Raw genomic sequence first — 234,304 nt, 5'->3', positions numbered from 1 at the left:
GCCACTCCTGCACACAACCCTAAAGAACTTTTTTCTCTACTGGATAACATACACCTACAAGAAGCACAGCAGTTGTAAATTGCAAGTTTTCCTATCTATTGGAGTTTCATACTAAGGCTCTAGACCTGCAGGTGCTTGGTAAATGTATAGTTTACAAGTGGTAATGCCACTTCTTGCAGAATAAAGGTAGAAAAGAGAAAGTCAACATATTGCTGATGAGGAGAAGCTGGAACACACCTGCTAATACTAAACAGCCACTTCAAAATAGGCAACAGGTTTAAATAATACTTGTCAGACTTAAAATTACTTCAAATAAAGACATGTAATTAAAAAGATAGGTGGTGTTAAGCACACTTACACTTGAACGTCATTTTTTAAGTGTTTCTCTGTTACTGTTCTTCATAAAAGTTTGCAGGATTAGGTAGAGATATAGGGATAATTTCTAATATTTTCCCTGCAATTTTATTGACCAGTAGAAGAATCAGTAGGGTAATTTCCTATCCAAACTGGTGAAGGCTATTTTTGTGATTTCATAGTCTTCTGAACTGTGTAAAAACTAAGCTGCAAGCCTGGGGATAGACAAGATAATTCATAGGCAGTGATTTCTTTTTTAAAGGCAAACAATATCTTAACTTCAATTTTGCCAGAATTGTTTTTATAATAAATCAAATAAGAATACTATTTTTTTTAAAGGGGAGAAAAAGAAAAAAGCCATTTTACACTAAGAGTGGCCTCATCCTGGAGCAGAATGCCCAGCAATGTTCATCCCATGACATAGTCAAAAGCCATCTGGACAGGGTTTGAGCAACATGCTTTAGGCTGTCCTGCTCTGGGCAGGTAGGTTAGACTAGGCCATCTCCAGAGATCCTTTCCAACCTCAAATATTCCATAATTCTATGTCTCTGATGGCATAATGTGCTATTGAACAAGGTTTGATTCAGTTTGGAGAGGCAGATGGACTCTGTCAACTCCTTTATTATGGCCTTTATTACAGTGAACATTTTAATTTTGTTGTCACTTAATAAAGCCATCAGCTTTGCAAAACACATTCCATGCCATTCTTAAGGATTTTCTTTTTAATAAAACAAATCAAAATGCACCTAAAGTGAACAGTTTAAGTTTAAAAAAAATGGAAACCATCAAAATCTGTCAAATACTCTTCCATTGAAGCCATTTTAGTAACAGCATGGGTTTGTAAGAGGGGAGACTGAAGCATTCAAATGTAGAGGCATTCAGTTACATCAAAATTTTCTAGAATTAACTACAAGTTGCAAATCCCACATATCAAGCAATTAGTGTTCCTCCATAAAATGTGGAACAAGGAGAATTTTAAGTGTCCAGTGATTCTTCTGTGAAAAACATACAATCACTAAACTAGGTGGTTGTAAATATCTAATGCAAACCACTTAAAAGCCATGAAGCAAAAAGTACTTGATGGAGTTAACTAAAATCTGTCTGAATTGAAGAGTTCAGAAATGCATGCAACTGTTGAGAGTCATTGCTGTGCTGGTCAATGCCATCCCTAGAAGGGAGCAGGAGACAGACTACACCAGAGCTGTGCAGAACTGAAAACCTTGTGTTAATTTTGCTGACAGGACATGGAATCTGGGACAGCTCATGGTATCACACTGGGAATACAAATATTTTTTGGAGTTACAGGATTAAGGTTAGAACAAGATAAAAGCTAAGCTGATCTGAATGTAGCTGGCCTGAATAGTACAGAATATAAGCTACCCAAACAGTTCATAGGCCAACATTAATCAAGATGTTATTTTGTTATACTCTAGGGTAAAACCTTAGCTTACTCCTTCATGCCTCAGTTGAAACTTTAAATAGCTGGTAGGTCTTTTGTTTGTTCAGTGTTTGCTAGTGAATTCCCCTACACAGCAATAATATCCTGCTTTTACAGAGGCTTTAAGGAAGCAGAAGGTATTTCAGCATGATCTTGCAAGAAAGCCCAAAATGCCACAACAACACTGCATTTTAAAACCCAGTCTACTGCGTTCTTAACTATTTAGCATTTATTTCAGAAAGTAAGTAAAGCTCTGTCATAAGTTGAGCTAACAGTAATAGTGAAGAGCCCAAAAAAGAAAATAAAAAGCAAACATTTTTCACCATAAATTATTACTTTATGTTCAATTGGTGCCTTATTTCTCAAAGGAACAAGGTTTCTCGATGCTGGGAGTCTTGAAAAATCAGAAATAGTGTGAAGGACTATCTTGTTTGTGATCCTTTTAACTAGTTACCTGAATAAGTTATAATGAAGGATCATTCTCATCATTTTGTCCAAAGAGCTGTTCCTAAGGACAGCAAATTTGAAAAATAGATGCTGCTGACTTCTTCAGGGCAGAACTGTAGTAACTCAGGTTGAGTGCCTAAATTAAACACATGCACACCAGATTCTCCAGGGCAATAGTAACCATCTTGTATGGTTCCAATGCTCTGTCTTGCACAGCTTGCTGTTAAACCAAACATGAAGAAGAGACAGAAATTAAGAAAAAGGAAGTGTGGGAAAACACCTATATTGCCCTTCTGAGAACTCTGTACCTATCAAAAGCAAACTAATTCTACACAGTTAGCAGTGGACTTCAGACCCTCCTCAAGGTGTGAAATTAAGAAAATCATACTCCATGTCCTTTATTCTGGTTGATCGATGTTGACACACATCACAGACACTCAAGAATGACAGTTTTTAACCCATCCCAATCAAAGCTCTCATGAGCGTTAACTGAGTTTCTCCTGCTGTCGCTTGCCTGGTGTTGCTCTGTGACCATTTCTGTTGTGGTTACAGGCTTCTGAGTGAAACTACCACTAGCCAGAGCCATAAAGGGATAGGTGGAAGCAGACTGGGCTGCTCAGCTCATCTAATTCACATGGAGCCCCAATAACACCAGGGAGCTGCTCAGCATCTGCAGAGCAGGACTTCAGACTCTGGGAGAAATTTGTGGTAACCACCATTTAGATGACTAAAAACTTGGGCACTCTGAGGCTGAAGAGCAACAGGCAGGAATTTAGCAGGTTTTGAATTGTATCCTGTGCCAAAATGATTAAATCTTACTTTGGGTCTGAAGTTTAATTCTGAATTGCTAAATGATATTTTGTGACCTTTTTTAAAAGCTCAAGCATAATTTCAAAATTAATATTTCATGAATTCTTTTAGTCATTATAGACAGTCTGAAATCTGATCAAGCACTGTGCTCTTTCATAAGTGGTAAATCAAATTCCAACAATGGCAATCTCAGTAAGATCAGCTCTTTGGGATGTTTAAAATTTGTTTACATTACTCTTCAGCTATTTAACAAATACTTAGGGAAAGTAAGGACAATAAAGCAAATAAAGTTCAAATAAACTCAGAAGTAAAACCAGGGCTTAAGGGCTATCCAATTCTGTAAAGAAACATGTATAATAAATAGATGCTTTGAATTTCCCCCTTCCATTTTTTTTTTTGGTAGTGGTTCCAAAATATGTTAGAGAAATGAAAGTTATAGGTAAGGTTGAGAATTCTGCCCTTGAATACACAGTACAAATCCCCAAATTTTTCTTCTAAATGAAAATTCTGGCATGTCCAATTTCAAACGTGTGCTGAAGTTTGAAGGATGAACAGGGAAATTCCTTTATCTGATCTTGATTGTAGAGATGAGAGGTAAATCTTTACTAAGAAATATCTTTTCTTTTGACCTATTTAACATTACTGTAAAATAATTTGGTAGGATTAACTCCCAAATTCTGTCTTTATCTATATGTTTATGGCTTGCTTTGTAGGTCAGTGTGAATTTTCTAAATTGGAATTAAAACAGACTTGAAGGTTTGGAGCCCTAAATATTAGACATTGTTACAGACTTTAAAGGACCAACAGGTTTTTTGCAAAATTATATCAACTATTTAATAGATATTTAAGTTTTATCCTCACATGCCTCCTATATGCCACTGAAGTATGAAAATGTTCATGCTTTTCAGATGTGTGCCACATCTGAAAGTAAATTGGTGGTTAAATAGCAAAGCAAGAAAGGGCTTTTCCTTGCAAACAGAAGACCTTCACCATCTGCACAATTCTGTGAATGGAAGGCTACTGTTTCACCTTTGCACACAGGCAGCTACATCAAGGTATCAAGGGCTAAACCTTTCTTCCAGCATTAGCATCATCTGATGCCAGTTGCGCTCAAGACAGGCTGTCAGAGAGAATCCAGTCTTCTGCTGAAAGTGTGGGTTCCCATTAGCAGCTCGTGCTCCACAGAGTAAGGGCAGCTAGTAACAATATGTTACCTAACACGACACCAGGAGAAGTGCCAAACACATAAGGAAACACGTATTCTATCTAATACAGACCACATGTAAGGAAATGAATCCCTTCTTTTTGGGAACTCATTAAACAGTATCTAAATTACTGCAGCATATCTTGAACCCCTCTCCAACACATGACAGATGCTAAGACGTGAATTCAGTGGCAGGCCACCAAGGTGGTTGGAACTGGAGCACTTGCTCCATGAGGAGAGGCTGAAGGAGCTTGGATGGCTTTGGGGGCACCTAGGAGCAGTCTGCCAGATTCGATGAGGAAGCCGTCAAGAGGACAAAGCTGGGCAATTCCCAAGGGTGCATTGCAGGAGGAGAGACTGCTGACCAGTGCATGTCAGGAAAAAATCTTTCAGCATGAGGATGGTCCTTTACAGAAACAAGCTTACCAGGGAGGCTGTGCAGTCCCTGTCTTGGGAGGCTTTCAAGACCCAACTGGATAAAGCCCTGAGCAAGCTGGTGTGATCTCATCTCTGAGCCTGGTTTAAGCAGATCAGTCAGACCAGATGGCCTCCTGAGGTCCCTTCCAACTGGAAAATTGTTCTATCAAGAGGTATTTTTCAGAGACCGGTATATCCATAGGAGAAATGTTACACAAAGTCACATCCGCTGGCAAATGTTGATTTCTTTTGTTTAGCTATAGCTGCAATGTTTCACTGTTTGCAACTGTCAGTTTTCATTTATGAGATGCTATCACCAACAGCAAAATGCTGCCTAGCAACTTATTCCAAGTAATGAAATGTTAAGTGGGGAGGAAGAGACAAAATAGGAAGAGTATTATTTGTCAGCACATTTATTCTTAAATTGTTTTGCTTTACAAATTTTTTTTCTCATGAAACATCAGCTGACTGCTATCAAAAACTGCAAACACTAAAATTAGGTGCTTAAATTCACTGGAATTGCTAATGCTGGTAATACATGTAAGTACTGCTGGCAGGACTGCATCTGTAATCCTGAGGCCAACTCCCTAACTGGCTTATTAGTTTTGGTTGCCAGCATCAAATAGATATAATTTAAAGGAACCAAATACAATTTATGCCATACACTTTCCTTCAGCTTTCTGGGGTATTTTGCTAAGGGCTTTGTCTTTTGAATCTTATTCCACATCTCTACTATCTCCAGAAAGTTATAGGCTCACATTCCCCACCATACATTTTCATTTAAACATAAATTTTCTTCAAATTTACTTTTTTTTTTTTTAATTATTTGTGCAAGAAGATAAAATACAGATTGGAACATGTCAACCTGATTTACAGAAACAATTTTCCAAGTATTTCTTCAGCTGTTTATTTGTGGTATCTTTTTCATACAATCACTTAGGCTGGAAAGACCCCTAAGACCATCTAGTCCAACAAGCGAAGATATTTTCATGGGTTTTTTTTCACTGTGGAGCTCGAAACTGGGCTTTAGCACGGCCCTTCAGTAATTTGAAAATTAACTAGACCACCCAGTGAAGTCAGGGCAAAGACGCGCACCAGCGCTGTAAAAAGGCCTAAGTGTACAAATAGGGTGTCTTAGCAAAACAAATCACCTATCCTAGCGCTTGAAGAGCATAATGAATAAAACAAAAAACAAACCCCAAATCAACCAAGAAACAAAAAGGCTGAAGCCCGAACTGGAGCCCTACCGAACTGCCGCAGCAAGCGGCGCCTCGGCGGGCGCTGCTGCTGGCCGAGCGCAGTGCGGGCTCAGCCGAGGGACGGCCCGGCGGGCACCCCTCGTGTGTTTGGGGGCGCAGCGAGCACAGTTCCGAGCCGCTGTGGGGGTGTTCTGCGAGACGGGACCGCCGCGGGGATCACCCCCCAGGTGGCGGCGGGGCCGCTAAGCCACCTCTCTTCGCAGCCGGGTTCGTGAGCACGGCGGGGATCTGTTTGTTCCGAGGCGCCCGTGCGCGGTCGGCACCGTCTCCTCCGCACCTGCTCCCTCCCCGCCCGCCCCCGCCGCCGTTGCCGAGAGACTGAACGCGGCCGCCGCCGGGCGGGCCCCGCCGCCCCGATCCATCGCGGGGAGGGCGGCGTGCGAGGCTGGCACGGCACCGCAACGCCCGCACACCCGCGGGGGCCGCTCCCGACCGCGCCATGAAGGGAGATGCTGGCGGTAGGTCGGAGGCGGCGGGAGCGGCTCGCTGCCGCAGCGCGCTGGGGCCCCGCGCCTCCCCGCCCCCCTCCACGGCCCCTCGGTGCCGGCGGCCGCCGCGGCTGTGCCGGGAACGCTGGCGGCTCCCAGGGAAGGAACGGGCGCGGCCAGAGGCCCGCCTGGCTCCGCGGCAGGGGAAGGGGCGGCGGCGCCCTCCGCATCGCCCGCCCCGGCCGTCCTTCCCCGCGGTGGGAGGGGGCGCTCCGGGCCGGCCGCCGCCGGCCTCCCCCGCCGCCCGGGGCCCTCCGCAGCCCCGTCACTGAGGCAGAGCGGGGCCGTGCGGCCAACAGGCCTCTTCGGGGGGCACTCATTTCATGGGGTGCCTGCGGATGGGCACGGGGGTGGCCGCGGAGAGCTCCCTCAGGGGCTGCGGGTTTGGCGTGGTTGGAGGGAGCGATGTTCCCAGGCCTGGGCTAAATCTGTTTAACGTGCAGTGTCACTGGTTCGTACATCGAATAGAGATGCTTAATATTTTTTTGTTATTGACATCTTTTTGTTTTAGTACTCTCAGTAAAATCAGAGATGTATTTCGAGAAAGGATCAAGGTTTCTTAATGTGCAAACGTGGCTTTTAAGTCAGCTATGATTTGGTAGGTTAACTGTTGTTGCATCCAGGCAAATATTTACACCGAGGAAACACTAACTAAATGCTGTTTGAGTCTTTTGTGTTCATCTTAAACATCATCAATTTCCTGGTTCATTTCATTGCTTGTTTTCGTTTTCATTTCCTTTCCCAGCAGCTCCGTTCCACCTGCCCTTTGAGTGATCAACAGAGAAATTATACATATTAACAATTGACTATGCTCTGCTGCTTGAATCACAAAAGCTGAAGTTTCTTAACTTCAGGAAGGGGATGAGAAATCACATTTCTTCGAGTTGGTCTAACTGGATGCTAGACTGGATGCTAGAAGTCTCCAGCTGTCTTCAAGTATTTACATATACCTTTGGAGACCTGTAGCAACAGTTGGATTTGTTTTCATTTGGTGTTTTGTTTTGTTGTGGATTTTTTGTTTTACCGTTTGAGCTTGGTAACTTTCAAAACTGTAACAATTTGTACAAAACTGTATCATTTGTGCTTTAGTCTTCCTGTTTGGTGCATCTGTTTTATTTTAATTTGAAATGTGGTCCATCACAGTTCATTGAGGTATATCACCTGGAAATATAACTTACTCTGTTTTGACTTATTTCCAGCTCCAGGACACTGCTGGTACCATGAGCACCACGTAGATCTATCTGTGTGGCATTCATCCAAACCTGTCTTTGAGTCAAATGCATTTTGTGTCTTAAACCTCCACAGTAGAGGATGAATACTCTCACACTGTGTTGTAGGGAGTAATGGGCTGCTGGACCTGGCCCTAAAAGACTTCTGCAGATGAGAATGTCTTCTTGAGGCATGAATAGCTCATGGTGAGATAGAACTGGTTCTGGCTTCTGGGGAGTTTGGTTTCCTCCCCACCTGCTTAGGCATTTAGGAGTTCAGTCTGTTACAAATAAGATGTGTTTATGACGAAAATAGAGGTGTTGCATTAAAAAATAATTTTTACTGCGTTACTAATAGAATGCTTGAATGGTTGGATCTCCTGTAGGTTTTGAGCACAAAATCTTTTGGGGATAAAGAGCAAAGTCAGCCTAATCTGGGTGTTACAGATTAAATCATATTTTCTTTCCCTTTAAACCTTTCTCTCTTCTCCCTGTCATTACCTTCATAGCATCTTTTATTTCAACAGAAGTTTCCTGGATCGGTTAAATAGTGATAAACATCTTGCTTTGCAAAATACCAGTCCTAAATTATAGTTGCAAATTTTCTTGATTCTACTAGGTAATTTCTTTTTCCTTTCTCTATTTTCTGTGATATATTAATCTTTTATCACTTTTTTTTCCCTTCATGGTGAGGACAATTAAGTAGTGAAACAGGTTGCTTAAAAAACCTTCTTTGCTCGCGATTTTCAAGTCTAGACTGGAGTAACCTGAGTAAACTGCAATAGCCTGGGCTGTCACCAGAGTTGATGATGCTTGAGCAGGAGGTACAGTTGGAGAGCTTCTGAGATCATAGAACCAAATAATGGTTTGGGTTGTAAGGGACCTTAAAGATGATCTAGTTCCAGCCCCACTGCTCTGGGCAGGGACAACTTCCACTAGACAAAATTGCTCAAAGCCCTATCCATCCTGGCCTTGAGTACTGACAGGGATGGGACATCCACAGCTTCTCTGGGAAACCTGTTCCTATGCCTCACCACCCTCATAGTAAAGAATTTCTTTCTAATGTCTAATCTAAACTTAGCACTATGTATCCTTGTGAAAAGTCCCTCCCCAGGGACTGTAACACCCTTTAGGTACTGGAAAACTGCTCTAAGGTCTCCCTGGAGCTTTCTCCAGGCCAAGCAGCTCCAACTCTCTCAGCCTGTCTTCATAGGAGAGGTGCCCCAGCCCATCTTTGTGGCCTCTTCTGGACTAATTCCAACAGATCAATGTCTTGTGTTGCAGGCCCTGGAACTGGGCCTCTGGAGAACCTAGATGGAGACTCACAAGAGCAGGGTTGAGGTCCTTCCAGCTTGAACTGGCTTATGATTCTATGAACTCAGTTTTCCTTTCTGTTTTTTTCTTCCCTCCAAAATAAAGCATTTGCGTTCAGTACGTAAAGTACCAGAGGTTATGGTGCCACTTCTAGGAACTGCCCTGCAGCAAGGGCATGTCAATTAGTTTGTTTCAAAGGGAAGATAAGAAGATAGGAAAAGAAAAAGTCCTAATTTTGTTTTCGGGACTTCAAGTTTAGGATATATAGGCATTAGAATTTTTGCTGGCAGTTTCCTAAAGGATAGAAAAGAAAGAATTTGGCAAGAAAAGATGATCTAGAATATGTCCGTTTCTTTAATAATTATTTTAGCAAAGAATATAACAAATCTAAAAGAATATAACCACCATTTATTTTAATTTTCATGTATTTAAACAGTGAGAAGATGGATATACAAGGTTCTAGCATGTAACTAATGATTCAAAAAAATCCCAGAAACATTAAATTAATCACTTAAGCAGGCATGCTGCCAGCCATCTGCCTACAGAGAAGCTCCTTTCCATCCATGTATCATTCTGGGAAGGAATTCCTTCCTTTAAACCTTGAAAAATTGATCCACAGTACTCAGAGCATGTTACTGAATGTGGGATATTATAAAGAGAGGATGGCTTGCTCCTTGAACCACTCAATCAATGACATGGTACTGCCTGTCCCCTTATGTTCACAAAGGGTTAAACACAAAGGGTTAAACCAGCATGATTCTTACTAAGGATGTTGCTATGTGTCTTTTTGTCAGCAATGGGCTCATGTATTTCTATAAATCACATTGCAGCTGACTGATCTTAGGTCAGCAAATGGTGGGGAGGTGGCTCACAGTCCAAGTGAACTTTCAGAGTAAACCAGCTGTTAAACTCTGCAGATGTATTTGGGAAGGAAATACACAGCCATTGGTGTTTTCTATGTACTTTATATTTTATATGATTACTGTTCATTCAGTGGCCATCATAACGCTTCAGCATTTTATCAGCCATTCTGACAGTTTAATTGTAGAATTTGGAAAGCTATTGTGTTATCCAGTCATGCCAACAACCAGCCTGTTATGGGTAGGTGGAGGGTGCTCACCAGTCTTGGTTTCCAGTGGAAAGCAAAAGCTGGCTACTGGTACAGGGAAGTAGCTGCTTCATGCTTGGATGTGTTCCAACTTTGGGATACATGGGGAGTTGGGACTTTGAAATGTGAGAGTGTACTTGTTCTTTACTGCAAAGGTCATTTTGGTGTACCTGGATCTCTATTTTGTATGTAAATGAAGTGTCATGGAATGTGATGTAAGCATCATGTAAAAATCATCTTCAGTTGCTCTGGCTGTTTTTTTTTTTTTTTACTCAACCAAATCTCTTAATTAAAAAAATGTGGAAATGTGGAAAAGCTAAGCAACTCTATTCCAAATTAAAAAGTTCTGTTTGTGGCTGCATCACTGCACCATGTACTTGTATGTGTAATTTCTTCAGAATTGTATATTGCAGATGTTAGAAGGGTTAAAGAGAACAACATTATGTGACAGTAACAGTAGACTCTATATCTGACTCACAAGAGATCTGCCTTTGTATGCAATGAGAGATTTGATTCTGCTTGCTGGGTGTTATTTTGGTGACATCTGAAAGGAACAATTTATGTGTAAGAAATAAATATTGTAAGAGCATTGTCCTTAGCTGATAATAAGACAAAACACAGGAAGTGCATTGCAAGCAAAAGTCTGAACACCTGCCTGTTTTCAGACTAGATGTTCTTACATTGGCAGCCTCAAGCAATTTTTAAACTTTTCTCAGTTTTGAACCTCAGTCCTTTGATTTTTGGTCTGGGATCCTGTTAGTAAGTACAAGATACTATCAGTCATTCTTTCCTACATGTATCCAAATGATTTGAAACTTTGAATGTAACTATTTTTAGAATATTTCCTTCAGTGTACCTTCTTTGTGAGGAAACAGCTTTGTTTTTAGTAAATGCTAAAATTTGGTCAGTTATTAGCAGTATATCATGCTTAAATAACAAAGAGATCTTTCAGAACATTTCATCAGTTAGAATAGTGATGCCATGCAGAGAAAAAATACTGAAATAAGCTCTTACTTGAAATTAGTTATGAGTTAATAGCATCTGTGGTGGCATGTGCCTTGTGATTGTATCTACTGGAATACTGTCTTTACCCTTCTGAAATAAATATATCTGTACTGTTGTATATGCAGCTTGCTCACTTCAGATTTTTGCTACATGAAAACAAATGCTGAATGTCATTTAACTGTACCCATACCCAAAATCAGGGATGGAAGAAGCAGTGGATGCAGGGAGCAGGCAATAGAGAAACAGTGTCAATTTGCAAAGAAGGAAAGGAGAAGGCTGTGATGAAAGAATGGGAACTTACATTTTTCCTATAACCATGTAATGCATACTGAAGTTAAGAGCAATCAATTTCTTTAAGATAACCTGTACTTTAAAGCTTTTTTAATGTATAATATGGAAATGGGGTTTTGTCATCATGCTATGTGTATGGGTGTTCACGTCATCTTCCTGTTGCCCATTTCAGCTCTCTCATCTGTAATTATTGTCTTGAAGTGTGTGCCACTTTCTGTGTCCCTGCTCTGGGAGAAGCTGGAAGCAGAGTTGACGTTTTCAAAGAGAAAATTGAAGAGAATTCTTGTAGGTGGCCTGCCTTGGGAGGACCTTCAGGCAGTGCTCACATGATCTTAGGTGACAAAGTCAATAGACAGTGAGAAAAAAGTATGTTGAAAGCCAGGCATAGCTGATTCCAAGGATTTTTCTGATTTTTGAATTCTCTGTAAGTTGTAGGAATATCTGCGTTGTTTTTCCTGTTGATATTTCAGTGAAGTAATTTTTCAGCTGCCTTCTTTATCAGCCAGAGCCTTTATAAGCATGTTTTCTGACTTTGTGATAGAGATCTTTTGAGCAGATTATGCTATACACAGTGAGCTTGCTTTATAAGCAAGACTCAGATTTCTCAGCTTTTGATGTTGTGGAGGATCAGCTACTTTTTAAAATTTTTCTTTTGATTTTTTTAGGAACTGCATATTTCCATCAGAAGGAGTGTCTTGCACTTAGTGGGAATATTGCAAACTGGGTCATATCTTCTTCTAACTCTTTTTTTTTCCCAAGTGCACAGTGGGTCTTATGTTCACCCCAGCCATTGTCCTGGCATACTTTCATTTCAGCAGAAGCTGCAAATTTAGTGGGTGGGGGTGGTTTAGAAAATGTAGAGGTTGCAGAACATGCCTGCAAGTTCAGAAATACAAAGTAAGAGAACAAGGTTGCCCTAATGGATCTGAGAGGCTCAGAGAGTTAGTAATATTCTGTTTAGTTGTATTTCTTTTAATTTGCCTTTTCTTCTAAAAATAGAGGAGAAATTTAAAACACTGAAAAGGTTGACACTTGCAATGTCAATTTTCATTGCTGCTATAAAGAAGGTACTGCAAAGAAATGTGAAGTGGTTGTAGCCCCAAAACTCCATGATATTTTCCTGTCTTAAGAGCCTGTCTTCGCCCTGCACCCAGTATGTCTTAAAAACACTGCAGCTAGAAATACATCCTAGGGAATGTATTTAGCCTTTCACATTAATAACAGGTTGTGATCAAAGAAAGACCTAATGACGTATGTCGGAATCAATGCAGGAACTGCAGGGGTGGATTTGTACCAGGGTTAGGGAGGGCCACATCCTCCCCGTTGGCACAGCTTGGTGCGCTGCTCGCTGCGTGTCGCATGCTGGAAGGAGTTCATGCACAGCTCCCCTTCTCTCCATCCTTCAGCTGGTTCCTCCCTGAAGAAACAAGTGCAAAAGGGATTAGCAGTTCAAGGGTTAAAATTCTTTACAGACATGGCAGAGTTCCAAAACTGCAGCACATGGAAAAGTGTGTGTTCCTTGGTAAAATAAAAGTAGTGAGAACAGCAAAAACCGTTGCATAAAAGCTTGAAAGCAACTATGCTCTAGTTCGAATAATCTTGCTAAAGACCATTTACAAAATATTATTCATCTGTCATCTTCATTCTGAATTTATGTGTGCATTTCTGGTCATTTCAAGTAGGGAAGTAAGCAAGCTGATTCTTTTATTCCATAACATTTCCTCTCTTCCATTTGATTTTATATATGTGGAGATTTATTTATTCAAGGCTGCCTCGTAAAAATAAGAATTCTAATCTCTTTAGTCACAACACTGATTAGCTGAGTTGGTCAGAGCATGGTGCCAGTAATGCCAAAGCTGTGGGTTTGATATCCATATGTGCCATTCAGTTAAGAGTTGGACTTGATGATCTTCTGGGTCCCTTCCAACTCAGAATATTCTGTGATTTCTGTGATTTTAGTACGTGAACTGAATCCATTATGGACATTTAACATGAACATCTAAAGTTCATGTTATTTTCTGTGCCCGGACCAATTAAAAATTACTTGAACAAACAAAGAGGCACTGGGTAAAAGGATAAGGGGGAATTTTATTAGAAGGGTACGGCTAATCTTCCTACACATCAAATATATAAATAAGCAATACTGAGAAAAGCATAAAAACAACATAGTCTTTCTAATAGACTGTTGATAATTATTTGCTTTTTTTACCTAAATAGACATAGCTTGTTATTTAGACCATCATTTATTAAAAAAAATAAATCTGTAAGTGGCTAAACAAAAATCAGTTTTTCATATCCTGAACCTTTTGTCATAATTATTGATTGCACTTATCTTATTAATTCTCTGTTTACTGCTACCTCTTTTCTTAAAAGATTACTTGAGCCCGGTAATGGCCATGACCAGAAATAATAAACATAGAATTATTATTCTTTATTTAGCTTTTGAGTAACAATTTCCAAGGAACATATTTGTAAGAAACATTTTAGGCAGTGTTTTTTCCCCCTAAAGTTTTGGGAAATGCAGCTCCCAAGGCATTGCAGTAATTTCTTATTACTATGCTAAATGTAGCCATTTGGAGGTTTCATGCCCTCAAAAAGCACACCAGCAGCTCTGAGACTTGAAGCATTTCTGGTTGTGCTTTGGTCTAAGTAGAGAAAAAAGGTCAGTCCATTACACTGGGAAATAAATAGGAGAAAATGGAAAAAAATGCTGAAGAGGAGGAAGTAGTGAATTCCGTTACAAAACAAAAGTAGAACATGAAGTTTGAGCATATACATGGAGAGAGCATGCAACCTCTGTGATTATTACTTCATTCTTCATTTGTTAGAGAAGGGTTATTGATATATAATATTAATTTTACAGTATTTGCATGTGTTTAGTGACAGCTTACCAGTTTTACTTATGCTAAGATTGCTGTGAATTGCCATTTGAAATGAATATAGGTGTCAGAAATTGTCACTTATTTTGTGCATTTAGTTTATTTCTGTTTGTTTTTATAAATCAGTTTTTGCATGATGTCAGCTCCTCCAGCTGGGAACATCAGTACAGGACCTCAGCCCTGTTACTGTGTGCTTTGTACAAAGACCAGTGGTTCAGGCTTGGTTTTACAGAGACAGGAACCGATCTCTTGAATCTGAAAGAGACCACAGAGCAGGGGTAGACTTTGAGGAAATTGGAATAAAATTAAGGGTTTACATTTGCCATAACAGCTGAAAAGAAGAGAGAGGAAAGGATGCAAGCATAATGTTTGGACATGAAGCAGCAGCCCATGGGATCGAAAAGGCCAGCTGCGACCAAGCACATGGGCACTTCTGCAGTCCTGAGCCCACTATTGCCTCCAGCTAAATCGAGCACAGTGTTTCCTGCATTCTTGTTAGAGAATGTGTCATTGTGAGTGGCTGTAATTACCAGGGCTTGTAGTGATAGGACGAGGGAGCAACAGAGTTAAACTGGAAAAGGGAATATTCAGGGTAGACATAAGGAAAAAATTCTTTACAATGAAAGTGGTGAGACGTACAACCAGGCTGTTCAGAGAAGTTGTGGTAGCCCTATCATTGAAAAGTGGACAGGGCTTTCAGCAACCTGATCTAGTGAAAGATGTCCCTGCCCATGGCAGGGGAGATTATCTTTAAAGGTTAGATTATCTTTAAAGGTTTCTTTGAACTCAAACTATTCTATCTTAAACTAGTTTTGACAAACTTTTGGTTGTCACAGGGCAGTGTCACCACAGTTGGTCCAAAGTAAAGGTCCAGAACAAGGCCTCAAGATCTTGCTTTCTTCCTCCCCTTACTTTGCTGGAAAACAAAACAAAAAAAAAGTCTCTAAGGGGTTGTGATTCATGAACAATAGAATTGTATTTCAAGGGCAGACAGTTACTTCTCAGGAGAGTGTATCTTCCTCGTCTGCTTGGATTTGCTTAGACTCTGGGATCCATGAACTGTGTCTGTGGGAAAGTCAATACTAAGCTCTAACTCAACCTTACAGCTCTCATGGCCTGTCCCTTGGCTGTGGCTCACATGGCTGAGCATACAGAAGGCTCAGTCAGTGCCACTCATGCAGGAATGTCCAGACGCAGCCTGACCTTGTGGAAACAACACGTTTTCGTCACAGAGAGACAACTTTCTGGCTGTTGGATAGATAATTGCTAACATCAAAAAAAGTATTAGAAAAATACTTTAGAAAATACTTATTAGAAAAATAATGTTAATAGCAAAAAGGCTCCTCTGATTTCAGTAAATAACATTAACATCTATTGGCTGCTTAACATTGCCTGTTTGCCTTTGGCATGTTGGGATTTATCTTAGCCTAGTGTAATAAATGGAAATGTCACCATTTAATTAAATGGCTCCAGGTCAAATTCATCCAATGTTTACTCTGTGTTGAAGTTCACAGCAATAGAATTCTTTGCATATTTTCAGAACAAATTCTTTGCATATTTTCAGAACAAATTCTCTGTCAGCATTGCTAAATTTCTGGCAATTGTTTGTGTTGCCTACGTTTGTGTAATTTTTTGGTAAACTAACGAGTGTCATGTCAGTGATTTATATTTAATAAAATCAATATCCTATCAGTAAGTACAAAAGAAGTGTGCATGAAAACAAAATGCTTTAGGTTATTTATAAAACAGTTTAAAATGCTTTGTAAAACTGCTGAAGTGAATTAATGTTTTCTGTCTTTTTTTCACCAAGGAGGTTTCATGATTATAGATAAGAGAAGTTAACTTCAGGATGCTAAAAAGGAAACAGAGTTCAAGGGTGGAAGCCCAGCCAGTTGCAGATTTTGGTCCTGATGAATCTTTGTCAGACAATGCAGATATTCTATGGATTAACAAACCAGTAGGTATCTCTTTCTGTAATTACTAATTTTAAGTGAAATGTAAGTTGAATTGTTGAAATATGACTTTCACAAAAATTCTGAATTAGATATTAGTCGGAAAAAAGTTTTTGAACTATAGTTGCTCATGTACCAATTAAATTTTTGAAAAACATCAAAGACTAAACAAAATAGTTTATTTTGGCTATTCCAAAATTATGGGACGATCAAGCAGTATTTTCCAACCAGTTAATCTGATTGATTTTTTTTTTAAACAGCCATCCTTTCAAGGTCTCTGGTTCCTAACATGTTTGTTGAAATTACAAGTTCATAAAAAATTAGCTTTTGAAAAGGATATTAAAAGGAGGATTTTGTTGCTCAAGTGGTAGCTATCAATAAGCACTTTTGATTTTCAAATCTCCTTTTAAAACATTTATGAATATAAAATTGTTGTTATTTTGGTTGTTTATTTTGAAGTACAGCTCTCATTTTTCTCATACCATTTAACCTAAAACCTGCCTTGAGAAAAAAAGAGGTGTAAAAGTGTCTGGCAACTTGAAACTGGGGAAAATTTCATTAGGAGTGGAGTTATTAATAGACTGTACAGTATTAAGAAAATGTCTTTACCATGTAAATATATTTGTTATGAATGAATTATTTTTTCAGGAGTGAGCATGGATTCGGGATTCCAATATTGTGAATCATTTCCATTTTTGCAGAGAAGACATTTTCACATTTCTCTTAGTGTATAATTTTTTACTTTTTAAAAGCAGGAAGTAAAATATTCTGAAATAATACCATTTGTTATCATTGCATTCGTTTAAGAAAACTATCATCTCATTTGTAGCAAGGATGCCAGATCTCCTCAGCTTTGCTGCTGAGTTTTAACACCTAAAACTATGTAGTATGAATTAATATATGGGGTTGTCTTGTCAGTTATTTAAGTAGAATGTTTGTATTGGCTGCTGTAATAAACTCAAAAAGTCATTGCAAATAAATATATGACAGCTGTTTACCTACATTTCTCATCACACAATGCACGAGGTTCTCATGGAATAATTTTTTTGTCATGCTGATGAACTACTTGTATATTGCTTAGTGTTTGTAATGCTGGCACTTTACTGTGTTAGAGAACAAGTTTTGTATCAGCCATAGATTTAAGTGAGTGAACAGTGAGTGTTAAATTAGGTAGCTGTCTTTTTGATATCAAAAGGTCTGGGGTACACTGTAAATGAGTCTAGAATTTTTCCCCAGATGAAAAATTTTGATAAATATTCTTCAGTTTTTTTTTGTTTAAAGATTTTTTTCTTGCTGAAGTATCTTTTCCTTTTTGTTACAATAGGTATGACCTTACTAACTATGATTCATTATACTTACCTGACTTCAACATGTTTCAGTCATATTTTGATTTAAAAGGAAAAAATCCAACCCTAAACTTCCATATTGATACATTCTGCTTTTTAGTTACGTGTCCCTCTCTGACCGGCAATGAGGAGTGGGACTGAGTCCTAATTAGTAATAGAAATGAACTGTTCTCCTATAGCAAAAAAACTTGATTGGAACAAAAGTGAATCCTAAAAGAAGTAGCTGTTTGTGACATAGTCTCTTTTATATTCTTTTTATATTTGTTATTTTCATAATCAGAAGGATGCTTTGAGTCCTGTGACTCTCATTTATTTTTTCTGAGTTGTGAACAGATTTAAAAATTATTTCTTCTTAAGGGTTGAACTAAAATTTTCCACCAATATTTTATTTAATCCATCCTCCCAACTTCAACTAATTCTACCTATTGTCTACCCATAAATTTTATGGGTTGTCATTTGAAAAGAAATTGAATTACAAGTGCCACAAAGTAGAAATGATAGAATCCTTATTCTCAGTTTCTTGGCTCTTAATCCATGTTTTCTGAGTTATACAACCTCACTAACTAATAAAAGTATATACATGTCTATATATGTATAAGTAATTTAGGAGTGTTTATTTTTGGTTGAAGACCTTTTATATGTGGATTGTGATGTAAAAGGACACAGACGTGGGTTTAAAAAAGACTTCCAGTATAAGATATGGAAACTAAATATTTGAGGGGTTTTTGAACATCAAAGCAATCTTGTAATGTCTCCTGTTTGGGTTTTGTTTATTTTTTTCTTCAGTGGGTGCACTCTTTACTACGAATTTGTGCCATCATCAGTGTTATTTCTGTGTGTATGAACACTCCAAAAACCTTCGAGCATTATCCGCCTCTCCAGTATGTGACATTTGCTCTTGATACTCTGTTGATGTTTCTTTACACTGCAGAGATGATAGCAAAAATGCATATCCGTGGGATAGTTAAGGTAAGCATTTAAACAGTATTCTCTGAGTGCTTCCAGTGATCTGAATGTATGCTAATGACATTTGGTATTTGTTTTTTAACTTGCCAGCTCTTCTTGCTATGATTGTTTTGAACTGCAGGCAACACCATGGCATATAAACTGAAAAGACAGTTGGATAAAGATGTAGCTTTGCTGTGTATTTAATCCCCTCAAAATGTAATGCAAGCATTCATAGTAAAGGTTTCCTATTAAGAAAACAGATAGTTTCATTTTATTAGTAGAAAGAATTAAAGGAAAAACAAGCTACATACACATTAGTAAGAACATTTTGTAAATGTTTGTTGGTCCATATATGGACTTAGAATTTTGATTTTTGTTTCATGTGGCTGGATGTGTTGTTGTATGTTTACCTAAATAAGAACAGGAGTCTTACTGTGAGCTAGTTGATAAAGTGATCTTGGTTTGAATTTTTTTTACCTTGTTGGTAAACAAAATACTTCTCTTGTCATATGACTGCTGTTGTTGCTGGGCTAATTTGTATAAGTGGATTGGAGGCTGCAAAATTGCAGAATATTTTAGTAATCATTATTTGGTGCCATTATTTTATTGATTGTTTCTAGTCTTCTGCAAAAAGATACAAATTTGGCTTTCATGTATAAAATCCACTTGCATATCTTACTGACAATGCAATTATGGCACTACTGCACATAATAGTTAATGTGTATTATGTTATCCTTGCCTTTAACTCCTTAAATGTCTGGTGACTCCAGAGATATATGTACTTAAGATCTTAATTTTTTCTGACTTTGCAGATAGCAAACTCAGAAAAACTGAGCTATTGTATCATCACGCGTAATGAATATAAGTAGTAAAAGTTTAATTGTCAATATTAATATTTAGAAAGTTACTGAAATAAGATGATTCTGAGAAAGTCATCATGGATTGTGTAAAGCCAGAGTAATCCTTTGTGAAGTGTTGTTTCTTGCTGCTGCCTGAGCTCTCTTGTTCAGAGATGTCCATGAAGAAAGTGAAGACGTGGACACAGGATTATGCATAGGGAATTAGTGACCTTTGTGAACAGTTGAACAGTGTGGGAAATAAAAGTTCCTATTACAACCAGAACAGCCTTTGCAGAAAAAAGGAAATGTAGATATTAATGCAGAGAGAGCAGTGGCCAACAGTGTGACTTTTGTACAAACCTTGATTTCTGATCTTTTGAATATGCAAATACCAATTTCACTCACAGTGAACACGTAGGGTCTATGAAAGATATGCTGCTGCATAGCCTGGTGTCTTTTCTGGGTTGTTTAAATTTGTGGGTTTGTGAGAAAAGAATATTAAGGATTGCTATTGTCCTTATGGGGGACTTTAACTTGCTAGAAATTACCTGGGAGTGTCACACAGCTGGAACAACCTTAACAACCTTCTTAAAAAACCTGGATGACAACTTTATGGAACAGGTCGTAAGAGAGCTGACTCAAAAGGATGCTCTCCTTGATCTACTGCTTGTCAACAGAATCGATCTGATGAATGGAGATCAGCAGCTGTCTTGGCAAGAGTTTAAAATCTCTGTTGACAGAAGGAAGAACGACAGCAAAACCTCATCTCTGGACATGAGAAGAGCAGACTTTAGGCTGTTCAGGGAGTAAGTAAGTGAGGTCCCCAGGGAAAATGTTTTTTGCAGGTGCTGGGGTGCATCTGTTCTGGTCACTTTTTAAACATCATGTCCTCATGAAACAGGACCAGGCAATTCCCAAATGTCAGAAGTCAAGAAGACTTGGCTGAACAAAGTCTTCTCTTGGAAATAAAGCAAAAGAAAAGAAAGATGTATGACGAGTGGAAGCAAAGTCAGGCAACATAGGAAGATGTGAAGATACTGCTTGTCACTGTTGGGAGAAAATTAATGTGCCAAAGATCAGCTGGAGTTAAACCTGCCAGAACTGTGGGGGACAATAAAAAGAGTTTTTTCAAGTATATTAATGGCAATAGGAAGTGTAAAGATAACATCAGCCTTTAACAGGATGAGAATGGTCACCTCACAAACAGGGACATGGACAAGGCAGAGGTGTTTAACACATTCTTTGCCTCTGTGTTCAACATGGATGATGGACCAAAGGGATCTCAGCCTCTGAAGTGGAGACCATGACTATCAGAATTATCATCTCCCAGTTATCCCTGAAAATGTTCAGGATCTGTTGCTCCAGCTGGATCCCTACAAATCTATGAAGCCTGATGGGATATTGCAAAGAATCCTCAAAGATCTGCTGATGTCACCAAAAAACCTCTCACGATGATTTTTGAATGGTCTTGGGAATCTGGAGATGTCCCGGCTGACTGGAAGCTGGCAAATGTTGTCCTGATTTTCAACAAGGGCAAGAAGGAGCATCCCAGAAACTACATGCCTTTCAGGCTTACTTGAGTGTCCAGTAGAGTATGGAGAAGATTATTTTTGGAGGTATTGAAAAACACCTGAAAGACAATGTCAGCACAGCTTAGTGAGGGGAAAGTCCTGCTTATCAAATCTGATTTCCTTTTATGAGAATGTAACCCAGCTAGCTGATCAAGGGAAGCCAGTGGATGTAATCTTTTTGGATTTCAGTAAATCCTGTCTCTCACAGGATTCCTCTGGACAAAATGTCCAGCACACAACTGGACAAACGGATCATGTGATGGGTGAGCATCTGGCTCATTAGTTGGGCGCACAGGGTTACAATAAATGGGGTGACATCAGACAGGTGACCTATGACTAGTGGGGTTCCACAGGATTCCTCAGCTCTGTGGTCTTCAACATCTTTCATTCTTTGTTGACCTGATGCGGGCCCAAGACTGGAAGAGATACTGAGCAAGTTCACAGACACTACACAACTGGGAGGAGCTGTTGTCTCCCTTGAGGGCAGGGAGGGCCTGCAGAGAGGCCTCATCTAAATCGGGGGCTGGGCAATCACAGCCCATATGAAATTCAGCAAGGGAAAGTGCTGGATTCTGCACCTGGGATGGGCCAACCCTGGATGTACAGTAGAGACTTGGAATGAGATGCTGGGGATCTGGGTGTCCTGGTCTACAGAAAGCTGAATATGAGTCAGAAGTTTTGAGTGCTACATTGTAAGAAAGATATTAAACTATCAGAGAGTGTCCAAGGGAGTGCAACAAAGATAATGAAAGGCCTTGAGGGGCAGAGGGTACTTGATCTGTTCAGCCTGCAGAAGAGGAGACAGAGGGGAGATCTCACTGCAGTCTACAACTTCGTCATGAAAGGAAGAGAAGGGGCAGACACTGATGTCTTCTTTCTCGTAACCAGTGACAGACCTGAGGGAATGGCCTGAAGTTGTGTCAGGGGTGACTTGGGTTGGATATTATCATCCAGAGGGTGTTTGGGCACTGGAACAGGCTCCCCAGGGAAGTGGTCACCAGCACCAGCCTGACAGAGTTCAAGAGGAATGTGGACAGTGTTCTCAGGCACATGGTGTGACAGGGCTGGGAACTGGACTCGGTGATCATTATGGTTCCCTTCCAACTCAGCTGATTCTGTGATAGACTAGACTAGACTAGACTAGAATAGAATAGTTTGAAGGGACCATTGGAAGGAAACTACAATCATAATCTAGTCCTACTGCCTGACCAATTCAGGGCTGATCAAAACTTGTAGTATTTTGCTAAGTACACTGTCCAAATGCCTCTTAAGCACAGGGTTTGGGCATCAACCATCTCTCTAGGAAGTCTGTCCCAGTGTTTAACCACCCTCTTTATGAAATGCTTCCTAATTACCAGTCTGAACCTTCCGTGACACAGCTTTGAACCATATCCATGCATCCTGTCACAAAGAAATCAGCACCTCATTCTCCACTTCCTCCCTTTAGGAAGCTGTAGAGAGCAACAAGGTTTTGCCTCAGCTTCCTGTTCTCCGAACTAGACAGACTTGGAGTCCTTAGCTGCTCTGCACAGGAGGAACTTGTCTCTGATTGTTGTATGATGAGCTTGTCTTTGAAGTATGCGTGATGAGTCTGGGCACACAGAATTGATAGCTGTCTGGAGTTGGTCCCATTGCCTCAATTCATGTTATAAATGTATCGATAACAACACGGATAATTTCTTTTGTGCACTGACATTTTGTTCTTCATTTATTAGATAAAAATACAGTAAAATAGATTCTATATAACCACTGTTATGCAAAGAGAGTTTAAGTAGAAAATGGCTGTATTTATTGTTAATTTAACAATTGAGGATTTGCTTAAAACTTAATGTCTTGTAGCATTCATCTGTAAATATAATTACATTGAAATGAAGTGCCTTCTTTGGTGCCATTTGGGGAATTGTCTAAGAATAACTTAGATGTAAGGGACCTCCAGAGGTCATCTGGTCTGACCTGCTGCCCAAATCAGGTCCAGTTAGATAATGTTGCCCATAGCTTGGGTTGTCCAGATGAATCTCAGACTCCTCCAAGGATGAAAATTCCACAAGCTCTTCAAACAGCTAATTCTAATACTTGACCAACCTTATGCAAAAAATATTTCCGGTAATGTTTAATCAAAATGTTCCATTTTTCTTTCAATGCTGTTCAATAAATAATCTTTTTTAGTGAATTATTTGACTTATTCTTTGGATTATTGTTTCTAGGGAAAATACTAGTTTAATATTCTAATTTTGTCAAAAGCATATTGATCCATGGACTGCCAAAGATAGTGGCAAATGAAGTAAATAAGGCACTGTTTAGAAACTTATTAGCATTTATTAAAGATGGTTGTATGTGAAACATCTTTATATAAGGCAATTTTTTACTGCAATATTCTAATTTATATGAATTCAAGTCTTTTAGTGAGCGTAGTATCAATGAATGCATTGCAATATGATTCTACTGAACTTTACAGTGAATCAGTGTTTCCATAAATTCTTGAGGAATTGAAATGCTAAAAAAACCTTTGGACCATGATTAATGCAAAATTATAGTCCAGCAAGAAACCTAATTTATGGAGAAGTTAGGCACCATCCACTTAAGTCCCAATTATTAACAATGTAAGTATAGCTGAGCTAGGAAGATTTTGAAAATGTCTAATTAACATCTTCTGAGGACAAATGAAAAATACACTTCCTTTGGTTTCTAGGCATTTTAGAAAAGTAGTTTCTGAAACTGCTAGCCTTTGGTCTGTAGAAAGTTTCCCTTTTCCATGTGTTAACTAAATGACAAAAGAAACCAATGCCTCCCTCCAAAATTTTCTCACCCCAGTAGAAAAGTTAAAGTGAAATCTTGCAGTGGTATTGTGTCTTTTATTACTCATGTTTTCTTCTGGTTTATTGTTGCTGTGTTTGTAAAATCTATCCAAACTTTGGGCTGCCCATGAAGCTACTGACACATGTCATGAACAAGTGGAATAATGCTATTAATACATCTGTCTTTACTTTGAAACTTGTATATGAAAAATTAAATTCAGGCTGTAATTTCTTACTGATTGAAATATCATTTAAAGCAACATTCTAGGACAGTCTGCCTAATGTTTGTCTCCATTGTTAAAAATATAAGTACAAGCAGTAAGAATTCGCAGTGTTTTGTGAAGTTTTATGTGAGACAGAGACAGAATTAGAGCAAGTCAGTTTGTTTCTTAGGACATATTCTTATGCTTGCATTCTAAACAATTATCTATTTTAAATTTTAAAAATTCTTTATTGAAGAATGATGGCTTGCGATAGTAAATGTAATAAAAATGTAATGGTTAAAGCTAGTTGCACAGTTGCAAATGTGTAGTTAAATTTGACATTGGTATTTTCATGATCTTTTCAGTTCAGAATTCCATTTCCTTCAATTGATCCTAGATTTGTTCTCATGCTCTTTAGTTCCCAGAATGTAAACAGGGTTCAGTGACTCTCTGTTTCTGATTCCTGTCATGTTTCATGCTCCTTGGTCAGAAAGAGCTTTGCCAGAGTCAGCTGCATTAAGGAGGTATTGTCTGTCAAATGAAAGCAGATCAATCTCCTTCATTTTATCATCAATAAAATTTAAAGTGCTTTCCAAATTACATGCAGTTTATGTCTACTGCACAACTTAGTGATTGACTGGCAGGCTTCTGAGAGCACCATGAAGGAACTACTCTTTGGGTCTGTCAAAATAGTTCATGAGTCAACCTGGAACTTAACTGACAAGTCTTACGGTCTCTCAGAATCAAAGTTCACATTGATGTGCCCACTCATATGTCACTTAAGAGCATGACTGTATGTGCTTGACAATACAGTCTGTTTTCTGATTCAAGGAAATTTTCATAAATTATACCCCCCTTGAAAAAGGAGCTGGGGTGGAATTGAAGAAATGAAGGATAACTCTCAAGCCTAAAACAGATGTGTTGTTAGATGAGCATTGGACTTCTCAAAGAAATAGAGCATGCTAACCTGTGACCGAAGGTCTTTCTTTCATTTAATCAGTAGAATGAAAAAACTACCTTATGCTTTCTAGTAATGCATCTTCTGAAGGTCATCTCATATACGTATGACCAAGGTAAGGATACCTTACTTTAAAGGTATCTTTTACATTTATAAGAAGTATTTATTTTCAGCTTGTGTGTGGGGAGAGAGAAATATTCCAGGTGAATTGCTTATATTAGACACAGTTGCACTGGTGTCATTATGTATAATAAAATAATCAAAGAGGAAAATGTGCCAAAAACTGTAACAAAAAGGAACCAAGTAACAGTTATCTCAGATGATAATACAGCCTTTAGGGAATGAAAGATGAGTGCATATAGTTTTGTTCCATAGACACTGTTAGGGTATATGAAATTTTCTTCATTAGCCTGCATCCCCCTTGCAGCTTCTAATCACTGTCAGGATGGTATGAGAGAACCTACACTGAAATCATGTTGTTAAAAGAAGGCATGGTTTATCCTATCCTCCATTAAGAGAGTTACATGGTAAAAAAAAAAAAAAAAAAAAAAAAAAAAGCGAGAATTCTTTCTCCTGTCTGTTAAAAAAGCCTCTTTGACACTTAATGCTGAAAATGAGAATGGTTTTTTATACAATACAAGCACTGCACTGAATTTAATAGAAATATCCTATTTTTTACTGTGCAGTTATGACACATGTCAGCTAACACATAGGATTGCAAAAAGTCTTAAGTAATTGTCCTTAACATTTTCCCCATTGTTAAATCAATTACATTTACAGCAAAACTTTTGTATTAACTGAAGTAGTTGTGAGTGGATTTGTCAGAGTCTTATTTCAGAGCACTGTGTGCTCTTCACTGACTTCAGAACTCCTGCAAGAGGCAGAAGTGAATGGTTCCACCATTAGCTTTCTGCATTCTTGGTGAATTCAGACAGAAACTGTAATTAAGCTTCTTCTGCTACCAAAACAGTCTCAAATAGATGGGAGCAGTTTAGTTTGCTGCTATCTAGTACTAAAACCAACAAAATACTTAATTACCTGAAATCAGTGGGTTCCTCCATGTCAGGTTTTTCCAGGCAGCATTTGTCCTATTCAGAGAGAACATTTTCCTCATTATTTTTCTTATATGTTCTTTTGTTGCTGTAGTTGCTTTCTGTCTGCTCAAGAGGAGTGAATTTAGGATGGAGCTTGCAAAAACTAAATTTTTACACTTAAAATAGTAAAAGAAAAATAATATTCATCAGCACTAACTTGAGGGACTGCAATGGTCTGAAATTAGTTGTCTGTGTCCAAAGTAGGCTCTTTCAGAGGATAATTTATCTGGGTTTTTTTTCCCATTGATAGAAAGGGAAGCTTAAAGCACACAGACTAACACCTCACCTGTAGGTATCTCCCAGTCAGCAATTTCTCTAACTCATATATTTATTGTCAGTGGAAAAGTGGGGACTACAAAAAGTTTACACGCAATGTGATGCTAAATTATTTTTTAACATTTATGGCATAAACTCATTTATGCTTAAATTAATTTCTTCCATAATCATCCTAAATCATAACTTTGTCTTGAGTTGTCGGTTATAGATTTGATGTTTACTGCACTTTATGACAAGTTTCTGTTTTGCATTCTTTTCAGTAGTTTTATTTAACATGCCATTTTTATCAAACATGAATGGAGAAATTCTGTTAATCTTTCTGATAAGTGATGGAAATATTAATAGGATTATGGTGAAACACTGTCAACTGGCTTAACAGCTTTTGGTAAGTTTGTCAAGGGTGTTTCTGTAGCATTACAGAATGAAAATAGAAGATTGAAATTTTGAAATTAATTTTACTCCATGACTTTAGAAATGCTGTATACCCATAGTTTATGAATGAGTTAAGGATAGGGGAGTTGTGTTCTTTTCAAGGGTTGGATAGTAAAACAGAATATGTGGCTCCTGTCATCCAGCAATAACATGCTCTGATGTGATTGTGATATCTCTGCTGGAAGCTCCATCTCAGGATGTCCAAGTCACAAACAAAAGTGAGAGCCTTGACCTTGAGGGTAGGGACATAACCAGTGGAATAAGTGGCAAGGTTAAGAAAATCTTGGGATGCTTTGACTAAGTAGAGTGAAGGAGAAAAAATAGAAAACTACTTACCTGTGGTCATAGAAAGCTCACAGAGCAAACACAGAAAAGACCATTTGTCATAAGATTTGAGTTTCTGTTTTACCCTATGCCTTGCAATTATAAGATGAAAACTACTTATCTTTGTTACCAGTTTTTTTCAAAAACAGATGTATATTAAAATACACGTATATATTTGTATATTAAAAACTGGAATTTTATACTGTCTATAATGTTGTTGGAAACCTAGTTAGTGCAGGTTCCATGTTATCCTGTGTTGGCAAATAATAGGCTATTTTAAATTGTTTTAAAACTTAATACTGGAATATTTTAGTGTTGGAGCTGTGATTGTTAGTTTTAAATATTATTTCGTATAAAAAGTATTTATATCCATTATTTGAATACAAGAGTCTACAAAAGTTGATTCTTCTGTCTCACCTTTTTCCTGTGTTTGTTGCTGCTTTGCTAAGTGTCTACAGCCATCGTAAGGACATCTGTTCCCAGGCTACTGGGATTGTGTTGCTCATAAAATACTTTGCTGCTGTTTCCAGTCACAGGAAATTAAAGAAATTAAAACTGATTATCATGAGGAAAAGAAATTGGAAGTTGCCTGCAGCCTGCTGCTAGTTGGGTGTTACTGCCTGTGGGCCAGGGAAGGTTAGAGACCATGGCTCTGGAATATACGCACCTGTTTCTATGGTTACTTGTGTCTGGTTTATTGGAGTGTTTATTACAGGAAAGTAATGACTCATATTACACAGTGGGGCTTTTTGCACCATTTTTGCATTAACACATTAGAAAATCAAACGCATTTAAATTATTTGGTGAAAGTACATAAGCAGTATTTCTAAAATAAAAATGGTATTTATTCTAACTGGTCAAGGGGTCATGGAGGTTTTTAGTGAGAAATTATTCCGGGGCATGGATTGAATTATGTGTCCATATAATAAAATACTTAGTGACTTACCATGTTGATCAAAATTTAACCTAAAAGCTACTAAGAAAAACTGAATTTCACTGAATTTCATAATGTAGCTAGAAATATACAGACCAATTAGAGGAACAAAACTTTACTTTTTGGCAATGTTATCTTTTCCGTCTCCAATAGCACTTTCAAGGATTACTTTCTAGTTATTCTTCATGAAAACAGCTTTATTGAGGGATATTTTAAATGTATTACTTCATGTCAAAGTAAAATGATACATATATCAGGAAAGCAGTGAAACCAACATACTGGATGACATGTTTTCAAGTAGCAAGAGAGAGAAATTCATTCTTAATGTGCCTTTCTGCATTGAAATTTGCATTTTCAAGAAAGTCTGCTATACTAAAAAATCATATTTTATTTTATTTTTCTCCAATGTTGTCTTCTCTCTTAATTTGAGAGGATCAAAAAAGACATGAAGATAAACAAATCTTAATGGCATCCAAATCCCTGCTGAAAGGAATAAGAGCATTTCTGTGCAGCTGTATTTTCATGAAAATGATGAAATTTGTGTGGGATTTTTAAAGGAATAAGCCGAATGTAAAATTGGATTTCACGGTATTGTGTTTTCCACCATTAATATAAATATGGATTTCTTACAGCTATACTAGGATTTTTGTTTCAATAAACTTTTCCTGGTCTCTGTAGTAAAAAAAAACAAACAAGTATTCTTCAACATTTTATAATGCCAATTACCAAATGATACAATCCTCTTTCTGGAAAGTGCCTCCTTCTTATGTATTCCAATCCTCATCATTGTGGACTTTTTTCTGTTGAATGAAAGCTTTGAATGTCAATCATAAATCAGAGTTTTGTCATGTTAGATGAGACTGTTTGCCTATCAAAACTTCCTGTTCAGCCTCCAGGCAATATTTGATACTGCAAATTAAAAGCTTTCACCTTGAAACATTTGGATCCCAATCTGCCTATTGCACCCACCATAAACACTGGAGCTAGGGGAGGGCAGAATACTGCTGAATGAAGCACAGCAGTGTTTATTTCACATCACCTCTCTGACACTGCAGAGTACTTCCAAGAATGAGCAGATGTCCATGCTTGTGGAACTAGATGTAGAACTGGAGTTAACCCCACAAACTGGCATTTGGAGGAGATTGGCTTAGATGTCCACAAGTAGGGAACAGTCTGGGTTGGAAGGAACCTGAAGAGATGGTCTGGACCAGCCTCTTGCTCAAAGCAGGGCTCAGAGTTCTTCAATCAGGGTTTTGTGAAATTGAGTCTTAAATATTTCTAGCAAAAAACATGCAAACATTTCTCTGGGCAACATGTTTGGGTGTCTGACTGCTCTCACAATGGAGATTTTTTTTCCTCTGTGCTTCCTGGAAACAGTGAGTGCTGTACCATGTAGGGGAATCCTATTAATCCTCCTGATCAGCCACTTCTAGATTTACTGAACCCTTAAGATGTTCAGGGAAGCCAAGTCAGCTAGTAAGACAGTACCTGGGGGACTGAATACAGATGGCTAATGAGCAGATGGAGAGGGAAATGAAATTCAGGCTTTCAGTGCAGTAACCCATAAACTCTCTGCAGGGCATGTTGGCACCCTGCTGCAATGGTAAGGTGCTTTATCAAGAGAGTAGCCATATAATATACCAGCAAAGTTCCCTTCCTCAAGGGTTTAGGAGCCATATTTCTGTTGGGCATTAGCATCTCTTCTCTATGGGCTAGATATGAAGAATGTGCCCAGAGGCTCTCAATAGTGGTCAATCCAAAGTACTTGACACTGAGATGCTCTAAAATTTTGTGGGTGACACAGGTGGTCTGTTATGGCATTCCTTTCCACTGTATTGTGGAAACAGTTATTCCCTTCAATACTTTCATACTTTATGAAGTGAGTTGGGTAACACTGATGCTTGGCCCTGGTTTGGGGCTGGGGGGGGGGGTTGTGTGGTCTTTTTGTTTGTTTTGTGGGGATTGTTAAACTTACCAGTTTTGGTTTAAAACACTGGTTTTTAACTCTTACTAATTCCCCTACCCCCTTTTTTTTTTCTTTTAGTTGTTTAGCCTTGTATCTTTATTGGTGTTTCCTAAACAATCTGAAAATCTCAACAAATTCAATTCATAATCAATTATTGTAATGATTGCAAAGGATGAAGTAGTGGTTCTTTAGTGGTTATAGGGGTTTTGTAATAATCAATTGAAACTATTTTGTTGTGTGTCCATAGCATGTGTGGCATCATTCTCTTACCCAAAGGACTAGCAAGAGCTGTGTTTCATTGTATTAATTAAAAATAGAGCAATTTTGGGATTTGTGCTGTAACACCTAATGATTTTTTCCTTTTTTTCTAGCATAGAACAGAAGATTACTCTCAATATTACATTATCTATTAGGAAAAAGATAAATTATGTACTATGGAACGTGTTACTTAAAGCATCTGATGGTGGAGCAGTTCAGTACAATGCAGGAGTAGCTACAAATTGAACTTGTTTAGTTCAGTGATGATAAAGTTATGATATTATACTTGTAGCCATTCAGAATTAATTTTTACACAGAAATTGTAATTCCATTGGCTGTTTCAAGTCAGTTGCTGTTTTCTGAGTATATTTTATATAAGTTCCTTCTTTATGAATGAAGATACTTTATCATAAAGAAGACATGCAGAAAGTGAGAAGTTGTGTCATTCCCACATACATACATTGTTTCTTTTTTCCCCCTAATACAGAGTTTTAAAGTAAATATATTTTGGGTTATTTTGAAGTGATCCTATTACTGTTGTTGAGGACAAACTTAGAGGTGAGCAACTCATTTAAAATATTTCAGTCTTTCGTTAGTTACTAGCATGGTCCTAACTAAGCAATTCACAATTGCGTTTGTTTCCTGCCCTTTGTTCGACACATGAGGACACTAGTGAAATAGTTTTAGTTTGAGGGATGGAAAAGGAGAATTGAAAACAGTCAGATGCAGCTTTCGTTCTTGATTAGGCCAGATGTCTTCATTGTCTTTACTGTGTGAGTAAAATACTGAAAGTGTTGGTCAGGTTGGGGGCTGGACTGGATTGTCCTTATTGTTCTGCTACTAAGCAGACTATAAATACAGTTTTTTTAGTAAATAGGAAAAGTTTGAAGCTGAACCAAAAATGTAAGGAATGTATTCGTAGTCTATGACCAGGTAGGAGATACATATGTATCTGCATATGCAAGGAGAGAGAGAGAGGTTAGGCAAGGTGCTCCCTTGAGTTCTGATTTAATTTTGTGTCCCACTCAGACCTCTGTGCCCTGCAGTGTTTGTGTGGAGTCAGAGAGTGGGGGAGGGAAGGTTGGTTTCCCTAACTCAGCTGTGCTCTCTCTTCTAGTTTGCTTTTTCTGTTATAATGAACACAGCATCTGGAGGGGAAAAAAATACACTCCTAAATTCTTAATTCCTCTATTCCTTCTATTTCATCCTGTTCTCTTTTTGTTGCTCCTAAAATCTCCATTAATTTCAGCCTCTACACCTTAATGCTTGTTTGTAGTGCTTTACAAAGTAGTCCACAGGATGATCCGAAAGACGTACCAGAGTTGATGACATGCTTTGTTTAACCACTACCAGCACATGCAGGATCCAGTGATCATGATAGAATGGCACAGTAGCTCATTGTTACTGAGCTTGTTGGTCTCTCTGTGTTATCATTATAGTGCAAGAGTTCTAGTGTCAGTACATTGCAAAGGTTCCACATTGCCAGAGTTTCATACCTGCTTGATGTTTCTTGTAGGCAGCTCCTCCAGGCACTGCCTCTTCCATGTCCTTGCAGCAGCCAACTCACTCCAACTGCCCTCAGTCAACCAATCCCCTCTTTTATCACACTCGTGTGATTGGCTACAGCTGTGGCCTGTTAACATCAGGCCTGCACCTAATCCTTAATAATTAACCCAGCTGCAACTCTTTAGGGGATATGATTACTGTCTATACTACCTTTATTTACCTATATTCTATTCCCCTACATCTCTGCATTCTTTCAGCTATCCTATTTGTCAGAGACTGTGAGGAAAAGTGGGAGACTAGGGTTCTAATGAGAGATCCAACACTGCAGGACTCCTTTCCAAATAATGGTAAATCTGATTATTCAGGGCAAATATCATATTACTTCTTTTATTTAGCTTTCAGTCATATTACTTCTTTTATTTAGCAGTTAGACAGTGTCAGGTGGAAAGAGGCAGGAGGCAAGGGTTGAGAGAACAGGTTGTAGTCAGGGATGAGAGGGAAACAAAAATTTCTGAAGGCAAGCAAGGAGGCAGAGGAGGCTGTTGATTTGCAGGGACTTGCTATTCATCCCAAGGTGTTCCTGAGGTGTTAGGAGACAAGCAGGGCAGAAATGACCTTGGGCATGTCTGTGCTGTCATCTAGCTAAGCTGTCTACCTTACCACTGAGATACTGAAATCACTTGAGAAAATTAGCAGACAAGCAGATTGCTTTATGCAGTTTGGGGATTAATTTAATAGAGATTTTGTTTTCAGCAAGGTTGATAATGAAATAAGCGTTTATTAAAAAATTACAGTCTGTCTAGTCTTCCTTTCTTATATGAGTTAAACCCTAGTGGCTCTCATGGAGTGACTGCCTCAAGTGTTATTAGTTCTGTTTATGGTTCTCTCTATATTTTGTACTGACTCACATTTTCAATGCATTAGGTCTTAATTTTTTTTTCCACCTGTGAACTTGTTAATGGTTGTTCAGGGCACCTAATATTGGCTACAGGCATTTTATCTTTAATGTGCTCAGCACAGTTGAGAAAGTGAATCTTCCGACACCTTGTGGTGCTTTATTTTGGAGGAGTGGCAAATGATTTTGTTGTCTAGATAGGCTGTAAATTGTGTTGCTGGAGAAGTTTTCAGGACTTGCTGTGCACATCAAGAATCCCCTATCCACTGTAGGCAGTAGAAAGTCGGCAATTTTAATGACTTTAAGAGGTTTTGATTAGTGTACAAGGCTTCTTGTCTACAGTACTAATCCTTCATGTTCTGGAATAGTGCATTCAGAAAAAAATGCTAAATGAAACTTCATCAATAATTCTCAGATTTCAGCAGATACAATGGAAAAAGGTTGTGGGGTTAACACATTGCAATACTTGAGCTATTTTAGGTACAGTATCACCAGAGGTATTTAAATGTCATTTATTTGTATTCCTTTCCAAGTCTAAGAGCTGTCATTGACCATGAGCGTGGTATTTCAGCCTAAAGATTTTTTTCAAATGTGAATGAAACTCACTGTTCATTGCTATTAATAAAAATTCTAGCCTGTGTTTAGCCAGAATTAGATTTTTCATGGAAGTAGCACCTATATTCTGATTTTTGCATTAAGCAGAATGTGGTCGTGCCTTAAAAATGCTTCCAACAGCAACTAACATGCCCATGTCAATAGACAGAATAAAAGCATTAAAGATTTCCCACCACATCCACTGCCAGACAAACAGCAAATGACATTAATAGGATTTAGCTATAGCCTCTCTACATCAAAGTGGAAAGAGCCAGGAGCCCCCCTAAAAGGAGTAGTTTCTCCAGATGTAATTCAGGTGCGCGGAGTTTCTGTGGGTGATGCTGAAAGCTGCCCTGACTGGGAGGGTGTAGCAGTGGAAGCAGGCTGGGTGTGACAGCGAGAGCACTGAGCTGCTGCAGCAGCCTAAGTGGTGAGAAGACTGGAAAGGGTCATGACATCTTCCTTTGTAAAGAGAAAACAGCAAAGCTGCTTCAATCATACCACATCTATTGTGGAGAGAAAAAGCAATTTCTAAAAAAAGATTTGGCTTTCAGGGAGAACTTGGTGGGTTATTCAGAGGAGGATGAATACAGGGACTTCTGCCTAAGTTTATGCTCAGATCTGCACAGCAAAACTCAGGGAAGACTTTTTGTTTAGACAAAGGGTGCTTAAGAGGAGAAAAGTAATTTTCAAGGAGTTCTTCAGCAAGAGAAAGACCAATCAGCATTTTTGTTCAGAGGGACAATTGAGGGACTCAAGTAGCATGTTGATGCTGATCTCATTGGAGATTCGTTCCAGAGAAAGAGATTTAGAGTGTGAGTAGCTGATCTCTGTGGAGAAATAACATATTTCTGCTTCACAGGTACTGAGCATAACCACTAAATAATTGAGTTCTCTCAGCCCTGAGTGAAGAGTTACTGATTAGCTCAGAGTTTATGTGGGGAACTAAGTCTACTTTCTTCAGGAATGACAGGCTAGAATTATGAGGCAAAAGTTTCTGTTTTGTTGCTTCCCTGATTTGCGGTCTTCCTCCTCATAGTTCTTGAATTGAGAACTTTAACATCCTTATGTGTTAAAAATCTTTGTCCAAAAATAGTGCCAAAGTTCTCTGTTCTCTACTTCTGATTTGAAAATCACTTACTGTATTTTCCCGATTCCCTAACAGTTCACTTCTACTCTGAAGAATTTTTGCAGCTGAAATAAATTTTTTAAATGTACTTTGTCTCTATTTACACAATATATCATGCTGTCACCTATTGCAAGAAATAATAAATCATTTTTAGGATAGTTCATGCCACTGAAAATATTAGATTAAAACAAAATATCTTGTCTGTGCTTTTAGAATCAATGACAATGCTGAGACTTTAAAAAAAATATTGAAATAACTATAACTGAGATAAAGAAAAATGTTTTTAAAGCCAGGATTCACATACGAGGCCAAAGTCCAGCAATGGCTTCAAGATTCTTGAGACATGACAATAATTTTTCCCCAATTAGACTGTGAAAAGTGGATGTCAAACATTGCCATTTGCACGTGGAAGATCACTTAAGAGGACCCAAAGAGCCTATAAGACAGGGAAGACTTATTAAATCTGTGGGAAGCTTCATTTAAAAAGGTGTGATTTTGTGTCCTGAGATGTGCTGTCATTTTCTCTGCATATGTTTCTACTTGAATGGGATATCCACTTTCCTTAGGTGTATTTTTGTCTAGTCTCCCTTTCAACAAGCTTCATCTCTCTACATGCATTTTTCCCCAACTTCCTCTGTGCTCCACGAGGTACACAAAGCTATCGAACACTTAGCCATAATATGTCTAATAAATGTAGATATTTTTAAGTTCAATGTTTGAAGTGAAGTGTCAGGCATTAGCAGCCCAACAAAGAAGTGTTTTTATAGCTTGCAGTAGAGGGCATGTTGTCAGGAATGGTGTGGAACATGAGGTTATTGAAACATGCAAACTGGAACAGAGGTTGACAATAGTGCAGAGTAAAGGAAACTGAGCTTGGATGCAGAATTCTCCATGCTGCCTTTTACGAGTGATGTCTGGATTGGACTGTCACCAAAGCCATGTTCTGATGTTACAGTGGTTACTGTCAAGTGCTTTTGAAATAGCAAGGCTTCTCCAGAGCATGGAACATGATTGAGAACTAATGAAAAAATGAATGTAAAATGATACTGATTTAATTGAAGCTGTTCAACAATACTGAAATAATTGAATAGCACAATACTAGATTGCTAGCATTTTACACTGATCTTCCTGTGTAAATATTTTATAATGGAAAATACAATGGAAAAGTAAGTCCAGTGTTCATTTTTTTGTGTGATTTTTGATTTACAGCAGTCTTTGTAAGGTTTTTTTGACACAAACTTAGAAATGTCATGCAAGAATGAAGTTAGTATTTATTCACCCACACAATGTGTATATATTTCCAGTATATTCTGATCCAGATACTAGTCTTTTGGAGTCTTTGAAAAGTGGCTTTTTAAAAATGCACAGGAAGAGCTGTGCAATTTTAAAGACCTCTTCCAAGAGCTCTTACTTACGAAGTTTGTAAGTTCTGACAATAAACAAAAATTAACCTCTTAGCTTTCCTTTCTTGTAGGGTGATAGCTCCTATGTAAAGGATCGTTGGTGTGTGTTTGATGGATTCATGGTCTTTTGTCTTTGGGTGTCACTGGTTTTACAGGTAATCATTTCACTTCCTCTTACAATTAATAGCTCCTTAATTGTGAAAAATACATGGCACAATCAAATGTGATTTGTGGAAGTATACTTGTACATGGATCAAATTGTTTTGAAAAACCATGCTGAATCAACAGATTTATTTTGCACATTGCAGCATATCTGTATTAGTAGTAGAATTTATCTTGATTATTTTTTCTTATTTGATCTGAAGCTTGTTAACATAAACCCTGTGCAGACAGAAGGAGAAAGAGGATCTTCAGAGACACATTTCTCTCTTACTCCACATGGCAGTTGTACTCATTTCCATCCAGTGAGTCTAGTAGGTGCCATTGTGACTATCTCAGGCACCTAAGGGAGAATTATTCCAATGGTAGATGTTTGCCATTCTGTAGTTGTAATGATATCCTGAGTGGAGTGGTTTCATACAGTGTCACTCATACCTAACAAGCCATTTTTCAAAACTCATATTAAAGCACAATGAAAAAAACCCAAAACATTTGGAAGCAGTTTGATCATTTTTTATAAAGCAAGGAACTTGGACTTTTTCCAAAAAATGGCAGCATTAAGGTATAGGGGAAATTTTGTCCTGCAAATCAATCAGTCCTTAACTGTAGCTGGTTTTCTGGATAAGAACAGGTTGAAAACTGTGACATTGAGCTTACAATAACATAAGGATTGTAAAAGTTCTGTAGTGATTGCTGTTAGGCACTTATAAAATTTCTGACAATTTTAACAGACATTGTAATTTTCCGCTTTTTACACAGGGGAGACTTTGGTACATCTTGTACACATGCAGAAGGAAGGTTGATTGTTACAGATAAGAACTGTACATTACCCAGTTTATGAATTGCCAGGTTCCCTCTCCATTTTCTTAGTACTTTGTACAAACATTAAATCAAGCAGTTACTCTCCAAGAGTGAGAGACAAGGATTAAAACAAGATATTTGCACCCAATTGTTCAGCTAAATACTCTTTATTGAGTGCATAACCTGTCAGTGTATTGAAGAAATGGTTCCCTGTCCTGTGCCTTGGCTGAAATTTATATTGTAAGTGGAGTCTAGGAAATGTACAATTTTGTTATGCACTTGGAATTAAATGGAGAACTTATAAACATGTTGCAACTTATAGGCAGTCTGTGTACATGTACTTTTATATCACAGTAAAAATCTCAGTGCTGTGCAATGTTAACAGATACTGATTTTCATATTGAAAATATATTAATACTTCCAACAATGTTGTGAGAAACATGTGGGGTAGGACTGGCACAGAAACAGGCAGCTGGCACAAGCTTGCATAGTCTTCTTGAGTTGTTTGCGACTCAAACTTAATGAACATGGGCAGAGTATATTTTCTGATTTTCATTAGGGTAATTTAGAAGTGAGTTAAAGTATTTGGAAATACTTTTCTTTCTAATAAGTGTGGTAGAAATAAACTGTAAAGTAATCCAAGATTGAAAATTAAAATAAAAAACATGTATAATATTAATACTTTTAAAAGCTCTGGAAGTGAACACAGGTGCAGGACAGGACAGGGTCTTCAAGACAAACTGTTGATTCTTTTCTTTGTTAGGTGTTTGAAATAGCTGAAATAGTTGACCAGATGTCACCTTGGGGCATGTTACGGATTCCACGACCACTCATTATGATCCGAGCATTCCGAATATATTTTCGTTTTGAGCTGCCAAGAACTAGGATAACAAATATCTTGAAGTAAGTAAGGCTGTTGTCTGAAAAATAACAAAGCTTATTTATGTTTTGACATAAAAGACTGACTGTATAGTCAATCAACGACCCTTCATGCTTAATGGGTGTTTTTCTCCTGAGTTTTAGTTCTGGCTAAAAAATTCTTGTTATTTTCTATGTTTAAGGAATCATTAAGTTTTTTAGAAAACAATCAGAAATTTCAAATGTTTAAATAAATTTTTAAGTAGTTTTGCTAATAAATGTAGCCAGCAATTTTCAACCAATGGCAGTAAATTCTGTTCCATTAATATGGCCATTTAATAATCAAAGTGAATACCCTTAGTAGGGTGATATTTATGAATAACATTACATGAGCATATGCCCTGACCATTCCAGTTGCCCGTGTTCTTATACTGGTGTGTATACAGAGAGGCAAAGAAACACATGGAAGTGTGCTTGGTACAGCATGTAATGGCAAAAAAACATGTCATGGTAATGTGAAAGAGTTTTTGGTCTTTATTCGGTATCAAGTTTATTTCATTACTGTATCTGATCTGTATGAGTCATTAAATATTATTTTACAAAAGCCAGATTTTCCACATTTTACACATTTTATTTGGGTGTTTCTCCCACCCTTTGCAGTTTTCAGCTGGTTTAATTACCCTGACTTAGTGACTTAGAAAAAAAATCACAGCCCCGTTTTCTATTTGTGCACAGAGTGAGAGAAGCTTTAAGGAGAAATGTTCTGCAGGATGAAATACTGCTCTCTTTGCATGAGCATATTTTCTATTCTATAGATTCTATAATTTTCAGAGGAGGCTTCACATTGCCTGTGCTTTCAGTGACCTGTTTATCTTTTTGCCAGGCGTTCTGGAGAGCAAATATGGAGCGTTTCAATTTTCCTTCTGTTCTTTCTTCTCCTGTATGGGATCCTGGGTGTGCAGATGTTTGGAACTTTTACGTACCATTGTGTGACTGACGACACACAGCCCGGGTGAGTTCACCTGTGCAGGCATGATGTGGGCCTGTTCTTTCATTGCTTTTGTTTTATTTTAGTTGGCATTAGTAGATATAAAATGTGCTTGATAGATTAAAAGCAGTCCAGCAAAATGTACTAAGGCAAATTGAGGAAACAAAAAGTAGAATTATGAAAAATACAAATTTTAAGTGTGACAGAGAGGTTACAAGTTGTAGCATTTGGCTATGGTCTGACTTAGGGGGCTGAGTGACTCTGTATGTTGGGTGGGACATGGAGGTGACAGAGCAGGAAAGCAGAGGGGGCTTTTATGAAGAGCATTGGCACTTGTGGCCGACCTGGGTCACTAATGATTTATCACCTTTTGCACTCTTCTTTCTTTCCCTAGAATGTCTTTTTTATGGGCCAAGACCTAAAGACAGCCTAGAATCATACAATCACAGAATAGTTTGAGCTGGAAGAGACCTTTAGCAGTCATCTAGTTCAACATCCCTGCAATGAGAGGGACTTCTTCAACTACATCAGGCTGCTCAGAGCTCCTGTCCAACCTGACCTTGCATGTTGCCAGGGATGGGGCATCCACCACCTCTCTGGGCAACCTCTTCCAGTATCTCAGGCCCTTTCTGAAGTAATAATTCTCTGTGACCTGATGCTCTGATTCAAAGACCCTTTTTTTCCCCAGCCTTTGAAAAATACTGATGATAAATATTTTATGCTGGTGATTGAGTATACATCATGTTCTTGATTCAACATGTACTTAACCACAGGATTATCTCAAAGTACAATGCAGCCTCTTGAGTCACTGAGGTGGCTCACAAAATCACAGATAATGTACTTACCTGTCCTGTTGAATTGAGGGTTTGACTGTCCTTGAGTACCATTACATTGTGAGAAACATATTGCATCTGTTTCTTTGTTTGGTCCCTGTTCCTTTGGATAGGGAGATGTTGCGTCTGGAGTTGTGGCCTTTATTTTAGTGAAAATTGGATCCTTTTATTCCTGTTTTGAATTTGTCAGAACGCAAAATTAATAGAGTAAACATTGTAAGAAAGCAAAATACCACTTAATCTGCTAGTGAGCTGAATAAATTGCTGATGATTGCAAAACTCTGTCTTAAAGCTTTTTCTAAAATAGAACCTAAAAAGTACCAAATATAAAATTAGAAATGGCAGATACAAAAAAGGTTATAAAATCATTTGAGAACATGCTAGACCAAATACCAAAGTATGGTATTTTGTTAAATTAAAAAGAAAATTACTTTGGGACATTTTCCTGATTATATAATCAATGATATAGTAAAATATGGAGCTGATCTTTGTATACTTCATGCAGATATGTTCTTTCATTCTAACTGTTCCTCTCTTTTTTTAAGAGAAAATCTTTATAGCACAGATATTTGACAGTTTCCTGTAGACATAGGGAAAAAATTCTTTGTAAAAAATTTGCTTGTAGTAATGAGAAGGTCTGCAATTCTGTGAGTTATGGAATGTTAGTTTAAAAAAAAATTAGTGGAATACACAATACAGGAAAGATGGGGCATCATGTAATTGCTTGTGCCACTGAATATAACTTTTCCTTGAAATCAGCAGAAAAAGATGAAATGTGACATAGTAATGTTTGCCACATGGAAATTTAATTTTGTAACTTTGACGCTGCCCATAAAAATCTGTTAAGTTTTTCTATACATGTCAGGCTGCTCTCTGAATAAGTGTTACTATTTTTTTTTTCAATGGTATACAGAAACCCTTCAATTTTAGGTTTTTGAAAGGCTGGATTACAGGAAAACCTTAAAAGGGACAAATATCCAGTGTATAAAATAAAATTTAAAACCTGCCTAAATAGGGTTAAAGTTGGAAAAGTCAAGTGTGCAGAACAGAGGGAACTTCGGACTTGAGGTTGAATATCTTGCGTTAACGTCTTTTTCTTTCAATATCATCAAGTATATGTTTTTAGCTGTATAAGTATTAGAAATCTAATTTAAGTTACTTTTAAGGTACCTAGGATAGGCACCTTCAGTAAGCAGTTAATCACTTTTGCCATCTCCAGACCACACTTGTAATTTTAAATGAGCTCCCATGATTGTGTATGATGACTACAGTTACACTGGACACCACTTTTTTTCCCTGAAAGTTGTTCCTCCAATTATTCTGATGAATGGTGCTCCTCCAAAGAACAAGATACTTTTTTTCTTTGTTATTGACATGTGGATGTATACCTCAGTTTTGGCATACTACTCATTCCTACTTTGAAAGTACTGATTTCCTCTTCTTGTCTGTAATACTCATCATTATATGTTGTGAAGACTTACACCTATTTGTTCCTGTTTTAAATTTTGAGGAATGCAGTGCAGAAGCTCAGGTTGGAGTTAGGGTGTGCCTTCTTCATGTAGATCAGGACTGACCTTCCTGGAGTTAGCTCCAGAAATTTATAATTCCCACCATGGGCTAGAAAAATAGAGAAAGAAATAAAAGTTCTGGTGCAAAAAGAGGACAATATGGACAGATATTGGTCCAAAATATAGTTAGAAAGAAGGGGACATGTCACTTCTGAATCCGGGAAAGTTTACTAGCTGGGATGTGATAGAGCACAAAAGTATTAAAATTGCCTTGCCAAATTTTTCTTTTGTTTTGAGGTTCAGTTTCTCAATTTTACAATGAGGGTTAAACATTCCTCTCAGAGGTTGAGTCTGTGTCTCTGTTTCAGGTGGCTCAGTTCCAGGCAATGGAGAGTGGCCAGAGTTGGCTGTACTTGTCCTTAAATAACTTCTGTCTTTAATGATACACAGCTGTAAATTTTCATTATTTTTTCAACCAGATCCTGGGCTCCCAAGTCAAGATTAGAAAAATGAAAACCATCCAATTAGTGACCACCTCTGAGAGCTTTAATTTTAGGTGATTTGCCTCTTGTTATGCAGAACTCCATGGCAAACAGGAAGGGTAAAATCTTATTTTTGTGGTCAAGACTTCATCTATTTCTGACATTTTAGAAATCACTTTTAAGTCTACTGCCTTATGAATTATTATGGGAGAGTCAAGTTTCATTTTTAAATGGTGTCTTAAAATCTTCCTGTTCTTTTTTATTTGAAAGGACATGGTGTCTTCTTCATACACTTATTGCCTCTTTGACTGCAGCAAGTTCTTTTATCTTTCCATCCTTCTCAATGCCCACACTGCCTGACCTCCTGTCTCTCCACCTCCTGAGTCATTTTCTGATGTTAGCTATGACAAACAAAAATACTGAAGTGAGCTAACCACAATCTGAGTTTTCATTCTGCCTGAGAAATCAGCAAAATCTGACTTGCTTACAAAGGCTGAAAAGTTTATTGTTGTCATTTGATAAGTCCTTTTTTTCCTGTATTCTTACAGTTGTCTTCCCTATAAGGAATATTGTCTTCTTCTTATACAATTTTATTACTCTATTTCCTATTTAAGATAAGTGATTATGACTTGTCTTTTTTCTACTATGTTGTAAAAATTTTTTCTTGATGATATCTTCAACCACTATCTTTTCCTGTCAAGAATTGGTATATTATGTAGATTTCCATAGTATCGATATTCTTTAGTTGCTTAAAAGATGGTGTGTTTGAAATATAAAATCCAATTATCTTGATAAATCTATATGTTTTAAACAGTTTGACAGGGTTGTTTTTTTTTTTTTTGTGTTTTTTTTTTGTTATAACTGAGATTAATTTCAGAGATATACAATATAAGGTGAAAATAGTTGTGTTCCCAGATCTACTGCAATTTACTCTTCATAACCTCCAGTATACAAAAGGTACTTTCACACAGTACAGCAGAAAGAAACTTTTTCTGTATCAGTTCTGTAGCTACTTACTGCTTTCTTTATTTTTGCTCCCAAGATACATTTGACTATGCAAGAATAATTCCAAAGCACATGATCAGTTTATATGTATTCCACAACAGTAAATTTTCCTTTTGTAAATCTCAGTCTGCACTGGAGCTAAGGGAAAGGAAGTCTCATCAAAGGAGAAAAAGCTAATATGGCTAACTGCCATAAATTGTAATAAATTGTAGTACTCACCTATTTTCCCAAAGTCATTCTTTAAGGTGCCTCTTTTTAACACTTTTGATAAGGTATAGGCTGAATATTTCTGTAGGCCTGTCTGCCTGTTACCATGGAGGTCAATTTAAAATCCTTCTTTGCAAAGTTTCTTGTTTAAAACAGGAGATCCCCAGGAAAACAGATAAGAAAAGTAATTACTGAGTAATGGAAAGATCTAAGAGGCTTCTGGTCATCTTTCCATCTGTCTATGGATAAGCCACGAAAATGTCAGAAAACATCTTCAAAGACTGAAGCTGAAAGTTCACCACAATATCTATTAGATATAGAGGAAATAAATACAATTAAAAAGAACAAAAAGAATTTGAGATTCTGTCTTACAACAGCAGTGGGAAAGTAAGAATGAGTAATTAGGTTTCTGAGAAAGGGAAGAAATCAAAGCCCAAGCTCAAAAAATCAGTGTAATGGGACTTCTTTAACAGAGCACATTAATTTATTGATTTTAGTGGACAACCAGATCTGCTTTATTATTGTCTTTGGGACTTATTCACAATCTCTCTTACTGGTAGCATGTCTAGGATAAATTCCTCAGGGACATGAGAAATGGAAAAAATTTACTTTTCCCGGCCTGATGTTGTTTAAACCCCAACCAAAACCAATTAAAATACAGCATCAGTCAAAAAGAGAAGTAATTCAGTTTACTTCATGTCAGAGGAATGGATGAGAGTGCTGATGTGGGAGCAGTATTGGTGCCCAGGAGAAAGAGCCTTCAGGAGTTGGGCTCTTGTCACTTTCACGGGGCATGTGATTTCTAAGCAGAAATCCTGTTTTTTATTAGAATTGTGATACGGATATTTACCCAAAGTAATTACACTGTTAATTAATTTAACACATATTTTACACTGTTTTTGTTTTTCCAGCTCAGTTTTAAACAAAAATATGACTTTTTAGTGATGGTCTAGGATAGAATGATGAGAACCCAATTATTTCACCTCCTGGTGGCTCAGTAATGACATGTACTTGTTTGTATTAAGATTTGGAGCAGTTTAAGTTTACCCAATTCTCTGTCTCAGTGCAGACATCAAAGTTGATTGAATTTCTTCTCAGCTGGTCAATTTTTATGAGATTTTTTTAAGAATAAGTTTTTTTGAGTAAACTAGAGTGGATTTTTTACATTATTTGGAAATTGGCTCAGTATAAATACAAGAATTTGAATAACATAATCTCCTCTTTGCTGTAGGGAAAGTTTTATATTGAGCCACAAGATTTTTACCTGATAATCACTGTACAGAAATAATGTCTGGTGGGTACTGAGCTTTCCATGGAAACCAGCAGGAGACCAGGATTCCAGAAGTCAGAATTTCCTCCAGTGTATCACAAAATTGAGCGAAAGACCAGACATTCCCAGAAAAATGGAATCCCAAGAGTGATCTCCACTGAATCTGCCTGATGAGTGATTGGGTAGTGTTTGATTTCTTAAACATGAAGGAAGCTAGGAAGATTCTCTTATTTTATATTGGAAGAGGAATCCAGACAACTAATAGAGAAGGCTGTGGATGCCCTGACATTCACAGATGATATAGCAGTACATCCAATTTAACCTGGAAATGCTGTGCAAAAGAATCACTTCTAGATGTGCAAACATTTGTAAAGAATGCTGAGAGAGAATTTTGAAAGAGATCTGTTTCCATTTTGTTTCAGATCTCTTTTCATGAGTAATCTGTGTAATACACTATTTTGAAAACCAGAGGACTGTTTTCAGTTTTGTATTGTTGCCTGGAAGCTGAATGTGATGCCTAAATTCTATTCCTCTCCCTTGGATTAATGCAATTCAGTAAGGCCTAGGAAATGCTGGAATTTTCATCCATCCCAAGATATTTGTGAGCACACTGAAGCCATCATCTCAGCTATTTTATTAGTTCTGAGAACTTGTGGAGAGTGAGTGGGAAGCAGGAAAACAGTAGAAGTCTATAAAAGGAGGAAGGAGACAGGACAAGAGAAGCCAGGGAATTATATCTGGGATACTTAGGCTTAACTTCTTTCCCTGAAAGAATTCTGTGGTAAACAAAACTTTTGTAAGCAGTTGGAACAAAACAAGGAAATGAGTAGAAGCTAATAAGGATTTCTAAAGGATGAACCATGTCAAACAAATATAACTGCCTATGGCAGTATAACAGCCATGTCAATTGAATGTCATATTTCTTTAGTTTAGAAAGGCTTTGTAGCAGTCTTACAGGACATTTTTGTAAGCTGGAAGGAGAAACATGGTTGAGGTGAAAATAATCATAGAATAGGTCCAAAACTGCTTAAAAAACATGCTCAGTGAGATGCTATTAATATCAGAACAGAAAGAACAGGGATCCTCATAAGTCTGCCATGTGCTTTGTGGAGTTTCATTAATATCCTGCATGGTGGTACACTTATTGCACTGAGGATGATGTGAGGTTGGGAAGGACTGCCCGTGTTTCGAAAGACAAGATTAGAATGACAACAGTATTGAAACATTGAAGAAATGCTCTGAAAAGTTGGATGAAAGGCAGCAGGGACAACATACTGCACTTAGGAAAAACCAGCTGTACAAATACAGCATAGTGAGTCATGTGGAAAAGGTAGTTCTGCATAAAGTGATTTAGAAGCATAATGGAGGAATGGAGATCAACAGTACTGTGTGCATGTAAAAATGTAAAATTGTAGTATCTTACAACATACGGGCATCGTCTGGAGAGAGTCTAAAGGAAAAAATATATATAGAGAGAGTTCAGAATTGATAAAGAGTGTTGAGCAGTTTTTTGACTTTAAAGAGTAGTAGACATCACAGGTTTTGTGTGGATAAGCACTTTTGCACAAAATATGGGAATATTCTGTGCAAAAGGGAATATGGTCACTCTTTCTGTAATACACTGGAATAAGAAGTGCATGTACAAAATTTCAGGATGAAAATTTCATGTTAGACAGGACATTAAGAAAAAAGTTTGCAGTGGTAGGTATAAAGTTGCACCTATTTCTTAGACAGGCTCCCAGTTTCACTCCTGAGGATCTTTAAAACAGCCTGTGGGAACTTCTCTTGGGAAAAGTAGAAATAGACTGGGGCAGTAAACTATATTTAATGTCCTGTAGAGTGTTCGTATCCAACCTTATTTTTCTGCGATTTTATGTAGTCCTTCTTGACATAACAAAGGGTCCAGAACATCCGAAGAACAATTTGCCTTTGCTACATCCCTTTTAAAGGGAGGCACATTGGAAGTGAGGAGGATTGGATGCAGAGCTATTGTACATTAGGACAGAAGTGAGAGAGTGGCTTCCTGCAGTTTTTATTGTTTTATCTCCCTTTGTGTACCAGCTAAGGTGAGAGCTTATTCATGAATGTTCCAACTTCATTTTTCATCCTACCCCACATGGAAAGTCCAAACCTCCCACCAAAACATGCTTTTTACTATCAGAGGTGCTATCAATAACTTTTTTGTTCTAGTTACATAAAATAAATTTGTACTCACTCTTCACATTTGTCTCTTATCACTGGCTTATGTAGTTTGGCCCTCACTCCCCTGCCACTCTCTCATATAAGATACAAGAGTTTTTAATAAATTTCAAGAAAATCCCCCCAAATCTGATGTCACTCCTTAGTGTGGAAGACCTGCCTTTATACTCAGTGAACTACGCTCTTTGTACTTGGCACAAATGCATACCACATTCACTTTTTTTCCAGTGCCTAAAATACTTGCCACCCTTTTGTCCCTGTTGTAGCAGGCTGTGCTGGGTTCACTGATGTGTGATTTGACCAGTTTTCTTCACAAATTCCTACATCACTGCCACCTTCTTCCTTTCAGCTCCTTGTCTTCATCTCCAGTTTGCCTCAAATGAAGGCTTAGTGTCCTCATGCCTTCTCCTTCTTAGGGGCACCTGCCAAGGCAGCAGGAGCAAGAGTCATTACCTGGTACAGTTTAGCCTTTTGTGCTGTCCGACTCTTTTCTTAATTGTCATGTCCATTGCCCAGTAGCAGTATTAAAACTACAATCCAAACCAACTTATTGTACACCTTCTACCTGGCAAGTTAATGAGAAGGGCTTTTCAGCTGCTATTTGAGGACAAAGCTTTGGTTCCAATCTGTCAATGTCTCATTCAGTTTTTCTTTAGAGCTGGAGGTAGCCTGAAGGCTTGAAGGCTAGACCAATTTGAGATTTTACATTTGGGTCTCTTGGAAACCCAGCAATATTTTAGATCCCTGAAAAAGTTATTTGACCTTACTGTAGGTCTGCAGCTGTGTATTTTAATACTTCTCCCTGCAATGCCCTGACAGAGAAGCCCTTTCACAGCAATCCAATTTTGGCAGTAAGTCTTCCTGCCTACTTTGAGTACCAGTCATGCTATCAACTGGAGATACCAAGCTGCTTTCTCCCAGGTAAAGTGAGAGCTTTGGTGGATGGGCCTTGTCAGATGGCCAGTCACCAAATGCTAATTTCCTTTTTGAACTAGCTGGATGATGTTGAAATTTTTCTCTTAGGTGCTCAGTGGTAGCAGCCCCTTTTTCTGGGTTAAGTCACATCTCCTGCCATTTCAGATGTTTGTGACTGGTGTGTGTAAATGCATTTGATGAAGGCATCCTGTGTATGGTCTTCACACTTTGCAACATGACCTTTAGGAAGGAATTAGTTTTGCATGTAGTTCAGATTTGGATTCAGGGCAGTATTTTCTTATCATCCTGAAGATCACCCTGTCTGGTGCCTAAGGAAAAAGTCTAGTGAGATAAAACTGCATGTTGCAGTGGTCCAAAGAAAGAGTCAGGAAAACTTTCCCCACTCATTGGATGCAGCTAACTCTGCTTTGTGGGTGAGGCATCCAAAAGTGCAAGTAAACTTTGATGGAAGTAATTCCCAGATGAACTTCAATCTTGAGATTTTCAAATCCTACAGTGCAGATTATTTGCCTTGTGTTTTCCTTATAGTGGTTAGACAGCAACTTAGAAGATATTTTTCTATATTTCATCCAGAGAATTCCAGTATATAACATTAAGATTTTTTGGAGTGGTCCTGAGCTTCAAAATCACCAAATACTTTAAAATAACTTGGATACAGTCTTCAGCTTAGATTGTTATACAAATTTCAGTTCACAATGTTGCAATTTAAAAGACAAGAGAGGTGGGTTTTAGTCTTTCTTCTAAATACTATAAATTAATGCTGTTTTAGATTATAACAGCACTATATGTATGAGATCAATTCAACTTATAAATAAGTCTAATTTAATATACCTCAGTGACATGCAGATTCATGCAAGCTAGCTGGATTTGATTTTAACTCTTCCTGTTTATGTCCTGTATATTAAGCACTTAGAGTGACAGCTTCCTTCATTGTGTAAATGCCATTAATTCATGTTATTTTGATTCTTCTGAAATAAGTTTTGCATTGGCATACATATCATGCAATTGCCATTTGAATTCAGCTGTGTCAGGACTGACTGTTGCAGCCACAAAAATGGGGTGTCATAGAGTTGTTATGTCATGTGGAATTTGATGAAATCTCAAACTAGTACTGTTTGTGCATGTTACTTTATAAAAAATGCATACTGGAACTTCTGATATTTTCTTTTTTGACCTTTTTTTCTAGTACTTGTATGTATATTTCAGCACTTTCCATAGGATATATTTCTTCTTTTACTCATTTTTCTGTGGTGAACTTCAGTGACTTAGTTGCTTTGAAGGGTAATGGCTGAGTAAGTTGAATTTAATTTCCTCTAATGCCAGTAACAAGTTGATCAAACCAATGGTTTGTCAAATTTGTTGAGTACCTGCAGCCATCCTGTTTTCATTTGGGCATTCTTATTTGGTTCTTTTCGTGACACTATTGTCTTTGTGTAACATCAGTGATCTGCCATGGGAACAGAATCATCTGACTTTGATGTTAGCACCTGTGCTAGGAATCTAAATACCCTGAATTTCCTCTCTAGCTGTCAGAGAGAGAAGGGTGCCTCAGGTGTGGAGGAACCCACTGACCTTGAACCTCTGGAGTTGTATTTCCCTCTCTCTGTCTTCATTGCCTAAAATGAGGTAGGGTAAGTCAGGACATCAGAGCTGCAGTCTTTACTTGTGCAGCTCCTTCTAGGGGTTCAGCAAAGAGGTGTTGGATCTTTGAACTTTTGCACCCTGAAGTGTGAGATAAGGTTAGTGATTTAATCTGAATCTGTTCAAAATTCCTGTGCAGTGAGTGGCAATAGAAGCAACATCAAAGGTACATTTTTAGATGCTAACTTAGGTCACATGTGAAATGAAAAAATACTACAATCAAAATCAAACCCAACTTTACTCAGTGTTGCTGCCTCACATAATAGGCAGTCTGATGTGATGGTGCCTTATTACTGAATATGGGCAGGAAAAGAAAGTGCATAAGTTTTCTTAATTTATTGAATAAACATGTAAGTAATTTTTGTCTTCTAAAATGGGAAAAAACTAAGATTATCCAAGTTTCATCCACAGACTCCAATTGGCAAAAATCCCCCTCCAACACTGGAGCCTGAAAGTGAACAGATAAATAGTGAATAAAAGATCTAAACTCAATTGCAAGATATTAAAAAAGTAATGTACATTGGGGAAAACTACTGAAAGAAAATACGTACGCAGTAGTAAGATATTACAGTATCTATATATTGATTTTAAAATTAAAAGTAACTATTGTATCATCTAGTCAGGCTTCAATTTTTTCCCTTCTATGACACCATATAGCTTGTGTTTGACTCCAGTGCATCTCCTAGGTGTGTATCTATTCTTGACTGGTTTGCAGAAGAACAGCATAAGCAAGGGAAATTTTTTGTTTCTTACAAAAACTATTTCACTGTTAAGAAGTGTTCCTAATTCATCATTTTAATTTGTCTGGTTTCTACTGTTAGCTTTCTATTCTTGTTATAATTTTTTATGCCAGATTACACAGAACCTTAATTCCTAGTATTTTCTCTGTGTGAATCCACTTAGAACAATTGAAGCACCTTTCAATATGTTTTTCAATAAAATAACATTATTCAGCTCTTTAGATCTTTTTCTGCAAACCATCTTCTTCAATGTTATCATTTTCTTTTTTTCTATTACTTCTTCAGTTTTTAAAATATTAAACTGTGATCAAAAATCTGTATGTAATACTAATCATGATTTGTATAAGTTTCATGTGCAGAGGAACATTAATTCATTATTGCTTATGTGTGTACAGTCTGGAGAAGCAGTTTTTTCTTGCCATGATGTTATTGGGACTAATATGAGAGGATGCCTTGTTATATCCTCTCATCTCAAATTTTGTGTGGCACCTATATTCTATAACATAATATTTCCATCCTCTTATCCCTTTTAATGCATAGGCCACAGGCCAGTGATCATGCCATTATAACCTTGCATTTGGCTGTATTAAAGCATATTTTAGGTTATTTGATCAAGCTAACCAAGTAATTCTGATAACTTGTCATAATGCATTGTTCTTATTGTTATTTATGTTTCTGTTCTTATTCTTATTTTTGTATGTTTTTCCCTCATTGATTCTGGTAGATAATTTTGATAATTTCACTGGGAAGTGTTTTTGACATGTCAGTTAATCAGTTTTCAGCCCATTTAGCTGGTACTTTATTGATATTATATAGTGCCAACTTTTTAATCAGTCTGAATTAATTAATTAATTAATTAATTAATATGTTACTGAATTAATTGCTTTACAAAGTCCAAGATAGGCAATTTCATTTGACAAATCTGTAATCTTACAAAAATCATGTTGCTGTGATGAGTATTATTTTCTCTAAATCCATTCTGGCTGCCACTTACTACATTAATGTTCTTTACTCTTTACCAACTAGACTTTTTATCAGCTTGCTCTTTCTTTTGTCTTGCTTGATGTTAGGCTAAGCACTTGAGCTGCTTGTTCTTTAAAAATTAATGGCACATTAGCATTCTTCCGGAATTTCCCTGCTATTTCAAGATTTATCAAAAATTAATGGAAGAGATGCCCTCGGTTATTTGGGCTTGTTGATTTGAATATAATTATCCCTAGCAGATGCTGTCTGGTATTCTCTTCAGTTACTAATTCTTGATTAGTAGAGTCTGTGTTTGCCAAGCTAAAATGTAAAATATGGAACGTTGCCAAAGCTTAAGCTTTGTGTTTATGCTGTTTGTAAATCCATGAGTCCTTAAGCATGCCCTATCTTATCTTTCAATATGATAAAAGTAATGAATAGATATAAGACAAAATTTGTTACCAGAAAGAGTTGAAGGCTTTATAGTTATAATTACAGATATAATTATGAGAAACATTAAATATGGATGAAAACTTTGCACTTACAGTTTAAAAGATAACACAGATTTTGTTGTTGGATTAAAAACAGGAAACTGGCTCTGAAAGTATGGTACATGAAACCTTAGATTTAAATTTGACCAAAAGTAAAATATTTAAAAATTACCCTTGGGAATACTCAGGAATATTAAGATTATAAAACATCAGAGGAAGAATTGTGCCTAAGCAAATCTGCAGTCCTTAAACCAGAGAGGTACTCTCTGACATTTCTTTCATTTTCACCCATGATTTTGGATGACAGTCCTAGATTCTCTCAAACCTGTAATGGCTCCAGCAGCAGCATGGTTCTAAGTTGCCATCTCTTTCTGCACAAATTAGAAGGTGTATCAGTAGAACTCAATTGCAGTATGGAGCCATTTCCCTGAAGCTAACAATCATATGTGTGTCTCACTACAGGGACAAGACTGAGTGCAAAGTTGAAAAAATTATGCCCAATCATAAAGACTTACTACTGCAAATTTTAGAGATATCAATATCCGTGATTTATTTGTTAATTTTGTCCTTGTTAAGCTGAGATCATAATGGGGTAATAATTATGAAAATAGTAAACAGAAGACTTTGTGATAGAAACAAAGCTGTTACAATCATTATAGCACAATATTGTTTCTATTCTAACAATTGTGCAGAAGCAGCTCTTATTATTGTTAGGCCTGTAAAAAGAGCACTAGTGTAAGGAAGTAGTCTAGGAGCTATCTCTTAACAGCAGTTGTATGTGCAGAGTTTCCCACTCTGGGAAACTCTACAGAAGGAAAAGAAGGAGGAGAAAAATACTTGATTGGATGAGCATATATAAAAGGAGAAATCAAAAGAAATTTGCCAAGGTGCTTAGATTGTCTTCACGGTCACTATGCAACAAATAAACTTTAACCTTTCTCGATTTTACTTTTTGCAAGGAATCGGGTAAAAAGCAAGCAATTTTCCATCTAGGCTTCCTGTCTTTCAACTTCCCAAAGTTTCTGAAAACAAATGTAACTTGGAATACTAAATAAAAATGCAAATATTTTTTACTACCTAATGGTATCATCAGGTGCATAGCAATTGCCATGAATTATCTGAGCCTTTAAGAGGATAAGGTCTAATTAGAAAAGTAGTTTAAAACTTCCTTTCTGCACAATGTTTCTGTATAATATTGTCATAAGAATCTTAACCACAGATTTTCTCATTTCTATTTGTATAAAATTACAGCAATTAATTATAGTAATGCCATGAGTATTTTTTTCTTTTTATCTCTGTAAATTCTCTTCCTTAAGGAAAGTCTTCTGGTTGGAGAACAAGATTATATGCTCTATAACTGGCTGAAGGTGCAGGGGGAAAACAAACTAAGTCTAAGGACTTGGCTGATCATAGAAATTGCCTTTTTTTTTTTAGCTTGGAGGGTTTTTAACTTGATGCAGTTACCCGTGGGCAGGCATTTGTGTTACTGATATATTCAAGATGCTCAAGTAGGACACAGGGCTCTCAGAGACCTGGGACCTCCTAGATCAGCATCTAAATACTGAGGGCTACCATGAGGCATCCCCAAGGCAGCAGTAAGGAAAGTGTGAGGAAAATAAAATTGAGTTACAAGTTTTGGCTATTTACATTGACTCAGTTGTGGGAGGGAGCTTTAAATCTAGAGTGTGAAGTGTTGGTGATTAAACAACTTATCAACTTATTCTGCTTTTGGTGTGACAATCTGTTCTTTTTTATGATTCATTGAATTAGAAATATATTTGTAAAAAAGAAGTTTTTATTTGCTACCCTAGTAATTAGCATTTTCTATATCAGATTTGTGACCTGAGAGGTTCCACTACTATTAATACACATCTACACATATTTTGCTTTTGTATTCTGTTGGTTCAAAAAAAGCACCAAAACGTTGTTAAAAACAGAATGCTTATGACACAGCTGACCTTACTTTCACAGAATGAATTCAGCTTTTAATTTACATCTCATTTCATAAAATACTGATATAAGATGAAATTTAAAGCTTTACAAAATAGGTTTGTGGACTATAATAATTAGGTTGAATAGTGCAGGGAAGTTGTTTTGTGGTAGTAGATGACCCTGATTTTCAGAATAAATGCAAATTATTAGATATCATTGACCTATATATGTAAGAGAGCTGTGTATTAATATTCATCAGATAACTTGTCTAAAGTCAATGTAGAAATACAGTATTACTTCATCAGAAAGCATTTACTGAGAGATCCTAGCTCAGCATTCATTTAATTTGAGCTTCAGGAAAAGCTTATTTATTTATTGCTAGAGTCTCGCTAGCTTGGTGCTTTTCCCTTGTGTTCTGGCAATATGGCAAAGCAGAAGCATCTCTTCTGAAAATACAGGATTGGATTATTTTTTTCAAAATTGCATATTCAGTTAGATGTCTAGCAAAAGAAAAAAACTATAATTCTTGATATCTAAAGGAAAAATTTTTATCAGTCATCTGATCTAAGCTTATTTTGATATTAGTACTTTCTATACAGCAATGTACATTTTTGTTTAGGTTTTATCACTTTCTGAATTTATTGCTTGACATTAAATCACAGTTATTGAGAGTAACCTTTAAAGTCTTCAGAACTGCATAATCATTCTCTGTTCTCAAAGGTTTTTGTTCTCCTTCATCATATGCTTGGTGTGATTTTGATGTAGCTGGGTTCATAGGGTCCCCCAGGTCACTAATGGAAATGGATAGCACAGAGCACAGTGCCAATTCCTCTGAGCCCTGGTTAATGTATTGCTCCCTCTTTGGAAGCTGCACCATTGCTACTTATTTGCATCATGATTGGCCAGCCATTTTTATGTCTGATATGGTATTTTTAACATGCAGTAGCTCTTCAGTCAGCAGCTGGGCAGTCTGGTTTTGTGCAGGGACAGACACAGGGTTCCTTTTAACAAATACAGAATACCTTTCAGCTCCAGTTAAGTAAGTTTTACTTATTAACTTCTTTACCTAATCAACCATTTCAAATTATTCTTTATACCTTATCAATAAATCAATAAGTAGACTACTTAGGTTTTGTTTTGAGCTTTGAGCTTTTTTTTTTTTTTTTTATTTTCTGGATCTAGAAACTGCACAAGAAGCTTTCTGGTGTTATCCTAGAAAATTAATAGAATACCAGAATAAAAACAAAATCCCTGTTTTCCCTCTCATCTCTATTTTCATTAGAGAAAGTCAGGCTAGCAGAAAACAGGAAGCTAGAATCTTCCACAGTAATTTGTCTCTTAGGGTGTGAAAACCGCTCTTTGAAGAACTGCTCTAGTAAGGAGAAGGTGCTGAAAGAGGGAATGTTCTCACATGAGCACATGGTGGTTGAAAGACCAGTTTTGTAACAGATGCCATGGAAAACAGGCACTGTACTCCCAAGAGATATCAATTCATGTCCTTCCTGTGGTATACATATGTATGTAATCATAACATTCTTCAGGCACTTAAACATGTCAGAGTAACAGTCCTGTGTCTTTTGCAACAATCTTGCTATTGAAGCATGCCTATCAAGTGAAGTGGAGTCAATTATCTCCTTCCTCATCCTTGGTTTTCCTGTGGAGAACTGATTTCTCAGCTTGCCTGTTGGGTTGATGCTGCACTCCACAGACTCTGCACAGAAATATTGTGGGACTATTGGGACAAATTATTTCTTGTTCATAAATTTATCTAGGCAATTTATCCTGTTCAGCAAGACATTTAAGAACATTGCCTAATTGAACTTTTGAGATGCTTAAAACTAGTTATGGGCTTAATCAGTATCTCAGTACTTAATTGATACTGAGTATGGCCAATGGGGAATAAAATTTAAATCATCTTATATTGAAAACACCTGGTGATATTCTAGTCACTTCTAGATATCTAATGTTCTCTAGTCCATGTGTACCAGTCTATGCTTATTTATTGTCATGAGGCAGAACACAACTTGCCAAGGGACAGTGAGCCAAAAAGGCCTGTATCTGTACAGTTACTATAAGCAGAGAGACTTCATTTTTAGCCTAAATCATACTCAGTGCACAGAGACAACTTTTTTTTTCCTTTAAGAGGAGGAAAAACAAAAAAAATTATCTAAGTTTAAATGAAGCACTTAAGTGAATGCTTTGCATTGCAGTGATTGAGAGCCAGCAATGCTTTTAATAATATGCCCTCATGCTGCTGCCCTTTTGGAATTTGAGGGATTTTCTAATGCAAGCCATAATGTGTAATTAATTGGCTACCAGTAGCTGAGGTTCTGAATCTGCCTGTGCCAATGAATAATTTTAATTTCTAAAAATATATGTAAAATATTGTTTTATGTTAATCCCATATATGATAATGGCTTTTGGATAGCAGTATCATAAATCTAACATAAAGCATGAAACTGGGTATGAGTTAACATCTAATGTAAAGAAATTAGAGTGAACAGATTAATTTTGAAATACTTGAATGACATGTGCTGAGCATGTTTATAAACCTGGAACAAATACACATATGCTTGTGGATCTGTCTGTCTTTTTAGTTATGCACACTGCTACATTTCAGGGTGTTCTTTAAAACTCCATCTGGAATTGTACATGTCTGTGTGTGCAGCCATGCAGATATATATGTCTCTCTGGTATCATAAAGAAATGGCTACAGGATAGATACCACAGTTATTATTTATCTGCATTTATAATTGCCTAGGAAAAAATTTTGTAGGATGTTTTGTTTTCGCACTGACAGGTTTCAAATAATGTAATGCTATTCCATGCAGTGCATAAAAGCAATAAAAAAAACATAATTAAAGCTTCTGTTCACCCAGTTTAGTTGTTAAAATACTTCTGTGAGTTAGATTAAAGGAAAAGGACTTTCAGAAGAACAAGAAGATAGTAATTATATTAAAGGGCAGGCTGAAAAGTTCCACCTTTTCTGTGGACAAGCGAGATAATTTGAAATTTTGTATTTTAAGACACTGGTCGATGCGTCTGGATAACAGAGTGAATACAACAGCATTTTTTTCATAACTTTCAGCAATTCATTTTGGATGTTTTTATATCAAAAGTTTGTGATGTGACCAGGAAGTCAAAATTAACCTGAAAAAGAATGGAAAATGCTATTGACTTTTTTTTTTCCTCAGACCAGAACTCATTGTGATTAGCTTTTCATGTCTGATTTGAAATTGCCCTAGAACTGAACCAAAAATCAGGATTTTTCATTTGCTAGATGAGAGAGTACAAGTAGGGAGAAAAACAGTTGCTGCTTAGCTGTGTGCTCATTCAGCAGAGTTGGAGCCTTATTTGGACCTTTCTTCTCTTGAGTTTGCCCAGCAGCCCCATAGCACAACTAACATAAATCCCTATTTCTCTGCTGCGTTGCTTTGCAGATCCTAGCAGGGACCTGCTCAGGGTGGAGGAGGTGGTTTCCTAAGGTTACCTCTTAACTAAACTAAACTTCTGGGAAAACGGGGTGATCAGTCTGTGGCAAAGGATTGTGTATTGTGATGATTAACTAGGCACTGTAAGAGATTAGGGGGAATCAACTGCCTAAGCTTCTCCTTCCCAAAGTTTGGGAGTATTTCGATAACCCATATTTATATATTTATAACCCATAGGCATATATTTAATAGCACAGAGAGCAACAACCTTGTCCTCCTTATCATTTTAGTTTCTGTGGCCCTTAGTGCTGGGACTAGCTAAATTCCTGTTGTGCTCCAGTGTGACAAAGCTTCCAGCAGCTCAACCACGGCTGCTAGAGAAACTGGGAAAACAAGTGGTGCTCAGCCTCTGACTGTAGGGGCTCAGAATATAAGAAAATAAAGATAGTGTAGAAAGTAATCTTACCCCTAAGGAGTTGCAGCTGGGCCAATTATCTAAGATTGGGAACAGGCCTGGCTTTAACAGGCCACAGCTGTAACCAATGAGAAGAAGAGTGCTATAAAAGAGTGGGGTGGCTGGTTGAGAAGAGAACTGGAGTTGGTTGGTTACTTGGTGAAGAAGAAAAAGGCAGTGCTTGGAGGAGCTGTCCATGAGAAACACCAAGGTATGAAACTTTTGTGATAAGGAGACAACAGTATAGAACCCTGTAATAAGATGGCAACAGTAAAAATGGCCAACACTGTGGCATTGTGTTGGGGTACTGGCCCTTGTCTCATGATCTTTCTATTTTAAAATACAGTCACTTATATAAATTACCTTGACCCAATTCAAACCAGTTCAGATTTTTTCGTCTCTTATACCAAATCATTGGACTGACCTAAAAGTAAGTCAGAGATCTGTTTCAGTCACAGCAGTGCCTAGATACTAATTGCACTCGACATGTAGTGGTTTTGCTTCTTTCCTGTGACCCTTCATCTGTGATGGGAACCTGTACTGAGCAAGTTACAAAAAGCTGAATACATACTCTGGTGACTGACAAGTCATCCACAAGGATCCTTCTAAGGAGTGTCAAAGCAAGCACAGGTAATGCCATTGTAAGTCAAAGTCATAGTACTGACTCCAGTTCAACACACTCTCAAGATCTGCAAAGGAGCTTGAAATATTGTCTTCAAATTGCATTAAAAAACAGATGGAGCTAGCTGCTGAATGTTAACTCTTCCATTTCTTGGAGAGTCTCCATTTTTATGGGGTCTCTAGGCATTAGTGTGAAATTTCTGCTGGTAGTATTTGTACTGTCATTACATAAGGATGAAGTTTTAGGAGTGTGTTAGCTTGCCCTTTGCAATAACTGCTTAATTAATGAAAACAGTGTAAACCAAAGAACATCAGATAGTAAAAATAACAGCTGATGAACTTTTCCCTTTAGTCCTCTCACTTTCAAATATTTAGTTTTGCTATGAACTGAGTTTATGTAACAACTTAATTTTGTATTTTTCACAGAAATGTAACCTGGAATAATTTAGCTATCCCAGACACCCACTGTTCCAGAGAGCTAGAAGAAGGTTACCAGTGCCCACCTGGATTTAAATGCATGGACCTTGAAGATCTGGGACTTAGCAGGCAAGAGCTGGGCTACAGTGGCTTTAATGAGATAGGTCTGTTCTACTGGTAAAATCCATTTCAGTATCCATTTAAAACTGTTTTTGAAATGAATGGAACAGATAGTTCATGTCTGTGATGAAAAGACATCAAGTGCAATCAGTATTCTACTCAAGTAGAGCACATGCCAGAAAGAGAAGTTGTGCTGTTTGCTTTGCAGTTATGGTATATTTTTGCATTGCCTGGGATCCCAGGATTTAAATACTTTTAAAACATGTCTTTATAAGGAGGCAACTGTTGATTATCACCAGTATGCAAATGCAATGACTAATTTCTGTTTTTGTATTTGATCCATTTTAGAGCATAAAATCCCTTCTGTTTGTCTAATTTTAGTAGTAATTCCTGTGGAAAAAAAATCAGAATTACTTTGATAATTATCTTGTTACTAAGGAGAAGCTGGGACAAAAAATGATATCCTGTATCTGTGGCAATCTTAATCCGAACTGTGTAAGTCAGAACATCAGCCAGAAAAATGATTGAGAGTCAGGCAGATTTTGCAATACAGGTCCAATTTGTGTTCTGTGCAAAACACTGCAGTTACCAGGAAAATACAATCTCTGACAGCTGCAATATGTTGTGCCATCCCCATGAGAAAATGAGTGTAGAACACAAAAGCAGGAAAGGTGGCAAGGTGGCAAGAGCATGGGCAGCTGTGGTGAGATCCACATCCAAATGGAAAATATGCAGTTAGTCTGTCAAAATATTGTGGTTATTTCACATTTATTGAGCAGACAAAGGTCCAACAGAAGCCTGCAGCTGTAAATTTTCATTTCAGGACAGGTAGGAAAGTACCTTCAAATGACAGAGCGTACCCACAGGCTGAATTCTTTCTGATGCATTGCTTTGACTCTGATAAGGATTTTTTTGTGGTCTTTTCTTTTTTTTCATTTTTCTGGCTTGAGCTCCAAACTGTTATCCTGGCCTCAGCTGAATTGGAAGGTAATGAAAAGGTTTAATGACTGAAATCCAAAAAGATTTTTGAGTATTGAAAGCCTTTGTAGCTGAAATATGCTTCAGTTGGTTCCTGAATATTCAGGTTTCTCGATATACACAATGAGCCACAGAGTTTCAAGCAAGTCTCAGAGTCCTGCTACAAATACTCTGGGATACCAAATAATTAGTGAACAAAACCTGCCATTTTCACTCTCTTTTCACTTGTGAGAAAGGGACAAAAACCTGATTTCAGCCAAGCTACCTTCTGTTCCCTCTGCAAGTCAGAAGTGTACCATTTGTTCCAGTACTGTTAAGTAGATAACACCATAGATAGTACCAAATCTCCTGGAATTTTTTTCTTCTGTTGATCTCAAAGGATAATCCTGTTTTATCTCTCAGTCAGCCTTCAGATTTACTGTCATGCCTGGATGAACATAGGCTGAGTTCACGCCAGAACCTAAAACCACCCACACTCAAGTTCTGTAGTTCCAGGTAGTTTGGGAGGAGAGCATGAGGATAGGGATATTGCCAGAATAATTAGGCCTCAGATTGAATTCACTCTTCTTATCGTGGTATGAGAAAAGTATTTTTTGGCATTGAAGGGTGTTGTTCCAGCTGCCCACCAGGGAAAACTAGTTGCAGTGTCTTAGAAAAGCTTCAGTGGGTAGAAGAGTTGAACGAGAGTGCTTAATAAAGGACACCAGCTTGTTTTTAATGATGGGGGCAGGTTGGTAAAGACAGGCGAAATAGTTTGTCCATGGATGCCTTCAAAACAAGCTAAAAAAACAGGGCTGAAACTCTGGTCTCCTGAGACGCAGTGTTATGTCTTATCAATATTTATTTCTGAGTATTTGCATTTTAAAGGTCAGAGATTGCTAATAGACCTAGGAGACCTATAATTGATGAGTTGTTTTTGTCTGGAAATAGGGAACCAGGTTATAACACTCCTCAGAACAGTAGCCAGAAGTTAAATTGAATATCAATTGAAGGCTGATAACTAAATTTTAAAATGCTGGATAAGACTTAACTTTGCCAAAAAGTGTTAAATAATCTTCCTCAAATTAGGATTGTTATGAACAGGATTATAACCTGCAAATTCATCAATATTTTATAAATATCCATTTTGTGATGCATCTTTTTGTGTGCGGGTAAGTAATTAAATAAATATTTTCTCTGTAATTATACTACTTTTTTGGTACATTCATTGGTATTTCATTTGCAGATATTATGATACAGCCTGTCCTGTTGGATCCTCAAATCTATCATTACAAAAATCACAAGAGTGTAGCAGTTTGGCAGCAACTGTATAATTAGTAACTCTTAATTTGTGGCATATAAGTACAAGCTATGAATATTTGAATTTGATAATTTCTGTTTTTTTTCTTCTCTTGAAAGTAAAAAGGAGGGATTTTTACTATTTTATTACTGGGTGAAGACCAAACTGTCCTTATCAGATAAAAGTTATCAGAGTTTTTAATATTGTGAATATGCCAATTAGGTAGCTTCGTACTTGGAAAATACCTTGATTTTGGCCATGCCCTGGTCCCATTTTTATAAGTGGCTTTGACTTTAAATGATGAAGGTTGGAAAGATGATAGTGTAAGTCTTGGTACTTATTTAAATAAATAAAATATGTTTATTTCCAAGTTTTCTATTTTGAATTTTGAGGTGTTCAATTTATCTGTTTCATGTACGTTTCCATGCAAGTACATACGTATTGTTTAAGGAAGAACATAGTTATAGACTACTGATAAATGTGAAGTTATCTTGTCAGAGTAATTTAGCCCATCTCCTTCTGATGAGAAGAAGACTTCACAGTCCTTCCAGGTAATTTATTGTCTTGTTTCATTGTCTGTCCTCTTAGGAAGATTTTCATAAAGTATAACCTGAATCTTTCTTCTTTATGGAATTTAAGATCATAATTTCCCACCTTATTCACTACTGGCATAGACAAAACCTTAAAAAAAAGCTTGTCTGCATCTTTCATTATGCCTTCCATATGGCTCAAAATGCTTCAGCCTTTTACTAAAAGACTTATATTTTGTACCTTAAATTGTTCTTACTCTGCTTCTCTAGACCTACTCTGGATGATCCACCACCTAGCTGAAATGCAGTACTGTCAGAATACCCCAGCAGAGCCATTATTTTATGTGGTTTTAAACTCTGCTACAATTTCTACATATCAGTGACATGTTTTCCTTTTTCATGTTTTTCTAATTTATTACAGCCCTTGTGTCCTGCTGAAAGACCTGCCATCACTGTTTCCCATCCTTTATTTGTGTATTTAATTTTTTTTAAATGTAAACCCTGGCATTTGTCTCTGTTAAGTAGTGTACTTACTTTTGTTTTTCTAGACTATTTCTTCAATTTTCAAGATCTTCTGGAGTTTTAATTCTTTCCTCCTCATTGCTTCCACCGCCTTTTAGTTTACTTTTATCTTCAAATTACATGAGTATAATTTATTTTCAAACAACTTGCTCAAGAGTGAAAAAACAAATAAAACCAGACCAAGATTAGACTCAGGAATTTTGTTTGACAATCTTCTTTTCTGACAGTTGAATAGTTGCTGGTAAGGACACCTAACCATTTGGTTTTGCACCCATCACAGAGTAGTGTCACTTAGCCATATTCCTGTGTGTTGTCACGGTGAGACAATGTTAAAAGCCTTTTAAAATGTGTAGTGTTTCCTTTCTCTTTACAAAACTTGCCTCTACATTGGTACAGCAATGATACAGGAAGGTTTGTGCCTTAGGTTCTCAAGTGCCTGCACCCTTTAATGTACATTAATAACATGAAACTTACACAAGATGCTTGTGAGGATCATTTTTCCAACATGGGCCACATCAGCATATATCTACAGCTAATGCCTCTGTCTTTCATTGTACATATTGCTAGATTGCATGTAGAATTAAATAAACACCAATTAGTATTGCAAACTTTGCAATGTAATCTCTAAGGGTGAGTTACTAAAATCCAGGAAAGTTCTGTCTGGCAGTACCTCTGGAAAAGTTACAAGCAAAAGTCACAGAGGTCTATCTCATAACTGTTCATGAAACTGAAGAATTAATGAAATATGAACCAATTAGCAAAGCTCCCAGTACCTCAAATTCTTTGTTTGGGAAGTTCTGAAATGGGAGGAAGGAATAGTAAGGAAAGAATGATACTACTCTAGAGTGAGCTGGTTTCAGCTTCATCAGGTTCCACCTGATGGGAGGCTACAGGAAGTTCCTGCTTTCCCATAGTAAATTGCTCATGAACTCAGTAGAAATCCAAGTAGTCTTTCCAACGGTTAGACACAGAACTTGGCTTCTTAAGTAGGTGTTGTTCTCACACAGTGTGAGCCTTAATATAAAATTGAATCTTTTATTCTTCAGGATGCCTGAAAGATTTTTTGAATGCTACCTGTTGGGCTGAGTGGAAGTAAGAGAAAGGATATGCATGAAAGGCTTGGCTGGCTGTGTGGATGTGGGTAGCAAAATTACTTGCTATTGTCTCTACCTGTATGGTATTGACAAGCTCTTCTCTTTCTCAGACTTCTTAGCTGGTTTTGATTTGGGCTTCTGTAGAAGGGTTGATGTTTTCTTCATGTTAGGGCAGCCTTGTCTCCCACCGAGAGCATCAGGTACATTCACAGCTAGCCTGTTTCTTTGTTCTGATTTTATTCTCTTCTTCTCTGTTTTTTCCTAGCTATTTTTAATTGCAGAGGGTGTAGTCAAGAATGTGACAGTATTATGAAGTGCATAAAAAAAGTTAAGCTAAATATTGAGAAAAATTACTTTTGTGAACAAACACTACTAATTGTAAAAATTACTAGTCATATGATTGTATTTGTTTAAGTATTTCCATCTAATATACCTAAAAAAGCATAAATATATTTGTTGGATTAAATGAGAGCATACAAGTCTTGGGAATTGGAGGGCTATGACAAATACTTCTGCCTTACATCTCACTGTTTATCTGAATGTGCATCCACCTTTAGTCCATATTTAGCATGGCAGCAATTGCTCTCAGGGCCACACTAAGGATGCTGGCTGAGCTGTCTGTGTGGATGCTGATTAAAAGGGTGCCTCTTGGATGCAAATATGCCAGAGTCCCCCCGTTGTTGGATTCTGTACAGATTTCCTCCTTACCTGCACTTTCCATGCAGTACAGTATCTTTTGCGTTCAGGTTTTTGTTACATCAGCTACTAATCATTTCCTGTGCCTCATGGGTGCAATCATCTGCAATCATCTACAGATGTAGACTTGCAGCACATCAGTGATTTTACTCTTCACATAATTCTGGAGAAGGTTTTTTCATGATTTACAGTGCTACATATTGCTTCAAATAGTCTTAAAAGGAAAAGGAAGTCCTGAATAAAGATACCTAAGGTTTAAAAATATTCCACAAAATAAGCAAGATAAGTTCTAGGCCATGAGAGATCATTCTGAAAGGAGAAGATTTAATTCTATCCTTATTATCAACCCATCTACTGGTTGCTAGGGCCAATGCCCTATTAAATGAGACTAATTACTTCTTGTACTGGCAAAGAGTGCTTGACAAAGGCTACCATATTAATGGCCATTTTACACGTAGGACATAAACACACATATTCCATTGCAAAGAAAACAAATGTTCATGGTAAGGAGTGCTTCAAAGCCCGTATATGAAGCCTGCATCTGTATTAACATTACTTGTCTTACAGCAGAAGTGAATGCTGTTCATTAGCACAGTGAACCAGCAAAACCATCTGATTTATGGCCTGTAAAACAGCAATAGAGCTTTGGGTCTCAGATATTTCCTGCTTTATTAAAAGGGCTTCTTCCTTCTAATGTGGGACCCAGAAGTTCTATATAAGGGCCTTTTTAAAATTGGTAACTATATGAAAAAAGTTTGTCCCTGTGAAAAATGTCTGGCATGGCTAGATATAAATATATATATTTAATTTATAATATTTGTGAAATGAAACTTCAGAGTGGGGTCAGATTTCCTCAATTTTCTTCTAGGTATTGTTTTAATAAAATACTCATGCAATGATCAATATCACCCCCTTTTTTTATGCACAAATTGAAATTTTATCTACCAAAGATGACAGTTGCTTTTTTTCTCAAGTAGCTCCTATGGAACTACAAGTTCTCATAGGATGGAGAAAATACTTGTGCATGTGCAGCCCTTTGGCATTGCAAAGGTATTGCTCTTAGTCCGGATGATTGGGTGCATTAGGTCCATTGTTCAGAAGGAAGAAATTAAGATTAGGTTAGTGTGCTGTGAATCTGGATCTGCCACAATCCATTAAGTACGTTTTCCATGAAAGGTTTTAATGTTTCCAAGAGATTGGGAAACATTCTATCTCTTGGATTAGAATTCAGAATGGCCACAGACTTTGTTGAGTGGTGTGATGTCATAAACACTTAACAAAAATCTGGATAAGGAGGAAGGATGCTCACACCAGTCTAAAATAAAAGCTGAAAAGTGAGTCTAAATCAGATGCCAAATTAGTTACTTCTAGAAACTGCAAGCATTCAGAGCTACAAGTCCATTTGTTTATGTGGACATCTATATGATTAATTTGATACAAATTCTTAAACCTAAAGTAGATGTGACCCCTGTTTTTCTGTAGTAGTGCAGTGGTCAAAGCAAGACCTCCATTCTGGAAGGATGCCCTACTAATCTCTGTGCGTGGGCTGAGCAGTGCATGGTTCCTTCTTTTTTCCTCTGACTCTGGGGCAGCAGGAATTCCCGCTGCAGGCATCTTAGGAAAGCAAGCAACTGGAGGCTGGTTGTAAAGGGAGTTCTATAAAGACTTTCTCTTTGTCATTCTTCTGTGAAATTACTTCAGATTTGTCTCCATGGACCACCTCACCCCAAGACTGATAAGCCACCTTTAACACTTAGGAGGCTGAATGTTAACAAGGCATGCCAAGATGAAAGACAACACTTGAAAATCTGACTTGGCATTCCAGCTGCCACTGGATGAGAAAAGTGCCCTTTGCTGGTGGCAGAAGCTGACCTTTTAGTTAGTCTGTCACTATCCACCCACCTGACCCAGGTGGCTTGGCTCTTTGTGGCAGGATTAGCAGCCACTTGGTCTCTCCATGTCCCTTGCATAGACAAGAGGGGCAGGTGGATTATGATTGATTAGTTGTCCTAAGCAACTGACTTCTTTACCAGCTCTGAGGCTTCAAACTTCATGAAAAGCAGTTAATTATGGGTTGATGAGCAGAATAAACTTTATATTAGCATGTTATTTGTTCAAAGTAGGAGATACAGGTGATAGTGAAAAGGATTGCAAGAGTTTTTGTCAGACTCCCAGCATGTGTCCTTTGTCCCTTCACTGCTCTTTCACACAATCATGTCTCCTGAATGAACCTGGTCTCACTTTGCCCAGATATAGAGGGCCAGAAATGCAGATCAGCATCACCACTGCAGCCCAAGTCCCTGGGCTGTGAGTCATTTGGTATCTGGGATGATAGAAAGCAGTGAGGGGATGTCATTTTTTGGTCAGAGCCTCCATTTAATTGTACTCATTAAAGGCTGAATGGTTGAGCTTTTACAAAATAGCATTGGTTCAATAATGATTTCATCAAAACTTTCAGTCAGACTCTTTTAATCTATGTATGATATGTATGTTTGATACATGCATTGAGTCTTCATGCTCTGTTTATTCTAGCAAGTATATCATAGTATTAAATACTTTTATAAACAGGTCTAATTTATTCCACTAATGCAGCTCTTTGATTCAGGTACTTTCATGCACAGGGTCTAGTAAGAAGCTCTCTTCATCCGTGACTTCAACCTGTGGAGTTATCGTGTGGTAACGTGACAAGTGATAGTGATGTTAATGTGTGAAGGTATCAGAATGTAATTAGGGAAGCCATTCAGATTGTCTAGTAATGAAACACATATTTTCTAAATGCAAGCCAAAATGACTTAAAGCATGCCTCATTAGTCCACTGATTGAGAAACCACTAGAAATCATTATTTCAGAAGTGGTGATAGATTTTTTTTTTTTCCCATTGGAATTCCTTCCTAGCCCTTTCAGACAGAGAGCAATAGAGCCCTGACACCAGCTGAGGCGCTGCTGTGGATGTCTCCACTCAGTCAATTTCACTTATTTGTTTTACTGCTAATTAACATACATAATTAACATAATCACTCATTCGGGTACTACGAACTAAGGAAGGCAAACAGTTAAGAGACTTATGGCTTTTGAGCAGAAATAAAAATGAAGACTAGGCAAAGTTACCTTATCAAAGTGTACTTAGAGGGCACAAATATTCCCAGCCTTGTCAGTGTCCATGGCATGCGCCTATATTGTATTGCATGGTAAAAGAGTCTGGTAAACCAACACCTTGTAGACAACAGACAGCAATATTTTTTTCCCTTGACCTATCCCCACATTCTGCAAATTATGTTTTGATCCTATTTCTGCACCTTTTGGATGATAAATATTAGCAGGAACTAAAAAATTAGCTGCATAATTTTCCAAGTGGATCATCAGTTCTGCAGTTTCCACAACTGTGCTGTTGTGGGGTGGGATTGTGGTAGTCCACTGCTTCTATGGCAAGGATGTCCCACCTAATGCTTGTCCCTTGACCCCCTTAAATGAATGCTTATGGTTCATTACTTTATGAACTTCAGCTCAGCTCCAAATAGAGGTGTCTAGCTTTATTCAGATACAGTGCTGTGAGAACATTTGTGCTGCTACATTGGCAGGGCCCAAAGACGCTCGTAATGGGTTGTTGATTCTGCAGAAGTTTTTCTTTATTTGGTGACAGCCCTGTCCTCGTTATAATATTCCATTCCCATTTAGATTTCCATTCTCCATTTAGATTTAAGTTTATTTGAGGTTTCATAAACCTTATAATCACACTAACATGTCTTTAGGCATTTCCCAGGATGACTGGCTAGCAGCATTTTAGAAATGCTGATATCCTCAGTATGGAGGTATCTGCTGAGCAGACATTGGCCCTTATTTACTGAATTCCTTTGGTCATAAATAAATATATGTATATAGTTTATCTTTTGTAAATCACTTGCTCCTGTAGCCTGGCAGGACAGGGATCACAACCCTCTATTAACTATGTATGTAAGTGATTAACCTTATAGATACTTTAAAAATGCAGTTTTTCTCATTCAATAGTTATGGAAAAGGTTCATAGAAAGCAGGCAAATGCATGTGATTCACTCTTTCTTCTTGCTAAAGATGAGATATGGTAGTTAACAAACAATGTGGCACTGATAGAAATTTTAAAATGAGTGGCCATTATCTCTGCTTAGCAAAAATTTTGTGGCACATGGCAAAATCATTATTGCCATAGGACTGAACAGGCCTTTCAAACCTGAATGTTCAGTGGAAAACCAGTGACTTTAACAAAAGGTTATATCTCAGCTGGTGAGCTTGCATGTCTGAGGTTTTGGTTCTGTATTCTGTGTCTGTTGCCACCTACTGTTGTGAGCTTGTACCAGAATTCCTGCTTGATTTCTGTGGGAGAAAGAACCATAATATGTGGACAAGAAGGCAGCAGCTGCCCCACTTCCCTGCAGCTGAAGCACCATTATCCTGCCGCTCTACAGCACACACTGACTGCTTAAACTGCTTGCACTCTGTGGGCCCACAGACATGACTGATATGTAAATATTGGCTGTTACTCATGGTCACAGTGAGCACTTTGTATTTCTGTGTTTGGGATACCTAAACCCACAGAGGATACTAAGACAATACTTCTGATTTTGGACAACAGAAGAAGTTGCCTGAATTAAAAAACAAACAAGCAAAGAAACAACAAACAACACCAAAACAAACAAAGAAATCAAAACAAACAAACCCCCACACCCAAACAAATAAACCAAAACCCCCACCAAAACAACACTGAAAACCCCCTTCCTTTAGTATTTGATGTTCCTGAATTTTCTCAGTTAAGCCATTTTAGTTTCCTAGTTAATTAAGACTTTTTAAGCAGTGGATTAGGAAAAAAAACTTCACAAATAATGTCTGTAGAGTTAGCTCTTACACTAACAAATGGCATGTGGGAAGTTGTAGAGTTTTGGAAACTAGAGGAATTTGAGCAGCTCTCCAGAATTTTAATTTATTGCCGTGTTAATCCCAAAGTAATTGAGTCTTGCATTAAACCAGGCAATCAGGTGAAACTAATGTGAATAGATTAGTACAGTTGTACTGACAGTCACAGAAAACTTTACTGCTGCTGAGAATCTTCAGTGGAACATTCTTCCCCCTGCCATTTGGGAGTGTTCTGTATTAGTGTTGGTGGCTAAATAGGTGAATCTATAATGGAATAAAACAAATTCCCAGAAAACTTTTATTTTTCTTTTATTCTCTATTTTATTTGTAATTGTGGACCTTTCCTGCTGGACATCTTTTGCTATTTTGATGTATCATCTGTGTTGTTATGGTATGCTGCACAGAATTTAATCACTCGTCCAATGTCTGTGCTGTGCACTTCTTTCTATCACTCTTACATTCCCATCTGCTCCTGAGAATGCAGAAAGAGTTTTTGCACTCTGAACTATTTTGGTTAGATTTTATTTTCAAAGTAATTATTTTTGAAGTTTCCTTTATAATATACTATCTAATAAATACTTTTCTTACAGTGATGGCAAAGATGACAATGTTAAAAAAATTATAATTCATACTTGCTGATGTTAGGTAAAAGGCCCACAAACTGTCACTGATCATAAGCTGAAAAAGGTGAAAGAGCAAAATGTGGGAGAAAGACAGACTTATTAGAAGGATATAAGAAACTGGAAGTTGAGGCAGGTCAAATGCAAGTTCTGCATCTTGATAGGTTTTTTTGCACTGTAAGCTCAGTGCAAAAAAATATCACCTCAGATGAATTGATGCCTTGTTGACATAAAACTTTGTGTAGTGTTTCTTAATTTATCTAAAGTAGCATAGTCTTAAATTCTATATAAGTAAGTTTTCTCCTGAGATTGGTAGAAGATCAAAGTGTAATTAAATAATAAAAATTAAAAAAAACAAAACAAACAAAAACCAAAAAACAACCTCAATGCAGTAGAGCCTTGGAGAGCTCGCTGGCACCAGCACAGCTGTTGGGTACTTAGTGAACCACTTAAGTATCCCCACCCCTTGCTCCTGCTCCTGTGCTGCATCTCAAGAGGACAGACATATGTGCCACAGCATAAGGGTTTGAGGAGGCCTGGATTAGAGCTTTCTGGGAAATTTTGTGCTGTAGACATGGCAGCTGGCTCTGCAGGATCCAGGTTCCCAGAGGGCACCCCTAGCTGGGGACAACCTTTGCACTGCATCCCCTGGAAACCCTTCAGCCTGCCAGTGCCCACTGCTGTGTGAGAGTTACAGGCAGTGTAAATGCTATTTCCACAGCGACTTTCTCATGGTTGCTTTCTACTGCGCCTTCTCTTGCACAGCAAGGCCTCCCAGCATGATTTTATGCTACATGTTCTGTGAAGGCAGAGGAGGAAATCTGCTTTCAAACTGCTGCTACAAATTATTTATAATTATTATGGAAAGCATGAGATAAACCACTCAAGTCTATTCTCTTCAGTGACATTTCTTTCTCCCCAGTGCAGAATGCCAAACAAAGGGTCAGATCATTTGAAAGACTAAGTAAAGCATCCAAGGGACACATGTGTGCTAGGAATACCGTGGTCAAAGATAAATAAATGCACACTATGATAACTTTCTTAATGGGGATTTACTAAGGAAACAAATAGAAAGAGCTGCTTCAAGCAAAACCAACCTCCCAGCCCACCGGTTTTCACTCTTCATGAGACCTGAAGAAAGGCTTGTGTCAAAGACAATAACTGTTTGTGTGGATAGCTACTCCACAACTCACAATCTGACAAGGAATGAAGAACAATGTGAAAAAACAGAAAGAGGAGTTAAAGGTGTGGCAAGTATTAGAACAGCCTAGAAACACAAGGGGTGACTAATTTCAGCCATGCTAAGGAGCAGAAAACTCTTAGCCAGCAGACAGAGAATGAAGTCAAGCAATTAGAAACCTGTCATTCCATACCAAGAAAATTAGATCCTATTGGTTTAATTATCAGTCAGTGCCATTAAGACAATGTAGTGCTGCATAATGACAGCTGCAGTTACTGGGAATAGAGGTAATTGTTTTCACAGTGGAAGATTTTCACTTTTAGACAAGAGTTGCAGGATGTGACCAGTTTACAGGCTTTGACCTTCAGCACTTGTGTAATGCATGGGACATGTGGTTTTTTACCTTGTCTCCTGAGATTTCATTATTAGACATCATTTTCATGAAGTTGGTGAAAATAAGCAAAACCACCGAGTAAAAATACAAAGTACAATACTCATGCAATATGCCCTCTGTTACTGTAATTAGAACAGTTTACCAAATAATTTTTGTTTTAAGACCTTTGATTTGATAACACAGGGCCAGCTTCCAGCTTGACTTTCTCATTTCTGCTGGGGAATAAGGGGAAATAATGCTATTCCAGAAAATCAAATTCACAGATGGCCACTCTAGAGGGGGGAGCACACACAGAGCAGCAGCTTAGGTGTGACTCTCCAGAACATCAGCTTGTCTGTGGTAACTGGCTTCATACATGCTGCTACCCTGTGGCAAATGTGTAATGACATGTTCCTTCTTCATTAAATAGTACACAGTCTCACTATATTACTCTGTTACTCAAATTTTTAAATATTGAATGGTTGTTTCCCCAAATGTTTTTTCTATTTTTCTTAGAGACTTTCAGTAGCTACTGTATTCTACGCCATTGTCAATGTCATGGCATTGCCCCATGAAGAAATTCTTACACAATATCTAGTATGCATTGAGTGGTATTGGAAAAGATCTAGGGTACAAGCTAAAAGAATAGTATAATATTTTCGATCTGCTGTGAAATATTGAAATACTTCTTTAAGAATTGCAATACCATTTACTTACAGTTACTGCCTTTCTCATAGCAACTGAGAAAGAATAGGAATGACTTGAAAGACCAAAATCTTATCTAAGACCATTAAATATCTTGTGTATTCCTTACTCTGATCATAAGTTTTGATTGTAAACAAACTGAGAGCTAGATTTTGCAGTACCTAGCAGGTGATCTGACTAATTTTTTTTAATAAATCTTAAACATATCTTACAAATAGTTACTGCTTCTCTATTACTCTATACTTAGGGCACAGAGTTGGGAAATACATCTTGACTCTTTGCCATAGGGGCATTTTTGTTCCATGAATTGTTTCAATATGCAAATAATTGCTATTTTTCCTAAAATATCTACAGATATTTTCAGTCAACAGACTGCTTAATTGTTCTAGCTGCTTTGGAGGTATTCCTAAATATTGAGCAGATTTTAAGACTTTTTGAAGATGTGCAATTCTGTCTCCAGAGAGGGACTGACTGGCCATCTTGGGAAATGTCAACATACATCTCCCATACTACCATCAGCCTTCTCCACTCTCATCCAAAAAGTCTTTCTTTCTTTCCTCTTTTATCCTCTGCTTTTTCAGCAAATCTGTGCTATTGCCACCTTGCTGTGGAGAGTACCATAATGATCATTACTTTGTCTCATTTCATTGCTGTATCAACCCTCAAGTTAAGCATTGCAGTTCACATCCAAAAATGAGTTAGCCATGCAGCAGTATGACCTTTTTCTTTCCAATATGAAGAATATTGCAGTAACTAAGCTCCAGATTTTGGCACTTAATTTACACAGCTACAGTGAACTTGGATGACTTTGAGCTCATTTCCAGCTAAGCTGCATGCATTTTAAATTAATGGTACTGAAAGAATTTAAATTATTTCTTGCATAAAATCCAAAAAAGTGAAAACAGTTAGAAAATCTACTGTGAAAAGACTTTCTCAGTCATCATTGAGACAGGGGTATCTAATTGTTAATGGAGCATAGATGCTCCATGGTAATGTGCACAAGATAAAAACTTCAGAAATCTGTTCTGTATCTCGAGGAGCTGACTCTACACTTAGCTGATTCATCTTGAGAGAAGTTACCCTGGGGCTGAAAAATTCAAATAAGATATATTAGTCACAACAGGACTTCTGTAGGTCTCTTCTGATAAACTGTGGTATTATTTTCTTCTAATTACCTGCCTGTGGCAGGTTTTGCATGGTTTTTTATACTGGTATGTGTACTACTTACACCTTCTGCATTAGCCATTGCTGTATTGTACATGTTAATATTTTTCTTGCATTTGTTTTACATCTGATGTTTTAGGCATTTTAATTGGAATTCTGAGGTTAAGTGACAATTAATTACATGTCTACCTGCCTCTCTCTTTGAGGCAAAATGCTTTAGTTTAATTACTGTTTAATCTAGAGCAAACTCCACATGCATTTTCTTTCTCCTATTTTCTTTTTTTTTTTTTTTCAGGTAGAATCATAATTCTGTCATTACCTGGATCTTTTCTTTTTGTCCTTATTAGCAAATACAAAACTATGTAGTAATAATGAGGATTCATGGAAGGGTAGTAGTGATGAATGGAAATTGCATCCTTTGAAAAGCATTTAAAAGTTCAGCACTCTACCATTATTATACCGTAGCCATGAATATGTATTTTACTGGCATTCACAAAGTAAGATGGTAAATGCTCTGGAAATAGCTGAGGATGTTGACTGCCGTCATTTGAGTATTAAGAGAAATTCTGAAGAGATTTTGGAGTGTCACAGGAGAATATTAGTTTTGAATAGTTGCTCTGGGAAGGTTGTAGGATTAATTTAATAGATGTCTACATGGTTATTTCAAAATCAGATGAGTCTTTGCAGGCTTTTACCTGGTCATTTTATCCACTGAAGAATGCTTCTTCTATTGTGTCCTTATTCAAGCTGTAGTTAACCTGTTTTCTACAGCAGTTTCACAGGTGTCTTAAACCTAAGTGAAATAAACTCTTTTAGTTTGTATCTGTCTGTTTCTATTCTCTGCTCAAATACTTTACCAGATTGTTCATATATTATGCTTTATTTTATACCAGACAAACAAGTCTCTGTTGGTGTGTCCAGTTCCAGACGTTTTCTGATTTCATTCATTCCTTAGAAATGCTATGAAATCCATAACACAGATGCTTTCAGAGACCTGTGGACTCTTAAGATCTCCAAGAGCTGTGACCTCTTTTTCTTTTTTTTCCTTCCTTTCTAAACATGTTTGGTTCCTTCAGTCCTTAGGTAGTCTTTCATCTCAGTTAAATATTAGAATTATAAGTAGATTTGACCTGCTATGCTGACAGCAGCTTTTAGAGTGTTCAAATTATTAGAGATTCTGCAGTGAACATTTTTGACCAAAGTATAGAGATATTGTTAGTTTTATATGCAATTCATTTTCCACAGACAGAGGTATAACTGCACCTGTGTCCACAGTGTCCTCAGGCACAAGGGGGAAGGTGCAACTCAGGAACTGAGTTTTCACTAGAGAATTTCAGTTAACACATGCTTTGTAACAAAACCAGACACTGTACTAAAGAATTACTTTCCCCAGCTCTTGTTCAGTACTTTATTTAATCAGCCACATTGCTGAGTTCTTCCTGCCTAGACCACAGTGCTAATCCTTCCTGCATAACTTCATTAGAAGAATTCTTAGAAATCTTCTTTGTCAGGAAGCCAATGAAAATGAAAATTTATTTTTGTACTATTTTCTACTTGAGGATTCAGACTGTGTTATTTAAAACAACTGGGCTCTATTGAGCTTAGGGTTGGGTTTGGCCTTGTTTTTCATCTGGTAAGAACCTTGGTGATGCTTTTGTCTACTCCTTCTTGTGACCATAGGGAACTCAATCACGTCCATTCTTCTTGAAACTGTGAAGTCCTGACTTAGAAAAAGAGGCAAAACAAGATTAAAAGCTCTTTCAGGACTTCATTTCTCTGATGATTGGAAAATACCTGAATTCAGCCTACCTCAATTTCATGTCTACTTGTTTCAATGCCAGTATTATCCTTTGTCTTTCTTTATGGCCAGAGACAAGTACTTAGTGCTATTTTGCCCTCTGTGTGTTTTATTTCTTGGGAGGCTGAACTTGGGAACTTCATACTGCTCTAGTTTGTATTCCCACTTGGATATTTGGCCATGTATCTTTCAGATGCATACTGCTGCTAAGCCATATACTGTGGAAACGTGAACTGTGGAACTGTTTCAGGGGTAGGATTTCCATTAATAAAATCATGTACTTGGCATTGGTCTTTGGTCTGCAAACAGTATCATGTGGACTGACAGGTGTTTACAATGCTCAAGCCTGGTCCATTCTAGAGCTGAATGGTTGATATCCATATGTACAGGAGTTGGTTCTGATCTCCACTGACCCCGTGAGTCACCCTTGTGACCCTAAAACATAAATCAAAAACATGAGACCTTTCAGTCCAAAATTTCCATGAGCATTGTGTCACATCCCACTGTTGCAGTCCACCAGGGATGTGATTTCATAACCCAGTAGAGAAGAAATGTGTGGCAGGTGGGAATGTCAGCCACTGGAAGATGCTGAGAATGTGGAGCCTATTTGGAATAGTGCTGAAGGTGTGTGCTGAGGTTGGAGGGAGCCAGACGTGGTCCAGGCACATCCATCCAAAGACAAGGTCAGGGAGCTGGAGCTGCAGTGTTTCACTCCCTGAGTGCCCACAGGTAAGCTACTTTGCAGTAGCCTCAGGCTGTGGTTTGGCATGTGATTGCTTAGGATGAGGCAGGGCACATGAATGTGTTACTGTCAGTGTCACTGAGGGTGGCACAGAATGCTGAAATTATATCAGCTTAATGCCTTTAGGACAGCTTTATGCTGGAAATAGAAGAGCAGACGTGCTCTGGTGGAAGTTGGGGTGCAGACAGACAATGCCAGTTCAACCTTTCATTACAAAATGAAGTCCTCAAAAAAAAGGGTGACTTTAAGGGGCAGACTCAGCTTATAGCAAATCAGTACTTTGTGTCATATGGCTGTGGTGCTTTTAGCACAGTAGTCAGAGCCTTACAGAGTAAATTTATCATTAAATCATGTCCTGCATGGCATTTTATTTATTCACAGTGTTTTTTACATCTCTTACTTTACAGAAGTTAGAACCACAACCTATGACTCATGAATGCTTCCTTTATGGAAGAAAAATAAAAATGTTTTATTTGCTGAAAAATATGATTTAACCAGTTCAGAAGCAATGTAACTTTGGTCAGCACCCCCACTCCTACAACACTTTCCAGGCAAAACCCTAATGCAAGGTGATTTTTGAACTTTGATCTTAATTTCTTTGTAGTGTCTGTGTGCAGCCTAAACAAATACAGATTATTTTATCCATGGTAATATATTTTTTTTAATAACTAGTAAAGATAAGATGCTGCACTGGCTTTAGAGAATTCTTTATTGCTTTCTCTAATTCTCTAATTGGAGAAAATTAGTATGAACCTAAAAAAGATATCTATTTAAAGGTCAAACTTGTTGCCAGGCCACTCCAGGACTGAGTCACCTGTTCCTATCTTATTTCTTATAGATGCCTAGCTGATGTGTTCTTAAAAAGCTCCAAGGAGACAAACTCTCAGTTATTCCTGTGCTTTCTATTTTCTGCTAGCAGTTGTTTCTTCTCAATTACAGTTATCCCTGATTCGAGCACGTGAATCCTGCTAACAGCATTTAGTTGGTACTTTGCAAGCTTCTTAGGAAAGTAACTAAAAAGGGTTTAGGTGCCAGGGTACCAGAGATCTGCCTGATGGTCAGTTTTAGAAGCAGATATTTCTTTGAGGTTCTCCTGTTGCATTTATCTTCATTTAGGAAGCCCATTTCCGAGAGATTGTAGAATTAATGGGTCTGGAAACAGTTGTGCTTTTTTCTCATGACTGCATCTCATAGTATTAATCTCTGGGGTTTTTTTATGTGGCGGGCAATTTAATAAGTGTTTTGTAAACACCCTGTTGATAAAATATACCTTTTTCCCAGCATCTTTTATGTTTTGTGGGGACTTAAATGGTAGAATCTCAGAACCATAAATTTAACTCTGTTTCTACCAAAGGATTGATAGATTCTTCTTTTCCTTCAAATACTAGCCTTTAGGCCAAGGTTGAAAATTTTGAATTTGTGACCTTACATGTCTCAAAGAATCTGACTATATCCAGCTATCTGAACATAAGCTCACATGCCTGACTTTGGGCAGTGTGATTTAAAAGTTGGGAACATAATTTTCTTCTCCAAAATGTTACAGAAATATACTGGCAGAACTTAATAAACAAGGATCAGGATTTGTTTCTTGTTAGGAAAAATATAGGGCCATAAGGTGGCAACATAAAATTTCTACCCAGGCCATGGTAGGATTTGCAGACACATTGCTGAGGATAACAACATGTTTATAATGTCCAGCAGTAAATTTCCTTATGTGTGCTTTTAGAGGTGCCTTTGACTTCAGTGAAGGGAGTGGATAGACTTCCAAGATTTTCTTTTTTTAATTGAAGAGTAGACAAATAGGTAGTCCCTGTGAAATAAATGGCATGCAGAAAATCAACCTTGATTTTGTGCATAGCACTTGTTTGCACCTTCAGATCTAAAAGCTCTGATTTTATTTCACCCACTGAAAATAATTTTCATATGGAAAATGAGATCTCTTTAGCTTATCCTTTGATAAAAGATTGCTCCAAGTAGGTCTGATGTGTATTTCTTGAGAAACTGCTTCAATGAGCAATGCCAAAACTTATTTTTTCATACACAGCCCTTTTTTTAAACCACGTGTTGTTCATATGTCTCAGTACAAAATGTCACATTTTCCACTTTAGCAAAAAGCTTTGAAGAAAAAATATGATAAATATCATTGGTCTGTAGAAAATTAATGCAGCTTTGAGTCAAAGCACAGAGCTGACACACACCTACTCAAAGAATAAACATCTTTGCAGGTAAACTTGATGCTGAGAAAAAAAAGAAAATGGCCTATCTGAGAAAAAAAAAAAAACCCACACTAATTTGACAGTGAGAAATCCCAGAAATTTCTGTTATGGGTGTGTGGGATTATTTTCAGTAGTGCATAAAGATCAGAAAGAAGTTCTGCAGAAGCAGATAATACTGAAAACAAGGTTTAAACAGAGTATATTAAAACTTTGGAAATTCTCTCTCCCAAGAAATACCTGGCAGTTTATACAGCTTTTCTTGCCAAAGGTTTTGATTTTCATCTCCTATTGAACCTGCCAGCTGCTTTAGTCCATTAGTGCTAGTTTTCTAAGAATTCTTTTGATATTCAGTAGATCTCTGGTCATGCAAATACTTTCTTTAAGACAGTCCAGAATAAAAGAAGTCAGATGTTACAAGAATTAGTTTTCTTTCCAATTTAGTATTTTATTTTCTAAAGGAAAGGAAAAAAAAGTTGATGGCTTTTTGCTGACATCCATGTATGGTTTTGGGTTTTTTACTAAAATAAAAAGAAAAGCAGGTTTTTTCTCTTTTGACACCCAGCTCTTGTAAAATCAGAAATCTTTAAGATTGTTTCATCTTAGACATTGATTGTGTCACTGCTTGAGGAGAGTCTCAGAGTCCCTAACTTAATACAGCCGTCTCTGAACCAGGATAATATGCTTATCTCATAAAGGTGCTGTGGGATTCAGTGTGCTATTGGGTCACTAAACCACTTGTCTGTATCTCCACACTATTTCTAACTCCATGTATTAGGATAGTGGGCAAACCAGTCCCTCACGTCAACAAAGTAGATGAATTATTTTCCTTTTAGTGGCATGTAAAGTCACCAGGGAGTAGTTAGTAATAGATAAACAAGTCATTGAATGAGTTTCATTTGGGTTTTCTTGAAACAGTCAATCATAGACCTCCTTCCTTCCATTTAGGAGGGGAATTTATTGTCTCTTCAGTTGGATTAGTCTGTTAGGATGCATTTGACACTGTATATTTGCTGCTGTTATTCAGATGTGTGGAGGCTAATGAGATTTCTAACATGTATCGGTTTTCATAATGTCTACTTAACCAGCTTTACTGTCTGTTATTTTTTCTCAGAGAAATACATTGATCTAAGTGCTCTTTCTGTCTTATGTTCATTGAATGCTCAGCAGGTCTTGTTAGTTGGAATTTTCTACTGCTGCCCTTTGGTGAAACTTTTATACAAGAATGAAATCTTGTTCAGATGTGCACTACAGCTGAAGCAAATCAAATTGGGATTCTTTGGGGTGGATTTTTAAAAGCATCTTATTTATGATAACAGCAGTTTTACCACTGATTGTGGTAAAATCTCATGCACCTGCTTTTAAAAATGTTATCCATTCAAGAGAAAGGTGCTGACCTCTTCATTTTAAGACAGCAAGTGCATCCTCAGAGAAGCACCTACAATTCACACGTGATGCCCAGAGGAACCAAATGAAACTGAAACAGAGCTTTAGGACCAAGCAGCTTTGCTGTTTCATGATTGTACTTAAAATGAATTAGATTGCTCTGTCACTTTTGGAAAAGCTAATGCAACAAATGAATAGTTTTGATTAGTAGTATATAAAATTCAGTGCTGAATTTCCATGCCTTATGTCAAAGAAGATTTGCATGCTTTGTTTTCTCTCTAACAAAGTAATCCATCGCTACCTTATTTTTAATAGTCATTCCCAGCATTTGGCTGAATGGCAATCCAAGTACATAATATCTGTACTAAGAATTCTGCCTTAAACTTTCCTCTTTAAGATGATAACCCTTAAAGCGTTCATTAAATTTGAAATGTAACAATTTGGGGGAATTTCTAAATTTTCATTTCTTGGCTGCCACTTTTACTCTATAAACGTGTCTACATATGTAATGCATTTTAAAAGAAGAAGTAACAGTCCTATAAAAAGATTGTTCATTTTCAAAGGAATAAGTTATTAAATAGTAGAGATTCCTCCACTGAACTTTTTTATGTTATACAGTTTTGTCATAACATTTACTGTAACAGGCATTGACTCCACTATGACTGTACTTGAAATCAGAGGCATTTCATTGGAAAGACTGAGGTGGTGGCTGGCCCATCTTCACAGCATTCATTACTCTTAAAGCCAAGGCCTAGGGATTTCTGTATTCTTGGTTTCTAGATCTGAAGAGTATTTTTGCAGTTTGATAAGGAGAAACATAGCTATGGCAGTGTCCTACTTCTAGGTTTCAGCCTGAAGCTCTGCCCATTCTGTTGAAGATGAGACCCCAGAGATCTGAGAACAGTTGTGTCCTTAAGAATACTCTCTAGAGTGAAGAAGAGGTGGGAGGCTTGACTGTGCTGCAGAGTTTCCAGCTAGCTATGTGTGCTACAGCTCAGCATTTACTTGAATCTCATCTGCTGCCACTATATTTGTAAAGTTGCCTCCCCACACTCACAACAGTGATTATAAGACAGACAGTCCCACAGCTGTCTAATTGCCAAAAGGAAAAAGCAGACAGTATTTCTGCGCATAAAGTCAGCTTATGAGCTCTGTTGACATTTTGGATCCCTATTTGTTAAGTTATTTGTAAATCTATAGCTATTTTAATCAAAAAGTTATTAAAGAAAAGCAGATATAAATGCTATTCTGGCTAAATGTCCATAAACAAATCTCACATACAGTCATTCTGAAGAGTGTTCATCTTTCTTTATACCTTGGACTTGTTAAAAAATGTAAAGCAGTTTTCTCTTTTCAAAGCATAAAATACTACATCAGTACTATCTATTAAGTACTACTATTAAGTACTATCACATGTAAGACATTATTGGTCAAAGCATGGACTTCTTTACGCAGAACACGCTCCTATTGAACCCTGTGCAGTCAGTATGAGTGGCCAGCATTGCTACATTCATATTGCTAAGCTGACTTCTGAATATTGCACACATTTCTAATATACTTGCAAACGGTGCAGAAAATTCCATTTTTTCCCCAGAAGTTGACTGGTTTAATTGAGGTGTTAGGCATGGTTTGGACTTGATGATCTTGAAGGTCTCTTCCAACCTAGTAATTCTGTGAATTCTGTGATTTTCTGTCTTTTTATTACTAAGTCAGTAGATCAGATTGCATTGATCCTAGAACTTATATTTGTAATGTTCTTTATCTCCATATTGGTGCTTTTATCTGTACAGTCTCTGTTTATAGTCTTTTCTCATAAAAGCTTCATCTCATAAACAAATAGCTTTTCAAAATGAAGAATCAGTGACACATCACTACTGTATATTTTAAGTCACTATGCTTAGCAAGGTTTTAAAGACTGTTCAGACTGGCAGTGTGGGTTTTTTCTGTTGTTGTAAATCAGTTTTTCAGCAGCTTAGTAACAGGAAAATGGCACTGGGGCTTGAGGTTTCAAGAGAGGAGTAGAGCATTGGCATGTTTTGGGGTTTTTTCCTTTTCCTTCTAATTTCTGCTAGCTGGCAGACTGGCTGATGAGAGTTGGATTGGGAAAGTAAAATAGGTTGCTCACTCAGGGGCAAGCAACGCCATTAAGCCATTCAGGATTAGTTGATTTTTTAGCTGATTTCAATCCTGCCTGCCAGCTGCTTCCCAGAGGTGTTAACAACCTTGTCCTTGCATTTCTGGACAATTTTTAGTCCTTTCGAGTTTCACTGAAGCAATAGTGTAAAACACTTGGAAAACCCTGACCGCATGCAGTGTTTTACAAATACCTTAATACTGAAAGATAAATTAAAAGCCGACTGGTCAATTGAAATACCCATGCCCTGAAGAAACATGCAGCTTTGTGATTTTATGAGTGAAGGTAAGCAGGGGCAGAAACAGGCATGCTAACATTTCCATGGCTAAGGCAGAGGGCATTGCTTTATGGGCAGTCGCTCACAGAGCCGTGTTAAGGAAGGCTGCCCTTCAGCGTGCAGCACAGCAGTGAAATTAGACAGCAGCACCTGCCAGGAGGCGGCTTAGCTTTGCCGGCAAATGGGAGAATCAATCCTTTAGCCGGCGCAGCGAGAGGCTGACACAGTCTGTGCTCTCCGGGGTGGACGCTCCGCCGCCCCCGCCGGCCGATGTTCCAGATGTGGCCGCGGTGCGCGACTCCCATCTAGCGGCTGCTGCAAAGCGAGGGAAAGGAGCGCGGCACTGCCTGGCGTCTGCTGCCTTTCCTGCGTCGCAGTGGGTAGTGGTGTAAGCTTTTAATAACAACGCATGGATTTTTACTTGCCTGAATAATTCCTGATTTAAAAAAAAAAAAAAAAAAAAAAAAAAAAAGAAATTTTAAAAGCAAACTTTTGGGGTTTTTTGTTTTACCTAAAGTGGCCCTCCTGTAGATTTTCTTTCTCAGCATCTTCACAGTAGTCACAAGAAAATTGAGAAAATCCTAACATGGTAAGCCAAGGTGGTTTATAAACATAACTTACACATGCAGAAATTGCTGGTGTTAATGCATAGCTAAACTTAGTTTTCAGTTTTTGCATCTCACTTGGAATAGCTACACATAGCACAGATATTAATTAATGAAAGACAACTCCTCAGGACCATACAGTCTCTTCCTCAGACAATATGGGATTTTGAATCAAGAAGCAAGAATGCATCATCAAGTTTGGGGAAATGGTTCTGTCTCCCAACTCAGTGACTTTTTATGTGATTTTTTAGCTCTGCTCCTTTAATTCTGCTATTATAAAACTACAGCATTATTCAGTGCACTCCTTTTCTCATGATGTCCATTTGCAGAATGAGCTGGTTATAGAAGGAGATGATGTCACAGAGCATGGTGTTATCAGAGTCTCAGAAACAAGCAGAAAATCCTGTGTATTTACAAAATGTGCATAAATATAAAATACAGTACATTAAAGACCATCCCTGCATAGTAATACTATTTTGCAGTTAACTTTGAGTCCCTTTGTTTTTGAAAAAGACCCACTTTCTATATTCCTTAGTGATTTAAAAGATAGGGTTTTGGCAGGAGAGGTGCTTTTACTCCCCTAAGAAAAATCATCACTTTTTTCCCTGACTCTTCTAATTCTTTTTGTTTCCCTGGTAATCTACTCATCTGTAGAGCATGGAAGAGCCAGGTTACCGTGCTTCCTGATTAGGCATGGATACCATTAGAATTTTCATTTATTACAATTATTTAGTTGTTAAAGCAATTATTTTCTCCACCATTATTTAGCCCCTTCAGACTAATGTTCCCGTCTTCCAGATCTGAAAGGCACATGTATTGAAAAAGAAATAAGCCCCCTGCACTCTGGTGCTGAATCCCCATATACTAAACATACAGTATCAGTAAGGATACAGTTTGTACCTGATTGCTGTCTTGTCTTCTATACAGTATGGAGCTAGTGAAAATGTCACATAAAGTGAGCAAGATTCAATCTCTTTCCCAGTATTTCGCTAAATATTTCATTTTCTGAACTTTTTTATTTTCTTTTTGATATTAACCAATACAGTTGTAAAACATTTCCAAAGGTAGAAGTGTTTCTTGCTTAGATAAAAGTAGTCATTTGAGATTGATACAGATTATGATGTTGATTTTTTGAGTTTTAATCTCTCCTGAGAAGTGTTTTCCTCTTTTCTTTTAAAGTATCATTGTGTTTAAAGGAATTGTTTTATTATAACATCAAAATGGAACTTATTAGACAAGTTCAAACAAAAACCAAAAACTTCAAAGCATGTTAGTTTATTTCACCTATTTTGTTGTCAGAAAGTTCCTCACAAATTAATATTGATTGCTTTCAAGGTTTAACATTTACTGAAATAGATAGGAAAATTATCATAAATATTTGCTAGATATTTTTATATCTTAAATTCAGCAAGCTGCCCATGCCAACATGCTTAAGCTGATGAGCAGTATCATAACAACCATGTTTAACTCTCTTCATAATTCAAAGCTTTTTCGTGGCTGAAAAGTCTCACTGATGCCTGCAGTTACATGGCATAAATGATGATCCTAATATTCAGGACTTTGACGAGAGGTGACTGCATTCTGTTGTGTATTGAATAGCCAGGCCCTGCAGGTTTTCAAGCCCTCCTATGCTGTGACACCCATATTCCTGCTGCTGAGGGATCTATGTTCTCATGCCCTAACCACGAGACTCCTAGCACTACGCTGTCATTACGTAAGCCCTTTGAACTAGTAGGAAAAGACACTTTGTCACTGATAGAATACAGACATCTGTGGAAAACAATAAATTTGCCATTTGATCTGAGGGGCATATGTTAGGTTTCATTTATGGCAGCATTCCCATGTCTGGTTTTTTGGGATGTATCCTACCATCACTTAAGATTTTGATATTTTCTCACCTTCCATATGGCTTTGAACATGGTGAGAAAAACAGAGTATGTTGCTGTGAGAGGAGAGTCTTTTAATAACTTACTCATTGGCTTTAGGAAGATGTAGTCCAAAATTAAAGGGAATAATCAGAAAAAAAACAAAGAGCAAAAACATGCAGTCAGGTAGATGTTAACTAAGAATAATTCTTCTTTTTCAAGGCAAAACATTTTATGGTGTTGCATCCCTTATTCTACATCCCTTATTCTGTATGAAACAGGATTTCCAAGAGACAGTGAACAGCATGGTTACTGGCATCAGTAATGAAAGTTTTATTACATTCTAGTCACATATATTAAGCAAGAATGTATATTCTTAAGAGGTATTGCTTTCTGACAACCTTAAGAATACCTCTACCAGTTATACACTATAGAGACATTTTTACTTTAGTGTCACAGGCAAACTCATTTTAATTGGGTTAATTGTGCATTTTTGTCCATTCACAGTATTGCTTTACTGTGGCAGATGGCCCAGTGATGTGTTATAAATACTTTGCATGACATCCCCTCTATTTTACTAATCTTCACTGTGACTTTCCCATTGGTAATGACTAATGACAGTTTCCTAGCCAGCAACTTTTAATAGATTCTTTTTTTTCCCCTTAATCTCTGCCTGTCCTCAACAGCACTGTTTTGTTCAATAATTTAATCAGTTCAGCAACAGTATATTATTAGACAATTGAACCATTACATTTTGAATTTTTGAAATGTAAAATACCCATGAAATAACCACTGATGAGTATTTCAGTATTGATAGAGACCACTTTTTCTTCTAAAGAAATAGAAAGAGTTTTGCTTTCTATGCTTGAATGCTTTTCCTTTCCTTTTATTTTCATTTCTTTCCCTTGGTCCTGAGAACCATATGCAGTAAAAAGCAAGGAATCCAGTAACTAAATAAACTAACAGTTTTGCCTACTCACCATGCCCATCTTGACCATTTGACACCTACCTATCAAAAGCAGGTGTTTATATAAAAATCATTTTTTCCCTCACTCCTCTCATCAGTGAAAATTTACCTGCAGAAGGGATACCCTGAGACAAAACTGGTTCATCTCATCCCTGTGCGCAAACAAAAGGATATAGATGTTACAAATTCAACAGGAAAATAGTAGCACTCCTTATAGTCTGCTGTGATTTTGGGGGAAACTCCTAGAGTCTGGAATTTCTGCTCAGAACCACTTATTTCCCTGTGAAAAAGATCCGATAGTCAGCTTTCTATCTTTATGTTGCTAGCAGCTGCTGTGTTTTGCTAAGGGCAGTGCTCCTCATGCTCCCTCTCTTTTATCAAAGCCATTCCATGAAACGAAGCAGTAGTGGAGCAGAGCTGGAGGGTGGCTGTAGGACAATTCTGTGATTTCACAGCAGTTTGTGAGATTTCACAGTTTAATTTCACAGTTTAATTGTGTTTCTTTTTGGAACATAAAATTGCTTTAAACAAGAATGACTTACAAGCCATAACTGGTCTATATTTTGAAGCTTTCATTGTAGAGATACAGAGGAAGGCCAAGCTGGCTAAGGCATATTATCACTCAGACATTAGGTTGAGTTTGGACTTTATGTTTAAAATTAGTAGCTTTATAGCTGTTGTTCAAAAGTGGTTTCTGCACAAAAAGGTCTCTCATAATTTTCCTTTCATCTTCTCTCCACTCCCTCAAGAGTGATATAGCAAGTTCAACTTAAAAGTGCTTTTTAAAGGCAAACATATGTATGTCAATGCAGCTACTACCTGAATTTCAAAACAGTTCTGTAGCTTGCTGTAGGTGCTTACTGTGCACCTTCTTGGTGTGTTGCTGATGCTGTTGCTGATATTAAAAGTGATTTCTTTAACCTACTGATGTTGATCCTTGTTAAATCTGCCTTTTCTCAGGGATGCTGCTGAATGCAAACGATGGGACAAATTCTGCCTTTGGGAGCATTTGCATACTGGCAGTGAACTCTTCTAAGAGATTATACGTGTCTGTCGAGGGAGGGAAGGGAGTCAGTCTGATCTGATACAAAACCAATTAATATTCAACTGCAAAAGGAATAAATGTGGAAATGCACCTGAAAAACTTTGAAGGAGGAGAGGAGAGCCCTCTTCTCCTTTAGAAAAAACAAAAATAGGATAGATAAAATTTTGTTTGCTGATACTGAAAACTTTCAGGGAGGTTTAATGACAAACATTTTCATTTTTCCTCTGACAGGCACAAGCATATTTACTGTTTACGAAGCTGCTTCTCAGGAAGGCTGGGTGTTCCTTATGTACCGAGCAATTGACAGTTTTCCCCGATGGCGTTCATATTTCTATTTCATCACCTTAATTTTCTTTCTGGCCTGGCTTGTTAAGGTACTGGAAAATATGTCTTTTTAAATTGTTCTGACACATAGATCATATCAGAATTAATTTCTTCTCTTTTCTGCTTGCTGAGGTTTGTGTTAGCCATTCTTTCTTTTTCTTTTACAGAATGTTTTTATTGCAGTCATCATTGAGACATTTGCAGAAATTAGAGTGCAGTTCCAGCAGATGTGGGGGTCCAGGAGCAGTACTACTTCAACTGCCACCACCCAGGTGAAGCACTTGAGATGCTGAGATTCTTTGGGGATTTGATTTGGTTTAGTTCATTAATTAATAATAAGCAAAAAGTTCTTGTTGTATAAAATATATTTGACTTTGCATGTTGGTACCTATATTCTAAACCTGATATATGAATTTTCATAAAACTTTTAATTCTTGGTTGCATTATCTAACGAGTCTTTCTTAGGAAGGAATAATAGAGACCATAATACAGTTCTCTATATGGCTATTGCTGTGTTTGTATTCTTTTTAACAAAGTATGATAGTGCTTTTTTATCATGTCTTGGGTGGATTTGATATCAGGGCTATAGGATATCACTTTCTGTGCTAAGAAATAAGAGCTGAAATCCCAAAGTAGCTGGAAGAAAAGGAGTCAGAGGGTAGCTGAAGTGTTTGGGGAAGCTGGTCCTGGAACTGAGAAGGGTGTGTTGAGACCAAGGGAGAATAGGTTGTAGGGCAAGGAAAGAGCCATGCTCACAGCTGGGGCAGCCACAGAAAGTGAGACACTGAATAATGGGTAAGAGGAAACCATAATAGGAGGGGTGGGCTGAGTAGTGGGAAAGAACCCAGTATGAAAAAGAGCTACTGGGCTGAAATTTAAATTCTCTCATTCATTATTTTAACAATCAGATTATGTGTCCCAAATGGGCAAAAGACCAGGCTTTTCCAGGGCAGTGCAGTTTGCCGTCTCGAGAAGGACCAATACCAACTGCCTGCAAAAAGCTCTTAGAAAGACAGATATGTGAAACATACCCACGAGGGAATTTTTTTCTAACCATGTAGCTGGAGATTATTTATTTTACTAAGCCAAAGGATTTAAGTTTTCAAAATTAATTATTGAATATTTTAATATTCTTTTTTATATTCCTGTAATCCATATTTAAATCTAGTCCTTTTCTGCCGGCTGCTACCCTTTTTGCCTCAAATAGACTTTGTGGCAGTAATTTCTACTCTATATATATGTCTTTTTCAAAGCAGACTTTGTGATATCAATTTAAAGTCTAAAAAAAAGGACTTCTCTACATGACATATGCTTAGCCTGAGGAACTTAATGTTCATAGAACAAATTCTGAGCCATATAGGCTTATCCAACATACTCTGAACTAGAGGATGGAACAGAGAGTTCGATGTAGGGAAACACAAGAAGCAGCCAACATTAAAAAAATATAAAATATCCAAAATGATGTCATGATGCCAAAGAGCATGAATATGTGGAATATAATCTGCATCATGCAAATTAAAAATAGGTTGCTGGGTGCAGATAAGCAAATGGTTCAAAAGGCTGCTTCATTCCTCGAGTCAGTGACATAATGGGATATTGAGTCCAGGTTACCAAAGTGCAAAAATTATTTATCTTTTTTCTGTATTAAGAAGGACAGAAAATATCCTGCAGGATTTCTTGTTCAAAGCACCAGACAAAAGTTAAAACCCATGCTTGTTTTGTGCATGAAGTAGCCTTGAAAGCTATGCCTTAATTTTCCCACTTCTTCCATTACTGAGCTGTTCCCCAAACTTATTCCTGTAGAAAAGATTTGAGTGTCCAGGAGTCGAAGTCTAGGAAGGGGTTCTCTATAAAAGGGTAAAAGGTTCTTCTAAAGCACTTTAGCAATGTACTTAAAAGCATAGTAAGAAGAAGATTAACTGTTCTGATCTTAATTGGCAACTCTTCCCAGTGCAGAGATGCTAAATAAAGACTTGGAGGAATTACAACCATATTTGGGTGACAATGTCCCCAGTCTAGTGAGCAGTTCTCTCAGGATGACTTTTAAGCTTCAACCACTCTCCTGTGGCTGTGTTCTTGAGATGGCTCGTTTGGGTGCTGTGTGTCAAAGGAAAGGCGGGAGTGAGGTGGGAACTTTGCCACACTTCATTTCATAGTATATGCAGGTGGCAACTCAAAATGCTAGAACCATTCATTTTCTTTCAAGGACATTTTCAAGGACAGTTTTAATCACTTTCAGGTATGGTGTCTCACTGTTGCTTATGTCCAGCATCATTTTGTGTCCTAATTTCTGAGGAAAAAAACCCAACTAAACAGAATGCCTATGTTTGCTCTTCCAGAGGCTATTGATAAAGTGTGAATACCGCTGTGGTCAAGAAAGCCTTTTCCATTGCTGTCATTAGAGCTTGGAAACATTCAGCTATTTACAGGAATTTTAATCTCTGTGAAATTATACATAGGGACTGTCCAGCTACTCTTGCTGATATGCATCAGTGCAACAAAAATAAAGTGGTCCTTGCAGTAAAATAATTTTGCCAGTAAAAAAGATTTCCAAATGCACCTTTTATTTATGTAGCTTATTTATGTGGGCACAATGTATTTGTTTTTTATTAGGATAAGCTTACCTTAATAAGGAAATTATTCTGAACAGGTACCACTATCTGATGATGCTGGTCAGAGATTAACTGAATTGTTTTCTATATTAGGACTAATAGAAACACATTGTGTTTGATGTTGTCTAGGTAAAATCAGACAATTGTTGGGAAAAGCATGTTACTTTTTTTTTTTTTTCTGTAGCAGAAAGAATCATTCCTCTGTTATTTTAAACTAGCTATCATGAAAATGCATGCTGTTCCTTAAGGGGAATGTATTAGATCTCACTTGTATTTATTGCCACACAAAACATTTCTGACAACAGTCTTCCCTTTCAAGATGTTTCATGAAGATGCTGCTGGAGGTTGGCAGCTTGTGGCTGTTGATGTGAATAAACCCCAAGGCAGAGCTCCTGCATGTCTACAGGTATGACATTGCTTTTTAATAAATGTGTGTGTGTTACCAGCATCACTCAAATGTTGCTATAGGGAAATTATGCTGAGAAATAGCTACCATGGTTTTAGACACATATTTTTTGAACCTATTGCTTTCCGCAGTGTAGATTTTTTCCTTGAAAATCAAAGATCAACAAATAAAGATGTACCATATTAAAGGTTGGAAAAATCCTTCCTGATAAGGTTCTGTTTTGTGTGCTTAGGAGAGAAAGATTTACAATTGTAAAGTATAAAATAAAATAGTTAATCATGTTCTCTCTCTCAGAATTCATATACAAATATATTCCATTCCTAGGATATTTGCATCATAAATGCTTGTTTATTAAGTGCAAAATACAATAACATATGCCAAGAAGCATGACTAATCATAATAAACACAGAAGTGCCTAATTTCTCTTGTTCCCTTGTGAAAATAGGCTCACAAAAAAGGGAGAAGAAGCATGTAGAGAGCAAGCCATACAGTGTTTGAAACTTCCAGATTTGATATTCCTACTTGGATAGAAGTTAATTTGTGAAACTCTATCCTCATTGTTTAAATAAATCCAGACTAAGTTAAGTAATGTTTTTATAAATCCATTTTTCGAATAGAGCACTGTACAGCAGCTGAAATTTTTATTTGCAAGCTAAATAATGTCATTTCTGGATAAAACAAACTTCAGAATAGAAGGCCAAATGTACTATAGCATTTTCTGGCAATTTTGGTTATGTTTGGTTTAACGTGTAAGCTAAAATACACGTTCTTGTTGGCAGCATGTACATTGCTGAACCCTAAGCTGGCAAGCACCATCCATCCCCTCCACAAGCTGTTCATTCTCAAATATCTCTTCCTTGCCAAACCACTGCCATGTATTTGATTTTAGCACGTCTTAATAGATTATTCGTATTCCCAAATTTAATTCTTGATTTTGACAGCAACTGGAACATCATTTGTGGTGTTCTCAAGTAACAGTCTCTGGTATGTGGATAAAATATAGGTGAACTCACTGTGAAAACTTCAGATGAAAATTAAGATACCAGCTGAGTTACCTGGTCTGCCTTTGTGGCCTTGCATTTTTGCCCAGTTTGGGAATCATGTGAACACAGTTAATTGTTTTCCAGTGGACATAAACCTCATGCATTCAACTTCTTATATTTGCCACTCAACCAGCAGTTTCCCTCTTGTTCTTCATCCTTTTGTGAAATAGGGGAAGCTCTGAAACAGTGCTTTAGCACCCTTTTTAAGACATTAAACTGCATGAACTCCACTAGGTGTCCATTACTCCAATAGTCCATTAACTATATGAAGTCCATGTCCTAATTTCCATTAGGAAGTTTATTCTTCATGGCATTACTGTCCCTATCGACAAATAAGCTGTATTGAGTTGGTGTTGTCATCACGGAGGCAGTGAACAGGATTGTTGTTCTGTGTTTTATGTGTCTCATGCACACTCTAACTTATAGATATCAGAAAAAAGAGTTGAGCTCTAAGACTTGCTTTGTATAATTTGGAACTTCCATGCATTAGATACCTCTGTATTCATTAATATAAAAATTCTGTGTGATATAATACTTTTTGTGGTTTTTTAATTGCTTGTCTATATATTAGTGTGATCTAATGATTTTTAAATGCTCTGAGAAATGGATGTTTTGTTCTGCATCAGGTCATAATGTAAGAATTGCAGAAACAAGGTAGTCATATCCTTCTTCATTGCCATACTTCCCTCACTATGTGCCTGACCTGGCACCGTATTTATGCACTTCTTCAGGGAATGGAGTTAAAGTTGGCAGCAGGAGAGGAGTGAACTTGTTATTGATCAGACTCCCTGCAGCTGCATAAATGTTTTTTCTGACACAAGAAAGGGCCCAGAACATTAGGGGGAGCAGTCTGGGAATGTGAGAACTGCTTCCTTCAGCAGCAGCGAGCTATAAAGCATGCCTACAATTAATTTCAATCCAGTTTTTTTTTTTAAAGACATATGGAAATTACTATAAAAATCAATTATATAATTTTTTTTTCTTGTTTTGTGTTGGGCCAGTATCAGAGAGGTGGCTAGTTTGCTAGCCTGTGCAGCCAGCTCCTAGGAACCCCTAAAATACTCAGCACTGGTGGCTTCCAACCACCTAGGTTCCTCTATGCAACTCTCGGAATTATTCTTAGGTACACTTTATTTATGTATATTTTTAGATATCTGCATGTCCCATACATTAATACATTCTAACTATTTGTAGGACAATGATGAGGTGCAGAGGTGTGGAATATAGAGGTTGTAGGTAGTATGGAGATACGTTTCTCCATGGCCATGGATAGGTTCCAGCTACCTGCAGGAACCTAATGGGGTTCAGAGGTGGTGTGTGTTGGTTGTGGTATAGCAATAACAGCTGATAATATTGTGGAGAAAAACTAAATAGATGTAGCAACAATTTAAACAGCTCGGAAAAGTTTTAAATAGAAGCAGCAGACCCTATCTCCTGCCTGATTTTAAAGACTTGTGCTTCGGGGATTTGTGGGTTTGCAGGCTAAATTCTGGTAGAAAATACTTGTCAAGTTAACTGGAGGAAGTATCTCACACATTTGAGATTAAAGACCTGTCTAGTGCCAAGCACCACAATCATGAGTTGCTGATGGCACTGGGGACGTCTCTGCAATTCCTGCAGTTCATACTCATATTTTCCCTGACATGAACCAGAGATTTTGCAGGGGCTGTCCTGTGCTACCTGTTTAGTTAGACACTGGAAAGTAAGATATAAACTAACTTCTGTTGCCTTGGTGCCCTGCAAAAGCATTGACATCCTCTTTCACAGACAGGACCAGAAGCAGCAGGCACAGCATTAAACAATGGGAGGCACTCTCTGAACAACAAGAAGCAGTTTTTTTACTCTGATGGTGACTGAGTGCTGGCAAGGCTGCCCAGGGAAGTGGTGGAGTTTCTGTCTTTGTAAATTTTAGTAGCTGTCCTGGGAAACTGGCTCTCAGTGTCACTGCTTGAGTGATTTTGGTAGCATGGAGAACTGAGCCCGGTTTGTATGATTCATGATTCATGAGGAGGACATAGGGCTGTTGGGGGCAGTATTGGAGGATTGGCTTTGGTGCATGGAATAAAACTCTTCCAAACTCCACCTCAAGATGGGCAGAATAGATGTGGACTGTACCTAATATGTTCTTTCAACCTGTCTTCTTCCATTCTTGTGGGTTCCCCACCAGAAGATGCTGAGAGTTGGGGAGGTGTTGTGGCACACTGAGGAATTATGATTTGGAAATAAAACAGGACCAGACAAACTCACAGTGTAAATATATCCCCAGTGGGATGACAAAGGACATTATGTAGGGAGCCCTCTACCTATTAAGTACAGTACCTTATAGCCATATGTACAGGCTGTGGCTGACTACCATCACCTTTCCCTCCTCCACTGCAATAACTTGGATGAGTAACTGCTTGCCTTTAAGCTTTACACTTAAAAGCGTTGGTGAGATTGCTGATTAGAAAACAAGCATTTCTTGCTTAACAAAAAAATAAGAACAAAGAATTTCTAAGAGAAATTGTAAATGAGAATTGCAAATGCCACATCTGATCTTAACTTTTGTGTTTAAAGTGATCAGCTATGCCATGTGCATTGTTCTGTTTCTCTTTGTTAGGAGTTCCTACAAGTAGATACTTCCATGTGTTTGGATCTTAGGGACTGACCCTGATTTTATTTGGGAAAAAACCCCAAACAATTTCTGATAAAAAAACAAAAGGCTGGCTGACAAATCTTGATGCACTTGATTTTTGGTGGTCAAATATCCTGTATTATAAGCAAATTTGAGACTTCTTATTACGTTCTTCCAGGCAACATATGCAAAGAGTACCTGCAAAACAAAAGAGATAGCTATGAGAGTTGTAAGCTGACACTTATTTTGGCAGGATATTAGCTTTGGAACCTAACTCTGGCAGAAATTACATATTATTAATAAGTTTGGGAATGAAAGAACTCAGCTAAACCCTGTATCCTTTAATTCCTCAATTGTTTCAGGGTATATATCCTGACAAGCTACAAAAAAATGCAATATTGTCTCAGTAGGCAACTGGAACATGGAAAAATGAAGGTGAAGAAGCATAACACTGAATTCAGCAGAGAATGGTGGGGGTTTATTTTGTTTAATAAAACCTTAAGCCTTCCTTAAACATGTTGATGTTGCAGAGTCTTAATAGCTACATTGGACTGCTGTGGGACATGGCCCCAGAGTTCTGCCCTACATCTGATTCTGAAAGTAAATTTTTAATTGTTTGAAGTCTATGTTGCATCCCCAACAGACTCATCTTCTTTTCTCTTAAAAGGCATTAAAATCAATTCAAAATTTAAGTTCACAGGACCACTAATATAAGTTATGTAGCATTCCTGACTGAGAACAAAAGTCACAGACAAAAGACAGGTATCTTGCAAAACACATTTTTTACAGGCTGCCAGGGAGGTCATGGAGACTCCATCTCTGGTGACATTCAGAACCCAAGGGACACATGCCTGTGTCACTGTTCTAGGTGACCCTGACTTGGCAGGGTATTGGACTGGATGATCTCCTTCTAACCCTAACTTTTCTGTGATTCATTGATCTTATGAGAACATACTAGTACCTTTCTAGAGATGGCATCTGTGAATATTAGGTAATCATTTTATGGGGAAGATAATGCAGAACTTTTTTTTTTTCTGGTGCTCATGCAAGTGCAGGACCATGTTCAGACTCTTCCCCATGCAGCAGCCTATCCCTATCCCAAATGTTTCACGTTGACATTTTTTTTGTGACAGGGAATCTGAAGTACTGAAGGGCAGGTTCTGATAGTCTCATTCTCTCTCCTCCCACCTTGGAGTAATGCAAAATCCCACTCTCTGTTAGAATGAACCTACTTCAGTTGGGATAGAAAAACATTGCCTGACCTCTAGTTGCTCTTTACTTCACATGTATCAAATGACAAGCCTCAAATCTATTTAAAATTTAAGAGTCCTTCACAAATTTACATCTTTAAGTGGTAAATTAATGTCTGTGAGGGCACATGCAGCATATTTGTCCATACTGCAAGATTGGGAAGGAAACCGCTAAGGGCAGAGCTGCTATTCAGGGGCAAGTAAGCAGGCCTGGGAAAGGACCTGCAGGGACATTAGCTTAAATTCACTAAGGACAGGCTGCGCTTCAGGAGGAACCAGCTGTGGCAACATAAGCAGCTGAGGCTTGCCTCAGCAGAAAAGGCCCTGGGAGTCTCAGTAGGCAGCATGCTGAACAGGAACCAACATCCTTCCCTGGCAACAGAGAAGGTTGACAGGATCCTGGGTCATTGTGTGCAAGGAATTATCTCCTGTTGCTCAGCACTGGTAAGCCTGAATCCAGATTCTGTGTCTGGTTTTGGGCCCCACTACAATATGAATACTGACAAACCAACTCAAGTTCAACAGAGGGGCTCCAGGTGTTTGAGAAGCTTACTGTTCTTCTGGTCTCTTTCAATAAAAAATGGTGAATTACAGTATGAAAAAAAAAAAAAAAAAAAAAAAAAAAAAAAAAAAAAGAAAGAGAAAGTATATGGGCAAAATGTGTTTGGTACTCTAGTGTTATGAGATTATCTTTTTAATTCATAACAGAAAAGGATAGTGGTTCTTACCACTTACATTTACGTTGTATTTGTCTTGTCCCCTCCTTCCTTGAGCTGAATAAGCTGCAATCATTTCAGCCATCTGAATTCATAACTTCTTTTATTAACATAAACTGAAGTGGATGCCAGTTTATATTAACAGACAAGAGAGGGAACTGACGTGTCCCAGGACTAAACTTGCTGTCCTGTCAGAGATCAGACAACTGCAGAAGCTGAATTGGGTAGTCCCAAAGACCTTTTGGCCCTCGTACAGTGAAAGCCAAAGGAGAGATAAACTCAAGGCAAGAACAGAAGTGAAAACATCATGTCTGATCATTCTGACCCTCTAACACTGACCACTTTAACAAAAGAAGATGTAACAAAGACTTTACTAGTGAAAGAGATAACAAAGGATTTTACTAGCTTAAGAACAATAATCAGAAGGTTGTGTTTCTAAAGGAGACCAGGACAAAGGGGTCAGAGTAGAAAATTTTGAGTATGAGCGTATTGACGTATAAATACTGGTAAAGTGTGTAATAAACTGGCTTTGCTTTGCTGGTATAAGCAAAGTCCTTGTCAGTCAATCCCCACACTGTCCCTTCAGTTGCAGCTGCTTCTACAGTTAAGGCCTCTGAAAAAATGAGGCAAGCAAAAAGCAGAGGATGGTAACAGCTTTACCTTCCCCATCTGAAGGAGCATAAAGCTAAAACTGAGCACACATTTAACAGCAGCTCATTTGTGAATCCCCAGACAGTTTCTGAGAGTTAGTCAGATATTGGGTATCCACCCCTTTACACTATTCACCACACTTTCACATTTCTTCCCATACTCTATGTACAAGTAGAACACAATGGAAGATTCTTTGTTTTTTTTCCCACTATTGAATGCCCACTATTTATTATATCCCCATATACAACTGAGGATAGCAAGATGAGATGGGGCTGGACTATAATGTGTATATTCTTCTGTTGCCTACATGTTTACTTTCTCTGCAGAGCCTTCCATTCCTCTTCATTTTCTGTTTTTACCTCACCAAAACTACCAGTTTGCTGTTACATTACACTTGCCATACTCTGCTCCCAAGTCTCCTCAGTAAAACTAATGTGGTTGGTTTTCAGTACTGTTCCAGTGCTAAATGCATCACTGAAGTGCCCAACCTTCTGTCAACTGATGCAATTTCTAGGCTTTCTAAATGAGAATAGGGCATAAAATAAAGATGGGGTTTTTTTTTTTTATTTGCAGCCTCAGAAATTTAGGATTTAGAATCAGTTAATCTTCTTCTAAATAAACTCATGTACTCAAATAATAAACTCATTCAAATCAAAACTTATTTTTGGCAAACTGAAAGAGAAGATTTTCCTTCCACTGTAGAAGGATCCCAGTTAATTGGAAGAAATACATGTATACAATTTAATGAACACCACTGTAATAAGAATTGAATATGACAAATACCTTCTGCTGTTGGTTCCTAAGTTACACTTAAGACAAAATTAATATATAAATAGACTTCCAACTTTTCTTGTTCACCAATAATTACTTCCCATGAAAGAAAAGAAGATTAAACCGACTTTTGTATTCTCTTCTGTTATTCCTGCTGTGAAAATCCCTAGGTACTGCTTAGTTTCATGTCTCTCTCTCATATTCAATATATCCATCATGAAACTGCTAAAACACTCAATTCCTTCTTCTCTGGCCATGTCCTCCACCCTCTATGGCTTTTTTTATGCCTTTGGATATTGCTTTTAATCTTTTAGTCTCCTTCAAGTTTCTCTAGAGTTCTGTAATTTTAGAGAATTCTTTAACAAAGTGAGATAATATGTAGCATGAAGGACTGACCTTTTTTTATGCAAAAAGGTGTGCTTAAATTTCCAACACTAATCATATGTTCAAAAGGTCTGTAGTAATAACAATGTCACTTGCTTGCTCAGATCATAGCTTTGTGACCTTCTATTTCTTTCCTAGGTGAAGCACATATAATTAAAAGTAAATATAGTATCTTTTATCTGTTGAAGATTTTACTGTCAGAGTAGGAGTGCACATTGAGTTTGTAAGTGACCACTTCCATTCATGCTGACACATCAGACACAGTGTCCTCAAGCTTTTTCTAAATATCATTCCATCTTCAGCTGTGCATTTCATTTTTATTTTAATATTGACATGAACAGGGAATTGCTGTCTGGCTCATTGTTTCCCACAGGAGCCACAGTGGGAAACTGTTCATAATTTTTCTGTTCATTACAAACATATATATTGAGAAAGCTGAAGATGTCATTATTTGGTGTTAGTAATACCAACCACAGTTTTCATGGAAGATATGAGATGCATCTTTCCAGGTCAGCTTTAAATGAGTATGTGTACTTTACAAGTCTTTGCAGACAGAAAGACAAAAAGAAAAAAGTAGTGACAAAATTATTAGCAACCTCTAAAATTAATAGGAAAAGAAAAATAAGAGACACAATGTGCCTTTAAAGGGTAAATAGAATTTAAAGGGTAAAAAGAATTTTTTAAGGCTTTTGTCCTAAAAACTAGTCCTCAGTTTCTCTTTATTTGTGAACTGAGAGCTTCCTACTGAGCTTGTAGGAGTAACTTGTGGTAGGCAGGAAGTTCTAACACACTACAATATGTTAAAGTAATATCAACAACAGCAAAATAATGTGGCAATGTGGAGCCTCAGCATGAATTCGTGCTAAATGGTTCCTGTTGAAATGGAAAACACAAAGATTATTTTTCAGTAAGAAAAGAAAATCAATATTTTAAATCAATGCCAGTCATAGGGAACAGTGAGAACAAGTAACAAAAGACCACAAAGCACCTTTGGGAACACTCAAAAGAAAAATACAATACATATAAAACCATTATACCAAAATAAAAGCTTCCACAGCCTGCATTAGGATGTGTCATAATCAGAAACCATACTAATTTTTCATGTTGCCACTTCTAGCCACTTCTGTAAAATTAAGGAAAACTTAGGTGACTGAGTTAAAGTTCTTCAAAAGCACCATAATAGTGCCCATTTTTCTTGCCCTCTTGTCAGATTTTCTGTTAGCTACTATGCTGCTGTGTGCAAGAGTCCCCTGCAGATCCCATATCTACCCGTGCCTGTTTGCTCTGCTCTGCTCTGCCCGTGTGCTGTGTGCCCTGAGGACAGGCAGGTGGGCTCTGGGCTCTGGGAGAGACAAGAGCGGTATCTTGGCAAGCCCAGAGTCACTCACATACCCAGCAGGATAGACATACTGCTCACACACTACTCACCAGGTGGGATTCTGGACCTCCTTTGTAAAACCTCTTTGAAAGATCAGCTGCCGCAGAAGACGTGGTTAACCTCCCCATTTGTTTTACTTAACTGAGCAGTTTGGTGTGACCACCACACATTTGTGTGACACAAGGAGCTACAGAGGCTCTGCACAGAGCCTGGAGGGTGTCTCTCTCTGAATTATCGTTTGCTCAGACATAGCACCTGAGGTGCTCCACTCACCATCACAATGTTCTACCTCAGCTAGCAAGGCCTGACAGGGCAAAACCCTGCCCTGGTCTGTGGGAGTAAGCATCATTATACAAGACCAGACTAGTAAAACCCAGCAGATCTACCTGGTCCTTGGGAAGTGGTTGTAGCTGGAAGTAATTTGACTTGATGATCCTTATGGGCCCCTTCCAACTCAGTATATTCTATGATTCTAAGTGTCTTCCAAAGCATGTATTAGGGACGTTTTTCTGTAAACACACCACACAAAAGTCAAGTTATTCTTTTCTCCATCACTCCCTGCTTTAGAGAGCTGGATATATCTATTTCCCAACTCAAAACAGTCCTGGGACCTGGGGGTGCTGGTTGACAGTCGATTGAATATGAGCCAGCAGTGTGCCCAGGTAGCCAAGAGGGCCAATGCCATCCTGGCCAGTATCAGAAATGGAGTGGCCAGCAGGAACAGAGAGGTCATTCTTCCCCTGTACTTGGCACTGGTGAGGCCTCACTTGGAGTACTGCATCCAGTTCTGGGCCCCTCACTTTAGGAGGGACGTCGAGTTACTTGAGCGTGTCCAGAGGAGAGCAACGAAACTAATAAAGGGCTTGGAACACAAGCCATATGAAGAGCGACTGAGGGAGCTGGGGTTGTTTAGCCTGGAGAAAAGGAGACTAAGGGGTGACCTCATCACTCTCTACAAATTCCTGAAGGGTGGCTGTAGTGAGCTGGGGGTCGGCCTCTTTCTCCGGGCGACAACAGACAGAACAAGAGGACACAGTCTCAAGTTGCGTCAAGCCAGATGTAAGTTAGAAGTAAGAAGGAAATACTTCACAGAAAGAGTGGTCAGAAACTGGAATCATTTACCCAGTGAGGTGGTGGAGGCATCATCCCTTGAAGAATTCAAAAAAAGACTGGATGTGGCACTTGCTGCCATGATCTAGTAGAACAGTTAGAATATCGGCTGGACTAGATGATCTTATAGGTCTCTTCCAGTCTTGAAAATTCTGTGATTCTGTGATTCTGTATTTTGTTGAAGTGTCTCTCAAGCAGTTACTTAGTATGTTTAAATACCACAGTAGCCAAATCTCACAGAAATATATTTTTCCACGATAAGGAATGTGAACAGCAGGAAACCTATTAAGTAGTTTTCTCAAGGTCTACAGGAAATTTGGGCTTAGACAATAAATTGAACCCAGATCTCCCGAGTCTCTCTCCATTCCCTTAGCCATTAGAATATTTCCTCTCCCAATGCACAATATAGTATGTTGAGGAACTAAATTCCAAATAACTCAATACTCTAAATAAGTAGAGTTTCACCAAAGGACAGGTCCAGACTCATGAAACTGCTAATACAGAACTTTTAATAATATTCCCTTTCATTTTCGGAGCAGTAATGTTTGCAAAGCCCAGAGAAGAATTAATAAAACTAAACTTACTGCAAATTTTAATTAAAATTATACAGGGCATTAGAGAGTCTTGACTATCTTTTACTAAGAACTCCATCCTTCACAGGATATTGAGTGACAATATACTTAGATAAGAAAGGTCAGAAGAATGCATATCAATTGAATGTGTCCTAAAGGCAGGATATATATTTCCCAATCTGATTAACTCTTTCGTAGATTCAAATTTATGCATCATGTTCCTGAGCAAAAAAACCTCACCCAAGCCCTTTGGAAATAGTTAACATATCTCTCACTAGAGTCTTAGTAACTAAAGAATGCCTTCAATACATTGCTAAGCCTCTAAATGCATGATTTTTTTAGGAAGTCTACATTCACTTTAGTTACTTTGATAGAACTGAAACAATAATGCATGGTGAGATGCATTAGATCTTGAGTTGACCCAGATTTTAAGATTTTGCTTTCTTTTCACTGTATTTTGATCAATAATTCATATTTAATAAGATTAAAGTCCATTTGGGGTGCTATTTCCCCCCCCCCTTCAAAAAAAATTTTTAATACATTGCTTTCCTTTTGATTCCTTTTTTGGTATGGATATCCAGGAATGTCATAGATTACTGGAAACCCTGCAGTGCTCATAGAACTAGCAGATAAACAGTGCATTTACCATGTCTTAAAGTTGTCCAGTCCCAGAAATAGTCATATATAGCTCATCCTTATCCGAACTTCTGGATACCCGATTATGCCCTCATTCCCTTGCACTCCAGCAGTAAGTCATTTAGGGACTTTCTGAAGTGGATGTTAAATTAAGGCCATTATATTTAGTATCTGTTGATGGATTTATCACCTATCTACTTGTCTAGCCTTTTTTTTTAAACCCATTTATCACTTTGGTCTCCAGAACTTGTTTGTAGGAAGAAGTTACATAAAGTAACAATGCAGCATTTTAATTGAGTACAGTTGCAGATTAATGAAATTGTTTTCCTGAAATTATGCACAAATAACACAAAACAGTGCAAAGATTATTGGTTGCAATTTTGAGATGGATGCTCAGTTTCAATAAAACAAAGAATTAAAACAACAAATCATGACAGTCAGGAACACAGGCTGTTGTAACATGCAGTCACTAACATGAGGAGAGCAGGCAGGAATGTCTGAGGACTGTAAAGGCCAGCCATGGGATGTGGTTGTTTTTTTGTTTATGCCTGTGTATAAGTATAGAACTCCCAAAGCTGAGAAAACATCAGAAAGTGAAATAGATTTTGAATATCAGTAAGGAGTTTTATAAAAAGACATTTATGTATTTGGTGGCGGGGCTGTCATTTTTAAGACAACTTTTAAATTTTCCTGTAGGGAACATTCTGACATTAACAAATATTAATTAACTTAATAGTTATTAGATCCCTATTGTAATTTTGTCTATGCTTTTATTTCTCTGCTACTGCACACATGCATCAAAAAGAAAAGTAATTTCTTTAAAAAGGGCATACAGAACTGCATGCCTATTGCCAGTTTGCAAGGTTTACAACCTACCTCCCAATCTCTCCCCTTCCTCTCTTTCTTGCCTGCCTGTATTTTTCTTTGTAGCTATTACACCAAATCACATACCTCAACAATGAGTTAAACACAGTTCATAGTTTCTTCTCTATAGCTTTCCATTTGCTTGCTGAACTGTCTGTTCTTGTTCATTGCAACAAGTAAATTACTAGCCACAGTTTGTAGCAATATACCTCCTGAAAGTAAACAATAAAAGAAAGAAAAAGTGTTATTGTTCTCACTGATTTGCATTTGAAAAAAATAAAGCATGACTTACTCAGTTTGAACATGGAATTTTCCTGGAGACTTAAAAGATTAGAATCACATCAGAAAGACAAAATGGACAGGTGTTTAACTATGATTAGGCTTATAAAAGAGTAGTGGTTTGTGGTTTTCCTTAGCAATAGTTCTTATTAGAGGAGAGCCTGCTGCAGCAGAAAACTTGGTCACATCAGGCCCTTGGCATCTTCTAGGGAGATTTAAGATTAAGTATTTTGAATTTATCTCAGGCAGTAGGTTTTCAAAAAACTTTGTATGTCAGAATTATATCATATAATAATTGAATTGTTAGGGTTGGAAAAGACCTCTTAGATCATAGAGGTCCAACCATTAACCCAACACTGCCATGTTCACCTCTAAACCATTTCCCTCGTTCCCTCCAGTTTTTTGAACACTTCAATCACTTCCCTGGGCAGCCTGTTCCGATGCCCAAGAACCCTTTCTGTGAAGAAATTTTTCTTAATATCCAATCTAAACCTCCCCTGGTGAAAGTTGAGGCCATTTCCTCTCATCTTGTCACTTGTCGCTTTGGAAAAGACTTATCGCTTTGGTCCCCACCTCACTACAACCTTATTTCAGGTAGACTGAACAACCCCACCTCCCTCAGCCATTCCTCATAAAACCATTCCCCAGTTCTCTTGCCCTTCTCTGGACACACTTCCACACCTCAGTGTCTTTTTTGTAGTGAGGGCCCCAAAACTGAGCACAGCACTTGAGGTTCAGCCTCACCAGTGCTGAGTGCAGGGGAGCAATCACTGTCCTGGTCCTGCTGGCCATGCTATTGCTGATACAGGCCAGGATACCATTGCCCTTCTTGGCCACCTAGGCTCACTGCCAGTTCATGTTCAACAGCTCTGAACCAGCACCCCAGGTCCTTTTCTGCCTTGCAGTTTTCCAGCCACTTGCCCCCAGCCCTGCAGTGCTACATGGGGCTGTTGTGACCCAGGTGCAGGACCCAGCACTTGGCCTTGTTGAACCTCATGCCATTGCCCTTGGACCATTGATCCATCCTGTTCAGATCCCTCTGCAGAGCCTTCCTGACCTCCAGCAGATCTACACTTCCATACTTGGTGTGCTCTGAGAGCTGACTGTGGGTTTGCTCAATCCCCTTGTCTAGTCAATTGATAAAGTTATTTACACAGGACTGGCCCCAGCACTGAGCCCTGGGGAGCCCCAGTGGTGACCAGCTGCTAGCTGGATGTAACTCCATTCACCACCACTTCCTGGGCTAGGCCATCCTGCCACAAGGATTGGCTGACACAGTTAGTCAAAGTCTCTGAACTTCTTGGTTTTTGACAAGCTTAAAGTAGAAACTTTTGTGTAGTCCCTGATTTTCCAATAGGCCCACAGAAAACCTGCTCCATAAGAAATAAATTTTACATAAGGAATTTTTATAAATCTTGACCTTCTTTAGTACAGGTCTGTACAGACATGTTGTGTCTGCCTTAGATGGAGGTAGTTTTCTCCACAGAAGCTCTCACAGTGCTGTGCTTTGTTAAAAAAGATGTTTTGGCTGCTGCTGAGCAGTGCTTGCACAGCATAAAGGCTCTCTCCAACATTTTCCCCTTGCCAGTAGGCTGGGGCTGGGCAAGATCTGGAGAGGGTACACATCCAGGACATCTGAGCTCAGAGGACAAAAGGGATGTTCTATACCATAGGAAGTCTGTTCAGTTATAAAGGAATGCCTTTAAGAGAAAGGAGAGGACACACACCTGCTTGCTATTACAAAAAGTGCCTTCTAGAGAAAGCGCTATGCATGCTGAAGCCCTGCTTGCCAGGAAGTGTCTGTACCTGCTGATAAGAAGTAGAGAATAAATCCTTTGTTTTCCTTTTGCTTCACATGCAGCCTTTGTTTGTACTTTATTAAGTTGCCTTTGTCTTGACGAGCTTTTTCTCCCCCCACTCTTTCCAGCTGAGGAGGGGAATGATAGAGTGGGCCAGTAGGAACCTGGTATCCAGGCAGGGTCAATCCACCACCACTCATTAGGCAGTGACATTCAGCTCTTACAACATCATGGTCAAATTAATAAAGCAAAAATCTTCTACAATAAAAATATGCAGATTGTTTTTGCTTCAGTTAAGTGTTTTCCTTGTTGTTTTGGTTTTTTATTTTCTTAATTCAGTCTTTTTGCTTTGACCTAAACAGGCAAAGTATACAATTTTTCTGGCATTATTTTTAGCAGTGGACTTCAGTACAGATTGTACTCTTAATTGGTATTTAGAAATTTTGGGGCACATGAACATCAGTGGATTATAGGAGCTATACTTTAATGCCACTGAAATCAAAGTTCAGCTGAATTTTCTTTAGAAAATTTTTCTTACTTCTGGGGTTAAATATGTCCAGTGTTTCAAATCCTATCAAGTTGAAAACAGGTATTTAAATTGTCAAGTGGCTTTTCTGTGCTTAGCACAGTTACAGCAATCAAAGTGTTAGGAGCAACAGCAGGAGCAGCATGACTTCTTTTGGAGCTGTAACTTGGACAACAAATTGAGCAAAGCGGAAGACTTCAGAGTCTTAGAACAAAACTAGCAGGGTTTTCATTTGTATGCTTCATGCAGGTTGTTTTACCCCTCAGTATTTTCCATATTTCTAATATTTCATAAAGATCTCTTCTCACTAGAACTGCAAAGAATACCCTGTACTGCAACTCTGTAGGTTATTATTTTGTTCTTTTTAGAGTAATTTTTAGATTTTTGAAACCTTTTAAAGCAAATCACTTTGTAATATCCTTTTGTTACTCTTGGGGTGCCTTAGGTGACTCTTGAGAATCAGTGTGGTCCAGACTTATCTCATGTGTCCTTAAGCCCCAGGCAGATGCCAGTGGTAGGACCATAGTGGCACAGAGCCAGCGGAAAGCAACAAGCATTGCCAGAGGGCAGTGGAGGGTCTGAATGCAGTGGTGCCCATCCTTCTACAGACTGCATTGTACTGCAGGTGTTTATTTTCTTCCTATTTTAGGTGTGCCAATGTTTTTCATGTGAATCACTAGAGCCAAAGTCTACCTCCTTTGTCTTCACTAGGCCTTAATAATATATTTCTGATGTGAAGATGTAAAGAAAAATCCTGCTTCAGTAAACATGCGTACTGGATTTTCACAAGTATTTTGCATTTATTAAATCCTATTGAAATAATTAGAAGGTACCTAGAGTTTTCAGAATCATATTTTCTTATGAGTGATTTGATTCACATAAATGCAGCTGTTTTACAGAGAGTATTTGCACAATCATGTCAAAGTCTACATCCTTTATCCTTTGTGAATTTTTAAAGTAATACCTGAAAACCCACATCTTTACCTGCCCTATGCATTTTAACAAGCTGAAGGCTGCAGTGCAATACAGTAGATTCAGATCTTCAAGCTGATCGAGATAAGAGAAAGGTGGTACTACTGTTCAAGTGCAATCCCAGACCTTGGGGTATGTAAACAAATCTGATAATGGAGATAAAGAATGCAGCTACGAGGAAAGCCAACTCAGCAACTGTGATGAAATCAGCTCTGAATGGAGAGAGAGTAATTCCAGAGGGGGGAGATCACCATAATCAACTCATGGTCCACCTGCCCCAGAAACTCACCAACCCAGAAGATGAGAAACACTGAGAATGCAGACTGATTCCCGCTAGAGGCAAGGGAATATTCCCTTGCCTCTAGTGGGAATCAGTCTGCATTCTCAGTGTTGAGTAAAATAGATAAATAGTGAAAAGTTCTGAATTACCTCAGGACCCCCTGCCACCAAGAAGCTGGGGTGAAAGGATCAGTGAGGTGCTGCTGGATCCATGAGTGGTGACTTTCTCTCTCTCTTTTTCTCCTCTCCCCACCCTCCTTTCTCCTCTATTTCTTTCTCTCTCTCTACCTCAAATTTTATTTTAAATAAGATTAGTACTATTGACTTCGACATATGGTCTTGTTTGCACCTTAATTCAGGCAGAGACATCTCTTAATAATCACACAGTCTTAACAGTTGTGACAGACTGTTTTCCATTTTTATAGGCCTAGACCCACAACATATTTAAATTGCAGTGTTTCAGGAACTTCCATAATTAATTTCCATTATCGGTCATTTTCATTGAATCTTCATCTTATCCTTTGAATAGTAGCCTGAAACATCATACTTTAAGTGTCATATATCATTTTGCTTTAATGCCACCTGGTGCATATATTATATGCAGTGACATTTCATTAATTGCCCATTACCAAGAGTGTATATAAATAATTTCCTTTTCTCTGTCATAAACTTTTCAGAAGATCTGAGGAAAGCAGATATATTCACTCATGAGCTTGATTTCAGGTGTTTTACTACAGACACTGCTAAAATAGTGGAGTTGGCAGTACATGTGCTGTGCTTCTTTATTTCTGGCCTTTACTCCCTGATCCTACATAACTGAGAGGAGGAACTGAAACACTAATTAGTGAAAGCAGACTGTACATCCAATTCCCTCCTTCATCCTCTCTTTAGCTACATAAACCTTTGCTATCTGGTCTGTTATTCTTTTGGCTCAGACTATCATCCTTAATATCTCAGTTTTCTTCAATATCCTTTAAGCCATTTCTCTTTTACTGAGAAACTACCTGCCACTGAGTATTCATGGTTGTTTGCAACAGAGGTCTTACTGTTTTTACACTTAGTAGGTCCATTTCGTCCTCTGCCCAAAGTAAAATTTCCTAACGCTTCACAGCACAGAAGCCACCTCCAATAGATCTGTTCACAGACCCTTAAATTCGTATTTCTTTCTTCTTTAGCCAGGATTCAGCAACCTTTGGTCTATAATGTCTGTCCTTAGCCAAGGTTGATAACCTCCACTATTTAGAGCTACTTTCCATCCTTTTAGTTGCTGCCACTAAATCAGAACTTAGAAACATGCTCCTTCACTCACATGCATACACATTTGTACAACTTTATGCATATCAGTCACTGAAACAGGACAGAAACCATGCAAACAACTGGAAGAGCTCCCTGAGCAAGTTTGTTATGGGTGAGCAATCTCATATTCTGTCTCTGGAAGATAATCTGAACCATTTCTTCTGGTGGAGGTCTTGGTGGAGGTCTTGCTTTTCTGCTGAATTCATGCTTTTTGTATGCTCTGTGGAACCACAGTGGCTCCTGTGCTGCTACCAGTCCAGAAGAGGGAAGAGGTAGCAATGTCTTTTTTTCAAGGATACTACTGAACGTGCTTCACATGAAGATTGCAAAGGATGTGGATGCACAGGATGTGGATGAAGTCAGGCAAGGTAGCTGAGTTACAGCATTGGCATCTTTCAATTTATGTCAGGAGACTTAGAGGTGCCAGGGAATAGCACCCTTCAAGAAGTGATAGGAGTAAATTCCTAGGGGATATAGCAAATTGAGTGAAGTTTGTTATAGCTGAGACTGCCATTGTGTAAACTAAAACCAAACATACAGGAAAGATCTGCCTGCAATAATACTTGGGCAAATGTATGTGTATGATACAGAAATACCAACTTTGGCTTGTCAGTCTTCCAGCTGAGTATTCTGAGGCAGGTTTTTGTTCATTGAGCTGCAAAAGAGGATGATTCACTGCTCTTTTACTGGGTTTCTGAGAGGAAATTGATGGGGGATTCTCAGTGTACAGCAGAGCTAAGTTGAGTCAAACACTAATGCTTGATCTTCTACCTGTTCCTCAGAGAAGAGGTAAAGAGGGAAGGGCATGAGATGAGACTAGCACAGGGTTTTTTTCCCTTTCTGTTTAAGGGACGCACAAAAAAGAAGAAATAGAACCCTTGCACCATCAAACTCGGCAAGAGTTTTACCACTGCTCTGCAGAAGAATTTAATTTCTAATATTTTAAATGTAGAACAATTAAATATAGAACAATGGGTTTGTAGTCATTAAAAATGGCAGACTGAAACAAAGCTACATATCGAACAGTCTTGGAAGAAAAACAAAAAGAGAAAAAACAAAAAACCAAAACAATAAAAAAACCCATGATGTGAAAGAGTCATGCACTTGCTAAGTATTCCTCCTTAAAAACATGAAGATTAAGGGATGTGTGGGAGAAACTAGCTGTTTATTTGTTCCAGCTAAAAATATAATGAAAAAAGGGAGTTCCTTAAATTTACTGCCTATTTCTAACATTGAACACATTTCTAGAATATGGCCTGGTTCTCAGAATTAATGATGTACTATGCTTCAGCAATTCCAAGAATTGCTTTTTGATTATTTTGTTACTTAAGTGGAACTTGCATGTCTAAATCCACTTGACTGCTTTGAAACTCTTGACCTCTAAGAAAACTCTTCAGCATGTGAGTGTGCTGTGTTTTCGTAAACCAGTAAGGTGTTTATATTGAGACAGGTAAGTGTATGTATAACTCATGTTTTATGCAACAAACTTATTTATTTTTATTAATTGTGATTATGCAAGTGTGTTCAACAAAAAGCATTATGAACTTGCGACATCATTGAAATTACAGGATGGTAAACTGATGTAGTTACTTTTGCAGATCACTTGGAAAATTGCATGTAGTAATGCTGGCAAAGTTCCTTTTTGACATAAAGCTCCCCCCCACACTGTAAATTAGTGTAGAGTTTAACCTGTGCACACTGTCAATTCAGCATTAATCATTACATATACAACCAGTAAGGTTAATCCTGCTGGGTGTTTAAAAGAATAGTGAGATAACAGTGTGTAAAGGGTGAACAATGGAATAAAACTGCAGCTTAGAAGGGGATGTATGGCAGTGATAGATACCATTTTAATTTTAATGATTTTATTCTTTGCACTGGTGAGATAGCAATATTAGCTAGAAATTAATTTTAAAAATACTTAAAAGCCTTAGGGGTGAGAATGAAGGCAAGAATAGATAGCTATGCATAGGTATGGCTGTACAGATGTAGAAGGAATAATATCTATTTGGCAGTCTTGTGAGTCTGGCAATTAAATATACTGATAGGAGTTGATCTCCTAAGGCACTTCATAATCAAAAGAAAAAGACATCAACAAGAGGTGGTTTGTGTATTTTTAAGACAGTCATTGAGGATAACTCAATACCTTGGTCATTTAAATGTTAAGATTCCAGTTGAATTCACAGTGGAAATACTGAATAACATATTGTGGTAAAGCATTTTCAGTAAGCTTTACTCTTCCTGTAGGTCTAAACTATCATCATGGTCATAAGGAGAAGCATTCAGTTTTGGATGTATTTCAGTTCCATAATTAAAGAGATGGTTTTCAAAAAGGACAAATTTCTTCATACTTGACATAGTCAAAAATTATATCAATCTATCACCTTAAAAAATCTGGAATTTCTTTATTTTTCTGGAATGACTATAAATGATATATATTAATGTGACAATTTTTAAAAGTGCTGTAGGTCTTCTTTGGAAAAATATAAAATAAGCTGAATGATTTTTAAATAAGAAAACATTTAAATTTGCGGAACTTACACCGATATTGTCAGACGTGTTATTAGTTTGCTTTATCATTTAATTAGAGTATACTTCTACTTTTCTAAAGTATTATGAGATACCTTAGAATTCCATTGAGAATTATCAAATAAGAATTACATGTTACAAATATAGCACAACAACATTTTTTCTATCAAAGGATATTCCTTTGTTGTTCAAAAAAATGTTTGATGCTCATATTTTTAAAGAAATGCTTTGAAGTTCACTTCAATAGAAACTCTTGCCTTACAGACCAGATGATATTTAGTTTACTAATTAGCTGCTTCATTTTGATTTAGCATATAGCAAAATCAAATCACAATTATAGAATTTTTATTAATTAAACTTTTAAAAACAACTGTGTATGTGCTGATGGCAAACTTTTAACCTGCCTTCTTCTTTTATTTAATTTTCTTTCTTATTAATTCTTAGCCTGATTTAATGTTCTATGTTTTCAGGCAGACAATGCACTCACTAGCTGAAGAAGAGGAGCTAGAAGTGAGGCTCATTCAAATCCTTTTTGTAGAATGAGTTTCACAGCCCATGAACAGCAATTTCCCTACAAGATCCCCCCACATTTCTGTCAAACACTCTTAGTAAGTTCACCATGGTATTAAGCTTGTTTTTCATTTTTCCTCCTTTGCTGTTATTCTGCTTTTCTGTCCTTCCCTGGTGTGAACAGGTCTTAAATCCCTGCCCATACATTTTCACATCAAGAAAGTATTTCTGAAGGTAGAATTCATTAGAGGACATGTGAGAATAATTTTTGAAAGGATGGGTTATAGGGAGAAGAGGTTTTGGGTTTTTTAAGAGTTCAGGAATTTGTAAGAAAGGAAAATTATGTATTTTGTTTACTCTCCCTTATTAATCAACTTCTTTCTATCCATGTCTCTTCTCAGTATTGAGGGCATGCCCCAGAATTTATAATTTTCATCCAAAATCACACATTACCTTATGTGTCTCTACTGTTTTTACTGCTTGATCAATCCTATTTATTTTGTGTAATCCCAGTCATCTCTAGTAGCATTCAGTGAAGCAGCTCTTTTTTAGGTAATGTTAAAGCTTTCAGTGTTACAAATCAGCTCTACATGCAACTGAACTGCTCTTTAGTTTGCTGGGTATAGATGAGCAGAAGTTAACACAGCTCTGTGAAGCTGAAATGGTGAAAGGAGTCCAAAAATTGCCTTGTACCCCTCTACACACAATCTCCCAGCCTTTGAAAGAAGACCTGCATTTGGTGCAACTGTTGGTTTATCTTTTGTAGGACCTGCTTGGTTTTATGCTCTAAGTATGACCATAGTTATGAACACTACACATTATGCTTATTTCTTTTTATATTCCATCTAAATTTTGAACTCCTCTTAATCTTATTTGAAGAAAAAAAAAAAAAACATTGGAAGTTGTGGATGTTTCTAGAATATAAACAGAAGGTTGCAGTCTCCTTTGTCCTATAACTCCAGCATCTCCAGGAGATTTACAAGACACAGTTCCTGTGTGGTCCATTCCAAATCCAGCCTTACCATCATGACTTTTTGGCAAGTGGGTAAATAATTTCTTCCGCTACTACCTGTGAGATGGAAGCAATTAAAAGCAATAAACTTGTTTTCATTCTGGGGTGCTACTGTGTTTCATCCAAGCCTCATTAAACTGAGTAGTCTTTCCAGATCCTTTTGGTTAGACAGGTCTAACCACTGGTTTTACCTTACTGAAGGAAATAGGGATATCCCAGCTTGGCTGCAGTAAAGGTAGTCTGGCAGATGAAGCTGGAGACCAGATGCTTTGCAAGAAAAATGGAAGTATAAAGCAAATCACTGCCCCTTGCCCTCTGAATTAATGGCAATCAAAATCTCTGATTAGCTCTGCTATCCCCTTGCCCAAGGCAATAGAGCCTAAAAGGTGCGCAGTTTCCAGTGCTATTTCAGGTAAGGAGAAATACTTCTGTGGTTCTTCTCTGTTTCTTAAATTTTGTTTGATTGGAAGCCACTTTACTAGAAAGTAGGTTTTGAGCCTAAGTGCAAAAATTTTTTTTTGCTTCTAATTATTCATCTGATCACTTCTTTAATGGAGCATTTGATTTATTTCAAAGTAATCTCTGCTTTTTATATGTAAATCACGAGTTTGGGAGTGTGCTAATTAAATTATGCAAGGAAAATGCAAGGAAAAACTGTTCTAATCAAAAGGTGGAAATTCTATTAGAATGTTTGATACTTATTTATGTAGGCTTCCAAAGGAGGTAGAAGTTGCCAGTCTGAACTACACTGTACACCATGTTCCCGAGACAAATGCAGTACATCCAGTAACTAAGAAGATTAATGTACTCTGTGAAGCAAGGCATTGCAATCAGAAACCAATAATCAATACAAATGACCACTATGACTCAGGAAAAGATTTTCATTAATTCCTGGTTAATTTGAGTTGTCTTAATTCCTTAATTGCAGAAACCAATAGTAGATACAAATGGCCAGTCTGACCCAGGAAAATATTTTCATTCATTCTGTGTAGAGTTGTCTTAATTGCCTAAAGCACACATTTGGCAGTTTTTAGTTCAGAAGGGAAGTTATGAAAAACTGAAGTATTCTAAATTTTTTAATGCTGATCAAGTACTTCTCTAAGTTTTAAACAGCTCAACAATACCAAAGCTGTGAAAAAGCACTGAAATTTAGCTCAGCCATCCAAAGAATTTCAAAGCACACATGTTGTAATAATCATTGTAATAAGATAAAAAGCTGGAATAAGTATCAGGAGAATATAAGGAGGTCCAGCTGTATATAAAATTTTTCAATGAAGGGAGGTTTTATCTTAGTGTGTTTTCAATGATAGCAGGAAGAAAACTCACTGAAAAAATTGTTTCCTTCCTTGAATAATTGCATTTTTAGAATCTCATTTTCCAGGTTCTCATGCTGTATGGAAACACTGATAGCAGGTTTTCCAATGACAGAACTAGATGCTTCCACATATATATTTTGAAGTTAGAAAAGCAATTTACATGGACATATTTTTGCTGTTTCCATGTCATAAAAGCAGAAGCTTCCTTTAAGAATTTGGATTTAATTTTGTTTCATCATCACTTCTTCAAAAGAAAGAAAATTGTTTCCCATCTCTCTTTTTTTTCTTTTCTTGTTCTTTTTTTCTGTTAAATTGGTGCAGTTAGTGCTTTCTCAGTAGTTGAGAATTTAAAATAGTGCTTCATCATTGTACAAGGGGTTGCAGGCAAATAGAAATTCAATCTCTACTTATCGAGAAATGCTCTCTATGTTGTTCTTTCATGAGGCCAAAAGAAAATATATGATTTAAAGTCTTCCTAACAGCAGGTTTTACATTTTCAGTCCTCCAACACATTCTGAGTTCTGTAAGCTCTCTCCTGCCTCCTGTCACTTTACACTATCAGCAGAGCACCCACGTAAGTCATCCATGAGATGAGCCCTGTTGTGAGGAGAGCTGGGTTACAGCACACGTGGCCAGCACTGAGCCTCGTCCCCTGCAGAGCATCTGCAGAGTCAGGAGCCACCAACTCTGATAGGAGCAGCTCACTCACTGGAGCTGACACAGCCGCGAGGCCACTCTGAAACAGATTCTGCACCGAATTCCTGACCATGTGGTTTAAACTGTGAGGGGACAAAAAAGAGAAGGGCAGGCAGTGTATTTCACCACTCTCCATCATGGCTGCACCTGTCTTGGCACATGGGTAATTTCCTAAAAATAATATAAAGAATTCTGTAGGATTTCACAATGATCCTAAATACTAATTGCAGAATGAGGTGTAATGCTTACATTATGGTCTTCTGCTCTTTCAGCTCATGAGTTAATCATTATAATAACAGCAACTTTTTCCTTCACATTTATAAAACAGCTAGTAAATCTACAGTACTGCAATAACATAAACATAAAAATTATTCTAATTAATTGGGAAATAAAAGGCCAAAGGAAACAGATGCAGTGAAAATGGCTGATTCACACCTGGTTAATAAATGACATTTCAGAGACATGATTCTTGAATTGAAATGCAAGTGAAAGAGTAAGTAATCTAATGAAGAAATTTCAGGGAGGCCTTCCAGGTGAAATCTTCAAAGGCATATAATTCAAGGAACAAGTGTTAATTGAAATTTGTTGGAAGTGAAGTTCCTAGAGTTCTAAAATGTAAAAGTTACAGAAATTTTGAAGGCATTGAAAAAAAATTACAGCACAGGTAGGGTCCAGATTCTTTCAATTGCCACTCATCTTCCCTGAAACCTGGTGGAAAGTTAAAGCCCCTGTAATAATCAATTTATGTCAAAATTATGTTTAGTGTGCATCTGAAAGAGTGAGCAATATCTTATGTACCACAGCTCATAAATGGCACAGCTTCTAAATAGTAGCAAATAGATTTAATATTAGAGATGGAGCTATTTTGCTGCAAAGCCCAACATGATTACTTTTTTATTTTTATTTTGTGGTCAACATATTTTCAAAATATAAATGTGAAAACATCGGAAATGTCAACATTGTTGATATACATAAAGTAGAATACTATATCTAGAGGAGTCAGCAACAGTATGTAAACTCAGATAATGCTATAATGCAGATAGTGAATCAGCTGGAGTTTTCAGAGAAGAAATTAGAAAATACAGAATAAAAATGTCAGGTACAACCTTTATAAGGTGATTGACTGAGGACAGCATCGGCAATTGGCTATTCATTTGGCCTGCCCTATAAGTGTCTATTTATATAAATGTATATATGTGCATACATATATTTTTTATATAATTTTTTTAATGTGTTTACGTGGTGGTTATCCATAATGTGAGCAGTTGGGAATGTGTCTATACCTCTTCCTGTACCTGAGGTTCACAGGCTGGCTAAGGTTGGAAAGCACCACAATGGGACTTCTGGTCCAACCTCCCTGCTTAAGCAGGATCACACTAGAGCATGTTACACAGGATTGTGTCGAGAAGGTTCTTGAATATCTCCTGTGAGGGAGACTCCACAACCTCTCTGAGCAACCTGTTTCAGTGTGTGGTCACCCACACAGGTTAAATGCGTTAAGGTCAACACATAAAATGCATCAAGGTTAAATGCCTTTTAATACATATAAAATGCACTAAAGTTAAATGCATTTAGAGTTGTGATTTTAAGCTAGTTCAGTTTTTTTTATTATCAGAGGAAAAGAACTTTTGCACTTTCTCTTTGCAAATACTCTGAAACTAGGGAGCGTATAAATCCCCATAAGACAGGGGCGTGATTAATCACACCTTGGTAAAGTATAGAGTGAATGTCCACCCTACAGCTTTGATTAAGTCACTAGATATAAAACAAAAATTATTTTGGCCTATTTAATTGCACATTTTTGTCATTAATTATTTTGACTAATATTTTCTGAATTGATCTGTATTGCTATATTTAGGAAAAGGAATAAAACTTCATATTATTTGGGCTATGTTTTGCATTTCATGCTGTGTAGCTTTAGAGAAAATTACTGCTGAGGTGATGATATACTTATTAACGGTTCTAAAAATCTGACAGGTAGGTAACAATTTTTATGCATTGTTGTTATCATGAACAATTTGAGTAGTATTTTTAGATTTCTTTTATGTTGCAGCAGCTGCTCTCAATTTCTCTAAGTCAGATTGCAGTTGCTGAAAGGCTGCTTGCTTCCTCTCTCTCTTCTTGCAAAAGAAAATGACATACTGTGTTAGCTGATTTATAAATTGGTGGGGAGGAGGGTCGTTTAATTTCAAAGAAGCCATTATTTCATGTATTTTTAGGGCAGAAGAGTCACCATTTTCTTTTTGACTGTTCTGTTAGAAGTTTGTGGGAGGAGAAAAGTGGCTGCTCTTCTAAGAGGCGTACAGAAATGTATCTATGCTACTGCTTTATTCTGTTGTTGCAGGATGTGAATTAACAGGATGCAGCTAGTCTGAAAGAGGCATATGCAACACATTCTTTAGTCCTATAGCAGAAATAGAAATTTGGCTTTCAAATGTGGGATGTAAGGGGAAAAAAGTATCTAACTTCTGACAGAAACTTTAGCCTTAAAGGCTTGGTTACATAAAAAACTCTAAGATAAAAGTTTTTCATTTCTCTTCATTAGGCTTCCTATCATTATTTCCATTTGTTTACTTCCTAAGTGTGTATTTTCTCATTCTTGCTGTGTTACTGGCTTTACTTTGTTCCTTTGATCAGAATTCAGTTTGGCTTTTGTTAAAGTAGCTTTTAATTTTCAAATCAAAATTAGCTGTGCTAAAAGGCAGGAGAGTTTTTAAATGTGGCAAATTAATGACTCACCTGTATTTTCAAATATTACAGAGACATTTAGATTATTGGAAGATCTTAACTACTTCTGATTTCTTTATAATTTTAGCTATGCCATGCCATCGGAAAATTACATGTGTTGCCTTACAACCTTATCGTGGTAGCATAGAATCTTATGCTTCCTGATTGGAGAACATATTTGCATTTCTTGAAATGTTACCATTATTCAGTAGTCATCCCATTTCCAGCTTGTTTTGAGCCTCCATGGTAGGAGACCTTGTGAAAACACAGATACAGTGGCTACCTTGAGTTTTATATCCTAATCAGATGCAGTAGAAGGTGGAAAGAGAAGCACGGTAAAGTGAAACTTGTAGAATATTTTATTTGCCAGGACAGTTTACTGTCTATAGTGCTCTTTCTGTCAGGCCAGTGTCACCTCTGCTGCAGCCAGAAAACATTTATAGAAAAGTTTACAAATGCATATTCTAAAACTGCAAGAGTTAGGATGTTTGTGTTTTGGAGACCATTTTCCTCCCTTGACTGTTCCCAACACCACCTAAATTATCTCCTGCAGCTGATAACAAAGGTTCTCTGAGCTGAGGTGATCTGAAAGTAGCAGAGTTTCTAAGCAGATTTTTCATTGGACTGTGGATCTTAAAGGGTCTTTACACTCATCTCTACTACATCACTACCCTAAGAACCTCGTCTCTGCATCATCAAAATGTTAAAGCAAGTCTGTAGACAAAATTGCTGAAGAACCACCCTGCTCCCATTGCATTGGGAAAATTGGTCTGTACTATAAAGCCAAGACTGTCTTTTTGACATCACCAAACATCTGAGTTGTGGCTTCTACTTATTTCCTTTGCAGTATCAAAAGCCACCTTTCCAGCATCTTTTAAACTCATCCTTCACCTTGTTTACTCGATGAGGTTGCATTATTTGACTTCATCCCAGCATTGAAGTTCCTCTTAAATACGGTAGATGGTTTCTCAGATTTACAATGTTTCTTAATGTCCCATACTGATATATAACTGCATCAATATAAGGTTTTAAAAAGCTTGTTCCCATAACATTTCTGGTTAATGCTTAATAATTTTCCAAAATGTTCAGATTGCAGAGCATGGGAATAATTGCTAAATTCTCCTCACAAGCATATCTTTGTCAGGCAGTCATAAAGTAAGTTGAAAGCAAAATGGTTTATAGAAAATTAGTTACATAGCTTGTAAAATGCTCTACAATGTCCTGAAAACAAAAGGGAAAATTTTCTGCAATTTCACAATTTTGTACTTGCTGAGATGGCCATTAACCAACAAGATGAAAATCAAATTTATCCTATTCACGCTATGAATTATATGTGATTAGCAGTGTATAGAATGTGATTTTCTAAAGCTTCTTTCACATTCAAGGTATCTTCAAGCACTTTGCAAAAAAAAAAAAAAAAAAAAAAGAGACTAAATAAACACCATAAGTATACTAAACGTGTATAGGACAAAAAAGCTTGCCCTTTTCCTCAGGCCAGGATTGAATCTTTGCTTAGTGACTCTTAGAAATCTTGTGTCATAGAATCCTAAACTCAAGGGGATTTTGCTATTTCTAGTCTTCTACATTATAATAGTTTCTGAAGCTTTTGATGTGTCCTGATTTAATCAAGAATGACTAGCAATCATATTCCTTTCTTAGTGGTATAAATTCTTTGCATCCACCTTAAACTGCCCCTGCTCTATAAAATCCATAATCCCTTTATATATATTTAGGAGTCATGGGCCAACCTCTGAAATGTCCAGAAAAATGAGAATTGACTTGCAGTACTTTCATTTTACTATTATTTGATCTAGTGTTTTCCAAGCTGCTATAATGAACTTGAGTCATGCTTTGTTAGCTCTTCTGAACAAGTTTTCCTTATTCTGTGATGCCCACGTAACTCCAGCTAATTGGGCTTTGTGAAGTGAATGGGTACCATAAGATTGGCAGTTCTGTTCCAGAATGCCTCTCCACACATCACGGTGATCCTGTGCATGGAAATAAGCTGGGACTTGCATTTGCCTTCATGTCACTGCAGTGGTAGGATCTAGGCTCCAACAGGCCCATAAGTAAAAAAGGCTGGATTAGCACAAATGTAAGCTTTTCAGTTGCTATTCAGTAATACCACCCAACTCTTTTGTGCACATCTAAACAACTTTAAAAAATCAAAGTCTATTCTAACTACCAGAAAGTATGGTCTTCCAGTAGGTGTGTATAGACAGGAGTACAGCATACATACAGCATTACTATAATGATAGGTGTAAACTCAACCACAGTGATCATGTAGCCAGTATAAGGTCTTTAAACAGGTATACCTGGAAGCTTGGTTGGAATCTTTTAGCAGAATCTAGCTTCCTTGTGCAAATAGCAAAAACCAATGAGGGCTAAAAGGAGTAAGAAGCTTGCCAGAGCTATTCCATTATAACACAGAGGAGGAGATGCTATTGGTTTATGAAGTATTAAAGTATATCTAAAATATAAAGAAATACAGATACAATTGTGTTTCCACCACTGATGAATGCACAATTCTAGAGTATCAAAATCTGAAAAAAAGCTGCTTACCCATATAGTGATTATCAAAGCCTTTTAGTTTAATGATGTTTACACTGTTCATTAATTGGTTTGGTACTTTCAAGAGCTACCCTGCCAGTTTGACAATTATGCAGTCAAAGCTTTTCAAACACTAAATAGCCAAAATAAGCAAAGCTTTTCTGCATATCAGATCCTCACCATGTCTTGCTCAGTACTAATAAGTTTGATGGCTTTGTAAGTAATTTTTTATTCTTCAAGACTATTTGTCAGGGTTTTTTTGTTTTCTTAGATCACCACCACTGTTAGTATTATCAGATGAAGTCTAAATTTCTGTAGGTCTAAACTGAAACCATTGAGCTCTTTGAAGACACCTCTTTCAAGGTTTCACATGATGATATTAAACATTATCAGCTGGGTCAGTTTTCAGTTAGTAATATCAGAGTAATATGGCGCATGGGTTCTTTCCTTATTAGGTCTGTCATACCCTGCAAGTTTGCAACATTTACTGGCTTGCTTAGTAAGTAAGATCTTTTGTGGACTTGAAACAAAAATCCTATATGAAGGATGGTGATGCAGAGAGTGACCTGATGTACGTATCAAGCCCCCACGAGGAATCTAGCATCAGGAAAAGGTAGTTTATATTCAATAATTCCAGTTTGCTTAGTGACTGCATTTCACATGGACCACTGCTTTCCTGAGCCAGCATCTGTGGCTCTGGCTGTACAAAGTGGCAGCTGCTGTGGATGTTCTCCAGGGCAGTGAGCTGGCAAAGGCAAATTTATGTCACTCATCCTTCCTCTGCCATGCAGGAACGTGGGAGGAGTATTAAGGCAATGTATCCCATTCTGGAGTGACAAAAGACTGCTGTAGGCCATCCATTGTAATGCTCTGTAAGACTAAGTGAGCCAGGTAGTCTCTACCTGTCAGTAATTGCAGTGTCATTACTTGATTTTTTGGGTGAATCCAGGATGCTTAATACAGTTTTTCATTCAGAGTTCCTCAGCTGCACCAAGCATGTCCCTAGTGTTAAATAAATGAGTAGTATTTTAGAAGTATTTTTTGCATTCATGAAATTCCCATCTGAGCACAAACAAATCTGTGGCTCCTTTGCTTATTTCCAAACAATAAAAGAATTTGCATGATTAACAAAGTTTGTTATGTACTGGTTTTTATGGCCACTGCATCTCTAAAGCACTGTGCCATACAGGTTCTTCGGTGTCCTGGACACTGAGAATTAGCATCCTGCATGAAGTCAGATGCCAGCATTATAGGTAATTCATAGTAAATGTAAGAAATTCATCACTGTTGTAGTTGATTGATGACAGCAGCAGGGCATTTCACTTGAGACTTCTTCAACACAGCTAATCTTAAATCCAGTTTAATATTAGATACAATTTACCATGTATCTGGCTGACAGCAACATCAGAACATTTCTTTCATCTCATTCCTGCACCGCTTAAGAAACACGCATCGAAGGGCTAAAAAAAGGTCAGTAAATCAAACAAGAACAAAAATTGGCATTATGTCTTCTCTTTCAAGTTTGCATGGAGAATTTTCCTTGCCTTTGTGCTCTGAAAAGGGCTGTAATCCAAATGATACACTGCTGATCTGATGATCCAGAATGACTTTCAAGGCTTGGGCAAGAGCTGTGGACTAAATTCAGCTTTTTTTTAGGCCTCATTCCAAATACAGAAATACGTAAAGAGATGGTGGATTCTCATGGTCGTACATAGAAGCAGAGGTGTATCTGAAGTGTTTTACGGCTGCAAACACAAATTAAAATTCTGTGATGCAGAAAGAACAAACTAAGGCAGATTAGAGTAGGGGGAAAGCTGGGCACAGTAGGTTTGTGGGTTAGAGAACTGTGATTGATCTCCTAAAGATACAGCAAGCTGTGTGAGAAGCCAGCAGGAAAGCTGCTTATCGTGCACAGCATTCGTGACAAGTGAGCAGCTAGAGTCTGACATGACAAGAAACACAGGTACCAGTCTGGACCCCATGAACTGGCTTTGTCCTGGGATGTAAAAATAATGATTTTTTTTTTTTTTATCTCCTCAGCATGGCATTTTTGCTGTGTGTGTGGTGGAGGTGTTTGTTCAGATGCCTCCATCTTGCTGGCTCTGTGTGCTCTCTGTCTCTCTACCAGCACCTAGGTGCTTTTATTGTTCCTCACCACAGCTATCTCTTAATTTGTTGCCTCAGCCAGCTGTTCCTGCCTTTGCATTGCCTGTGCCTGGCTTGAGTCCTGTCTGAGCCTCTTTCCTTATTATCTTAATGTTGAATCATCTTATGCCAGTGTAATACTTTCTATTAGCTAAATAGTTTCCTTTCAGTTTAATTGGGAAGGCAACCTTGACAACAAGCTTTATTGAGTCTTACTGAAAAATAAAAGGTGCTGCAGGGAGTCCAGAGAAGGGCAAGGACCCTGGTGAATGGGCTGGAGCACAAGTCTTATGAGGAGTGGCTGAGGGAGCTGGGAATGTTTAGCCTGGAGGCTCAGGGAGGACCTTATTCCTCTCTATAACTATATGTAATGAGGTTTTAGTAAGGTGGGGGTCAATCTCTTCTCCTTGTTACAAGTGACAGGATGAAAGGAAATGACTTCAAGTTGCACCATGGGAGGTTTACATTAGCTATTAGAAGAAATTTCGTAATGGAAAGGGCTGTCAAACATTGGAATAGACCACTCAGGGAAGTGGTGGAGTCACCATCCCTGGAATTTTTAAAACACATATGGCTATGTCACTTGAGGACATGAACATGACAAAGTGTGCGTATATGTACATGTATATCAAGACAATTTATGCATTTTTATTTTTCCTGTATTACCATTTTGCTTCCCTGTGAAGGGAGATAAAAGTGGCTTTTGCAACCTCACTTGCTAGTTTCTTTTAGCAAGTACTTTCACATTTGAGACAGAATACTTCATTATTATGATGGAAATTTTGACACTATTAAAAATACAGTGTAAAATATGCAGAGAGACTAACTATCTGGTTAGAATTTGTGTGAAATGGAAATGTAAAGGGTAGAATGACACCTGTTTTGAATCATACCACTGAAAAAAATGCATGATTGATGCCAGCAGCCCTACCTTTAATTATTGTATTCTTATAGCTTGCCTTGTGGATTAAAAATAAAAGCAAGAGCTTATTTAGCCACTATTTTGGTGACTTACCTGTGCTTTAGGTCTTAACATTTCTAAATGTAAAGCTTCTCTCCTGAACTTCCCTTTCTAGAATAGAATATACAACCATTTTATGTCACTAGGGTCAAAAGGAAGCCAGCTTGTATAAGAAAGGTTTGAGCTGTCTTCTGTCTGCAGTGCTATCTGTAATTCACACAAAAAATTGAGATATTAAGAGACAAGAGGCAATTCTATCAGCTTGTGTGCTTGTAAATATGTGCGTGGTCTCCATTCAGCTTTTTAAACAATCTTAAACTCTAGTGGAATTCAAGAGGGGATGAATTCTTCAGTAGACAGGCACAAGGCTTTGCTAAAAGCTGAACAAGTACTAGTCCTTGCAGCCTCTCATACATCCTAAATTATGTTCTAGTTTCATCAAAAAAGAAGCACACAACAATCCTGTATAAAGAGTAGCTTGGTTAAGACTGAGCTTCAGGCAAGGTTTCACACAAAATATTAATGCTGACTATTCATGAATATAAGAATCTCAGCTCATTAAAGACTGAGACAGTGTTTTACAACTCTATATATGAATTTCCTAATGTGTTAATTTATCTTACAATGTAAAAACATGTGTTTCTTAAATTTTGTGTCCTTCTGAAGTAGACGATCTTTGAGATTCCTTTCAACCTAAACCGTTCCATGATTCTATGAGTTTCACATTCACAAGCCTCAGTTCTCCTGAGGCAGTGTAATTACTCTGCCAGAAGGATGATACAGCAGAAAACAGTTTAGCTTTCTGCATTGTAGGGGTGGTAACTTCTTAAAATGTGTTCTGATGAGATCAGGTATTCTGGAGGCTTATCATACTAGCCAGGAAGGAGAAATTGGTCAGGTTGTGAGATTCAGGAGCCGTCTTTTCTGCAATGACCATGAGAATGTGGAGTTCAGGAACCTGCAAAGAAGGAACAAAGCCAAAAGATAGGACCACAACCCCGGTGTTCAGATTGTTCATGTTCAGGTGTCTGCTTGGAAGAATCCCATAGGACACAGTCATAGATATAGGTTCCAGAAGAATTGGTTGATTTTCAAGGACCTTCCTCCTTCAAGTTAAAAAATGTTCTCCTTCCAAGTGCAGGAAATCAAACAAACAAGACAGGAGGTCCACATAATTGAACCAGTAGCTCTGGACAAAACTCAGAATTGAAAAGGAAGCATACAAGAGATGGAATCAGGGCCAAGTGGCCCAGGAGGAGTACAAATACCCTGTCTGAGAGTGGAGTTACAGGATTGAATCTGCCATGACATGGAAGGCAACAAGAAGGGCTTCTACATATAAGAGAAGCAAAAGGAAAACTAGACAAATGTGAGCCTGCTGTTGAACGGATTAGGAGACCTTGCAAGGCAAGGCAGTGGCATAGAAATGGTTGAGGCCTTTTTCACCCATCTTGATAGGTTAGACTGACCCTCAGGAATCTCAGGCCCCTGAGTTTTGGGAGAAAGTCTGGAGCCATCAGGAACAGCTGAACAAAACAAAAGACTCTTCCATTGTGAAGGTGGTCAAACAGTGGAACAGATTGCACAGATGGGTTGCAGAGCCTTCATCCTGCAAGATACTCAAACTCTAACTAAACAAAGTTCTGGAATACCTGTTCTACCTGACTGGGCTTAAGCAGGCAGCACCAGACTAGATCTCGAGTCTCTTCCAACATAAATAATTATATGATTATGTGTACATAAATCAGTACCTTTTTAGGGAAAAGATGAAAGGAGGCAGAGTTCTCCTAAATTTTTAGTTCTCTTTTCCCTGATATTTTGTTAGGCACTTCTATATATAAACTTAGGAACAAATTAAAATGGCCTTTTCCACAGTAAGTACAACTTACACACAAACATAAGGAACCATAATGGTACATAACTTACCATAACTTCATAACTTCAGGTATTGAAAACCTGAACTGTATTATTATTGGAAATGTTTAAAACAATATCAATATTAGTGAATATTTTTTAATGTAAAAATAACAGTATGTTCTGTTTTGAACAGAACAGTATGTTTAATAACAGTGCATTCTGTGTTTGACTCTAGCTTCTACTGTGGCTGACCCAGTGAGGGAAGTGGTTAGGCTTTTAGGGTAAATCATAAATTCATGGTCTTTGTGATCAGTGCTTAGAAGTTACTTCTTTGAACTTCTGCATATGAGTAATGTTTTAGCATCTCACAGATGTAAACTCCTGGACACTGCTCTGTGCCTCTCTCTTTTCTCTCCTCTGTGGCTGCAGCAGCAGTGACACAAAGCATTAAGTACACAGATATGTGAATTATCTGTGAGTACTTCATAGCTCATAGGCTCAGATGTGTATATCTACTGTATGTAGATGTGTTTTATTCATTTAGGCAATAGTTTGACATCAGGTGAATCCCATAAAACGTTTCTTGAGCAAAAGCAGTGCGCAAGATAGAAATTGATGTAACTTTTTCCTGAACAATAAGTCATTGAGATTTACATGAATAAATCATAATGCAGGAGTATTGAACAAGGCCAAATGACTAGATAGATGTGCTCTTAATGCTTTAGAACATACTGAAGTAATGGATATCATATTAAATTATAAACCTTCAGTAAGAAGTCAGTTGACAAAGAGAAATTAAGAAGTACCAAAAAGTCTCAAAACCTACACATGTAAACCAGTTGAAGCAATATATTAAAACATATTTTAAAGCTTAAAACATTAAAATCATATAAAGAAGCTTTGGAATAAGATACTATTTTAGCTGACTATGTTTTGACAATCTAATATAACTTTAAAATGCACCTGGTTTGACTCCTTTTGATGATAACATTTACTTTTTCTTTTGTAGAAAATGATGAGGTCATCTGTGTTTCATATGTTCATACTAAGCATGGTTGCTGTCGATGTGATTGTTGCTGCTAGCAACTACTATAAAGGAGAAAATTTCAAGAGACAATATGATGAATTTTACCTTGCTGAGGTGAGTATGGTAAAACGACTATCTGGGTAATTTTCAAGATAAGCTAAAGTAAAAAATGTGATTGTCAAGAACATTTTAGTGTGTAATTTTTTATTCCCTCAAGCATTCCAATAATACTTTGCTCAGTTTTTCAGCTTCCTCTGTCTGACAGTGGCTGACAGCCCTATCTTACAACCTTTTGAAAGGTAATTTCCTCAAACAAAATGTTAGTGGTAGTGAGCTGAGGCTTAAGGGTAACATCTGCAGGCAATGCATGGCTGCTGAGTTGCTGTCTTTTTCTAGCAGGAGTGTAACAGTCAGAAGAATTTAACTTTAAATGATCACAAAACATTGTATTTAAAAATATTATATAGAACTTCTTCCTAAATAATCTTTATTTATATAAAGGTTATATACTTAGCTGCCAGAAAGTCCCTTAGCATAACCAAAATATTGTTACAAATAGTCTGGCTTCAGCCATCACAAGAGCACACCACCAAAATACCCATTTATGCAGTCATGAATTTTGCAAAGGAGGAGTCTGTTAAGTGCTCCTGAACCAGTTAAGTTTAGCTACAAGTGACATTCTGACAGGGAGCCTGCTTGAGTCATTAGCTGATCAAGGATCTCACTGTAGAGCACGCACTGGAGATCCTAGAACCTTGCCTGGATTGGGCACATTTCTCCTTCATGCTTACTGCACTTTCCCTGGCTTCAATAGTTACACAGTCCTTTGGAGCCAGAGGGATCACTCTTAGGCTAGAGTGAATGATAGCAGAATATTCTTGGTTGTTTCTCTGGTTTTGGTTGTTGTGTAGTTTTCTATGTCTAAATATTTTTTATATTCCGACTCACATGCCCAGCTTTAAGCCCTTTAGTCCATAACAGTACAATGCTTTATGAATCTCCTTTTTTAAGGAAGATTGAATTGATACATATATTTTATCTTAGTTTTAGAATTTGTATTTGATCGCTTAAAATTGTATGAAGCTGAGAGTTCACCAGTTCTAGGACAGAAATGAGAGCAAAAAAACCTGTTAGAAACAGCACCAGGGTCAAAACCTTTAAAAAAGTGCAGATTATGAAGACAGCAGTGCTGCATCATTCTTCATTGTCTCTCATGATGCTGGGGATTGCTGGATTTTGTATGAATATTGAGTCAATGTTGGCACAGACAACATTACAAGAATAATTGTGAAATGTATTGTCTTTATCTCAGGTTCTAAGACTTATTTGAAAAACAATATGAACATGAAAATTATTATCTTGAAAATAAGACATTGGAATAAAACCAGCAAATGCTGGGTTGTCATAAAACACTCCACAATCTTAGAGTAGAACTGAGGGAAACTCATTTTCATCTCCATCATAGTTTAACCAACCCCAGCCAGCAGCTCAGCCCCATGCATCCTCTTGTTCGCTCTGCCTCAGTGGGATGGGGCAGAGAATGGTCATAGTAAAAGTGAGACAACTCATGGGTTGAGATAAAAAACAATTTAATAGGTAAAGCAAAAGTCATACACACAAGCAAAGCAAAGCAAGGGATTCATTCACCACTTCCCATAGGCAGCGAAACCGTCTCCAGGAAAGCCAGACTCCATCGGCCATAACAGTACCTTGGGAAGACAAACAGCATCACTTTAAATATGCCCCTCCTTCCTTCTGCTTCCTCCAGCCTTATATGCTGGGCACGATGCCCTGTGGCATAGGATATCCCTGTGTTCAGTTGGGATCATCTGCCCTGGTTGTGTCCCCACCTCCCGGCTCCTTGTGCACGCCCAGCCTGATCACTGGTGGGGTGAGAGGCAGAGAAAGCCTTGACTTCACGCGAGCACTGCTCAGCAACAGCTGAAACATCCCTGTGTTACCAACACTGTGTCGGGCACAAATCCAAAATAGCACCATGCAAACTATGATGGGGAAAATTAACTCTAACACAGGCAAATCTGGTACAATATCCTTGGCTGGAAACAAATAATTAAGTCAACATTAAAGCCTGAGGCCATGAACTCTTCACAGCAGGCATTTTTGCTTTGTGCCCAGGATACAGCAAGTAGAGCCTGGATTCTTAACAAAATAACATTAATTCTATTTATATTCAAAATAGGGAACATTGCATGTCATATTTCTATTTTGGCTCTGAATATATAGTATAATTATGCTTTTATTAATCAGTGCTAGAAACAATCTCTTCAACATTTCAAGTATAAAGTTTTCAGGGTTTTTTTTTTTTCTAGTAGAAATACTTACCAGGGTTTATTCAAGGTGAGTCTATAATGTAGATTGTCTGTGTCTGTCCTATAAGCAATGCCCAGTTTTCTCTAACAATACATTTTTCTCTTTCTGCATAGCTTAGATAATTGATTTCTTAGTGAAAAGGTTGTCAGAAAAATCATTTGTTTGGCTTTTTACATTTCCAGGTATATGAGGTAAAATATTCTGAGATAGAGAAAGGTGGGATTTTTTTATTTGTAAAGCATTTCTTCTGTCCATTTATTGGATTTCCTGGTTTTATTTTTCATTTTTTAAATCCCACGATGCTTTTACTAGAGGCACTATAAAAATCAAACTAACAAAACCCTAGTATGTTATGGAAGGAGGAACAAAGTATCAGAAGAGCAGAAGAATAAAAAATCCCAAGAGAGAGAAAAAATCAATAAGCTGGTGTCGTTTCCTATTTGGTTGTTGTGAAACTTGTTTTTTGTAGCACAAAGAGTGTACGAAGGAAATATTTTTAAGAGCCTTGAGGAAGCTGAATACTCAGGCAGTGCAGATTATTCTACAGTGTTTGTTTTCTTGGTGAAGACTAGTTGGAGCAGGATACACTGCTGTTGCTCTGCCTTTTCCTTTAGAGTAGGCTACAGAAAGCTTTCCCTTCAGTGGGAGCTGACTTGAGCAGCCAACAGCAGTGAGGATTCACTTTGCTAAAGGAAATAGCCAGATGGACTACAGCAAGCATATCTGGCTTTCTGATACGTTTTCCAGAAGTTGTCTTGGAAGCTGCGTGCTTTAGGAGAAGACATGTATCTCACTTGGTTCATCCTGTGTATCACAGGTTGTAGTGGCCTAGAATTGCAGAAGTTCATCCACTTAAACTCAGTGGGCAAATCTAAATTAATGTATTGAGATGCCCCATACCAATAAAAGAAACCTATTTTCATTGTTGGAAAGGAAAAACAAACTTATGAAGGAAAGGCTAAACAAGAAGATAAAAGGAGTTAATCTATACCCAGGTCCCATTCTTTGTATAATTTTGTATACCCAGTAACAAATAAGAGGTTCTGGCAGGCATTTCAACTTGTATGCACCAGTCCTGCAGATTAATCAAAATTTTAACAGGATGACTCAAAACCCTAGTGCAGTATCCTGGAAAGAGTAGAACTTCAAACACACTAATTTTTAATGAGAATGCTGGATTTAGGTGCTAAATACATAGACAGAATAGTGATGTATGTTGGTTTTTATATGGTTCTTCCATTATCATGTTACATACTAGCTGTCTAATTTGAGTTGCATACAATTTCTACAAATACTGTCTGAATACCAGAATTCAAAATCAGGTGCTCCTTTATAGTTTCTCCTAGATTCCTTTTGTAACCTGTCCCCTTGCACTGCTGCCTTTGGGTAGCCTTTGCCCTGTCCTGGATGAAGGAAGGATTGAATGCTCTGTCAGATCTAGTAGTGAGGGAAGTGTTAGAGGTCTGTGCCCTTAATCCCACTGATCCTTCTTGGAAGAATTCTTATCTTTCCTGGCAGCTTGATAACCTTTCAAGTAAGACGCAGTAAATGAGTTTGTCACGGTTGGATGCTGACTGATAGTGAGCTCTGCCTCTGCCAAAAAAAGGTGTTGAATGGCTACTAGCAAAAGGTAATGTTGATGACGGTGGAGTTAACACCATAAAGCTTCCAGGTGACCAAAAGGGACATGACTATCAGGGAAATGGCTCATTTCTGTTAGCTCCTCTTTGGCCTCCCCAAAGCAGAATTGGCAACATAGTGGATGGAGGGTGACTGCTTGGTAACTGCTTATGTGTTACACCTGTGTTTTCTGCTCTGGCTTCTGAGTTTGCTTTTGCCCTTTTGCCTTCTCTCCACAGCAATGAAAGGAATTATTCCAGCATTTAAAAAAAAAACCTCAAAACTATAAAATTGTATTTCATTTCACACCTAACAAAAAGTTCTACTCAGATATTCTGAATCTTCTCCTGTAATTAATTATAAGGAAGGAAAAAAATACAAGCTCTGTCAGCAGGAAGACAGGTGTATAAATGTAATCAGATGTTATGCAAACCATTTGATACATTTTTAAGTGCCAGTGGTTTGAATTCATTTGACAAGTATGTGAAATGCAAATGATCCTGCCCACACATTTTTAGAATAAATTAAAATACACTTAACATCATATTTGTTAGTCTTGTTCTAATAGGAAGCCTATGTGCTCTGAAGTTTGCATGTGTGTATTTAAATGACATTGTTATTCCACCTGCTCTGAGTTGAATCCCAGCTGTTTTCTAACCACTGTTCCATTTTGCCTAATTCAATGGCCGCCTTCTTTTAGGACTCAGTTAGATGTTGTGTCATTAAAAGTGAGCTTTACTTTTAAGGTTTTTTTGCTAAAACATTTTTCTTGTGTCTTAGAGATTTTCATGTAAAGGAATAGTCTCTCCAAACCTGGCTCATTGCTCTCCTAGAGCTCTTTGAGATCCCAGAACACAGGCTGTAAAATTGGCAAGATCCATTTGAGGATAAACGCATAAATGTGTCCCTACACTCTCTGGCATAAACTTCAGTGTTTAATTTCCATCTCCACTCCTGCTGGTGACAGTCCTGTGCACATAAAATACATGAAATTTTATTTAGCTATCTCATAACCTCCCACTTTCATGTTGATAAATATATTTTTGATGGACTGCAGAGTTTAAATTTTTAAGGCAGCATCCCAGAGACTTTCATTGTCAGGGTCAGGATTAAAATCTTAGTCTCTAACTTTTATCCCTTGCCAAATTCAGTAGAGCTCATGCCCCACAGTCAATTAATCGCTCATCTTAACAGACTTATAATGCTTGTCTTCAAAGGAAATTTAAGTTATATTTTCTTTATTTCTACTGCACTTTGGAAGTATTAGTGGCAATTAGATATGAACTAGTGTTATTTTAGGGTCTCTTTTAAACCTCAGTGTGTGTAAAAGGTCAGAGAGGAACATTTCTGAGTCACGGAAAAGCATTTCCATTGCATATCCTGGCTGTTGGAAATTGTTGAAGAGAGCATCTCAGAGTATATACAGTGGTAAAATAAGAAGGCAGATGAGGAAGTGTGCCTAGCCAGAAGGATTTTTGGTTATGAGAGAAGAGAAAATAAATCTTGAAAATGTACACCTATGCTTTTGTTCAAACTGAACATTATGCATTTTACTGTGCAAATATTTCAAGTCCTCTGGAAGAATCCCAAAGTCATTCCCTACAAGTAGATTTCTTCCCCTGTAACTTCCCACCATGTCCAAGTTCTTTAACATCATTGTGAAAATTAACTAATTCTGGACTGACTTTGAATTTCCTCTCCTTTTAAAATTTGTTTTGGATCCTTAAAAACCATTACCTCTTTTCTGCCTGTTTTGGTTGTCATATTACTATGGATGTTTCAGAAAATTGCAGTAGCAATTTCCAAACTTTGGTGTCTCTCTTAGATCTCTTGAAATTCTTCTGAAATCTCATACGTATTGATTCATATTTTGAAAAATTCATGTTATCATATTTTCTTTTTTTGTATATATAAAGTGAAAGATCATCTGGATGATCTTCATGCTTTCCAAGTCATGAAATCTACCTGTTTGTGTTGAGTGTAGAAAATTCTATTAAGTGAAATCTATTATTGTTTATTCTGTTTAGAATATGGTTGGTTTTATTAAATATTATGAAGATCTTTATTTTTGCCATACAAAGCCCTGATAGACATCATGACATAGAAACTTCTAATTTAACTCAGTTTTTTTATTGCATCTTTCTTATTTTGTATATCCATCTAGGTTGCTTTTACAGTTCTGTTTGATTTAGAAGCTCTTCTGAAGATCTGGTGTTTGGGCTTCACAGGATACATCAGCTCATCTCTTCACAAGTTTGAGTTGCTGCTTGTAATTGGAACCACTCTCCATATTTATCCAGACCTCTATCACTCTCAATTTACATATTTTCAGGTATGATCAGCTACTTTTACTTTTTATCCTATATACCAAATTAAAATGTTACCCATCCACATTTCACACAAATTTAAATTTCCTCACAGTATTGAATCATTTTGAGAATGACTTTAAAATAAAAACATCTCTGGTTTTAACTATGCTCATTGGGTGGATTTAGAAAAATAGCATTTTTCTAACTTTGCTGAGAATTCCTTTCTGTTATCAGTAAGTCCCATTTCTTATCTGAGCTGCACTGTTCATAAGTTCTGGTTTGTTTCTGCATTGTTCCTCACTGAGCCTTGACCTATGACACAGCTGTTTACAACATCACATTCCTATTGTGTCCACCACTACTTTCCTGGCTGCTCTCCCTGCGGCCTCAATTCACTTGCTGTTGTTTCTCCAAATCTTCATCTCTGTGGCAGTCACATGCTAAGATAAATTACTGTGAGTCTTCTGAGAAAATTTCTTCAGAATCATCCTAGACTTGGGTTTTTTAGCTCTCCAGCCATTCCCTATCTAGATGGAGTGTGAGGCTCTTCTTGCATTTTCACTTGGGGGAAGAGCAGGAAAGAGAGACAAAAAAACACTGATTAATTCTGACTTATCATTCTGACTGATTCTTCTTGTCCGCCAGCCCAACCAATTCCCCATTCATCCTTCTTCAAGTGCTTAGGGTTGATCCAGTTTTGAGAGAAAGCACTGGGATTCATTATGAGTTATGTTCCAGAGTGCAAAAGAAAGGGGTTTTTTAAGAATATAAATATTAAAGGATTTATATCTGCCCGTTATTCAGCAATGGGTTGGCATGGTGAATAATACTCAATAGGGGAAAATAATAAATCATCAGACAGTGTTCTGTCAATAAATGTTATAGTGACACAAATTGTCAACATGAATACAGCATGGGGGAAGCAGTCTCCCCAAGTGTGGGTTGAAACATAAAGGCCTTGTCAGATTTCTGCAAATGTCATCCTCTATTTTTTCTAAATGGTTCTGCAAACCTTCTCAAGAAAGCTTTCAGGATGAAAAAATCTATTTTGTTTTCACCTGATATAATTTGAAGCCTTTTAAGTCATTATAGCTTTGATTTTGCTGTCCAAATATGTAGAATGTTGTTACTCTATGCAGCATTATGCATCTAAGGTGCAAGGAAGGATGATATGTCAGGAGTAAGCACTTGCACAGCACAGGGAGCATAGCTGGGAGCTCTCAGTTAAACCAGTCAGCAATTTAGTTAATAATTGGTTCATATTTAATAGGACATAGTCTGCTTATGACTGGTCGTTTCTTTGTAAGAGTTTTCAGCATAAATAATGAATATTGGACTAAATGGATGACATCATCACTAACTCATGGGATTGAAAGTATGATTAAAATGTAGGCAGATGCTGCTAATAAAATAATAAGTATTTTCTTTTTAATGGATTTAATTAGTTTAGTGGAGAAGTGATGGTGGTGATGTTTGTTTTTTTTAATTAAACAGTGCTAGCTTTTATGACAGATAATTTCAGGATGTGTTGGGTTTTTTTTTCAAAATATATGAAAGACATACATTTTACAAACAGAAACACCTGGTACACTGAAAGATTTGGGTTGTATTTGCAGTCCAATCACCTAGGAGGTGAATGATTGGAAGGTTGCAGAATACCTTTGAAGTCAGTCATGTAAGGTACACGCCATACTCCTCCACAGTTAAGTTCTGGGCAAGCTAGATAGCACATTTTCAAATCAACCAAGGTCAAAATGCCTTTTTCACATGAATACATCTTAATGTTAGGCAGATTTCCAGGCATTTAGGTATTTGTGATGACAGCGTAAATGTGTTCCTTGTCAGCCAACAAAACAGATTACTGAAAACAGAAGTCCTTCTTGACACATTCCAGGATAGCAAGCAAGAATTATTGTTTGGGTTGTCTTGCATACATTTCAGTTTGCATTATTCATTGGTCTATATCATTACCTTTTGCCAACACATCACTCAGTCTTTACTACATTGGCTACTGTCCACCCTCCCACCTATCTTCCTTGCATTCACTGTGCATTCATTCAAGATTCTTTGCAGAGCCCTCTGTGAAAGACTACAGCAAAGGACTGTTATTTAGCTATATCTGTAGGACATAAAATTAGTGAAGAAATAACAGATTTTGCATATTGTTGCAGATATCTGTAATGAACCAGCATAAAAGGGATATATTTAAACAGAATTTAACCTATACTGGACTAAAGAGATGGTATTGTATTTGTGCTTGGGGAAAATACTGCTGAGTCATTTTCTGAATAACTGTCATCCCTTGCAGGAGATGCAGACATTATTTGTAAGAGAGCTGTGGTTCCTTCTTTGTATTATTAATTTTGATTTGTTTTTAATATATTTTTTATATTTAATCCAAATAGTGCATCTTCTACGGCTCCTAAATATAATACAATTTGCAATCCAATTACACAAAATGCATAAATTCATTAGAATGTACTTTTGCTAGATTCAGTTTGTTGCCTAATGAAAATAAATGAAGAAACCAAATAGTATCAATAAGATTAGTGTGTGGCTTAAAGGTCAATTGAAGTTCCCCAAAGAAAAGGGAAAAAAGTAAGGCAAATAATTGAGTTTATCTAAAACACCACTCAGAATACCAACTAGTATGAAATCTTCCTCCCACTGGGGTCTATGTTGAAACTAGTATTGATGGGAACAGAGCTAACATTTACAGCTTGTAAGTAAGAAGGCACCACGTTTACATTTTAATAGTACCTGGAAACTCACTCATCTCACTATCTGCCTTGGTAGTCAGTTTCATGTACTCAGATTATATGCAATATAGTTGTGGTACCAATATGAAAGAAAGGACTTTATCTCACCTTGAGCTGATGTTGTGAAAGTTAAGCTGTCTAGTGTAACCTCTGAATCTAGGAGTCTTTTTTGCCACTGAAGACAGTGGATGCTTATCCCATCTCACGTGAGGGCTCTGGTATGTTTGAAATAAGTTACTCTCTTGAGTTGACTCTCTCTTTGTCTCCCCCCACCCCTCTCTTTGGTAGTTAAATCGAGATGACAAGCATATTGTGCATACCTTACAAATAGGTAGGGAGATAAGCTTCATGTGAAATCCAAAGGTGTGCACTATTAGCAAGCTACAGGACTACAGTGAGCTCACTGTATGAACAACTTCTGTCACACTTATTTTCTTTCCAAAAACAGCATAGTAATTGTATTTGATTTGTACTTAAGGTCAGACAATAATTACACTGTAATTCCTACTTTTCATTTCAATATGATTCTTGTGATACCTTGAAATAGAGACCCTTTTTCTTCCTAAGAACTGCAGAATCTCAGTTGCCCCATATGCTGCTGTCTGTTGTCTTCAGCAACTAATGTTGCTGCCACTGCCTGTTGTTGATACTGATATTCTTGTCACAAGTCAACATCAATGGCAGAAACAGGAGAACCAGAGTTGTCAGCAGCTCTTTCAAAGTAGACTCAGCAGTGAATGGGTCACGAGTTCCACACAAGATCAAAGTTTTGCTGCCAGCACTGAGAAGTGTCAGATATGTCAGGGGCAAACAATGCTGTTCTGAGATGCTGACTTTCTTTGATACTGAGAAACACGACCCAAAATTTCCCATGTTATATATAATATGAAATAGCAAAATATGCTCATTACCAAGTTTACTAGGTTATATAGTACGTAATGCGAAACAATTTTGCTTCAGGTCAGTGAAACGGAAACATGATGTGGGGAAGAAGACTTGGCAGTTCTTTATGTGAATATGTAACCTGATATAGCAAACATCATAAAATCAGAGAAATCTAATTAGAAGCGGCCTTTCAAAGCCATTTCATTGAGCCCACTGCTCAAAGTAGAGCTTTTGTCAAAGACTGTTCAAGACCCGATCCATTTCATGTAAGAATGAAATTTTAACAGTGATGATAATCAAACTGGAGCCATTTACCTTGCACTTCAGTAGATTCTTAGTTGCTAAATCTAGACTGATGCACTTTGACTCCTACCTGGAGGCATTCTTATGTTTGGTAACACACTGTAAACCTCCTTTGGTCTCTAATTTCACATTACATTCATATTTAATACTTGTGGTGTGTTTTGTCTATGTCTTTGTTCCCATTGTTACCCCCAAAACCAGCTTCACCCAATTGCATGTCTGTAATGACTTCATGATCACTGAATTGACTGCAGCCTTGGAGACCCCTGGGCTCCTCCCATGCCTGTACAATCATCCCATGCCTGTATGCCTCAATGCTGCTTATGTTCCTGGTTTTGTGGTTTTAACCTAACACACAATTTGTCTTCTATTGCAAGTGGTCGCAACTTGATTTTATTGGTCTACGAGGCTTCAGGTCCCTTTTTGGCCATGAATGTCTAATATTTCGAAAGTTTTTGATTAATGTGATAAATAATTGATACAGTTGCATTTTTCTCTTTTTTTGCAGGTTCTTAGAGTAGTTCGGCTTATAAAGATTTCTCCCGCTTTGGAGGATTTTGTGTATAAGATCTTTGGACCAGGAAAAAAACTTGGAAGTTTGGTGGTATTTACTGCCAGCCTTTTAATTGTAATGTCGGCAATCAGTTTACAGATGTTTTGCTTTGTGGAAGAACTGGATAGATTTACAACCTTCCCAAGGGCAAGTATAAAAAGCACTGATTACTCATTGGATGTCACTATTTTCTTATCGTATTTTCGATAAGAAAAATATCGTAAGATATTTTCTTACCATTGATGGCAGACTTGGCAGTGTTTGGTAAATGATTGGACTCAGTGATCTTAAAGGTCCTTTCCATCCTAATGATTCTGTGATTCTGTTGAGTTTAACCTGGCCAGTAGAGCTAAACATTCCATAGCCACTTGTTCAATCATCACCGTGCAGTGGGATAGAGGAGAGAATTGCGGGGGGGGAAAAGTAAAATTTGTGGGCTGAGATAAAGAAATTTTGGTAGGACAGAAATGGAAGGGGAGACAATAATGATACAAGAATATACAAAATCAGTGGCTCACAGTGCCGTTGCTCAGTATATGTTGGCTGATGCTCAGTCAGCTTCCAGTCTGCAGCCCATAACCAGCTTTCCCCTAGTTTATATGGTGACCATGGTGCCATATGTGATGGGATATCCCTTTGGTCATTTGGAGTCACCTGTCCTACCCCTCAGAACAACCTCAGCTGGTTCACTGGCAAGGTGAGAGGCAGGAAAGGCCCTGACACTGTGCAAGCACTGCTCAGCACCAGCTAAAACATCAGGGTGTTTTCAGCATCATTCTCATCTTAAATCCAAAATATAGCACTGTGCCAGCTACCAGGAAGAAAATTAGTTCTATCCCAGCCCAAACCTGGACAGACTCTATCATATTTCTTATTATATTAGCAGTCTTCCTTTCCTTCTGAGAAACATGAAGCAGTTTATCTCCATATGTATAGGTTTTTAAAAATTGTATTTTCTAGGTGTAATAGTCACCCTGTAGTCCTTCTGCAGTGAAAACCATGTTTCCTTGTGATGTGTATTTTATTTCTGCTGTCAAGGGAACACAGAGAAATTTTGCCCATGCACTGTGATTATGACACAGCACAGCATAGAGCTTAACAGTACTCTGTCATGTAACAGGAAGAGAATTGATGTCCACAGGCATGAATATAGCCAAGAATTTATATAAAACATGTATACACATGATTTATATCTTCCTATTATGAAAGTGGTTGTTCTTGATTTGTACAAGAATACTTGTTTTACACAGGGTTATAAAACCTGCCTGCATTGACAAAATAATGTTTGCCTTTTGGGTATAAATAATGGATATTTATGGGCATTACGTTAATTCAGAACAGAACATTGAAAATCAGTGGAAATTGAAGCTAATGTATTTGTTGAAGCACACTGTTCTGAATGAAAATAGTGCAATTTCTTTAATACTGGATTAGACTGTGTGTACATTGATTGATTCCAGTGACAATTTATTTGTTTCTGTCATTCCAGTTTGGTTATCCAATGTATCTATTTTAGTGGAAGTGCATTGCTTGGAACAATTAAATAACAATGAAGAAGGCAGTCTCAAGGGTCATATATTTAGTGAACAAAATGGCTAAACAACAATTTGTAATTATCAAGCTGAACTTGATCTATGGGAAGCTGGCCATCCAATGTGGAACAAAAAATGCCTACCCACAGGGAATAATGCAACACCATGCTTTCTATTTTGGAAAACATGCTTAGAAAAGCAGCCACTAGAATTAGATATTCAGTATCATTCATTAAATGCCGAAGAAAAATAAAATAAAATAAAACTTAAGCTTTCCTAATTAAGTCAGGTCTCTAACTCAGGTGATATTACCACCATATTCTATTCTCAGTTCCCATGTACAACTTCTGAAAAAAACTGCAGGTTTCAAATTACCATGGAATTTCGTTTTTGAATTATTTTATTATTTATGCAAAATGTCAGTGAGTCCTGAAAGAATAATTGCAGTATGATCAAAATAAGACAGGATTGCCATCATCTTTGCATTTTGACTAGATAAATTGATATAAGTACCTGAGAAAGACCCACTTGCAATGCAAAATGGCCAATTTATATCAATATATTAGTAAAGTTTTGGATTATTTTGAGCATTTTAGTCTGCTGCCATTTAAACTTCAATAAAGGCCTCTAGCATATTGAATTTTAACAGGAATATGTAAATACTAAATACATGATTAAAGAGTGAGAAAATATTTTTGCCAACAAATTATACAGTGTTTTTACAAACAGGACACGTCTTTCTCCCTCTATTTTATGACTTAAGTACTGGAAAAAGAGAAGAGCTGTTAACAACCATAGAAGAGTGTTACAGCTATACTGAATTGAAATGTTTTCAGTATGTTTTTTCATATGATAGCCAGAAGCATGAGTCCCTCTTTTTTATTTTTTCATGTATTCAATTCACCTTGTTATATTTGTTTCAGAAGCGTAAAATTTACAGTATGTGGTTTGTTTTTGTAGTTTTATAGTAAAGCATCTCTTATTAGGTTAAAAGTCAGTGAAAATTTTGTACTCAAAATTATGATTGATGGTGTGAAATGGTGGCATACCTCTGAAGGAGTTTGTCTTCCTAGCAAAATCTGGGACTCCTCCAGTTTTCTTACCTGAAGAAAGATCACTGAATCAGTTCGCAATAAGACAATTCTAATTATTTTCAAAACATAACTGAAGACATGCTATATAACATGTGAGATGATATTAAGTCTGCAATACCAGAATTTGCTAAGATAAATGATAAGGAGCTTACCCTCAAAGAAGATCAAACCTTAAATATCCAGGACTGTTGCTGTGAGTTTTTCAGTTAAAAATACAGGGAGGACAATCATGATAACAAAAATGGTGACACTAAAGGCTAAATTTTGAGTTTCTACATTAAAGTGCTTTCTACATTGAAACAGACAAAACCTAAAATCATTTTGAAACTAAGTGCTTTATAAGAAGGCGCAGTATGGGTTTTGGAACAAATAGACCTCCTCCTTTTGCTAATGCCTCTAAATTGCATGTTTTCACATGGTTTCCTGATGAAAATCAATAGGCACAAGCTCACTGTTGCCATAGCTACTAATTTCACCCTTCTTTTGGCCATTACAACTTGCCAAATGGACTGGCTTTCTCTCTAATGCTAAGTACAAAAATATAGATGGTTGCTTTACTGTTTTTAACCATCTGCTATCTCTTATTTTTGCATGTCTTCTTGGGCTCCGCATATTGAGCCATGAGGAAGGATGGGGTGGTGGGGCCCCCTGAAGAACACATAGGTGTAGGGTGGCTGCTAAGAAAATTCGCTGTATGGAGAACAAAACACACTGTTAGTGTCTCTGACTTCCATGCCCTGGTTTCTTTTGAAGTTTGCAGCCTTGTGCTGACTGCTCTGTCTCAATTTGCAAAGTTGGGAATGCAGCCCTTCTTTTAAATGGGTCAATACAAGATGAAAGCCAGGCCCAACTAATCCCAGCAACAATTCCCCAGTTTTCATAAAAGCTAGTGGCTACTAGTCTTGACCTTGAAAAAAGTTCATGATGTGAGATATTAGTTCAACCTTAGCAACACCCATTAAAAAAAGATGAACAATGCAGTCTTAACTCTCTGATTCAGTTAAAATCTCAGTATCACTGCCACATTTTTAAAGGATGGCTACTCTTCTTTAGGGTGTTACTGAGTCCTTGTGACTGTGTCAGGAGGAAAACATAAGTTTCTGCTGGTAGGAGGATGTTGCAGCGGTGTCCTAAATCCCATTAACTTAATTTGCAGAAGCAATCCCTATGATTGTAGAACTGCTTCCATGAATTAGGCCAGTGGAATTTGGTCCCTAAAATTTTGTGGGCAAGCGCCAGTTACAAGACAAGTGCATTATAACTGTAAGTAGTAATTTGTGTGGCACCACCTCTGTAACAGTTGGACAAGATGTCAGAAATGGCACTTTGGCTCATATATTCTACCAAACCTTTGCCAATCTTACACTATAAATAAAAAGGTAGTTTGACTTCCATCATCAAAACAGCTCATTAAGTAATAGGGCATAAATACCCAAAGAAATTGACAGTCTTTTCTATAACACAAATTAATTCAGAAAATCACCATTTGCATAAATTTTTGTCTCGTCTTCACAGATGTTGATTCTGTCAGCTAGTTGCATTTCAAATTAATTTTAAAATAAACAGTGGGAGGTACACCTTTCAGCTAAAAATAACTTGCTCCAAAGAAGATTGCTTGGTGCAAAGCACATATTCATTGTGCACTGCCTTATTTACTTAAACTAATGTTTTGAATTCTACTGGAATTTAATATCATAATAAAATGCTTAAATTATATTGAAAGACCATTTTATAAAACTATATGCTTTACTGACAACTGGTTTTGATGGAAGATTAGATTTTTATATTAAATTAATATCTTCTCCACGTTAATCTATTATTAATGTATTAATGACGAGTCCACAACATAGACTGAAGCTATTTTTATAACTTAAAGAATTAAGAAATATAAACTTGAAGAATTGAGTAAAATGTATATTTTTTTTAAAAAGCAGTAAGCTGTGGTAATTAAGTGTGTTTCAGAAGAAAGGATGCTGCACTAGTTCAGTTGTCCAGTCCCTCAGGTGTTTGTAAAGCCAGCATTGGGGTGTATTATTTAATGTAGTGCCCACTTTAAGCTTCAGCAACGAGTGCCACACTAACCAGGTATGATGGCCACTGGCAGTGACAGCTGCCTGGTTTAGCTTCAGCTCCCCATCACAAAGGGACCTGGGACATGAGAAGCAGTGCTGAACACTGATGGGGTCCTTGTCTTCTTCATCCTCAAGCACTGCTGGCAGATCTAATGGAGGCTGAATTTTCTGCTTGTTTCATGCATGCTCAGCTGGCTACAAAAGGCCTTTCCTAGATAAAGATCCCAAATGTTTCTTTCTCTGCATGTCTTGCATGGGGATCAAATGATTCTCTAATAAGGAAAAGAGTACTAAGAGTTTGTAATTTTGCACAGTGTAGATTCTGTGCACATGGCTGGGAGGGGACATTCATTTGAAGGGTGGATGTGTGCAGATTGGCAATGTGCTGGGTAAGGACAAGATCACTGGCAGAAACAGAAAGCAGAGGGCACTGTGCAAATTTCAGGCCTTGTGCTTGGCCTCTCCAAGTACTTGACATACTAAACACTTTAACCCCCCTAAAGAATTTACAGAAAAGTAGTTGCCAGCATTTTTCTCTGCTACTTCTAGTTCATGGTAACCTTTGTCCTCTATGGGATCTGCATGCTCAAAAGAAAGCCTGGGACTTTACATTTGGTCAGGATGTTTCTGGTGTAGAAATTAAAGTCTGATGTTTGACTTCTCTCTGAACATGTGTGATTTCTCATTTGGATGCCTTGGTCTGCTCCATGTTCATCTCAGCTTCACTTCTCTTAATTTGGACTTGTAGGTTTAAACATCTCTGAAAATTTGATTAGTGTGAGTTCATTCTGAAAAGCAACTGTAAAAACAACACTCAAACTTCTTCTTCTTAACCTAGCAGGGTATTTGTGCTTCTGTCTGCTTCAGAGTGCCACAGAACACAGCAGCAATAAGAAACCAAAATGGACTTTGATGACGGGCTTTTTATAAAACCCTCAGCAGTTAAATGTTTGTGAACCCTGTAACAGAGTAAAAATTCATAGTTCTTCCTCCAAATATAGAGAGGCAACATGATCCAGTTTCTGTACTTTAAAATATGTATTTTTCAAACCAACAGAGGAGAAAAAGCTTTACTGCTAGGATCCTTATCCATGGTCAGTGAAAGAATGGACAGGCAGTATCAGAGGTCTTCTGATACTGCTTAGTACCTTCTGCCACTTCTTTTCTTCTTCCAGCAAACTTTCTCCAAGGTAATCCCTGGGTACAGACATGGAGATTGTCCTGTTACACTGGGCACTCCAAAAAGGCAGTGTCTTTTATGAAGTGCTTGTATAACAAGATGTACTGGATTATCCCTGCCTTACCCAACCCCATCTCAGCATGTTTTGTAACTGCAGGTCCTCCTTTCAAATTTTAAGCATATAGTCCTTGAAATACACTGGATTTCATGATACACATCATGCCACATCCTCCTTTATAGAGTTGGAGCCAGCTTCTTGACACCAAATATTGATGATTGTTAGCCATAGAGATCACACATAGAGCCAAAAGTGCTGTATGCATGCACACGGACAGACTTCTCTAGAGTAAATTTGCTTTTACTGCAGGTGAGAAGTCACAATCTTGAGTGGACTCCCCTAAGGGTGAGGATATAACCTTAATGGTTTGGTTTAGAAGAAACATTGGAAGAAACATCTTAGAGAAATCAATGTTTTGTTTGAAAACCTTGATAAACTTGATAAAAAGCCCAAGGAAAGTATTTTCCTGTGGTTTATAATAGCAAGATAAATTTGAGGTCTCCCACACAGTTATTTTTGCCAGCAACTTTAAAAATTAGCACCATTTCATTGTTTCCCAAGCACATAAGTTTGTATAGCTACATGTTTTCAGCTTTTCCAGCAGAGGTTTTGGCCCAGGGTAAGTTGCAGCGAAGGATTGTTTGGATACTATTTTCTCATAGGTTTGACAAGAAGAATCCTTTTCTCTTTGTGCCATCACATTAATGTGTTAATCTGCTGCTGCTGGGCACACTGAGCACAGATCTAATACATCCTTGTAACTGTGTTAACATTTTGAATTCTAGGAATCCTTTTAGCTGTAAGCTGCATTGTTGTTTTCAGTTTGTAACACTTTTTTGTTTTGCATAAACTTCGGTAAGATACCAACTTTGATCCTTACTGTCTGGAAAGAGAGTACTTTCAATGTCAGGCAAAAGCAAAAGAAACTTGTGCAGTAGTTTGGCCTCATTTAGACAATTGAGACTGCCAAGATATTTCACTTTGATACCAAACTCAAACTTCTGTTTCCTAGGTGTTGTGCATTCCTCAATGTCTGTGTAGAATGTACATCTTGCAGTTGCACATTGCTCATGCTGAGTTCAATTGTGGTTGGTTCTGTACTCCAGCTGCGGTTTCAAAGGTGTCTGGGTTCTAGGCTTATCTAATTTCATATGTTCCTATCACTAAATAAATAAATTGTTTGAAACATTCCCATTATTTCCTCTATTTTTGACATAAATACCTAGTCTCAAGGAGTTTGAAAATGTTGCAGGGGTAGTTCCACAAAAAATACTATTTAAAAAATATAGAGAAAAAGTCTGACTGGCTGAATCAAGTGCAGGTGCAGAGAGCTTGCCATGTGTTGGTTAGTCTTGCCTGTGGAGTCCTCAAAGGCTTCTGCTATTAAGATAACATAATTTGTGGTCACATTTAATTATAATACTTTATTATAGGTATATTTAGAGAGAGGAAACATAGAAGAGAAAGCATAATGAAAAAATCCCAATACAGTATCATATTCAAAACAATAATCTCTGATGCTCAGGATATTTATCCTATTTTTTCCAGCCATGAAGGAAACCAAAAGGTTCTTTGTATGTGCTAATGAAGCTAGGACTGTGTTAACAATTGAAGGTTACAGTTCTGTCAAAATCAAGCTATTTATGTCTCCTTTAGCTCATGAGTAGCCTTCTACTTGGCTTTAAAAGTTAAACACATTTCTGAGGTTTAAAAAAAGAAAACCAAAAGAGGTATGCATCTCTGTTAAATCAGTGTTAGGAATGTGTCAATAAAACCATATTAGTATAATTCATTAATATGTTTGCAATTCTCTTTCTTGCAGGCATTCATGTCAATGTTTCAGATTCTCACACAGGAAGGATGGGTAGACGTCATGGATCAGACACTGAATGCTGTAGGACATATGTGGGCACCAGTAGTTGCTATTTATTTTATACTATATCATCTTTTTGCTACTCTGGTAAGTTTTCACTCTCAAATGTGTTGTGCTTCATTTCATTTTGAATTACTCTCTTAGCTCTTATACTACTTATTATTCTCAGTTAGTTAAAACTAATTGTGATGCTCACTTTTGGCATAGGCAGCTTTTAGTTCACGGATGTGGTAGAATAAATTTACCCTTCAGCCTTGTGACACAAGGTGGTGGCCTTTGTTCTGGTGTGAGGTGTTGTTCTTCTTAGATCCAAATCACACCGCCAGACTAACAATATAATTGTTATCTGCCTTGTACCTTCACAGCTCTAATGATTTCAGAGCTAAGTGATTTTATTTGTCATGTAGAACTGGTCCCCTCAGCTTTCATTGCATTCTCTTGGCAACAGCAATTAAAGTGACAAGTGTAAAACCTTAGGATATAAACCCTTAACTAGTCATCCCTACTGTCCTGTTGCCTGATACAAAATCAATGCATGGAAAATGTATGATATATTATATCAAGCAATAAATGATAAGAACTAATACAGCAGTTCCTGCATGCAAACAGAATTGTGGATTGTATAAAAAAATCAAAAAACAACTTTTTTTTCTGTATGTATTTCATGTGTGATTATTACATTCCTTGATAGAGAAAATCAGAAGGAAAACTCTCTTTGATTATCCTCTATCAATAACAGCTTGTTACTTTATTTTAATACCACACAGATAAAATGCCACAATCAGGAAAATAATAATTTTATGCATCCTTAATTTACTCCTACTATGCTCATTTTTTATTTTCCATTCACTTAGTCTTATTTCACTTTGCTCATTCCATTTTCTTTCTTTGCTCAGATGTCTACTTGCATAAGGTACTAACTGTATTTCTACAATCTTCACCAGCTTCTATTTACTTCTTTTACTTTATATTATATCCCATTTCACTTCTAAAGAACTGAATAGCTGGACTACAATTGTGGGTGCAATGGATTCCTTCATATGGATTGAAAACTTGACCACTTTATAAATGGCAATAAAGTGTGTTTCCTGCTCTTAGAGCTGCTTAATCACATCAAAGTATAAGCCAAGCAAATGTATGTATAAGATATATAGGACATGTAATTTGCTCACAAGGGTCAGAAAATGCAACTTTTCATGCAGCAGTGATCAGTTAAACTTGGGAAATGAGGTTTTAAAGCAAAAAGAAAGTGAGTTTTGGGTCATAGATTTGAAAGAAGTTACTGGTAAGAGAATCTTATTGATGTTTTTTTGATTCTTCATCAAGAATATTTTCTAATCAGTAATTCATTTTTACTTCTTAGATGAGTATTAAGCAAGTCCATAAAGTAAAATTGTGTCAAGTGACCTCTCTGCTAAAAATTCACATCTTAATTGAGAAATAATTTAGCTGTAAGAGCAATTTTAGTATTCTGTTTTATGTTCCTTAATTTGAAATAATCATCTGGGACTTCTCTCTTTGTTTACTGAAAGCACAGATTTTCCTAGGAGTGAAGTCACTTTTCTCTACACCATCCTCAGTTCTTTTGTAGGGAATTTGCATTTAAATACACAGTCCTTGCTTTGCTCCATAAGGGTACACTTTTGTTCTCATGCACATATGCATGAGAAATTCTACATGAATGAAAAAATTCTGCAAAGACAACTTTGCAGAATTATCTGGATTTATGAAATTTTGGGTTCAATTCTAAGATCTTCCTCAGACCTTGGAAGGGAAAACTATGTAGGACAGAGTTGACTGTAGGCAAAAGAAATTTAAAACAAAATAACATGGAACTGGTAAGGGAGCATGAAAATGGTTGGGCTGCTACTAAAACCAAAAAGAAGCATTCTAAGAATAAACAGCCATCAGAGAATAACAAGAGTAAAGTCAAATGAAGAAATTACTTTCACTAACCAGAAAAGGGGGGACAATTAGAATTGAGAATGGTAATTGCAGGCATTTGGCATAGCAGACTGTAGAGACTTGGAAAGAAATTAATCGGTTTCACATAAGAAGGCAAAGAAAAATTGAAGCCCAAAAAAGACCCACTTTCTTGGAAACAAGGACTGTAATTAGTTGAGATGGTGGCAGAGGAAGTTAAACAAATAACAAGTTTGCATTTAAGTTTTCTTTTGTGGTACATTTTCTTTGGTTCTTGTTGGAAAAAGCAAAAAGGGAGTTAATGAAAGTGTTGCCTTGATACATGCATATCAGTGCATGAATCAGCAAGACTGTAAGGGATGATATATTTAATGAGTGCTGTACTTCTTTTTTGCATGGAACTGAACTTCCTTAACTGTTATGCTTTGAGCAGCATGTACTGAGTATCATACAATGAACAGGATATCTAAATAAGCAAACTACCATACTGTAAAATCCTAACAGAATTATAGCAAAATTCTTCATTAGCAACTAGGGATCAAAGTAGTTTTCATAACTTGTTGATCAAAAGGAATGACAAAAGTCAAAGGGTCCACAAACAATCAGAAAGTTCCACTTGGCATGGAAATTAGTATGTTAGTCTGTGACCTACTGTATAAGCACATGGCAGTGGGTTTTGAGTAATGGAGTAAGGTGAAAGGTAAAAGAGACATTAAAGAGGTATAGATGAATTAAAGACAGAAAGAGAGACAGAAAAAGAGAGCAAAAGTGATCACTAGTGCTGCTTCCAATGTTCATCCAGCTGGGGGGATGCTGAGCCTGGTTTCAGCATTGTTCCAGCAGCATCAGTCTAAATGATGAGATGCCCAGGATCCTGGGAGTGATTATCCAGTGAGTGTTGATCCATCTGTGTCAGTATGGCCACTGGGATGTTCAGGGTACTGGAGGGTGCTACCTGGGATTCTTCTAATCCCAGCTAAAGCCAGCTTCTTGTTAAAAGAACTTTTTTTTTTTTTCTGAGCACTGACATTTTTTAAATTTATGGGCCAGAGTCCTTCCTATGTCTTCTGTACTTTTATAGTTTATGGAAGAAAAGAAAATCCTGCCTTGGAATAACATTCACTCAACTTAGATGCAGTTTAAGTTCCAAACTCTTTGTCTGGTATATTAAGCCACCTAAATTTCATCTTCTGTATAGGTAGGGAATATATTTCCAGTGTGACAGGCAAACTTACACTTCGTTTACAAGTAGTGGTGGAAGGATATGTTTGCTCTGGCTGTCGCTCAGTGGTCCAAGACCACAGAAAAATTGTGGTCCTGTAACTCTTTAAAAAAAGGGTTAGGATACCTTCTGGTACCCCTCTGATATATCTGAAATTGGTGCTTGCCAGTAGAAGCATCAAACTTCAGAGACTAAAACCTTGGCAGTTGCTGGCAGCTGTTGACTTCTACATGTGTACATATATTTACTGCCTTGGATAGAAGTTGTCTGATAATATATGCTGAACACTGGTATCCTCCCTCACCTACCATACTCCTAATTCTGTCTACTTCTCACCTGTATCAGTCACATTTCCAGCTCCTTTGCCCTCTGGTCAGCATCTGTATGCAAGGGAAATGTAATAGTCTGATAGTGATGCACACTTTTTTCTCCCTGGGATTTTTCCTCCTAACAACATTTAACATTAAGTAAATTGAGACACTTGATTTTCCTCTTCTGTGCCAGGAGTTTCCTGTACATGTGATGCATGCAAATAATGAACCAGCTTACTTTTCTTCCAGAGTGGAGTTAGCTACTTTTCACAGAGGCACTCTGAGCCTAAAGGAAGGTGATAAAGTAAATGACTGTCAGGTGACTAAAAAGTCACACCTTAATTGAGAACCACCTTAGCTTTACAAGATGTTTTAAGATTTTGCTTTGCATTTCTTTTATTATTGTTGTTGTTATTGTCATTGTTGTTATTATTGTTGTTGTTTGTTGTTACTATTTCTGATTATTTAATTTTCTCTTCATACGAAGTGCATTTTAATGGGTATATTGTTAAACATATATAATTCATTGGTCGTAAAACCTAGAATTTAGCAATTTTAAACTCATAATAATTGTATGGTAAGATGAAAAACAGTTCACTACTTGCAAATGGGCTAGCAGATATATAGTAGCAAATGGTATTAGTTCAATAGATGTCAAAGGCAAGAATCCCATTTACATCAGCAGGGCTGTCATTTTTCCATGTTATTTAATAATACTTCTTTAGAAAAAAAAGATAACCTTTAACAAATCACTTACAATTGTTTTGTAGATTCTACTCAGCTTGTTTGTTGCTGTTATTTTGGACAACTTGGAACTTGATGAAGATCTAAAGAAACTTAAACAAGTAAGAATATATTTTTATTGTGCTTTAAATTAGTTTCAATAATGCATTTTACTTTACTGGTGTTTTGTGTGGCAAAAGCTGGGAAACATTTTCATCACAATGAACAAAACATTACATGTGGAAGTGAATAGCAGTATTTTCTTAGATAGTGTACTATCCCACCAACCTTAAGGAAAAATTAAGATATTGTAAAAGAGATGTAGAAATTTGGTTTAGTATTCAATCAAATTTAATTTAGATACTCTTGTAATTAAAAAAAAATAAAATCACAGCTAGGCCATGTTTTTGCTTATAACCTAGTGAAAAATATCCCTGCCCATGCTTTATGAGCATGGCACAGCTCCAGGGAAGGGTAATGGGAAGAGGGTCCACAGTTAGGAAGCAGTAGAGCACACTCTGGTCAATGTGTTAGGGGAAGGCCAAAGATGCTTGGAAGAATTAACTTGCTTGATTGATTCTCTTCATTTGGGGACCAAGAAGACATTCTCTCATACCTGAAACCCCAAATGTCAATCACATAAAACAAATGTAAATAGGGAATTCAGATTGGCCTTTCTGCCCTTGTGCACAAACCACCAGAAGGTATCTACAGTTTTTAAATAAATATATAGTTATGCTTTAATCTGTACAAAGAGAAGCAAAGTCATCAACATTTCCCTATTTCATGCATGAAATAGCATGGGCTAACACATGGGATATTCTCCTGTAATATTTGGCTTATGGTCATCATTTTAACAGCTTTTGTTCATCTTTCATGTGCATTAGCAATTGCCATCGAATTATGTTCATTCAATTCTTGAAAAATAATCACCCAGAAAATTGAGATATTTTATGCTGAAGTTCTACATGACAATATTTTATACTTTTATTTTTTCTTTAGAGAATTCAGTGCAGAAATCAATGCTACTTTTGCTGTTCCAGTATTAAATATCCATATGTATTGTAAACCTGAAATAAGTTAAAAGGAGAAGTATTTTCTGTGACAGAGAAACGCAAATACTGGATTTCAGTTCACAAGTTTACATAAGTGAGAGGTATTACAGATGATTTTGGGATGGTGGGACAGTCTTGAGTATGCAAACTGAGTAGGCCAAATCAAAGGCATTCATTTTTCTCTTTACCAGTCTCAAGAGGTAAAATGATCTGAAATGAAAATGGCTCAGATGCGTGGTAAGCAATGTCATATCATACTGATAATCTTACAGGAAATTTTTCATATTGTCTGCGTGAGTTAGGAGCACAAATCAATTTTCCAAAGTGAAGAGCTTGAGATGTGAAATCCTGTGGCTTTTGTGTGAAACATCTTTGATTCATAAACCACTTTAAAAGTCCACACCTTTGCCTATTAAATGGCAGCAGCATGGCTTTGTGCTTTAGCCGCCAGCTTTGGAAGTGGTGAACAAAAAGCAATAATGAGAGACCACCACTAGCAATGCTTGCCACATTTCAGTCTGAAATTTTATTTGCCTGGCAGGAATTCTGTCTCTGTGACAGCAACAGAGAACACTTAAATGCAAGACATAAATGTAATTTTTTTAAGATCTCTCAACTTCGTAGCTTTGAGACTGTAGCAGTATAACTACATCAGAGTGGCTCTGGGCCAAACAAAAGTTCTGCCCCAGCCACCAGACCTTTTGGCTACCATCCCACTCCCAAGAAGACATCTAACCAGAGCACAGCACTCTGCCATTGAAATACCAGCTGGGTTGAATGCCATAATGGTATATGGGTTCTACATGCATTATAATGCATATTATACACCATTCTGATGCATAAAAATGTCCAAGGTGGCTGATGCTGGTTCATTTGTACTTATGTTTTTGAAATGTTTTCTTGAGTGGCTCCTCATAGAGTATTACTCAGTTCTGCTGAATGCATTCCCTTCTGGTATTTTATGCAAACAAATGGATGTTGTACAAAGTGTTGCATATTTTAAAAATGCCTAAGGTGAAAAGAGGCAAGGGGTCAGTTCCTGGAGCTCAGTGATATGAGGTTACTGGAATGAATGTACAGCTGCTTAAGTGTCTAGAACAGAAAAGGTTTCCTGAGGGGTAAATATGATGGTATCACAGATACGGTGCTGACGGTGACTGTGCTCTGCTGTGCTGAAATATTGCTTGTCTTATCTGAGAAGATAAAGCAAGAAAGAGTTTTCTTAATTGAATGGTATTTTGAATTTTTAGTTTAAAAACGGACTTTAAGAATAAGCAGGATTGTAAGGTAATTGTGATATTCTAATCAAGACCATTTCAATTTTAAAAAAATCTGTATTGCTGCACAGAAAAATTTTTGACATCTATAATTAAAAGATGAGTGGCATTCTAAGAGAGAAGTCAAATAATTCAAGCTGTTAATGTAAAAGATATTCATTGGTTGAAAATTATGAAATTGTAATGCTCTCCATCCTTGGGGATGTATGTTTTTCCCTGCATTTACGGGCTGTAAATCTCAAGCCCCAGGGCATTTTCAGATGATGAAACACTGAATGATTTTCTAGGAAGGAAGGAGAATATATCTGTGGCAGAAATCACACCTGCCTAATAATCCCTTTTGACCTGTGTTCTTCTTAGTTATGACTTAATTTCTTTTCTGGAACTTGATAAGAAAAATGTTATTACTTAGCTTTCAGATTATTGGTAAAGGACTAATTAGTTAAGTTTGCAATGTACTCTAGAATGTAAAGTAGTATGTAAACACTTGGTATTCATGTTGTTTCAGTAAATGTACTTAAATATGAAAAAAATAAAAGCAAACATGCATTAAAAGACTAGGAGATTCTAAGATTATAATATAATTTATTTAAGAGAAAGTAAACCTTTAGAATTAAATATGCCAGTACAAATTTATTTAAGGATATACATCATTATTCAGTTTTTAATTACCCCATTACATAATGTTAATTCCAAAAGTCTGCCTCAGTGCAAAGAGTAAATAGAGCTCATTTTAACAAGCCACTAGTCCATTTATTGTACAGTATGTGATCCTGTGCATTATTTATTGCACAGTATTCTATTGCACAGTATTCAGGCTTTACTACGAAGATAAAACTATTAATCTCCTTTCTGTTTTTTATGGTACCCCTCATAAGTATGTAGAACAAACATAAAGCTTGGAAAATTTAAGTGATTTACTTAGCAGCACAGGAACACATACAAATTGAATCTGCTTTTCTAAGACACTATTCAGCTGGTTTAAGAAGAGAATCATTTTCTCTATCCTTATAGCTCTAATTATTTGTAATGCATCTCCCAACCTCTGCCACATCTCATCCTCTTCTCTATGTCTGCCATCATACTCAAGTGAAAAGTGTTTGTGCTGTAGCTCATAGTCACCATCTAGCTGTGCAATAAACTTGACCCTCTGCAGTGACCCAGGCTGACCCTAACACTGCTGAGTCTCCAAGTATGACACTGATCCTGCTCGTCTTGCCATGGGGCCCTTCCCTCGAGCCTTCAGTTCATCAGTTATACAGATGATATCAAACTTAGGCACAAGAAATCTATCAACTACAAAACTACAATCCTGACTTCCTTCATCTATGCCTGTCTTCTTCACACTCTCCCTAAACTCTGGTCGCAAAGTTAAAAAAGAAACTGAGAGGATTTCTTTGATGTCTTCTGCCTTTTGTGATAAAGCATTGACTTTCTTTTTAGAAATTCATCACCCTTAACGGATTTTGAAGCATGACTTTCTCTTGCAGCAGCTCTTTTAACTTTTCCCGTAATATTTCCCACATATTTACTGATTCCACTGCTACATATTTTTATCAATTTGCCTAGATATCAAGTCAGACTGATTAGGTTCTCACCTCTCATGCTCTACCTTGAATCCCTCTTTTAAAGTTAGTCACATTTACCACTTTCCTTTCCTCTCACTCCAGAGCTTATTTAGGTTATAAATTATCTACCACTGCTGTATGTCAGCCTTGCTATCTCTGAGATCCTTTAGAAGTCTTGAGAGAGTGCTATCAGGTGTTAGGGAGTAACAAATTGACCTTGTGTCAGTTATCTTCCAAAAACTTTTCTCCTGACATTTTTGTAGATCAGTCTTTGGCAGAGTTTAGGGCCTTCTTTGACCCTGTCTGTGGCCAACACTCTTTATGGTAATTTCTTGCTTTGGTTTTATTTTTTAGAACACACTCAATTAATAGTCTGTTGCTCTTTTAGACTTTCTGCTTTTCTTGTCTTCTTAAAAGCTGTCTTATTAGAGTTGATTTCTTTAGAAACTATTCCCTCAAGGTCTTTAATGATATGCCATTATTTTTATACCAAAAAAGCTCTAAAATTTATGTTGGGGTTTTGTTTTATCTATCCTTTACTTAGCAGATGGCTTTCTTTTCTGAAACACATCCATTAACTTTTAAGTCTTCTTTGCACTCATTTTTACATTGCTGGTCTTGTTGATCTTCTTGGAGTTTTTTCTGTAGCTGGTAGATAATACAGGGTATCTCTGCTAATAAAACAGGATATTTAAAGCTACTCCATACACCTCCCCTTCCCAGATTCTGTCATTTGTCCATTCCTTTAAATTTCTTTTCAAAAGCTTTATGATTTTAAGTAATTTTTTCATTTAAATTCAGTGTAATAGATAGATTTGACATTTTACTTGTTAAGTAAGATCTGAATATAGACCATTTTTAATCACTGTTACAGAAAAGCTTTTTGGTATTTATGCCATATAATGGATCTTGCCCAGTACTAAACCATGAGATACTTCTTCACTTACTTGTTCTCTGGCTATATAAGTCAGCAAGGAGTCACTTATGAGTAAAAAGTTAATATCTTTCTTCTTCCCTTCCCTAAACACACATGAGGGTAAATAAAGGCTTCCCAGTGTTATTACTGCTTGTCTTTTGCTTTAAATACTATTTTGCATTTCAAAATTAGTTCATAATCCTCATTTACACATGTGCAGAATATTTCTTCTGGTTTGAGACACAGTTTCAATGCATGTGGGTCCTGTGCTGGTTTTGTATGCATTTACCTTATTCACTGCATTGACTGAAGAATTTCTGTAACACATAGCACCAGTTTTTCACTGGTGCCACATTCTCTTCACCTGGATAATACATTGCCTGTTCTGCATAGTCTGTTTCTGTAGGATTCTGCTGCCTGTTACTTGTACCAAGTTCCTGAGATGTGTTTTGGGTCAACATTTTGGGGTTTTAATAACAGAAATTCTAATGCAACTAGAGGGTTCTTTAAGTTTTATTATAAATATAAAAGCCTGTATATGTACTATTCTTGTCTAGTTTTATGCTCTCTCCTTAATATGCCTTTATTTTTATGGGTTTTTGTTTCCTATCAGAATTTTATAAACCTTCAGGTTTCCCATAGCTTGATTCTATATGGAGAAACTCATGTTTGCCTTGTTGACTACTGTATTCTGAGCTTACTCTACAGTTTTAGTACCTGCTCCTTTAACAGATTTTGCAGCCAGTGAAGCTCCTTAAACTTTTATGAAAGTTTGAACATCTGGGTAGAATTCACCTCACTTCACCAATATATTATAACATTGTATGTGCAGTTTGAAATATTCATGTGGATTTCCTTCTCTAGTCACTGAAGAGTAGCAGATACTTTTGGAGGGAAATTTTGAGAGACATACTTTTTTTTTTTCTAGGGCAGCTACAGGAAAATTTGAAGCCAGCCCCAAGCCACCCTCACTGTATGAACAATCTTTCCTTCACCTGCAGCATAATCTGTGGCTTATGACAATGAAACCTTTATAGCATTGCTTCTCAAGTGCGTATCCCACTTTTCCTGGGAAAGCAGAGAGGAAATAAAACTAGTCTGTTTTTTATCTGTTCTTATATCTCAGAACCCTTTGGCTGGTCCTTGACAGAAAAAAGGGTACTGGACAGATGGACCTTTGAGCTAACCTAGTGCACTCATTCTTACACCCTTAGTGTTTCAGAATCTGAACTGGATTTCAGAAAATATTCTTAAGGATGAACTCATTGGTGGCTAAAACCATGTGCATGGTCATTTAACTGTTTTATAATTCCACAAGGGAAAGAACAAGCATCTCAAGCATCTCTGAGAATAAGCTATGGTCTGACTTCCTTGATCATGAAATCTTACTTCTGTAATCCTATTTCCTGGAATTCCACCATAAAATATATGTATTTTTATATCTGTATATAATTCTAACAATATAAAATATAAATTTTTCTTTGTTTACCTTATGCTTGTGATAACAAACCCAGCTTACCTCACTAACTTCAGAGGGCTTATCTTAGAGTTTGTGTCAGACAAGATTATTGTGTCCCTATTTTCCTATTGGAAAATCAAAGCTGACATCTCCTAGTTCATACACAAATTCCCAATATGATGAAGAATCAAAAAAAGTCAGGTTTAGGTCTTAGACCTCTTGAATCAATCAGGAACATACATCCACTCTTAAATTGTTGAAATCTCACACAAGTGTAGTTTTCTGCTTGAAAGAGAAAATCCCTTAAGGAAGATGAGATTTCTGTCATATCACACATGTGCTCACTAGTGCTCACTCACAACATTAGTACAGATGGCATCCATTACTAAAAATATTTTCCCCATTCTTTACTACCTGGCAACAGAAATTCTTGGAGGAGTAAACAACAGTATGCAGCAGGGACATTTTTCTTCTAATTTGATTCAATTCACACACTCACCAATGAGGGTACTTGTCAAATGTACAGGTTCCTTTCCCTCCAATTCTGCTTCACACCATAAAATACATATCATATTTATTTTCTCTTAAATCCATATCAAAGCAGCAAGTGCTTTGAGATATATATATATATGTATATGTACCTATAGATCATTTTATATATACACAGATTCTTTTCTGCTTCTGTCTGCTGAGATAGATTCTTGTTTTCAAGAGTTTTTAATGTCTGAACACTTCAATTTGATGCCAGTGGTTCAGAGTCACATTTTGAAATGCTTAGAAGCTTTGGAAAAAAGAGGCAGTTAAGCAAACTTTAGAGGTCTTTGCAGAGCTTTTACAGCAAAAGCATAAAAGAAATAGAAGGAATCCATTAGGCAATCTATCTCATAAGATGGAGCAATTGCAGTAGAATAAAGTAAATTAGGATCTGAGTGCTGTCAAAAATGGCAGAGCTATCATGGAGTCTCTTTCTATAATGCTTAGAGGTTTTTGGTGGTGGTAGTGGTGGTGGTGATGGTGATGGAGGCAATGTGGAAGTCTACTGGAATCTACTGCCACCTAATTGTCCAGAATATACCACAGTATAGACATCTTTGAAAATAATTTTAAAAACCTAATAAATATTTATGTGTTAATCTCTCTTATCTTTTCTATTTTTTCTGTTCTCATTGTCAGGGAAACATAGCAATTAATCCTTTTTTGTTATCACTACAAAGTTACTTTTCCTTCTTCACTACTCAAATTAAAAAATCCCTGATTTATAAAAAGACTTTCAGCAGCCTACTATCTAAAGAGAGAGTATCTGATGTCTGAACTTTGGTAAAGATAATTCTGGCACATGTATTCTAAATATGAATTTGACACTACTTCCCTTTTATGCAAGAATACTTAAGTGGAATTTTGGTTCATTTTAGTCAAGACAAAGCAAGTCAGTCTCTAAAGAGATAGTGCTGAGTCCATCTACATTTTTCTCTAAAGTACATTTGAATAGAAGTTTCAAATCAAATATTTATATAAAGTAGAATAAAATATTTTTTTATTGTTGCATGACTGATCACCACAGTATCCTGTTGATTTTTGAAAACTTATATATACTTATTTGGTTATAGATTTGGAATTTTTATTAACTAAAGCAGTATTTATATGCCAAACAATTCAAACTTACATCTCCAGAGCAAACATTAAATTTTCTTACTGTGATTCCTATAGTATTCAGCTTTGTTTGTCTCTAAGCCAAAGAGAAGAAGCACAATTTGTACTTTTGATCCTAAATTCATGTGCAATCATTTGTTGATTTTGCAATTATTACTTTTCATTGCTAACTCAGAGCAATTGGATTCACATTTTAATCCGTGTAAATAAATCTCCCAAGAGTAAAAAATGTTATGCACCTAAATGCTATTATTTATAAGAAAGACATAAGATTATCTTCTGACATTCACTGAAAAAAATAAATCATGATAATACTGTATGCTTATGCAGTAAGCCTCATAACAAAAGTTTTAGTGTTTTTATATTTAATCCAGCTCTTAGGAGTTTAGAAGCAACTATTTTCAAGTTTTTGAACACTTATATTCAAGGAAAAAAATTCTCATTCCTTTAGACAAAGGTTGGAGTTTTATAAAGTGTGAAAGGACAGGATTCATGTCACTTTGTTAACTGTGCAAAAAGTTAGGTATGTCATCTAAGCTAGTCATCAGCACTTGCCTGTAGTCATAGTTACCCTCCAGGGAATGATTCATCCCATCCAAGTAGGGTGCTCTCTTTTTTCTGTTACAGGGGAAGTCTAGACAGTTAATTAGGCGAAATGCCTGATTTTCAGTGGATAACATTAAACGACATAAATACCCGAGTTTAATGAATTAGAAACCTGTGTTTCATTGGCATTTAATCACATGGGTGCTTTCACATTAATGAAGCCAAAAACCATAGTGTGTAGCAGCAGGCACCTTACTGAAGTGCCTAGGCTGGGATCCTAATTTAGGTTAGGGACTTGGATGATAATGAAAACAAAGCATAAAAGTCAACATTCAAAGCTGGTCATCTCTCTTCACTCACAGCAGAAAACAAAGCCTGCATTTGTGAGTTTAGGTTCATAAAATAGCAGGTCCCTGGCATTGGCACTTCAGTTAGTTTTTTAAGGGAACGTGGCACAAATTTAACAGGATCTTTGTAGAGGTTCCTGACCTCCACCTGAGCTGGTTCAGAAGGCAGTACGGGCCCTGTGTCACTTGTGGAGCAAAAGGTATGCTGAGAGGCAAAAGCAGAGCGGTCTGTGTGAAACCAGACATTCATGATTTGCTATGGGAATAGGTCAGAAATGTTGCTGTCGCACATTTTAACGTCTTCTACTAAGACTTTGTAGTTATGTTTGGTCTTAAAAGACAAAGACACAAATAATTGCTTCCCCAGAGAATGAGGCTCTCATTGCTGTGCCAATGATGTTGAGGATATCCATCTTATATTCTCTGTAATGATATGTTAGCAAGGGTTGCTGCATCAATACCAAGATACTGGTATTCCTTTTTTTGATTTTACTATGTTGTTCCAGTATTACTCTTGCCAATGTGCTTGTCACCTTTCTCTACTCACCACCATTATGATTCCCATTTCTCAGCTACTGTTTTTTTTCCTTTCACATCCAGAAACAGTTAGTTCTGTCTTTCCTTTACATTAGGCCATACATTTCTTAGTGCCAATGATCACTTCTCCATGGTCATTATCAAAGGAGTTTACTTATCCATCCACTGTTTGAAATTTGCTAAACAATAATCTGTTTATTAGGAGAGCTTCCAAAAATCCATAAAAACAGATGCAGTACTGGTTTCTTTGAATCTCTCATTTTTAAGGGTATTTCTCATTTTTCAAGTTGGGTCTTGCTCTGGGAGTGTTCACTCCTCTCTTTGTTAAACTAAAACATCCTTCTAATAATCTTTTATAAATGTTTCTGTGTCCCAGACACATACCTATTGCTGAAATTCATGATGTGAGACAAAGCTTTCACACCAACTAGGTTTCCAACATGAGAGTCATGCTGACAAAGAGATAAAAATGTTTTAATAATGCTTTCTAGAATGAAATACAGAAGTCAGGTCTGCAGCCTAATCTGCCATTAGCTATTTTGTCGCTTGCACACATACCATCTTTCTGCTCTCAGTGCTTGAGATGGCTGCAGATTTTAAGTCATTTTTCGGTTTGGGGGATTTTTGTTCTTGTTGTTGTTTTGTTGAAATTAAATACCAGGAAGAGAAGGCCAAGGTTTTACTACTGACCTCTTGACTATACATTCAGAATGACTGGTGAAGCAGTCATCATGTATATTTATGTATTTTCATTTTTGTTTGCTTTTTTCACTATTTCTAGATACTAAGCTGTGAAATTTGTTTTCTATACACTCTTGCCCTTCAGATATTCGTAATGTCTTCATGTAAAGCTGTTCTAACAACTGTGTGGTTTTTTCTCTAGTGAAAATACATGCTATTTTTATGCCTTCTGCTAGATGCTCCTGTTACTGCCTTTTTATATTATTGTCTGTAGAACAAATAAAGGGAGCAACCCGAAGTAAGTGCACTGCTCATTTTTCTTTAGCTGTGAGCTTCTAAGAATAAATATTTCTGCATTCATCCATTAGTTTTTGCCAATAAGTCACAATTAAGCCCCTGTGAGACCCTTACAGAGGTGAGGGCTAACAGAAAGGTGTCTTCAGCAGAACTTGTCATAGAAAGAAGATAGGTTAAAAATCTGACTGTCAGCCAAACTGAAGTCCATGTTCTCCAGTACTATGACTAAGGCCAAGTTCTACCTAGCCTTGGTTCTGGTAAGAGAGGAAAGCTTGTCTGCTATGAAGGATAATTGAATGTATAATTATGGCATCATGGGATGCCAGCAGCAGTACAATAAAACTCACTTTTTCTTAATGTGGATTAAGAGTTAAGAAAATATAATCAAGCTGTTTGCAATGGCTTTAGGAACTGAAACTGTTAGTGGTGTCTGTTATTTTTAATCTTTGAATTGTGGTATCAAAAGATCTGCATCAAGCTTCTCTAAAAAGCCTTCTTGATGTCAGAAGAAAATTGTTTTCTGGTTCAGTTCTAAGAGATCAAATTTTCAGAGCTCATTTCCTGAAGCTGCAGCTTGTATAAGAGTTCAGGAGTTGTAACAGATTTTCTCCATGAGAGCTACGATGGGATTTACATTTATATTTGGCACTACTCATATCTTCTCTTTCAAATGTGTTTGCGCTAAAAAACTGACTTGAAAGCCTGTAATGCATTTAAGTATTAGTGAAGATAAGTGGAAAGAAATACTTGTGGAAACTTGTTGAAAGTTGCAATTTGTAAGAGATGGTAAGAGTTTCAACAGATACCTTTTTATCTTTAAGGTGTGACTGAGAGTGCATATTTTTATGCATATGTGTGGGAATTTCCCTGGCTCTCCCTAAGCTTACAGTAATGGGGCAATTTTGACTAAGCATGAGCAGGGGCAGGAGAAAGTCATAAGACCTTTCACAGTAAGAACAGGGGATCATTAGGGTTGGAAGATCATCTTGTCCAAGCCTCTTGCCAGAGTAAAAAAGTACAGTCTTAATATTTATCTTCTAAAACATACAAAAAACCCCTCTGAATCAGATGTATTTTGGTTATACAGTCAGTGCCTTGGGGTAGTTAAAAAGCTTGCAATGTGCTACAGTCCATTCTGCGCTAAAAATAACGTGAATTCAGGGAGGATGAGGTACCCTCTAGGCAGTAGTATAAGCAATTATGTTCAGGGCAAAAAAGCACTGATCAAAATGTCAGGACAAACTCTTCCCTCTGCACTTGTTTCCATGTTCTTTGAAAAGAGTATAAGAAATTTTAGACCTCCTGAGTGTACTTGCAAATGTTTGTTTTTCTATTCTGTGCATCTGATTATCATATCCTAAATGTGTATTTTGGGTCTGTTTACCATAAAAACATAGAATATATTTTTGCTCTCTAATACAAGCAGCCTGTGATTTTGGAACTACACAGACATATACATGTGTGCCAACTATTTCAGAACCATTAAAGGTTTTCTCCATTTCAGGTCCTGACAGTACCTTTTTGCATATGTAAGTGCAGGTGTGCACACAAGCACCTACACATAACAAACTGTCAAAAATACAGTGTTTTTCAAAATGATCAATTTTTATGGTTTGCGGAACAACAAGAGATTCCTTTCAAAATCCTGCCAATTTTATGAAAGTGCTGAATATATTCCCAAATCTTAAAAATGTACATGTATGCCTTATATTCTTCTTTAAAACAAAATCCTTAAATCCTTAACATCTCCAATAGTGCCTCTAAGGAACTTCCTTCTGTTTAGCACTTTTTCTCCTCCCATTGAGCCTGTCTTAAATCCACAATATTATTTCATCCATTTTCAGTTATGAAAAGATATTGAGTAACTACAAATCTTGTTTGTATTGGCAGTGGATTGTCCTACTAAAGACTTATTTTTGGAAACTCAAATGTATTGTTTGAATGTAAATCCTTTCAGACCTTTACCCTAAAATTTCTTCTTTTTTTGGTTGGTGTTGCTTGGTTTTCAACATGATGGTCACTGACATTGGAGGAAAACCTCACATCCTAGTAACCCATAGCTTCATGCCTCCCTAATAGTTCCAATTATATCACTAAACCACAGCCTCTTCTGAGCTGGAAGGGATTCACAAGGATCATCAAGTCCAACAGAGAATAGCCCATATTGGGATTGACCCTGCAGCCTAAGCATTATTGCACTGTGCTCCATCACTATCAGTGTCAGCTGAAAGTGGAACCAAGGCGTTCACAATTGCTTGGCAGTTCCTTGTGACCAGTGATTGGAAGAATTTCACCATATACCTTTCTGGTTAAAAAAAACCAGTGCCAAATACCAATACAAAAATTTATTAATAAGCTTAGTGAGGAAGAATCTCTAGGCTTCGAATAAACCAACACATCTGCTGGACAAAAGCAAAGGTCTTCCTGGATCAATGTATAGTTCCTTGACAGTAGCCAGAAAAATGTGTTTAAGAACTAACACAAGAAAAGGGAAATCACAAAGTGATATTTCTTTCTCTGGTGATATTCCATACTTGAGTGATAGTCACCTTCCAGGGACACAGGAACTTCCAGTGTCCTACATGATGTATGTTTGTCTAGCGGTTCTTGATGGATTTTTTTTTTCTTGTCTGTTAAATCTGTTTTCCAAAATGTATATATTCTAGCATTTACTGCCTTCAGTAGCAAAGATAAATTTAACAATGCACCTTGTAAAAAGACACTTCTTTTTAAACTAATGAACCTTCCACTTGATTTTTCATTTGATGCCCTCTAGCCTGTGATGTTCAGTCATTTCACTCAAATGCTTCTTCAGTGCTCTGTCTTTCCTACAGTGCCTGTTATTAATTCCCACATTATATGTCTTTGTACACCTGTACATTTAACTTTAGAATCAGACCAAAGTTTCTTTTCACTGGGTAACTGTATTTTAAGTGATCTCCTTTTGCAAGAAAATTTGGCAGTTAAACTAACACATCTTGGAAAAAGATGTGTTATGCTTCATTTTTTTTACAAACTTCCTCTTTTATTGTTGTTTTTTCAAAGTAAATAAGTCAGCATGTGAACTTACTAGGATAGAATTTCTGTGATGTCTTTTCTTGAAAATTTTCTTGTTTTATTTTTAACAAGAATTCAAAATACCGAGTCCATAATAGAAAAGTATCAGGAAGTCCTGTCTCCCTGCATGCAGCTAGCTTGCTGGTGTTTCATTGGTCCTGCTTTTCATGGATTTAATATTTTGCTTTCCCTTTGTCTTCACTTGCTCTCCTTAGATCTCTTTTCTGGTGAGGCAGCTTAGTATTGGAAAGCAGGGTGTTAATAGGGGAAGTCTAGGCCATCCAGATAGCGTCCTTATTCAGTTCTGATGTTACTCTGAGTCTCACTATCCTGGTAATGCAAATATCATTTTGACACACCTATTAACAACTCCTTTATTCAATGAGGAGCAAAACTGTGCTCACACTTTATGACCCAGTTTTACTTTTCAGTGTGAAGGAGCTTTTCTTCCCCTTCTGCTCCCTTCTCCCCTGATTCTTATTAATAGTTCATTACTGCTTTTAACTGTTACCACAATGACAAGTCAAACAGTGGTAATTGGCTTTTCAAGTACATGGCTTCAAAAGCTATGTTGAGTGGTACCTCAGAAGTGACATTTTGTCTGTCAGTAGAGAAGGAGTTGGAAAAGACAGGATTTGGGATGCTGAACACGTTTGGTCAGAATACATTGCTGGAGCCCTGTTCCTTTCACCCAGCACCTCCAGGCATTCAGAAGATCCAGGAAGACACCACTGACAATTTCAGCAGTTGCATCACTTCCAAATTTTGTGTGCTGAGGCTTCAGCATTAAAGTGGGAGTTTCAGCATAGCGATTTTTCATGAACATATTGTGTGAACAAGGTGTTATAATTGGTATATCTAATTTAAACACATTTGGCATAAAATTTTATATATGTGAATTTGTGTGTGAAAATCAAGGAGCTTTTTAAAGCCTAGTTAGAGTTACTTGTCTACAGAGTATTTTTATTCTGAGAGCAGTGCTTGAGGTAATTCTAAATGGGAAATAACTATAAAATAGAATAAAAATGAAAAATTACCTTTTCATTATATCTGATTCCATGTGAATGGATTTTTAACAAGTTGCAGGGAAGATAAGTGTCAAGCACATTTTATTAACCAAGGAAAAGTACAGAAATGGTTCCACACTGAATTTTATGGACTACATAAAATGCATAAAATTCTTCTTTTCATCATAGAGGGAAGACAGAATTTTCACAAAATTCAAGTTGGTCCCCCATTCCTGGGACATATGCAGAACATTTAAATAGGCATTATTTCAAAAGTAGTGTGCTTTACAGAGACTGTGCCCATTTTTAGAAGCCAAGGCAACTTTTTTAGACTGGAAAATAAGGTCATCATGAAAATTACTCATGCTAGACTATTTCTTCTTTAATAACTAAAAATTTTTTGAAAGGCCCTTCATGGCTGTTACTTCAGGACACTAGTGTTGTTTGAATTTTTTTTCTATCTCTTACCTCATCTGTCACCTTTTTAAAAACAGCATCAATGGATCACAAATTCTGGGTGATATGTTTTTTTTGTAGTGGTGAAATAAACACCTAAGTATTTATTCACAAGTCCCCAATTCCTGGTATGTGCAATCTGCCAAAAAAAACTCAAAAAATTCAAGAGAGTTTCATCCTGGAGGAAGTTTTTATGGTATAAAATGGTATAAAATAGAGACCTTTCAATATTCTAGCCAAGAATCATATTCAAAGTACACATCTTGTTCAAGGAGGAGGGATGGGAGTTGGGTTTGCTATGAAAGTGAAAATAGCAGTAACAAAAATGTAAATGTAGGCGTCTGCTGCTTCATGTATATCACCAGGGGATAAAATGCTTACCTAGCTTTTATATCACCAGGAACTCATTTAATCTTTTTGTTTTATTTGGTTGATAGCAAAGGAAAAGGCAAGTGCTTGTCAGGGCACATAGGTGATTCTAGATGCTCCATCCTCTGAATTAAGGGGCAGTCCTGCAGCAGTTTGGAATGAAGGGTTTATGTAGCATTGCTGGTTATTTCTACAGCATTTGGATTCATGAAAACCCATGCTGAGTTTGCCTTTGTGCCCTTCTGTGCCACAGAGGTCTTCATTGCCCTTTCTGAACTGTTCTTTAGGCCCATACGAGCCTGTGAATATATGCACTTGTGTACACATTGTAATTAACTTCTGCATTCTTGAAAAAAAAGTAGAGGCCTGGCCTCTGCATGAGATTTAATTCCTCCTTCATTAAAAAGAGCTAGCAGCTTAGAAGAACTGATTAATTATATTTTTACTGCATTTTTTGGAGCCTAAGACAGGCACTTCTTTTCCACTTAGAATTCAGAGGGCTTCTCCTTCTATAGCTCCTCAAGAATGGACCAGGCACTCTTTTAAAACTGTGACAGAATATGAGGAAGCCTGCAGGGTTTTCCTGTGTAATATCCAACGAGTGGGAGCACTATTTTGGAATGAAGGGAGGATTCTTACACATATCTTTCTGTTTAAAGAAGCAGTCCATAACCACAAGGATACAAAGAAAACAATCTCCATCTCTTGTGAAAGGGACTAACAGCACTCAGGAATCTAGCCCTGGCTAAAATTTCATCAGCAAACTTGTGTGGGAGAAAGGGCAGCCAGTAACATCAAATTATTTCTGTTTACATCTAGCCCAGCCATGAAAGTTTCTGAAGTAGTTTGGATCAGCCTTTGTGACCTCCAAATTACCACTTGTATAGGTTTGTCTCTGTGTGTCCTTTAGTAAAATAAACCTTCTATCTGAATTTCTGTACTGAAAATATACTGTGTAACTGTAATGAATCTAAGACTCAGGCCACTTATGTCAAATTAAATGTTCTGCCTCTAGTTCAAAATGAGCAAACCAACCATCCATAAAAAGGCAAGGAGCAGCTAATTTGTGCAAAGTCCTCCCTGTTTAAAGAAATATCCTGGATTTTGGGCTCAGCTACATCTGTGAATTTTGTCTCAACTTCAGTTACATTTTCTAAGTAAAGGTATTTGATTGTAAAAATTACTTCACTGTGTGGATGGCAAATACTCAGATCTAAGTTGTATTCATTATCTTCTTAGAGAATCTAATAGAGCCTAGTAATGATTTGGAAAATGTAGAAGTTCTTAAGAGAGGATGTATGCCTATGCACAACAGTAAAACTGAAGAGCATGATTATCTGTTGTCCTGCAGTTCATAGCTATCAGCAAATCATAGAATCACATTACAGTCTATGCTGGAAAGGAATTCTGAAGAGCACCTGTCTAACCTGTATTAAGAGCAGGCCATTAGATGAGGTTACCCTGAGTCCTATCAGGTCAGCTCCTGGACATCTCCAGTGATAAAATTTCCTTAGCTTGTCTTGGCAACTTATTCCAGTGGTTGTCTTCATAGTGAAGAATTTCTTTGTTCTGTCTAGAGAGACTCTTTTTCATTGAGCAAATGTCTTATTCATTGCTTCCTGTCCTGTGATTAGGTCTCTTTGTGAAGAGAACTAATTACATTACAGAAGAAATTTTTGCGGCTCCTCCACAGACTCTCTCCAATGTGGCAATCCCAAACAAATCAAATTACATGGACATCAGATCAAGTGTACAGCCACATGCATATTTAGCTGAATACATTTAAGGAACAAATGCACACGATAATGGTGTTTATAATAAAAACACTTGGAAAAAAAGTTTAGAAAAAGCACTGTGCACTGTGGTTAATGTTTGCTTACTCCTGTGAATAAGAGCAAGAGTAATGAACTTATTACCACATTTGGTACTTATATAAGTGGGTTTTTAGGAATATTTATCTGGTGTCTCATCTTTTTGGTCTTTGTAGAGATCATTTGTGTGTTAGAAGATTTTGTAATATTGGCCTGTGCCAGCAAAGCATCCATTTACAAGAACATCCAAACTCACTATAGCATGCCTTAAAAGAAGGAAACACAAATTTGCATTGACACAGCCAACAGAAACAAAATGCCATCTGCTGCACAAGCACCTACATCACAGTCTGTGACAAATATTATTCAGCACCTACACAAAAGTGCTTCCACCCCAAGCAGCACTCACAAATTCATATGGATCACGTAGGTTGGATTTGAAAATTGGAATTATGTTCACGTACCAAAGGTATGTACCAAGGTTTAACCCCAGCCACACAGTTCCCCCCTCACTCTAAGAATTAGAAGAGTTAAAGTAAGAAAACTCATGGGTTGAGATACAGACAGTTTAATAGGTAAATAAAAACCCATCCATGCAAGCAAAGCAAAATAAGGATTCATTCACTATTTCCCATGGGCAGGCAGGTGTACAGCCATCCCTAGGAAAGCCATCTTCCATCACATGTATTGGTGACATGGGAAAAGAGACACTATCATTCCAAACATCCCCCCATTCTCCTTCTTTTCCCATTTTTTTATACTGAGCATGATGGCATATGGTCTGAAATATCCCTTTGGTCAGCTGGGGTCAGCTCCCAACCTCTTGTGTATCCCCAGCCTCCTTGCTGGTGGAGTGGGGTGAGAGGCAGAAGAGGCCTTGATTCTGTTGAAGTGCTGCACAGAGATCAGGAAAGCATCCCCATGTTGTCAGCACTGCTTGCAGTGAGAATGCAAAACACAGCCCCGTGTCAGCCACTATGAAGGAAATTGCCTCTACCCCAGCCAAACCCGGCAGGGTGTGTTTCCTACCATGCAGATGAAACTAAGTAGTGAGCCAAGTTGGATATGCCTTCTGTCCCTTCCAGTTTAGTGGTGATCTATCTCATGGAATACCCCACACAATGCATAGAGCAGCCTATACTAATCACGTGGAATAAAAGTTTTGCATGAATGGGGAAGAGTTTCAGGCTTTCTATACTTAGGTCCGAAGAGGACCTAGGTAAAAGTTATCTTCCTTTGTTAAACTGTGTGCAAGGACGTACACATTCTCTTCAGTTGAGTCATTTATCCTTATAACCTCTCTGCTCTTCAGCATTTTAAATACCTCTGGCTGTCTGTATCCTGATAGAAAGTCAAGATGATGACTTCCTCAGTCAATCACAGCCTGATTCACTGGGTGTCTTCAGCTCTTTTTTTACGTTAATGGGAGCTGCCTGTGGTGACAACCTTTGGAAGTCTGCCCACAAAATTAAAATTTCCCAGATTGGCTCTGTTTTCCTGCGAACCTGTCAGGGCAGATGAAGATGTCTGTCTCAGCTACATTTAGGCAAGGACCATTTGCAAAGCTACCTCCAGGAATCTTCCTTTGTGTAGAAACTAGGATAGGAAAGCAAATATCAAGAGTCTCTAGGTCCTCTTGCAGTGGTAATTTATTTGCTTCCCATGCAGAAGCACCCTTTAAGGCTGAAATGAATTTTACCCTGAATCTTGAAGATGAACACATTGTAACTAGTCAATATTCATAGGGGGATAGAATATACAGAAATAAAGGTAGTATAGAAAGTAATCTTACCCCTAAGGAATTGCAGCTGAGCCAATTATTAGAGATTAGGAGCAGGCCTGACTTTAACAGGTCACAGCTGTAGCCAATAAGAAGAAGAGTTATAAAAGAGTGGATTGGTTGGGTGAAAGGGGAACTGGAGTTGTTGGGTTTCTGTGTTAAGATGGAAGAGTTAGTGCTCTGAGGAGCTGCCTATGAGAAACAGCAAGGAGGTATGATGAAACTCTTGTAATAAGGAGGCGACAATGTGGAACCTTTGCAATATAAGGACAACAAATATTGAATGTTTACCTTTGTGCAAGAGCAGACTTCATACATCTTGTGCTTTTGTTGACTTGAAAATATTTTAGTTGCTTGTTGTTCATCATGTATATAGTTCATAACAAATAATGATACCTAGTTTACATGGAGTCTCAAGTATCCCCTGGTGAAATGGAGCATGTAATACATTTTCTGTTATAATGCTGCCTTTTTTTTTTTGTAGCTCACTAACCTTTATATAGGAACAAAAATGTATCTGCTACTCATGCCAAGAGAAAAATAATGAATATGAAAATGGTATTTTTCATATTCATTATGGTATTTATATGTGAAATAGCTATTAAAGGAATAGTTAGGCATTGTTAGCATTAAATTTATGTTTCATTTTCATTATCTATTTTAAACTATCCATCAAAATATGTACCTCTGAACAGTTTTTAAATAAAGGCGTGATTTACCTTATCTAAGATAAATATTGAAAGCATTAGGTCAATGGTTTGACTCTATGCTCTTAGAGGGCTTTTGTTTAACCTAAATGATTCTATGAATCTATAAACTGTTTTATCTTCCTTACACTAGAGCATCTTCTCAAAGATAGTAATTTAACCAATCTGCATCAAGAGAGAAAGCTGTCCAGGACAGGCTCTCTGTCCTTAAAGCTGGCCAGCTGGCACAGCCTGGCTTGTACATACAGCAAAGTTATTTTCCTCTCCCAAAACTAGCTACTATTTATAGGGAAGTGCCCATACTGCCTCCAGGGAACATGTCCAGTTGGGATAAGTACCACACTGTGCTCAGGCATGATCAAGGAGGGTGCTAGCTGGTCAGAAAGTGTGCTATTGGTCTTGCTAACAGTGTAACACATTGAGGGATCTCACTCCAGTTCTTAGGCCCATAGCCCACTGCTGGCACAGGTGTAGCCTTACCCTGCCCCTGTATCCAGAGAAGCAGTCACTCTGAGGGGACAGTCCATCTGGCTTCTCTCACTTATGCATTACTATGGGATGAGCCAATATCTGGAGATACCTTTTCCAGTTGAATAGAAGAAGTGCCTAGAAGATTGTATTATTTACTTCCGATTTGGAGAACTGTCATTAGCTGAGATGAATGTCATCATAGATGTTGTGGCCTGGATTCATCCTGGCTATCACTGGGAGTCAGGCATCAGGCATCTGATTTAAAGCACATACTGGATTCAAGTTCCCTATTTAGTCAGTGAAGTAAAACTAAATGTGTGAAATAAATAGCCAACCCAAGATCTGAACTGACCTCTACAAGAGTCTCTTCATAACTTTTGGCTATGAAAAGATGTAACTAAATTAATTTAGGTGGCTCCTTCAGTTTAGGGGCAAGAAGGTTGAACCTAGTCTGCTAAGCACATTCCTAGGGCCTGATTACAACCTCTCCCTACACAGAATCTTGGATTGCCCATTTTCTTTTCAGTGCATGATACTTGCCCCTGCAGAGGCAAAAATATTTGGAAATAAGGCTAAAGTGTAAACCATGCAGCAATATTTGCCAGGCTGTAGTCAGTATGAAGTAATAGCTCTGAAAAATTAATCTTATTTATCTCAGTTGATCACAGAGAAACTATGAAAATTTGGATTCCTGTCATCTTTTAGATAAACAGACTATATCTTAGCCAAATTCTGCTAGGTAAGTTTTCCACTATTTGAATTGGAATCATATCTTGTCAGCAGTATTTGTTTTTGAAGAACTGATAGGAGCTACAATTACTAGAAGGCAATTATTAAAAATCCCATATTTGTGAAATCTTACTCAGTATCTGTTAAATTTGAAAGACCTAATGCAAAACTTAGAAAAAGTTATCTAGGTGATCAATTAGGATACAGCAGTCACAGTACCAAATCATACTAACACATCATATAAACCCTGTTACAGAGAGTTGTTTATTAAAGAAACAGATCTTGTGCTTATGGGAAATGAATGTAGTCTGGTTCCTCCATCTGTCAGGAACTTTTTTAGTGTATTTTACTCTTATATTATCAACAGTTCAGTCTCTAGGCTGAACGCCAGCACCACTGTGATCATAGCTTCTGGTATATTTCTCTGAAAATTCCCCATGGCGGTGCTGAACACAGTTAAAATCGATTTAGGTTATGTTTAACCATGCCTACATGGGAGAACTTTTTACTGCTTGCGACGTCCCCTTTGTTTAGGTGAACCCAAAGGGTGAAATTCACTACTGGTACATCTAAGCAGTAAAACAGGACAAGAGAGCAAGCTCCAACATTGAACCCTTGTCTGTGCATGCTGCAAGACTTTTCCCTCACTGCTGGCCCTCTCCTGTAGCTCCTGGTACTTTATTCCAGACAATAATTTGATGTAGTTCAAGTAATATTTAAATTGAGAGACTGCTTTCAAATAAAGAAGAGACAAGGCTCCACCAGATTGGTGGCAGGTGGGAGAGCACTACAGAACTCTGTATCTTAGAGTCCAAACTGCCTCTCAGTTAGGCAGTGCACAACCCAAATGTCATCTTACAGAGGTTCTGTGCAGGAGAACTGCACACAAAAGCTCACATGTTGTTTTAGATGCTGTGAAGAATTGGAAAAGCTGAAGAAAAATTACTGGTGTTATAATGTCTCAGGGCCTAGAAGAACCAAGAGGCAAATATTATGGCTTGAGGTCACCATGTGCCATGTAATTTTAGGCAAAGACTTTTGTCAGTCTTCTATATAGCACTGTAGACATACTAATAAGATCTACACTTCATAAATACTTCTTTTTAACACTGTGAGTGTTAGTTTTATCCAAATTCTATTTATCCAATTTTTTACCCTAATTTCTGAGTTGATTTTACCTTCCTTTTATTTCGTAGTGCAGGGTGCTCTAAGAGATTCAACATTTTTCTTCATTGTATATGAAATTGCAGGTGTAAATAGTATTACTGAACGTCTGATTTGTGTTGAATTTTAAATCAAATGCAGGTACAAAAATGTTGTTATATTTTGATGGCAAATCTGAGTGTGTGATGTGACAGCTTACCCATATGCATATCTTATAGCTCATTCACACCCCAAAGTCTGCCAGGTCAATAGGATTTCAGAATAACAGAAAGGAAAAAAGAATCTCATTTGATCTGCCTTTCTGATTTTTAGTTTTTTAGTTAATGTCATTTAATGCTAATAACTTGGGTTTCATTCAAAGCTCCTTTTGATGAGCAAAGGTGATGGTAAATCTGAGGACTTGAATAAATAAAAAATTTTGCAAAGCTGTTGGTTGGGTGCTGGTATCAGTTAGTAATGTTTTTTATCTGTGTGCACTCTTGTGCTCAGTGTTTTGTGTTGGAGCACATGATATGGTAAGCATGCAATACAGATTCTGCATTGTCATTTTATTCTTCAAATACAGCCCCTAAAGAAGACTTGCAGGGAAAAATGTTGATATTTAGCAGTGCCCTGTAATGTACCAAACAATATTAATTTAAAATCATCCACTAGTGAGACCTTCTGAATTTTGGCAAAAGGTTTGAACTTTTCAGTCCCCATGAAATTATTCTGGGCAGCTGGCCAGTTCCTAAATATGTGTGTGGACATCAGTGGCTAAACTTTTTACTTGGAATTATTCATTTCAGCCTGTCAAGTAAAATGAAAGAGAGCATTGCTGTATTTTTTTAAAATAATTTGATTTCATTGAAATACTTACAGAGCGTTTAAGTGAATTTCATGTACGCTTTCCTCGTATACCATATGAAAACTGCATCTTTCACTCTTTCAGTTTTGCACATTACTGGCTCCTCTTCCATGATGAGAACTAAATGAACAAAAAGTCATAATGTGTAGGTCTTTCCCTTTAGATATGGTTAATTCTTTATCTCCTTTAGCATGTTCTTTCCCAGGTGTCAATATCTTTAAAACTCATTGACTTTGTTAAATTTGAGCTTTTGATTTGTTTGGGCAAGATTAATACATTTGAGGTTGTTTCTGTCCCTAAATGCAAATCAGTGATATTAAGAGATACTCATGTTAGTTTGTCCTTTGAACTGTTCAAGTGATCTTGTTCATATTACTAGACCCTGGAGCCCTTCCACCTTTCAGCCCATTCCACCTGGGAAAATCAGGAGAGTTCTGCATGTGCAGACACTTCTCACATCCTGCTTCCACACGAGTGGCTGTCAGCTGGAGGGCAGGTGTGACACTGCCTTGCTTTCACCTGAATATCTGAAATGCACTGTGGCATGTTTCTTCTGCCAAACACAGAGGGAGATGATGGAAATGCAGCTCTCCTAATCAGCTCCTGATGATTGTCTCATTCTAATTCTCTAGAGATTTTTTCAGCAGCTCTGCTATTAAAGGAGTTGCAGTATGTACTTTAAAAGAACTCACTACTTTCACTCTGACCACATTTACAGTGATTACTGTCTGGATGACCTTCTTTTTTCATGCACAGTCATTACCTGCTGTCTCCTTTATTGTGTCCTGCCTTTCTCAATCTTCCACTTTCACCACCACTCCTTTTACTGTGTGTATTTTGGACAACCACTTACAGGTTCTCTTCATTTCTAAGGGCCTGGATGTTAATTATACAAAAGGTGATTTTGGCAATCACATTTTAGTAAGGAAGCCTTGAAGTCAAAAATAAATTTACACCTGCAATAAGATGGCTAAGACTACACCACATAACACCTGTGCCATTGGAGAGAATTGGGACAATATGGCAGTGTCTGCTGCCACCCCATTCACAGTATGTCCAGGTCAGAAGGCTTCTCTTCACAACAGATTCAGTCTCACACTGGACTGCCTGTCCCATCACAGGTGGGGTTCAAAGCTGTCTAAAGACCAGCCATTGCTTGGGATCCCTAAGCTCAGACTGCATTTTTGAGTAACTAAGGTGGAGCCTGCAGTTTGTTTCCTCCCAGAAGAATCTGATTTGCTTGTCAACACAGCACATAAACTCAACCTGAAGACAAGAAGTGCTGGTGATTCAGACTTCAAACTACTCCAAACTAAATGGATACATGGCCATAATGCTTTCTGTGAGAAAAGGGTCACACAAACATTCTCTTCACCTATGTCTGCCTTTCCTCACAGCTGTCTTATGGATTGATCTAAGACAATTATGTGAACAGATTAGAGAGAGCTTGGTATTCAGAGACCTGTAAGTATTATTTAAAAAACCACAGGAATCCCAAATTAAAATATCCTCTCTGACATTCCTCACCATTTAAGTGCTATTTGGAAAAGTGCATCTGTGTTCAGAGTGGGCAGTTGTACTGTAAGTGTTGTGCCAATAAATCTACTCTTGTAAACTCAAGCAGCATATAAGTAGTGAGATAGACAAAAAAATTCTTCAATGGCTTTACAGATGTTAACTTTTTTACCATCCACAAAAAAATTTAGCCAGGCTAGGCTGACAAAACATTGTTGAGCATTTCCAGTAGGCTCTTGGGCTGTAGATGGAGGGCTATGCAGAGCAAATCAGGCCAGTGTGCATTTCTTTATCAATAGTAAGAGTAAGAAATAAAACCTAAAAAACATAGAGAAAAATGGCCAGTTATTTTATTTCAGTTTATTGGGTTAGTTGGGTCTAGCTGTTGCTAGAAACATTCTACACCATCATAGCCCCATTTCAAATAATCCTGTAGCTTTAAAAATCTATGTTTGTCAAGTGTTAGAGAAAGTTGAAATATAAAGGTTCTAAGCAGCAATACAAAACAGGATGTGTGTCGTGTGGAGCAACAATTACACTCTAAGTGCACAGAGAAGAACTCAGGGAAGCTAAATGCTTTACACTCCCCAATATGTAATATTATCACAGCATGAATAATTGGAGTTATTCTATAGAACTGTCTTGACTTTAGGTTTTTTTTAAGCCTATCTTAAATCATTCTCCTATCCCCTTCTTTACCTTTTGAACTCTACAGTTCTCTGATTTCAATGTCTCTGTGCTTTGTTCTGCACTTAGACTTCAGACAACAGTGCAGTGCTCTATATTCTGTATACACTGACTTATGAAAACAGGAGTTCATAGCTCTAAGTGACATTGTCTGTGCCTAAAATATGCATATTTATGCAATGTTTCCTTACTGAAAAACAAGTGTCAGAAACTGGAAACCTTTCTTCCTCTAAAAATAATCCCTTCCCAACGCTTTCAACAGTACAGCGTTGCAGAAAAGCCCTATTAGATTATCCAATTAATTTCCTTTTCAGTAAAAGATCTCTTTTGGCAATACTATGACATTTCAGGGGTTCTGACTAGTCTGATTTTGAAATTATAAGGCACTTCCCTCTGCAGAGCGCTCTGAACACTCAGAGATTTTCCCACAAGGCTAGTAATCTTTATTCTCACCATAGAAATTCTGTTTCTTAATTTCATTCTCTCGTTCCTTTATGTTGTATACACTATTGTATTCTTGAAGTAATTTATTTTTACATATTTATTATGTAAATTTGCTTCATCTCCCCTGCTCTTACTTTATCAGTTATAGTAGATGGGAAGTAAATAATGGGACCCTATAGTCTTTCTCTTCTTTTTTCTCTTTTGTCCCAGTTGGTTAACACAGCTCTCCCCTGGTTTCATGGCTCTCTTCAGCACTGTTTTGTCTTGTCAGTGAGAAAATGGTTAAACAGCATTTAGAAATTTGCGCATACCCAGATATGTTCTCTTCAAAGCAGCACAGAAATGAGCTGGGAACTTGTGTGTCATTTTTCATACCCTTGTGATATCTAACCAACAAAGCTTTGTTGTGAACATAACCTTTGGCTGGTAATGCAATTGGTGCCCAAACTGGCCTTTTAATGCTATATTGAAGTCCAAGTTGTTGTTTAGTTTCTGCTCTTACGCTTTATCTAGAACTTTTTCAGTCTCTTATTTCCTGCCACAGTTTCTAAATGTGTCCTTTTCCTTGTCCAATGTGGTATTTGCAACTCTTCACATTTTAATATCATGTGCACTAAAGTAATAATTTCTTCCTTTTAAGGATCGTTAATAGAGCAATGAAACAAGACTGGACACAATACAGATTTATGCAACATTTCCTTTTTATTCTGAATCAGCTTTACCATTAATCATTAGCCTTTGTTTGTAGCTGTTCAGTTTTCTCAGTTTTCAGCCCACATGACAACTTCTATCCAACTGAATATGAATTGATTTTCAGTTTAAGCTGTCCTGTGGCTGAAAGTGGTGATGTTGCTGATAGCATGACAGTGCAGCAGAGCAGTTTTTCTTCTACAGCATGCTGTGGGAGCATGCATTTCACTAGGCAGGGCAAATGAGAATTAAAGCTCTGTTTGAATTCCTGGGCTATTGCCCCTGGTAAAAATCTTTAGCTGGTGTCTATCAACAGTATTTCCTGCAGGTGCTGATGGTGAAAATGTCTTTTAAAATTTAAGCTTTTAATCCTTTGCTTACAAGCAGGGATGAGAAGAAGAATTGGAATTTCAGTTGGATATGTGCTGAAATAGTATACAATACACATACAGTTTAAAATAAATGTAAAAATTAATTTCACTGCTTCTTTTTGACTTTGTATTTTGTTGCAAAACCACACCTGAATTGCTACATAAGGTAATCAGTATTCAGGAATCATATCTCTATATCATATCTGTTTATCTTATCTTTTAAGCCATCACCTGTCCAGGTATATACATGTATCCGTCTTTTCTGTATTTGGATGGGTGATATTCCATTGAATAATTGGTTTTGGATAATTATAAATACAACATTTGTTATGTGATTTGCCATAGCTGAGTATCGCTGATGTAAATGGATTCTTTTGAGTTCTTTGTCATTACTTATAATACTCATCTACATGCAATTGTCCTGTTATTTTGTGTTCTGGGAGCTGAATTCTCTTAAAATTTCTTGCCTTTTAAAGTGCTGTGTTTTCTTTGAGTGTCAGAGAGCTGTTAGCATATACAGGAAGATGTGCCTAATAAGAAAAGGTCTTGGGTGTTTATTTGATGAAAGTGTTAGAATCTATGAAGAAAACATAGAAATAAGTATATCGAATAGGGCACAAATATGCTTTGTACTTTAAAATTGAAATTATTATCAATCCTCCCATTTTATGTCTGTCGGTTAAAGGCATAGTATTGTTAGGCATTTGTAATCTTCTAGCACAAGCCATTAACTTATATCAAATTTACCTTCTGTAGGTCTTTGCTGCCATCTTCTGCTTCTTTCAATTATTGCCATTGTTGTTTGGATTCTGAAAAATGAGTGGGATATTATAAAGCAAAATTTCGCTTTCTGTTATTTTTTTTATTTTTTTGTTTTCAGCTAAAGCAAAGTGAAGCTAATGCAGATACAAAGGAGAAGCTTCCCTTGCGTCTACGCATCTTTGAAAAATTTCCAAACAGGCCACAAATGGTGAAAATCTCAAAGCTTCCTTCAGATTTCACAGTTCCAAAAATAAGGTATTGAAATATTTCCTTTGCTAGCATGTTGTAAACTTTTTTGGGGCCACATAACACCCCAAAATATTTAACTTTTTTTTTTTTTTTTGTCTGTTAGGCAGATAGTTCAGAAAATAAGAAATGAAACAGAATTAACCTAGGCATTCAAGAAATGTGGTATTTTGGGTATACGTCATTTCTCTCATTTGGGGAAAAACAATCCTAGCATTCCTAATACCTTATTCATGAAAGCAGCTAGACTGATCAGAACTGACACAAGTACATTATAATTGAAAAGTGTGTTGTTTCTCCTTTCATTTGGATTTTAGTTTCTTGGCTCACATAGTGACTAGCAGTCTAATGGGTTCTCATGGAGGTTTTTAAAGCTCCATGAAATGACAGTTAATCATTAGAGAGGATAAAACAAAGCATCCAAAACCAGTTAGCCTGTGATGACCTTGTCCCTTTTTTGTATTTATGTAGTTACCTCTTTCCTGTGAAACTCACCTTAACTAAAGATCAGATGCTCAGTGATCTACTTGATCATTCTTTACTGTGGGGGTCGTGAGGCACTGGCACAGGTTGCCCAGAGAAGCTGTGGATGCTTCATCCCTGGAAGTGTTCAAGGCCAGGCTAGATGGATCTCTGAACAATCTGGTCTAGTGAAAGGTGTCCCTGCCCGTGGCAGGCAGGGTGGAACAAGATGATCTTCTAGGTCCCTTCCAACCCAAACCATTCTGCAAATCTGTGATCATCAGTTAGAGTAAAATTATTTTTCCTTGGTGTCAAAAGAGTCTGACAGAAATCCAAGGGCTGCTCTAGTATGTACAGGCTACAAAGTCTGCTGACTTGCCACAAGCTGGCTGAAGAGATCCTTTAAGTGCCTGTGTCAATGTCCTCAACAAGCACATGCCAGAAGAGAGAATGATGTAAAGGATTGCTGCCGTTGTTCCGAGTCTACCAAGGTTACATTTCTTTTGATTAAATTCACAAGGAAGCTAAGTCAAGTGGTTTGACCTGTTTGTAATACCTTAGCTGAGCAAAAGGAATAATGCTGGTCAGAAAGGTAATGAAAGGCAATCTTCCAGATCTCAAGGAAACAATCACAGATGCTTTACTTTTAGTATCAAAGTATCCTTTGGTTATATATGGAGTGTGTTCTTCTCCTAGTCCTAGTCTTTTTTGTTATTTCTTTCTAGTTGTGTTTTTCCCAGCATATTCTGTACTCATGATCCTATTAACTACTGAAACAGACTTCAAACTAGCACATCATATCTTTAAATCTCAAGCTATTGTATTATGTAGCAATATCTCTCCAGAGAAAAATTAGTTTTGACATAGTTCACACTGAAAGAGGCAACTCTATTGAACTTAAAATATGGCAAGATAAATGTATATTTGTTGTAAACAGAAATGCTTCTGCTTTTTAAACATGGCATATGTGAGGCACAGAATTGCTGAAGCGCCTTAATAATGACATTCAAAGCAGTTATATGAACAGATGTTGTTTGAAATCTTCAAGAAAGAATTTCATGCAGAGAGTATGTTTCATTTGGATTATAACAGCATTTGATTTGCGTTGAAGTAACAACTTGCTGTTTAATGAGCTCAAAAGAGCTGAAAACTGCAAAAGGCACTTGAAATATTTAGCACTTTGATTGGTAAATAAATAAATAATAAAAGCAATTTTTTTTCAATCTATGTGCACGAGATCCAACTCCCAATTCAGTTATGGATTTCTTTAATAAATGGATTCAGGTGTTATCAGTTGTTCTGGCACTCTGTTCATTTATGCATCTATACCCCAGTACAACTTTTTCTCGGGAGTTTATCCATCTCAGCGCTAGTGAATTGTGACATGTCAGAAGGGAAACCAAATATTAACTCTTCTTGGTGTTTTAATGTGTCAATATCCTCTATTTGATCCCAAGGGAAAGTTTTATGAAGCAGTTTATTGATCGCCAGCAACAAGATACCAGCTGTTTGCTGCGAAGACTTCCTTCAGCATCTTCTTCCTCATGTGACCACTCTAAAAGATCAGCAATTGAAGAAAACAGATATATTGATCAAAAGGTAAATCAAGAGTATAGGATAGTATATATCTTGCCTGGAGTATTGTGAGAAAAGGCATCAAATTATTCAGTTTGTCAAACTACATAAAAAGTGAATAAAAGCTAGGATGATTGAACATAGGCTAAAAGGTTATGTTTAATTCAGCCTAAAACAGACATCATAGCAAATCCTCTTCTGGTTTAAATTTTCCCATCTCCTTTCAATTGAATTTCTCCTACCAATTCAAAATTCAAGATTTGATACATTAGTTGTTTAATGCATGTATCATCTGAAGCAATTTTTTTGAAACAGTTCTGCTGCTAATCACCGAGAAGCTAGTGGAAAATTAAAGTTTCTGAATATCACACTGGATTTTTGAGTGCCTTGATACTATTGGAACCTTGAAAATACACTTCACTGATGGAAGTGTGAAGGAAGGAATATAGCCTAAATGGGCATAATCTACTTTAACAAGCAGAGCAGAAAAATTGGATAAGTTATTAATATCACTGTGTAATCACTGAAGATGAGTAAAATTTTAAAAATTATTCTAATTATTTAGAGGCCATTACTCTGTCTGTAAGCCTGGAAATCACTAGAAAACAGACCCTGAACAGATATATTTGATACCCATTATGCTAAAAGCTGCTAGTCTCCCATGGATGGTTAGATTTGAAAAAATACTAGCGCTGCTTGGAATGATGACCATGATGATGATGCCAGCAGCATAAGTACATGTATCTGACTTCTGACACCTTATAAAACTAAAGGGGTGGGAAAAAATATTCACATGCATCATGGAAGATGACTGGTTTCCCAGATTTCTAGTGGCATCTGCAGAGATATCAGTCCTTGACCACTTGTAACATTGCATATTTTAGTGACATTCTTATAGACAAAAGAAAAGTACTTTCAGTATTATTATGTTTCAGTATTGTTCACTGTTGAATCCTCTTTGAATATTAACGTCTGTGTTTTTTAAATACATTTTAAGTTACAGAATCACAGACAAGAAAAAAAGAGCCTATGCATTACTGTTATACAGTATAAATGGCTTTTCTAGGGTGTGTTTGCAACCATAACCCAGGGCAACATTCATACAGGTGGAGTTGCAGAGCTGGGAGGCAGAATTGGGAAAGGAGAGTTGGGGAAAACATTACTCTTCTGATAATGAATGAAAATAGACAATTTGTAAACTCATGTTAATTGCCATCCCTAGTTCTGTGCAAGAGCCTGTTCTTGTGGCTGATGTATTCTATGGCATCAGTAAACCAAAGCAGGGCAGCATGACCTGGGAGGGAGGACTGTGGCAAAATGTGGCATATCAGGCCAAGAAGGCTGTAGGAAGGAGTCAAGCCTACATGGACTTCACCTGCTTTAACAAGCACAGCAGGAAAACTGGATAAGGTATTAAATGGCAAACCTAGGGGCTAGCAGAACTATGCCAAGCATCACTAATAATGGATCTCAAACACTATGCCAGGGTAATCAGAGTACATTTCTACCATGTAATGAAGAGATGAACAAAGACCTTAAAGTTGTCTCAGCCACACAGGTAAGTCCTCAGTATGCAATGCAGAGCTATGCAGTGGCTCAGTAGATCTGTTTACATGAATATATTTTAGATATATTAAATTCCATCTTAATTCCTTTTGCTTGCTGTTTACAAAAGTGAATTGTTACTGTGTTTGAAGACAGATGAATACATGGCACAGTTTATTCAATGATATCTTGCAGTATGAAAACAGAATGCTGCATTCTTTTCAAATTTTCACTTCCCTTCAAAAGCAAATATGCATTATCTGACTTTAATTTTTGAATTTAAATAAGCATTTCCAAATTGGTTTTGCACATTCAAGCTGTTTTAGGCACATACTTTAGGATCCCCATGCCTCAAGGGTAGAAACAATGATGAGTAGTATTTCTGATAAATGCAGCTTAAAACAAGGTATTTACACATTCCTATTAAGAGGAGAAAGCACTAAGAAGGATTTTTGAAAGTAATTACTCTAGCTTTCTATAGTTACAGTTGCCAAGGCAACCTAATTTTTGTATGATCAAATCTTCTTAAAAATATCCTTAAAACAAGCTTGGAATGACTGGTTGTGCTTAAATATTAACCTTACATTTATACTTTACTTTTCTTTGTAAAAAAACAAACATGAGAAAACATTTTACTGATCTCAGTGCCTGGCAGGATTGCCTTCTCACTGCTCCTGTGAGCAGTGGGATGGCTTCAGAAACTTTTCACATGCTTTTGCATTGTAGTTGATGAGGAAAAAGTAGAATTAAAAGGTAGAATCAAAAGATGAGATCCTGCTGGTAGATCTGACTCTATCCTTCCTTTGTGGTAGCTGAGCTGTGGCTAGTCCCTCCAGTTACTCCTGGATTAAGTCAGTATGTCTGTGTTCCACATCTGCTTAATTGATAGGAATCCCTTACATTTCCCTATTTTTCCCTTATTTCCACTTCAGCAATATTCTTTTTTTTCTGTGAAAATCTGCCACTATATGGAATTGTGTTAGAATCAATCTGCTCATAAGTTGTGCTGATCAGTAAAGCAGATTTTATATATATTCCGTTAAAGAATGAATTTAGTGTTTTCAGTATGGTAATTATTATAATTACCCACTTCCTTTAAAAGTTAAGTTGTAAAGGAGGAATAGATTTTCAGTGCATTCTTCTTTTTTTTTTTTTTCAAGGAATTCTACCTTCTCAAAAAAATTGGAAACAATTATTTTTGGTGTAAATCACTGTAACTATGACTACAATCCATTTGATATGATTTTCATCTATGCCAAATCAAAATAACATCTTTGGGACATAGATTTCTTTGCTATACTCCTTTTTTTGTACTCAAGTCTGTGAGTTCCATGGTGTTTCATCTTCAAAATTTTTAAACTGTTGTGAATGTTATAAACTAACCAAGCACTATTATAAGAAATCACTTTTAGATACCTAAATGCCCTTTACATTTTGTACATCCTCTAAGAGTTCTCTGTCAGCATGTGGAGTCTGAGTAGGTGTGTGGATACAGATTGTGCCATGTTCTTCCTTCTGCATCCAATGCCAGCAACACCTGGGCCCTCCCACAAACAGATGCCTGATAGGCAGCTTAGCACTGTGCTTTGTTTGAGTTGTTTATTATTATCTGTAACATTTGGTGTGTAAAACTGGGATTCTCTGGGCTTCTCTGAACTTAACACTGCTGGAAATGCAGGATGGTAATTTTTTGCTCTCCACTTGAGGTCCTGCAGAGCAAATTTACTTAAACTCAGTGATCTTGCCACACACCTACCTACTGTGTGCTGATCTAGTCTGTGCCGATATATACCCGATGTCATCTGCAGGCCATGTTGAAGAAGTTGAAGAACCCACGGTCAAATTAGAGAAACCAGGATTGTTCAGATTGGTCAGCATTCCCCCTGTGGTAGCAGAAAGCACTGTGAAAGTATTTTCTGGTAAAAGAAGGAAGAATTCTTGGAAAAAGTACAAGATGAAAAGAGGGATTTAGGGTATTAAATGTACATTGTAGATGAGGGAAAAGGAAGAGAGGAAAGTGCTCTTTTATACTTCTACACTTGTATGAAAATTATTCACAGTATGCTGGGAATTTCCTTAGATAACCAATATTTCAGTAAATTCTTGGCCAGAAGCACTGGATGAAGTATGGAAACAATTTTAGTGTGAGTGGGTGGATGAGAAGATAGGAAGTTGGCAGAAAATAAGGACATCTCAGTGGCTTTCACATAGCCTGAAGTATAGTTGCAGCAAGTTTCAGGGGGACAAAGAATTAAATTAACGTGAGATTTACAACAAATCAGGTGTCCAGTGGAATACATCTGAGTTGGCTGTAGAGCATTGGCTTTGCCTTCTTAACTTCAAGACTGGAATCAGGGGGGCACAGAAAACCTTCAAATGCTTTCCTAAGAGACATTCAAGTTTTAACAAACCTTGCAGAAAATTATTGTGAGAAGTACACTTCTGAACTGGTTAATTATCCTTGGCCAAACAGCACAGCACATGGCTGTTAGATTAAAGTTCAAAATTGACAGACTCATGAGATGTACTTTGAAAATACTTATAGTTCAAAATGTACAGATAACCCATGTGCATGTCTACAACAAAGTGACAAATCAGGAGTGAATTGCAAAAGTAAGTACGAGAGCATTTAACATATCCATGTATTTTATAGTTCAGTCTTGGAGCATTTCCCACTTAATTGAAGGAATATAATCAAGTCAGATCCCTTATTTTTCCACTTATAAGATTAATTGGATAGTAGCAAATGTATTTTCTATTTTCTCTCCCTTCTATCATCCTGTTTCTTTGCTGATTCCTTCCACATGTATGAGTTCTGGTTTTAGTTCTGCCCCCATATGGAATGCAGCTAGTAGCCATTCCTTTGTCTGTTGGGAGCCAGGTGCAGCACTACGGTCTAGCTCCTGGGAAAGCTTGGTCTCCCACCCCATGTGGCTCTCCCACTGTTTTCCTGCTTACAGCAGAATGTACCTTTGTGAAGGGAGGTTGTGGCCAGGAAGTGAGAGCTGGTCTCAGAGGTAGCCAGAGCCATTACCATGGAAGACATTCAACGGCAGACTTCGTGCTGGAATCTGTGTTTAACATATTTTGTTAATATCATAGATACTGCTTTTTTGAACTGCTGAGACATGCCATCTAATCTTGATGTTTTTGTTTAATCTGGATATATGTTCTGTTTTGGGGTTTTTTTTCTGACCTGTGCTCAGCTTCAACTATTCTGTTTCTCGAGGAAAAAAAAAAAAAACCAAAAACCCAATCTTCTGAGAGTATTCCAAAAGGATTTTTCTTTGCAGAAAGTATTTGTAATTGCAAAAGTTGAAATAGCTTTTCAGGTTTTCTAAGGCATACATTTTAGTATAAAAGACAGGATGTCCCAGGATACCTTCCAGAAAACCATCAGGTGCTCATATATTTTATTCGTACTTTTTTCCTTAAAACTAAGGATAGAATATTTATTCGTAAATTACAATGTTCAGAATTTCTGTTTCTTACTGTAATAAACTTATGTCCCAAGTTAATCAGCTTCTCTGAACTTTATTTTGGGCATTCAGCTGTACAAAGCAGAATTGAAAAAGATACAATAGTGTTGTGTTCCTTATTATTATTTTCTGTAAGTAATTTGAAAGAATAATTTTATTACATTAATTGTGAATAGAGCAGAAAGTAATAAAGTGTAATTGCACATGTATTCCAAATTGAAAAGATTATTTCTTTTTAAATACTACTAAATACTACATTTTTTCTGAAGCAATTATTGCATAATTTTGTGCAAATCAACAAAAATCGTTCAAACTTATCTTCATTTTCTTAATTTATCTGAATTTAATTCTGTCCTACAATTTCAGTTTCTATATACCACTTGTTAATTAAGCACAGTCAAGTGCTTCAAGTCTTACCTATTTATGTCATTCATAGGATAATGCCAAAATCTATCTTGTTATGGCATTCAGAGAAGTCATTAAAACAATGTACCTGCCGGAATGACAATGGCTTATGGGTCTAACATTTTCTTGCTCATTACAGTCATGATTTTCAGAGATGATTTTTGTGCCATGTCTGTTCTCATCAGTTCTTTCTAATGAAGTTAGTATACATAAATACAGTGATGCATTTTAGGTTTACTGAAAATCAGCTGACCTCTTTGTTTCTTTTGCTTTTTAAAGATTTTGTTGTTTTCATATAACATGGATATATAAAAATGTCCCTGAGTCTAAATAACCAATTTATAGATTTCTTTCTCATTAGGGATTTTATTAAGTACACATTTGAGCTGGTAATGTTTTACCTCTCTAGCCATGTTTGCCTTCAGAGTGGAGAAGACACTACTGCAATAGTAGCAAGACTGTTCTGTTGTGGTCTGTCTTTGACTTCTGATGACTTTAAATTGCTTTGTCACTCTTGCCTCTGCATAGTATGTTCAAAAGTCTGCCTGAAAGAACTCCAGTTTTCAATTGCATTTTGAGAGAAAAGAGGCCAGGGACTAGATACTTTGCCATTTTCAAAAAGAGCCATAATTCAGGACTTCCTTCTGGCATTTGCTTTCTACTTCATCAGTTTTACACTAAAATATTTCAAGTGTTTGATACAAAGGCTGTGGAGATGTCTTAAAATACAATTATAAGATCATACTTCTCTTTTTTCTTTAATCAAACAAAATAGATGAAAAAGTTTTAGTGCAATTGTACTTTAACAAAGAGCACACATTAGTTTGGTGTGGAGGAAAGAGGCAATGAGGGACTGAGTTACAGGAAAGCCCTTCTGTTTGAACCTTCTATATTACTTTTTCCTGCTTCTACCAAAGAATCCAGATCTCTGTCTCCAGGCCCTTCAGTCTCCTCCATCTACTTACAGGACTCATTCACAAGAACTGATTAGCAATAGTAATGATCACTTCTTTTTACTGAAGGCAAGTGCATGTGCTTGTACAACCAGAAGCAATAGTTTTCCTTACCTCTCCATTGAAACTCTCTGTCCATATCTTCCATTCCAAGCCCAGCCTGACAATCCCTTCTTCCCTAGAGTTTCAAGATCCCCAGCTCAAAGTGGAGAGGAACCTTCTCCTCCAGCACTGTACACCCAGCCAAATGTATAAAAACTCCACATCAGCTTGGCCTGGAGTCCTTAGTTCCACCTGCTGTTGACTGCCATGAGTAATCTACCCTGTGCTCTTCATCAGCTTTTCACAGGGTCTCCCTGACTCCTGCACTGAGTAGATAGAAAACAAAAGTAAGCAAACTTGACCCAGGCTGCACTTGCCAGTATGATCAGAGGGATGAATTGCCTCTCCTATGAGAACAAGCTGAAAGAAGGTATTTCGGCCTGGAGAAAAAAACTTCTGGGGAAACCTTATAGCAGTCTTTCAGTAGTTGAAGGGGGCTTATAGTATGGGGAAGGACTTTTTTTACAAGGGGCTGTAGCAATAGGACAAGGGGTAATGGTTTTAAACTAAATAAGGAATTTTTTTTTTATGGTGACAGTGGTAAAATGTGGAGGGATAGAATGTAAGAAAATAAAGATAGTGCAGAAGGCAGTCTCACACCTGAGGAGTTGCAGGTGTACTAATCACCAAAGATTAGGAATAGGCCTGCCCTTAATATGCCACACCTGTGTCCAACAAGAAGATGAGTGCTACAAAAGAGTGGATGAACTGGTTGAAGAGGGAGTTGGAGTTTGTTGTACTGTGCGGGGACGGGGAGTTTGTTTTCTGTACTGTGAAGAAGGAGTCAGTGCTGCAAGGAGTTGACCATGAGAAATCACCAAGAAGGTATGGGAGATTTACAATATGATTACAACAGTAAAACAATGAAACAAGTTGCCCAGCAAGATGGTGTGTTCCCCATTCCTGAAAACATTCACATTTTCATTGGATGGGGCTCTAAGCAATCTGATCTAGTTAAAGATGTTCCTGCACATTGCAGGGCGATTGGACTAGATGGTCTTTCAAGGTCCCTTCCAACCCAAACCATTCTATATTTTTATGAAAAATCTGCCCATTAAACCTATGAAAGTTTAAAACTCAGGCGTACCAAAGGGGAAAAAACCCAACCATGTTACTATAAGGCATAAAAGAGAGGGATCCTCCTCCTTCCCTGGAGCTGCTCCTCCATGTGTCTGAGATGGACTATCTCCCCTTTAGGTTTTTGGAGATTTTATGAGTGCTAATATTAGCCTTGTCCACATTTTCAGACCTAATTAAAAACAGTTCTTGGTTACGAAAAGATGTGTAGATTTTCCGGACCGGTAGCCACCTCATTAGAACTTTACCTTCCTTAAGAGAGAGGCAGCAATCAAGGGCTACAGAATGAATAAAGGCTGTTTTGGGTCAATGACTCCCAGGAGTTAAGGAGATTATACCCACTTGTCATTCTAGACATCTGATCCAAAGGGACAGCCTTTGAGTTCTTTGGGCACTTATCTAATGCTAGATCACTTTCTTGACTGTGTAGTGAGCCTGTTTCTTACATTGGACAACCTCACAAAGGGCCAGATTTTCAAAGTCCAAATGAAAATTCTTAGCTCTACTTTGAGAGATGGAAATGGATTAGTGATCTCTCTCTCTTGTAATTTTAGCCTTTATGCAAAGGTTTCAAGAGAGCTTAAGAAATCCCCTGTTACCTGTAGTTGCTTAACTTGCTTAAAATTTTGTGAACATTTTGTTAGGTATCTACCAAAAATTTGCAGTCTGGTCTTCTGTCACTCTTCATATGACTTGTTGCACTCATTTTGGAAGAGTCCAATCTCTTCAAACCAAAGATATGGTAGAATGTTGTTGAACAAATATTTGCATTTGAGAGGCTACACAGGCCCAAATTCCTGTGGGCCAGGAATATCCTATGTTTCATGGAATGCTCAAGTTTTGAACAAATTCTCCCTAAATATTTCCTTGCTCTTTCATGAAAATTATTCTGTTTCATGAAAATTATTCTGATACACTGCTTATTGTACTGCCTTTTTGTATTTTCCCCAGAAGCTTTAAACAACAATGTTTAAATAACAATATAGTACCTAATAATCTGTTCATTCTGCAAGTCTATATTGGCATACAACTAATTCCAAACTAAAACAGAAGCTTTGGGTGATTTTTTTTTCCTTCCTTGGAATTTCTAGCATGGCACAGCAGACTATACCCATATAGTCCTGAAGTTGCCTGTAAGAGCATTATTAACAGCACTAGGCCAAAACTCCTTATTTTCATATAAAACTTAAGAAATTACCTCATGAAAATGCACTGCATGCACTGGGTTTTATTCTACTGTCAAGCAAACATTTCAGATATTCTTATTTCATGATTTATTTAAGACCTTGTCTGTATGACTTTGTATTCCTGAACAGCCACCAACACTTGTTACTTCTGCCAGCTTTGAAGCAGTATGATACAAAAATCATACACTACATCACCAGAGATTTTACCTCTTGATAGAATATAAGTGTTTATCAAATTCAAGTCGAAAATAATTGCTTTATGTAGCATTTGCTGAGGTCTGGGCACTACAAACATGTTTCTAGAGAAACACATCAAGCCTTAGTAAGCCAAAATATATAGCATTTCTCAAAACATGAAACCATTCAGTTATGTTTTAGCTGGTGTAAATTGGCATACATCCCCTGAAGTCAGCAGTGCTGTGCCAGTACGTGTAGTATGTAGAACTGGTCCACAGTCATTTTCTGACACTTCACAAGGTATTTTCTTGTGGTGCTTTGCTTTTGATCTTATGCCAAGGATTTTCTTATTCCAGGGTAGAAAACCTGGATTTTTGAAAGACGCTACTAAATAAACATTGTTATTGAGATTGTCTGCAGTACCTTTTCAAAGCAGCGGGTGGCACTTGCAGAGCAACAATGTTCTGTGATTTTGCTTATTTTACAACAGTGGCTTTGTTCTTGTCAACAAATGAGATTTCATGGGATGTAGTGTTTAGACCAAGTTCACTCTCACTGAACTGAATTATTTTGTCTGCCTGAAGTCTGTCCTGCCAACAGCAGCAAAGAGTGTCAACACTTGTGGAAGAGAAGCACTACCTGCAGATTTCGTAATTCTGTGGTCATGTCTGTGTAAATAAGCTCAAAGAAATTTGAGAACGAGGACACAAGCTTTATCATGGTTTAACAGCAGCACATTATATCCATCTAAAACCTTTGCATTCAGGAAATACAATTGGGAATTTGCTGACCTGCCACAGCAGATCCTTGCAGTTTAAAGTAAAGTGCAAGAGTTATTTCAAGTGTGTTGCTGAGAACGTATTTTAGAGTGATCAGATGCTGTTAGGTGATTTCAAGACAGTGTCATATGCTAAAAAATAATGTTCTTTAGCAGAAAGCTATATGGCACTGTGGTTTCTGCATGAAGTGGTAGAGAGGAGTAAATAAATAAATAAATAAAGGCTAATAAAGATACGCTGAGGGTGTCCTCACAGTGCAGCACAATCTGTAATAAAAAAACCCAGCAGGCTAGACAGATACACCCTAAAATAACCTCAGTAGAGTGTACTGTACTTGTTTAATTTCCCATTGTCTGATTGAGTAATGTCTTTTGTATGTTAACACTGTTTATCATTTCCTCTGCAACATTCCAGAACTCGGCAGGTATCACAAGTTTTAATTGCCAGCCTCATTGTACACCAGCATGAGGCATCTAGACATTATTAAACAAAATACTGATCATCACCCCCATTTTCTGTTTGTACAGTCCCACTGCATTTGCCTGGTGTGCTATGCAAATTTGGAAAATTAAATGGGAAGTAGTTTAGTTCATTTATCTAATATAGAAATAAGGATGTATATTTTAAAAATCTGTAGTAATGTTTTATTTTCTTCAGCATATATATTGACATATGTGCGTTGCAATTTGACTGACTACTGACTCCTTTGAATATGAGAAATAGATCAATTGTGCTTATCTAAAAGTATTTTCTTGTATTGCTTCTTCTGGATATTTTTAACTCAAGATAAATTCACCAGTGTTCTGCTGAAGGAATGGCTCCTGATTCCTTCAGAAAGAGAAAGGAGGACCATTGTTTTCAAAAGTCATAATCCTTGGAAGTGCCTAGGTTGTTTTGTGAATTCCATTTTCGACCACTGAGACCTCCAGGCACCAAACTCTAGGATCTTGTATATGCCTATGTATTCCTAGATTAAAGAATGGATACCTGAATCCTATCTAAATTCCATCACAGTCCAGACACAGACAGGATTGTAAGAAAACCTTCAAAACTTCACCTAAGCTGCTGTCCATTGGCTGTGCTTAGGCCCCCAAGCAAAGAGACCCCCAAGCAAAGGCACCCAGGACATTTATGCCCTCACAGTCTAAGCAAGCAAAAGTCTGGGGTCATCAGCTCCTGCAATATCTTTAAATACCACAGGTCCCTGTGGCCTTTGTTAGGCAAAGGGTCATCAGTTCATGGCCTCTTGCCTTGGGCTCAGGCTCCTGCACCCCCAGAGCTTAACCTGCAGCTTGCACTGCAGCTGCACGCTCAGCTGCCTGCAACAGATGTATTCCTCAACAGGTATATCTCATACTAGGATTTTCAGTCTATTTTTATGTTTACCATATCCAGGCAATGGAATTTTTCCTTGTTTATATTGAAATATTCAACAAGTTTTTACTCTTTCTGTAATCTTAACTGAAATTCCAATCCCTCATTTTCCAAACTACATTCTGAAGTGTTGCATACCTCATTACCATTTTCAAGCTACCGGTTGTTTAAGGAACCCAGAGATTCTCAAAATGGGGTGTTTTCAAATCATCTGTGTTATTACTTCTGCAGGCTGTACAGAAGAGAGCTAGGACATGAGAAAGGTTAAAGGGGCCACACTTGTATAAGCAAGAGGTAGGAAAGAGATTGTAGCTTGCTGTAACAGTTTTGGTTTAAAAAGCAAAATCCGTTTTATTAATTACAGACAGTATAATTAACAAGTTTTTAAGGCATTTTCTATTCTTCTGTTTATCTACAAAGTAAGATCGTACTGTGACTCAGAGTCAATGTAAGTCTTCAGAGAAGTTCTGGGAAAATTATTTGTCAAATGACTCTGGATTTGAGCTAGCTTTAGAAAATTTAAACATGTAAAGAAATGTGCTTAAAGATTCTGTTTCAGATTGATCAAAACCAGGACACAGATTGCTAAGAGTTTCCAAATCTCTCTCAAATATTTTCCTCGAGATAATGATCTCCAAACAGTTGACAGATTTAAGTCTTACAATGTGCCAGAGGCTTTCTGTTCATCACAGGTGCAATTCTTGAGCTAATTTTTTCAGCTGTGGTTTGCTCCTTCATTTGCCATGTTTGTTAATCACTTGCTTGTTTTTTTCATGTATCTCAGTCCTTTCATTTCACATTCAGGAACTCCTGTTCACAAGAAGATTCCTGAAACTGTTCATGACCAGAGGCAAGCATAAGCATATTTTGCTTAGCACATTTTTTCTTTGCATCTGTGAGAAAAAAATAAGGCATTGAAATGATACATCTGAGCTTTGCTTGCTGGTTCTTTTGTACAATCGTGGCATCTCCAGAGTATGATCCAGCCTAGTCAAAATCCAAAGTGGAAAAGGAGTAGCAAAACAGTGTGATTTGGCCAATTGGAGAAGAAATGTGTAATAAAGCAAATTTGTGCTAGCCAGCAAAACTATCTACTTCTTTCTACACAGAACTACCTAATGATTGGGTTTGGAAGGCCAAAAGATGTACATAAGTATTTTGATTGTTTTCCACCATCCTTTTTATGCACTCAGCATCATAATATTTAATTGCTCTGTCACATGCACGAGTTATACTTTAAGACAATTAAAAAGTAAGCTGTCTTTTTTCTTAATTTTATAGCTCCGTAAATCTGTTTTCAGCATCAGAGCAAGAAACCTTCTGGAAAAAGAGACAGCAATCAATAAAATTCTAAGGTAAGAGTCAGATGTGATTTGATATAGTTTTGACTGTCATCTGATTTTGTACAACCCTGTTTATTACTAATGTTACTGCATGTATAATATTCATAATAATGTATCTCTTTGTAGTACATCTGTTGCTTTCTTTATCAAAGATAAATTGTTCTTTGGTTATTTTATATACTTGAACAGCAAAAAGAGAGGGTTTGTACTTCTTCAATATATATTGCAATTGTATCATGCAGTAAGATCATGTTTTAGCTCTTTTCACTTCTTCCTTCTAAATTAACCATGTCTGTTCCTAAGGGGTGTTATTTTAGAATTCCACTCCAGTTCTTGCAAATATCTGCACATAAATGTTTGCAGGGATTGTGCAGTAAAAAACATAGACTACAGCTAGTCATATTCCAAGTACTAAGTGGACAGTGAAGAAGATTTCAGAACCATGACTTCTGTAGAAAGGTTTCCTGAATGCTTTAATAATGATCACTCCGTTTGGTCTTCCATATCAAGTAACTACTCAGCACCGTAAGTGAATAATGCAAGCCTAAGTCTCCAAAACCCATTTCTAAAGTTATCATTTAGGTAACTCAGTGCTGCATTGTTTCATGCCACTGTTGGTTTTACATTAGAATGACTATTCTCAACATAAGGTGCATTAATAATGGAAACAATTTATAGGTCACAATTTTTTATATTTATGTTTGCATTTTGTCAGTGAGAGGTCCCAGGTAAATACACAGGATGAACAGGAATATTGATCTAAAAAGTACAGATTAAGTAAGGCAATGTTTTATGGGGAGCAGTGAACTAGGGGTTTTGTGTGATTTCTGAATTATGAAGTTTCTTGAATACCATTTGAGAAGTTTTGCAGCTCCGGTCCTTTTTAAGGCTCTATAAGAATACAGCACAGGGAGAACTGTAGAAATTAACATGAAACCTATTCTGACTTTAAACCCATGTAATGACAATATAAACAATTCAAATGAACCCTCATTGTAAAAATATTACTGATAAATGTAAATGCAAGTATTGTAAGTATGTAAGTATTCAATCTTAACAAAATTTAGTGTACTGTTTGTAAGCATTTCTTTCATTTGTGTGCCTTGATTTTACAGAAATTACTGTTACAGATAGATTAAGCAAAATACTTCTAAAAATACATCCTGCCTTCTAAAAGGCATGCTGACATTATTTCAGTAAAACATTTGTAATGAAATTCTGTATTATATGAGAACTGTGAAACGTTATTGACGCTTCCAGGGTTCCACAAATGTCAGTTTGTTTGGTGTGTTTCATACACTATACTGCAGAGAAAAAACATAGACAAAGGAGAAGATCCCTACTTTTACATATTCTTTTTTTTTTTCCTTAATCCCTGATATCGTAGAAGATCCATTCCTTCTTAGATTGCAGAAAAAAATTAAATTCTGGAAATTGAAATTCAGAATTTTCCCATCTGCACAGAACTTCCTCCTTTCCAGGAGAAGTCTGAAATAGTGGGAAGGAGAATCTGAGCAAACCGTTGTTTGGACTTCACTAATTTCTCAGGGATACAAGGACAGAACCAGAAAGCAGTCCAGCCAGTTTCAATCCTGCTGAATTCCACTTGGTCCTTCAGATCATGGCTTCTGCCAGTCTTGTATGTAAAAGGACTTCTTATCAATTCGTCTGAATTCCTCTCAAGTTTCAGAGGCAGAAGAATAAAGTTTTTATTTACTATTTTATTTTTAATTATCTATTTACTCTAATAATTTAATCTACCTTTACTGAGTTTTCCAATCTATCTCCTGGATCATCAGCAATAAACTTTGAGAAACACAAAGAAAAGGAGAGAACTTCCATCAAATAAGAAAAACGTGGATCATGTGTCCTCTAATGCTTTCTTGGGCTGCTTGTAAATCACTTACAAAGAGTCTTACAGAGTCTTCTCTCTACTGGGAAAAAGAACAATACTGTTTATTGTTCCTTGCTATTGACTGAAAATTGTTAAATAAGCTCTGATCTAATGACACTTGCAATGTATCTGTTCCAGCATATGAAGATTGTGTTCATGGCATATCTGGTGTGCAAGCTGACAGAGATTGCCAGTGATGGGCTGACTGGTCCTGAGCACTGCCAGTGTTCCCATGTTAATGACAGTGACAGCACTGTTAATGCAAAGGAATTTTAGAAACAGGAAGAGGAGTGATAATATTTACAGCTGAAACTCAAGATTCAGTTTAAATAACACAGGAAAATTCAAACTCTCAACACCTGAGAGATTCTAGTTCTTATTTTTGCTTTAGTTATAAATGTAAATGCTGTAAAATCCTTCATAAAATTAGATGACTCTCAGCTATTCAGAGTATCTGACAAAAGAAGAAATGGCATTTTTACCAAGAACAGTAAGAGATAACTCAGAATGTCCCTTCTGAAAAAATTGCTTCCAGCATAATCTTCATTTTTGTCTACCTGAATTAAGAAGAATTTTTCCAAAGCAATACCTCTATCTAGTAAAGCTGCCCATGGGCAACTTCAGCTTGATAAAATTGCTGTGCTGAAAGGGAATTTTCATCTGTTCCAGCCTAAGTCCACCTCTAACCTTACCCCCCCACACACACTTTTTAAAGCTTGTCAAATTATTTGTGATCAAATTGGGAATATTTCGATATAACCAGCTGTATAGAAGGACCATGAATTACACATAGGTACCTTCATGTCTCTCTTGTTCATCCTTCTCTATCCAAACTGTATTCCCTTTAATATGCTGAACTGCAGCTAGACATCTTCCCCAAGATGTGGAAGGATATCAATAGCCCTTGCATACCAAGAAAGATGGTTCATGGACTCAGTCCCAGGTGTCTCACCTGCTCATCTGCTGTTACATTATGCAGCAAAACTGATGTCTTGGGTATCTTTGTTTTCCTGCAGCTTTCTTGCCACAACCCCAGGGAGGTGTCTCATTTCTGAGCATCCTTGTTTAGAAGCATCTTCACCTTGCCTCCTTGAGGTCTTTGTGCAATTAGGCATGGGAACCAAGTCAAGGATGAAGTAACTACTGTCCTGGTACTTTGACTCTGATCTGTGCTTTGTGTCACCATTACCAGTGGCAGAGCATGAAGGACTTACCTCTTCACATAAATCCCTTCTGAGGTGGAGACCTCAACCTTGAAAAATGAAATAAAGTACAAGTTACAGTCCTTTAGAACAACTTTTTTGAAACAAGATCCATTTTAATAGTGCCTCTGAATTGCAAACAGCTCCATTCCTTTCTGAGAATTACAGTGCATTTCCCTCAGCAGCAATAACCACTTCTAGCAAATTTACTTTCTCCTGCATATCTTCAGTGCTTCACACTTTTCTCTCACTCTTTGTTGCTGCAAGCACTGCTTTTTCTCTTAAAAGCAAATTTTGTGCCTGTGGTTCTCCTGACACTCATTCCTTGCTCAATTGTTATCTAAGAATGGGGTCTAGTCCTTTATTAGTCCCACTGGCTTTCTGAAGTAGAGAGAGTAGAGCAGGTCCAGTCAAAATGTTTTGTATAAATCAGTTTGTTCTCTCCAGTGCTGAGGATAAGTTGTAAATGGCACAGAATGGTGGGGAAAATGAGCAAATTAAAAGTAATCTCACATAGTCTAAAACATAATCAAAGTGTCAATAGTGCAAAACCTGATTTTGGTGTGCATTAAACCATGCTTCACAGAATCAGAGAATTGGAAGGGACCTCTGGAGGTTGTCTGGTCCAACCTTCCTGCTTAAGCAGGACCATCCAGAACAAATTGTCCAGAACCACATCGAGACACCTTTTAAATATCTCCAAGGAAGGAGACTCTACAACATATATAAAATATATATTGTGACAGTTTGGGAAATAGTTTTTGGAGTTTTTTTCAAATGGGCAGCTTTTTATTTGCTTTTCATTACAGCTGATGCTCTTGTCAAACCGTAAACTGTTGCTAGGGGTGTGTGATAGGATTTTCACTGTTCTAGACAAGAATTGTCTGCTGTGTTTTCTGGTCCTGAGGGAGTAACATAATTCATGCTTAAGTGGAACATTCAATTTCATAAACTAACTGAAATAAATTCATTTATCTTTATTTTAACTGAGAATGCTGGGGGGAGGGGGTGGAGGAGCACATGGGGAAGGAGGAAAGGGGAGAAGGAATAACTTGAATTAAGGGTCCTAGTCTAGTTTGTGAATATGCTAGAAGATAATTCAGACTTTGTTCATACAAGTATTTCTGCAAAACAGAGTGATTTCTAGGAAAGCTATAAATTTTGTCTCTAAATAAAATCTCCCTGAACTCTAATGCAGATAATGAGCAAAGATCTTTTCCAACCTAAATGATTCTATGATTCTGTGAGCGTAGAAGATATACCTTTGGTATCCTTTATTAGAAATTTGCCTTTGTTACACAACTGACTCGTATTATTTGTTCTGACTCACAACAAATTTCTTGGAATATATTTCATGTTTTCTCTCTTAAGAGTATGATTTCTTTCTTCATAACTTTGAGGGTTTGACCCTATGCATTTCTGAGAACAAATGTTCCAGGTAAGTTCCGTTGATTTTTGTCACCCCGTGCAACATCCAGACTTAGTCACCACCTTCCTAAATCTCTACAAGTGTAAAACATCACTGGATTTCACCTGCCTGATGCAAAGACAAACAAAAAGAAATACTGGAATGCACATATCCATTGAAAAGAAATGACTCTGTTTCATGGGGTTTGTGCCAAATGAACACCGTATTATGGATCACTGCAAAGCACAGTTGTGAAGCCGAGTTTTTGGGCTATGGAGTCTCCAACACTGCAGGTGTGGAATTGATCCCGTTTTGAGAGAGATGGGACTGGATAGCCACTTGAGATTTCTTCTTTTGCATTGCTTTTATTGATTCTCCTACAGTCCAATAAAAATTGTTTTTATATAAACATCTGTGAGAAGAGAAGCTGAAACAGCAAGGCAAGAGTGACAATCACAATAAAAATTGCTAAAGGAAAGGAAGCCTCTTACTCAACTGCCTGAGTAGTCACTAAAGAAAATAATGACCATTTGATTTTTTGCTTTTGAGACATAAGGAAGTAAATAAGAAAAAACAAGGAAAAGAAAAAAATATTGGCTTATCAAAGTTGCATTAATAATCCATTTTATTTCACCAGCCAGATTGCGATTTCTTTTAAAAATAGTATATTTTTCCCACAAAGAGCAGTAGAGTAGATGTGGTAAAAATGTGTATTGTGCTTGCTGTTCAAAAAGTGCCTTATTAAATTAAATTTATAAATGAAAGGAAGAAACCACGCCTCTCAGGTGGATTTCCCATAAATCTTAGGCTTTCACATTTAACCATATATTCCAAGTTCTGTGGAATTATGATGAGAGCATAGAAAGATTTAGTAAGGATAGAGAGTCCTAGAGAGTAAAGCCAATGCTGAACAATGCTGAAAACTGCATTGAAGCACTGCACATTACGAAGTGGTCAGTGTGAGCATGTTTCAGGGAGAACAACAGAAGTACATAGTAATATATGCAGTTGCTACAATTACTGCATAAATACTCACACGTTAAAATACAGAAAAAAAACCCCAAAGCAGTGTTATACTGGAATGCAAGATGAGTGAACACTTGTTGTGGAACGGATGCCTAACCAAAAAATCCAAGTGTGAGCCACAGGCTTATCCTCTTCAAGAGACCTCAGAATATTCATGAAAGGTATAGTATTTTGAATTATCAATCAAAATCTCTAACATTTTACATTTGGTCAAAGAATGTTATTTGAACTCTCTATTCACAACTTATTTTTCAGGAATTCCAAAGCATGAAATAGTTTGAAGGACTTCAAAAATGTGGACCTTCTAATTGGTTGCAGGTAATACAAACTAGGTGGTACAAACTACATGGTATCCCGGTATTGTCTTGTTCTGTATGATCTTCACCTGGCTTTCTGGTTACATAAGAAATTGCATTTTCTCTTCGGGATATTTTATTACAGTTGCACTTTTCAGGGCAAATTTGGAGCACGCGGTTTGCAGCTGCTGAACTGTGTTCAGAATTCTGCAAGGTGCGTACAAAGTCCAGAAGTTGAGACATTTCTTGTCTCTTTTCATACCTTCCTTATTCCTCCACAAATGAAAATAAACCTATCTAATATTCCAGAGAGGTGGTATAAGAAGATGAAAAGGGCAATTTTAGCTAAAAAGGGTAATTTTACCTCTGTTGTTTGAAGGTAAAAAGATTCTGACCAGCTACAGTTACATAAAAATGTATCAGGGCAAGAAAAGTGTTTTTTAAAACTCCGATTTTCAAACCACATAGGACTGAATTTTTAACATTGTGGCATGCTGATTGTGCCTGGTGTGGGATTCAGCTCCAAGTCTGCCTGTGAGCTAAGGGATGAACTCTACTATCTACTTGACAGAGGTCTAGTCAATAAAGGTAATGGAGCCCAGTGAGATCTTTACCTGGCTGCTTTGTCTTTAGATGCCCACTTTATAGTTACTTTAACACCTTCCAAACATCATTAACTAAATTAATTCACCAAGCATTCAATGAAGTTGTTCACATATGGACATACAACAATGTGTGAGATGCCAGAGGATGACCAAGACATCCTCTGGAAGATGTCAGGTGATACACCAGTTTTTAGGGGTATTGTACGCTGCAGGAGCAGCAGCTGGAAGCAAAACAAAATACTCCAAGGCACGGCAGGTGATTCTGGCCACCTCTGTGCAGCCAATTTGTTTGGGGCCTACATCTCCTTGGGCTATGAGTTGGCTCAAGGCCTGGACACGTGGCTCACAGGCGCTGAGAGGAAGCGCGTACCTGTACATGTCTACAGTGAGAACACCAACCCTACTGCTGACTTTAAAACTGGCAACTCTGCAATTCTGAAAAATTCATGGCACCTGCCATATTTTCCAAAAGTCCCCAAAGATCTGCAACTCTCGGTGTCTAAGCAGATGAAAAATATCCAGATTCTGAGTCAAATGGATAACTAAGCATGGCTCTTACCAAGAGTTCATGCAAGGAAGATTAATTCCCAAGGCAGTAATTCCCATAAAGTGGAAAATGCCAGGAGAGAGGCTATCAAAAGTAGACAAGTAGACTTTTCAGCAGGTCTTCTTCTCTGGAAATACATAAATATTTCTTTGCAATTACTTGATAAAAAGTTCTGATCTCTGTGCTTAACAACTGGTATTTCATTATTTCTCTGTTGACTTCACAAGAGCTGCAGGGCTTCCAGGAGTATTGAAAATGAGGCAGTGGATGTAAAAGCTAAATACAGATTTAGAAATCTAACTTAGAGATCATAAACAATACTAAGTCTTTCTGCAGGTGTTTGTTTTTATGCATGCCCATTCTGCCATAGTGTGCCCATAGTATGCAGCTATGTCTATTTCACAGTATTATTAACAATTAAATAAGCCATCTTGTTCATTAGTCAGGTAAGGAATTTATTCCTAGAGCATTTAAAGCTATCTTTTATTATGAATACTAAGTGTTTATGTAACTTGGAATTCAATTTGCTACATATAAGAGCATGAAAAGTTGATGTACAAGTTTTGTTTTTATGTCAAGAAAATAATTTTTAGCTATTAGAAGCAGAGCATAATAATTTATATCTACAGGGGAAAAAAGAGATAAGTTAGCCTCTTTGTCACACCAAGAGAACAGAACTCAGACCCCAGAATTTTCATTGTCTCTGCTGGGAAAAATTGGATTGTCATTTTAATGGAGTGAGATAGGATGTATTTTTAGGAAATAATTCTTTTTTTTTCCTTTTATTCAGTCAAAAATTGCAAAGGTATTCAGGTATCTCGGTTGTTTTCTGACAGTGTTATGTGGCATCCTCCTCCACAATGTAATGCTTTAAATCCTTTGGTATTAAAATGTTCAAGATTTGTCTAAGATGACCTATGTTTTATAAGACATGCAGTAATTTTCTTATATGTCATAATGCTTTAGTTCAGTGTAGTGTAACCTGATGCTTTCTATAACAAGTGTTGCACAATGTATTTTTCTAGCATGCAAATCTGATTGGCAGTGGTGACACTGACAAGCATTCTAAGCCTCTCATTTTTATTACAGATACCTCTTGGGATTCCTACTTGTATAATTTATGTGTTTGAATCCAAAAGAAGGAGAAAAAGTGGAGAAGAGTGAAAAACAAAGCCATGGTGGGGAAAGAACATGCCATGGACACCTTTTGCCATCAAGCATGACGATCCCATGCTGTCAATGCATTTATCTAAGCCTTACAGACTGGCAGATATAGTGTTTACACAAAGGGTGCATAATTTTTCATCTTTTCAGAAAAAAAATGAGGATTCAGTTCAATAAAAAGTATGGAATATTACCAGCTGGGTCTTGTGTTTCTCTAAATGATCTCATAACGCAAAAGGAGCAATAAGGAGTGTATACTGTAAACTTTAAATTGAACCATTCTGAAAAGTTAAAACATGTTTCAAATGTTGAAATGCTATTTCTCAGCCATCAGAGGGATCTGTCTGAGCTCTTTTAGTGGAAACCTCTCTTTTTCATACGCAAATCAATTTCACTGTAGCCATCAAGATAGAGATACGCATGCTCTGTTTAGCTGTGGCACACTTACTGGCCAACAAATACTAATTTCTGCCAAAATGTGTAAAATGTGTTTGCCAAAATTAACCATGAGAAAACAAGTGAGAAAACCCACACAACAAAATGCTGCAAGTTGACTGCATTCCCAGAGAGCAGACATTTCATATTACAGAATATCAGCAATATGCAGCTTTTCATTTCATACTGGATATGGTTCCAGTTATTTTGAACACTCCAAGTTATGTTCTAGGTGCTAAACGTGTATGTATAGCCCTAAAGGGAACTAAAACTGCTGTTGTACTTTTATATTCCTTTCTTTATTTCTGAGAAACTGGTTTAACTGATGGTTAGTGCATTGCTTGATGCCTTTCACTCTTAGTGAAGTCTTGAGAGACCAAATATTTTACAGAAAACTGAAAAAAAAGTCATAGATGGTCCTTGCTAAGGCATGGAGAAGGTTTACCAGATGACTGGTTGTGTTGCAGAGTGGGGGTCCATTGCTTGGGAAATATTTTCATGGGAAGTCCATTGCTCTTGTACTGTTATTCTCTATTGTTCTTGAAGTACTTGGTCCCCACAAAGCCAAGCTGATTTCTCTGAATGTGCTACCTCTGAAATCATCATTTATACTGAAAACTCTGTGTCATCATCTTTACATTTCTTCGTAGGGCCTGCACCAGACAACGCATGCTGAGCGGATCATTTGAGGGGCAGCCAGCAAAGGAAAGGTCAATACTTAGTGTCCAGCATCATATACGACAAGAACGCAGGTAAAAATGGACAAAAAGGATGGGTTTAAAATATTCTTAAAATAAAGGTGGCAAAGGGAATTAAATTTGAACAATCCCTAATATATGAAAAGCCAAAACTACTTACTTGTACAAAGAATTGAATTCTACATTCTTTATTGTAACCATAATGAAATTCATTGTACTGTATAAATGGAAAAAATGTCTTTTTATTTCAAATGTCATTTCCTTTGCCAACTACAAAGCTATCAATTTAAAGATCAGAAGGACAGAAATTGGCTTATGTTAGACCAGATTGAAAACAATTGAAGAGCATATAAGCTTCTGATGTTAGCAAGAAAAAAATGATAAGAATTTGAGATATTGGGTGGCTGAAGAGAAGTGCTTTATAATGGTCATCTTATAAAGGTCAAAATTTCATCTTGAGATGTATTGTTAAATTGATTATGATTGTTTCAGATCACTGAGACATGGTTCGAACAGCCAGCGAATCAGCAGAGGAAAATCTCTTGAAACATTGACTCAAGATGTAAGTCCTCATAGAAATGCTGGTTTTAGTTTGAGAACATAAGAAATTAGAATATATGCTATCAAATAAATGCTTGTGTAAGACTAATTCTATTTATGAATTTGCTTGCAATTTGTCTTTTCAAATCTTGAAAGGAAGTCATAGGACAAATGCTGTAACTGTATTAGAATTATCCTCAAAATAATTGACATAGTTATTTCACTGATAGACTTATGGTTTTGGAACCCTTGCTGAGATAGATTCACCAAATTTGTAGACACTGCATTAGGAACACAACAATTGCTGCTCAGGATACTTTAAAAAGCGTTACTCTGGAATTATACAAATCACTCAGGCTGGGAAAACAGCAGTTCAAAATTTCTGATGGAAGTTTAGCAATATTTTCCAGGCAGCAGAACTGTCAGACAAAGGGACAGACTGAAAGGGAGAATAGTAATCATGGATTTCACTGTGGTGTAATTTCATGCAGTTTAGTGCATTTTCATTTCTGCGAATTCGTATGATATTTTGTGGATCTCGGTGGCAATAAAATTTCAAGATACTGTATTAGTCACCCCATTTCCAAACTATCTCAGTCTTTAAAGGTAACTACAGCAGATGTGGCTTTGCTTGTAGGATAGCCAGCAGCATTACGCCACCAGGAGTGCTTCAAAGCCTCGCATAACTCAGGATAGTAAAGCTGATTGTTCCCTCCACTGCATGAGCTCAGACAGATCCTCCCTCCCTCTCTCCCTCCCTCCCTCCCTCCCTCCCTCTCCCTCATCCCTGCACTCAGCAGTCCTACCTGTATGATCTGCATGCCTATTCTTTCCCAGTCTTAGCCCTTAGTAACTTTGATTGCATTCATTCCAGTTCAGAGAGGTTGGCTGGTCTTAGAGGACCTCTGTTTTTAAAGTTAAAAGTTAGATTGGATGGAGCCTCAAGCGTGAAATTAGAACTGAAATTAACCTTGATGAAAATAAGGAGCCTTATGCTGTAGATAGAAAATACTGTGCAATATGCTTGATTGAGTTGATGTGCAGTACATTTGGAAATAAAGATCTTTCATTTGAATATTTCTATGCAAAATACTGTATCTTGCTTTCATCTGAAACATTAAAAAATAACAACCCTTAGACCTCAATTAAAAGGAATCATTTTGCTTCTAGCACTCCAACACAGTAAGATACAGAAATGCACAGAGAGAAGACAGTGAGATAAAGATGATCCAAGAAAAAAAGGAACAAGCTGAAATGAAAAGGTATTTAAAAATCAGAAGTCTGAGTGCACATTTTCTGTATTAACTATTCTCTGTATGAAGTTAAAAGTATTAACAGTCAACATGAAAAAAAGAACAAAGTGTAAGGGATATTTTTGCCAGGGATAATGTGTAACACTTAATAATTTACGCTTTTTCAAAAGGAAAGTCCAGGAGGAGGAGCTGCGAGAAAATCACCCATATTTCGATAAACCTCTGTTCATAGTTGGCCGTGAGCACAGATTCAGGAACTTCTGCCGAGTGGTGGTACGGGCTCGCTTTAATGCGTAAGTTCATTTCATGGCAACCTTGGTTCCATGGCTGCTTACCTCCATGTCCTCGGGCAAGCTCTAACTTTCCTTTTCCAAGGAAAACTGCATACAATGTGGTCACCACACAAGCTGGCAGCTAGTGTCTGTGGTGCTGTCTTGCTGCTGGAGGAAAGGAAGCAACAAAATGCTGTGTTAGGGCAGAAGTGTTTGAGCAGTCCGTGATGCTGAGATAAAGACTGTGGGAAACTGCAGGCAGGAGCTGAGAGGAAGGGCTAATGTTTCCCACTTGTAGACGTTTGGGGTTCAGCTTGCTATTCCTCATCATGAGGCAAGAAGTTTTCATTCACCAACAGTTATTCATAGAACAGAAAAAGGTGAAAAGAAATGAATTGCACCTTTGCTCACCCAAATACTCTGTAGCTCATAAAAAGGGACTCAGAATGGGTTGGGGAGGTGTTCAGCTGTGGGAGATAAAAGGAGAAAAGCTGAAACCGAATGAAAACCGGGAAGGCTCAGCAAATAAGCTGTAGGTATATGTGAGTGTGTACAAACAGTTTTCTATAAAATCATTTCACAACTCTTTTTTTAAACCTCTGTCTCTTGCTGGCACCAGGATTTTAAAGGTTAATAGAGCAATGTAAGACAGAAGATAGCTCAAGGCCATGAGCTTGGCAATTAGAAGGACTGGTTTCAGCAGCTGCTTTACCATTGATTTTCTCTGTGCCCTTCAGCAAATTACTTCTAGTTAGCATGACAGGATGGTTAGATACTCAGTTTCAATCATACCTATATTTAAGTTTCTGCCACCTTTGTAGAGACGTGTCCTTGAGTTACAACCCCACTTTTCTATGCAACTGCTAACTTGATTGTGGTGCACTGGTCCATGAAGCAATTGCAAATTAAAACAGAAAAACAAAACACACAAACAGTCAGTCAAATCCACTTAGCAAGTACTTGTCACTGCCTCTTAGCATTGCTAAATGGCCAATAGTAACAGGATATTTATTTTAAAACAGCTTAAATAAAATCTTTGCGATTACAAGAATAAACTGATTTTCTTAAACAGTCTTCTTTATTTAATTTACTTAAATCCTTCCTGCTTTATTTGATGTCCCATGTAGCTTATCAAGTAAATTATTCTAGATATTTTTTTCGAACTGATAGGATGCATATTTTTTTTTAATAAAAGAAGGCTGAGGAATGCTGCAATGTAGAATGTAGGGAGAGGAAAGAGTTTAAGAAGCAAAGTCAGTGGCTTCAGTGGGAAGGCACTTAATCCAGTATGTTCTGTGTGCTTACTGGTGTAAGTGGATGAACCTGGTCTGTGGAAGTTGTTTCTCATTCTCCTTGGATGTCTTGTGCATTCCTGTAATTCATAACCATGCAATCTCTCTGGTGGTAATTCCTCAAGTCTGTTCAGTCCATTTTTCACTTTAAGCTCAGCAAGGAAGTAATGGTGATTTCACATCCCAATGGCTAGAGCCCTCCAATGAAATATAGGATATGTCTGTGCAGATCCTGTCTTGGCATGATTTCCTGCGGGAGTTGGAAGATAAGTAAAAGTGCCTATAACCAGTGGGTCAGGGGAGGCTTCTTGGAAAGCATTCTTGTAGCTTCTCCTGCAGCAGTCATTCTGCTTTGTGTGAAACTGATAAATAATTGCTGCAGCAGGAACTTAACTCATGTCACCTAGATATGTGCATATCACTTATAAAGTGGTTCTCACTCTTTGACTGCCTAATGGCTGTTTGGATATGGCAAGTGGAGCACGGCAATTACATGGGAAATTTCAGATACAGAGAATCTAAAAATATTAATCAGAAAAAGATTAAAGTAATAAAAGACATAGAGCTTGTGGAAGGGTGTGGGTGTGTGTGTGGGGGGGTGTGTGTGTGTTTGTTAACTGAGGGTATCATATGACCACAGAATCATAGAGTGGTTTGAGATGCAAGGGGCCTTAAGGATCATCTAGTTCCAGCCCCTCTGCCTTGGCCAGGGACATCTTTCACTAAGCAAGGGTGCTCAGAGCCTCATACAGCCATGGTCCAAGAAGTTTTGAAGTAATTGCAAAGAGCATTTTGGTGCTTAAAATTCAGTAGCAGGTTGTCCCCCTTATTCCCAAGAAAATTACAAGATTAAGTCCCTGTTTACAAAATCAAGACCCAAAACCACCTGTCAGATCAAAGAATCTTAGAGGAATTACAGGTATGCAATGAGTTAAAGTGATCCTAGTTGTGTTGATAATATGCCTGAAATTGTATAGAATTAAATGAAACTTATATAGGCATTTAAAATACAGACAGGATAAAATGAAGCCTTGATTTTGGACAGAAATTACTTGGAGTTGATGGATGCATGGTATAATTATAATGCTGACTAAAATAAAATGTAAATGACTGTATCTTTTCTTCTTTTTATAGTTCTAAAACAGATCCTGTTACTGGAGCTGTGAAAAATACCAAATACCATCAGCTTTAGTAAGCACTGCAAAAGTAACTTTGCTTGGTCTCATAAGCCTGCAGTATAAGTGTGTGTGTGCACACGTGCATGACTGTGTAAATGTGCATGCACATGTGTACTACTTTTTTTTTTTTCAAAAATGTTTTTCTTACCATGGAGTTGTTTGGGGAGAAGGATGAACAGAAAGATGATTTTTAATCAGACTTTTCTTCTTCACTTGCATGCAACTTCTCTAGTTTTACTACGCATTTCTGAAATACTGAAATCTTTGACACTTCTCAGCTCAATTTATTTTTCTTAGTAAAGCACTCTACTGTAGTGTAGGCACAAAGTAAGTACACAGAGATCTGGACATTTCTGTAATGGCATTTCCTTGTGTGTCATTCACAGTGACTTGCTGGGTTTGGTCACTTACCTGGACTGGGTCATGATCATTGTTACGATATGCTCCTGCATTTCCATGATGTTCGAATCCCCTTTTAGAAGAGTTATGCATGCTCCAACACTCCAGGTACTGCCACTAAATCATTTTACAATTATTGAACCACAGTCACCTTGCTTTTCTCCACTGACTGTTCCTAAATTATGGTTATTCTCTGCTTTTGTTTTCAGATTGCTGAATATGTTTTTGTGATATTCATGAGCATTGAGCTTAATCTGAAGATTATGGCAGATGGCTTGTTCTTTACGCCAACAGCTGTCATTAGGGACTTTGGAGGAGTTATGGACATATTTATATATCTTGTAAGTTTTTATATTTATGGAAGGTTTTTGTGGCATTCTTAACTCTGATATATTTGGTTATATAAATGTTTAGTAGTGTGAAGAAGTTTGTCTCTGCACCCTGATACAAATAGTAGTGATACATGGATGTGATAAACACCTGGCAATTTAGTATGGGGTCGTTGTATGACCCCTTTAAGTTCTTTATTTGTTGATATGTTTTAAGTATCAAATATGATTTTCCTTCAGAGGAAACTTGAGAACTCTGACCTCATTTCAGCGTTTTTATGCAGGAGAATCTTAATTTTACCTGTTTCATAGATATTGATTGCTTCTTCCCCTCTCAACAGAATTCCTGCTTTATTGAAGGTGTTTCAAAACCATTTACCATTTGACAGAGGGCACATCTTTGTTGCTGGTGCTGCTATAGAAGAAAGCAAAGGAACCTATATCCCATATCTATCAGTAGTGGTTCTCAGGAAAAAAGTTTCTCAACAGTTCTCAACAGTTTCTGGGAAATCTCTTGCATTCCATTAAAATACGAGAGGAGGGTGTCCATTTCCTCTTCACATACGACAGTAAATACCATGGAATGTGTCAAAACCAGTGCTCAGTATAATGCAGTATGAAATATTTTCTAACTTAAGAAATTACTGAGAAAAATGGCTTTGATGGATTTAGATTAAATCTTTCAGAGATGAATCCACCAGGCAGATGTGCTGCATAAAATTTGTCACGATCAATTTGTATCAAAGATTTTATTGTTAGCAGAAATAAAAATATGCATACTTGTACAAAACTCCTATTTTAATATGCATAATTCCTGTGTGCTTTAGTTTCTTGAAATCTCTCTGAATCCCTCTGCTTGTCTGAAGGAAAAATTTCAGTGGTGTAGTTTGGATATTCCAAATATGACTGCAGTGATCTTAAAAGACTGTGGAAGAAAGTCAGGACTGTTAAATCTGTTTGTTTTGGTGGGGTGGCTGCCTTTTATCACTTTGTTTTTAACAAATTATATCAAGTCTTAAATAACTGGTGATATTGTCTTGATCCTCCAGTTTTTGTGCACTTACTTCTTTGTAATACTCTCACCTCTGTCCCCCTATCATAACACTGGCTTTTAAAAAATAGGAAGCATTTAAGAGATGTTAAATCAATAACCATTTGTCAGAGATTGTTCAGGTTACACGACACAGCTATGCTGTTTGAAAACACTTCCAAAAACATAACATTTGTGTAATGAAACCACATGGTGACAAAACAACTTATGCCTGTAACAAAGTGATAGGAAAAACTGTCAGGGAAACTGTTAACAGACTTTCCAGGTGAAGATTTCTCAGTTCTAGGGTAGAATCTCTGAAATTAGAAGGAGGAAGAGAAATAATGCTGCCTGCTACAAGAATATAGTTTGTGTCCCCGTTTGAGTCAGCCAAATTGATTTCTCCTTTTGGAACTATTCCATCTAATTAAGCATATAAAAGGGATTTTGAGTCAAAGGGCAAGACAAAGACAAGCTGATGCCAATTAGTTAGGACAATAAGCCAGGATATAAGAGATCTAAGCCCTTTTTCTAAATTAGATGCTCTTTTGCCTTATTCTTTAATTTTAAGATAGAAATCTTCATTAACTTTCTGTGATGTGTCTATGCCAAGTAAGACATTGTAAGCCTGACCTTTCTTTGCTTTTTCTGTCCTGTCACCTCCAGGTGAGTTTGATATTCCTGTGCTGGATGCCTCAGAACGTCCCTGCCAAATCTGGAGCTCAGCTCTTAATGGTGCTCCGCTGCCTCCGACCTCTTCGAATTTTCAAACTGGTCCCTCAGATGAGGAAAGTGGTGAGAGAGCTGTTTAGTGGCTTCAAGGAAATTTTTTTGGTATGTGCCGATTTTTTTTCCTTGTAAAAATATATGAAGGAGTAAGATAACATTTTGATATAAAATTCATGTTTTCTAACCTTTTTACCATTGTTGTCTGTTTACTTTTCATTGTGTTATCACTACAGATGAACACACAACAGGCTAAAAATCAGAATATAAGTAACTCATACTGAGTAAAGCTGTCGTAATAATTCTTTTAGAAACTATATAATTTGTTTAGCATACTTTTAGTCACAATTACATAGGAAGACTATTGAAAAAAAATTACCCCTTTTTCACAGTTCTGGTTGGTCAAGGAATATGAGTAGAAGTGTACGGAAGCTCTGTAAGAACAAAAGTTAACCTGGATTCTGAACTGCAGATCTCTACCTTCAAGCTTCTTGAGAGGCAGCCAAAAACAGTACAGTTGTCCATCACAGATATGGATCTCATTCTTATGTCATTGTTGTTATTATTATGATCATGGCCTTACTTACAGTGATAAGAACAACAATAGAGTCTGTGATTGCTTGATCAGACATAATCTATTGTCTTGGGATCCCATGTGGTATTGGTCAGCCTAAGCAACAGTCATCTTATTCCTTAATAGAGGGCTTTATTAGGTCAGGTTGTTATAAAACACTAAGCTACAAAATATTTGCAGACAGTGATAGAGCAAGGACAAAAAGTATAAAGTTAGTTGGCATTTCATAAATACTGTATTCTATTGAAGATATTTACATCTTAATTTGCTCATGCTTATCTTAACTGGAGCTATCCTGGAATCAAATATCTTCCAGTGGCTTAATCAGATTAATTAGCCTGAATCAGCAAAACAGAAGCAGCACATACGCAAGTACTCAAACAGTTCCTTTAAAGTGAATGTCAATTCTTATGCATACAGAATTTAGAAAGGTGGTACACTGAGCACAAGAAAACTTTTATCCTTATCTACATATTAAAAATAAGACTAATATAACACAGCACCTGGTTACTGGACCAGAACCTAAAGAAATGTGTCTGTCACCAAAGCCATATCTCCAGGTTTACACCCCAAAACGATCCTCCCTGCAGTTCCTCAAGGGAGCTGACACACTTTTTCAAGTCTGCAGAAGAAGAGTTTAACAAATCCAACTTCATTTTTACAGGTTTCTATTCTTTTGCTGACTTTAATGCTTGTTTTTGCAAGCTTTGGAGTGCAGCTCTTTGCTGGAAAACTGGCTAAATGCAATGACCCTCACATCATCTCTAGGGTAAGAACTGCTTTTCTGCTTCAAAGTAATGGTGTGTTGTGCCATTTTTGCCTGCTGGGGAAAGCAAGAGGGGCAATCGGAGCTATCATATGAGACACAGAAGTCTTGGGCTCTTCCTTGTTCAGAAGTAGGATGATGGAGGGAAAGGTGATTAAGACATCAGCAAATGAGGATAGGGATGGGTTTCCATATAATAACTAAAACAGGTCCAAATATTGGGGACTGTCTTAAAATAAGTTGTCAAATGAATGTCATGTTACCTGCAAAGGACTGGATGGCACAAGGAATTAATCATGGAAAATAACACCTTTGCATTCCTAGGTCCACAACTGAAAAACAGGTTAGACTGCTAGAGGTCCAAATCAATGGGGATGCCAAGTGGAGAAAGTTATCTTTGTTTCTTATTCCATTTGGAGAAATATCATCATGACCTAAAGAGAGCAGTGGTCTTTAGGTGTTACATGGCTTTGCAAGGGTCTTCAGGGGTGAAGAGATAGACGGGAATCTTGGCTTCATGATCAGAAGGCTGGATTTATTATTTTATGATATATAATACATTATGACTATACTAAAAGGAATAGAGAGAAAAGTTCAGAAGCTGCTAAGCTTAGAATAGAATAGGAATAGAGTAAACAAGAGAACTCTCTCTGATTCTGTCCCAGAGAAAGCTCAGTCTCTGATTGGCCATTAATTGTAAACATGCAACATGGGCCAATCACTGGTGCACCTGTTGCATTCCACAGCAGCAGATAACAATTGTTTACATTCTCTTTCTGGGGCCTCAGCTTCCCAGAAGGGGAAAAATCCTAAATAAAGGATTTTCCACAAAAGATGTCTGTGACATTTAGGAAAGAGGTCAAAGGCCACATAGTCTTGCAAATTGAAAAGCACTGTCAGTCCTGAAGGAAAAGGTACATGGAACATTTACTGAGATGCATTTTTCATTTGGGTAAAGGTCCATGACTATTAATCACAGACTTATAAATAACCCTTCATTTCTGTGTATATTGCTTTCCCATCATGGCAAATGTGCTGTTTATGCTGGCATGTTGACATCTCTCACAGGCTTCTGTTTAATCTCTCATATTTCACTATAGGAGGATTGTCATGGCATCTTCAGAATAAATGTAAGTGTTTCCAAAAATCTCAATTTAAAGTTAAGACCTGGAGAGAAAAAGCCTGGATTTTGGGTGCCACGAGTCTGGTGAGTTGCTACACTTTGGCCTATGTTTCTTCAAAAATGCTGCTGTTGGTGTAGAAATAATGGCTCAAATGTGATTACATTAAATCACTGATGGAGGGGTTTTGTTGTAATTCAAATTATACTAAGAGTAAAAATTCTGGCATATTTAGCAAAAAGCCAGATATATGACGTTTTCCAGATTTGACCTCCATTTCATAAACCAGAAAGGAAGGAAAAAAACCTCTAGGTACTGAACCTATATTGGAATTAGATTTGATTTGGTTATTATTACAGTGGGAGTTATTTTCTTGAAAAGTATCATCACTTAGTTATTCTTTAGTACTATTATGAAGGCAACCTGAGAGCCATAAAGCAACAATAGAACCTAAGAATAAATAGAAAAAGATGGGAAGGAAAAGAAATGGAAATCAACCAGCCTACAGCTACCCATAAAAACAAATGATTTTATCTTGTCTAAAAAAAGCCTTTCTCTTCTATGGCCATCAACCATGCCAGCCAGCAGTTTCTTTCTTTTTCCAGTGCAGGGAGTCCTTGTGGTCTATCTGGTGCAAAAGTGCAGTAAAATTCATTTAAAAGCTAATGTATGTTTTTAATTTGTATTCTAATACACTTAATATTTCCCAACACCTGAACAGGCAAAACTCACTCTTTTTAATTGCTTACAGTTTTCATTTGGTTGGCATTTTGCAAAATCAGCTTAACAGCTGATTTATTTTAATTGGCCATGTGTGGGGATAAAGAATGTACCAGCAGTGGTAGATTCAGAGCCACCCTACACCAAAGAAATAGTGTACTGTGATTTGAACAGTCAGTAAAACTCTGACATCTGCAGAAGTCTTTGTTTCTGTATGCCTCAGATAAATTCTTTCTTGAGTAAGCAAATTCAATCCTGTGCAGCTTGGTCCAGAAATAAGCAAAAACTGTCTTAATCAGCATAACTGTAAACTTTGGGGAATGTTTTGTTACTGCAGAAAAATGTTTTACTGCAAAGACATTTATACCACCTGTTGGCTGTCAGGCCAGATTTTCAAGAGCCAGATGTCAGTATAAGGACTGCATTAAACAGAAGTATCTACATCTGAGAGCTCTGTTTTCACTGAATGGTTGGATTCAAGAAGCACCCAACACATAATAACTCTTCTGGAATACAACTATTTACCTTATAAACTATTGAAAAGTCATTGAGCTCCTTGGATTATCTGGCTTGGATTGTAGAGACAGAGCAACGTGCTAATGTAGCCCAAAGAGAGTACTTTTAATGTTCAACTGGAAACATTCTCTTGAATCTCAACTGATAAAAAAGGTCAGAGCACATGGTATAGGAAAGCCATGATGATGTGATGTCCTCTTATGTCCTCTTTTAAGTTTTGCTGTATTCTATCAGTTCTTCATGATTATGAAATAGGGAACAACATTTTCTGAACAATCTTATTGACCATGGAGTCTGAATCTTTTATGTGGGTTAGAGAATTATTTCCTGCAGGTAAATTTATTTTAGAATCTGGCAAATGCCATCAGATCAGTTTTTTCCATGAACGATGGTTTTTTCTTTCATTGGTAAAAGCTTTAAAATACAGCAATATAGAGTCATAGAGTGTTTTGGGTTGGAAGGTATCTTACCATGAGCAGGGACACCTTGCACTACACCAGGTTGCTCAAAGCCCCATCCAGCCCAGCCTTGAACATGTTATTAACTTTATTGCTGTGAGTCAGATTCTGAGTAAGAAAATAAAACTTACATAGAGATCTAAAAAATTATGTTTACATATTTATTGCTGTTGCTATTGTTTTCTTATTCCTGATATCGATCTTTGATATGTTTCAGAGGCTTTCACTACAACTTTGCAAAGTATTTAAATGTTAGACTATGAAGAATCAAAGTAACAAATAGAACTTTACTGCTGGTTACACCTATTTGTGTTCTGCATTTCAGGGCAAATCCTCGGAATTTTAATTTTGATAATGTGGGCAATGCAATGCTGGCACTCTTTGAAGTTCTGTCATTAAAAGGCTGGGTGGAAGTCAGAGATGTTATTATTCATCGTGTTGGGCCAGTAAGGAAACACATCAGACTCTTTGAATTCTGCAAAAAATATCTATGGGGTTTTCTTTTTTTTAACTATTAATCTTATTTCTGTCTATTCAGATCCATGGAATCTACATCCATGTTTTTGTATTCCTTGGCTGCATGATTGGACTGACCCTTTTTGTTGGAGTTGTCATCGCTAATTTTAATGAAAACAAGGTACTAAGGAGGTGGTTTGTTCTGAGTGAGAGGGTTTATTGAGTATAGAACTGGCTCTGTGAGAAACCTGAAACTTATATTACAATGTCTGCATTACCTGGTAAGGCTGCCTGTAGTACTGGCTTATCAGTCTTACATTTTGCAAGACTGCAAATATGGCTTCAGATACACCTGATCCATACTTGCTAAAGATCACAGCCTGTGATGACAGCGATCCATCACACACTCTATCAAAGCTGTTAGAGTTTATTTCTAGTGCAGCTGTGCTGCTAGATGGAGATTGAACATAAAGCACTATGTATTTACAGATGCTGCTTAGTTTGATGTAGGTATACATGTGGTGACAGATAAAAAGATGTGTTATACTTGCCTGTGTTGGAATGAAGGGGTCTCTTAAGAAGCCTGGCACTGCAGTATTTCAGATCCAAAGTAAAGCTCTGTGGCTTTTTCTTTACACACCACACTGTACATTGTAAAAATAATTGTCCATCACTCCAACTAAAAAGGTAGCTAGATTCCTAGAAAAGTTCACATGGGCTTTTTGGATTACCCTGAAAAGGAGAAAAACCTGCCCTCAAGGAAATTGTTTCAGAGCAGCTCATGCCTACGCTTGTTAAGAGGTAGAATCCTCTGGATGGGATTGCTGCACGAACACTTCACAACCTTTAATATGAGGGGTTTTTCTGAGCCTCTTGTGGTGCCTCTAAGGCATAGAGACAAAATTATTAACTTTTTCCTCTTTCAGTTCAAAGTCACAAAAATAATGAGAAATGGTATTTTTACCACTCGTGGCTCTGAAGGGAAGGGATGACTACATGCTACGGGGCATGGAGAAGTGTGACAGCCCAGTGTGCTTGTTCTGGAGCTGGGTGCTGGCTCTGGCCCTGACCCTGACCCGAGCCCAGTAGCAAACACAACCATTGAGTTTGTCCATCAGGGAAACCACTTGACTCCTTCTGGAAGGGAGCCGAGCAGCACGTTACTGTAGTTACTGTTATATGTTACTATCATGAAGTGGGGTCAAGCACGTTGTGAGCCAAATAAATAGCCTGAAACCTCTACTGTTTTGAAGGTATTTTTATGTTTGCATAACATCAGTGTAATTTTGGTAAGATGAAGTGCAGTCATTCCTGTTAAAATATATCTGCTCTAGAGAACAAGAAGCAATGTATGAATAATTCCTTTTCTTATTCACTAGATTTTGCTTGTGGATTAACAAAGCTGAAAGTTCTGCAGTATGAGAACCCCACTGGATTTTTATAGATGCTTTTGTCGCTTTTTGTTCATCTGTGCAATATTACTTTTCCTTCAAATTTTTCAATACACACACGAATACAAGAATCTTTATGCTTTTTGTCCTTGCTCACTAGTAACAGTTCCCTGTAAATTACACTGAACAGGCACACCAGGCAATATTTCTATAGAATTCACATGATATTTAATGTATAAATCTTTTATATCTTCTGGTTCAGCTTCTTCAGTTGTTTCTTAATAACCAGCAGTGGCATGTAATGTTTGTTTTTCTTTCTTTTTCCTTGACTACTCATTACTTTTTATGTATTTACTATAGAGAAAAGAAAATGTTTTCAGATATGAGTTGAAAATATTCATGCTAATTAAGTGGGCAAGAGTTTCAGCCCAATTACTATTCAAGTAGAGTGAAGAAATGTCCAGAAACTAAAAAAAAAAAAAAAAACAATGTAGAGAGATGGCTGGCAACTAGCCCAGAAAGTAGAGAGCAAAACAATCCATAGTTTGAGGCCCAGTCACATTTTCTTAAATCTAGTTACTTAACCAATGTATTAGTGTTTAAAGTAGATATTTTTTTAGAAAATTCCTGGCTAATATACAGTTAGAACAATTACAGGAGTAGTTGATGAGGGTCAGAGTTGGGTAATTACTGAACAAACTGTTTTAAATAAGAACAAATGATTTTCTAAAAAGAAAAATTTATAATAATTTCAGATATGCTCTAGTTTTTCATATGAGTTGTTGGAACTGCAAGTGTGGAAACATTGGACTGGGAAGTACCACAGTAAGCTGTGGGCTCTGTCCTTGGTTGTCCCAGTGACAGGGCAGTAGCCCAGATTATTCCAACCCCATTTCAGTCCTCAACTATCACTTGTCTCAGCTCCTGAGTGCCAGGAGTTCAGGCTGCAGTGAAGATGTGCAAGACTCAAGTATTAGTTGGTGCTTTGAGCTGAAGCCCAAATGCAAGCACAGCTCCTCCAGCCTAGCCCTGCTCACAGTGCTCTGCTCTGTAGTTCCCTATGATGACCCTCCTTGTGGAACTGGCAGTTTCTGAACCACAAAGCAGTTTGGCACCACTAGATTTTACAAAAATCCACCTTTTTGCCACCTTTTGTCTTGTTTGCAGTGAAGACTCTCCAAGAATATAAAGCAGACACATTCCTTGGGGGAATGTGTTGCCTTTTAATCTAAGTGTTTCTGAATGGTGCCATTTGGGCCTGACAGGAGTAGTGAGCATCTTTACATCTTCACTTTGTCTGCATTGTGTTGGAAGGTACCTCTTCCCAGGGTACCATCTAAGGACACAGCTCCATAAACAGATCATGTTCACTGACAGGGAGAAATCCTGACCTTATCAGTTGCACAGCCAGCCACAGTTCCAGCATCTACACAATCGAATGCCCAGGTAAGGGCGAAGATCATGCCAGCCCTTACCCAGCTCAGTGTGGCTCTTTCTGACAGGGACAGGAGCCAAGTGTCTGGAAGACAGGATTTTGACATTTACCTCGAAAAGGTCTCCTTTGTTTTGTAACTCTAGAATCCTTCTGTGATTATAGAATCCTTACAGTTCTCTAAAGTGATAAGGAACTCATTTTGTTTTGAAGGTCATTTTAGATAACGTTCAGTTCTGTTTGAAGTTTGCTCTGTTATGTGAACATTTTTACGCATTACCAGCTACCACCATTCACCTGTTACCCAAGAGGATTTCTGGATGCATTAGCTGTGAGTTTCTGGGAGGTGTGTCTTCACCTCTTTCTGTGCTTCCTCTGTGGAGAGCTCTTGTAGATTCATAGCATTCTATTATTTTATTTCAATTACACCCCAAGCAGAAGAGCTGTAGAGACCAACAGTGGTCTCCTGGAGGGCTCCTTCCCTGAAGGAACTAGTGGCACTAGTAAATCACGGACTCTTTGCTGCAAAGTCCAGACAAAATCCACCACTCTGCTTCCTGGAAAATGACATTCAGTCAAATGGAAGACCTCCTGCAGTGTTTCATTGCCCACAATGGGCTGCTGCTACAAAGAGCAGCAACTGTGCCTGCTGAGTTGAGTCCAAGAAACTCACAGCTAATGCATCCAGAAATCCTCTTGGGTAACAGCTGATACTTCAGACTCCATTCCCCAAGCAGTGTGTTATTTAAGGGAAGTTGTGTATGTAACTTTATTTCAGGCACCAAAGAGAGTGTTGTTTTCATGTTACAATGCTGTTAAATGACAAAAGCTTTATATGCTTCTTTGTTTATTAAGGGGACAGCTTTACTGACTGTAGATCAGAGACGATGGGAAGATCTGAAAAGCAGACTGAAGATAGCACAACCTCTTCATCTCCCACCTCGTCCTGGTATCAAAGATATTTTGATTTTATTCATGTTGAGCCCTAGTGTTCGTAATTCCCCGGGAGTCTGCAATTCAAATTAAAACTGTAATCGTGAGGCCACTAGGAGGTTGTGCATAAGTTAATGTGGAAACAGGCTCCAACTACAGATCTCTCCATAAGGCTATTAAAATCAACCCTAAAAAGGTTGTGCTTCGATGGTTTTAGGATAAGCCTTAATGAAAAATTTATTTTCTAAATGAAAAATATTTGCAGTTGGCTGTAATGATATGAATGGAATGTATTAACGTGACAGCAGTTGAATGATGCACTTGCCCTAAAAGTACCAAAGCTTTCATGCAACACTGGTGTTCAGTATTTGAAATTATATGTTCAGAAGCCCTATTTGATATGGAAAATTGTGGCAGAAAATTAGAAACGTATTTTGAAAATGGGAAAGGATTATTTTGCCTCTAATGAACATGGAAAATACGTCAAGAAATAGGGGGGGAAGTTACTGTGTATTTTAACTCTCCTCCTCAAACTCTTTCTTTTTCAGATAACGATGGCTTTAGAGCAAAGATGTATGATATAACTCAGCATCCATTTTTTAAGAGAACTATTGCTGTACTTGTCCTGGCCCAGTCTGTGTTGTTATCAGTTAAGGTAACTGTGTTTCTTTTAAGTGCTTCATTACAGTAGTACAGCATGTGTTTGCACATTTCCTAACACCAATTAATGATCAATTGAGCCATTAGTGTGATGAATGCAAGAAAATGTGATTTCTAGATAAAGCAATCTCAGCTGGCATAGATCACTGTAGATTAATTGTTACTTGTGGAGTTCAGTCAATTTCTGTCTTTTTGTAGTCTGGTCCATTATTTATAATTTCTAGTTAAGGTGGAAATCTGAGAGAGGAGTATACCAAAATGCCATTCCTTTCTGAGTATATTTTAAAGTGAAATTCATTCATTAACAAAACCTTTAAGAAAAATTAAGGCAACGAAGAGTCATTTATTCTGTTTAACAGCTATTCTTCTATTAATGGACTGTGCTTGTTTTTCAGTGGGATGCTGCAGATCCAGTAACTGTGCCTTTAGCAACAATGTCTGTTGTTTTCACCTTCATTTTTGTCCTTGAGGTAAAGTAATATATTTTTTGACTTCTTGAGATTAAGACTTTTATGTATATATTTCATTTGTCTTTAGGGATGTTTCTCATTCTTCACTAGGATGTTTATTTCTGAATGTGTACATGCAGGGTTCTCTATGTCACTTGTCTTTAAACATGTATTGTAAGAAGAAACTTTTAATGTGTTATGGTCATACTTCTCTACACCTTGAGCTTTGTGTCTTTTTATATATATTCAAGGCTGAGTATTTAACAGTGTGTTTTGGTGAACCCAGTGACCTCTTTTCTTGTGGAACATCTCATATTACATTCCCTCCATACAACAAAAGGTCTGTGTTGCCTCGCAGAAGTTCTGCTTCACCCATTTATGTTTTGCCCGGTGTGTTAATCCCCACTCTTCTGTACCTGTGACAAAATCAAACCTCTCTCAGCTTTGTTTTGGTTTAAATATCATACTTCATTTTAATATCTTTTTTATAAGCTACTCTCCAGCTGCAGTATTGTCCAGTATTTTATAAGCTACTCTCCAGTATTGTCTATCTTTTGCTGCACAAGTCTGGCTCCAGTGTGGTAGCCGTTCTCTGTCTATGAGAATATTGTTATTACAAACTCTGCAAGGTGTAATTAGCCTATTTTCATAGGCCTAAAATCTAATGATTTAAACACATTTTGGAAAACATATACTTTGTTAATGTAGAAGGATATCCATTTAAGATTAAAGAGGATGCTTCCTCTGTGGTTAGGATAGTACATAATTCTTTATAAGTTTTTGGTTGACTACTTTTCTTGTCAGTCCCCTCTGAATTGCTGATACTGACCACTATCAGAAACAGGATAGTAGACTATGTTTCCCACTGCTCTAATCCAATCTGACAGTTCCTATGTTCCATTGATAGGTTTTGCCAGTAGTGATGAATAAAAAATGAAGTGAATACCTTGTAGCAGCTGTAGCTAGAGTATGTCCATGTTGTTGCTTCTTTTTTCCCTACCCAGGAGAAATCAATATCTCTGGAGAGACTGAGCAAACACAGAAAAGTTTTATTTGTGTCATACATGGGCAGGTTTTAATTTACCTAGTAACTATGTCTTTGGAAATACTTTTTTCTCTTATACTGCCAGGGGAAACAAATACACTTCTAGAATTTCAAAGGAACTTTGTCAGAGCCAGGAAAAAATTGTTGACTGTCTCAACAGGCAAGCTATCACACTGTGAGTGCACACAATTTATGGAGAGAGGAAGCAGCTTCCTGCTCAAGATCTTCCCTAATACAGCATAGTCTGGTTACAGAGTCTGCCTTCTGCATAGCTGATAGCCCTGTGTCCAATCTAGCAACTCCTGATTCAGCTTTAAACCTCTGCTTCTCACATCATATATATGAGGTATAGAAAATTGGAAGAATTTGAAAATCTCACTTTTTTTACCACATTGATGATGACAGAGTAAAGGAGATGTGATTTTTTTATTTCCACGGTGTGGTATTCAGTTCAAGATTATGGACACCTAAAGTTAGGTGTTTAAATTCTACATGTGAGGTAGGTGTTTAAGCTGTTACTGTGATTGGGGAAGATGAAGGGTGAGATTCAGTTACCTGCAGTAGCCACTCCAGAAGGCCAGAGGCATTTACAGGTCTTATGTCACCCCTGCCAGACCCATCCATCCCTCTTCAATTCTCTAGGGCATCTCAGGTAACTGAAGGCAAGATACCTTAGTAACTCAAATGGTAATTAGAGATTCAGAGACCATGTTGTTCACTTTGTAGTCAGGCTTCAGAAAACATAAGGCAAAAAGCTAACTGAAAAATCAGCCTTTTACCTCAAGCTGGTGTCCTCTTATATTTGGGGTTGTTTTCAGAAATGTTAAATGGCAGGGTTGCAAGGTGGGATAGAAAAAATAACATAATGAATGCCTGACAGTTAAAGTCTTTAAAAAGTAACTCATAACCTGTTCTGAGATTTAATACAACTTGTGTGTGAGAAACTTTTAAGTGTTCCCTCTACATGCATCACTCTACTTTGGTATCCATTACCTGTTGTGACTATTTCTGTAACTATTAGTATCTATTCTTGAGCTTCTCATCTGCATTCCTGTTACCTAAATTGGAAATGTCAAGCACTTTGGAAGCTTTTACCAGGTTCACTGTCAAATATACTGCCTCTATTCTTCTTAGCTTTTTTATCTTCCATGCTGCTGAGTACACATGGTGCATAGCGCAGAGTATTCCTTAAAGCAAGAAATATTTGCAATATAGGAAAGCTTCTTAATAAATTTGAGCTGTAGGTGCTACAGAACACAATTTTATTCCTGAGTTTAAATGTGTTTATGTGATTTTAGCTTGCTTGCAGACAGTTAGCTAGATAGGATGCTGCTACCTTTTTTAGCTACATGTTATTGACATGACTTGTTTAACTTGTTTAACTTAAAGCTAATTTAACCTCCCATTCACCTCATTAAGCATTCAGTCTGAGGTGGTTAGCTGCACTCCTGTCTTTGATACTTGATGGAGGCAGAGAGACAATTCAGTTTATCCCTTGGTCTTGGTCATCTGTGTACCAGTTTTCCTCCACCTAAGGGAAGCTAATATTGTCCAGGTAGTCCACATGGGAATATTTAGCTGAGGTGCAACCTGGCCCTTGTTTAAAACTATTCATAAAATGAACCCAATCAAACATTTTGGAGAATGGAAGAGGATCTCATGGCAAGGGATAATAATTTCTTCATTGCAAGTGAGAAATCCTTTTATCCATAGGTCACAATGAAGATTATTGCCATGTCACCTTCTGGCTTCTGGCAAAGCAGGAGAAATCGGTATGATCTCTTGGTGACATCTCTTGGAGTTATATGGGTCATACTTCACTTTGCCTTATTGGTAAGATATATAAAATGCAATTCCAGTGATTAAGACTGTTTTATCTTGAGGCACCAGCAGGGGGATTGCTGCTATATATACAGAAAAATCTTTGAGGGTTTAATAAGGCTTAAATATGTCTGAAAGAAACTAAGCTTGATGCTAAGAATTATTGTCTTTTACAATCATGTAGTGCAAAACTGTCTTACTGATGCAAGTTAGAGTCTATAAATGTGGTAGGAAACAAGCTTTTAGGAGGGATGTAAGTGACAAAAGGAAGGAGACTGAAGAGAGTGAGAGCACTTCTAACAAAGGTCTTGGGAGCATGAAGGAAGAAAGAGGCAAGGTACAGAATACAGACAGGACCAGAGGACTGGAAGAAGGCATAGTTCAAAACTGCTGAACTATACAAACCCTCCCAAACCCAACAGTGATTCTGTGCCACTGGTGTTGGTAAAGGGGCAGTGTTTAATTCATGAAGACGTGAAGGAGAGAGAGGAGAAAATCAGCTCTCCCTTCATTTCACACCAATTTTTAAAATTTAACTGCACTCCTAGTTTCTTTATTTACAGGGGAAGAAGAAGGGATGGTTGATAATTGTCATCATTCACAAGCTGCCAAAGTCACAACCCTATAATATCTGCAGGATTTTCTCTTGTCTGCCCCATGTTCTGTTTGAAGAAAAACCTGTTTCACGTGATTAATCTTTTTGCCCTGACATTCACAGTTTCTCCTTGCTACTAAATAGCTTGGAAGACCTGAGGAATTTCTGTAATCCAGCAGCTTCCTGGACAAGTACACCAAGCCTGATGGACATAATTAATATAGGACTGAAGGGGTTTTGGCTTGGTCTGTGGGGAGATTGGGTGTGAGTTCTTTATATTGTTGCTAATCATTTATGATTTCTCTTATTTCATATGGGGACTGCCCTATATTACTAAAAAATCTGTTATCATGATTTGTTCAAGAGATTCCTAGGGGACCATGTTTTAAGTCTTTTGTGTTTGTGTTCCAGAATGCATACACATACATGATGGGGGCATGTGTAATTGTCTTCAGGTTTTTCTCCATTTGTGGAAAGCATGTAAGTATAAATTAGGAACTACAATTACTGCAGTGCTCATATATAGATTAAAGAACTAGATGCAGTGCATCTCTCATGCAAATTCTGTAAGGCTCTGTTTTCTAGGCAAAAAAAAAAAAATAATTCAAACACCCAGACAGCAGTCTGCAACTTTACATGCTATATTTAAAATGTCAGGATTTTAAGTAGATTGTGTAATAGTTCTATGGTTATTGGAAAAGCTGAATTTTTCAGAAAACAAAGTGCAGCTGCAATACCACAGCTTTTAAAAATGCTCTCTACAATTCTGAACATACACTGTGCTACTTTCAGCCCTTTCCGTTTCAGCTGAGGTGTGATGGGCATGCTGTTTTTTTATTTTCACTGTGAGACTATTGTATTGGTGGTTGAATGCATCATTTTATTATGATAGTGCTGTCTTTAAAAAGTTTCTTTTTCCAGCGTGCAGGTCTGTGTCTTTTGTCTCTACAATGTATGTCTTGTCACAATAAAGGATTTATATTCCATTTAAAAACAATTTTGGGCCAAGAGGTTCTTCTGAAAACACTGGGATGGTGACAAAGCAAGTCACTTCTCAAGTTTACATTTCTTTTGTGTTTGGATTTCTTCTGGTATAATTGAGAGTAGACTGGCAGAATAAGCATAAGCAGAGAACAAACACATTTATTTAACAAGTGGTGACACTGCATTCCCTTGCTATAGAACTTCTTAGACTATCCAAATATTTTCTATGAAGTCTGACATATTAAAGTAAATGTGATGAAAAAACTGCTGTACTAGGTTGCCAGGGTTAAGAACAGTAAGTCAAAGGGTTTGTTCATTAAAGATAAAAAGTTTTCCTTAAATCAAACTACACAGAACTTGTTGAGCCTTCGACGTCAAATGAAAAATCCTTGCTTCTCCTATGCAGCCAGACCAAGTGATTGCCTTCAAAGCTTTCTGATTGATTCTAAAGTTTTTTTCAAGGTTTTAACCTAGTCATTTGTACTTTCATGTTACCAGCTGTATCAGTTTCACTAATTTACCCATCCTAATGCAATGTGGTGACTAAAGGTCAGCAGGAATTTGGCATGATTATAAAGAAAAGTAACACCCTCAGTACCATTAAAGGGAATTTTTTATCATATCCAAAGTTTTTAAAAGTGTTAGGACAATCTAGGGCAATAAATTCATCAAGAGTAAAATGTAAAATATACATACATGGAAAAGTAATATCTATTATCAAGGCACACAGCCTATGAAGTTTTCAAAATTATGCTCTCATTTTGTGTTCTTTGGCCAACTTCGCAGAATCATAGACTCACAGAGTGGTTTGGTTTGGAAGGGACCCTAAAGATCATCTCATTCCAACACCCCTGCCATGGGCAGAGGCACCTGATACTTGACCCAGTTACTCAAAACCCCATTCAACCTGTCCTTGAACACTTCCAGGAATGGAGTGTCCAGAGCTTGTTTGGGCAACTTGTTCCAGTGCCTCACCACCCTCACAATGAATTTCTTCGCAATTCCAAATCTAAACCTCACCTCTTTCAGTTTAAAACCTCTTACTCTTGTTCAGTCACTATATGCTCTTGGAAAAAGTCCCTCTCCAGCTCTCTTGTCACCCCCACTTAGGTACTGGAAGGCTTCTGGAAGGTTTCCCTGGTCTTTCACAAATTCCCATGAGAAATTACTGGCTTAAAGAAGCTGTACTGATCTTAAGAAAATCTTTTTCTCTGTATGTGAAAGTATTCCTTTAGGTAGGCAGCAGCATCTGTGATCTCTGTCTAACAGTTAGGATCACTTTTAGATAAGCCCAAAGTAGCTTACTGCACCACTGTTCATGCAGTGACAATGCTGATACTTCAGGAGAATACTGATCCTGGGATATTATAGTTAAGCTTATGCTGTACCATCACTGTAATATCCTGCACTGTGTTATCCTGTATTACTTTCCCAGGAGCAACATCTTGACCTTGTAAATGAGGAAGATATGCTGATGTCTGTAACAAGTAAAAGCAAATACAGTTCAAATCACATTCATAATGTACCATTTTACTGAGCTCATCCACTAGTGAATGTGTCTAAAGGATTTGTTGTCAAAATGGCAAGCGCAAGAACTCACGTTTATGTTTTGTCTTTGCTTTCCTGAATGCTGTCATGGATTGCTTTTTCTCTGTCTTTCCAGGTAACACTGAAAATGCTTCTCCTGACTGTGGTTGTCAGCATGTACAAGAGTTTCTTCATCATAGTGGGCATGTTCTTACTGCTTCTTTGTTATGCTTTTGCTGGAGTGGTGTTATTTGGTACAGTGAAATACGGAGAGAACATTAACAGGTACAGTATGGAATTCCCACCTCACAGGGATGTTCTTTAAACAGCCTGAAGAAATCACATCTGCTAGAGAAGTTTATCTGTGGTAAAAAAACAGAACTGCAGATCTGGCTGAAGAGCTCTAAACAGAGTTTCTGATAGGAGACACTGAGCCATCTTTCCAGTCTTTGTGCGTTGGACAAATGACACCTGCTCCAACCCAGAGCAGACTGAGAGCTGCTCTTCGTTATGCCAGCTGAAGTATGGTGCAAGCAGTACTTGTACTAGCCCACAAGAGGCTGAAACACAGTGTGCCTACTGCATCCTACTGGCATCACCCAGGAACAGGATCCATATAGCTGATACAGAAGGGAGGCAGTTCTTTGAATGGCCATTAGCTGGAGATTTCCTAGTCATCATCAGGCTTACAGAAGAAAATGGAGACAGGAAATGGGACCTGGCCTTGAGTTTTCTTTAGTTCTCTGATAAAATGAGCTAAAATACTCAGACCTCTTCTAAGCTAGAGTTCAGTTATTGTATCTTAAGTCATTAAATAAATAATTCAATGGGCTCATTCAAATAATACTGTAATTATTTTTAGTTTAAAATAGAAGAACAGTAGAAAATGGAATTTTTTTTTTTTCTTGCCAACATTTTAATTCTGGGAAGTGAAATGATCTCTCACTCTCAATCTTTCTCTCTCTCTCTTTTTAAAACAGACATGCAAATTTTTCATCAGCTGGCAAGGCTATTACTGTACTCTTCAGGATAGTTACTGGAGAAGACTGGAACAAAATTATGCATGACTGCATGGTAATTACAATACTGCCAGAGATAAGTAGACAAGAAATGAAAGATACCACTCTATCTCAAACTGTTTTCAGTATCATAACTTTGTACAAGGAATGCTGGGCTTGCCTTTATCTCTTCAAGAAAATAATGTTCACTAAACTTCAGAATATGATGCATAAATTGCAGTTCCAGTCTCATACTCACAGAGTAATATTTCATAGAGCTGGGCCATTAGATGATTTAAAACCAAAAATAAGCAGATGGTTTCAAAATCAGAAATGCAGTAAGTCACTTTTTCACTATTATCTCTGCTTTGACTGGGGCAAGGTGTCTTTTCTGATTTACCTTGTCTTTGATTCCTGCACATTGGCTTATTCCATGTGAATGATAGTCTGGATGACCTCAGAATTCCTCCTTGAATCATTATATTTTGCCCAAGTAAATGTTTGTCTGTGTTTTCCATTGCAAGGAAGATCATATGCCTCTCCTTTTTAAAATTAATGAGCTGGGAAGAAACATTTTGAAAATCACTGTGCTTCAAAGCACCAGTTTGTTCCTGTATAATGGCATAATGCACAATGTGCCCTTTATATGGTGGTAAGATCTATGCCCCAGCCTTTTTTGTCATAACTCTCTCTCTTTCCTGGTTTCTGTCTACTAATGGAAGAGAAACAACCTGCCCACAGTAATGCTCACAGTATTATTCCCTAAGTGGGAAGCCTTAAAAAATAATAGTCTTAAATATTAGATTGATTATTATAATTTTTGTTTACTTTGTTTTCTTCTGTTTTGAAGGTTCAGCCTCCATTTTGTACACCAGATAACAGCACCTACTGGAAAACAGACTGTGGAAATTACGCTGGTGCTCTCATGTATTTCTGTTCTTTCTATGTCATCATTGCATACATTATGCTAAATTTGCTTGTTGGTAAGTGAAAATAGACATTAATACCAACAAGGTACATCTTGGCATGTAGTATGTTAGATGTGAGGCTGTTGTGGTGTACCTTCAGCGTTACCTTGCATGCATATAATGATTTTGATACTTCTTTGGCTAAATCTCAGGAAGTTTGGGAAGGAAATCTTTTGGAACAAAGAGATATTTTCTATTTGTAGAGTAGAGTTGCCCTACAGAACACTGTTTTCTCAGCTCTTATTTCTTCAGTTAACCTTTGTTCAAACATCATTGGAATTCACTTAATTGATCTTAGATGTTAGATTAGGCATCTCACCAGCATTTAAGATACAGTTTTTAAAAAGCATTGTGAATATTGGTGTGGAAAAACAGTATATTATGCTTTCAAAATCTTTGTCTTAGCATACAGCCATTTGTTAATATGGAGTTTGCACAACAGAACTAGATGTTACAATGTAACTACAGGATTTCTTTAAGGTGTATATTCTTGTGGTTTTCAGCTATCATTGTGGAGAATTTCTCATTGTTTTACTCAACTGAAGAAGATCAGCTTTTAAGTTATAATGACCTAAGGCATTTTCAAATTATATGGAACATGGTTGATGACAAAAGAGAGGTAAGAAATAATAATTTCTTGATAATATAGGAAGAGATACAGTAACTTCCAGTTTTTCTTGAAAAGGAAAATGAGGGAGGAAAAGTGTGACAAAATTCTCTTGAGCAGTTACTGTTCAAATTTGAGATGTGAGCATGATCTAATGTTGTTCGTGGCCCTTCAGATATTAACTTGTATTCTGTGAAGTGCTTATAATTGCAGTTTTACAAACAAACATACCTATTTATAGGATCAATATAATAGCATCTTTCCTCCTAGCTCCCTGAGAGTTGTTCCCTTGGAAGTCTACAGATTCATATCCATTTTTTGTGCCTGATTTTCAGAAGATCTTTGCTGAGATTTCAGCACTGCAAAATTCTTATGGGGAGGCTAATCAAGTATGGGCTGGGTGAGATGAAGGGGACTGAAAACTGTCTGCATAGGCAAGCTCAGAGGGTGAGGGTGGGCAGGACAAGTTCTAGTTGGATACCAGGAACTCCTTGTATGCCCCAGGGGTCAATATTGGCTCCAGTCCTGTTCAACATCCTCATTTATGACACAGACAGAGTGGCAGAGAGCACCCACAGCACATTTTCTGATGGCACCAAGCTGGGCAGAGTGGCTGATTTGGCACAGAGTCGTGCTGCCATCCAGAGGGACCCTCACAGGCTGGAGAAGTGGGCTCAGACGCCTCATGAAGTTCAATTAGGAAAACTGCCATGTCTTGCACCTGGAGAAGAATAAACCAAGGCACTGTACCTGCTTAGGCCACGCAGCTGGAAAGCAGCTTGGCAGTAAAAGACCTGGGGGCCCCAGTGGACACCAAGCTGAACATGAGCCATCGTTTCCCTTGCAGAAAAGAGGGCCAATGGTATCCTGGGCAGCATTAGACAAAGTATTGCCATCAGACCAAGGCAGAGAGGGTCCTTTTGCTCTGCTCAGCACTGGTGAGGCCACAGCTGGAATCCTGGTTTGGTTCTGGGCTCTCCTGTACACAGAGACATGGACATACTGGAGAGAGTCCAACAAAGGGACACAAAGATGATGAAGAGACTGGAGCAGTCTCCTGAGAGGAAAGGCTGAGAAAATTGGCACTGTTCAGCCTGGAGAAGGTTTAGGGTAATCCCATCAATGTGTATAAACACCTGCAGGGAGGGTGCAAAGAGGACAGAGCCAGGCTCAGCTCAGGGATGCTCAGTGACAGGGCTGGAGGCAACGGGCACAACCTGAAACACAAGAGCTGCCTCTCAACGTCAGGGAACTGTTTGTCACTGTGATGATGACTGCGTACTGGCCTAGGTTTTCCTAGGGTGTTTGTGGAGTCTCCATCCTTGGAGATATTCAAAGCCATCTGGACCTGATCCTGACTTTAGGAGACCCTGATTAAGCAGAGAGGTGAGACAAGGTGAGGTCCAGAGTTTCCTTCCAACCTCAACCATTCTGTGATTCTGAAATGAGAATAACATCTGGGAGACTGAGCTGCTCAGATGCCCACACAAATTAAATCATAATCTGAATGATTCATGACATCACTGATATTTGAGTGTGAACAACATTATTGTGAAAGTAGTTGGTTGTCTGTAGTTGGCTCATGGCTGTGCTGGAGAGGGAAGCTGCAGCCTGTACTCATGAGGGTAAGAAAGTTCTGAATCCATGGTACCCAGCACTGACAGAATCTCTGATGTGGAGAACCTTACAGCAAAAATCGTTCTGACGAGGCTCATTTAACAGAACAAAAGATATTTGAAGATTGTGAATACCTCAGTTTTAGAGGGAAGTACACCCAGTTTTAATTTTGTAGCAACAGATAGAAGTTGTCACCAAAAGTGCAGGATGTGCTGCCTCTTAGAGCAGATAACCTTTAAAAAGCCAGTAAACTCTCAACATTCTCTTGCTCATTTAGAGATGCACAGAGAAGGGCACAGGTTTACAATAAATTATAGACATGCCTATGAGTGTTTAAACTATGGTCTAACTTCCATTTTACAGAGGCAGCTCTTTGGGAATATGATTCTAATTACAGATGAATGCAAATGGGGAAACTAAATCCCCAAGCAATTTTGAAAAATTCTGGCAAAATGAACGGCATAGATTCTCATTGTATATGAGTCAAATAATCACAAAGACTTCTGTGAATTTGCTGAAGAACTGGCTGAGTGTGCACATTCTTCAGCAATGAGTTCACAGTGACTTAAATATGCTAGGAGAAATAGTTTTTCTCTCGGTGATCAAGTTGAATGTCTGAGTTGGTTGTGAGATCACAGTAATAATTTACCATCAATTGTGTAATTTAACACAGGGTGTAATCCCTACCTTCCGAGTGAAATTCCTGCTGAGGCTTCTGCGAGGCAGGCTGGAGGTGGATCTCGACAAGGACAAGCTGCTGTTCAAGCACATGTGCTATGAAATGGAGCGGCTCCACAATGGCGGCGATGTCACTTTTCACGACGTGCTCAGGTACACTGAGATTTTCTCCACATTTTTAGAACAGGTATAACAGCCTGTGTTTCTTTCCAGGCTATCAGGTAGCACTTAGGCTCAGGAGAAGGCAAGACTGGTAGCGAGAGGCACTGTAATTTTAAATGTTTTACAAAAATTAGATTTCCTTTTTTTTTCCCTACAAAAATATTAGTGATGGAAAACACACGTCCTAGGGAATCAGATCTAAGTAATTTTAACATTTTCATTGCAGGAGGTTTGTCACAAACTACAGTGACATACTCCTCTTGTATCCCAACTAGTGAAATGTACCTTCAAGTGAAGCAACATGACAGTGAGCCTGACTAGAAATAAAATAGATATGGGAACATTATCCAAGCGTAAACACTTAGGGAGGGAAAAAACCCAAACCATCACAAATGCCCTAATTGCTTACAGTTCAGCAGTTCACCTACTGGAGAGCTGGATGTTAGCAATAAGGTCTTTGTTTTGAGCACAGTAAGTCTCTTCTAGAATCATCTCAGCAATTTTTTTTTAGCTTCAAATGTGAATTTACTGTGCACACCTGAATTATGTATTTTTGCACCAAGGTCTTAAGTATGAGATTTAATTCTCTGAAAAATCCAAAGACATCAGAATTTAAATATAAATTAATTGTTTTTCTTCCAGCATGCTTTCATATAGGTCCGTTGATATCAGAAAAAGTCTTCAACTGGAAGAGCTGCTTGCCAGGGAGCAACTGGAATATACCATAGAAGAGGAGGTGGCCAAACAGACCATACGAATGTGGCTGAAAAAGTGCTTAAAGCGAATCAGAGCAGTAAGTCAAGCTAAAGCAGTATCTAAATGGTTGCATCAATTGAACTGCTCAACAATGCTGGAATCTGTGTCCCTATGCTTCATTTAATTTGGAGTCACGATAATACTTATTTGAAGTATGTAGCAGTTGCTAACTGAGCAAAAAAAAGTTTGTTACAGCTCTACAAAAATAGAGCTGTTTGTTGCGGCTCTACAGTGCTACAAAAATAAGCCTCTTTTGAAGGCAAAAACTATATTCCTTTCCAGACTTTATCTGTCTTTTCAATACAGGAAGATGCATATGCAGAGACCAAAGTCAAAGAAATTAAGAAAAAAAATTTAGATGGAATTTTATAGGCCTAATCCTTCCTCACATAATGTAATTGTATAATTTCCTTGCCTCTGCTGGCAGATGAGAAACCTGTAGATGACTATCCAGATGGAGCCTGTATTAAGATAAATCATTTGAGTGAGCCATTACAGTTACTGTGTGTGCACATGAGCAGTGTCTACATGGAAAGCAGGTGTATGGACCAAGTCACAACGTGGTTGCATTGATGACTGATTTTTCAGCTAGTATGAGTCTGACTCCAGGTTTTGACATATATATTTTTTTGTTTTTATAAAAAATTACTTCTTGTGATAGAAGATTTTCCATAGTGATTTGTCATCATGGCATCTGTCTTCTGTTTGTAAATTTATACAAATACTTAGCTGGATATTTTGAATATGATGTACATTCCAGCTGAAACATCAGGGTTCAATGATACATAGTTTCATTTTGATTTCATCTCTGTGATAATAATGGCAGTAAATTTAATCTCAGCTCTCAGTTCTGGGTTTGTTCAACTCTGTTGTTCATTTCATTATGATACCAAACTACACTATGATAAAGTAAATATGCTATTCATTTCACTCTAATAATATGGTTCAGATCATTTCACATTCTATGAACCTTTTATAAACTGAATGTAATTATGGAAGTTAAGATATATTTTGAAATTCTCTTGTTATTCTCTAAGTCTCCCTAGAGGGATCATGTGAAAATTACCCAGGAAAGTGAAACCCTTCCTAAGTGCTGTTTATTTTAATTTAAAAGAAAATTAGATTGTAAAATTGTAATGGTAGTAGGTTTGTTTTTCTATTTGTACTGTAAATCTATACTTAGTCCCAAGGTTTTCACTACTATTTTATTCAGTTTTATTGACAGCTCTCTCCAAAGCCTATGAAAGAAATCAGAATTTTTTCATTACATTCATGTAGTTCCCTATGAATCTATGTAATTCCCTGTGAATCTCTATCAATTTCCTCATTTCTTTTTCTTTGCAAGAAATTTTAAATGATAAATTCAAAACTTTGTATGTGGTTAAACTCTTTGTATGTGTTTAAAGGTTTAAATCAAGGATTGAGCAATGTGCCTTCCACTTAATGTAGTTCATAAATTTCATCCTCTATTCCCTAAAGGTTAGAAATATGTTAGAATTCACTTTATTTAAATAGCAACATCTAATACATGGATCTTTATTGATGCACCTGGAATTTGCAGCTGGTGCTCACTGTTCAGTTAAATATTTGGAATACTGTTTTTTTAAAAAATCAAACACTTTGGTGTGACAGAGCAATGAGAACATTTTCTTCATCACATACTGTACCTTGACAGAAACAGCAGCAGTCGTGCAGCATTATCCACAGCCTACGAGAGAGCCAACAGCAGGAGCTGAGCCGGTTTCTGAATCCTCCCAGCATTGAGACAACACAGCCAAGTGAAGATATGAATGCTCTTAATCAAGATAACAGTGCACAGCCAGAGGTATGTTATCCAGAAAACTATCAACCACTCATAATAAATTCAGAAAACTTCCATATTTCTTATTTGTTCTTTTTTAAACATCCTTTTAACTGAAGAAAATATTAAAAAATAATACTTTGTTTTGTTTCAGTCTTTGCCATCAGATGCTCTAAGGCAAGATGTTCTAAGGCAGAAATTCCCAAACATATTTAGCTGTCTAGCTATCATAAAGGGCAATGTCAGCTGTACAACTCTGTCAGCCCCAGCTTTCAGCTCTTGCATGAGCTGTGTGCAGGCTTAGAGACGTGAAGCTTTCCAGTTCAGGCATTCTGAAGTAGTGTTTACACTGAGAGGGAGAACACTGGGCATGCTGGGACCTCTGAGCAGAATAGGAAATATAGAAGGTACAACATAAGGGCTTTCCACAATGGTTGTAGTAGGCTGAGAATAATTTCATACCCTTCAACAGGACAAACGCCTTTGGGAGCCCACATGACCTTTCTGCTTTTGTGTGTTAGTAATAGTTTTCTGAGGTATTAAAGAGCAGAAAGCATGCTGCCCTAACCAATGGCAATATGTTTTGTTTGTATTCATTGATAAAGCTTGAAACAGAATAGAAAGGTATCCCTTCTAGGGTTACCTAGGGGAGCTATAACTGAGATTCCTTTTTCTCTGTCCAGACAAGTAGCCAGCAGCAGCTCCTCAGCCCGACACTTTCTGACAGAGGTGGCTATAGACAAGATGCTGGAGATGCTGGGAAACCTCAGCGGAAATTTGGACAGTGGCGCTTGCCATCAGGTAAGTGAAAAAGGTTTATCAGTAAAGTCCCCACATGCAAAATTGCTGGTGTGCAATAACAAGGCCAAGAAAGGCTTCATGATTCACAATTCTCCCTCCTGGCTGCTGCTTGCACCCACATCAGGGCTTTCCTGTCCTCATGCCTGTTGGAATAAAGTAGTTTCTTCCTTTCTTCACAATTCAGAAAGTTTGGAGGATGGGCTCAAGCATTGCCCTGTGAAGTGGTTACATTTTTTACTTTTTCATCATTGGCTCAGGACCTTTTACATCAGTCAGTCCTATTCTGAATCAGAGTGCTGCCCTCAAAGGCTGCCACTGTTCAGACCTCGATCATATCTAAGTGGAAGCAGGAGGGACAGTAATGCTGTTCTGTGGACTACCATTGACCCTATTTTTGTTGCCAGTGTACTTGTCCAAGAAACAGGATAGTTTAATAGAAAGCTTTCAATCCATGACTTCATTTAAATATCACTGAGCAGCAAAGATCAACATTTTGTTGGAAAAGAGAGAAAGAGTGAGAGGAAACATGCTAAGGAGGAGTCATACTCCTGTAGTCAACTGCACAGGTTTTACAAGTGAGAAATCTTAAAAAAATGAATAGCTAAGGATTTCCTTTCTTAGCACTGTTCTGGTCTGTGTCAGTTTTGAACATTCCTCAGTGGATAGTCCTAAAAAAGAGGGTCATTTCCATGCCCAATATTATAAGTAGTCAGCCTCCAGTCCAGCAAAGACAGGTATTTAAGATCATGAATAGCACAATTAAGATCAGTTGTGGGGCTTATATACTTAGACATGTGCCATACCAGCAACCTGTACCTGTTTCAACCCCTAGGCCAGTGTAAAGTATCACTTTCTAGATGTAGCTGCCAATCCTAAAAGCACCTCCCCACTCTCCCTTCTTCACATTTACTATTTTCACTGTTTTGCCAGCAGCTTAGCTCATGTAAGTTCTGCCTAAATCATTTAGGTTGCAATTAGCTGGATAAGAAGAGATCTTTTGCATCAGTTATGCCAGCAGAAGGAAATGAGTCACTGCTCAGTTAAACTGCTCTGCCAGCAGATTAGTGGGAGCAGTGTGAACATCTGGAGCTGGGAAAACAAACAAACAAACAAATTAGAACAAAGCCCTACCCTCTCTGAACTAAATCAGTTTAAAGGTTCCTTAGTCTAGCTAGATATCTATACCTGAATTCTAAGCAAAAATGTTCAAGAAGCAGATCTCTAATACAGAACTTTCTGAACTTTCTGTTTAATTTCCTAGCCCCCAAGCCAATAAGCCATTCAGTATCTTCAGTCAACCTCCGTTTTGGTGGACGTTCAACTATGAAATCTGTTGCATGCAAAATGAATCCTATGTCTGATGCTGCTTCCTGTGGATCAGAAGTCAAGAAATGGTGGACAAGACAATTAACTGTGGAGAGTGATGAGAGTGGAGAGGACCTTCTTGATATCTGAGAAGCATTTAAGTAATTTCAGTCACAGTCTAATTTTCTGTGCTGAATTAAAGATGCTGTGATGTATGATTTCTTTAAAATCAATGTCATAAATTTTCTCTTACGCTTATCCTCCTGCCATATGAAGTGTAGCCCACACTTCTGTGTTAGAATTGACTTCTGTAGGTACTAACTGTAGTCTAAGAAACTTGTATACTATAGCAGTACTAACAAAGCCAGAAAGACTATAATGCCTTTAGCAGACAGAGCATTGAAAGGTGTCATGTGTTCTGTAAAATCATAGTGAAAATTTGATATACACACCTCTGCGCTTTCCTTCAACCTTTACCATACTTTAAAGTGGCACACTTTACAATACAGGGGTAATGTATTTCTTCTCGCTTTGTTTTCCTTACTTAGTAACATTTCTTTAGAAAAATTTTATTATTCACAAATGACCTGAAGAGGTCAGCACTGACTTCATGTTCAAGGGAAGTATTTTTACTAAGTACAGATACTGAATTACAATTCTAAGCTTTCACTGGACCTTTTTTTAAAATATGCAAGATACAGGATTACTTATTTTAAAAATAGAAGGTGAAGAATTGGCTTTTGAAATGTAAATATCTTTGAGGTTTGGTTAATTATGCAAAGAGCTTGATTTTCATAGAGAAAATGGGGTGGGGGGAAGGAAAAAAATACATTAAAAACTGTGCATTTAGGCATCCAGCAGAAGATTTTCACATGTAAAACATGGGTTTATGCTTCATTTTCAGCATATACTGGCTACATATATGTGTGGTGTCATTATTCTTCTTTTAATTGGGTCCCATTTTTCTTGTGTACTCCTAAGGATTTCTTCTTGTCTGTGATAAAAATTAGCATGTTGGCGATTCTAATTACAAAGTAATATTGTATGTCTTTAAAAATACATTCAGTTTTGACTGCATAGGTAGAATTTTACTTACCCATGTTACTGCTCATGCTGCAGGCCTGCAAAGGTGAGGCATGGCACTGTGCTGTGGCTGAGTACCTTTGTCCCTTTCATCCCAGCACATCATGTTTGGCATGGTGGCCTTCAGTTGTTTCACAAGGCACCAGTAGCGCTACATTATTGGCAGTGAAAAGCAGCTCTCCTTTCATAGAAGCTTTTCCAGTGAAAGGCCAATGCTGTACAGATATGGAGGCAGAGAAGGAGAGCCGCAAAACACAACCATGTTCGCTAGTTCCCAAATCTAAGGCTGTCAAAAAATGTGGGGTAAAATTGTGCCCTTCCCTTAGGGAAGAACTAAGAGGTTGCAGATTTTGTTGCTTGGCCCCTGACTAGGTTTTTAGCAGAGCTGGGACCTTTCTGTTACCATTGTTTCCTATGGAAATGATAGTTTGCTCTAACATGGCCTGATGTGAGATCTTGTAAGAGGCTCACAGTTTATCTACATCACCACTTCAAAAATATATCCTTTCAAAAACAGACAAAAGCCAGTATTTTGAAATTTTTTTCTGGCCAAGATATTAATCTAAAATGGTCAGAATATAACAGTGAAAACACACAGATGCCTTCACCAAAAATGCAAAATTAGTTTTGACTACAAAATACAGCTTTCTTGGCATCTGTCAGTGTTTTTTCCCATTGTATGGTTGAACATTGTTTGAATTTTTTTTCTAGAATAATGGTATTGAACTTATCTGTATTTTGTGAGGGGTTTATGTGTTTTGAGGTATATTTAAGTTTAAATCTAGTCAACTGTAACTCTGTGGTAAAAGAATATGTGCATTCTCTTGTTTAATAGATCATGAACCATCAACAAAACTTCATATGCAAATCCATTACTTTGTTCTGTTTTGTGCTTGTTTAAGTTGAGTTTTTGTATATATAACAGGAAGACCAATATTGGATTTATAAAAGAGAGTATCTCTGACAGTTCAATAATACATTGAACTGCAGATCATTCTTGCTGCAAGCCTTCTTTTTAAAAAATCTGGCAAACATTTTTTCCTTGCCTTACAGTACACTGTCAATAAAAGTGAGTTGCTTTAAGCAATATTCCTCCCTCTGGTTTTTGTTGTAACTGCATTGGCTGTATGTGGCTCATCCATGATAATGCTGCATAGTAACAATCTCTGTGGTTTGTACAGGATTATGTAGAGGTGCTTTCAAACTCTTGCAATTGAGGGGCTTTGGTTTTTTCACTCCAGCAACTGACCTCATCAGTACTACCACAAGGGGTCTCAGTCAAAAGATAGCACTAAATAGGGCTGTTCGTTATGTATTTTTATTTAACCCACTTTTTCTTCTCTTCAGAGCCTGGATATGTGTGTGTATGCGTGTGTGAGGGTGCATGCACCATTTTACTTTTGCAAACAGAGGAAGTGGAATGAAGTTATGAAGGTATTAAAATAATATATACACAGTCACACAAGCAACCAGTTAAAGGTAAAAACCTCCCTTGCACAGCAATGCCAACATAACTAAAGAGGGTCATACTCTGCAGCAGAGAAACCAATGCACATTTGTACATGAAGGTGAAAAGCAGAGAAGAGAGCTGAAGAATGACTGGAGTTCAAAGAGATTGCACCAACAATAGAGAGACACAAAAAGGAAACAGTGTGTCAGGAAGTCAGAGAGTCCAGACAGCCTTAGAGAAAAGCCTTAGGAATAGATCCTAAGCAAAGGTAAACAAAAAATTGCTCAGGGAATATTACTACCTGCAGTCACCCTATACAAATGAAAAAGGATGTTGTTTAGACTTCTTTTCATCCAATAAGAAAGATCTGTTTCATAGGAAGCAAGTTATAAAAGTGTTCATGGCTTTGCTGGACAAAAAGAGTAGTGCATATTGTCAGTGCTCAAATAAAAACCTGCTTGTGGGAAGTCTGAGAACACGCAGCAAAGATGTATGTCAATATCATTCCAAAGTCAGGTCAGATTTCAGACAATCACTTTTTTAATGAAGGAACTAATAACCTGAAACCATCTGCTTTTGGAAGACATCCAACTGAATTAAGAACTGAAAACATAAAGTATGCATTTACAACCTGAAAATACCATCTTTGTTTTAACTAATGTGGAGCAATCAGGCTTAAACATCTTCAAAATAACATTACATTCAGAATTGTCTGCATTCAGAGACCAGTATCACAGCTTCTGAGAAGCTAAAGAAGATTAAATGCCAAGAGCAAGTGAATAAATTTGTGAGAATAATCTATTTTGTTCTCTTCTTTTATTCACAACATGCCCATGCAGATTAGAGTCCCATGAATAACTGAAGTAGAAGAGTTTGCACTGTTGTAAGAGTGCATTTGGAGGACCAGCAAGCAACTTCCCATCCAAAGTGCCCATTCCTTCTGCAATACTTCCACATCTGAAAACAAACACTGGCCTGAGTTGTCAATCAAAATTTCCAATAGGATTATCTCAGTCTCCCTGAATCTGGCTTTCAGAGGCTGAATTCATTCCTGCTATTGAAGGCAATTTAGTCACACCACAGATGAGCTTGCCACAATGCATAGGCTGGTGCTGGGAAGTTGGCTGCCCTGGTTTGTTCAATTGCTCTGAAACACAAAGGCAGCCTCACTAGAATTCAATTAACCTTCCTCTTCATCCCAAGGGCGCTGGTGTCAGACCCCATTAGCAGCTGTTGCCCATTGTTCTCAATGAAGACCCTCTAAGCATGAAGTTATTAACCCATCAGTGAGCTAAGTGTATGGGCAGTGGCACTTTATCCCCCTTCCACAGGTTCCTGTCTCAGACGCTTATTCCAGTACCCTTACTGGTTTCATACTTTTACCTGACTTGCATATCTGCCCTTGGGAATTTGGGTGAATTACCTGAGCACCTACAAAAGTGTGTTTCATACATAGGTGTCCTACTGGAAACACAAGAAATGTCTTTAGTACTTGTAGAGAAGGGAGAAGAAACCCCCAAACATTATCCATCAACCTGAGGAGCTGTTGGCATCAGCCTTTTCTTCTTTCTGAATTCGGGCATCAACCAAAAGTGGCACAAGCCTCCAGTGTCTCAGTGGGAGTTACTTTATTTTGCTGAGGTTGGAAACCAACTGATTTATACCAGCAGATATCAGTGTGTCTTACAGATGGGCAGTCAGATTCTGACTGGGTCCTCCACATGTTGGAAGTCGCTCCAGTGGGATTGCTGTTGGTAAGTACATCTTCCCCCAAAGGTGGAAGAGAGTTGGTTGGTGAGTTCGTTGGCAGAGAAGCTGGGTGCTACATCCTCTCTTATGCCTCGTTTTCTGGTTTTGTTTTATGTTTTGCTGTCCAATTTCATGTAGGGTGAACAGTGTCTATGCATATTCTCCATTCTCAGCATGTCCTCCCAAGAAATGAGGAATTCAACAGTTATGATTTCACTGTAATGTATACAATGCCAGTTTATAAGAGTAGTAAGTATTTCTTTTTTCTGTCAGCACCTATTCTATAGAACTACATGTTCTACAGATCAAGTCATTTCTCCTCTCAGATTTTCTAAATACATACTGCCTGGGGAATCAGATCACTGCACATTTAAAAAGAGGGAGAAATAAAAGAGAAAAAAAAAGAAAGAAAAAAGAAAAAGAAAAAAAAGAAAAGGAAAAAGGGAAGGAAAAAAGAAAAGACAAAGTAGTTACCTGAGCATTGGGCTTTAGGTGGGGGCGGGGCAGGGGTTCCCTTTTTTATTTTAGCCGTTATTTAAAAATAAATAAATCTCTGCTTCTATGTAAAGATAAGCTTCTTGGTTGTTCTGACCAACAAGAAAGAAAACAAAGTTTTCCTGTTTTTCTTAATGTCTCTGTTTTTCAAATGCACCTGCTTTGAAATGAAGAATTTTCACTTTTTGTATCTACTTTTAGTTTTTAAATCTCATTGAAACCTATTTCCTCTATTTGACTAAAAATTATTAATACTTTTGTTATGAAAAACTAATATTCCCCATACATTTTTATCATGCATAAAAAGTCACCCAATTTCTTTTTTTAAGTTGCCCAGGAAAAGGTTCATCTGGCTGAAAAACTGGTCATGACCCAGGAATGTGAGCTTCCATCCCAGACAGCAAACCATATCCTGGGCTGCACCAAATGCAGTGTGACCAGCAGGCAGAGGGAGGGGATTCTCCCTTTCCTCTCTGCTCTGTTGAGATCCCACCTGGAGTGCTGTGTCCAGCTCTGAGGTTCCTGACGCAAACAAGATCTCTTAGATATTCCTGACACAAACATGGATCTCTTAGAGCAGATCCAGAGAAGGCCACAAAGATGATCAGAGGGCTGGAGCACTTCTCCTATGAAGACAGCTGGGGCTGTTCAGCCTGAGGAAGAGAAGGCTCAGGGGAGACTTTATAGCATCTTCCAGTACCTAAAGGAGGATGGTAAGTAAGGCAGAGAGACATTTTATCAAGGCCTGTAGTGACAAGACAAGGGTTAAATGGCCTTAAACTGAAAGTGGGTAGATTTAAATTGGATATTAGCAAGAAGTTATTGACTTTGAGGGTGGTGAGGAACTGGAACAGGTTGCCCCAAAAAGTT

At 37.5% G+C, this 234,304-nt stretch overlaps 1 protein-coding gene across 3 annotated transcripts; it reads left to right on the top strand.

The window, feature by feature from the left end:
- The first annotated feature begins 6,279 nt into the window (after positions 1-6,279).
- Positions 6,280-230,829, top strand: NALCN (sodium leak channel, non-selective). Of its 3 annotated transcripts, none has more exons than XM_063149612.1 (45): positions 6,280-6,387; positions 16,033-16,179; positions 18,307-18,489; positions 35,717-35,800; positions 37,369-37,508; positions 38,347-38,475; positions 57,591-57,745; positions 84,990-85,132; positions 85,250-85,354; positions 88,014-88,100; positions 122,553-122,684; positions 128,686-128,853; positions 133,286-133,477; positions 141,089-141,226; positions 145,366-145,440; positions 172,637-172,773; positions 174,684-174,825; positions 176,288-176,359; positions 187,161-187,234; positions 196,450-196,551; positions 196,990-197,059; positions 198,208-198,299; positions 198,461-198,583; positions 200,989-201,045; positions 201,419-201,539; positions 201,641-201,772; positions 203,457-203,624; positions 204,755-204,859; positions 205,957-206,063; positions 207,997-208,117; positions 208,210-208,308; positions 211,806-211,899; positions 212,432-212,538; positions 212,939-213,013; positions 215,751-215,870; positions 216,865-216,933; positions 219,101-219,249; positions 219,945-220,038; positions 220,813-220,945; positions 221,434-221,549; positions 223,828-223,985; positions 224,637-224,787; positions 226,426-226,575; positions 227,235-227,352; positions 228,614-230,829. In XM_063149612.1, exons 2-45 carry the CDS (start codon positions 16,072-16,074, stop codon positions 228,805-228,807), a joined length of 5,289 nt encoding a protein of 1,762 aa, XP_063005682.1. In that variant the 5' UTR covers positions 6,280-6,387; positions 16,033-16,071; the 3' UTR covers positions 228,808-230,829. The 3 variants fall into 3 exon arrangements, with proteins under 3 accessions (XP_063005682.1, XP_063005685.1, XP_063005684.1); XM_063149614.1 differs by lacking the exon at positions 6,280-6,387 and adding an exon at positions 8,226-8,244; XM_063149615.1 differs by lacking the exon at positions 176,288-176,359.
- The last annotated feature ends 3,475 nt before the right edge of the window (positions 230,830-234,304 follow it).

The sequence above is a fragment of the Melospiza melodia genome, chromosome 2 (genome assembly GCF_035770615.1).
Source record: "Melospiza melodia melodia isolate bMelMel2 chromosome 2, bMelMel2.pri, whole genome shotgun sequence".
NCBI lineage: Eukaryota > Metazoa > Chordata > Aves > Passeriformes > Passerellidae > Melospiza > Melospiza melodia.
Note: the sequence above shows the minus strand (reverse complement) of the source record. Positions and strands in the feature narration are given on the sequence as shown.

What these genes read in the sequence shown, in the direction of transcription:
- NALCN (XM_063149612.1), top strand. Translation starts at nt 16,072, where the DNA reads ATGCTAAAAAGGAAACAGAGTTCAAGGGTGGAAGCCCAGCCAGTTGCA. An exon ending in ACAGATATATTGATCAAAAG is followed by an intron (nt 174,826 to 176,287) that starts GTAAATCAAGAG and finishes ACACTATGCCAG; the next exon opens with GGTAATCAGAGTACATTTCT. An exon ending in AAGTTGTCTCAGCCACACAG is followed by an intron (nt 176,360 to 187,160) that starts GTAAGTCCTCAG and finishes TTAATTTTATAG; the next exon opens with CTCCGTAAATCTGTTTTCAG.